Genomic DNA, 281,882 nt, shown 5'->3' on the forward strand with positions numbered 1-281,882 from the left:
TATGAATATAATAAGATAGCTAAGCTTCATGTGCAACCAAATCTAAGATGTTACTATATGTAAGGAAAATTAAATTAAAGACATATTAATATTGTCTAAGGGTGGCAATGCAAAACCGTTTAACCTATTTAACTTGTTTCAATCTATTATAAATCATATTAAATGATCTATTTAATAAAATAGTCAAGTCTGAGTTTGGATTTTTGAACCATTTAATAAATAGCCCTAATTTGTCAACAAATTTTAATAAACAAATTTTGGATCTATCTTATATCCGACCTGACCCATATTTGATCTGGCTCAACTCAATTGCCACCCATAATATTATTACTTATTTTTCTTTGAAGTCTATAAAGTTACATAAAACTAAATTGAAATATGAAATGAATCGGTATTTGGATATAAATCATATAGTTGTGTATTGATATTCATAATCACTTTTTTATGGATATAAATACAAATATGGATATTAGTCAGATAACAAAATTTTCATATTTACATAGACTTAAATATGAAAATAGATCCAAATGGATAGTGTTCAATCCATTTTCACCCTAGTCTTCATGTAAAGTTGGCTCATAAATCCTATCATATTGTAATTGCAACAAAAAAAAAAAGTGCTATCATATTATCATCCTTAAGAATATTTGAATTTTAGAAAGTATTAGACACACCATCCCCTCTTTCCTCTTGATTCTTCTCTTGGAGCCATATTAGGGTGCTCTTTATCCTATTTTTCCTCTATTCCTAATCAACACATCAACTTGTAGCAAACATTTTTGCTTCTCTCCAATCTAACTTACAACTATTGGTGACAAAATTGTAGCTAATAAGAACGTTACTACTACTAGCTCTTTTTTCTTGTATTCAAAGGAGAAATTAAGAAATATCCTTTTCTTTTCTCTCCTATGCAACTCAAGGATGCACTACTAGCAAAAAACATTACTACTACTATTACTTTATGTGCAAGTTATTAACGTCTGCTATATTCTTATTCTCTTCTCTTTCTTCTCTTTGGTCTAGCTTGACACCTCGATTTCCTCTTCCTATCTTTTCTCATGTTTAATTTTCTGTAGTTTGGATATCATTATTACAACTTGAGCTTTTACCAATATGCAATATGGCTTCTCTCTCCTCTCCTCTCTCAAGTCTCCTCTCAAAAAAAGTCTCAGATTTAAATTGTCACTAGGTAATGAAGAGCTAAGAAAGGAAAGAGGGAAAAAAAGGACTTCAGAGAGAAAAAAAGAGGAGGCCTAATTTTTCTCTCATGAATCTTGATATTGCATAGCCAGTTCATGTGCAAAGCAATTCGTACCTTATCTATTAATTCATGGATACATATTAGCAAAGAAAGAACAATGAGAGCCATATCAAGCTTGGAGCTGATATTGGAGTGGATCTTGAGGTTGGGAGATGCTTCTCCAAAATTCAGATTATATAGAAAGATTAACTTATAACATGTGAAATAGGAATCATATATTAATATATCAATTTTTATTGTTTTTGGTGCACAGCTAGTAAGTACTAGAGAAAATGAACACATGTTGCATTTCAATCCTCTTACATTATACTTAGAAATAGATGCTCTTTTTAATTTATGGAAACACACTAGGAAGAAGTATGGCCTTTTTTGAGAAAAGATATGTATCAAAAGAAAAATATATAAAAGTATTATAAGAAATCACAATTTCGTTTACAAAAATTAATTTTTAGTTTTTACAAAGTTAGGTCATATTACATTTTGCTAGATCACTATGTATTTACAATCATATTTTAGTATTGTACCTTATTCATTGTTGATAGCAAAATTATAATCATGATAGCATGGACATACTACTCCAAAAAATATCCTAATAAACATTGGATATGCATATTACTAAACCCAAATTAGCGAGAGCTTTGGTTAGGATTTGTCCAACATGTCATTCATCTGCATACCACAAGCATTTCATGCATCAAACTCCAGCGGAAACAAAGAATTATTCTACAAAATTAGAGCTAGCACTTGTTTAGGAAGTGGTCTAATTTTGCTCCTATATTTTAGACTTAGTGACTTGGCTTAATGATACTTCAAACAAACAGAAAAATAAAAAAGGAAGGATAAAAAAGACCATTTGATGCTAGCATCATGACCTTTCATGTATATATATAAATGACTTCAAGATATCTAGCTATTAACAAAAAGAAAGCATAAATATTTCAGCTTCTAGCTCAAATGCCATGACCCAAGACAAGTACTATTATAAATGAAACTAGTTTAGGTTGAATTAGATAGACAAAATAGTCCCATATGTGGAATTGACCTCAAAAAATTTGAAGTACTTCAAATTGGGTTACAAGATTGTAGCATGGGTTGGTACCTAAAGAAGTTTCTCTAATGCAAGTGAGGTAATGCTTCAATAATGAATATTCCAATCATTTTATTTGAAATAAACTACAATGTTATGAGCAAATATGTCAATTTTTTGCTAGTCAATAGTTATTAGTGTTAGCACAACATTATATTGGAGAGATCTTTAAAAATAATTGTGAGCTCGTACTACATTTAAAAAGTAAAGTATTCATGTCATGTTAGATGGGACATATAAAGGTAAAATTACTCCACTTGATAAGATCTACCATGGGTGCCAAATTGCATGCTGGCCACTTCAACCTTCTCACAATGCTCAAATGAAAATGCTATAGAATGGATTTATCTTGTAAATGCTATAGAATGAGTTTATCTTACCACCTTTGCCTTTGGTGAGCATGAGCCATGCATCATGCATGTAAGTGATCATGAATCTGGTATGTGTGATCCATGTCCTCCTCATCCATTCACATATGAGTGCGATACATAAGAGACATACATCATGTGTACAGATATGTTCATAGGCAGTTATATTTAATTATATAGATTGTAGTATTTTTTTTTAAAAAAAAAGAGAAAAAAGAAGAGAGGAGGAGCCAACCGTTGTTTCCATTTACTCTTCCAAAGAGACTGCTTTTTACGGTGTTATCACCAAATAGACTTCAATTTAAAATTGAAGGCTCTTTGACTTTGGAAAGGTGCAAAAGGTTCTTCGTTGAACCATTTGTTATAAAAATTCAGATTTGAACTAAAAAATCTTGTATCTTTTGCAACAATTTGGATTCTATAAATATATAGCCTTAGGATAAAAAAAGAGCAGTTCTTCCTTCTCAAAATTTTTGTTCTTTCTTTAGCTTCTAAACAGTATTTTTGGAGAGCTCTTGAGATTTTTTTCCAAATTGCTATCTATAGAATTCTACAGTATTTTGTGGTATCTTAAAGGTGATTTATCAAGAACATGTTAGCAAACTTATTATTTGAGAGGGGGCAAATATTACCTTAACAGATAATGATTTCTGTGCCTCAAAGTCTTGATTTATTTTATTATTTTGTCCATTCAAATCATTTTTTTTTTGATACAATAGTGGTTCACGCAATATGTGCGTGGGTGCACCCATAGCGGTCACGACAAAAAAAAAAATATAAGAAAAAAGGTGTAGCCTCAAAACTCTGCTGAGTGGTGTGCCGCGAATGACGCAATCCAGTCCGCTGCACTATTTACCTTCCGAAACACATGAATGGCCTGAAAGGCCATAAGCTTCCGCACCGGCTCATGCACACCTCTTTTCACGACATATATACCATCAATGACAGATCAAACCACTTCCTAGATGGTGGGACTCAAATTTCGTAATCTAATTCACTATTTTGTAAGGCTGCTAAAAAGAAATAATTGTACCAGTATGAGGATCTACCGCCAGGCACACACTGGCTCGTCTATAATATGAATTTTTCCATCACACTGTGGTTTTGACACCGGACGTACCTGTCAAATTACACATTAAACTATTCAGACCTAATAGTATCTATGAATTACAAAACTCATTTTCAGCTCATGGTGGTATATACATAGAAGACATTGTACCCATAGCACAAGCATGCTCCCCAACTAATGGAAGGAATAGCCATGCTGTGCCACGGAAAAACAAAGATGAAACAAAAAATATCATAGTTTCTTGTTGAAATACTCTTATGTTATAATGACATCTTTTTATCAACTATAACAACTAACTCATACATAGTTGTTATGCACAGACCCACTTACACATATAATAAGTTCTTGTAATGTCAAAAATATCGCTTAAATTACGTGCGTATTGTAGCCATTATTTCAGTGCATGAGATTTAGATATGGATGACGTGCGTTAAGAGCTTCCCTAACCAACCTATTGCTAGATTAATTTGCTTTGCTTGTAATATTACTACTATATTAATCAAATAATGGCGATGGACCAAAACCCACCTTACCTGCACTCTGAAGATGCTAAGCATGGCAAGCAGAAACATTTATTAGAGTCTTTTCCCTAAATTAAAAAAAAAATATTGATAAAAATATTACTTTTTTTTTTATTTTCAAGATGTGCATCAGTACACCCAGAAAGATCAGAAAGAAGAAGTTGACGGAGAGGAAAAGGAACAGACTCGAGACTTTTCCAAAGAAACTCTTCTGAATAGTGCGCAACATAGGAAGCAACCCAATCAGCAGTACTGTTCGCCTTTCAATAGACATGAGTGACCCAGAAGAAAACAAACCCTTCCACAAGCCTACAAATGAGTATATTTGCATAACCATGCCCCTACAAGACAACTCTATTATTAAAAAGATAAATATATGATAATATTAAGCAACAATAGGACATTAGAATAGATGGATTATGTCAAATGATTGTAAAATAAGAAATTTGATCTGTTATCCCCCATTTCGCTATACAATGCTAACATACTTTTGTTCTCATGCAACAAAGTATGCAAAATGTTATTTATGAATGGAGCAAATGGACATCAATTAATGACTGGTTTTTTTCTCGAGAAAAATGTTCTGAACCTCTAGAATTAAATGGTGGTGATTGTAGTATTAATCTTGACTTAATAAAGGAGTTTGGTATCATTAAAAAATCAAAATTATATGTCGTTTAATGTTACAATGTTAAGAAAGTTGGTCATTAATTAGAAAACAAGGATTACTTTGCATTATAAATGAAAACTTATATTCTATCTGTTTTTCATACACTTCTTTCAAGTCCATGCGATTACCTTATCTCAATTGCTAATTTTTCATCTGACCTTGTTATTTACTTGCTCCCCACTGAATATCTAGCATGGCCCACTAATACATGCACGAAATAAATATTGCAAGCAAAGTGGATGGCCGAAAAAAGGTGCACCTAGGATGAAAATACTTGATACATTCACTTCTAGGAGAACCTAAACTTCTCTCCTAATAACCGAAGTGCAATTTATTGTTGCCCCCATATGAAAGCAAAGGTTTTTAAAAACCTAGATATTGGTCACCCTTTTGGATGGCCAAACTCAAGATAGACCGTCCAGTGTTTAACCCAATATTAGTTGCATTAGAAAAATATTAGATACTTATAAAAGATCAAGGACTTAAATAATAACTTCTAACTAGTCTTTGTAGATAATATTCTGAATTGTTACAGACGGTCTCAAAGTTAATTAGGTATACGACTCGTATGGACTAGAAGGCACTATATCTTAGAACCTTCTAAAAGCTAACCATGGGCCAATCATTCTGTTTGTGGTTGGGTTTGATTTGATTTAATCGATAGAGATATATATATATATATATATATATATATATATAGGAGCTTGCAAGGAAATAAGAACTCAAGCCGAAGGTTCTCCATGAATTGGCGGTCTATGGAAAATTTTGGTAGAACACTGGAGGCTAACACTTTCCCAACTCCATTTACCTCCAACCTTATGAATGGAGAATTTAATCAACTGTCTCTAGCAAAATGATCAAGCTACTTAACTCACAATTGTTTTCTATTGTCTTAATGAAGAATTAGTCCCCTCAAATAAAAGGATTACTTGAAATTGTTAAAACATTTCCCAGCCCCTGTGTTGCCATTGGCCTGGCTCTGTCTCTACTCCCTCTCCTATTCTAGATTGATTCAAGAAGAGATGGGTAATATTAAAAATAAAAGCTTGGGCCAAAGTTAAGAGATGATGGAGATAAAAGCACATCGGTCCATTCTCTTGAGGAGACTAAAAAAAATAAACAAAAGATTCAGAAAGAATCTGAATAATTCAAACTTGAGGGATGAAATAAAACAAAAACTGCAAAATTTAAGATAGTCGATGTAATCATACATTTACTGAACAAGTATGGAGTCAAGAATAATAAACAAGAATATAGCACCACCATCACCAACAACAAATAGTATCATTAGTCTGCAACTCAGAAGTGATTAGTCATGAATAAACCACAATTTTTGTGAATAAATAATTTTTGATTTATTCGATTTTCCAGTAACGTATCAAAGATCATTGATATGAAAAGGCTAACGGTGCCATGGACTGGGTTGTCTCATTCGCAACTTATCACTCTAGTAATTTTGTTTGGACCAATCATGGATCTGCACTGGAGCCACTACGTGATCTTTTTTTTATTTTATTTTGTTGGCTGGGCTTATTTTCGTTATCTGTGAGCCGCTGTTGTAAAAAAAATAAAAATAAAGAGCATTCGGCTGCAGGAAAAAAATTAAGAATAATTCAAAATTTTCAGTAATTTGGAACCACCGTTACTTAGGCTTCTGTAACTAGCATTCCATCACATCATTGTGGTTAATTTGTTCGAGGTGCCAAAGCCATCTCCACTCTCGAGAAAGCCTGCCGAAACTAATCGGAAGTCCAGATTCGGAGGGCCTCACTGTGGTTCTTTCAGATTTGACGGTTCATGACATAGCTCTTTATGCCCTGAGTGTTTACCGCTCCTCCGCTGGATCACAAGTCTATGTTGGAGTTTTAATTTTAAAAAAAATTAATTTTAAAAAATAAATATACTAGCATTATCTTCTAAATTTTAGATTTTTAGAAATTTTAAAATTTTTATTTTTTTTTTGAACGCTTCTTTCAGAAAAGTTACGACTCTTTTGAAAATAATATTGGCTTCTGTAAGAATACGTGTATCTTCGAAAATGCTGCATCTCTATAAATAGGCTCTGGAAATAGTATTTTGGACAACTCAATCTAAATTATTACTTCTCTATTTTCTGAAACGAAACTGAGAATTCTTCTCTTCTTTCTTTTTTTTTCTCTTTTTTCAAACCTCTTTCGAGTTTTTCTTTTTCATCTAGGTATTTAAAGAAATCGGTCGGGATCGTGCTCGTTAGAAGATGATTGAGTTGAGTTGGATTGTTATTGTTGCTGGGGGTCCAAACCGAGAACGATTGGCACAGCGGTGCGAACGGGGTTCCCTTGGAATTGCCTTGGTTGCGCTCCGCCCTCCGCCGTGAAACCTGCAAGCAAGCCTCGCACCACCACCAGGGTAGTGGGGGCCCTCCGACGATCAAGTCAGAGGAGATCGAAGGAGAAGGTAGCAGGTGAGATGATACTCTGGAAGATATCTCTTACCCTCCCCCTTCCCCCCCCAGCCTCATATATATCAGGCTGGGGGGTTTTTCCGGGGATTCGTCATCGTGTGGCACGATGGGGCTGCCACTGACATGGCCGTTACAGGGCGTCGTGGGGCAGCGCTGGGTACAGCCATGGCAGGGCATAGTGGAGCTCCGCTTTGTACGGCTGTTACAGGGGATCGTGGGGCAGCGCCGGATACGGCCGTTGCAGGGAGTAGTGGAGCAGGGGGCCGCGGCGTGCCTCAGAGGAACAGTCTGTTGTTGTCGAGAGATTGCCGACTCGAGGTCGGATTGCTGGATCAAGGGGCAGCCGACTCGGGGTCGGGCTGCGGAGCCGAAGATATCCGACCCGAGGTCGGATTGCTGGATCAAGGGGCAGCCGACTCGGGGTCGGGCTGCGGAGCCGAAGATATCCGACCCGAGGTCGGATTGCTGGATCAAGGGGCAGCCGTAGTCTTCCTGGACGCGCGTGCCGGTCACGTGGGGCATGGTGGCTAAGTTCCCCCGTAACAGTAGCCCCCCACTCCCGAGCCTGGAACGGGGAACGGGTGAAGGGAGTGATGCTTCGAGATTGCCGCCATCCCTCGGAAAGGCGCGCGCGCTCCGAGCTTCCCGCCTTCTTTGTGGCGTATGGCAGTTGTCGCTGATCTGGCGGTCTGCGGATTTCGGCGGACATCCTTCCTTAATGGCGTCGATTCGCCTTTGGGGCGCGAACAAACTTTCGGCAGCCAGGCGTCCTCTGGCGTCACCGAGGCGTCACCCGCCTTTCCGCCTATTTAACCGGGGGCCCACCCCCGTCCGCCTTTCTCTTCACAGGCATCTTCAAGTTTCTCCCTTGTGCCGCTGCCGTTGCCGCCGAACTATTCGTTCGCTCCTTCTTTGACGCTCTCGGAGCCGTTCTTCCTTCCTTTCCGGTGAGTTGCCCCACTCTTCAATTTAGGGCTCTCCGTACTTTCTCCTTTCGTGTTAGTGTACTCCAGTCGTTCCGGTGCCTTCCCCCCTCTTGACCCCGTCCTGACCGTAGGTTCACTGGCCATTAGGAATGGATGAAGTAAGGGCGGACCGCATTCAGTCGGAGCTGGTCCCTGAAGACCTAGATAGGTTCGTGGCCCGGTACCACCTTCCCGAAGCCTGCAACATTACGCTCCCGGGGCCTGAGGAGAGGATGTCCCATCCTCCTCCAGGGAAGGTCGCCATCAATGAGGACATCCTTCGGGCTGGGTTCTGCTTTCCCCCCTCGGACTTAGTCGTGCAGGTGCTTCGGGGTTTGAGAGTGGCGCCGACGCAACTGGTGCCGAACTCATGGCGCACCCTGACGGCCTTCTAGGTTCTCTGCCGCATGCATGAGGTTCCCGCCACCCTGAATGTCTTTTGGGAATGCTACGGCCTGAATGGCCACCCCCGGGACAGAGGGTGGTGGTGCTTCGCGGCGCGGCGAGGGTGCAACCTCGTCAAGGATGCTCCTTCCTCCATTCACGGCTGGAAGGAGCGTTTCTTTTTCATTGACGTAGATCCCTCTTGGGGAATCGGGACAACCTGGGAGACGCCGATGAAGTCCCCGATTGGCTTATCGAGGTTGTCGAGGGAGGAGTCCGATGGCGTTGCCGTCTTGAGGGGGCTGGTTGCCGAGGGCCGGCTTCCCCCGGTGGCCCGCCTTATTTCCGAGGATGCCTTGGTGAACGTCGGTCTGAGCTCGGTCCCCGCCGACCGTGAGCCCGCCACCACTTCTTTTTTAGCTCTTTTCTCCTCTTTCGTTTCTTCTTTCTATCAGTTTCTCAGTCTCCGACCATCTCGTCCTTTTTGCAGAAATCGACGACGTCATGCGGTCGGACAAGGCGATGGCTGTCAGTAGGGCGTCCCTACTGGAAGCGGTCCGGAGGAAGAAACGGACTCCTCCGAGCGGGGTCCCACCGGCGAAGAAGTCCCGCCAGCAGGCGACTCCGACGCCGGCAGACGGGTCCGGACCCACCGATCAGGGAGACTCCGCGGGCTCGGACCGCCAGTTGACGCCGTATCAGCCCTCCGGTGATGAGACTACCGCTTTTCCGGAGGCGTCACCCGGGCGCGCCCGAGACGGCCGGGTCGGACGCGATCGGTCCCCAGCCCGGCCTTCCACTCGGTCGGCTTCGGATGATACGAGAAGGAGCGCGCCGAGGCCCCGGCCGAGCGGGACCCTGTCGATTTCTGGAGCGGCCACCGCCCCGAGCACGGTCAGCATGACTCTCCCCCAAGTAGTGGGTAAGGGTAAGGCCGCAGAGCCACCGTCCGGCTCCGGGGCGAAGTCGGGGTCAGCCTTCACTTTCGCCGGCGCCCGAAACCTCATCGAGACGGTGCTGCTGGAGAGTGACCGTAGGCGGGTCCGGCAGATGGGGATCCCTGACGTCGGAGCTGCCAGCTGCGTCTGTCTCATGTCGGTGAGTGTTCTTCTGGCCGCTTTCGTCATTTATAGGCTCTATTGATCCCCTCCTGACGCCCTCATTTTTTCTACCTCTTAGCTCGCCCAGTACATGATCCGTCTGGAGGAGAGCCACGAGGAACAGGCGAGGCTTCTGGCGAGGGCCGAGAGCCGACTGAAAGCTGTAGAGGAGGGAGGCCAGGTTGCGGCGGGGAGGACGACCAGGGACCTCGAGACAAGGCTCCAGGTGGCCGAAGAGCGGGTACTCGGCTTCGCCGCCCTCGAGAGGCAACTGTTGGAGACTCAGGAGCAACTCAAGGTTGCCTCGGGTCTCGAAGGCGAGATCAGGAAGGCGAAGGAGCGGGCCGAAGAGCAGTCCCGGAAGGCTGCCGACTTCCGGGAGAGGTGGGAGAAAGCCCAGCAGTCAGCCGACAACGCCCGCAACCGAGCCCGATCTCTTGAAGCCAAGCTGGCCGAATTGGAATCGGCCTTGGAGGAGTCCCGCGCGAGCAATCAGGAGCTTCATTCGCGCCTGGAGGAGGCTGAGGCTGCTCGCGTTGCTGCCGAGGCGAAGCACATGGAGGCTCGGGCCGATCTGCTGAGGGTCTCCTCCGAGGCGGACGACCGGATTGTGGCGAAGGTCATGGAGGCGAAAGCTCAGATTACGGAGCGAGCGGAGGCGGCGCTGGCCGAGAAGAGCGCGGAAATCGGGCGTCAGGCGGTACAGGCCTATCGTCAGTCCGTCGAGTTCATCCGTGATATGTCGGACGCGGGGTCCGACTCCTTTGTCTTAGGCTTCGATGAAGGCCTGGCGAGGGTGTCCGCTAGATACCCCGAAATTGACCTGAGTGGGGTCTCCCTCCTCGACTCCCCTTCGATGCCATTGCCTGCTGATTCTCCAACTGTCTCCCTACCCCTTGCGGGTGTGCTCGCCGTTCCCGACCCAGGGGTTCCTCCAAGCTGACCCTCTGTATTTTTCTTTGTTCTTTTCTTTGTATGTTGGCGTTTTGCCATGTTGTATGGGTCTCGGCCCTGATGCAACGAAAGTTAATGCAAACAAAGTGTTTCCTCATTTCACTTTCGTTCTTCCTCTTTTTAACTCTTGATAGCGTCTCGCCGACTCCTGACTCTTGAAGTTCCTCCGGCACTAGGCCAAGCATCCAAGGGTTAGGCCTCAGGGAATCCTTCCGGCGCTAGGCCAGGCATCCGAGGGTTAGGCCTCAGGAAATTCTTCCGGCGCTAGGCCAGGCATCCGAGGATTAGGCCTCAGGAAATTCTTCCGGCGCTAGGCCAGGCATCCGAGGGTTAGGCCTCAGGAAATTCTTCCGGCGCTAGGCCAGGCATCCGAGGGTTAGGCCTCAGGAAATTCTTCTGGCGCTAGGCCAGGCATCCGAGGGTTAGGCCTCAGGAAATTCTTCCGGCGCTAGGCCAGGCATCCGAGGGTTAGGCCTCAGGAAATTCCGCTCATCGGTCGGCCAAGGTTGGCGCAAGCCGAGGCGACCGGTCGGGGCTTCAGGCTAGTCTGCTCCCGGGATGATCATCGGGTTAGCCTGGCATCCGAGGGCCGAGCCTCGGAAAATTCCGCTCGTTGGTCGGCCAAGGCTGGCGCAAGCCGAGGCGACCGGTCGGGGCTTCAGGCTAGTCTGCTCCCGGGATGATCATCGGGTTAGCCTGGCATCCGAGGGCCGAGCCTCGGGGAATTCCGCTCGTTGGTCTGCCAAGGCTGGCGCAAGCCGAGGCGACCGGTCGGGGCTTCAGGCTAGTCTGCTCCCGGGATGATCATCGGGTTAGCCTGGCATCCGAGGGCCGAGCCTCGGGGAATTCCGCTCATTGGTCGGCCAAGGCTGGCGCAAGCCGAGGCGACCGGTCGGGGCTTCAGGCTAGTCTGCTCCCGGGATGATCATCGGGTTAGCCTGGCATCCGAGGGCCGAGCCTCGGGGAATTCCGCTCGTTGGTCGGCCAAGGCTGGCGCAAGCCGAGGGGACCGGTCGGGGCTTCAGGCTAGTCTGCTCCCGGGATGATCATCGGGTTAGCCTGGCATCCGAGGGCCGAGCCTCGGGGAATTCCGCTCATTGGTCGGCCAAGGCTGGCGCAAGCCGAGGCGACCGGTCGGAGCTTCAGGCTAGTCTGCTCCCGGGATGATCATCGGGTTAGCCTGGCATCCGAGGGCCGAGCCTCGGGGAATTCCGCTCGTTGGTCGGCCAAGGCTGGCGCAAGCCGAGGTGACCGGTCGGGGCTTCAGGCTAGTTTGCTCCCGGGATGATCATCGGGTTAGCCTGGCATCCGAGGGCCGAGCCTCGGGGAATTCCGCTCGTTGGTCGGCCAAGGCTGGCGCAAGCCGAGGGGACCGGTCGGGGCTTCAGGCTAGTCTGCTCCCGGGATGATCATCGGGTTAGCCTGGCATCCGAGGGCCGAGCCTCGGGGAATTCCGCTCATTGGTCGGCCAAGGCTGGCGCAAGCCGAGGCGACCGGTCGGGGCTTCAGGCTAGTCTGCTCCCGGGATGATCATCGGGTTAGCCTGGCATCCGAGGGCCGAGCCTCGGGGAATTCCGCTCGTTGGTCGGCCAAGGCTGGCGCAAGCCGAGGTGACCGGTCGGGGCTTCAGGCTAGTTTGCTCCCGGGATGATCATCGGGTTAGCCTGGCATCCGAGGGCCGAGCCTCGGGGAATTCCGCTCGTTGGTCGCGCGCCTCTCACTTGCCGCTCGATGGGGTTTCTCCGTGACCAGCTGCGATCGTATTTCTCCTCCTCTCGATGCGTCGCCTGGGGAACACCAGAAGGCTATTAAATGCTAATTGAGGCGTTACCTGGGAAATCGGATCGGCCAGTTGCTGCTTGCGAGGAGTGCCAGTTAAGCGGCCGCGATGCGCGCGTTCTTCGAGGCGGATGCGGCCTGGGCGCGTGCGGAGATACGTGTGCCGTGGGATACACGCCGCCCGGAGTGTCCTGCATGAAGAATGCAATTAAGGAGAACGACGCTTAGGAGGTCGTGGGAGGATACGCCTCGAGAGTCGGAACGGCTCCGGATTCGATGCGCCCGCATTTATTGGAGCCACCCACACCGGGACGACCGGGGGGCCACAGTTTGGCTATAAATATAAGTGCAGGTGCGGTGGGGCCTGCCAAGCCGGAGCTGTTCAGGTTGCCATGGATCGTGGACCTCCTCTCCGGTGCGTGGCTGGGAAGCCCCTGCCGGAAGAACGGGAGGTGCGCCCCTCGCGACTTCCGCCAACTAGCCGTTTCATCTGGGATCAATGGGGAGATTCTCCCCGGTGGAACTCCGCTCTAGGCGTTTCATCCGGGATCACATCCCCCCTCTTTTCCGTCCCACCTCCCGATTGAGCTATGCGCCAGACACTTCATCCGGGATCGCGCCTCCTCGCGCTCTTCTCCCTTGTATTCCTTCCCTCCCCTTCTCTTGGGGAGGGCCGGAATATCCTTTGGAGGTGGCGTTCCTCTAGGAGCAGTGTGAACTCCTTCTTCGTCCACTTCTTCTTCGTCCGCGCCGGCTCTTCATCCTTTGCGTGAGGCGTCGATGGCGCCTCCGGGGAGAAGCACCCACGCCCGGTGGGATTGCAGCTGCTTCGGGTGGAGGGTTCGGGATCCCGGATCTTCAACTCTACGGAGTCCCCACCTCTTCCTTACTTTCTTTACTCCCCAATCCCCCTCTGGGAATTCTTTGTAATCACACGAACACGCCATTGTGACCAGGAATTATTGAAATGAAAAGGACTATACATTTTTTGAACTGTCTTTCTGGCTTTGTCTTTCTACTGGTAATACACCCGTAGGTTAGCGGAATTCCAGCTCCTTGGAATTTCTCGACCATCTAGGGCCTCCAACTGGTAGGAGCCAGGTCGGTTTACCCAGCGAACCCTATACGGGCCTTCCCAATTTGGCGCTAGCTTCCCACCTTCCGCGGGTTGAGATGCTTTGGCTCGCCTTAGCACCAGATCTTCGATTCTGAAAAATTTTGGTCGGACCTTGGAGTTATAATATCGGGCCACCCTCCGCTGATACATCGCCATCCGAACCTGCGCCATTTCCCTCGCTTCTTCCAAGAGGTCCAAGTTTCCTCGGAGTTGCTCCGAATTGGCCTCGGGTCGGTGCGTAGCCACCCGGGGCGAGGGGAGTCCGAGCTCCACGGGGACAACCGCCTCCGTGCCATAGGTTAGGCTGAAAGGCGTCTCCCCGGTAGGGGTCCGATGCGTGGTCCGATACGCCCAAAGGACGTTCTCGAGTTCTTCGACCCAGGCTTGCCCCGTCCGACCGATTCGCGCCTTAATTCCTTGGAGGATTGTCCGGTTTGTCACCTCGGCCTCACCGTTGGTTTGGGGATGCGACACAGATGTGAACCGATGCTCGATCCCGAATTCCTCGCAGAAGTCACGAAAATGCTTGTTGTCGAACTGTCGACCATTATCCGAGATGAGGACCCGGGGTACCCCAAATCGGACAATGATGTTTTTCTTCACGAACTTCCGGACTTGCGCCTCCGTGATAGTGGCCAGCGGCTCTGCCTCCACCCACTTGGTGAAGTAGTCGATTGCAACAATCAAGAATTTCCGCTGGGCGGAAGCGACGGGGAATGGTCCGAGGATATCCATTCCCCACTGTGCGAAGGGCCAGGGCGCGGTGATTGGTGCCAAGGGGACAGAAGGGGCTCTCTGGACGTTGGCGTGGCGCTGGCAGGCATCGCATTTCCGTACGTGATCCTTTGAGTCCTCCAACAAGGTAGGCCAATAATAGCCTTGCCTCATGATCTTGTGCGCCAAGGACCTAGCCCCCGAGTGCGATCCGCAGACGCCCTCATGGACTTCGCCGAGGACGTAGGCCGCCTCCGAGGGGCGGAGGCACCTTAAGAGGGGGCGGTAAACGAGGTCCGATACAGCCTCCCTTCATAGAGTACGTAGTGGGCGGACTTTCTGACAAGTCGCCGAGCTTGATCTTCGTCTTCAGGGAGGATCCCTTCGGCGAGGTAGGCGACGAGCGGGTCCATCCAAGACGGCTCCGGATCAATCGCCATCACCGCTCCAGTCTCGCCGACGCTCGGGGCATCCAGGGTCTCCAGGTAGATTGCCCTCGACAAGTTGTGCGCTTCTGCGCCCCCCAAGCGGGACAACCTGTCGGCCCTGGCATTTTCGCTTCTGGGGACTTGCTGGATGTCGACACTGCCGAGGTCGGGAATGAGTGCTTGCACCTTCCGGACGAAGTTCTGCATGGTCGGGCTCCGGGCCTCGAACTCCCCACGGACCTGCCCGACCACCAGCTGGGAGTCGGTGAAGACCTTCAAACGCCGGATGCCGAGCTCCCCGGTGAGTTTGAGTCCTGCGACTAGGGCCTCGTATTCCGCCTCGTTGTTGGTAACTGGAAATCCAAACCTCAAGGCATACTCGGCTATCACTCCATCAGGACTGGTAAGGACCAGCCCGGCCCCTCCACCCTCGGGGTTCGACGACCCATCGATGTGAAGCGTCCAGGTCGGGAGGTCGAGGCTGGGCGTTTCCGGCGGTCTAGGTTCCGCCTCCTGCACCGTGCACTCAGCGAGGAAGTCCGCAAGCACCTGGGCCTTGATGGCGGATCGGGGCTGGTAGCGGATGTCGAACTCACCGAGCTCTACTGCCCACTTCACCAGCCGTCCCGCATTCTCGGGGTTGCCGAGGATCTGTCGTAACGGTTGATCAGTTAAAAGGGTGACAGAATGGGCCTGGAAATAGGGGCGGAGCCTCCTGGTCGCGGTCAGCAGCGCGAAGGCGATCTTTTCAGCCTTCGTATACCGCGTCTCGGCGTCCCGTAGGACCCGGCTGATGTAGTACACAGGCTTCTGGAGCTTTGCCTCTTCCCGAACCAGCACCGCACTGACCGCGGTTGGGGAGACCGCCAGATAGAGGTAGAGCATCTCCCCTTCTTGCGGCTTGGACAGTAGGGGAGGAGACGCCAGGTATTCCTTGAGCTGGTCGAATGCTGCTTGACATTCGGCAGTCCAGAGGAAGTCTTTTGGGCGTTTTAACACCCTGAAGAATGGTTGGCAGCGTTCGGCCGATTTTGCCACAAATCGTCCGAGCGCGGCGACCCTTCCAGCGAGCTCCTGAACTTCCTTTACTTTGGTCGGAGGGGACATACCTTGGATGGCCTTGATTTTGTCCGGGTTGGCTTCGATACCCCGCTGGTTGACAATGAAACCAAGGAACCTCCCGGCCGAAGCGCCAAAGGCGCACTTCGCTGGGTTCAACTTCATGCGAAACTTCCGTAAGGTGGTGAAAGTCTCCTCCAGATCCACGATGTGCTGGTCTGCCTGGCGGCTCTTCACCAGCATATCGTCCACGTACACCTCCATGTTCCGGCCGATTTGCTCTTTGAAGATTTTGTTGACGAGGCGCTGGTAAGTGGCGCCAGCGTTCTTCAGACCGAAAGGCATTACCTTGTAGCAGTACAGCCCCCGGTCCGTTATAAAGGCAGTTTTCTCCTCGTCCTGTGGGGCCATCATTATCTGGTTGTAACCGGAGAAGGCGTCCATGAAAGACAGCAGCTGATATCTGGAAGTCGCGTCGACCAGTTGGTCTATCCGCGGAAGCGGGAAGCTATCCTTAGGGCACGCCTTGTTCAGGTCGGTATAGTCGACGCACATCCTCCACTTCCCGCTCGCCTTCCGGACAAGTACAACATTTGCCAGCCACTCGGGGTAACTCACCTCCCTTATGAATCCAGCCTCCAAGAGTTTGTCTACCTCTTGGTCGACCACCCGGATCCGATCCGGGGCACAGTGTCTCTTCTTCTGCTTCACTGGCCGGTGGGTCGGGTCGACGTTGAGGGCGTGAGAAATGACCTCCGGGTCGATCCCAGGTACATCGGCCGCCGACCAGGCAAATACATCGGCATTGGCTCGGAGGAATTCCACCAACCGGGCCCGAGCTCCCGGGTCGAGATTGGCGCCGACCCGGACCACCCGGTTCCGGCGGCCTTCCTCGAGGGGAACTTCGACCACACCCTCGGCCGGCTCCCCCTGCCGCAAGGCCACCTCGTCTCTGGCATCAAGGGACTCGACGCTTAGGGCTTCGGCGGACTTCTTCCCTTTGAGGGTCGCTAGGAAACATTGCCGTGCGGTCGGTTGGTCGCCTCGGACCTCCCCGATCCCGACCGCCGTGGGGAACCGCATGAGCAAGTGGTACGTAGAGACCACCGCGCGAAGGGCGTTCAGTCCGGGTCGTCCGAGGATAGCGTTGTAGGCCGAGGGAACACGGACGACCAAGAACCCGAGTCGCACCGTGGCTTCTGCGGGTGCGACGCCCGCAGTCACAGGCAGCTCAACGACACCTTCCGCCGGGACAGCGTCACCGGTGAATCCTATGAGGGGGGTGGATATTTTGTGCAACAATTGTCTGGACAAGCCCATCTTTTGGAAGGCCTCGTAAAACAAGATATCAGCTGAGCTTCCACTATCCACAAGAACACGCCTTACATCATAGTTTGCCATAGTGAGGGAGATCACCATGGCGTCATCGTGGGGGGTCTGAACCCCCTTTACATCCTCATCACAAAAGGTGATTACATTGCCGACCCTCTGCCTCTTTGCGACGGCCGCCCCTAACGCTTCCGTCGAGCCCCCTGCTTTCCTCACGGGCCGGGGGCAGCCCCCAGTGATAGTGTGGATCACGCCCGCAACGGGTCGATTCTGCTCCCGAGGCTCCGGAGGGGCCGGGTCGGCCGGACGCGGGTCTGCGGGGGGACGTCGGTCGCTCACATATCGACCAAGACGCCCTCGGCGGATGAGAGCCTCGATCTCGTCCCGAAGCTGGAAGCAGTCCTCCGTGTCGTGGCCGGATGAGGCTCCGGCGTACTCACAGTACGCCCGGGAGGGCCTCTTCCCAGGGATCCTCCGCATCTGTCTCGGGGCCGGGAGGTCCTCCCGCCCCTTGATCTCCATAAGGATCTGGGCCCGGGGAGTCAGGAGAGGGGTGTACCGGTGAAAACGTCGGGGCGGAGAACGAGGGCGTGGGGCGCCGTGGTTCTTCGCCGGCGACGGGCTTCTGCACCGACGCTGAGGCGTCGGGCTCCCCCTCTGGCGTGCCTCTTTCCGCCTTTTCTTCCCAAGCTTTTGAGGGATCTCGGCGGCCTCCTTGCTCCGGTGGGCGGCCGCCTCCTCGGCGTCCGCATACTGGTTCGCCCGGGACAACGGCTCTGGGAAGCTCCGCGGCAGGCGTTTGTCCAGGGAGAAGGTGAGTCTGCCCTTCCGAAAGCCACGCTTCAAGGCTGAAAGAGCTACCTCCTGACTCAGGTTCCGGACCTCCAGCGTAGCCCTGTTGAAGCGGGTAAGATAATCCCGCAGGCTTTCTCCCTCGTTTTGCCGGACATCAAAGAGGGAGTCGGAGACCAGTCGCCGCCGGCTACTGACGGCGAAATGAGTGATGAAGAGGCGAGTGAACTGGTCGAAGGACCGGATTGAGTCAGCCTCCAGCCCGGCGAACCATGCCCTCGCCGGGCCACGGAGGGTTGCCGGGAAAGCCTTGCAGAGAAGGAGATCTGATGCCCCGTGGAGGAGCATAAGGGTCCTGAAACTCTCGACGTGATCCCGCGGATCCGCCGCCCCGTCATAGGGCTCGATCGCTGGCATTTTGAACCCCGGCGGATTCGGGGTCCGCAGGATCCTCGAGGCGAGCGCCGGCTGGGAGGAGATCTCTAAGTCAGCGAAGGGATCTTTGGAATGGCCCTTCAGGACCTGGAGTTGTCGGTGGAGATCGTCCACCCGCCGGTCCAGGGAGCGCGACCGGTGGGTGGGAGACAAGGAGCGGCGAGAGGGGGACCGACTGGAGTGCGGGTTCCTCGAGGACTGGGGGGTCTGGGAACGCGCCCGGGCCCGCCTCTCGTACCCCGCGCAGCTCCGGTGGGAAGGTCCCGGCAGAATGGAGCGTGCTCGAGAATCCTCCTCGCGCCGGCGCTCTTCCCCATGGGAGAGGAAGGAGCGCGGGTTGAGGAGGACAGGCGAACGCTCAGGTAGCGGCTGCTCCTGGGCCTGCTGCGGCGCCCGGGACATCGCACCCTGCAGATTCTGCACCGCATCCGCGAGGGTGCGAACCTGCTGGGTTAGCTGGTCGAACTGGGCGGCTTCGACCATCTGAATGGGCGGTGGGGCGGTGGAGTATTGCTGAGAGCGTATTGGAGATGCAGCGGCCTCCCGGCCAGTGGCGCGAGAGGCCCCGCGACCGGAAGCATTGGAAGCTCCACGACCACCTCGCCGTGCCATTACGATCGCTCTGAGATCCGGCCCTTCCTCTAGCGCCAACTGTTGCTGGGGGTCCAAACCGAGAACGATTGGCACAGCGGTGCGAACGGGGTTCCCTTGGAATTGCCTTGGTTGCGCTCCGCCCTCCGCCGTGAAACCTGCAAGCAAGCCTCGCACCACCACCGGGGTAGTGGGGGCCCTCCGACGATCAAGTCAGAGGAGATCGAAGGAGAAGGAGAAGGAGAAGGTAGCAGGTGAGATGATACTCTGGAAGATATCTCTTACCCTCCCCCTTCCCCCCTAGCCTCATATATATCAGGTACATCGGCCGGGTCGATCCCAGGTACATCGGCCGCCGACCAGGCAAATACATCGGCATTGACTCGGAGGAATTCCATCAACCGGGCCCGAGCTCCCGGGTCGAGATTGGCGCCCACCCGGACCACCCGGTTCCGGCGGCCTTCCTCGAGGGGAACTTCGACCACACCCTCGGCCGGCTCCCCCTGCCGCAAGGCCACCTCGTCTCTGGCATCAAGGGACTCGACGCTTAGGGCTTCGGCGGACTTCTTCCCTTTGAGGGTCGCTAGGAAACATTGCCGTGCGGTCGGTTGGTCGCCTCGGACCTCCCCGATCCCGACCGCCGTGGGGAACCGCATGAGCAAGTGGTACGTAGAGACCACCGCGCGAAGGGCGTTCAGTCCGGGTCGTCCGAGGATAGCGTTGTAGGCCGAGGGAACACGGACGACCAAGAACCCGAGTCGCACCGTGGCTTCTGCGGGTGCGACGCCCGCAGTCACAGGCAGCTCAACGACACCTTCCGCCGGGACAGCGTCACCGGTGAATCCTATGAGGGGGGTGGATATTTTGTGCAACAATTGTCTGGACAAGCCCATCTTTTGGAAGGCCTCGTAAAACAAGATATCAGCTGAGCTTCCACTATCCACAAGAACACGCCTTACATCATAGTTTGCCATAGTGAGGGAGATCACCATGGCGTCATCGTGGGGGGTCTGAACCCCCTTTACATCCTCATCACAAAAGGTGATTACATTGCCGACCCTCTGCCTCTTTGCGACGGCCGCCCCTAACGCTTCCGTCGAGCCCCCTGCTTTCCTCACGGGCCGGGGGCAGCCCCCAGTGATAGTGTGGATCACGCCCGCAACGGGTCGATTCTGCTCCCGAGGCTCCAGAGGGGCCGGGTCGGCCGGACGCGGGTCTGCGGGGGGACGTCGGTCGCTCACATATCGACCGAGACGCCCCCGGCGGATGAGAGCCTCGATCTCGTCCCGAAGCTGGAAGCAGTCCTCCGTGTCGTGGCCGGATGAGGCTCCGGCGTACTCACAGTACGCCCGGGAGGGCCTCTTCCCAGGGATCCTCCGCATCTGTCTCGGGGCCGGGAGGTCCTCCCGCCCCTTGATCTCCATAAGGATCTGGGCCCGGGGAGTCAGGAGAGGGGTGTACCGGTGAAAACGTCGGGGCGGAGAACGAGGGCGTGGGGCGCCGTGGTTCTTCGCCGGCGACGGGCTTCTGCACCGACGCTGAGGCGTCGGGCTCCCCCTCTGGCGTGCCTCTTTCCGCCTTTTCTTCCCAAGCTTTTGAGGGATCTCGGCGGCCTCCTTGCTCCGGTGGGCGGCCGCCTCCTCGGCGTCCGCATACTGGTTCGCCCGGGACAACAGCTCTGGGAAGCTCCGCGGCAGGCGTTTGTCCAGGGAGAAGGTGAGTCTGCCCTTCCGAAAGCCACGCTTCAAGGCTGAAAGAGCTACCTCCTGACTCAGGTTCCGGACCTCCAGCGTAGCCCTGTTGAAGCGGGTAAGATAATCCCGCAGGCTTTCTCCCTCGTTTTGCCGGACATCAAAGAGGGAGTCGGAGACCAGTCGCCGCCGGCTACTGACGGCGAAATGAGTGATGAAGAGGCGAGTGAACTGGTCGAAGGACCGGATTGAGTCAGCCTCCAGCCCGGCGAACCATGCCCTCGCCGGGCCACGGAGGGTTGCCGGGAAAGCCTTGCAGAGAAGGAGATCTGATGCCCCGTGGAGGAGCATAAGGGTCCTGAAACTCTCGACGTGATCCCGCGGATCCGCCGCCCCGTCATAGGGCTCGATCGCCGGCATTTTGAACCCCGGCGGATTCGGGGTCCGCAGGATCCTCGAGGCGAGCGCCGGCTGGGAGGAGATCTCTAAGTCAGCGAAGGGATCTTTGGAATGGCCCTTCAGGACCTAGAGTTGTCGGTGGAGATCGTCCACCCGCCGGTCCAGGGAGCGCGACCGGTGGGTGGGAGACAAGGAGCGGCGAGAGGGGGACCGACTGGAGTGCGGGTTCCTCGAGGACTGGGGGGTCTGGGAACGCGCCCGGGCCCGCCTCTCGTACCCCGCGCAGCTCCGGTGGGAAGGTCCCGGCAGAATGGAGCGTGCTCGAGAATCCTCCTCGCGCCGGCGCTCTTCCCCATGGGAGAGGAAGGAGCGCGGGTTGAGGAGGACAGGCGAACGCTCAGGTAGCGGCTGCTCCTGGGCCTGCTGCGGCGCCCGGGACATCGCACCCTGCAGATTCTGCACCGCATCCGCGAGGGTGCGAACCTGCTGGGTTAGCTGGTCGAACTGGGCGGCTTCGACCATCTGAATGGGCGGTGGGGCGGTGGAGTGTTGCTGAGAGCGTGTTGGAGATGCAGCGGCCTCCCGGCCAGTGGCGCGAGAGGCCCCGCGACCGGAAGCATTGGAAGCTCCACGACCACCTCGCCATGCCATTACGATCGCTCTGAGATCCGGCCCTTCCTCTAGCGCCAACTGTTGCTGGGGGTCCAAACCGAGAACGATTGGCACAGCGGTGCGAACGGGGTTCCCTTGGAATTGCCTTGGTTGCGCTCCGCCCTCCGCCGTGAAACCTGCAAGCAAGCCTCGCACCACCACCGGGGTAGTGGGGGCCCTCCGACGATCAAGTCAGAGGAGATCGAAGGAGAAGGAGAAGGAGAAGGTAGCAGGTGAGATGATACTCTGGAAGATATCTCTTACCCTCCCCCTTCCCCCCCCAGCCTCATATATATCAGGTACATCGGCCGGGTCGATCCCAGGTACATCGGCCGCCGACCAGGCAAATACATCGGCATTGGCTCGGAGAAATTCCATCAACCGGGCCCGAGCTCCCGGGTCGAGATTGGCGCCGACCCGGACCACCCGGTTCCGGCGGCCTTCCTCGAGGGGAACTTCGACCACACCCTCGGCCGGCTCCCCCTGCCGCAAGGCCACCTCGTCTCTGGCATCAAGGGACTCGACGCTTAGGGCTTCGGCGGACTTCTTCCCTTTGAGGGTCGCTAGGAAACATTGCCGTGCGGTCGGTTGGTCGCCTCGGACCTCCCCGATCCCGACCGCCGTGGGGAACCGCATGAGCAAGTGGTACGTAGAGACCACCGCGCGAAGGGCGTTCAGTCCGGGTCGTCCGAGGATAGCGTTGTAGGCCGAGGGAACACGGACGACCAAGAACCCGAGTCGCACCGTGGCTTCTGCGGGTGCGACGCCCGCAGTCACAGGCAGCTCAACGACACCTTCCGCCGGGACAGCGTCACCGGTGAATCCTATGAGGGGGGTGGATATTTTGTGCAACAATTGTCTGGACAAGCCCATCTTTTGGAAGGCCTCGTAAAACAAGATATCAGCTGAGCTTCCACTATCCACAAGAACACGCCTTACATCATAGTTTGCCATAGTGAGGGAGATCACCATGGCGTCATCGTGGGGGGTCTGAACCCCCTTTATATCCTCATCACAAAAGGTGATTACATTGCCGACCCTCTGCCTCTTTGCGACGGCCGCCCCTAACGCTTCCGTCGAGCCCCCTGCTTTCCTCACGGGCCGGGGGCAGCCCCCAGTGATAGTGTGGATCACGCCCGCAACGGGTCGATTCTGCTCCCGAGGCTCCAGAGGGGCCGGGTCGGCCGGACGCGGGTCTGCGGGGGGACGTCGGTCGCTCACATATCGACCGAGACGCCCCCGGCGGATGAGAGCCTCGATCTCGTCCCGAAGCTGAAAGCAGTCCTCCGTGTCGTGGCCGGATGAGGCTCCGGCGTACTCACAGTACGCCCGGGAGGGCCTCTTCCCAGGGATCCTCCGCATCTATCTCGGGGCCGGGAGGTCCTCCCGCCCCTTGATCTCCATAAGGATCTGGGCCCGGGGAGTCAGGAGAGGGGTGTACCGGTGAAAACGTCGGGGCGGAGAACGAGGGCGTGGGGCGCCGTGGTTCTTCGCCGGCGACGGGCTTCTGCACCGACGCTGAGGCGTCGGGCTCCCCCTCTGGCGTGCCTCTTTCCGCCTTTTCTTCCCAAGCTTTTGAGGGATCTCGGCGGCCTCCTTGCTCCGGTGGGCGGCCGCCTCCTCGGCGTCCGCATACTGGTTCGCCCGGGACAACGGCTCTGGGAAGCTCCGCGGCAGGCGTTTGTCCAGGGAGAAGGTGAGTCTGCCCTTCCGAAAGCCACGCTTCAAGGCTGAAAGAGCTACCTCCTGACTCAGGTTCCGGACCTCCAGCGTAGCCCTGTTGAAGCGGGTAAGATAATCCCGCAGGCTTTCTCCCTCGTTTTGCCGGACATCAAAGAGGGAGTCGGAGACCAGTCGCCGCCGGCTACTGACGGCGAAATGAGTGATGAAGAGGCGAGTGAACTGGTTGAAGGACTGGATTGAGTCAGCCTCCAGCCCGGCGAACCATGCCCTCGCCGGGCCACGGAGGGTTGCCGGGAAAGCCTTGCAGAGAAGGGGATCTGATGCCCCGTGGAGAAGCATAAGGGTCCTGAAACTCTCGACGTGATCCCGCGGATCCGCCGCCCCGTCATAGGGCTCGATCGCCGGCATTTTGAACCCCGGCGGATTCGGGGTCCGCAGGATCCTCGAGGCGAGCGCCGGCTGGGAGGAGATCTCTAAGTCAGCGAAGGGATCTTTGGAATGGCCCTTCAGGACCTGGAGTTGTCGGTGGAGATCGTCCACCCGCCGGTCCAGGGAGCGCGACCGGTGGGTGGGAGACAAGGAGCGGCGAGAGGGGGACCGACTGGAGTGCGGGTTCCTCGAGGACTGGGGGGTCTGGGAACGCGCCCGGGCCCGCCTCTCGTACCCCGCGCAGCTCCGGTGGGAAGGTCCCGGCAGAATGGAGCGTGCTCGAGAATCCTCCTCGCGCCGGCGCTCTTCCCCATGGGAGAGGAAGGAGCGCGGGTTGAGGAGGACAGGCGAACGCTCAGGTAGCGGCTGCTTCTGGGCCTGCTGCGGCGCCCGGGACATCGCACCCTGCAGATTCTGCACCGCATCCGCGAGGGTGCGAACCTGCTGGGTTAGCTGGTCGAACTGGGCGGCTTCGACCATCTGAATGGGCGGTGGGGCGGTGGAGTGTTGCTGAGAGCGTGTTGGAGATGCAGCGGCCTCCCGGCCAGTGGCGCGAGAGGCCCCGCGACCGGAAGCATTGGAAGCTCCACGACCACCTCGCCGTGCCATTACGATCGCTCTGAGATCCGGCCCTTCCTCTAGCGCCAACTGTTGCTGGGGGTCCAAACCGAGAACGATTGGCACAGCGGTGCGAACGGGGTTCCCTTGGAATTGCGTTGGTTGCGCTCCGCCCTCCGCCGTGAAACCTGCAAGCAAGCCTCGCACCACCACCGGGGTAGTGGGGGCCCTCCGACGATCAAGTCAGAGGAGATCGAAGGAGAAGGAGAAGGAGAAGGAGAAGGTAGCAGGTGAGATGATACTCTGGAAGATATCTCTTACCCTCCCCCTTCCCCCCCCCAGCCTCATATATATCAGGCTGGGGGGGGAAGGGGGAGGGTAAGAGTTATATGAGGCGGGGGGGGGAAGGGGGAGGGTAAGAGATATCTTCCAGAGTATCATCTCACCTGCTACCTTCTCCTTCTCCTTCTCCTTCGATCTCCTCTGACTTGATCGTCGGAGGGCCCCCACTACCCCGGTGGTGGTGCGAGGCTTGCTTGCAGGTTTCACGGCGGAGGGCGGAGCGCAACCAAGGCAATTCCAAGGGAACCCCGTTCGCCCCGCTGTGCCAATCGTTCTCGGTTTGGACCCCCAGCAACAGTTATATATTGGGGACGAGATCGCCGCAAACCTACACATAGAGGACGAAACACATTCTTAGAGCAGTGTATATTACACGCCTCGATTCAGACAAACTTTTATCATTTTTTTAATTTTTTTAATAAATTATTTTTTTATAATATCTTTATAAATAAAGATACGGTAGTTTTTAGGCAAAATATTTTCAATGCTGCATCAAACCCTTCTGAGCATGAGGCAATCAGAGTTCTGCTTTAAAGATTAATGGGACAAGTCAGAGTGACTAACAGATCAAACTTTACAAAGTTTCCGGTTGATAAAGTTCGTCGAAGAGCAACAGAAATATTCAGATCATGTACAATGAAAAGCGCACAAGAATCCTAAAGAAACACAAAATGGAAAAGAGTGCCAAGCCATCAAGAACTGTGAACAAACATCAAGTAGGTCAAAAAGTCCCAGTGCTACAGTTGGAAATCTAAAATGACAATTGACATGTTTCTAAGTAATAAAAATTAAGAATGGACCTATGAAAGAAAGAATTGGATAAGAATAAGCAAAAGATACCTGAAAGAGGGTGAGTATTGAAAAATTTGCAGCTAGGAAAGAGGAAAATGTGCATTAGGTTTTCTGAACAAATAAATTTCACAGCTGTGAGAGACAAGATGAGACCTAAATATGTTTTTAAACACTAATCAAAATTCAAATATATAAAAAAAAACAATAATAAGAAAATTGGGGTGAGCAAAGTGCCAAAGAACAAACTCTAAGGATTCATATGGAAGAATTGAGAAGCTTAAAATCCCAAATCAACTACTGAGTGTAAGACACAGAAGCAAGTATGACCGGGTCCAAGAAGCTTTAAGATCAAAAAAGAAAAGGATCAAAGAGGCTGCAAAGGCTTAGCAGAAGCCAAAGATACTATACACTATCATGTGCAAATAAAAGTTTTAAAGTGGCTAGGTATTACTCAACAATGGCAAAGGAGATAACTGAAACAGCAGAGCATAAAAAAAATGAAAGCAGTTTGTCAGAATGACAGTGATCAGAAATCTCTCATTGCATGGACATTAGCCAATTGATCATGGACTCCTACAAAAGAGATACATCTTATCATTTTCTAGAATCCTTGGACCACCAAAATCTCATGAAGCCAGTAAAAACTTTTCAGTGGCTTTAAGTGATTACTGAAGTTCTAAAGTGCACAATTGAGCAATACATGAACTGCACTATTTCAAAAGGCATGCAATATGTATAGGTTGGCACTCAGGGAAAAAAATAATCAAATCTATAAATATGTGTAGGTAAGAAGACAATGTAGCCTTTTCTGCAACATCCTTATTCTACTTTAATAGGAACAGGTTTCAATCATTCTACTGGGGTTACCCAATAAAGTTCTGGATGGCTTGAAGCAATAACTGTTTATGCTCCTGGCCATAAGTAGGTCATTCTTGTCATCTATTCAGAGCTCCAAAACATGCCTTGTTGGCAACAGATAAAATCAGGAATGGTTTAGCTCCTCTCACTTAGCAAAGGAATGGCCCACACAACTTTCTAACTCAAATCATTTCTTCAACTTAAATGAAAATCATATTTCTACATGCATACCTAAAAGAAGTTCTACATGAAGTCATCTGGATTCTATTAAGTGATGTTTACAAAATAAACGTACACTTTATGGATTGGAAGAAGCTCTATGTGCATTTTTCCTAGACATTCACATGGCTCACTAGTCCTTTGGTGGATAATCCCCTTCTTGTCCCTTGCTTAGAAGTCTCTGTATTTTGTTTCCAGACATCTTGAAAGATATGATGAAATACTTTGGTTTGGTGGAAAGGTAGCTTGTATAAAGGCTTCTCCCACTCCATTAATCCAAGTGTGACCATGAAACTCTTAGCAACTTCATTATGGAAACACCAATCCATTAATGAGCTAGTCATATATAGAGATACAAAATCTATATGGCAAGCTCTCTGATTGCTCAAACATTCTTCCCTTACCCTTACCTTGTAAACCCTGATCATGTTGGCACCACATTGCAAACAATAGATTTCTACTCGATCAAGTGCGAATGTTGGATATCACACTCTAGCTACTACTAGAAAAAGACATGCAAATGTAGGATACATACATTTATTTGCCAAGCTTCACATCTTCACCTTCAGTAGCACTCCAATATGGCACAATCAAAATACACCCAAATGCTCAAATAAACTACTCATGCCTATACAAAACAGCCTGAGTAACACTTTTTCATTATGAAGTAAAAAGAATTTATCATTTTTGATATGCATTATTTTGAATAAGTTGGTTGACATCTTCATCAAAATTCTCCCATGAACGGCCTATTTTGCTCCAAGTTTTTTTGTGGTTCTAAAGAACTCCTTAGGCTGAGCAAATGAAAAGTCACGTAGTCTTCTACATTGATTTAACTTAATGAATAGCCTAGGTAAGTTATTTCAGTAATATGAATCAAATATGTAAAGAGCAAAACTTAAATCTCTCTCTCTCTCTCTCTCTCTCCATATTTTCTTTTTCAATTATTTTTAGGCACAAAAGGCTTTGTTCCTGAAGGAATGTAAATGAAACCTACTTTTCAGAAGTTATCCTTAGTAGAATCGGATGCATGTATTCCCTCTAGGAGAATCATGTTCCAAAGCAGTTTCTTATGTTAAAATAACAGTTAGATATTATATAGAAACATTACCAAAGGAGTTATTCATGGAAGAACTATTTGAACTTATAACCACAGACCATCTGCAAGCCCTTAATTAACATGGAAGAACCACTTGAGGGTTATGGAGATACATTATAGTCCAGCTCAGAAAACATCAGAAAGGAGTTCAGAATGTCTTGATGCACGAGATACTCTTGACATGGTCACACTTTCAACCAGATTAATTAGTTTGGTAAATTTATGGTCCAGCTATCAAGCTAATGTAGATAGAGAGTAAACATGATCAATGATATATACCCCAACGAAAAAATACTGGAACATTTTTACAAAACTACTACTCAGAAAAAAGAAGAATTAAAATGAAATTTAATTTAATTGTTCTGAAAATGGATTGGCCTAAAAATTTCAAATTAGCCTGCGGGCGCGCTCGAGAGAGAGATTTCCCTGATCATGTTTGAGATAAAATTTTAGCATCACAAACAATGTTATGAAAGGCTCACAAAATAGAATTTCTGACTGCGCATCTTCTCTTCACCACAAAACTATAGTACTCATTGTATCCATAACATGTTCCACTCTTTTTTACCTTTTCCTGATAGGGAGGTAGGCCCAGGTGGGATTTGGCGCATAGCAGTTTCTTAGCATCTTGTCCTCCACTTATTTCCAGAATAATCAAAGTTCTTTCTTAGAGCTCTCGATATCATTTTCCTAAACTTTTATTCTTCTACCAAATTTTAAGCAGATATCCCAAAAACAATTGGTGAAATTCATGTTCCCATGAGAAGCAATTAGATAAGCTGCTGAAGCTTTTAGATGCTTGGATGCCAAGGTTAAAAAAAAAAAGTAAATTGGTTTCTCCTGCATAGAAGATACATGCAGTGGCCCAAAGTCCGTGCCCTTGTGCTCTTAAAAGCAAGATAAATCCAATTACATACACACCTCCTAACCAGGAATAGGCTGGCCATCGACCCAAAAAATGCTAAACAATTACAATAGAAAAATCCAAAGCTGAAAAACTTATATTATCCATTGGTAGGTAGCAATTCAATAAGAACTCATTGATATAAAGTACTAGATGAAAACCCAAGACCTCTCACAAAAAGGCTTGATAGAAGGTTTACTATTTAAGGTCTTTAGACCTGCCTATGGGGGTGAAAAAAAGAGACCAGATAATATATAGCTGGATCCTTTTCTGTATCCAAACAAGTATGGATACTATTTTCTATATTCAACTAATATTCATATCCATATCCATTAAAGAAAAGTGGACATAGATATGGATAGCTAGCTATCTGATTTCCATTAGAATATCTAGTTTTGTTTGCAATCCTATTTAGTCTTGTATAGCTCTCATTAACTTTAAAGGACAATAAGTGACAGTAAGAACAAGTGTTTAGCTCAATTTACCTCCTACACAGTGATATCTTTGATCCGATCATCAAAAAAGTTAACACGCACACACACACACACATATGCATACTGTCAATATCTAATTTATATCCATATCCTTTTAAAATAAATAGAACATAAATTTTAGCATCCAAATAACATCTATATGTATATATGTACCTCTATCCATCAACAAAAAATGGATACAGTTATACTGATATCTGATATTGCAATTTTCCAAACAAAACAAGGACCGGACTTAAATCAAAATAAAGCTCGGAGGCCCTAATTCATCTAAAATTCAAATCAGTAGGTCATAGGCAGAAGATAATCACACTTCATCTAGCACAAGTGTATTATCTGATTGAAATGTGACGGCACAGGTAAAAGTGCTGTTCATTACATCTAAGTTTCATTCATGTACATAACTCAAAATCATGGGGATTAGCAAGATGGACAGCCAGTCAAAATCTCTGAAGGCATATCTTTTATTCAAATAATAACAATTATAATGTTCAGGAAACTTATCTACAGAAGATGCTAAGATTTAATGGAACATCAATTTTGTATAAAAAATGGACATTATCAAAGACCTCCCACGTAATACATGGAAAAATCAGTAAAAAATTTATCACTTCAATTAATGCATTATAAATGATTGTCCTTCGATGACAGATTGGAAACTGGTGATGATGCAAAGCTCCCAGCTCTCTCCTTAGACTCAATCAGCATCAGTACAACTTGCCGCATCGGTGGTCTATCAAATGGTGACATACTTGTACACATCAAAGCAATTTTCAGAACTGTGATCATGTGATCAACAGCGTTCTTGCCTTCTAGATCCAATTTATCATCAAGTATTCCAGGAGTCAATGAATTGTTCTTAATGTAATTCCTTGCCCATGTAACAAGGTCACCACCTTGATCTAATGGCTGAACAGGTGTCCTTCCAGTCAGCAATTCCAAAAGGACAACTCCATAACTATAAATATCACATTTTTCTGTGACCTTCATTGTATAAGCATACTCTGAAAGAAAAAATTGACTAAATTAGGGATAGATAAACATGCTAATCATAACGTGCAAATCTAATTTATCAATGAAGATATCACACCCAACATGTCTACTGCTGATATTAGCTAATATAGAAGTAATACAATACTCATTATCATCGTCATCATTATCATTACTGCTGCTGCTGCTGCTACTAAGACGGATGCTGTTTATGGAACCACAAGCAAAAATTTCAGTAGCTTCAACTTCTTCAGGTGCTGATAATGCATCTGCTGCCAACCCAGGGGGCGAAAGAGGCTGACATGCCTTATTCGAAAAATGGGAAACATGTCTTTCTGGTGATGGCATTTAATCCTTAACTTCCTTATACTGCACAGGGTACCATCTCTTTGATCTTACTTTTCATTCCCTTTGACTTTCTTTTTTGTTTTATTCATAACTGGGAATCCTCTTATTCATTTCTTTCTCTTGTGACAGTCAAGAAAAGCAGTCTTAAGTTTGGACTGAGAAAAAGAAAAGGTAAGGAAAGGGCTGATGTCCTTAAAGAAGAATTCCTTCTTGTTGTACCACTTAAGTTAGAGCATATGGGACGACGGAAGAACGTTGCAAGCACAAGAGAGTATAATAGTATCAGCATATGCTATCATATAGAAAGAAATACAACAGTCAGTCCTGGTTATTAATGTTGAGCAAGATTTGTTGAATTCCATTTTGAAGAACAGAAAGCACAAATAAAATCCACATATGTAGCAGGATGTTGATTTTTTAAAAAGAAAAATTAAAAAAATATAACTGAACATTCACTTGGAAGTTGAACTAATCAACAATATCAGAAATAATTATGTTGCTCTCTTTTCATAATTGTTTCTTGTCCAAATCCCTAAGTCCAACTCTTTGAAGAATTAGTTTATCATGAGACCAATATTTGCATTTTCCTAGAGTAAATTTAAAAAGGAATATCTTTACAGTTTTTTCTAAAGGATAACAAGGCAAATTTGAATAAATCCCTACCAAAGTAAGAAATTCCAATTCTGCTAATTTGAGGACTTCCAGATATCATGCTAAAGTACTGTCGCATAAGAATTTTGAAACTGGATTAGAAAAAATATTGCTTTGAAACACAAAGTCAGTTGGGATGCAAAGGCATAAGGATATTGGATAAACAACTTGATGGTGACTGATGCACTTTCAGAAAATATAGCTCTATAATCTTAAATGAAGTAAAAATCATGCAAGTTAATGAACTAGGATTTCTGCATGGCACGAACTCACATCTAGCATTAAGAAGACTTGCTTTCAGTTTAGACAATCTAGCATTAGCAGTTCTGCCAACAGATATGCTGTCTTCGTTACAGTAGCATATCCAGGAGAAATTCGAGAAAGACCAATGGATCCTTCATTATAGGCAGTATGGCAGCCATTTCCTCGAAAAACAACAAGGGATCATGAAAAAAAAAACAAAACAGGAGAGAGAATGACTCCTATATCATGAGAAGTACCAAAAGGAGGACTCACCAGGTGCTATGTACCCATAAGATCCAGCAACTGCAGACATTGATTTTGAGTATGGCATATCAATTACCTTTGCTAATCCAAAATCGCCAACATGTGCTTGAAAATTTTCATCAAGTAGAATATTGTTAGACTTGATATCTCGGTGAATGATGTGGGGCTTACAATCATGGTGCAAGTATGAAAGCCCCTCAGCAGCTCCAAGGGCAATCATATAACGTGTCTCCCAGTCAAGGCTGGAAGAAGATCCCCCATGAAGCAGCTCACCTAGGCTGCCTCTTGACATGTACTCATACACAAGAAAATTGGAGCCCTGGTGATAGCAGAAACCATATAGCTTCACAATGTTTCGATGCCTTATCTTTCCGAGAGTCACAATCTCTGCATGAAAGCTGTTGTCCGTATTGTTCCCCTCTCTATTTGATGCTAACTTCTTTACTGCAACTGTCTGCCCAGACTGCATAACTGCTCTGTATACTGTCCCACACGCACCTCTTCCAATTACAAAACACTCATCAAAATTATTTGTGGCAGCAGCCAGATCTTGGAATGTGACTCCTCCCTTTGGGGAAAGATACATGCTTGATGTTGTAGAACATAGCTGCTTGTCTTGCAAAGGAGTGACAGTCTCAAGTGGTCTTCTCATAAAATATAAAATCACAGCAATAAGAACAAGTGAAATACCTCCAATGGCAGCAGCAATTATAGCAATTATCTTTCCCCATGTGTTACTTATTGTTCTAATTGATGATGAAGTAGATAAAGATGGAGATCCAACACATTCACCAAGAGGTCCACCACAAAGCCCTTTATTTCCTACAAAGCTGCTCAAGGCCATGTTTCGAAACAAAGAAATAGGGGGAAGAGGACCAGTGAGATCATTGTACGAGACATTAAGCCCAAGTAAACTGGATAAGTTTGCAAATGTGGATGGGATTTCACCAGTTAAGTGATTATTATTGAGTAGAAGAAATTCCAATAAAGCAAGATTTCCAAGCTCTTGTGGTATGTATCCAGAAAGATTGTTATAGCTGAGATTCATTGCAATTTGTAAGCTTGACAGACCACCTAATTCCTCTGGTATTACACCACTAAACTGATTACCACCCATCTGCAACTCTGTCAAATGAGAAAGCTGTCCTAAAATCGGGGGTATTTTTCCAGATAGCCTATTATCAGAAAGAATCAGCAATTCCAACTGCAGGAGATTTCCAACTTCACCTGGTAATGTGCCCACAAAGAGGTTCTGGCTGATATCAAGTCTTTGGAGCTTTGTACAGCTGAAAATCTCCAAAGGTATTCTTCCCCCAAGTCTGTTAAACGAAATGTTAAAGAAAACTAGCCGTGATAGATTACCAATCTCTCCTGGCAACTCAGATGTAAAAAAGTTGTTGGGAAAGCTAAGCCTTTGCAAAGCTTTACAGTTCCCTATATCTGGAGGAATAAGACCACTGAACTTGTTCTGACCTAACTCAATGGTACTGAGGTTTACCAGTTTGCAGAGGTCAGAGGGGAAGCTGCCTGTGAGGCTGTTCCCACCCAAACGAAGCTGCACTAGAGATTTGCAATTTGTGATCCCAGTGGGGATGTTTCCTGTCAGCTTGTTTGAGCCCAGATTCAACAAAATAAGATTAGAATGTCTGCAAAGATGGCTTGGAATTTGCCCAGCGAGGTTGTTGTCTGAAAAATCAACCACCCAAAGTGGACTATACACCCCAAGCCTCTGAGGAATGCTACCAGACAGCATATTATCAAAGAGTTGTAACTGGATCAGCTCAGTCAGATACTGCAATCCATTAGGGATGGGTCCAGTGAGGTAGTTGATTGAGAGATCAAGCTTAGTCAAATTCTTTAGTCCACACAGCTCAGTTGGGATAAAACCTGTAAGCTGGTTCTGGAAGAGGTAGAGCAGGCGCAAGCCCTTTATGTTACCCAACTCTGTAGGTATTTGTCCAGTCAACAAGTTCTCTGAGAAGTCTACTTCCGTTGCGAGAGTAAGATTCCCAATCTCCTTCGGGATCGTCCCATTCAATTCATTCCTATACAGATATAACTTCTCTAAAGTCTTCAGGTTTCCAATATCTGCAGGAATATGGCCCACTAGATTATTCTGGTACAACGCAAGGGTCTGAAGGCTCGAACAGTTTCCAAGCTCCTTGGGGATAACTCCAGACAGTTGATTGGCCCAAAGAACCAGTTCAGTCAAGTACCTCAGCTTCCCGAGCTCCTCAGGGATCTCACCTCCTAGCTGGTTTTGGGCAAGACCAAGCAGTTTCAAGTTCTGGCATTCACCTATCTCGACAGGAAGGCTTCCAGAGATCATATTCTGCCCTGCTCGAAAGGTGGTCAAGTTCTTGAGTTTGCCGATGGAAGGAGGCAACGGACCTGTGAGGTTGTTGGTATACAATACTAATGCCAAAAGTGAGGACAGGTTTCCAATCTCCTCAGGAAGAGAACCAGAAAGCTTGTTATTACACAAATTGCAGTTTTTCAAGGACGAGAGCTTGCCCAATTCTGGAGGGATTTCGCCTTCTAAGGTATTATTGTTCAGGTTTAGAGTCTCCAGTTTTGAGCAATTTCCGATCTCTGCAGGGATTCTCCCTGAGAAGCAATTGAAGGAAAGGTCAAGATATGTTAGGTGTACTAAGCCACCAATGCTTGGAGAGATGGTTCCAGAAAGATTCATGGACTTCAGATCGAGAGAGAAAACCAGTGGATCATAGTCGAATGTGCAATTGACACCCTTCCATCCACAAGGTGTCTGATCTTCGGGGTTCCAACTATCAAGGTGGTGGAGGTCATCCCTCAGTTGACTCTTGAGTTCCAAGAGGTACTGTCCTTCCATGCTAAGACCTTGGGAACCACATAGTAATAGAAAGAATAGCAGCAGTACAAATTCGAGAACCGCAGGAGATAAAACCCTTACAGATTTTGAAAACTCTGGCATTCTAATCATCAGATATACCAACACCAAGAACTAATTTAACTCATCTTCTACTTAAATTTCCATTTAAGAGAAGCCTCAGATGCCTAACTGCAATCATCAAAGAAAGAACCCATCATTGCCCTTGTCACCGTCTGCACTACAGTGATTCTTGCGCATACTCAAATCCTAAATTGAGTTCAACAAAATATACAAGAAAGGAAAGAGAAAACAAAGTTTGCTTGACATACGAAGTGAAGAAGAAGAAGAAGAACATGAACAATGACTCAAGAATTAAAAGAAATGGAAATTTCAGAAACTTCAAGGAATTCAGAGCATTCACATACCTCCACGGCTATGAAACCTCGAGAAGTCCAATGCTGAAGGATCCAATACCTTAGCAACAAAAGAGTCAAGTCCACTCTTGTTTCTTCTGTAAAAAGGCAACTTTTGGATTCCAAGAAAACTCACGAGCACAATCTTTTTCCTTAGACAAGTAGGAAAACTAGAATTCGACCACTGCCACTTGCTCCAGCTGTTGAATCCAAAATTCTCATACCTAACACTGAAAGCGCCTTCCACTCTGCATCCAGCCCACCCAAGTTGTTGATATTTTTCTAGCAGGCAAACCAAAACCTAGAGAAATCCAGAGTTGGTCCAAGGAATTAAGAAAACCAACTTCAAGCCCACCCCCTATATTCCAAAAATCAATCAAAAATACACCGACTTCTTCATTTCTCATCCCAAACTTATCACCTCCCAACATCCACTCCGCCAGGTATGAATCGAAATGGACACAAAGGAAGACATTATTCGACTTTTCACCACACTCTGAGCATCAAAATCTGTCCTTTTTCACCCTGGAATCCACCATTCCCACAGAACCCATCACCCCCTGGACCTACACGGATAGACCCCAAAATTCCCCACGAAAGATACCCCGCCGGAGCTCAAAAACCCTTGAGACCACCACTCCAGCCCGCCTTTTCCGATAGAGGTCCCCAAAAAAGCGAGCTTTCCGGATTTTTCCCCGCTCAAAAAGCCACCTTTTTTCCTCTCCACCCCTTCTCCGTCTCGCTCATGCACCGAATCCACCTCGGCTTTCCTCCTTTTGTTTTATTTTTTCCTAGATTTTCCGCCGACTCCTCCACCGGATCTGCCCTCCTTTTGGCCTCATCCAACACTCTCCATCGATCCCAAAAATAAAAAATAAAAAATTGTCCCAAAATAGGAGAAAAAAAGAACTCAGCGAGAGAGAGAGAGAGAGAGAGAGAGAGAGAGCGGGCACAATGGCCGGCAAGCACGCTTTCAAGTCTCAACTTTCCATCTCTTTCCCTCTCTGTCCTAATCGAAAGGCCCCCCACTCCCACCTTTTCCTCCTCCCCTGTCTCCATTTTATTTTGTTTTGCCAAGGTTTTCAGTATATGATACTATCTCCAGTTGAATAGCTAATAAGATTAAGCCTTTGGTGTGGCTTTTTGGGCTTTGAACACGAATCGAGGTGATTTGGGTCAGGATGAAAAAGAGTGTATTGATGTGTGTGCAAGTCTGAGGATGAATTGTCTCAAAGTCTTACTTTGGGCACTTAAATCATTGCTTAGGTTGATACTTTATCTTTTGTTATTTTAGTGTTGTTCATTCCTAGGTGGATTCTTTTGTATTCCAAAGTTTTGGTGAGTATATATGGACAGAGTCAACAAGCTTCTTTTTCAAATCTCACCCAGGAATAGAAGTTGTTTCATATTTCTCTTGATAAAGATTCCTCCATAATTTTCCAAAAAGAGTGGGTATAAAATAATTATTGTTTCGTAGGTATTGATTTATACTTATAATGCCACCACGAGAGCTTGTGTTCATAGGCATCTAGATGACTTTAGTGCCAAATCTATTTGCTAACTTTCACGATGCACTCTAATTGTTTCGGTTTCTCTATAAAAGAGAAAATACGCAACTATGACACAAATATGATCAAAAGAAAGAGTAGCTACCTACTTCCAAGTAATATTGTTATCAAAAAATATTTCTACAGGCCGTGTATCTGATCTTGCTTATTCATATACTAAGTCCAGTACCATTTGCGTCCAAGTTTCTTCCTTGCAAGTCATAGTGGCTTGTTTTTAGCAAGAATTACTTGAATTTGTTGGTTATATTGATACAATAAATCTAACAACACCTTCCACACCATGTACAAATAGAATATTAAAGAGTGCTAGCCCATGAATATGTGTGTGTGTGTGTGTGTGTGTGTGTGTGTGTGTGTGTGTTTGTAGGAGTATATTAAGATAGGTCTAAAGGGAAGTAAAAAAAAAAAAAAAACTTTTGATCTAAGAATATGTTGGAGATTTCTCCAAAAAGAAAAATACATATTGAAGGCAAATATAATCAAGGGAGATCTTATTGAGTAAATCTTCAATCTCTTGGATTTTCAATGAATCCTCTTGCTTGGTGCATCTAGATAATTAATCTATCATGAGAGCTTGTTGAATTCATTAAATCCTCAGACAAGAACAGAGAATTCATCTCTTATATAAACAAAGAGCTCCTTGAACCTCTTCTTCTTACTTGTTTCTAGGCTACGAAAACTCAAGCTACTTCATCAATGCTTCAAGTGGTAATCTTAATCGTCTCACAACTAGACGCACATGTTGTTTGTGATTATTGTTTTTATACCATCTAGGTCCAAATCCGAGCGACATCACTATGGTATATTCAATGGTCAATTTTCCAAATGCTATGTCTCAAAATTCCATATATTATCCCCTTTCCACAAGGATAAGATCCATGGCTAATCTGCCATAGAAAAATAGATGGGGTCCCTGTTCCCATAATCCTTTAGTCAAAAAGGAAATCAAATCCCACATCCATAGCATCAAGTTCAATCTTTCTTTTTGGCAGGCCTACTAGACATGAGAGTGACTTGTAAGTATCTTCTCCTTTTCAACTAGAGCCTAGGCATCCTCTATTCTACCTTCTGCCAAACCTCCATCAATCCCACTTTCTTCATAAGTTCTTCGCATATAGGTATCCCAAAAGAAAATTAAAAACACCTTGTGTCACTCATGGAGAGAAGTGATCAAACTCTTATTTGTATGTCACTTTGTGTGCTGTGAGCTCATTGGCTGAGTCATAGGCTTTTTCCAACCCGGTTGGTAAAGCTCAGCTACTCTGTCTTGAACCACATTCAAAGTTCCTCATCCACAGAAGGACAATGTTCAAAGTTGTCCAATTACACCTCCAATGTCTGTACTCGCACAACTTTCAACTTTGTAAGCTAGTGAGGGAGGAACTTCTCTCGGTAGAAACTGTGGTGCCTATAATCTACATCAAGCCATGCTGAATGAGTTATGTTGTGATAAGAAATGAAAGCACATCCCCACACGCAAACATGCTCATTTCTTAGTTATGTAAACCGGACTGTGGTTTTGCAAATTAAGAGAGTAGCCACGCCTATAAGCTCATCGTATTTAGCCGTTCAACAAAATTAAGATGAAATCAAGGTTTCAATAGCATAGGCTATGATATCCAATGGATTTTGCTAAAAAATCTTTATTTACCATATACTAGAATTAAACCTTCTATTTTATTAGTTCAGAAGAAGACAAAATAACTCTATGTCTTCATCCAGGGCCTATAATCTTCCATCAATCCATGCTGAATAAGTTATATTAGCAAAAAAAAATATATATTAATGATAATTATGATGAGAAATAATAAATTTATTTGTTATAAAAAAATGATAGTAAGGATAACAATTTTTTTTTTGGTACAACGATTGCTCATGTCAATCTAGCATGAGTGTAACCAACAAAGTCAAGAAAAACAAAGTAGCATAAAGGTGGGCGATATCAGACTATGTCCACAAGACCTTTCTTGAATGATAAGCAACAAAGGAGGCGACCCAATATGCCACCCTATTCGCCTCTCTGTACATATGAGCTGGCTGAAAAGAGTAGTAGTCTCTCACCAACCTCTGGATATCCTAAGCAGTAGGTAGTCGTTGCCTTATCTCTCTACATCCCGAATCCACTCGATCATCATAGCAGAGTCTCCTTCCAGGAATATGTTATCAACCCCTAGAATACTCCTCGCATAGGTGATACCTTCTCATGCTGCCCTAAGCTCTGCTCCTATAGAAGTCATGTCACAAGTGCGCCGCCCACCTACAGCAATCAACATGGAGTTGTGATCCTGGACCACAAAATCCATCCCTTCTCTGTCGCCTCCTGCCGAGATACTACCATCGAAGTTCACATTGAGGTGACCAAGGGTAGGAGCTCCCAAATGACAAGAGCAACTCTGGGCGCTGTGATAGTAGTGTGGAAACCCCAGATGTCTCTAACCCTCCCAGGTGAGTCGACCTAATAGTGGTGATGATCTCGACCACTTGATGATGGCTCTGTCCACCACAGCCCTCAAGGATGCCCTCCTACCTTTAAAGGTACGAGCATTCCTGTACAACAATATGTGATACACCAAGTAGGCACAGGTGATGCCCCAATCTACAATCCCCGACCTCCCCACAAAATCCCTCAGATGGTGTAGCATATCCTCCATCGACCCCACACCTCGTAGCAAGGGAAATGGCGCTCTCCTCCAAACCTGCACTGCTCGAGGGCAACCAAGAAGAATATGGCTAATAGACTCCTTTGTGTTGGGGCACTCTTCACACATCAGAGTGGTCCTAACGCCCCTTCTTGCCAGCTTACTGTCGGTCGGTAAACAGCCCTAAGCTACCTTCCAAATGAATTAATAAAACTACTTGGGGGTGAATGCACAACCTCCAAATCCACCCACCCTCGATCTGTCGGGTAGTCTCTCTCCCCATCAATGCTTGCAGATCCCTAACACACACCCTCGCCCGGAGTCCACAACAATCTGTCCATCACCTCCTCAATAGAAATCGGAAGAGCTAGGACCCTCTCAGCCAACTGCTCTCCAAAAGCATCCTGGATCAGCGCCTCGTTCCATTTGCCTGCACCTCCAGAACATCAATGGACCACCCATCGCCGATAGCCCACCTGATCGCAAGGAGCACCATCGGAGCATGGGCACAGATCTCTTTCTAGATGAAGAAGTTATGGTGCCCAACCTGAAAGTTAGCCACCGCCGAGCATACTCCGTATTTGCCCCAAAGAAGGGCACACAACAGGCTGTCTAACTCTAGGATATACCTAGCTACATGTCTCGCTGCCAAAACCTCTCACCTCATTGCCAATGAGTGCACCCCCAAGCCACCTAACCTAACCAACTAGCATATCACCTCCCACGCCACCAAGTGATGTCACCTCTGTCCTCCCTCTTGCCTCAGATGAAGTTCCTGAACAGCTACTCCAGGAACCTCATCAGTGCCATCGGTACAATAGTGTTCGATAGCGAATATATCAGCATTGAGCTGAGAACCGACCGCGCCAATGTCACTCTACCCATTACGAAGAGAGTATCCATCTGCCAACCTTCAAGCTTATGTCTGATACTATGCTCGATGTCATAACAGTCCCTACGGCGAAGATGACGACCAGTGATAGGGACCCCAAGTACTTTAATGTTCCCTCCTGCTCCCCCACTCCCAGGATCTACTTGATGGATGTCTTCGCTGTGGCTTGATTTTTGGGCTGAAACAAATTGTTGACATAGCCAAGTTGACCCATTGGCTTGAAGTGGCACAGTACTCCTCCAAAATCCTTCGGATAACTAGTGTCACTTACCATGTTGCCCGAGCTAGGATCACACAATCCTCTACAAATAAAAGGTGCAATACCTAAATGGACTCCAACCCCGGTCTGTAGGCCTCCAGCACCTGGGTCTCAGCAGCACGACGAAATGTTTTGGGCAGAGCATGTGCACACATAATGAATAGTAGTGGAGACAGTGGGCATCCCTGCTAAAGTCCTATCAATGAGGTGAAGAATTGCATGGGCGTTAGAATGGAGGAGGGGGACCTGATACACTCCATAACCCAGTTGATCCACCTTATGAAATCCAAAGCTCACCAAAGAACTCCTCAGAAAGGTCCAGCTCATCCTATCATTTGCCCTCTCCATGTCTAGCTTGATACCCATCAAGCTCCTCCAAGTTGGGGCTCTCCGGAGGTCACACATAAACTCCTGTGTAATGAGCACATTGTTGAGATGCTCCGACCTCCCACAAAGGCTTCCTACTTCGGACTGATGATCCTCGACAGTATGCTCCTTAATCTAGCTACTAGAACCTTCTTTGTGGCCTTGTACAGACTGGTACATAGACTAATCGGATGGTAGTGGCTCTCCTCTGTAGCATCCGCTTTTTTTGGGATCAAGGCAACAAAGGTCTTCTTCCAATCCTCTGATATCACTATTGTGCTAAAGAAGTGTTGAATGGCTTCTACAACATCCTGTCTGACCATGGCCCAATAACTCTTGAAGAATACAAGGGAAAAGTTATCCGGTCTTGGGGCCTTGTTCTCAGCTATGGACTGAAAAGCCTCATAGATCTCTTCAATAGAAACCAGCTTGATTAGGGATGCATTGTCCTCCTTCGACACAATGGCCGATGGCGTCAGCATGGCGGGAGGCCTCTCATTGTTAGTCTGCTTCATCCACTTGAATCCGAAGAACTGCTCCAACACCTATCTGATGGTATTTAAGTCCTCCATCAACTGTCCATCGGTCCCCCTGATAGTTCTGATCTTGTTTCTCTACTTCCTGATGATCGCCGTCTGGTGGAAAAGTCTGGTATTTCAATTCTCCTCCATAATCTACTGAACTCGCGAATTCTGCCTCTATAGGATTTCCTACTGTCGAAGAAGTGAGTCATGATGACTAGCTGAGATCTGAGCTCCCCAACTTCTCTACCGTCAGGCCTTCATTTTGTTCCTCCTGAGGTTATAGATCCACAATAGCTGCTTCGACCTCCTCTAGCTTCCTAGTTATTTTCTCCACCTCTTCTAGATTCATTTGCTTGTATCTTTGGTCATAGAACATTTCTTTTATTATTATTATTATTATTATTTTCCATATTTAATTAACATGAAAATTTGAATAATAATTATCACTTAAATCCACATTGCATAAAGGATCCTCCAAAATCATTATAAAAGCCGTTATAATATTATAATAACCATCACTTTGGACCTAGGATTAAACACCAATGGAACATTCCCATATTAGAGGAACAGTGGGCCTATGGCTAAATGCTGCCACACCTAAGCCTATAAAGATATCAGCACCCATTTCTAAAATGTCGGCAGAAGGGGACCAAAAAAAAAAAAAAATTATGGGGACCACCGAAACCGAACACAGATATAGTGGGCCGGGCCCCACCATTCCCCGACGAAGTACAAACGCCAGATCGGACGGACGTGATGGCTCCATCACCAACAATGACCGTTGTGATAGGATGGATTAGATTTCAGGTATCCCCCGCGACGTCGCCCTTCCGGGTAGCGACAGAGAGCCCCGCTCTCCCCGTGATATTCCCACCCACCGTGGGCGATCTTTCCACGTCGGCAGAGAATCCCGGCCGTCCAACCCCCGAGCCTTGCGGCGGACCGAAGCGATTCGAATCGTAAGGATTCGCCCCCCGGGGCCCACCCAGCTGTTGATAGCTACCTCACGAGCACGCGCCAAGCCATTAAGGGGAGTAAAGGTATCAGCAGCCAAGACGTAACTTGCCCACTATGTAACCCTTAATGCCCCCCTTTTCTTTTTCTCTTTATTTTATTGATATATCCATATATCTTACAAATTTTAAAGAAGAGTGACAGAATGGCTCTCCAATTTGGCACGTGATAATTGATGGGGATTTGGTGGTGTCACACGTCAGCTAGGGTGTGGCGACAGCCTAGGGTTGATGGTGTTTTTATTTATTTATTTTTTTGGTACATGACATATTAGCATCCATATATAAATTAAGGTTCTAAAGTTTGATATGTGAAATTATTAGTTGGACCGGATCTAATATTCTGATCAACCCAACCACAAAAAGACATGAAAAAAAAAAAGAAGAGGAAGAGGACAATACAGACGTGTCCCTTTGGGATTGAATCGGTCCATCACTGTATCTGATCTGATTAATAATTTTATGGCAACAATACTTCTATATAGCTTGATTATTTTTAAGATAAATATATTTAGTATTTATCATGACTCTCTGCCCACAATGCTCTCTGTGGTCCTCCGACGTGGAATGCTTTTATTGTGTTAATCAAGTTAGTAGCTTTAGCTACTGCTTGTCGCTTTCATGACCCATCGATAGTTGTTGAAAAAACTATAGGTAGGTGTAACGTACACTCCTTTAGAAAATGGATAAAGTGATTTAAGTTGAAGACGCATGCCATCATAATTCTGCGTTGAAGACACATTGCAGATCTTATGGTATTGCATGTTATCTTCCTGTGGTGCATGGGCATCATGGGCCAAATGGTCAAGCACATAATTATCTATACCTGTCTGGCGTAAAGATAGATGGTAAGGAGAACAAAAGGAAAAAGAAGAAGAAAAAAACATGATATTAGGATGCGTATTCTGTTCGACAACTTCAACTACGTTGTGGATTCTAAATCTTTGATACAATTAGAGTATATTAAATTAGCAGTGAAGGGGTTTTTGGATGTATCAACTTTCGTGTCTGAAATCTGAATAGAGTTTTGATCAGTTCTCGTAAAACAATTTTATCATAACTGCAAACATAGGTAGTTCCGGAGATAAAACTATGCTGAATATAATTACATACCTATCTCTCAATCTATCTCAAACTGATCTTATCTCTTTTCAAATTCTCTCCAAATTCATTCTAAATTTTGATTCGACAAGTTTACATTTTATTAACTAGGCATTTGCACGTCCATGTATACTAGTATCTCAAAATAAGTAATCAATTTTACTAATTCTTTTATTATCCAAACTAGTTATATGTTCTTTTGGATTCTTCTTGCGACAATGATGACTTCCTTTGATTTGAAACGGGTGTCATTTCCCCAGAGCCTTTGTCCGTTGCAATGAATTCCCCGATTTAAAAGGCTTGAGTATCGGAGTGAGAATTTGCAACTTCAAAAGGAAAACTCAGGAATCATTTAGAGATTCTGGCGTGCCAAGCCACTACAATGGCGAGTCATTTTGTGCTTTTTAAAGGATGGTCACCATGAGGTGCAGGTAATCACATATTAGCTGGTTTTTTTTTTTTTTTTGCAAGTCTTGAGCGACTCATGTCTTTTGCGCTACATATCACCAGATCGGAAGGAATCTCGGTCTGGTTGAATGAAATCTCTTACATCAACCTTGCAAACAAGTCAAAAGTTAAATCTTTTGATCTTTATAATAGTTCTTGCTAACTAAACCTTCTCTCAAGCTATCTTTGCTTACAGTTATTATAACCTTAAAATTGGTTATTTTCAATATTAGCTTGGCAGGATCCATATTTCAAATATAATCATTTTGTTCCAATATTGTGCCACCAACCTCTCTATGCTAAGATTTCATATTTGCATAGCTTGTTTGATTCAATCACGTTGCTTTCCCTTTCATCGATTTTTGTGCCCTTTTGAGTCCACCTGCAGGCGCTACCACCACTCGGAATCAACTCGGAGAATATGTGCTAGTTTTGACTTCTTGGGCGTGCAAAGAAAGGAGCTCAAAGCAGTCAATTCGTCGAGCACATTTTTGTCCAGCGTCCACTATCAGCTTCAGAGACTTGATCCTATAAAAGAATCACTTATCCCATTCTCCAGCGAATGATCCTATACAGTTCGTATATCTATTTCGTCATTCGATCACAAAAACAGTGATTCTTGAACGAGAAAGAAACCTTGCGATGAAGGAGAAGAAAGAACTCATTCCCTTGTGGAAAAAAAAAGAATTTGCTGAGATGGAAATATAGATATAAGATTCCTACCCCTAGCATTCTCGCATCCACTATCAGCTTCAGAGACTTGACAACTAGCATTCTCTAGAGGTGACAGACTAAGTTTGACCTGGCCCAATCTGCCCTAGGTCTAGAAATTTTTGCTTAGATGCTTCTTGATTTGGGTCAGCTATGTGGCAAAATTTTAAGCAGACTGTTAATCGTTTTCTCCTTTTTGTTGGTGGTGGTGGGGAAGCTATTTGGGTCAATTGAGAAACCTACATAAACTCCGTCATTAGTTGTGCAGTTCTTCCTCAAAACACTGCAGATTAAGTATTGGTTGAAACAAGGTAGAATGACTCCGATTTAGTCAGGTAGAGTAGGGTAAGCTCAGTGAGTTGCTATAACATGTGATGAAGAAATAATTGAAAAAAAAGCAGCACTCACTAGTATGTACCACACCATAGAAATTTGTTGGAAACTCTGGGTAGCCAGGGTTTAGGAGGTGCAGTTAATAAGACATACCTGATTTGGATATATGGTTACAATACGAGAACAAATTGAGATAAAATTGAACCACAGGCCCAAAAGGTGCAGCCAATCCTCCAAACAATCAAAGAAATTATTGACATAATAAAGAAATCATCAAATATAAAGCACAGATAAAACTTGAGTAGACAACTAGAGTTTGAGTCACAAAAACATAATTTGTCCGCACAACTAACATTGTCTAAAGATGCTCACACAGAAGAGAAAAAGAAGAAGAACCTTTCAGGCAGCTTTCTGTGGCAATGTTTCAAAGGCAGATACAGTATTGGCGAATTTCACCCGATGCAGTGGAGCACCACTCTGCTTGATAGCACAAGCTACCTTCTCCTCGAGGGGGCAACGAGCCCTCAGCATGGAGAACACATGGTTGTTTAGCCTTCTTGCTTTCTTCATAGCTTCTAATAGGTTCTCATACCCCTTCTCGTAAAGTAGAAAGTACAGTTAGAGATCTAGCTAAGTTGTGATTGACACAAATTTTGTTAAATAGAACAAAAGCAATGGTGCAAATCATTCAACATCTACATCTTTATCAGGTTCCACAGCCATTTATAAATGTTAATTTGCAACTCGCTATTTCTCATAGGAAAAAAAAAGATACCATTTCTTCAGCAAAAGTTGTTTTTCATGCTGTTTATTATCAACAGTCATGTAACTACGAGGTTCCAAAAGATAAAAAATTGAAAAAAATTGCAACCATTGAATTAAGAGAACCGAAGAAGCTAACTTTCAAAATTGAATTACTCTATCATGGCATCATAACATGAAAAGTTTATATGAAGCCGAAGTCACATTAGGATGCAATGTTCCTACCTGCAAGTAATTAGCACTCCTAGCTCGCTCAGAAGATAGGGACTGAGAGACTGTCCCACTTTCTACTTCTGCAACATTAAGGAATTGGTAAGAGAAGTCAAAAAGCTCAAAATGCTGTTGTTGACCTAGTAAGTAGATAATGGTACAGCCAGCCCAAGCTACTGAGTCACCCAAAAGCTCATGTTTCTTTGATGGATCAAGAATGGTCTCCTCCAAGTATCCCTGAAAGTACAAATATTTCTCTCGATTAATCAAGGAAAAAAAATCAAGAGAGAGAACACCAAGAAAAGTGTTCATGCTCAACCAGTACAAGAAACCTTAATCATCCTTTTGCTAGAAGAAGTTTGAAAATAATGCATCCTGTCCTTATACCGCCAATATAACAAGAATGCCAATGGGTAAAAGAATGATCATTCTAAGATGTCACAGAGGCGCTCCTGATTTGCTTAACATTCTCACCATGTCCTGGTTTGAGGCATCATGAAATGCAACTTTTGCAATAACGATGTCTCTTGAACTTAAATTTTCAAACGATTTGGAAATTCCTTTTAACATAGCAAAAGAAGAACTTATATTCATATTTTCTTATAATAGTATGTTAAATGCCCGTGCCTGTTTCCAAAAAGATTTCCTACATAAGCTAGTTTGAAACCTACCATATAAGACAAAGTAGAGTTCCCTTTCCCCAATATGTGCCCCTTCATTACCTTTATTGTGCAGCATGTCTAACCAACTATTTAATAACCAGAACTCAACTGCCTTTTCCAAGAATGAATTGACAAAAGATTTTATTCTTCTTCTTCAATTGTAGACAACATAGGCAAAAGCGCTACTATTTTATAACAGGTGGCGACGATATTGGTGCACAATATTGCAAATGAATCAGAAACCAAGCTTCTTTTTTTTTCTTGGTAACGTATCCTTCATCATTTTGTGAGGAGCTGAAGGTGCCACCATATCAGATTGCAAAATTGTATTTTCCTAGTAACAGTCTAATAACTTGATGAAGAATCCTCAAGAAACTATACTCTTTCTAATATCAAAATTTTGAAGTAGGGCACTCATTCTCTTGAAATTGGTTAAGAATGACTATAGGAGGATCACCTAAAGGGTTACCCAAATAACTTCAACAGGCATGGCAACAGGATTCATCTCTTTTCAACAATGGTGACGGATTGTACTCTTTATTTACGAGCATAAGGTGCCACTAAATTTGATCACTGAATGATATTTGGCTAGACGATATTATTGATTAATTCAATCTCTGATTGATCATAGTTAAGTATCAAAACTTTGAGGGAAATCAAGCCTTCTCTTGAGATTGGTTAAGTCTGCTAACCAGCACAGGTGGGTTTACACCCACAGTGCAAATCAAACAATTTGAAGAGGTGCAAGAAACAAAATGGACCACCTTCATTTGTCATAGCTGACAAATTGCATCCTTTGAAGTTTATCTCCGCCAGGGGTTTAAATCTCAGTACTAAGCCCCATTTTGATTTGCCCCTAGGATGTTATGGAATTGGAACCGGACAGTATGGTTTGGATGGAGTGAAAGAGTCATTAACAACAAGAATATAAGGGGAAAAAAATCCCTGATCTGTCCTGACCATCCCAGTGCATCCCCAGTGTGTACGCAACTGGGATGGTTGAGATGAACTGGGATGTCAAGATGTCCTGATTCAAGAGAGAACCGGTGTCCTGCACCAGTCACAGGTATTTTCTTCCTAGAACAGTATGGTACGGGCATCTCACCAGTTCCAATGGGACACAAATCCTTGATCTCAGCTTTGTTGCATTGACATTGATATCAAATTATAGTGACAAAATTTGATAATGGATGTTGAGTTCTCACAATTCCAAAAACCATGCAGCCATAAAACTAAATTTGTAGTTGAACGTTACATACTTACATCATACCCGTAACTTCATAGTTCAACTATAAATTAATAACCAACAAAATATAATGCTAATATGCTTCTTACAAAATATTATAGAACGTGATGCAAGTAGCTTATGATTTATGAAATTATACTCTTTAATTATGCCAACCACATCTGCAAAGAATCATGCTTTACGGACACCCCTACAGAAATGTAAATCCACAAAGGCAATAGATGTTAAAGTTGTCTATGCATCTACCATTTCATAAAATGTTTTAATAGCTGGTGGAATAAAGGAAATTTTCTGAGATTTGTTTCAAGGTTTTTGGTTCTTTCCTGTAATATCATGACACAGCTACATGGAAGAGTCATGGTGGAAAGTTATCACTGAGGTAATTTAAATGGTGTCAAGTGTCAAAATACGCATGCATTGGTATTGATAATTGCATCCATCAAGGGATAGCTCACACAACCAAGATACAATTTAACATGTCTAACAGGGTGATACTTACAAATTGAAGGCCACTAAAAATGCGATAGAAATCCTTTGAAGTTGTAATATCAATGAACCCTGTCTTTGGTGCTGCACTCCATTTATTATAATGTCTATCCAACGCAGCACTTGTAAAAGCAAGAGTATATTCTAGCACACTTCCAACATTTGTGACTGTTTTATACAAGATATCTGCAGGCAAGAAAGGCAGTTAGCTTCTTATCTAGAAACTAAGACACACAAAATCATCAATGAAAGAATTGAGCAGCCCAGAACCCATCAAGCTGGGTCTAAAACAGGCCAGGACTGCCAAGTAAAGTAGTTCAGGACTAGACTCATATTTTCAGGCATGAAGCCTGAAAGTGTTAATATTTCATGAAATATAATATGACTATGGGGATGGCTTTTTAATTCCCAGGGAAAAAGCCAGGCTACTTGTTCCCACTGACATGCAACAATTTTATCCCCATGTATTGCAATAGATAGTTGTGCATGCATGGGGAGATTTCTGTCATTTGATGCAATTAATGCACCAATAAGTAAAATAATCAATGCCAAAAAGTGCATTCATTGCATCTTCCAAAATACCCAAAGACCCCTATGCATGTAAAACAATCTAGTAAAATAGATGGGAGTAGGATGCAAATGAGCGGAACAACTCGCAAGCTGCTCGAGCTCAACTCGACTCAACTATTACCAAGCTCGAGTAGCTCGAATAGTTTTTCAAGTAAAGTTCGAGTAACAGAATACTCGATTGGAAGGTACACGAGCCTAGTCGAGTATATATATATGTGTATAAAATAATAATATATTATATTTATAATATATTATTAATTTAATATTTTAAAAATATAATATTATGTCATATTTTATCTTAACCATATCTTTAATTATGATTAAGGCTCAAATTCGAGCTCAAGCTCCAGTATGGCTTGGTTGATATTCGAGTCGAGTCAAGTCGAGTCAATCTAAAGTACTGTTTTTCTTTTTTGTGATCAGGTCAAATTTGAGCTTAGATATTAAGACTCGATTGATCTTGAGTTGAGTTTCGAGTCCGAGTATTTTGAATCGAGTCGAGCTCGAGCTCTAGCTACTCGACTTGGTTCAATTGCACCCCTAGATGGGAGTAAAACTATCATCTGCCAATGGGAACAACTAAGATAGTTATTCCCCAGGGTTGTCCTCTATTGTTGTATCATGTAAATCTTAACCTTACCTCGCTCCTCTTTAGTCATTGAACCTCGTCCCTCCTCCCTTCTCCACTATCAGCATAGCAAGTGCAATTGCCCCAACCCAAACCACAATGCCAAAGGCCCACAGCAACACCATTACCCCCAATCATTATGGACATGTAGGTCCTGTACTCCTGTATAGTATTGTCTTACCACACTCTGCAGCAACCACAAGACACCTCTTCTACTTGTAGTAGCCTAATCCCCCAATTAAACCCAATCTTTGGAGTTCGTCCTTGAGAGGTTTATTTCAAGCTGGGCACAAGACCAACCTATGATTTTCAATTGAGGCTTGGGCTGGGCTTTTGGGATATCTTGAGCAATTGACATCATGATACATTCAAAATCTCGTCAGATAATCAAATTTATTGAAGATCAAGGAGTGTTTTAAATCTTTGAACTGAAACTATTGCATATCCCTCATATTAAAACTTGGCATTTAGGTATAACATCTAATAAAATATACAAAAAAGTTCAGGCCTGTGAATGACAAGAATTACCAGCAGCTTCTGCTTGTTTTGACATGATTAGGAAAGATGATGGATTTGGACATGTTGGATTTGATAGGACTGCATTTGTGGCAGATTTGAATAACTTGATGATGGGACTATTGCCATTATCCGCCTGCTTTAATTCTCCATCAGTTCCAGGAACCAGTCCTAACCATGGGGCTACTTGCATGAATTGTGTCATGTCAACTTGTCTCTGTTGTAGGTGTCAGATTACAGATATGATGGTCAGTAACAATATGAACTAAACAATCAAAAACAGCATTATGGGAAATGAGAAAGATTATCATGATTAAATTTAAGCTAAAACTAAAAATTAGCTGGTGAAAAATTAGAAAGACATCTGAATTCTGAACTGTATGCAAAAGCTAAATTTTGTCACTTCAAGTCATGTTAATTAGAATTATAATAAGAAACAAAAAGGATCAGTATCAGTATGTTGCAGAACACCTTAGTTTCCATAAAGCCAGAGGGTATATTTTCTAATTGAGCATGCTAATGTTCTCACCAGTACAATGTCTAGAAGGCTCATCCAATACAATGCACTACCAATTTCCTTCAAACCATGAAGAACTTCTGCTTTGAGATCTGATTTTGCTCCCCAGGTTAGCTGTTCATGAATAATCTTTTGGCAGCCTGTAGTTAGTCAAAAATCGTAACATAAATTTTGTCAAAAATCAATGGATAAAATTGATGTGGAGAGGAAAAAAGACAACTTCAAATTCAAATGCAGTGAGATTTGAAGTAATAAACATGTAATAAGTGCTATCCTATTATACTTCTCAAGCTTTAGTTCAGATCAGTTGCAAGTTTTGTATACTTCCAAAGAGGTGATATAATAGTGTAATCAAAATTGAAACCCACATTTGAACTAGCGAAGTGGCTGTTTCTTAATTTTAAGTACCAAATCCTAGTAACTGCAAAACATACATGATAACAACAATAGTAGCAATGAAACAAATTAACATAAGAGAATTTTTGAAGATTAAGATCCACATAGTTGAATATTCTTAGACCTTCATCATTGTGAATAATGTTGTTTGGCATATTTGAAGAGATTATAATATATTCTTGGAGACAGATGCAAGAATTGGTAGACTAACATCACTGGAATGTGACGATGAAAAAAGCAATATGTGCGCATGCTCGGATCACTGATGAGACCATCATATGTAGTTGGAACAATATAAAATCTGAATGCATGTGATGCTTAGATTAACAGATGGTCATGCTAATCTGAATTCCGTATGCTTGTATACATGTAAAAAGATACAGGCAATTAATTTGGAACTTAGGTACAAGAAGTTTGCATACTTAGCCAAGCCAATCTTAGTGATTTCATTATATGATAAAGCCACTCAATCTGGCATTTAATACAAAATTATTATTATCATTTTTAACATACGAATGAAATTTTGTGAATTTTAATAACCAGAACGCCTGCGCAACTCCCATGATTAAAATACTATTATGGATGCCTCTTATTTGTAATTCTATTTAAAAAGTTCGCTACCTTTATGATCCAACAAGATCATTATACCTAATATGGACTACTTTGGTCACCATGGGTTGGTCTGGATACGATTCGGGAGAAAGATTCGTCACATTACAAGACAAATTACACATCAAAACATTTGAAGGACATAACTTGCCCATACAAAGTTCGATTGAGGTGCTCTTTTTTTGATTTTGGGTAATTTTTGAGATCTATGATGCTGCGTCCACCCTTAAAGGTTTGGCATACGTAGTGATTGGGGGATAGTTCCTTTATTTGGGCCTCAAAGCGGGCCGATTAAGGTAACATTTCCTTGGTGGAAAACCTTTGATAGAAAATCTCTCAATCTGTAAAGAAGTAGGCGAATTAGCTATGACAAAGTTGATGTAGCAATCAAGATCTAGCTCCAGGAGGAATTTAGTGTTTTCATGATTATCTCCACTAGCCTTGTCCATTTTGAAAAACTTGTAACCTCTTTTATCTAGAAGAGGAATCCGACATGGATTAGGCAAGGGTACAGTTTGCTAGTATAAATAGAGGCTTTTTAACTTAATTTTATTAATCCTTAATGAAAGAAAAGGAAGCCAAGACCCTACCTTTCACCATTCATCATATTCTCTGTTATTCTATTCTATACAGATTTGAGTTGTCCAAGTTGAAGGAACTTCTTCCTTCTCCCCAATCGGATCACTTCAATATGCTGCCACAAGATACTTAAGGACAAATATTTGTTGAAATTACCATGTTGACACTAAAATGCCACACTTGCATTGCATAAGTTCGATTCTTGCTGGCTCAGAATGACTAATAGTAGCACCTTGTTGAGAGAAGATATGGTGTCATGGATAAGAAAAGTCTATATTGCCCATTTAAAATGTAGGCAATCAAGTACCTTCTTGCATTGAGTAAGATAGATTTAAGAAAGAGAAAGACTGCAAGGTTTATCTTTTATGGGGTGCTAAACATGGGGTAAAAAGTAGGCCATAAATAGAGATTGAACCATCAGCTGGCGTGTTGGTTTTACCCCCAACAATTGCTTATACTTTGAATAGTCAGGTTAGATATATTTTGGGGAGGGATGGAGAATAAGTAGCGAAAGGGGTTGAAGCTTGGTGATTACCATTCCAGTTTGGCACTTACAGGATGAAACAAATGGGCTGTTATTCAAAAATATCTCTATTATACATGCACCACATTTGGTGGAAAGGAAGTTAAAGTGGTGCTAAGCATAGTGTTAGTTACATAGTTTCCAATGAAAAATATGGTGGGTAGGAGGAAGGAATTGGAGTTCATTTAAGATTTTCATTTTTTTAAGCTGATGAATTTGTGTCCCCTGAGCAGTCTCAAAGTGTGGAGGGAATACGAGTTGTGCTTTGGTTTTCCTTTAAGCACACATTCTTTGGATTTGTAAAGAGAAAAATTAGTGATACAAGGAACACATAAGATTCAGTGATATAATGAACACATTTTCCAACTACTCAATATTTTTTTCTCAAACTTGGTTCCACTAGAAGTTAGTTTCGTTGGTAATCTTATAACTCAATTCTATGAATAATATCACAAGAAAAAACTTTATGAAAATATATCAGTGACAAAAACATGGTTAGCCTTCAGAAGATGGAACAATCTATGATATATAACAAACATGAGGCAAAGAACTATATAAATTTCAAGTGCATTATCATAGTTATGAGTTATGCACTAAGTTCACCTGCTACACCAGCATCAAAAGGCAGTAGTCCAATAGATTTAGGCAATGCTTCTTGTAATCCAGTAATTTGAGGCACAATTGCTGTTATCTAAGATGGTAAGTTTAAGCAGCTGTAAGTATTTATGCCGAAAACTTTTTGATAATTAAACTTTAAAACAGATTTTTGCAGATCTGAAGCATTTAGACTAAGTAAAAGAAGTATATTATGAACTTGGTAAGAGTAACAGATGAAGAGTAATATAAGTCTCTTAAATAGTATTTCTAGGGTCCCATAGGAAAATCCAAGAAAACACAGAATTCTTGTACATGGGAATCAAGACACTCACCAAATGGAATAAACAACAAAAGTTCAATTGTTCAAGCACCCATAGCAGATGGCAAACTAAAAGACTTTGGTCAGAAGCAGGGTACTCCGCACCGGTACTAGCGGACGTACCAGTCGCCTACCAGATTGGTACGGTTCCGGTTATCGGTACCGCGTATCGGTCACCTATCGGATCGATATGGTTCCGGTTCGGACCGGTTTAAACCGGTACCGAACCGGAAGAGGTAAAAGCGTGCGCGGATTTTTTTCGTACGCACACGGGGGCGCACACGAATGCCACTCTGTGGCATTAAATATCCTCCCGCGCGGGGCAGCACGTGGGCGCGCTAACCCGCGCGCACCCGGAACTGCCCGTGGGAGCTGGGAAATGCGCGGGGGGAACCTCGCGGGTGCCTTGCCCCATGCCCGTGCGGGTGCTCTTCCCCGTGCGCGGCGGTGCGGGCATGCAGCCCCGCATGTAGGCCGGTGCGAACCGGTCCGGTTTGCAGAGGAAACCGCTTAGTTCCTGCCCCATAGGGGCCGGAACCATTTTCCACAGCCGAACCGGACTGGTCAGGAACCGGACCAGTCCAGTACGAGCTGAACCGAACGATACGGGCCGGTTCAGCATACCATGGTCAGAAGCATAACATAGTTAACCTCATATAAATATCCACGAAAGCATCATAATTTTTAATGCAAATAAAGCATGCTTACAGCAAGGTTTTAAAAATTGGTGCTAGTGGGAATGCTCTGACATACAGTGCCTAATCAGCACCATGCAGAGCCATGCTGAAACCAAAAAAAGAGATTTTAAAAGTATTTTTCATTGAAAATAATTGAAAAAATGTTAAATAAGTGCCATGTTGGATACTAGTACTAGCCTGGCATGGTGTGAGCAGAACAGCATGGCCAGCACCTAAATCCTTGGTTATGGTTTGCATATATTATGAAGATAATAAAATGGCAGGCGAGGTAGCTGATATGTTGCCGTCCTAAAGAAATTTATTGCTAGTCTAGTCTAACCAAGATAAAGATTAATTGCAATTGCACTGTAATTTATTTTTTAAATATCTTATGTTGCAAAATTATTTGTGTAGTAATCTATATGCCAGTTTCTTGAAGTGAATAAATTATATTAGAAGAGACAAAGAAGTTGCCTGATGATTATAATTGGAACACAAAACAGTTGATGACACAAAAATGGTGCAGAACATCAGGATAAAAGAAAAAAAAATTAAACTACATTATTGCAAAAAGAAAAGATGATTACAAATATCTGCCCTACAATAAATGACCAACAATGTCCATAATTTTTTGTCTCTACATAGCTCACCTTACTTGATATATAATCTAGTAAAGCTCGAATAATCCAAGGTAAAGATCTGGATCCTAAAAGTCGGACAATTGCAAACATGTGAGGAATCCCAAAGAACTCAGAGTACAGTTCGGCAAGACTTTGATATGCCAAGTTCAAATCCTGCAATAAATGGCATCACATCAAATATCTAGCAAAGGGCTCAACATTTATTTGAATAGTATTAGGAACAAGTCTAGATTTCAAAAAGCAACTTACTTGAGAACCACAATAGAAGTAAGGCTTTCTGCTCAAAATAATTGTCTTTTGTGGAGCATGGCGAGCTCCCTTTGAAGAGCGGATGAAACGTTGAGTAGTATTGCAGAGGATAAAGTTGGGCAAGAAGTCATTTTGCATTGCATTCCAAATCTGGAAGTACAACAAAAAACTAACTGGAAGGAGCCATAAAAGGAAAACAGGAACCACAAATTTGTAGCTATATCAACAGGATCATCTAGTTGTGTTATCTTAGTTTCAAACAAAAGGAAAACAGAAACCACAAATTTGTAGCCATATCAACAGGAACATCTAGTTGTGTTATCTTAGTTTCAAACAGCAAATCAGTAATTGGCTGCATGAAAATACATAATGCCTGAGCAACATCACTAAGCTACATGCTTTAGATCCTTTAAAGAAAAACTAAAATAGCCACTGCTGCATATGTGATCTTACAATCACTCTATTTTGTCTACAGTACATTATATATCTCGTATATGGTTATATTTTTGTATGTATTTATGCATGTAATTAATCATGGACTTTTTTACATATATAACTAGACACAAACATACACAAACACATACACTCACTTATGAATGTTTATGTATGTATATGAATGCTTAAATGTCTATATGCACAAATCAATAACAGAAAGAAACAATTTATTGCCATCTGGTTTGGGGTCCTACCTCATTATGGGTTCATATCCAAGGCCAAATCCACCAATACGAATTGTCAAAAATCCCTTTCCAGTACGCCTATTCAAGATACCCATTGCAAATTCCCCACTTTCCAAATTTTCAATCTATTCTGACATTCCTGCATTATTTTACCTAGTTAGTCAGGGGACCAAATTGTTCTCCCTAATTTTATCCTTTATTGGTGCAAAACTAGTAATTTCTATACTGTAATCTCTCATAAGATAACCAATATAAACCTCAACAGCCATCATAACCTATGATCATCTCATGTGCATGTGCACTCTTCACTGCCTAACATTCTCATTAAGAAAGCTGTTCCCCGCTATTTTTGTATTTAAATAAAACCAATTAACTTAATCCTTTTTACCTAAGGTCCTATGTACAATGCTTCTTGACTCAAGTTCTCAAAGGTCATGAGAATACCAGACACAAACTCACAAAAATTATTTAACATTTCAGGTAAGCAGACATTAGTGAACAAATGCCATTAAGCAACTAATAACAATATAGAAGGGCAGTTATTATATAAAATATGCTAAGGAATGAAAGAAATAAGTGATCAGCTGCAAAAATAAATAAAGTGAAAGCTACCACTGTTGTTTAGAATTTCGCATAGATACATTTTACATTTTTAAAAATAACTAATATGACAAAGTGCATTTGGATAAGTAACATTTGCCAAATCAGACACTACAACAGGTGCCAGAATCCAAATCCTGCTAAATGTCCAAGTAGTGAAGCTTCAAAATTGGTACATATTAAAGGCTTATCTATGCCTTCTTCCTGAACCAAAGTCTATGAAGCATGAATATGGAATAGAGGATATGAGTACAGCACCTCTTGGTTTATGGACACACACCAAAATGACAACTTCTGCAATAACCAGGTTTAGATATGCAACAAATAAATATATTGCTTGTGGTTTACATATATTGAAAGTTTCTAGTTCTCTCTCTCTCCCCCCCCCCCCTCTCTCTCTCTCTCTCAGAAAGACACACAGATGACATCTAAAGCAAGGTTCGTCGAACCGGTACCGAGACCCGTACCGGTCGATGATCGATACAGTTCGGTACCGGTTCAAACCGAACCGAACCAATACCGAACCGGGAGTGCTGATTCATGGATCGACACGCCCTAATTTATATTTTTTTTGGTAGTTCTATCTCTTTTCGAACTTTTTCTATAAATTTAAGCCTAATTTGATTTTTTTTATTGTTTTCTTGATGCCTTTTTGATGTTTTTTGATATATCTATAATTCCGGTATAAACTAGATGATGCATCTTATGATTTCAAAATAATACAAGTCATAAAATGAACAACATAAAATATCCTCAAATCAAGGTACAATCAATTACATATTTTTAAAGTCCACAACGGGGCCCCGGATCCAGTGTGAACCGATCGGTTCCGGCCACATCCAATCAAGTTCTGGCCTCTACGGACCGGAACGCATCTTCCATTGGAGACCGGGTCTGCTCGGTCCAGGCTGAACGGTCAGTTCAGCTTGGTTCAGCAATCCTTGATCTAAAGACCTTAATAGATTGTGGAATCGAGTGTTCTAAAACCAGAACCATTTCACCTGCGACCCCCAAGAAAATATAGGATGTGCCCAAAAGTATTCAATTGGCGTATCTCCATATATATTTTTTTTAAAAAATACTTACAAGTGTTTGACACATATTCAATTATCTCAAAGGCGTATCGGTATTTGAGACAATTGGACACAACCACAGCTAGAACAAATAAAAAGCTCCATGCTTCACCTCATCAAGCCATGAATGGCTAATGTTGCAACCAAAGTTCTATGCACAAATATCAAACTCCATGCTAGCCACGTTCCGAGTCAGCACAGTACCAATACCATACCGAGTCACCAACAATGTATGTTGTAATGTTGCACCATGTTGGTCAGCACAACGTACATCAAAATAAATTTATTTTTTGACTTTTTTGTTTCTTTTTTTGTTTATAGGTTTCTATTGTTGTTTTCACTTGCTTTAATAGAATTTTAGGGTTCCAAGCCCTTGAACAAATCAAAAACCTTGAATTACAACATATATTTTTTCTCTCGAGTCTAATGAAAGCATGGTATGCCATACCATATTGTATATGTTTGGTACCAATATATGGTACGGGAGGTGTATTAACACTCAATATGCCCAATCGGCCCCATACTATACTGACACAGTGATAAGGTGGCACTAGTTCGGGGGCCGTTACAGGGAAGCGTACCTTGATTGAAAGTATGAACTTGCATAAAATAACAAGCCCTATTGCATAATCCTAACGCACTTAGACATTTAAACCACCCCTATGATATACCCGAACCAGTCGTGGTCAGCTAAATGGTGGCCTAGTGCATGAGGCTTCCATCATAGTGAGGTCTGAGGAGGGTCAGTTGTATGTAGCCTTACCCTCACGTACAAAGAGTCTGTTTCCATGTTTCAAATCTATGACACCCATGTCAAAAATGGAGCAACCTTATCTTTATGCTAAGGCTCACCCTCAGTCATGGAAATCTTTCTGATGGATAAATGAAAGATTGGTTTGCTTCATCTAGAGACTTAGACAAAGCTAATCATCTAATAGATAGATGAACTAGATTAGTTCATCTATTTAATCAACAAAACAGATAATCCAATGGCTGAAAAAGTTACACTGACTAATAGATGGGTCAGATTGTATCACCTTATCTACTTACAAAGACAACTATCAAATGGCTATATAAAAAGTAGAAAAAAAAAATCAAATAATCTAATGGACCTCATTGTCCAACTAGTCTATTTTAGAATTAATGAAAGAAACTTATCATTATATGGCCAAAGACGTCACACTTATAATGCAGCAAATCCTATTATATCCATTTTTAATAGAATTATGGAAAATTGATGAATATATCATATTAAATCTACAAAAAGCTCTACTTATAACCTATTGGTTGCATTGGACTATAAGTAGGTTAAGTTGCTAAAGTTTCTTGGAGTTATTACCAATGACCAAGTTAAGAGTCCTGCCTGGACTATCAGTAAATTTATTACCTCAATAAATTAGATGGGGCTAAAAATCCCCCCCTATAATCTCAAAAGAAAAAAAATGGATTGCATCTGGGTTCGACATCCTCAATGAAAAGAATATGTTCAATAAATGGAAATTTTAATCCTACGACCATAGAGGACCATATTTATCCGAACTTCTTATTCAATCAAACATCATTTTTTAAAAGGAGACCATTTTAAATGGATGAAAACTACCATCTTGTGGTTTTAGAAGGCCGCACTTATTATCGTCAATCTTGGTTTAATCTAGTCCAAAGGTAACCATCAGAACGGGCTTTCTAGAACCAGTTACGATCAAGAAAACCCCTAACTGCTCCTCAATTACAAGAGAAACCAACCATCTGAATTTGGAACTAAGTGCTATAAAAGGAATAGGAAGATCATTTCTTTCAATCAAACAGATAAAAAGGATTCCTCTAAAAATTAGGTCGTGGCCAAGTAGTCATACTTTGGATGCCTATAAATATCTTTCAATAAAACACTCAATTGGTGAACTCTTGATTACCTGTTCCTTTCAATGAAAGATATAGGTTCTCTGGCAATGCTTAACCTGTGTAACTCATTTAACTTGATTCAACTTGGTGTAGCTTGGGTTGGGCTAAAATAGTTAGGTTTGGATCTATATTTTTGACTCATTTAATAAATAGGTTGGTTTGAAGTTGATAGATTTTTGACCTAACATGCATTTGACCCGTATCTAGCTCCACCTGACCCGATTGGCACCCCTACTACCATGTGCTCCATCATCTCCGTTTTACTTTTTCTTCTCATTCACAAAAGATGTCTCTATCAAAAAGTAGGGCCTTGACCCTTCTACTAATGGACTCTTAGGTGTCCATCTAAAAGAGGTCATGGAGCCATTAACACAAAGTAAGCCTTCAACTATACTTCAATTAGAAGTCAATATAATTCACTGAAATGAAATTTTTTGTCTCATATTAAAATAGGGTATCGACCTTGTTGTACGAGGAGTTTTAGACTTTGCTAGTATAGGTTAACTACCTCTTAAAAACAAGAGGCTTCTCGATATACTTAAACTAAAAGTCCATCATTCAATGTCATGGAGTACTTGACTTCAAATGGGTAGAATGATCTTCCATTAAAAAGGAATAGTGCCTGACTACAAATACATATGAATTATGAGAACATATGAACTTGGAAGAACGAAAGCAAATTATGCTTGATTAAACCAAGTGGATATAAACCTTAGGGAGATAACTCTCATGTTAACAAATTTCTTACTATGCAAAACCTTAAATTTGTGAGAATTAACAAAAAACATTTTTGCACGATAGACCTAACCAAAAAGTATCAAGACACAAAGCTCTTAAAATTGAAAGAATCCATTAAAACTAAAAGAGCAGTTATTCTAAGAATTTTATGCTAAAAGATAGCATTTAATAAAACCAGTTAATAAGAAGTTCACTTGTCTAAAAAGCAAAAATCAGAAATAGTCTCTAAAGCAAAGCATGCCGAACCAGGCCAAACCACCTGGTTCACCCCGTACCGAACCAAGCCGGTGGGGAACCGGGTTGGTTAGGCCCTAAGTTTCGAAATCCCCCCCTCCCCCCGCACCGCTCGGAACCGCCCTAAACCGGGCGGTTCGGAGCGGAACCGGTGCGAACCGCTCAGTTCGCACCGATTTGAACCGGTTCGACCCCCCACCTCTTTACAAAGCTTGATTCGTGGTCTATTGAATCGGAATGAACCACTCAATTTACCCTGAACTGAACCAGCAGCCGACCGACACAGGTACCGGTTCAATGAACCTTGCTCTAAAGTCTTTTGGAAGTCATAAACCCTACTAAAATAATAAAGCACCATTCTATGTTGTTAATTTGAAGGGATTATACTCTAATTTATCTCTGCATCAAATGTCTCTCCTAAGGTTAAATTCCCAGGGGCAAATTTGTGGTCCCTCAGATGGGTCAAATGGCAGTGAGCAATTTTTAGGGGCCATTTTAGTAACAGTGCATTTGTACAGTTTATTGTGAACTAAAGAGCCCAGGTACCAAGCACACCAACCGCTACTAGTGCAACAAAATCCTTCAAATTTTACCAATGCAATCCACAAATTAAAATATAAGCAACATTGGAAAAAATAAGATAGAAAGCCAAACCTGATAAGAAACACGACTAGAAAATGAAACAAGAGAAAGGTTCTCTTGCATCTCATTCAACATCAAAGTAAATGAGTCAAGTTCAAGATCTTTGGAAAGTAACCGATGTGTGAGCTTCAAGACATCCAAGAGTTTTTCTAGTTCCTTCAGAAGTTAAGTGACCAAGTTAGTTTAAGTGTCCGGATAACACAATTTCATATTGATAAAGTAACTTACCACAATGGCACATAGATCCTGATTCTCAAAATGGTCCAATAGAAAATCAATGTTCTCTCGGAATAACTTGTTCATTCTTTGAGTAATTAAGTTTCTCAGATCAATACTCCTACCCAACACCTAAATATCAGAAAGATGCTCCACCATTAATTAGAGAAATTCCGAAAGAAATAATCAGCTACATGAGAATAGAACTAAATATGGAACAGGGAGAGAAATATACAGCAAGTAGAAACTGTAGACAACAAGGGTCATAAAATCATAAACCGAATCAGAAAATAATATCTGCTCTGGTAGCTGATATTTCAGAAACAGACTCATTACATGCATGTAGACATGATTATGATCATACCTTGATCAATCTAATTACCAATGCAGTTAAATATTCTCAAATACTTCTAGTGTTTAAATAATAAAAATATATAGAGATTGCTGGATAAAACTTATATAACATGGTAGCTGCAGTAAAAAGGAGCACCTCAACATGAGTAATAACACACTTCTCAATTAACAAAACCAAAACCTATGTTGCATGGTTTCTGGTATGGGTGTCAGGTTCGGGTGCCAGCTTTGTCTCATCTCCAAGGATAATGGGCTTAGCTACAAAGGATCCAAAAATTGGCTGCAGGTACAGGAACACACCTAACTATTATCTGACAGGTAGGACCTAGCCATGTTTTGTCCAACTTCTTACTCCTAAGAGGTATCTTATATTTGTATTAGATATAATTATATTTTTTATATGGGAATTTATGCATGTTTTACACACTTGTATCTTATTTTATACACAAGTCAGGGACTAAATATTAAATTGTATCTAAATAAAGGACGGGACATAAAAAAAAACTTTTGGACCAACAGACGCTAGTAATTAAATCGAAAACAGTTTAGGAACAGCTATTTAATTTTCCAATATAGCAGTTTACCGAGGGTTCACAGCCACTCATCAAACGTTTTCGTGTAGCTGTTTATTGATGATATCACAGCCACCCATCAAATGGTACCGCAGTTAAGAAGGCACATGCTACAAAAAAATGCAAAAGAAAAGGAAGAAAAAGGAAGATGTGCCTCGTGCATTTCAGCAGCCCGAAACTGAACCCTCATCTTTCTCCACATAAGCTGAAGCAAATGTAACCATTGCAAGCTCTATTAACCTCTGCCAGATTACCCCGAGTTTCGACGACCACTGCGGACTTTGTTAGCTAGATCCACGTGATCCACTCCATTGGTGGCTCGCCTATATCCAGGTAGGTGCTCTGGTTCCTTCCATTGTTACCCCCTTTATCTCTCCCTCTCCTCTCTCCCTCTAATTTCTATGAGATTTAGTCTCTTTCCTTTTCTGCCTCTACCTTCTAATCAGATCTCATGCCCCTCTAGGTTCTCAAAATTGACATGAACTGCCGGTTTGAGGCGTAATGTACTGACGACATTGGGTCAATATGAGGGGTCAGTGCAGGATTCAGCAAGAATTAGTCCTATCTGGTTCGAACCAAGTGGAACCACCTCAACTCGGCTCAGTTCAAACTAGCACCAGCTGGTTCGATCCAAGCCAATCCCCTTAAAACCCACAACCTTGCTTTGTCATACTGCTCTATACTGTCTGGTAACGATGTACCATATTGTACCGGGTGGGAACCGGTGTGAAACTTATGTTCGGATCGATACAAGCCCCGTACCAAGGTGTGTAATGACTCATACCAAGGTGTACCGAGATAGAGAGAAAAATGGTTAGAGGGATATTTTGATGATAGAGTCCGTACCGCACCATATCGACTATACCATACCGATAATACTGTACTGATAACGTACTGGTACGATACTCGGTACTGAGATTGCAAACCTTATCCACAACCCTCAATTACTCCCTATCTTTTGATCTCTTGCTCTCTCTCAATCGCTTGCTCACACCACCCATGCTCTTCACCCTCCACCATGGAGTTCCTCCAGCCGACCAACGCCCTTGTCAGCCTGGGCCACCAATAGGATGCTGACCTTCTCCACCACCACCTTTCTTATCACTCCGCTAGATGGCCTAGTCCTTATTAGGCCTATCTAAGACGATACCCTTCTCAATACAGGCGCTGCACTCATTTGTTTTCTCCACTACCTCATCCCACCTCGAACTCATGCACCTCCTCCTCCCAGCTGAGCTCCCACTATGCCATCGCCATCAATGACCCCTCGCAAGCCTCTTCCCTGCTTTCCTCTCTCACTTCCCTTCTTTTCTTATTCTCCCCTCCTCTTCCTAGCCGAGCCCCACCACTGGTACTTCTCATCATGCCACCACCATTTGGTGAACCTTTGTTGGCCTCTCCCTCCTCTTAATCTCTCTCCCTCTTTTTCTTTGTGGAGGAAGTGGGACGGCTCCAGGCCCTCTTTTCCACCACATCATCCTACCTCCCTCTCCCTCTCACTCAATTCTCTCATATTCTCTCTCCTTCCCTTTTCCCTTCTCTCTTCCCCCCTCTCCCCCTCTCTCCCTCTCTATGGAAGGGAACAATGAGGGATTGAGCTTCCCCACCATCTCTCTCACACTCTGCCTCTTTCCTACCTCTTTCTCACTCTCACTCCCTCTCACTCTCTCTCTCTCCCCATTTTATTCTCTCTCTTTCTCTAGGCTAATCTAGAGGGGACCCTTACCATACCTCCTATCTCTCGCTGTGGTGGGAAATAGGGCAAGGTTATTAGGGTTCGAGGGATCCCTGTGAAGTAGTTAATCTACTTATTTGTTGATGGTTGCAAGGTAAGTAATCTCAATCTAATCTGAGTATTTATATCTTAAGATATATATTTATGATATTATTGCAAGATGTTTGAAAATGGTATAGTTTACTTTATATACTTGTAAATTGGATCAAGCAAGAGATTATTATGTCACCGAAACTCTTAAATATCTTGAAATTCATGTGCCTTCATAATTATGAATTATTTCATGTTTACAAGAAATATTTGAATCATTAGAAACCCTTGCATGAAACTTTGAATTGTGTCTTTTTGAAAGTGTTAGATGCACTTCTTTGAAAACCATAAATATATGTCAAATATTTGAAATTCTTTTGATGCTCATGAATAAAATAAGCATTTTATGAACTGTATGAGCTATCTTTGTAAATTTGAAACTAGAATGAATGCTATTGGTAAAAACAATTGAATTTTGTGTACTTGCTTTGGACTCTCAGTATATTAACATAGTGGACCCTGCCAATGGGGGGGTTCTATATTGGTACTTCAATCGTTCTAGAAATGGTTTACTATGGACCTACCTAAGAGGGGTTAAACACAATACAATGGACCTACTCCACATGATTTAAATGCAGAACAGTGAACCTACTATGCAGGGGTTAAATGCAGCATGCTAAGCCCTGCCACAGGGATAATGAGGCTGGAGTCTTATAGATTGATGAGTTGTCAAATACTGGCTTTGGGAAATAGTTAATAAATTCTTATTGGAATTACATGTGAAATATTGATGTGGAAAATTGTTTTTGTTTTTTATAAATATTTGTATGTGATATGTTGGTTTTAAAATCCAGCTTATAAATTGCCTTTGGAATTGTATATGGGATATTAGTTTTGGAAAATATTTTTTATATTTGTATTTGGAAATATTTGTATATGAAATATCAATTATGCAAATCCTAACATTTTCAATCGCATTATTTTGTCTTATTTGATAAATAATTTTAGAAAATGGTCATAAATTGCTTATTGGAAACCTCTGCATAAGTAATTTTGGTTTTGGTAATCGATTATAAAAAACTCTCTGGAATTGCATTTGGATGCTGATTTGAAAAAAATAAATAAATACAGCTCTTTGGAATTCAATTTATAATTTTGATTATAGAAACCCTATATTTGTTTTGTTAAATAAGCTATTGTATATTGTGGAACCATAAATTGTTAAAAGTTCATTTTGTCATACTTGCTTGATCCATTTGGTCATAGTGTTGGTTGCTTACCAGGCTTTTCAGTTCACTCTTCTTTCTCTTTTCTCAGAGCCCGAGGGTTAGGAGGTGATGGGTTGTGAGTGGAATGTGAGCATAGAGTGAGAACCTAAATCTAGTTGGACAGACCTTGCCACTATAGTTTTGTCTAAAACCACTTAATATTGTGGTTTTGTAGAACTTGTTGAAACTTCAAAGATTTGAATTGTTCTGTAGATTTATTTGTAAATTCCTTAATGCGTTAGATTGATTTGTATTTGGTGCTTGACACGTTCATTGCCTTGCAGGATCGTGGAGCTAGGGTCGGCAGCACCGTCCCAAATCGGACGGTTCCAGCCATCCCGAATCATACCGGTGGCTCACCAGTACGGTTCCAGCAATGAAAACGGAACCCGTTGCCAGAGCTGGAGAAGGAGAAGAAAAGAGAGCTAGCGAGGGAGGGAGAGACGGTGGGACGCAGGCGGAGAGCCACCAGAGGCCATCGGAGGCCGGCCTTGGCCGTGGAAAGCAAGACCACGACCAACGAAACAGAGTCCGACCGCGGCCTTAAAAAAATTCGCAATTTTTAAGTGCCGCCTTCCTCTGACCCTCCCTCCTCCACTTGATCTCTCTTTCTATTTTTCTCTCTCCCACGGTCCCTCTCTTGGTACGGGCCCGACACGGCCCGTACCGAGTTGTCCCGCAGGAGAACCGATACGATGCCTGATACCAGTTCCTCTGACCTTGCATTGGCTTGCATGGAGCACAGCCTTGGTGTGTGGAGCAAGTTGCCACATCCCTCAACACATGCTTTTGAGTCAGGGGCATGACAATTATAGGCGTATTAGAGCAAACCTATGTTGGTAGTGCTTCTCATACTGGTGGGCTCACTAGCACAAGAGCTTGGATATATGATCTCTAGGTTTTGTATTAGGATGAGTATAGAATGCTTAAGCAATTAGAAATTTGGTTAGGATCACTAAGGCTAAATATAGGATTAGTGTAAGCAAGGTTATATAATTAGTATATGGGAATGCAATTTTCATGTTGTATAAGTATATTACATTATATATATATATAAAAGAGTCGGAGAATGTAAAAATTAAAGCATTTTTGATTCATTTATGATAGAATAATAAATATATATATATATACAAGGTACGCAGTACCAACTGTACCGACGTACCGGTGGACATCGGTACCGGTACGGTGCCGAACCAAACCGAGCCGAACCGGTACTGTACTGATGGGGCTAAAAACCAAAAAAAAATTTTGGAGCCGGTATGGACTGGCCGGTACCGAGTCGGTACGGGCCGGTACCGAGTCGGTACGGGCCGGTAGCCGTCGGTACCGGTCGATACGGGCCGGTACGGTTCGGTACCGAAATATGTAGCTATACCGTACCGGTAGGGTCCGGTACCGGTATGTACCGGCCCGTACCGACCGGTACGGCAGACCATGTGTATATATATATATATATATATATATATATATATATATATATATATATATATATATGTTGTATTTAGTTATTCTTTTGTCATTCTAGTAAATTCTTAAGGATTAAAGAAAATTATGATTCAATAGTAAGACCATTAGTTGTTGTATGAAACAAAGTATTGGGGTTCAAAATGCGGAGAAAGACAAATTACAATAATTGATACTAAGGATTGGGGAAAATTGGGGAAATGGAGGGCATAAATATGTAAGATTAAGATTTGGAGTTTTAAGGTGAGAGAAAATGAGGTGAATTTAGATCTTTGAAATGCAGCGTATATGGGACAAGGATGACTTTATGAAGGAAGTATCTAGTATTTGGTAGAATGAATGAATCAAAGTGGCACATTGAAAATGTAAAGGAACTAAAATAGTTTGACTTAAGCAAGACTTATTTAAGGATATTTAGATGAATGAATCCAGTACCATGTCTTGTACCATGTGTCGGTACAGTATGGTATTGTACCGTACCAATCTGGTACCTAATTGGTATGATTATCGGCATCGGTTTCGTAAACCGTCATACCTCTGTTCTCTAATTTCTTTGCAACATCCTAGGGTTTTGGTGATGGGTCCTACACTGATCCCATAGCAGTACCTAGGCCATGTCATGTTGACATGGGTACGTTGGGTTAGATGAAGAGTTGGGGTCCCAAACCAGCATCTATTTCAGGTAACTAAGGTATAAATGTTTAATCATCCTTGAGAATGACGTAACCAAGGAGGTCTACATACAACTGCCATCTGGAGATATACCCCATCCCAGCAATGTGGCTTGTGTGTCTTATAAACAGAGTCATAGATATAGTTGACATGAATTTAAATAATTAATCAAAATATCGGCATGTCGATTTAGAAATCATCATTCATACAAAGCAGGGTCAACAAATTGCATGTGCAAGGACAAAAAAGCTTCTGCACCCATGAAATTGTCGACTTCAAGTAATAATATGAGAGAGTAATCCAGATGATACTCATATGAACAATCACTCTTTCTAAGATCTGAAAATTGATAAAACCAAGATGTAAACAATTTTTTCTAGCCAAATTATAGAAAGCATCTGCAAAAATATTGAAATACTTAAGGGGGCAGTCAGCTGCTTATCTAACACTATTTTATAATCAATAACAAACTTCTTCTGGAAAGTGGTTAAAAATATATATCCATACTTTTACTCTCCTCAACTTGAAAATCTCATCGAATCGGATAGGTTTAACAGAATATTTGTCCCCATCATCACATGCTGCGAGGAATGACTGATCAAGTAATGCACTGCAGACAGTTTTGAAGAGTTCAAAAATAAGATAATGCTAAAATGACAAAGTTCAGATAATATTAGAATAAAACAAGGAGGAAAAGTATATACCTTGCTGCACAGCTTTTATAGTATGAAAAAATAATCTCATTGAGCTTATAAACAAGCTGATCAAAACAAAGATCAACCTGCAAAACAAAATGGAAATTTTGTAAGGAAGAAGATGTTTCATGTGCACAAATCTCAAACAAAGGTGATGGAAGTCCAGGTGGTACATCCAAACAGTGCACCAGAATTTACATTTATTAGAAGATGGACAACTTTTAACATAATTACAATTTAAAATATGGAGCTTACTACTACAAGAAATATTTAAAACATCATGACTCACAATTTTGAATGAATCAAATTACTTGAAATTCTCTTTTGTTCAAGTGGGCATAATAAGGAATAAAATATGTCATAAGCATGGGTTGAAATCTTACGCATACCGGCCTCGTACCGGCCATAAGCCAGTATGATAGAGGCCAGTGTGCATTGGTATTGGGTGAACGAGATCTTTGTCATGCTGTACTGAGTCATCCTCATGGTGCTTGATACATCTTTTAAGCCATATCAAGGCAACAATTCAAATCCTATGGGACAGGGCCATCCCTGTTTAGTCATGGAACAGGATGTAGTGATGCACCATGCCCCACCTCAACTTGACACCTGGGAGAGGGATGTCCCGGGATGCACCATAAGATGCAGGGACCATAGTGGGATGGTCCCATCCTGACACTTGGCACAGTGCCCCATCCCAACATCTCGCCGGATGTCCTTGTAGCAAGGCATACTTCCCCATGACCAAAATCATATCATACTAGCCAGCAATCATTATTATATTGATCCTTGAGATGTGAATCTTTAGTCGCACATGAATAACAAATAACACTGGTAGTGTACTTCAATTAAGGAAGCCACATAATGGACATAATCATTATATATAACAGAAGCAATTTTTTTTCTTTGTTGTTGCAATGATCTCAGTGTATGCGATGTGGACATCTGTCTTTTTCCTCTATAACCAAATCAAATTAATTACTAGAAACTCTGTATATAAGACTCCTAATAAGGCTCAAGCTGTCCTTGAACCTTAATTATAGCAGATCAAGAGAAGAAGTTTCACTAATTGGTCACTTTACTAATTCCTTTGTCATGAATATTATTGAAGTCCATCTAGATTCTAGAATTTAAATTTATAACTACCCATGGTATTCTCACAAAAGAATAAACATATTTACTATGAGATACCTCTGATCATAGTCATCCATCAAAGCCCCTTTTCTCAAGTAGAATCACTACCTCTGGATCCATGAAAAAGCAGTGCATTCTCCTTTCTGAGCAAGGTCAATCCTCAACAAAACACACATCCAAACTCAAGTCTCATATTGAAAATTATAGTTTGCAACACTAAGGCGCGCATACTGCACTTCTGACTATTCTTCTGAAAAAATTGAGCCACCACAATACATAAATTCTTCTACACATGTTGAACACCTTGGGTCAAGACCCGCCCAAGTTTATAGCAGGCCAAAGCTGAGAAAAATGCATATTTCCTCCACAGCCGGTCAGACTGGAAAACCAGCAAACCAGCCTATTCATCCTGGTTTCATAATCAGACTGGAAATGCATATGACCCATTGTAAACTAGGTTAAAGCACAATTTTCATAAAAAACTCGAGACCAGGGGGTGGAAAACCAAGTGAAGAGGGCTTTAAGAAATTGAAAATTAATGCTCGAACAGAGATTCAAACACACGATCACTTGCATACTTACAAATCTCTTGGCCACTAAGACACCATTTAATGTTGTAACATTATGATAATTTATTGTACTTACAGGATATTCTGTGTCATTAGACAAAGCTAGGTATTTTGATGATTAATTCTTTCCAAGGTTCACTATACTAGTACCAAGTACTGTATTGGTACGTATTGTAGGCTAGGTATGGTATAGTACAGCCCTTGTACTGATGCTAGGCTACTAGGGGTGCAAATGGGTCGGGTCGGGTCGGGTCCTGAGTGACCCCGATCCGACTCGGTTTTTTGTTCGGGTCCTAATTTTGGACCCAGACCCGACCCGGTTGAGGGTCGGGTCGAGTCGGGTTCGGGTCCGAATCGGGTCCAATATTTTTGTATTTTTGGGAAAGAATTTGGGCAAATCTAATTTGGTCATATCATAATTATGAGGTGCTGGGTGACCTGTGACTTGAAAGACTTGCAGTTGATCTCCAGTCAGAACAGATGACCCCGACTTACTAAGTCGGTCTACAAGCCAAATTTCATATCACACTATTTTTTGTCCATGTGACTGATTGGACGGAACTTGGTGTCTCCAAGCTCCCCTCTCACGAGGACAAAAAAATCCCAGACCTTCTTCCAAAATCTAATTCCATTGCAGAAAACTGGCACATGACCCATATTCAGTTCGGTGTTCCCTCACTTCCTCCCTGTAAAAGTTAAAAAAAACAGAAACCAAAAAACCGAAGGAAAAAAAAAAAAAGAAAAGCCAGCTACCGAGACACGACCCAGAGGTATCAACAGTGTAATAGACCGAGAGAGGATCCTGACGGACCAATAGTGCCACGACCCACACAAAAAAAAGAAAAAAAAACTCTCTTTTGCTTTTTCCCCCTCTCTCTTTCTCTCTTCGGGTCCATTCGGTAAACCCAGACCCGACCCAGAAAATGATTTGGGTCCAATTTTAGGACCCGACCCGGACCCGCGGGTCCTAAAATTCGGGGTCGGGTCGGGTCTACGCGGGTCGGGCCGAGTCGGGTCTCGGGTCAACCCGACCCATTTGCAGCCTTATAGGCTATGAGACCCTTCGCACACCAAGCCAAGGTATTACAGGAAACTTGGCAATGTGGGTTCATTCCAACGATCGCCGAACCAGTACCGGATGCCGTATCGGTCAGCGTCCGGTACGGTTCAGTACCGGTTCGGACCGATCCAGTACCGAACAGGTTGGGTGTGTGGCATTATTGTCATAGCGGGCCACTGGCCCCCGACTCGCGAGTCCGAGTCGAACCGGACAGAACCACTCGGTTTCATCCGATTCCATTCAGTACCGGCTGGTTTCGGCCGGTAACGGTAACAATTGCCAATTCCAGCTAGTATTATTGAGGTTCCGGCCCTTACAGGGTCAAAACCATTTTTCTATAGCGAACCGACCCGGTCTGAGACCGGGTCGGCTCGATTCGGGCTGAACTTGGTTCGGCAATCCTTGGTTCGTGCAACTTGCAATCAGACGGAATTGGTTAGTTCCACCTGGTGCAAGCTGGTTTGGCGTTTGTACTATACCAAACCTTAGTACCATACCAATATGTTACTGGTGTGATACACCTGATATGGGCGGGTACAGCAAACCATGATTTTTTCCAAAAAAAATAATTAATTCTTTTTTTCCTTCGGTAGAAGTAAGAAAATGAATAAAATTCATTTTACTTTCAAATATTTTCAAATTTTTATTATTTATAATAAATAAAAATAATAATAAGTTCTACATAATTTCCTGCATAATATATTTTTTACAAATTTTTTAAATATTTAGAATATTCATAACAATTTTCTAATTATGCTATCATAAAAGAGTACTTTAGGATGTAGATCCATGTGATTTAAGTAGTATCTAGAAAACTTATCAATAGTAATGCATATTTTTCTTACATTACAACTAATTTTTCTGTAACTTTTGAATTTTTAATACATTTTAATGTAAACCTGGTCTAACCAATTAACCTTGTGAATGGATCAATGACCCAAACCCTTGGCTGGGTTGATCTCCGGTTTAATAACTACATAAACTATTGTGTACATCTAATCAACTCTAATTTTTCTATAGTGGTTTAAGAGCAACTTATACCATTTTGTTTTATTTGTCAGCGCCAAAGCCCTATATTTCGAAGCTCTCTCCAATGGTAGATAATAAATACCTAACCCATGAAGGGCATGGATTGCAACCCAAAAAGTAAAACATTGAAATAACATATGTTTTTTAAAACTACCAATTTCATGGCATAACAAAGTAAAATCAGTATTACTATAAGTTGAATAATCACCAATTTAAATAGGCTAAAAGAAGTGCATTTTTAACTTCACATACCTCAGCTTCAATTTCATCATAAAGGAAACGCTGTTTCAGCACACTCAATGCATGCTGAGCAGAATCATTGTAGATATCAAATGGCATCAAAATACTTTCAAGAAGTCCAGCATCTTGGGACTCAATCACATGATCCACCAGCATCCAAGGAAGAGAGCATTCAATTGGAAACTATACACAAATTTCACACGATAGTCACTTCGAACTATCTATCAATTTGTGAAGAGCTTAAAATCAAGTAAGCACCAGGAAATATACAAGTATAAACTAGAATAGGAGATAGAAATTATAACCCAAAAGACTATAAAATTACAAAGAAAAGAACATACAACATTAAATTCCACGATCAATAAAACATGATTAAAGACCTGACTAGATGACATGGACTTAGATATCGAGGTACAGACCCATAACAATTGCTGGCCTAGCCTGTTAAGGCACAATAAAAGTTATGGTATGCCCTGCACTAGTCGGTTAGGCACGATTCAGCAATCCTTGAGTATAGGCATAATTTACAAGGCTATTGAGTTGAATTATGATATGTTGGACTTGTTCTTATGAATATGAATATGATTAATTGAACAGACATGAAAATCCTTGACTATAAAATTTATTTTATTTAAATAAATGATTTCGCTTATATGCTTAGTATTAGCAAGAATACTTATTTAATTTATTACTTGAATTGTTTAGTTAAGATATTCAAGCTCATTAATTCGTCTCTTCTTTCTCTACATATCCAGAGAACTAGTTGCTGACAAGATGCTATTATTGACTAGATGTGACAGTGGAATGTTTGGCATTGCCTAGAATCAGTATCGTTTCCTTAACATAAATATTGGAAGCAATTTTGTAGGTTTCCTTCTTTGATTTAATATTTGGAGAACATTTGATGTCAGATTCTTGTGAACAAAATTCTTGGAGTTTCTTATTAGCTTTCATTATAAATTGTGAAATTTTAGTTGCTCTAATTTTATTCCATTGCCTTATTTATTCTGTAATGATATCATGGTGGATGACTTGCATGCTTGTGAGGTAACATCCTATAAGTATGTGGAGGTTGCCATGCCTCTGACTTGTGATTTTGGGTTGGGCGTGTGACAATATGCCTAAAGATTGAAAATGAGCAAAGTTGTCCAAATGGACCTTTTGGCCGTGGTCGGACAGAGAGGTGAAAAGGGAGAACAAAAGGAAAGGTGGATAGAGGAATTGCACACCAATCTGATGAGGCATTCTTCAATTCTACTTGCTTTAGCAAAACATTGACAATCAATGGGTATGGATTAACCACTGCTTAAGAGGAACTATAGCTTCTAGTTTGGAGGTTTAGATCCCTTAGCAGTTGGCTAGTGGCGAAACTCTAGAAACTGGTAATGATCCAGTTTGACATAGCAAAGGCAATGGCATTCAGATAAAATTATGAGATAATCATCAAAAGGTGGTATTAAAGCAACATATGGTTGGAGCCTGCATATTGTCTTTGTAGCCTTATCAGCTGGTAGTACAATCCACAAATATGCCACTATAAAAAAATAAAAAATACATCTATAACATAATGTATGCAGCATACAACAAATAATCATATCAACTATCTCTGAGTGTAGAAACAGGGGTCCACTCATATCAACAGTACACAGAATACATGTTCAGTATTGTGAATACGTATGTAAAACAACATTATACACTGGATATAAATTGCAAACAAGCTATGTTACTATTATTCACCAAGCATTTATCGGTCCGGGGGCCCTCGGCCCCCGCGTCCCTATCCCAAGTGTGGCCGTCCATAGTTGCCGCCCCCGATGCAACGATGTCCGGCCTGCCCCTGTGTCCTCCCTCCGCAGGACGGGGGGATGGCAGGGGCAGGGTTCCGGCGTCACTGGAGGATGTGTGCTACCTGGTTGATCCTGCCAGTAGTCATATGCTTGTCTCATAGAACTATATGTTCATAACTAGAATCAGCCAGCATACTATAGCCACAATGCTTTAATGACCTTCAAGCAATGCCAGATGTACACATGCCACATTGATTTGTGCATTACAATATCATCAAAGAAAACTACCATATAAGACCTCATTCTTATCTATTATGTTGGGAATATAGCAACAAATAAATCAGTCCCAAGGATATGCATTAGCTCCACTCCTATAATTATTTACTACATAGTATAAGTTAAACAACATCCAGCCTAGCAAGAGACAGAACCATTCTGTGGCTTGCGCCAATAAAATGATTGTGAGTCGCAACACACCCACAAATAATCTAGGTCTTCAAGTCCCCAGGTCCTCTTAACTTATGACAAATTTGGCACCTGCGTATCACTCTATGCATGTATTTATGCTCCAACTTATCACATGTGAAAAGGAGCAGATTTATCAACATAAACAATTTTCATAACACATTATATAAATGAAGATTCTTTAAAAATGGCTCTCATTAATGCAGATAATACTTCAAAATATTCACAAAAAAGGTAATACACCAAATAGTTAATAACTACTGTTGTATGAAGCAGCTTCAACCCATCAAATTGTTAATACTGTTGTGCAAATGTTATGCATGGAGAAATATAGACCAAATAGCCAACAAATACTGAACAGACAGCAGTATAGGTATACCAGCTTAAAAAACTATTATAGGTACCTCTGTGTTTTTTCAGTCTCACCTGAATGACACGAGAAGATTCCAAATAGAATTCTCTAAACCAAAGGAATCCAACATCTGTTAATGTACCGATGGTCGCTGCAAGCACAAAAAAACATATTAGGTGAATAATTTCCAAAAGTTAAATGCAGTTTGTTATGCTTTCAATGTTTACCAGATATTGGAACGGACTGCTGATACATACTAAGGGTAAATTTTCTAATGGTAGTTATCAGTATCAGGCTTATAAGGCAAAATTTAGAGTGAAAGTTGCTAGGGAATAAAAAAAAAGTACATTAGCTCAACAACTTTATGAATTATGCATATTTCTTCAATGCTGAAAGGCGGAAAGTTTAAAAACCAACTAATGCATCTACCTAGGAAAAAAGTATGTATATACCAGTCTATCTTCCATGTGAACATCCTAAGATGTGTACCTTCCTTTCACTCAACTGCATGAAATTTAACTAAGTTCTCACATCATAAGATGTCTACAACAGAACAGCAATACCAGTCTCACCTGCATCCAGTGGTACCTGTGCAAAATGCAAGCAAGTTTGAAGCAAGTAATGCATTGTCAACATTGGACACAATGTCACTACTTTATTTTCTAAGCTTGTGGATCATTTATCTGATGTTATATTGCAGATGCCAACATTTTTATTGCTGACAGTGAGAATATGCAGGCATCAACATTTATATTGCCGGACAGTTGTATTTCTCAAATAGTTTGTGACAAGGCTTGAAAGATAGAGGATCAATACCATATCCACAATGGGTGGATATGCACACGCCTTGTCAAGGATAACACCAACAAAGGGTATTGATAGGTAGATATAGATCTACTCCAAGCACCATGTTATTGCCTTTTTGGCATCCAAACATTGGTTTTGGGTTTTCTGATCATGTTTTCTCAGGAAAATGGCATGCTTTTGTGAGAAATAACTAAAAACATCGAGTTAAATGACCTAGTCAAAGTTCTACATTTGCACTAAAGTCATTTACAAGCATAAATATCATATAACATCAAAAAACATGCAATCTAAAATACATTTAGAAGATACATGTGTTGTAATTAGCAATTGGAATGAAAGAAGATAAAGAAAGAACGTACTCATGACATCATTGAACAATAATGGCACCTGTAGCCAAGGTTTGCAAAACCAACCCAAACGGCCTAGTTCAGCGCTTGCCAAACTGAACTAAAGCAGAACTAGGTTGGTCTGATGTTCAATTCGGGGCTTGGTGGCAGTCCCGCTCAGTACAACTTGGTTCGAGTTGGTTCCTAGCCCTCCCCATGAGTAAAAAAGGAAGAGAAAGCATCACAATGCCTTTATCCACTTTTTTAAAGTGAAGGGAAGGGTGGGAAGATGAGAAAAATCAGGGGAGAAGGGATTTTCTTTTTTTGCAGTTTTGAAACCAAATCCAAGCCAAGATCAGGTATAATCCCCTCCCTCTTCATTCTTTTTTTTTTTTTGTTAAAGAAAAGGGAAGGGGGGGAGGAAGAGACAAGCCCACCCCCGCATAGCAGCCCCCATTGGGGCCTCGCCCCGCCAGGAGAATGTTCGATGCGGGTAGAAATGGACGTATGTTGGGCATCCCGACCGGTTTTACTCATACCCTCCCCACCCATGGGCCCGGCTCAGCTACTCCGGCTCGAGTCCCACATGTGAGTACATCACACCTAGCTCCACCCCGGCTACTAGAGGTCCAAGAAACGTTCCTATGCAAGCAGTGGCCGAAGCCACATTTTAATCAACGCCGCAGCGACTCGAACTTGGGACCATGAGGATAGAAATTACGCCCAGTACCACTAGGCTACCACCTCGGTGGCCCCTCTTCATTCTTCTCTAGGCTAAAATGCTACAAGAAGGGAAAATGATGCCAAAATTTTGTATTTTGAAATGATTTCATGATATACTATAGATCTAAGTATGATACATGCATCGCAAAAGAAAACAAGACTACATATTAATAGTGTAATTTTTTGATTAAAATTATATTTTTAATTTAAAATAATTTAAGAAAGCTTGAAAATTGAAAAATAGCAGCCTGTTTAGGGGTGGTGGCAAGTTACTTGCTGTCCTCTTTTGGTAGCAATTTGTTTAGATTTGGGTATGATTATGGCTACTTGAAACTAAATCCAAAATCAAATTTTAAAAATAAGTGGCAATCAAGGTGTACCTATGGGCTAAAAATATATACATGGTTCCCCTAGTAGCAAGGTCAGCGGAACTGGGCACCGTACCGATTTTCGGTGGCATGAGTTGGTACGGACCGTGTCGGGCCTATACCAACAAAGGAGAGCACATGGTACCATGGGATAGAAGAAAAGAGAGAGAGAGAGAGAGGGAGGAGAGAGGGAGGAAGGCCGGCGGAGGGCCAACGGAGGCCGCGGGAGGTGAGGTCGCGGCCGGTTCTCCTGTTTTGAACGAAATAGGAGTCCCGCCATGACTTAAAAAATTTCGCAATTTACCGACTTCACTTAAAAATTGTAAAAATTTTTAAATCGCAGCCAGATCCCTATTTCGATCAAAACAGAAAAACCGGCCGTGGCCCCCGTCCCGCGGCCTCCACCGGCCCTCTGCCGGCGTCCCACCCTCTCCCTCCCTCCCCCGCTCGCTCTTTCTTTTCTTCTCCTTCTCCCACTCCGACAACATGTTTTATTTTCGTTGCCAGAACCATACCGGTGAGCCACCGGTATAGCTCAGAACCACCAAAACCATCCGATTCGGAACGGTTCTGCTAGCCCTGCCTAGTAGGGTTTTGCATTAATCCAAATTAAAATTAATCTTTTCAGTATTTTATAAATATTATTTTTAACTAAAATATATAAATCAAAGATATTAGAAATCAGTATTATGTATAGATGATTTAGAAGTATTTTCTAAAGCAATTCACCCATTTTTCATTATCTAATTATAAATTTTTAGGTATTAAATAACTTAAAAATTATTAATTTAATTAAAAGTCATGAAAATTATGGCAATATGTATTGGTATTTGGGAAATTTTTTAGGACAACATGCATAATATTTACATTATTTTATGAACTAATACATCTATTAACTGAAACTACATTATAAAAATCATAAATATGTCTACAAGCATCTAATATTTTTAAATTTTTAAAAAAGTATAGAATCTATAGATCCACTTTATGTAATTTATGGGAATGAATGAGATGGTTTATAACGTGTGGTTGTCATGTAATAATATGGTCTCTGAGACCAATACAAAATAAAATAACATTAAAATCACATTTTCAAGATCTTTAAACTTAAAAATTAAAAAATGAAAGAAGAACTAGTACCATTCTTGTCTACTTGTATATACCAAGTGTCAGTACAGTACAGTACTATGTACCAAGATTGAGAACTTTACCTGTAACCCAATTCAAATGACCACTAATCAATGATCATGTATTAGGCATTAGCTTACTTATCCACATTTCTATACTATTCTTTTAATTTTTCCAAATTTTTATAGCATGTCTTGAAGTGCAAGTTCATTGCATGCACTTTTTAGGGCATTCACCGAATTTTTGTTGGTGAATAAATTTACATTCTTTTTCTAGTGATTTAGCACAACCTTTTTTAAGCATATGTATATTTCTTAATTATTTAAAAAAATATTTGAAATTTATGATAGTTTCAGGTTTTGGCTTGGGTGGAACCTGAGCATGCCCAAATAACACCAATTGTAAATCAAATTTTGGTAGCATGTGCATATAACGAGTGCAAAATGGATGCAGATTGATCAATCTAGTGCAAGACCCATATAGCAGCTCATTATCTTCATCTCATTCCAACCAAATATCGGAAAGCAAGCAAAAGTTACCCTTTAACCCACTTCTTGAGTGGTATCCTAGCATACCTCTTGTTTCAAGACCAATCCAGGGTCAATCCCACTAAACCTACCTCAAACTGCCCGCAAACTACTAGATCAATCCTCAGTTCAGGCAATTCAGAATATTTTGGTCCAAATATACCGAACCAAGCATCCCTATATTGAGAAGGCCTCAGTAGAGTATGTCCTGAGTGGGATACACTGAATCACTTATTATTTCAAATCTTGATTTGCATTAATCTGGACTAATCATCTTTAATAGGTCCATTATTTATGTCTGGTGCGAGAGTATATCTAAAGTTTTGAATATTTTACAACTAAAATCCCAAATATACCTTGTAATTATGGATGCAAAACATGATCTCTTTAGGTGTATGGTCCTATTTGTTCTCTTTGAAGATATATGTGGTAGAAATGTTATGCTCGCAGTTTATATTTGGGCAACCAAGACAAACACCCTAGACTTACAAACATGCAGGCAAAGATAGAACATGTAGAAACTGAAGCATCTAAACAAAGGATGCTGTGGTTTTCTGTTTATCAGATAGATGATCCTTATAGCAATGCTGACAATAGGTAAGGGTTTAAGATGTACTGCTATTTTTTATCAAGAATCAATCATTGCCATTATAAATCTGAATCTTAATTCTTCAATGATGCTGACCAAACAATACCTTTTTGATGAATTTGACATATATACTAGTATCTACCATATGCTATGCATACGCATTTCCAAGGAAGGAAAGAGAGTGAGGCGGATGCCCAAGAAAAGGGAAAGTCATAGAAAAAAAGGTGGGGTTCTCCCTTTCTCCCATAGCACGTGAGTTTTTATCTGCATGGAGAACATGAAAAATGCAACACATATTTATTAAGTTGACAGCTTCACTTTATAGATTCCATCTTCACGTGCCCCAACTCTAGAGTTCCTACCAAGGTTTTAAAGATTAGTGGGATTGTAGGGCAGCCCACCATCTTGAGTGTCAGGATGGGATGAGTTGGGAAATGGATCGAGACACAAAGTTTCAGGACATGAGATGCCCTATTCCATGGAAGAAAAAAAAAGAGGCCCCATCCCATGATATTTAAAACCTTGGTTCTCAATATATAAGAAGATATATAACAGCCAGCTTATATTTTGTGGTCATGGCTAGATGAACCTCCAAGAATTTGAGTATTCATTTAGAGAAGATAGTTGATTCTTGAGTCACAAGTTACAATTTTTTCAGTACAAAGGCAAAAGGCCATCATTCTGCCTAATTACATAAAGTAGCTTCTCACTCCATGGTCCTCCATAAATGGAGTCTATTTGTTATGGCACCAGTTCCTAGCATGGATTTTTCAAAGTCCACTCGCAGAACACTTCAATGCAGGTAACAACACTTCGACTCCTAATCTTTTCCAAGTGCTAAATATTTTTAATCTGTAGTATCTGGAAACATCTAGTCAATTGTCACACATTTTCTTTAGCAACATATGGCGCTGGATAACAGAATTGTTCACTTCACCACCAAATGATATACCTATAAAGATATTTATGCATTTATAAACCACTGGAGAAACTCTGTGGAGAAACAACCTTTACAACAGCTAGTTAGGAATACGAATACTCAGAAAAATAATAGATTGTGTAATCTACTATGCCACTAAATTTAGTCAATTTCACCTGAAAATGTGTTGATGTAGCACTCAAATGTGTCATAAGAACACCAGATTAATTTAACCAGTCCATCAGTTCTTATTTCAAGAAGTTACAAATTATAACAATGCTAAACTTGCGAGCTGTATTTTGTGAGAGTGTCGGCAATAGACAGGTGACCTCAGGCTTGCCTAGCAGCTATACAGGTTGCCAATCAATGCAGCTGAGAAATAACATATTAAAAGGCTAATATATATATACACACACACACACATATTAAAGGAGAAACCTAAAACCAATATTTATAATCCAAAAAATGAAATGTAAGATAACAAATAAACGTCCAAAACTAACTGAAATCAGTCTCACCCTCTGCGCTCAAACATTATGCAAAACACTTAGGCAGTGCCTAGGCAGCTCTCTTTTATATTGCTGGCCAATGCCATCGAGTACTAATGGCTCGTATTATTTTCCATATCTTAAAATTTGACTTTCTAACCAATTTCGTCATAACAAATGTTAAAGAAACCATCATCTTCTTTATTCCCATGATCATGCTCCACATGAATGACAAGGTCATCAAACTGCCACAACACAATAATTGTAACTACAATCATTCTATGGTGATAGACTATCATCCAGAGCATAGGCAACCTGGTTTATTGAAGTAGACAAAGCATTTTAAATTATTAACAGTCTAGGCTCTAGCCATACCAACCTATTTTGCAACATCAAACTTCTCCCACAATGTTTTCCCAGATTATACACTTAATCCTGAATGCACAGCAAATCCTTAGCATAAATTTTCTTATTTGTACAATTCACAATGAACATCAAAAGAAATGTGGAAGCCCTGACGCCCTTGTCATCCAGAAGGGTGAAGATCCAATGACAGGAACAAGAAGTTCCCTACTGTATGTCTGATCCTATTTACCTGTCACCAATTAGTTCCTATTCAATAATCTAGATCTTAGGGTACTCAGGCAGCAAGTTTTCAATTTCTCCTCAACCACATCCAACTTCCATGAGTCCCCTAATCCAAAAATATTCCATAAAATTGGTTTCATGATGAGAGCGCCATCCTTATCCATTCAATTTTAGTGACAAAACTTATCCATCCTTTTGTTACATCTTGTTTTCCTGTGTAACTAAATCTATGATCCCTTTATGCTTGGTCTCTTGTACAACATCCCTATGGTGAACCTTGACTTTTTCTGTGCACTGCTCATAGAAAAGTGGCACTCTACTACTCTAATCATCCTCATATTTTTCTGACCTTTCTGGGCTGACAAAAAGAAGCTATGATGTTTACTCCTTGGGATTCTAAAGTTGGATTCTCATTTCACTAAGTTTTATTGTAGCATGTTTTATGCAGATGGTACATGGGTTAAAGATCCTACATGTTATATGGATAACCCACAAAAGAAACAAATGTCATTACCTAAGGGATTATTCATAAGAATCAGTATCATTCACAATTCTGACAATAAAGACATTAAAACAAATGCTTGAAGTTCCTAGATAAGCCATGAAAGCTGTTGCACATAAACTATTTTAGGAACACTTCAGTAACAAGCTTCTATCAGCCCATTAAACAATGTCATTTCCTAAAAGCCATGCAAGCAGAGTACTTCACAATAAAAGTAAAAAAAATTGGATCATCATTTTCAAATCAAAGTAAATAAATAAATAAAATCAATATATGATACTTCAATAAAATTTACTAACTCAGATTTACAACTATAGCATTTGGTTTACAGAACAAATTGGTACCTGTGAAATCCAAAATATGCAGAAAAAAGCTAAGCTTGTAAAAGAAGGTCTCCAATTGCTTGAGATCTTCAACCAAAATTCCTGAGCCACTATTTCCAAAAAGCCCTCCAGGTTTTCTTAGATTTCCACCAGATACAAGCTCACAGATGAGAAATTGCAAGCAATGAACCTAAAGATTATTCACAGTCTTATATGTCAATTAGAACTGAAAAAATGAAATACATAGAATACTGACACAATTGGACCATCAAAATGTCTATGAAACACAGAATGAATACTTTTAACATTCAAGTCACCTACAGAGTGCAAGAAACTCACTCCTTCATAACATTTAGTTCGTCAAGAAAGGATTGTGATGTGTCCCACCAAAAATGCTCATAGACAATCATTTAGATATTTGTTTTGTTACAAAAAAAGAGAATATTTTAAAGTTCAAATCATGGTATGCTGTACCGGTCGGTACCGGCTGGTACCGGAGCGTACCGTATCCATACCGATAGGTACCGGTATCGGTACGCCAATATCGGTACGCCTGGCATACCGCATACCATACCGTACCGACATTTGGTACGCCTATACTAGTGCGACACCGGTACGGGATTCGGTATTAGTACGGCGAACCTTAGTTCAAATATGCTAAAAATATAAATTTTGTAAGATCCAGTTTAAGAAAATGATTGCTCAAACAGAAATTGTCACTAAACAAATATAATAAGGGAAAAAAGGTTAATAAAACCTGAGCAGCGGTTGGGGCAACTGGCCTAGGATAAAATGTATTCTGTTTGGTTTCCTCACTTCCTTGATTCAACGAATGTAATTCCAGTTCAGTTTTGCTCGTGTTTGCCATCCAATCTGCTGAGAGGGTTCGCATATCGGACAAAATCCTGAAATTAAGGATACAAAATATGAAATGACACATTAAGGCAATGCAACTTCTGAAATCTGAATGTACAAAAATCTAATTAAAACGGAAGATATTACTAAGAAAATGCATAATGTTCACATAAGGCATATGAACCTTTTGATTGAAGATACATAATAAATCAAGGTAAGCAAATATCACAGGATGTAGCAGAACTAATGTAGATATTACCAACACAAATAAAAGATATGATAGTGTGCTATAGTGACAAAAATGTACTGACAAACATAGTATCTGGAAATTAGGTAAGTTTGAATTTTAAGCCAGATCAGTAAGAAGACAAAGACTCATCAGAGATAGTAAATAACTTTCGATATTTGACACAATATATTAACAAAAAAAGGAAACAAGTTCGAGATAACTGGCTTAACAATATATATATATATATATATATATATATATATATATATATATATATATATATATATATATATATATATATATATATATATATATATATTGTTTATTCAACAAGAAAAGGTATGCTTATAAAAATCTGCTCCCTTATATGCATGAGTGGTGCGAATCTTCTGCAGTACATGCTATCAAGGATTAAAACCACAATCACCACACGGTCAAAATCCTGTCTCAGAACTACAATCAAGGCTCCCATATATAATAACACGCACGTCCTTATATTTAATGTCAACTTTTAATTGTTCAATATGTACAAATGCTGTCTATGTGTTTATGTTGTACTTTATTAGGCTATGAGTAGTGGCATTAAATTAGAGTTTAAGGCATAGTGAAACATTAAGCAAAAATGACCCATTGGTCTTAATTTGGCAATATCTGGAGAACCACTACAAATGTCCAAGTCAAACCAATTCCATGAGACCCTATAATTCCAGGCTATGAAACAAGCACAAAATAGACCTATTTTGCATTTAAAATGAGAGAGAGATATGGCCATCTCAAGTCAGGTCTGCTGCACGGTCCTGATTTGACAGGATTAGCAGTTAATATTAAGCCTGGCCCAATTTTTGATCCCACTGATGCACTTCTTCTTGGTGAGGTATTGACTTGGTACATATCATGCCAACAGGCATGTTAATACTATGTGCAGTATCGTATTGTAATAACGTTAATTGAATATTTCGCACAGCTTTTTTTGTGAACATACTAAAATGCCTGAAACAACTAGGGAAAAGGAATCCTGAAAAACAAAAGCAGTATGTCATAAAACTCGGATAACAAAATCATAAGTGTGCTTGCAAATTTAACCAGCAGTCATGGAAGGGTTTCATAATCCTTGAACACTAAAATTGAGATAGCATATAAAAGAACTAACATGGTGACTGTCCACGTTTTAAGCAACAGTAGCAGTATCCATATCAGTACCTTATTGGTACAGTAGCACACTGATATGATATGCCTCCGAGTGCTAGCACAATAAATAGGAGGTGATGTACCATATATCAGTGCCAAAGGAAGTACTGGTACTGGTACCTTACAGGCATGGTACAGCATATCTGCTGCAGACTGGTGTGCACTAGCATGCACCCATACTTAATTATTGCCTAGATTGCATATGCTGCTGCTAAATATATACAAGTCAAAGGCAAAATTATGAAATTGCTACAGTAGAACTAATTAGGAGTCCCAACTGAAACATTCCTTCACAAGTTATTTCCGAGTAACAGGAAAAATCCATTCATTGCAGACCATAAAAGTATAAATGAAGTAGTTTCTAAGAAATTTCATGTATGATGATATCACATATGTAAAATTCACCTGGATAGGTCTTTCTTTTTACGGAACGTAGTCCGTAACATTGTATCTAACTTATCCTGCACAAAATCCTGAACCTCTGCATGGATTGTTTCCCACAAAGCATCTGCTACCAGTGTGTCACAACGTTGCATCATCAAACCAACACTCTTTATGTAACTAACAAGCTCTAACAGAGCTTTTCTTTCTTCTGTTGTATAATTCCATCGAACCACCTGTATACAAGTTGTATTTTGCAAAATCCATTAGCATAACATTGAAGATAGAAATAGGCGATGACAATCAACAACCTTTACCATAATGATGATGATAATGACGACAACGATGATCGGTTAGAGGTAATAATAGATTAATAATAACAAACTAATAATAATAACTTAATAACAATATGATAACAACCACATATATTCCATATCTTAGAGCATTAGATGAATCATGAATGTACATGAATAAAGAGAACTAAGGATCCCATTTGTTGCTTGAAAGGAGTTTATGCTGCACTTGTAGAAATGCAATCTACAATGCACTGCAGCCGGGATTTCGTAAATGCTTGCAAGGCACTTCAGAGAAATCCTTGAATTATATATAATTTTTAAAAATTAAAAATATATTTTAGGATTAAAAAATTTAAAAAAAATGAAAAAAAAGTAAAATCAGAAACGTATTTAAGGGCATGCAAGCTACTCCCCATAAAAATTTAGTGTCCATTCATTCAAGTTTTGATACAATCATATGCATAGTGGCCTAGGCCTAAATTTAAAAAAAAAAAATTGAAAAATAAATAGCCTTTTATGCATACCTGAGGGCCTAGAAAAATATACGTAGCATCCATTGTTAGGTTTTATATTGATTTAAGCTGAAATTATTTTTTTTAAATATTAACATTTAAAAATTATTTTTAAATTCAAAAAATAATTTCAAATATATAAATAAGATCAAAAATTATGAAAAATTACTAGTGCATATTACATAATTTAGAAATAATTTCTGAGGTAGAAATCATACTTTTTCGAATTTATGATATTAAAGCATATTTTTAAATTTAAAAATTATCAAAAAATATAAATAAATAAAAAAAGAAAATTAAGATTATGTATTAGATAAATCCGACGTATTTTCTAAGATAAAAAAATTATCTTTGTCGTAAATTAATTTAACTATTTTTAAATAATTGATAAACTAACGTACTTGATAAATCTGCAAGAATGGAGCCATAAAGAAAAAAGGACCTAGAGTGACATTGGCTGGGATCATGGACAAATGCCCTCGGGCTGGCACCATTGGAAGTGCAACCGGCGCAACACAGATTTTAAAGGAGGACGGATAACCCGTTTGAAGCAACTCTTAGCTGGTGGTTACTCCGACATTCTATGTGCCGAAAATGCCCACAGGAGGTTCCGTAGCTGATAAAGACGCACTCTGCTGATTTCGGAGCAGTGAAAGAGAGAGTTGCCAAAAAGGTGGAGATGGACCGTCGAGCGGCAGAGCCACCTTCCTATCACTCCAGAGAGTCAGAGGGGGTGTCCGCTCTAGATGACAAGGCACGGATCTAGGCTGTCATGCAGGTGAGCCCGGATGATCAGTGGTAGCAAGATGAGGTAGCTATGCATAAGGCTCGATTTGGGCCCTCATACTACGAGTCGAGTTTCGGTTCTGCGAGCAACAGGCCAGATCTAGAGTTCAGGAGGACCACCTCAGTCAGAAAGGCCGTCAGCAGAGACGATGGCCGGATTGCATCTATGATGGAGGCTTTTGGTAGCAGAAAGTAGTCATCTAGAGAGATTCCACCAGCAGCAGCAATCCATGATTTAATTCTACATGCCTTCCCCACCAGAGGATTGATTTAATGCTGAAGAAGGATAAGAAGAAGAATATGTGGCGAGCTATTAGAATCTAATTCCACTTCAGCTACATCCAAACGAATGTAGCAGACAATACGTACTATAGATTTGTCATTTCCGCCATACAGGCTATCGGTCTTGGTGTAGATCCTCCAGGCCTGAAGAATATCTACAGTAAACTTCTTGACAGTAATAAAGAGCTAGAGAAATTGATTGCCTCCTACAAGAACAAGTGGCCCCCATATGGATTGACTGATGTGTGATGGTTGGACCGGGCCTACTAGACGAAGCATCATCAACTTTCTAACATATTGTGATATGAAGACTTTCTTCCACAAGTCGGTTAATGCTTCTAATCAAGTGCTCGACGCCGCGTACATCCTCAAACTGATGGAGGAGGTGATTGATCAAGTAGGAGAGGAGAATATCGTGCAGGTCATCACTGATAATGGGGCGCAATATAAAACTGTCAAAAAGATCTTGATGGAGCAGCGGTCATATATTTTCTGGACCCCATGTGCTGCACATTGTATCGGTCTCACGTTGATAGACATTGTGACGATTCGTGGATGCAGCGGATAATGGAGACAGCCCAAACCATCACCAGGTTTGCTACGTGATCCTTTCACTGATGAGAAGATATGCAGGGGGAGAGATCTTGAGACCATGAGTCGCACGATTTGTTACCAACTATATTGCACTTGATAGCCTTTTTAAGAAAAAAAGCAGCCCTATGTCAGATGTTTGTCAGTCCCAAGTGGCAGAAAAATAGATATGCAAGGGTCGGCACTGAAGGAAGTAATGTCGAGGACTTGGTGACGAGGCGGACATTCTGGCAATGGGCTACTGCGATAGTGAAGGCTATCATACCATTGTATAAAGTGCTTTGGACCATAGACAGTGAGAGGTACACCTAGAGGGAATTTCTATACCACATGATGGAGGGAAAAAAGACTCAGACCATTGAGGCAAATCTAAATATCTACAAGAGACATCGCCACTCGATCCGATTTTAGATATCGGTATGTATGAACTTTAAATGTATGTAATTGATTGTATTATTTTTTAATTTTTATGTCACTACTTGATTTGAGGATTTTTATGTCGTTCATTTTATATTTTGTATCATTTTAAAGCAATAAAATGCATCATCTAGGTTAAATCAAGATCATAGCAATATCAAAAAACATCAAATTAGACTTAAATTCAGTGAAAAAGTTCAAAAAGATTGATTACCAATTAATTTTTTTTGAAAACTCCAAAAAAAATTGAGCGTGCCGGTCCGTGCCGTACTGGTTCGGTACGGTACCGAACCGTACCAGGCGCCAACCGGTATGGGAAGCGATACCGGTTCGGCGGGCCTTGGAACTAATGCATAGATTTGACAAAACGTATGGCAGTCTCACCCAAATGGAAAAGAAAAACAACTCATGTAAATCTAGAAGACCGATGCAACAACTAATTCAGTGACAAAATGCAAATTGCTTGTCCCCAGTTCAACAAGCAAAAATTATCATAAGCAAGAATATAATGCCAATCATGCCAACAACTTAAGTATAACTTAACAATTAGTAAGGTATACCATTAGAAATTTCAGTCATTCAACAATGCAATGGATGGAAAACATGGGAAAAGGAATTAGACATGGAGAATTCATGCATAAATATGCATAGATGGTGTTTAAAAGACCCTCTTTTATGAAAACTAAACACCACCCACCAACTAAAAATTTATAAAAAAAAAGTTTTATCACCGTATCAAGAATCTGGACAGTAAACAGCTATTACCATAGAAAACACAGTGATGGCATAACAAGATAATATGAAGAATCTATGTAATAAAGAAATCAGTATAGGACCAAAGGGCCATCAGGTAACCAATGGCATATTATATTTGGTAAACAAATTGACAGGGTGAAGTAAAGGAAACCTTTTCGTAATCAAAAAATGTTGTAGAATTGCCGTGGGAATCCAAAGAAGCTGGTTCTTTACATGGACGAGAAAATTTCCAAGCACATTGTTCCCAAACCCGGCCTGTCCATCTACTAAGAAGCTGAAAACCTTCAACAACCATGTCATACATGTTTCCTTTGGCTTCCCTAGACCACTCACTATCTGCACCATCTGTTGACTTCAGTATTACAATCTGGCAGGAAGAAATCAATGAAAAGGCGTGACAGCAATTAGATATAGCTAAAGCAGTTTATTAGAGCACTGCATATAAAACTTTGTAAATTAGTAATATTGGATATTGTCACCAGAGTTACACAAATAATCCATGTTTACCATCATCAAACAAGATATTAACAGCAAAGGCTTTTATGCAGATCTATCATAAGTTAATGGAATTAGTAGCACACGCCTAAGCTCGATTTTGCAAAATATGTACCAATGTAGATAACCAAGTAATGCCAAGTAAGCATCTGACTACACATTTTATGTTTAGAAGAATGAAACAACAGAAGCATAAAAAATTAATAGGCATTCAAGCTTGTGTGGGAAAGCAGCACTTCTTAGTGGGTTGAAAAGATAAAAACGAGCACCTGATTCATGGCCGAAGCAAAGCGAATAGAGAAGTCATCATGCTCCACACGAATACTTCCAATATGATTCACAATCAAATAATGCCTCTGATAAGTGGATTAGTTAAGGCATTTAGTGCAAGGAAAGCCATTGGAGGTAAACATTCTCATACCACAAAAGTGATGATTTCAAATATTGCATTAAAGTAACTAGTGACAAATTAAATTAAGGATATCAAATGAGGATTGTTAATAAGCCACTGAGCAGATAAGCCACAATTGATCATTTAGACACGAAGATATATAAAGGCGGTTCTTCAAATTCAAAGAGTGACTTCAAGCGAAAAACTAAGAAATACAAATGTAGAAACCTGACCTGAAATCAAACCTAATATATCTTGAGTGACATATGCACACTTAGATACAAACATAGACAAATACATATACTCTTATAAAATTACACATGCATTCACAAACATAGAGAATACACTCCCTCATCTTTCTGGTAACATTAAAGCCTTCTTCCTATCAATGCAAGATCAAAAATGAGCTTTCAAATTCAAAGTTGATGATCCATACAATTGATGATGATCTACAATACCTAAAATGTCCAAGGTCTATAGAACTATACCAAGGCATAGGATACTATACCAGTCTGGAACCAGGATAATTCCTAGATTCAATTTAGTATATGAGTTGAACCGATCTGAATCGGGTGGAACTAGCCCATACCGCCCAATTTTAGGTGGTACTATGCTGGAAGTGAGAAAAAAGTGTCGTGAACCAAAGTCAATACAGGGGTCACACCGTACTATACTAACTGAACGGTAAGGTACCGGTATGGTACCCAATATAGGTTTTGTGAACCTTGAAAATACCCATAAACCAAAAATCATATGTTTTGGAGACCATTTACCTATGCATCAAGTGGAAACAAAATGAAAAGTATCAATAGGCTATTATATTAAATTGGATGACGTTGCATATGAATTTTAGATTCACAGCATAGAGTATGATTAAGGATTAACGAAGTGATACCAATGCCTTGACCCATCACCTACCAACATGGTATATACCAAGGTTCACCGAACTAAAACTGGAGGATATATCGGCTGGTGGCCAATTCAGCATGGTACAAGTTTGTACCGTGCCATTCCAAGACATACCAACATAGGGAGAGCCAAAGAGACGGGGAGATGGAGCAAAGGAGACCGAACGAAAAAGAGGGAGGGAGAGGGAGGAGTGAGGAAAGGGGAGGACCAAGGGAAGCTCTAACCCTAACACGAGAGAGAGAGAGGGGGAAGGGGAGGGAGAGGGAGAGGGAAAGGGAGAGGGAGAGAGGGCAAGGTAAACCCTAACCCTATCCCAAGCGAGAGAGAGAGAGAGAGAGAGAGAGAGGGAGGGAGGGAGGAGAGGGTGGGAGGAGGGACTTAGCGGAATGCAGACATCGAGTATCCCAAGCCAACAAGTGGAGGAAACCAATCGCAAGTGGGCGACAAACAATTTAATAGCCGAGGAAGGGGAAAGGTTTAAGCGAACTGGTCATGTCCCATTTTATTAGCCTGAGCTGTGTTGGTCCCCGACCGGTCTAGTTTGATACGCTCCGAACTGGTTGGTTCGGCAAACCATGACTATATGCCATTGCATTGTGCACGGCTGACATATGAAATAGGATGGCATGGCACTAGCACAATATAGCATAGCCATCATGAACCAGCAAAGCTAGCACCTCTATCCAAATTAGGACCACTTGATGCATAGGTAAATGATCGGTAAAATATATATATCTAGTTTCTAGGTAACTTATATGTTGCAGATCATAATCAATGGTGTAGATCCTTAAAATAAAAGTTCTAACATTGATTTTTGTACTATTAGAGACTAAAACCTCAATCCCACCAAAAGGAGAGTAAATGCTCCCTCTTTCACTCTCTCTGCATAAATTCATGTGCATGGACGCATGCATACACATGTATACAGTATGTGTATATGATTTATACTGTAATACAAAATGCATTGTCTCTCAAATGTAGTATTAAATTAAATTCCAAAAATTTCATCATGAGTTAAATAGTATCATAGCATCACTGTAAAAATAGTATAATAGAACCATTATAAATGCACTTTTTTTGGCGCAAACTTAATATCTTTCCAGCAATATAGCAAGGCTATCTTATATATGAGGATATATTGTCAAATATTATAGCTTAGAATGGAGATTTGCCATCTAAATCTTGTGATCCAAGGATATAAGTCCCGCCGGAGAGCTATCGATACCATATCATTTCAACAAGAGCCTAGGCATGGAGCACCACCAAGACACTTGTTGTCTCTTCAATTGGGCTCACTAGAATGGGATGGTACTATCGATACCAAATAATTTTGATAGAAAACAAGGACTAAGACACTTGCGGGATGTTGATTCCCACTTAAACTGGGATGTCCCAAGTCCCAACCATGCCAGTCCGTCCTAAACCATTCTTAGGCATCCAAACTCTCCAGATAAATTGGGATGGAATCTTCTTTTTTCATGTTGCCTATTGGATGTTTTAGTATGACCCTACTGAACTATCCTATCCCAGTATGGTACCATCCTAGAAGCAAACTAGGAAAGGGCCTAGCATTTAAACCCTTCTTTCAAACTATGATCTTGTTTGGATGCTAGAAGATCTTACCACTCCAATAAGATCTTTTAGCATAGCTCTCCTGCTTAAAGTATGGCAGAAGCTAGGTGGTGGAAAGAGATTATGGTTGTTGGAGGAGCAAGTTATCCCTGGTTTCAGGGATATAGTAAATCACCTTGGAAAATGTGTTTATCATCCCTAAAAACTAGTATTAGTTGCTCCTCTAGCCGCTCAATCTCTCTTAATCATTCCTAGCTTTCACCATACCTTCTGAAGAGGGTCCCGCCAAAAGATCTTATCGGTCCGATAAGATCCTCTGACATCCAAATAAACAATGCACAAGCAACTTGGCCTTTACCATATCAAAGTTATACTATCAGCCATGGTCTGCCAAATTGCCCAGTTCACCCCATACCAGGGTACGCCGTACCGGTACCGGTAGGCATACCAGTCGCCTACCGGACCAGTATGGTTCTGGTTCGAACTGATTTAAACCGGTACTAAACCGAAAGACAGGTAAAAGTGCACGCGGATATTTTCTACGAGTGCACGCAAAGGCGCGCGCGTCTTAAACCGGTACCAAACTGGAAGAGAGTTAAAAGCACGCATGGATATTTTCCGTGAGCGCGCGCGGACGCGCACGCTCTGCGTGAAATGTCACTCTATGGCATTAAATATCCTCTCGCGCGGGGCAGCGCACGGGCGCGGTTCCCAGCGCAGGAAACAGCATGGGCGCTCTTCCCCGCTTGCAAGCGTGCTACCCCACACGTAGGCCAGTGCGAACCGATCTGGTACGGGCTGAATCGGCCGGTATGAGCCGGTTCAGCATACCATGCCTATACCGAACCGAGCCGATGTGAAACCGACATGGTTCGACTTTTTTTTTGGGAAAATAGCTTGAACCGCTCTGAACCAGGCAGTTTGGAGCAGAACTAGCGCAAACTGCTTGGCTCGGTTCGCACTAATTAGAACTGGTTCGAACCGTTTGATATCGCAAAAGGCTTGAAAATGGCATGTTGAACCAACGTGAACCGGGCTCTGTTGAACTAGGGTGAATCGCCTAGTTCACCCTCAGGTACCATGCCAAATTGATAGCCGACCAGCATAAGCCACAATACTGGTTTAACTAACCTTATTATCAATATTCTATGCCAATATCTAAATATCAACAATACCTACTAAATTCAAAACAATATAGTCAAGGAATGCATAGAAGAATGAGAAATGTCAAATGAGATCAAAGGTAGGATTAAACCTATTAGGCTTGGGTGCCATGTAAATCCTTGTGAATACTATAGAAAATAAGAAATATCAAATATTGCAGAGGAGCCTTGCATAAGTTAGTATAGCAAATATTATATTTATTAACCTTGATCCTTCACTTAGAGCATGCTTTCATAGTTTGATTTAATTATGGTTCTGATCCAACAGATATTTTGGTGGTTTTGAACGATCCAAGATTTAATCCAACTCATATGAATAATTTTATTTTGAAAATAAATTAGAGAATAATAAATGATGGAAAAAGAGAATGGTTGATAAAAGGTAATAAATAGTAAAAGATAGAATAAATAATAGATATCATTTTTAGTACAACATATTTTTGAAGTATAATATAATCCATATGCTAACAGAGGTATCTAAGTGTAGACTCCATTAATTATAACATCAATTCAAGAAACGACTAGGAAAGTAGAAAAATATTGACTACAAGTTGTAACAGGTGAGAATGACCATAAGATAGGACCATTGATCTAACAAGTATCATATCTAGCATCAGCTCTAACCTTATAATGTCATGATCATGGTATGCTAAACCAGCCCGTACTGGCCGGTTCAGCACATACCGTACCGGTCCGACCCCTGACTGGTATGGTATGGCGGTGGAAAACGGTTTCGTCCCTAGGGTTGGACCGGTACGGTATGGTGGTGAAAAATGGTTCCGGCTTATACCGGTGCGAACCGGACCGGTACGCGCTGGGCAGCGCCGCCGCACGCGCTAGGCACCGTGCCCGCGCGCGTTGCGGGCAGTGCAAACCGATTCGGACCGGTTCATGTGCTGAACCTGTCCGGTAGGCCACCGGTACGCCTACCAGTACCAGTTCGGCAAACCATGGTCATGATCCCAGAAGAGTCAACTGCTAACAGGAATAAAAATAAAAATTATTCAATCGAATAATAGTTCCAACTTGCTTCTAAACAAAATAAATGTTTGTAATCAAGTTAAAATTTAAGAAACTTCCATTTTTCCCCTAAAAAGAAATTAAATTTAAAAGTGAAATTTCTTAATTGCATAGAAACTTGTTTACCAAAGTTGGAGATTTCATGTTGTGTGCATGTGGGAACATAAAAATTCATATTATTCGCAACATTTTAAAGGGAATTAAAATACCAAAGTTTTATTCTATTATTTCAACAATAAAGTAATTCACTAAGTTGTAGATTCATAAATTGCTTATACAAGTTAAAAAATAATGCTTCCAACTACTTCCAAAATCCTGCAATATCTGAGTTTCATATTATGAAAATTCATTCTAATAGCCTGATCTAGAAATTTCTTTCTAAAATCTTGATCTATCATGCATGGCCCCCACCTCAATTTCAAAGAAGAAAAAACACATAGCAAGGCAATGAACCTTTAATACAGCTATTTTGACAAAAAATGAATTATTCCACCCAAAACACAACCAAATTCCTGTAATTCATACTGTTTCAGTCTTTCAGATCAGCTAACTACTCCATTTGGGATGGAACATTTTGATTTGCACCAAAAGTTAAAATCTCAATATAAAAGTGCACTTAACATACAAACACAAAAAAATAATAGTATAACTATATTAAGAGTTTGTATAGCAAGTATATCTATTTTTCTAAAAGTTTACTTTTCAGCCCATTACCTAATTCCTATTTTCCCGCTTGAAGGATCTCCGGACCAACCCAATTTTAAAACGTCCCACTCCATCTCACTTCACCGCAGTACAACTGATTTAACGGCATACAATTTTTATTTAGCAGGTTTTTATCTCCAAAAAGGAGAAAATCTAGACATATACAAAATTTATATCTGCCACATGAAATTAGACCTAAGAGTATGTGCAACGCTTGAATTTGTTACAATTTTTGATTGATCTCAGTGTCATCAGAATACATTGTTTCCCAACTTAAAGATAACAGTTGTTCTTTCAGCATTTCATCCTCTGCATTATTCTTAGTTCAGTTCTTAAAAAATCTCTCAATAGCTTTTTTTGTCTCCAATCTGATGAAGAAAGTTTCATACCTTTACCATTTTATGCAAGAAAAGCCCCTAGACCAACCAAACTTTATTTCTTGCATCAGCCTCCAATGTTATATACTGTTGACTGTATTAGTTGTGTGCCCAATTGCACCAATGCTTTCAGAACATGCTTCATCAAACCAGCTTCAAAGCTGGAAATTCATATACCATACAAGCTTTCAAGGAGACCAACGAAGCAGTTCTTCGATCTTAGTTATTGTTATGTTATACAATAAAATAAAATTCACATGCCACATATTCCTACTGTATAACTCATTATGTGTTTGTTAACTCAACGATGAAAAGAATCAATGAAAAATCTTTACAAATCAGAATGTATAAAGCGAATCTGATTGCAAGCCTTCCTAGATATCATAAAGATTAGATGTGCATCATCCGATGAAATAAGAAAAGTAATTGGCTCTGCTTCACCGTCTCACAACCTTGGGAGGACCCATATGGGTGTGTCCACATTGGATGTGCACTAGATAGATTTTGGAAACCTATTAAGATCGAGGAACCCAAATAACAACTCCCTGCTAGCCTTTATAGGTGAGGTCCTAGGTCGTTACAAATGGTATTAGAGCAAACTCAACCCATGGCCTATGCAGACTAGGAGACACTGCAACACGGGCCTTTTTCAAATTGACCATGTGCCAATCCTGGAATTTGTGATTAGACTTGTTTGTAATTAAATTTGATTGGATTTAGACCCTTGGCCTAGCGAGGATACTAAATCTTAAATGGGAGGAGCATGTGAGGACCCATGCGGACATGTGTTTAGACCCACATCTACTGCACACTGGGTCAATCTTAGATACTTACACAAGACCAAGGAACTGAAATAACCCTCACTAGTCACTAGCCTTCTGGGTCAAGTCCTAGGTAATTACATTCCTCCAATTCAAAAAACTGTCTAGTTTGATTAGCAAAGAAGACAGCAACACCACAATTTAATAGAAAATTTGACACCAAATACATTATTCATCTATCTGACCATAGTCATATGTAATCACTTTCCTAACAAGGATCAGTACTTAGTCAAACAAGACCTTCCAAATACTCTCAAAACATTCATGAAATTTCCCATCTTCAGAAATCAGAACCTTATCTACAAACTGAAGGCCCCTCATATAGATTGGCCCTAGTTTTCATTACACATGACCACATCTGACTTTACAAATTGAACTTTTCAGCTGGTATTAGCCAGATGAAGACAAAATTGTCTGCATCAATAAATGGACTACATTTTGAGATCACCAACAAAATTTAGATAAAAAGCATAATTTAAATAATATAATTCAGAACAAGTAGGATATTCTTGTAGCTCACGAGAGGGAATTTCATGTGGTGCAGGAAGAGTAAGAAGACGAGTTTGACTAGAAAAACTTGGAAAGTACATTGACAGTTCCTTTAACATTGCAGCAGGTGAAAGATGAAGATCTGGAAATGCAGGAATAACAATATCATTCTGCAAAAACAGATCAACGAGCAGTGCATAGATTAGAATACAATAAATATGTACTATGCATGCCGCAAGTTAATTAAGCACTCATCTACCATGAATCATATAATGTGTATTGTAGAAGATAAATATATTAATCAGCAGAAAGAAATACATAATATCAAACCTTAAATATATTAAGAAGGCGGTTGATTTTCACCCTCTTATACAGTGATTCGCTATCTTTCTCTGACGAAGTCGCCAAAACAACAAGAACAGGCAAGACGCGAAGTAGAGTGTGGCGCTCTGGAAATAGGAGTGCAAAGTCTAGTTCCAAAGACTCAACACAAAAGACAATGAGGACTTGCAGAATGTCTTCTACACTATACTTGAATCAAGGACCTCAAATTTGACATGAAGAACGTCAGAAATGTTACATTCATCGACACGAAAATGCTGACCAAAATATATCTAAGCAGTTCTGTTAGTAAAGCTAACAAACTATGCACATGCCCATATACTAACTTAATATGATTAAAGAAAGACTCCCAGTATGTGTTCCAGACTCAGTTTAAATAGGATAAAGCAACATAATACCATGGTATAGTCTCCATAAAAAGATACAGACATTTTGGTATAATCTCTATTTTTGGCCATTCTTTTGCACTTGAAAATGCAATTTAGTGCACTTTCTAGAAATAGAATCATAAACTAAAAGCATATATAAGGGTAGATGTGTGTCCTGGAGATTGATAATAGGAGCTGCAAATGAGTCAGGCTGCATCTGGGTCAAACTTGACCCATCTATAAAACTCAAACTGGGTTTGAGACCATGATTCAGGCCCAGATCAAACCCATAACTTGCTGGATCTGGATCTCGGTTGCTTCATTTTTTTCAGTCCATCTCAGGTGAAGTCTTACTTTTGAGGGCTTAATATTTGGAAAAAAAATCAGATCCACTCAGATTAGACCAAGTAGAGTGACTCTTATCTCATGATTGGGTCAGACGAAGATCATGTATGGATGCTATACAAATCTATTTGACCCAATTTCACCCTTATTGATAGTAAATTGAATATTTGTAAGAACACGTGTACTTATCACATATGATGAAAAAGTAAAACTCCAACTTGCAGAAAACACATTATGTTAAGCAGCTTTTACAAGTGATGCTTATCAACTACTTGCCCTGAAATAGCATACCCTTCTCAAATGCCAAAAGATAACATGACGGATTTCTCAAGACATGTCACAAGAATTCTAGGTTGTTCTGCATGCTATTCTTTATCAGCTCGAATGATTTCAACTTGAAGTTTAAATTTGAAAACCATTATATTCCTTTCAGCTTCCTATGTTACATATTTTACATCGTTAGTGTAGCAATATTATTTTGAAGCAGAATAGAATAAAGCTAAAAACCATTGCAAGCCACTTGAGCTTCCATTAACAGTTGTCAGCGCTGCAACTGAAGATTTTTAAGAGGTAGGATACGTGTTCGTGCGGAACATCTCTGCATGTAAGTTCAGTAAAATAGCCCACCTTGTGCTTAAGAAAATCTGCAAATCACAAGAGCATGAACAATGAGTTCCATAGTTGTAATAACAATGGTGATGCTGTAGTCTAAAGGAACAATGAAAATCATCCAATTAAAATGAGTGGTGCAACTGTAAAAGTTATGAGCTCTACTGACAAAAAAGTTGCTACAACATTAAGATCATAAGAAACATTGGGAAAAAAGGAAATGTCAAATGTAGAACTGAGTAACCTGCAGATCATCCAACTCCTCTCTCATTGAATCAGTGTCCTGCCACTGAGCACTTACTTGTGTGAATGTTCTGCAAATTAGTATACCAGATTTATTATTTTTTTGTAAAAAATCATGTTTAGATTCTGCAGAATAGGCTGAAACTATAAAATAGGTAGTGAATTAAGCTATTACATATGAACAGATAATTCGGAAAATATGCAATAGTGGATTAGACAGTAGGTATGCTAAACCAAAATTCATGAAGCATGAAACCCAAACGTAACTACCAACTGAATATAATCTACAGAAGGAAACTAATCAAATATTGGCCCTCCAGGTGAAAGCAATAACTGTAGACAGCAGAATCATTATCGTTGCTGCAGATTGTTTTTTGTATTATACTATTGCATTATGAAATACGAGGATGCAGATATTATTTTAGTCATCTAATACTCACATGTTACACAAGTACACCATAAAATATTGCATGTAGAAGTTTTACCGCTCATCCCATCATGAAAATGACTGCAATTTGGTGCTCACATGTACCAACCTTGACAAAATTGGAGCTTCTCAACCAAGGATTCAAATACAGAGGTAGGGGATTAAACCTATCCTTGGTTATTGTATACAGCATACCAACACATGTACCAGCGGACACAGCTGTAATCCTATGTAGGCTCATGTTTGGCCAACTTTTTTTATTTATTTTAGGATTATAATCATCATACATGATGAAACTATGAAAGTTCAAGACACATCGAGATAGAATACATTAAGTTTTAGGAGCATTGACATATAGATTCTAATATTAAAGAAGATTTTCCAAGGTATATGATATTTGCACTGGTGTTGATTGATAAGAAAACAACATTAAATGATAAATTGCATTTTTGAAAGCAAGCTTTCAAGAATAAGAGTTTAAATCAATGAAGTAAAGACAAATATGTGGAATGCAGATTTAAAATGAAAATCAAGACAAGGTCCCAATTAAGATGAAGAACAAGAGATGCCAAAAAGTGAGTGATTTCGATATTGGGATCTGTTAGACCCAAAAGAGAAAATGGTTGGTTAGTTGAACACTTATGTAATAAAATTATGTCAGATGAAATTTGGATGACTAAGAATGTTAGGCAATAAAGAGAGTTTAGAAAAAGAAGTTGACTGTAATGGAAATAAGAATATTAAAATGAATATGTAGTAAAACTATAAAGGAAAGGTTTAGAAATTACACTAGAAAGGCAGTAGAAGTTGTCGACATTTAGAGCAAAGACTTGGAGGATCAATTGAAATAGTATGAGCATCTATAACGAAGCCTTGAAGAGACTATAGTATCGAGAGATACTTTAATTTGTATTGAACGATCCAAGAAAAGGAGGGGAAGATCTAAGATAACAAGGATGGATGTTGTGAGAAAAGATATAAAAAAACTGAAAATAACATTAGAGGTAGCCCTATATAAGAAAACATGACAAACAAGGATCCATGGTTATGTTAACTAAACTGATTTGGTTCTTACCTTTGTTATTTGTTCCTTTATCATAATAAAGGATTTATCCAGGCAAACAACTTTCTTTCGAGTCATAACGCATAAGTCATTACTTAAGTTATTCAAATAGCTCCCCAGTCTCTCCCCCTCCCCCTCCCACCATCACCTGATGAAAAACCAAAAATAAATGGGAGGTTATAAAAATCCCACACAATATCAAGCAATATCGAGCGGTTCATAATGTGCCCTAGTCTGGTAGAGATAGGAGATTTTGTCATAGTTCGCAAATACCAAAGTGTACCAACTACCAAGGCCCGTATACCACTTTAAGGCTGGTAAGGGACTAGTATGCTCAGTACTTCAACATTGTTTTCAACAATTGACAAAGGTTCGCCGTCTCAATATTGGATACCATACCAGTACCATCCTATTACAGTACCGGTACGCGATACAATACAGTAAAGTTCAGAGCTAGCATTGCCATATCAGTTGGTATTGTACCATACCAGTACCAAACCAATATGCAACTCGTACTATACCAACACTCGGTATGCCTCGCTGCCTCGTACCGTACCATATACTGATACTATAAGAGGATGGTATATGTATAGGATCCGGTACTGAAATGGCAAACCATAGTTCAACATACCAAGTGTCGATACGGTATGGTACTATATACCGGTTCGGTACCGGTACAACACGATACATCCGATATGGCGAACGTTAATTGACATCAAAAGTCATTGTTCTTATCATCTGCTTAACCAATTTTTGTTATGTCCACGATCTGAACCACATATAAGTTTCCTTTAGTAATCTTATGGTTAAGTCAATTAGTTGTCTTCATATTCCAGATCAACTAGACTCCAATATATTTTGAACATTCCCGTAACTTTACATGAACTTGGTTTTATCTCTATTAGGTTATCATTTTTTATTCCACTATCCCATCTTCTTTGCTTTATTGCCTAATTGGAGATCCTTGCATAACATGCTTCGAAAACTTCTCCAATAGAAGATGATTAAGAATTTTTTTTCAAAAGAATGCTCTAGTTCAATGAGGCTCTCACCTCAATGCATCTTTTTCTGGCCTAGCAAGATGATGCCTTACAAAAGACACTTCACTAGGATAGCTTTCTAAAAATGCTTTGGCGCCACTTAGCCTAACTCAACTGTCGCGCTCGTAGTGCCTTTGACAGCAAGAGCAAATATAGTATTTAGAATCATCAACCATGGTTCCTTGTACCATTTTTAATCGCCCGATTTGGAGTGTACCAAGCCAAACCAATGGTAAACTGGGATGGCTCGCCCTGTCGGATTGGAACAAAGGTCAAACCGCTTCAAACTGGGCAATTCAGAGCGATACTGGGGTGAACCATGCAATTCACACAGCCTTGACTTGCCAATCACCCTCCCCCCTCCCCCACGCTTCAATAATAGAGGAGGGAAGCTGCCCCATGCCCTCTCAGCCCTCTCATTTTTCGAAAAAATCTTGAAAACAAGGAGAAAGCTCCAAATTTCACAAGTTCAAGCCAAATCCAAGTAAAAATAGGTGATGACCCTTTTCCCTTGCTCATCTTTTTTTATTTAGAGGCTGAAAATCGGCAATAAAATGGAAAATAGGGGGGCATGCCAAAACTTTTCATTTTGGCACGATTTCATAATATGTTGTAGATCTATGGATGACCTACACAATGCCAACAAAATGCTTATTTTTCATTAAATCTATTTTTAAATTAAAAATATATTTACAAAAAATTATAAAATTAGTAGCATGATTAGGGGCATGCATGCTGCTCTCTATCCAAATTTGGTGCAATTTATTTAAGTTTGGGCAATGATCATGTGCATCATGGCATAGGCCAAAGTTTGACTAAATGTTAAAAATAAGTAGCGTTTTGTGCATGCCAACAAGCTGAGAAAAATATATACAGCATCTTTGGTAGAGTGCTACACCGATCCAAAATCAAATTAATTTTTTGAATATTTTATATTTAAATACTACTTCTAAATAAAATTAATAAAAAATATTTGATTAATAAAAATTAAAAAATAAAAAATAGTATTATGCATGGATAATTCAGAAGTATTTTCTAAGTAGAAAACTAATTTTTGCATTATGGTCTTAAAAAATTAATTAAATAATGATATTTTGAGATAAAAATATATGTAGCATCCCCATTAGGGTTCTACATTATTCTAAATTAAAATATATATTATAATTAAATATTAATTTATTACATAAAAATAATTAAAATTATTTAAGTGTAAAAACGATAAAAAATCGTATTACATGTGGATAATGTATAATTCTTTTTTTGGACTAATTTGGTAAGTTTTTAATCATAATGTAATTTCACTAATTTTTATATAATTATCTAAATATCTGTTGATGTAAAAATGTTTGATATGTGCTAGAAAAACTTACAAGAATGGATCCGTCCAGAAAGAAGAATCCAAAGTGTGACATTGGCTGGGAGCACAAATAAATGCTCTCAGGCCGACACCACTAGAGATGCGGGTGGTGCGGCACAAAGTCTAAGAAAAAAGGGATAACTAGGTTGAAGCAGCATATAGCCAATGGTTACCCTGACATGTCCTAATGCTAGAAATGTCCACAGGAGGTCTGGTAGCTTAGGAAGCAGCATCTAACCAGCATGTATTTTATGATTTAAATACATTAAAATCAATTCAATTTGTTGTATTGTATGTGTTTTAACTTATATGTACATTGGTTAGTCTATTCCAATTCTATTTCATGATAAAAAGGCATCAAAACAAGGTTAAAATTGCAAATTACAAAACAACCCGAATCAAATTTCTAAGTAGAAATCAAAAAAAATGAGAAAAAAAAATAATGAAAAAAAAACAAAATAGTGCACCAATCAAATGCCCGGTACAGCAATCCAAATAGTGCCTGCACGATACCGAACTAGGTATCGTATCATACTGGTGGCCGACCAGCACAGGTTCCAGTACCGATTCACTGAACTGGTGAACCTTGTCATCAACCATAAAAGGTGGATTTCTCTATTGGAAATAGCTCGAGGATTACAAGCAACTCCTTGTTCTAAAAGCATACAACTAAGGGGGCAGTAGGCAACTCACCTGTACGACTACTATTTTTTTTATTGACCACACAAACACTAATTTCATGAGAATAACTTAGAGAAAATTACATAAGTAGCAAACAAATTTCCAATTATACACATTTTTCTTGGAAATATGATATTGTTGGTCACTAAAAGTGAGGTTCTTTTGCTATCCATACAAGTTTCTAGCTAGATGATTCTTGGACAGTTGGACCTAACAAGGATGTGCCTTAAGACAACCTAATAGCTACAAAGATTTGCCATAAGATGACATTTTGACACGATAAGGGACTCAAATGAGGCAAATTTGTAGCTGCCAGCATTGTAACAACCGTCTAACTCAAGCAGAAAGGATAGCATTATCCCTATCATTCTAACATCATAGTTACAACCACTGGATTTAGCAATATGCTTAATTCAACTAGAATTTTCTCGTCGGAGCTCCAATTGAGATGATTCAAGATGTCTTGGAAACTAACTCAATACCTAAAACAATGGAAGAGCCTTGACAATATAACTCTATATGTGCTCATCAGAATGGGGCAATCTTTAGGACTGATGTGCCCATGGTACACCTTACTGGTCCATACCAGCATGTAAAGGGCAACCATATCATACCTGTATCAAACCGGAATATGATACAGAGGATGTACCAGGTATTGATACATTGAATCGGCCGCATACTAGGCATATCAAGATAGTACAGGTACAACATCCAGTACCGAGATTGCGAACCTTGCACTAGACTATCTTCTAGAAGACGACCAGCTAAAAACTTCTGCCATCTACTAGAAAAGTTGAGCTCCTAGACACTTGTGAATCAGAAGTCTAGCATGTGACTCAATGAATTAGGTGTCAAGTGTGCCAGGACCCTTGATGGCATGTGGGGTGAAGGAATGTCGTACCAATTGGTATCGCCGACCGTACCGCTACCAAACCAATACATGGTACAGGAGGTGTACCGAATGTCAGTACACCCAACTAACCTCTGTATCAGGCAAGGTTCGCCGTACCGGTACCGAACCCCGTACCGGTGCCGCACTAGTATAGGCGTACCGAGTGTCGGTACGGTACCGTACACTCGGTACCGACCGTACCGACATTGGTGTACCGATACCGGTACCCATCGGTACGGGTACGGTACGCTCGGTACCGACCGGTACAGCGAACCTTGGTATCAGGCATACCAATATAGTAAGATAGGGTCTGGTACCAATACGGCATACCTTGGGTGAATCTATTCCATTCACCACTATTTCACCTCTAAGCCTTAATCCAAGTTTGTCATGCAATGATCAGTTAGTCACTACTTTTTTCCAACTCTAACCGATTTTCCATAAGAATCCAACCACTGCAGGAGAGATACATTTGGAGAGGAGTCATGGAGAGGTAAATGATGGATCTTGCTAGATGCATGTATGCAAGTTCAAGGACAATTTAACTATTATTCTCATTTGCAAAAAGCAATATGAAAATCTTCTACTATAAAATATACTTATTCCAATCCAGGATTAAATAGAGAAAAGATAATATAAGAGCATAATCGTGCACAGGTATTTCCGAAAAATGATAATCAATAGAATCTTCTCTAAAATACGATGTTTTCATCTTACAAATCATGTCACACTTAAGCTTTTAGGTTGTTCCAAATATATAATTTGCATGTTCTTCATAATAAAATACACAACCCATGAGAAGCACCACCTAATAAGGCTTTCAATAAAGTACAACAGCTAATTTGACATAATCATGATCGTGTTCAACTCTGTGATGCAGGTTACCACATTAAAAAAAAACTACGTTCTATAAAAGTATTATATAGATAGTCAATTGCATACCTCTTATACCATGAAAAATCATTAGGTATGCTTGCCTTAGCATTTTTAAGATGATCGAGTTGCAATAAAACATCAAGCAACTTTAACATAGACCTGAGATACAAAAGCAAAATGGTCCAACAGTTGCTCAAAGAGAAGTATCTGCAATATGTAACATTATTTGCAACACAAATACAAAAATAGAAATAAGAATAAAGTTTATTCAATAAACAATAAACCAAACAAAAACAGAATAGTTATGTCATCAACTTTTCCACACGGATATGTAACCCTTTACCCCTTTGTAACCCAACGAAAGAAAATAGCAATGTAAACTTAAAAAGGATGATTTGTGAAATTGGGCTTACTCCTCGCAAATTACAAGATTCGCATCATGAAATGCTATAACCTTCAGAGTTCAGAGCATAATAGAAGGCCAAAAAATCTCATATGGAAACCATGCATCGCTACAAAATAAGTATGTGATTACCATAAAAAGGGTTTAGGACCTTTAAGTCACAATTATTTACACGTGCAAGTAGTTGGATAACGGCATATTATGTTGCAGGATGAGATATGATGTTCCCTGTGAATCTAACTTTTTCTGCATGTGAATCACAAAATTGGCATGATTGGTGGGTGCACATTTGTCTCGTTCATCTCCTACATCCAGCATCTTGCAATAAGTAGTTGCAACCTAAACCCAGGTGTCCATAGGATCTCAATCAGTGCCCACTTCAATCTAAACATTTGGATCTTGTCTGTATATTGTCTAGGTCTTCTGATGTAAGCAGACACCATAACAACAAAGTGTATCAATGTGCAAAGAACAGCAACTGAGCATTATTTACATCTTCGGCTCAAAGATGTTTGCCAAAGAAAGGAAAATAAGTTTTGAGAGAAGGACATAATGAAACTTCTAAGGTATGTCACAATAGTGCAAAATATATAAATATATATGTATATATTTGAACAATATTACTTCCAAATATTTAGTATATTAATGAATAAGAAGCAAAATTCCAAAAATTTTAGGTGAATAGCAGCAGCATTAGATATTACCCTGCGTTCCAAGGATGAAGGTTTTAAAGTATATAGAGAGAATTAAAAATTTTCCTGGTCTATAAGCATTGGCTGCTAGTTGTATGAATTTTCATTACAAAATTTTCCTCCTGGCTAAGAAAATTTCAGAAAAAAATGATTAACTCAGGAACACAATCTAAACCTCTAACAGAGGTTTAAAAGCAAGTGATTATTATATAGAGAGAAGACAAACCAAAAATGAGTTGTTGTGGGTCCATTTATCAGCCGTTCAGGCCTAGAAAATCTCTGCATGTCAGCTGCCAGCTGTATCAGATAGCCCAATAGAGAGTCAAATGTTATGATAAGCTCAAGTGGCATTACAGAAAACTATGCAATAATGTAACTAATGTATCATGTAGTAAAGAAAATATTTAAATTTCTAGGTTATGTCTGCTGAAAACTAAGCAAAGCTAACATGTGGCATTTGACTACGAGGAATTGCACCTTTGGGCTTTTGTCTGGGCAAGGCTGGGCCCAAACCCCAGCTGGAATTTGACGGGGGCTCAAATCAAGTCCGGTTTATTGTAATAGGGTTCAGGCCAGCTTCAGACTTCAGATCTAAACAATGCTATCCAAATATTTGCATCTCAACCTAACACATATCAACCCCACTGGTTGCCAACCTAGTACCATTTCAGGAGCAAAATTCTCATTTTTCTTAACTTTTATTCTTCTTCTTATGTTAAGCAATGGACAAAATGCGTGCCCTGTTGTGTACCCACAGGTAATACAACCCACACCACGCAAGCATTGCCACGCGATATGCTTTTTGGAGGGAAAATGGGCTCTCCAAACACAAGCACCAAAGCCACTGGTGGTGGATGAAAAGCAAACCTCCACCTCTCCCTCCAAGGGCATTCACCTTCTATAGATATCATGATATATAGCACTTTGGTCAAGTCTAATATATAGAAGAGATATAGTTCTTTCAACATAAAACTAAATAAGAAAAGACAGGATAATGCTTACTTTAGAAGCAGCAGATGCTTGCCATCTCTGAATTTCACGTAAGCGACTCATCTCCAAGTCAAGAACTTGATAAGTCTCAAGGTACAGGTCAGCTTGGCTGTGCCTCATAGAATCAGGCAACTGCATCGACACTAGTTAGTTCTTTGTCACACATATTTTAAAATATATGCATAAAGATATGCATTTTTCAGATCTTGTGGAGTAGAGCTAGGACATAGTGCTTCACATAAACTTTATTAAGTCTAAAGAAGGTAAAACCAAGGTTTATCGTACCAGTCGGTATTATAACATACTAATTGTACCATATTGTACCGGGTGTACCGTACCAGTACCAAATCAATATGCAGTCTCGTACCATATCGACACTCAGTATGCATCACCGTCTCATACCGTGTTGCATAGCAACACTGTAATAGGATGGTACCAGCATAGGATCCAGTACCGAGATGGCGAACCTTGGGTGAAATATTTGCTTTCAACCAATATTTGTTGCCAAAATCATGCTAAAACTATCAGGCAAGCAAACTCAACATTCAGCTATGTGTAACTTGAAAACTCTTCAACGTTATGACATTGCATCATTTGGAACCTTGAGCACTACCCTTGAGAGTTGAGGCCATGTGGGATGAAATATTGCAAGCAGTTTGGATAGGTAGAGATGTTTGATTAGCATCCAGGCATATATAGAACACCAACCAATCATAGATGAAACCCAAGGATGTTCCATCTTTATAGAGACTATTGTATTGCATCAAAATTTGGCCAAAGGCCCTTGAGATAAAATAAAGCAAAATCCATCCAATATAACAACTTCCTTGTTTCATTTTTTTTCTTTTTTTTTGTAGACCAACAAAACAAATCTTTTCCTCTAACTTATATATGATAACATGAAAATTGAAGCTCGATAGAAAGGAATTGACCATTTTATGTAATAAGTCTAATGAATAAAAGCTATTCTGAAGCAGAGTGCATCCAATAATCAATAAGAAGAATGCACATAAATATTAGTAAACAAAGAAAAAAAGAATCTAATGTTATGTTGCACAACTTACACTTGTAATCGAATTTGTTGCAGGTGTTTCTGATTGTATGACACAATGGTTCCAATGTCCGAATTCAGAGCTGCATGGGAGAGTCTGATTTATGCCATTTTTGTTCTACGGGTGAAAAACATAATCTGGGGACTCCAAAACAGTTATCTCATGGATCAGCACCGGGACAAAATATCAGGACGAGTCATCCCTGTTGGTGGATGGTTAGAGATTCACATCGAATATCACCTCTAGAGGGAGGCAAATAGCACCACTGACTGGGTGGCTATGTGTGTGGCTTACCATAGTGGCACTGTTTTATGGGAGGCTAGTTCAGTTCTACCTGGATGCCTCAGGGACATTGTAGGGGCTAATGCAAGAGGACTGTGTATATACAAGGGCTTTGTAAAGTAGCCATTACACCAAAAAAAAAGATAATTCTATCCTATAGAGTTTTCTACTTTAAGCCCCATTTGAATAAATAGATAAATAATAAAAGAAACTGATGATGACACCAGTGCTTTTATTAATCTCACATGCATCCAAGGATCACACAATGTGCCAAAGATGAGATATTACACAGATGATGGATGTGAAATCATCTTCCAACATGGATGCTACAATGAAATTCAAACTCTTAATGCCTTGGAATTTGCAGCCAATAAGATTATTATGATTTATATAACTTCATCATCGTTATAGCATGTATCAGTATTTCATTTATGCATTAATTACCAATTCTGCTTATATAGATAGCATCATTTGCTCAAATTTATTTGTGTATAACCTTATTTTATGTCATATGTTTATCAACCAAACAATAGAACCCAAAAGTGTAGCTGTTAGGGAACGAGCCAACAGCATATCAGGCATAACATCACCCTTGGTGCAGACCACATCTGTGGGAGACTGAAACAGGGGAAGGATACCAACCAGGTTAATTACATAGATAATTGGCTCAGAGGGGATTTGAACTCAATCACTAGCAAACTTGGCTTTGGTACCACGTTAACTAGCCAATACAGCCCGAAAAACTTACGACTGTTATAGGATGAGCCAAAAATGTACATCAGGCTTAACATATTTCAGATTAACAAGCATCAAGCAACTTCACTCGATCCAAGTCATGCTCCTGCTCCTAAACCCACTTCCTGGTGCTTTTCCAAGCAACAATTTACTCGAGTACCTTCAACTGCTTTTACAGTTTATCCCATCAATCCAAGGCCCATTGTAGTATTTGTTTTATTGGTCTTGAATCTCTGCATGATGCATTATTATGCAACAACCAAATGAATAGTATCTTTTTTATTGTCTGAGAATTTCTATATTCTTGATGATCCATATCTTAATTTTTCAGAGAACGTCACCTCCCCACTCCCATACTCTTTACAAAGTCAGGCAAATAACAATTTCAGACTGTGAGATCTTTGCTACATGGTTCCTGTGAACCTTGCTTTTGTATCAGAATTGCAATCCCTTTGTCAATGTGTCTACGTAAATTATTGTTGACAATTTGACATTTTCTATGACCATACTTTGGATATGTGATTCTATGTACTGACTGTGTGTTTCTTGTATTTGTCTGGTGCTTGAATGAATTAGTAATGCTTAAATCTCTTAGCCACATAAGATTTTAGGTTGTATCTGGAATGCATTGGGCAACTTTGCTGGGTATAGCAAAATAGCCCTGCCCAACTGGGAGAAATAGAGAGAAATTATTGTCAAGACACCTATGGGATGGCTAACATTATTTCCAATTTTCCACCATTTTCCACTGAATGACACTTCCAAAGAAGCGACATAACTAGCTTCATTTCACCTTAGCTTCATTTCACCTTACCCACATTTACAAAAGAACGAGAAAAGGGAGTTCACAGGTAAACCAAGGTCTAAAAATCTTGCATATCAATGCTGTACTATTCACATAGTACAACAAGACACCGTATGTCTGCTTGTATCCGCTCACAGTTTGCCAAACTGGATGATAAACCTGTGTCAATATAGGTTGATATGCCAAGCAGTATAGGGTTGATGCAGGATCAAGACGATATGGTATAGTCATAGGCAGACCCCTGGGGCAAGAGAGGGCAATTCAAAATGATGGAACTTCTTTAGGGGTTAGTTTTTGCATCTGTGTTTCCCCTCCTGAAATTTATCAATTTTCTCCAAGTCTATATACTGTCATTGGACAACTAAGTTAGAAACTTTAAATAAGATTCCAAGTAAACGATTTCCTCAGAAAACAATTCCAAATAAAGGATATGTGAGCTAATTTCCGCTGGACTTCTATTAAGAATAGTAAATTGGCACCTACCACGCACATAACTTGCCAGGATTTTAGCTTCTTGGTCGCTGAAATTTTAGTATTTAAATCTGGTTGGTATTATCTAGAAATATAGGTTAACTAACAAATAATTATGGCGCATTTCCAACCCCCAAAGTGAGAAATAACTGAAAAGGAAAAGAAAATGAAGGAAAGGGTTTGTCTTGTTCAACTTTGCTATATCATTGCTTATTTCTGTTAAAAGAGATGAAGATTGATCGGATATATTTTTCATACTTATTTTCTAATTTTACTTAGAATCTCCATTTTTTCATTTCTATTAAACACTTCCTTCTATTTAGAACAATTAGTTTTATTCCTATAATCCTGTTTGCCTTTTCAATCTGATCAAATTCCTCTATTCCTGTTAATTGATGCATTCCTAATCCCTTCATTTTGGAACTTTTGCATATATACCCCTCAAAATTTCAATCTGAAATTTTGAGGGGTATACATGCAAAATTACTCCCTTTTTTTCAGAATGTCTAAAATTATCGTATTTTCCGCACATGTTCATCTCATCTTGGAATTATTTTACTTTCTTCCTAGAAGTTGTGCCTTGGTAATAAAAAATTGAATAACATTACTGATATTGATCTATTGATTAGTTAATTAGAAAATAACAATGATAAAATGTATCATGTTTAAAATCTACTAAAGGATCACTTGTCCAACAGTCCACCGTACCGACGTACCAGTAGGTGCCGGTACCACAGGTTCGGCTTGGTTCATTCATCCAAAAGCTCCAAAAAAAATTTGGAACCGGTACGGGCTAACACCAAACCGGGCCGGTCAGAGCCAGTACCGGTTCAACATTCATTGGTCCAACCGCAACCCCCTACCCCCCGAGGAAGATCCAGGCTCTGTCGCAGGGTACAGTTAAGATTTCAAACTATTTTTTCTGCCAATGTTCTTCTTATTGGATTCTATTAGAAAAAGTCATGCCTTGGCAATAAAAGATTGATTCAGCATTACTGATAATGAACTACTTATTAATTAATTAACTATGGATCTAACATATTTCAAGTTTAGAATATATTTAACCCCTAGAAAAAGATCCTGGTTCCACCACTAGGCACAGTCACGATTCCAATCCTTGATCTAAACACTGGCATTTATGCCAAAAGAATATTTTTTTCTCACTAACAGGAATGAGACGTCTATAGAATCAACATAAGTATTGGGCCTTCTTACCACAGTTTTATGAAATGAATAGGAAAAGGGACTTCATGGGAGTATCTAAAGTCCAAGCACCAACATATATGCCAAAAGAAATTTTATTCTTGTAGACAGGATATACCAAGGCCAAGAAGGAGGCAGCCATCAAGGGATCCAAGTAGAATCGCTAGCTTTTTTATATATAGACAATATTTGTTTATCATGATAGACTTCTGAAAAATCCATTGCTACCAAGACATAAACCTATTTCCGAATAAGAGTTTTGTTCCATTTTCCCTATTGTTTCTAGTCTTGAACCTCCATGCTTTTAAATCAAGATTTTAACCTTAGCCACTAACCTATGATGGCCAGAAATATTTTTCAACAGCCTTAAACTTCTCCTCGTGCCAGAAGGAACATGGATGATTACAGTAATCAAGAGAAATATTCAACAGCATGCATGTTGAGAATGATAAGACCTCCCAAATAGTGAGTTTCCTATGCTAAACCCATAATTTTTTCTTGAAATTTTCTAAAACAAGAGTTAGGAGACTAAAAATATTGTTTTTATCGTAAACAATTATAATAATGAATGGAAAATTTAAGACGCCATTAGATCGGCATGCTCAAAGGTACGTACTAGTACACCACTGCTTTTAAGAGATAATAAGTTCTGTCAGCACCAAGATAAAAAGAGAATTCTTATGGCCCAGATCATTAGCTAAGTAAACATTCTACTCACCATTTCATCATAAAGCAAGAAGAGGAGAGATAATATTGGTTACCATGGCATGGATGCCAACTGGCATACAGGCTACTTTGAACAGGCCCAATTATCAGTAGAAACACTTCATTAAGCAAAAAATCCCATGCTCTGGAAAGCTAAAGTTCATAGACACTTAAAAATAAAAGGCTAAAGGAGTCAATCTGAAGCTTCTTAACATCCAATTGCAAACATTTCCACGCATTTTTTCTGTCTAAAAGTTCATGGGCAACTAAAACTCCACCAAAATGTCAAATATCAATATCAGTATCAATAGTATAATTCACTCTTTCTGACCAATACTATTAATAATTTAAACATCCAAAAGCCAGCTAATTCAAATCAGGCCTCTAATTTTTTGATGAAAGGTTACTTTTTTAATACCAAATCCATTGTAAGATTAAGTTATAATATCATTCTGCAGTTTGCAAGCAATTTGATGCCTACCACTCCTCCAAAATCCTCACCCCTTCTATCTACCAATGTGTTTTTTTTTATTGCTTAACATGCATTTGAGAGTATTTAGGATCTTCAACACGAACACTAGATAAAAAGAATTTATTCCATTGCTTCATCTTTAGATTAAAAAAACTGAGTTCAAAACACTGCCAAATTTTCAATACATAATGTGGTTAATATACTTAAAACAGAAATGCCCATCCAAGTTTACATGGTTTTACCCCAATTAACCTGATCAAACACAGTGCTGGAATCAATTCTGAGAAAAAAATCCCCAAGTTGAGAAATAAAATGATCATGTCTACAGGAATGAGATGGAGAAGGCTTGTCACACGACCTAGTAAATGACAAGTTCCAGACCCCCCCCCCCAAAATAATAATAATAATAATAATAATAATAATAATAATAATAAATAAATAAATAAGAAAAAATCAATCTTTCTTGCAAAGAGAATAAACAATGATACCATCATGTACCAAAGCCTATGAAAACTTATATCAATTATCAAGAAACCATTATCTGATCCCAACAAGGTTTAAAGACCTGGTCCTAATGATGTTATCAGTTGGGGACTGAGTCAAACATTGTAAGCAGACATCCGCATATTGACACATGGTAAATTGTGGCATCCCATTACCATCCCAAGACCCTTTTCTTCTTCTTTCTTTTTTTATTTTTCCTTATTTTGTGATTGTTTAGGTTTCTTAAGCCTCGTTTTAGGTTTTCTCTAGGTCATATATTAAAATTCATGACAAAAAACTTGGACATGGTTTTGCCTTAATTTGTGAATGTTAACCATTTTTAGTGGAGCAAAACAAAGGTGGGAAAAAAGATACCTAGATATATACATGATTTGGGCTTCCAAGGAGCAGGATCTAAGCTTTCCTATCAAAATCTGAGCTCTCTCCTCTTCTTCGACCCTTTCACACTTCCTCTTTCCTCCTCACCATGTTCAACATCAGCAGCAAAAACATAGAAATGTCATGAGGCTAATTGACCAATTCCCAGCTGGCATTGGGCAAGATGGAGCGGTTCCGGTCCTTGTCCTGCTTAGTGCCAGTTAGTACCAAGCCAAACCAGCCAAGATGCCACTGTTCTACATGGATCGGGGTCTTGGACCTGGTCATCCAATCTGGGATGCCCAGTACAAACAAAGACCAGCTAGGTCCTTAATCCATGAATTCCAATGTAACAGAGATATCAATACTTCTTGTTAGTTTTTCAAAATATCCAACTTTTCTTTTACAAAATATATAGCATGCTGTAGTACTTAATGAATATCAAGCAAATTAATGAAACATCTGCTAGACTACATGAAGCGTTTATAAATTGCAGATGATGTGCAAAGAAATACTTAGATAGCCTACTTTGACAAGATTTACAGGTGTGGGTATATAATTTGCAATTGTTCTTGACATTCAGGTAAATACGTACCCAAAAATGTTTAAGAAGATCATCTATGGCAATACTTAAAACTAACTAATTAACAACAAATTTACAATATCATTTACAACAAATATAGTCATGCTAAGAAGTACTGCAACTATATGCCAAGTATCAAATTTATAATAAGCTGCGAAAGGAAATATTAACAGAGAAAGCAGATGTGAAGTACAACCTGAGGAAGAGCTTTGACGCAGCTGCGATATGTATACAACAAAGATGCCATCTCTTTGCCTTCTTGAATCAGGGTATTCTGGATAATTTTCCAGCATGAATCATTACATATAAGTAGCAAAGACACCTTTGAAGCTAAACTACATGTAACAGTAGAATAGAAAGTATAATTTAAGTTATTCCAGTGCAGTGAGAGCAAAAGCATCAAAGGAGAAATATAGCGAACGATATATACTTAATTCTTTCAGATTGGTTTAGGAAGCAAATAAAATATCATCTGAAACCAAATCCAGCACTTCATGTTGACTTGGGTGCCAAATGAACAATATAGAGCCTGCTGCAGTTATGCTGTAAGAAACAATACTGCCTCAGTGTGTGATGCTAGAAATATTCAAATTACTTTTGACCTAGAAGGGCATCACATCAAACATCAAAAGAGACCTCCATTGAATCTATCATGATGTCACATATTAACTATTTGTGGACTATGTATGTGACCCAAATCAAGGTCCGCCGTACCAGTACCGGTCGGCGTACCGGTGGCCGGCCGGACCGGTACGGTACCAGTCCGGTCCGGTAAGTACCGTTCGGTACCGGTACCGTACCGGCCGGTACGCGGTGGTTTCAAAAATCACAGCACGCGGCGCTATGGTTCTAAAAAAAAAAAAATCATACCGGTGCGAACCGGCTGGTTCGCACCGGTACGAGCCCGTACCGGCCGGTTCGGATAAAAAACCGGAAAATACCGATTTTTTTGTCGTTCCGGTACCGGTCTAGGACCGGACCGGTACGTATCGGCCCGTACCGGCCGGTACGGCATTCCATGACCCAAATAATTCTCCACTGCAATATCCTTGGTTAGTTATATCAACCCTATGCTGGAAGTGAAAAGCCTGATCAGGAACAAAATCAAACATCAAAAGTGATCTCAATTGAATCTATCATGATGTCATACATTAACTATTTGTGACCTATGTATTTGACCCGAATAATTCTCCACTGAAATTTCCTTAGTAGTTATATCAACCCTATGCTGGAAGTGAAAAGCCTGATCAGGAACAAAGTTCAAGACCCGGACATTATTTTAATTTGATGTGCTGAGCTTCCACTTCAAACATATGCTACATTGAAAGAAAGTACAGTAACCTAAGACTCCAAATGAGGTTAGCAGATAGGATTTGTTGCAGCTTCATTTCCTTTTCGGGCAACTTCATATAGCCAAACAAGGTGAGGGAGGAAAACTTGGTTATTGTGATTTGAATGCATTGAAGCATTTCCATCAGGCTAATTTCATACACTCAGGGAATCAGAAGACTTAGCTTCTCATATAAACTTGCTTTCAATTGTTTGTTTTGCAGAGAAACTTCAAAATTAAACAAATTGTTTAGCACAGAGTTTGAAAGTTTGCATTTCCTGTTCTGCTAAAAAAAGAAACTTCAATTATTCTAGATTGTGGAGGTACAGTCTTTCCTTTATTTTTCTTCATGTCACCTGTCACCAGTTAGCAAACTAACCAGCATTATCCAATCCATTCACCCCTTTCCATAGTTACAATGTTCTGATATCAGTTAAAAAAGTCTTCTCTGCAAGCTATGAGTGATATTTATCCAAAGCATTCACCCTTTCCATAGTTAAAATGTTCTGATATCAGTTAAAAAAAGTCTTCTCTGCAAGCTCTGAATGATATTCATTTTACTTCAGGACTCAAAAGCAACATCAATTCCATGCAGATTCTTCTTCTAGTTTTTTTTTTTGGTAATAGATCACTACACACAAGGTCATCGCTGAAAAGCTGATGTGGAACAAAAGCCCTCTATCAAGAGAAAGCTACGATATGATAGATTTATATCCATCATTTTTGTTCTTGCAAGGCTGCTGCAGTCAGGAGTCCTAAAAAACTAGCAAGCTAACCATAAAGAGAAACACGAGACAGAAATATGCCATAAAATGGTCATGAAATGGCAACTTTGCTGTCAAATGGCAAAGACACAAAAGGAATAGAAATGAGCTGATTAGATCATTTAGAATGTTGGTGATGGTTATGGAATGACTAATGGACAATCTCTAGAATTTCAGTTTAGGTGTTCAAATTTGTCGGACATACCATGCCAGTGCCTTACTGGCACACGGACGGCACTGTTAGAGGTATTGGCTTCATGCCAGCTTTTGACATGCTATGCACCAGCACCAGAACGACATGCCATGGCATATATCAGGCCAATGCCAGGCCAACACACAAGCAGCATATGATCTTCAAACCTTGGTTCATCTTCTGTTTGGACTGTTGAAATTTAAAACGCTGTGTGTACGAGTGTTTGTCTAAGTGTATGTGTCAAAGTAGACAGAAACATGCACACTTGAATGCACAAAAACATGAACCACATGGACTAGTGCATATGAATTCATTCATATATCAAAGTAGGCAAATTGATAACCTGGAGGAACCTAAGTCAGTTAATACTGAAAACTCCAGTTAATCATAAGGATGAAACCAATGTCAATGCCAAGTTGCCAACCATGCTATACAAACTGAAATGATAACTTAGAGTGGGAAACAAGGTACAACTGAGAAAGCCAAAGCAAACTTAGCAAGGGGAAGGGAAATAAAGTAATTAACTTTTTAAGGTAACAGGATAGCAAGATAAAAGCAAAAATGAGCGAAAATTGATAGGGAGTATCATTATGAAAGATGGGGAAGAAAATAAAAGATCATAGAGATGCATTGTACCAATTGGTTGATGGCTTTCGTATCTTCTGCTAAAGATAGACGGTAAGCAGCAACATCACCATACTCTACATGGTGTGGACAAAAAATTCTCAGAAACAAGCAATCAATAAAGCATAACATTATTATTCTTAAAACAAAGCATAGAATAAAACCATATTAGTTTTAAAAAAATCTTAATAAAGCATAATGAATCTACAGCCCATAAATATTATGACATAAGGGCACTATAATCAAACATTTATTAATGAATCAGAGAGCATCTACATAAAATACTAGAGCATGTTTATCAGCATAAGCAACATGAACCAAATAGCATAATATACTTAATAAATTATTAAGAAAAACATATATGCAACAAATAATACTACTTAGATGAAGCATATGGCGAGCACATTAATCATCTTCAGTTTTCAGATTTTGCATAAGGACATGAATGAGACTCAATTCACTGAGAGAGACAGAAGTACAGGACGTCTGCAGTAAGATTCCTCATCCCAAAAGTAGGCTGAAAACTTGTTTACATATTTATTACCATTGCTATTTCTGAGAATCTAAGCAATAAAGTGGAACCCCTTCACAGTTTCTTGATGAAAAATCTTAAATATTATAGAAGTTTCATCTCCACTTTTCATAAGATAAAGCCATGTCCTCTAGGAAAAGTCAACAATAAGTGTTTAAAAAAATATTTACAAATTACAACCAGCAAGAAATGGAATACAAGTGCAATTGGATCCTCTCTATGTGAGGAGGAAGCACTACTCTATGTTGTTTAGCAAAGAAAAAACACATAAAGTCCCAGACATATCAGGACTATTGAAAGAGAAAATACGGAGCAAGGTTTTAAATACCATGGGACAGGGCCATCCCAATTTTCCATGGAACATGACACCACGCATACTGACACTCAGAACAATGGATGTCCTATCCCATCCTAGTCCATTGCCAGACTGATCCTGGCCCGAAACTCAAGGATAGTATCATGTGCCAACAGTCGTAGTGGTAGGACACCTTGCAACCCCATTCATATTTAAAACCTTGATACAAAGTGCAAAAAAGATAATGTCTAGGCTATAATGTCATCTATTTATGCATTCTTTATGACCAAACTAAAGAAAAATTCCAGCAACATAAAGAAGATACAGGCCTTGCTCCTCATGTCTTTCACCAATCATGTTCTTCGTATGAAAATCCTAAGTTCAAAACGAGTTGGATAATGCCATATTGCAATTTAGTGAATTAGTTGACTGACTCACAAACAGCAGGTTATATGGGAATTTAAGAACATATAGAACAAAGGTAAAGAAGAGGAGGATGAAACATGGACTTCTCCCCAACCTGGGATGCATGATAAATTATCATCTACTATGTGACATGTCAGAAAAAAGGCACCAAGAGGCAGAGAGAGAGAGAGAAAAAAGTTCGGAATACATGATGATGCACATGGATCAATGTTTCAAGAAGAAGAATGACATGCATGATATACAAATAGAGTATCTAAAGTGGCTACAACAGCCTTGAGAGCAGATTTCTGAATAAGAAGCAATGAGATCTTTCTTGAAAATTGAAATGGAAACCATATGACCTAAGGTACAGAACGCCCCAGCAATGATCCATCATGTGATCACTCTGTCTGCACTTTATACACTTATGCCATAGTTTGATTAACTATTATATATGATATTATTATGATGATGGCTGAATTATCTAATAAATTTTAATATGTTATATGTTACATATTATAGGTTATATATTATATGTTATGCGTTATATGTTATATGTTATATGTTATATATTATAGGTTATAGGTTACATGTTATATGTTATATATTATATGTTATAGGTTATATGTCATATGTTATATGTTATATGTTATTATTATATGTTATACATTATATAATATATGTTATATATTATATATTATATTATCATATACTTATCTAATTAAATGTAATGTATATTTGTAAGACCATCAAAGCCAGTCCCAAGCCAAACAAGAAAGGTGGAGGTGAATGTTAGGTTGACTATCAGTCATAAAAATTATGTCAAACTATGAAAAGGATCCAAAGTCAATATGTGTGGATGCTAGGGTGAAGTTGACCCCATATAGTTGGAAAAGAATTTATGTTTACAGTTATTGTTAATTTTTCATTTGTTCGAGCAAACCGTGCTTGGTCTAAATGAAGAGCAGTCCATAACCCATGCTGAAACTATCTGGGCCTTCAAAAAATTGGGTTCGAGACAGCCACATTAGTTCAAAAGCAAACTCAAGTATGGCATGCTTTAAATATGCTCCCCCCCCCCAAAGAAAAACAGGCTCCATTAATAAAAAAGCAAGATACAGACATGTGAAAGCACCCACATGCCACAAATGTTAATCTACCTCACCTCTTGGCTATTTATTCCCTTGTCCGTGCAGATACAAAGCCCACATAGAAAGGTTCTTTGCTTCTTAGTAAAATCACAAACAAAGCTTATGACAACCAGTCCATCTAGTTCCCAGGGTCCTATCAAGTCATCTCCAGACTCTCAAGCTCTGCCTCTTTGCATCCAACATATTTTCAAAAAGGCTTCTAGCCAATCTCTTCTAATCTACACCTTCCAAACTTTTATTACTCAATATCATAGACATAATTCCATAGACATGTCTCCTAAGGAAACATAGTAACATACAAAAAGTACCACTACATCCTGAATATTTGTAAGTCTTGTACAAGCCTAATGTTTCCTTGGTATCTTCCATGTCGCCAAATGTCGCGTTTCTCATGTAGCGCAATGTTCATAAATAAACATGTCTGACCCCCCATTTCTTATAATTGATTGCCTTCTTATCTCTTTCCAGCTTTTGCTTCCTGTTATTTCATTTTGTCTTCATTCACCCAACGTTCAGGGGAAACCATCATGCAATATTTTTAATGTCTAGCCATGCTGAGGTTTGCAATTTACAGTTTTTAACATGTTCAAAAATGTTGGAATTTTAAAATTGCTAAAGGAATGTAGTATTGGAAAAAGATTATCTTAGTGAGGGTTACTTTGAAATCCATTTTCTACTTGATGTGAAGATTCATTAGTTGTTAATTTGTCAACCACTAGATTCATTTATGGATTTTAATTTACCGTTGACTTAGATACAAGTAACCCAGTACTTGATATACCATTGAGTCTAAACTCTAGATAGTTTAAATGTCTTTGCACAGAAAGGTAAATACTAAAAAATGCAGGATAAGTTAATCATATAAGCTACCAGCATGTAGATCCTTTACTAACAGTTTAACAGAACAGCCATGCACATTCAACAAAACAACCACGCATGTTCAACAGAACAGCCATTGCATGACCACACTCAATAAATTTATATTACTGTAGAAAATAGAAATTTAGTTTGTTTGTGTGTGATATATTCCAGCATTCATCCAAAAAATCTCACTCCCAAAACCATCACCTTGGAAATCCACATTCAAAACAAAGGTATCACATGCCTAGGTGGAGGGTATCATGTGCTATGCCAAGGAGATTTTTCAATTTCTATGTTCTAAAAGCATTGCTCGCATATTTTTCATTCAATATAAAAATATTTGCAAGCTCATGTTTTTCGGTGACTATAATTACAATCACCATCCCTTATTCAATTACTCTAGTATTTGGAACCAGCACTGCGAAATGAATTCTTGTTGCCACCAACTATGGGCAAGTATTTTAATCTTTTAACAAAAATATCATTGGCTTGAAACATACTAGACTTGGCAAGACTTTTATGAATGACAAAATAGATAGTGCACTGCCTGCATATGTCTTGGAACCTTGCCTCTCACATAGTATTTGAGTCCGGAGTTCTATCATACTATTGCAAAATAGCATAAAGTACCAAGAAAGAGGGGGAGGACAATTCTAAAGACAAACTTGACAGTAATCTATTATATATCATTCAGATAATACATACCTATAGGGCTATTAGTTGCGTATCTCTCACTAGACAGCAAAACAGATAGTCCCTGCACATCCGGCTGCTCATCCTGAAAGCTCAGCAGATTCATATATTATTCATAAGGTGAAACATAATATAAATTTATATAGTCAGGGCAAGTGTTCAAGATAACAAACCCTACTTTATTTTCTAAAGGCAAAATAACATTGAAGCAGGTTTCTAAGTCAACAATGATGAGTCAGAGAACCAGCTAGGAAGCTCAGATGCATTTTAAAGACAGTTTTCAAACCAAATGAAATATATGATGACACAACTGGTCCTCAGCTTGAAATATCAGGAATACGGCAAAACTAACATACACATTCCTCCTATGTATAATGCAAAGTCCCTCCTATATATAATGCTCTCCCCTTTAATAATTACACCCTTCTTGAGCACATCACAAGAGTATGAGGGAGAGAGAGAGAGAGAAGTATCTGAAAAAAAAGTTGATTTTTAAAAGTAAATGTAAACTAAATTTGTATATTTATCTGAAAGAATTTGTATTGGCCATGTTTCTAGGAGTCAGATAAAAATTGGAAGCTTAAAATACTTATCAAATTCTTTGATTGCCAGTTTTACAGAAACGTGGAAGGTGGATTTTCCAACAATGTGCCCAACACACCAAGCCGTCAAAATTTGACTATGTTGGTCTATTTTTCTCACTGCTCTCTATTAGGAAAAGCTTTTAGTGAAGCCAAAGGTCCTATCAGGCTTAAAAAGATATTTTACTATTTTATTTAGTTTTTTTAGCACTTCTAAGTCTTACATGAATTGTGTAAGAGTCATAAGTCTGTAAGAAGCCCTTTATCTATAAATATCTGTTAACTCTTCTCTTTTACCCACAGAATTGAGTTTAATAAAATTTGGGAGTTTTCTCTACTGCATCCATCCTAGAGACCCATGGTGAAACACTACAATCTGCAGGAAGAACATTGCGAGAGGCACGGCAACTTCAATGAGTTCCAGGGAAGATTGTGGTGCAAGGCTTGGGCTCTAGTACTAAAGCCTTGGGAAGCCGAAGGAGCAAGACCAAAGGTCTGGCAGGAGGAGAAAGTGTGAGGCCTTCTCGTTATCCACAAAACCTACTATCCCTTTGCTTATTTTATCATATTCACTTCTGCAATCCATATTTATATGCTCTTCTATATATTTTATATTGCTTCCACTTAGTTTCATATTTTCCTATGTGGCTACTCTTAATAAACATAGCAAGGAAGAGGTGGATCTACAACCCTACCCGCATCAACCAAGCAACTTTAGCAATCAACCAAATAGCATAGTAGTCAATGACACTCACAATACGACAAGTAAAAACCAATGATAAACACAACCAGGAGGCTAACTTTGCTGTCAACATTCAACTTCTCGACATTTAACAATCCAATGGGCCTTGCATATATTTTGGAACTCATCATAATTTGTCAAAATACCTCTTTCTTCATCACCATTAGTACACCCAGCATACTGCAAGTTGCAACTGCCATCTCCTTTATTCTTCCATTTTAGACCCACCTATTTCTTGAGACCCAAAGAGACACACCAGCATAGTGTCAAATCGCTAGTAGACCAAGAAAATCATATTTGATAAAAAAGAAACGGCAAGTGAGCACTATTTTTTTTTCAATTAATTGCGTCTTACATCCATTTTCCATCCCCTTGTTTTCTAAATAGTGCTTGCTTTGTTTGACCTGAAATCAGCAATTTTGCATCAATATCCATGACAATTTAGATAAGTTGGTGTGCTCATGACTTTGATGCTTCAATAAACTTAACATATCTCATCTCAAAACTCTAAGTTCTCATTTATTTTGTTAAAAATATATACCTTTCCATCATCTCAAAATTTAGTAGTCCTCTTCTAGTGTGCTTAATTGATAATGTTGTTTATCTAGCATTTTTTGCCTCAAGATAATTAATAAAATACTCACTTCATCCTCTAGTTCTTAAAGTCGGCATACCATTTGTCCTATGTTTAAGCTCCAAAAGTTCTGGTTAATTCTTTTATAGGTACCTTGGTTAAAAGCTTGCCTTCAAGAATGACCTTGTGGTTATTCAAGATGTTGCTCCCCTTGGTTACCACTTCCCATGTTTGGCACAGGACAAGAATGAGAATGTCCAACCCCCTATTTTGGCATAGCCCATCTTGGCATGGTCCTCCTTAAACTCTAGAAATGTAGTCAATTCCAACTCTCAAGTCTTAATTACTAGTAAGTTAAGATAAAAATAACAGATAGACCTCAGGAAAAAAAGAAAGTGTCATAACATAAACAAAAGTGTAACTCGCTAGGCAAATCTTTAATCTAATTAAGTAGCTCGCATTGACAAACAAAGAATGATTCGATTCATGAACTCCAATAAACCAACCACATTTTATTATGTGCAAGGAAAAGGAAGCATACATGGCCGCTCTGGATGTGCTGCAACGCAATCCCCTCCTTCTATCCTTCTCAAAATTTCCACACTCATCACTCGACAACACCAACACATGATCAAAGATATTCAAGGTTACAGGCACATCCAAGAGAAGTCAAGCCCTACATACTCATTACTATGAAACTACCCAAGAAAGACATCCACCGCATCACCAGCCCTTCCAGCAACCAACCCAAAAAGCTCCTTCCAGCATATGAGACTAATCCAGCCAATTCCCATTCCAAGCCACTGATTTCCTGGTCACCCAAGCACTTTTAGACCAAGCAAGCCAACCCTATCTCCGAAATAAAAGGACTCAAGAAACTTCATCATCCTTCCAAGACCCCAGCAACCAAAATTCTAAAGATTTTTTTTTTTGAAAAAAAAAAGGCAACTATCTTTTTTGTGATTTAAAAGCGAAAAAAACCCTAATTTCAGCCAAAAAGAATTCCATCATCATTTCCAAAACCCGCCAACTTCTTGGCCCCTTGAGAAATATTGGACCAAGCAAAAACAACCCTTCCTCCGAAAAAAAGGATTCACGGAACTCCATCATCCTTCCAGAACCACCAATTTATAATCCTTTTCAAGATTTAAAGGCAGATAAAACCCTACTTTCGAGCTAGAAAACTTCCAGCATTCCTTCTAAAAGACCCTGGACTAACTCAGAAAATTAAACAGCAATTCGTGCGATCAATTCCAGTCCTCGATCTCCTTCAAACCGAACAAGAAAAGATCGAGAAAAACAAGAACGGCATTGGAGATAGAGATACTGTAGAGAGAGAAAACAAAAAATTTCAGAGAAAAGGAGATCGAAGAAGCGGCATCGGATCTTGACATACCTCCAGTGAGAAGGTCGAGAGAGCGGCAATGGCTTCTTCGACAGGAATCGCCATGGACTTGGCCTCTTCCTGAGAGAGAAACGCCTGCCGACGCTCTCCTAAGCGAACGGAGGATCCCGCGATCGGGCCGTAGTGGGAGCGGAAAGAAACCGGGCGCGCTTCCGTTTTTATTCGAGAGGAGAGGTTTAGTAGCCTTGAAGGAAAAGGGTCATCATATAAGCAGTAAGCTTCTCCGGACGGATTTTTATCCGTTGGTATTTTACCGTTTCACCAAGAACTCGTGTCCGGCGGCTGTCTCCAGTTGTAATGTATGTAAGCCAGGGCTCTTTTTTTATCTTAATTCGGAGGCTTTCGGGTGTAATCGTTTCCGGTTTCCTTAGTTACTGTTGGATTGTACCTTTTTTTTTGTTCCGGTTTGGCTGTATCTTTAGCCAGTTTACAAAAAAATTAAAAAGATTAGGCTAATGTTGAAGATATCCTTAAAATTAGATCTATCAAATTTTTGAACTGTTCTGTTCATTTGGTGTCACGTGACCATCAAATAGTACTATAGAATTATATCACAATCAAACTGCCTAATCATCACCCGCTTTGAGATCTACGCAAACATAATGACATTTGAATCAACCCAACAATGGTTTCAGAACTTGTTTGTACCCCGCGGGCCCAAATAATTTTACAGATTTGGGTCGGGTCGGATCAGGACGGGGCAGGTCGTAGGATTGAAAATCCAAAATTATCCAAATTTCAAATGGGTCGAATCAATTTAGATCTGAATTCAGTAAACCCACATCCCATAGCCTCAAATAATTTTACAGATTCGAGTCGGGTCGGAGCGAGGCAAGTCGTAGGATTAAAAATCCAAAATTACCCAAATTTCAAATGAGTCGGTTCAAGTCGGATCTGAATTCAATAAATCTAGATTCAATCAAAAAATGGAATGGATCTAATTTAAGAATCCGACTCGACTCCACGAATCCTCTAAAATAGGTTGGGTTGGGTCATGGGTCAAACCCGACCCATCCGCAGCCTTAAGACTAACACCATTTGATGGTCGAAGAGTTAAGGGACCGCTTTAGAATAAGTTGTAAACTAGAGGGACCATATGAAATTTTTTAAAATCGATAAGATATTTTTAAGATCGGCCCAAAGCTGTAGAGGTGTTTCTGTATTTTTTCTAAAATACCCAAGAGAGAAGGTATAACCTGTCTCGAGCCCAATTTCAAAATACATATAACTAACTCTCCACGAACCTTCTCTCGTGACACCAAAAAATATGATTTATATATTAAGAAATAATTTTTATAGTTTTATCCAAACGGACCAAACCAATTCATCTAATATGTCATGTCTGATTTTATCACTCTGTTCTGACTCTACCCGCCCAACGACATCCCAAGACATTGTACGTGGCAGACGAGGGTATTTTTTTTTTTTTTTTTTTCCTTGCTGTGAAGATGGGTACTATCCGAATCCGAATATACCCAACAAAATTAAAAATAGGATATCACAGAATCTCCTAAGTAAATTCTCTCTTCGGATCTACAGGTTGCCACCAGAGTGATTGGCCGTATAAGCAGCCACCCAGTCTGCAGCACTATTGGCCTCTCAGAATACGTGCTTAGCCTGAAAGGTCATTCCATCCCTGCTCATTGATCAAATATTCCGAAGTAGGGGTGGTCCCCACTCCGACCACTCGAACCTTTCTGGATCCAATCTATCACTTTGACTGAGTCACCTTCCACAATGATGGATCTGGCCTGCAAAATCCGGCGAGCATAGCGAATGCCCGCTCAAGCCGCATGTAGCTCAACTCCAGAAATCATGGTATCCGACAGCTGACAACTGCCATGCGCCACCACCCTCGAGCGCGAGTCCCTAATCACAAAGTCTACGACCCTTTTGTACCCTTCATTTAGTACTGACCTATTAAAGTTGACCTTAAAAAAGCCCACGGATGGGAGCTTTCATATGAAGAACACCATCCGTGGCCCTGGAGGATAATGACTTAGCACGCACGCACATACGCATACTTATTTGCCAATTAGTTGCTGAGCGGCAAATCAGGACAGCCGCCGTTTACTCAGTTCACATAGCCGTCAGCAAGTAGCTTGCAGCCTAATAGCTTTAAAATTTTATTTTTAAAAAGCATATTTAGTTTACTTTCTTCCTTTCTTTTCCTTTTTCCTTTTTTTTTATTTTTTTTAATTGCAATATGGGGTTAGCCCAAGCCAGCTTCTGACTACCGAAAGATGTTGGGCGGTCTCCACAGCTAGTGGTAGCTGTGCGGACTAAAGGCTATGCATTGCCACACACCAACAAATAAAAATTAAAAGAAAGGGGAAGATAGGTAGCAATTTCTGCTGGCTTCTAAAAGAAGTTGGGGACTGTGTGATGGTTTGTAAGTATTCTTCTGCATAGTTGTGGGGTGTGGAGACTACCTTGTGCGAATTTGCTGCTGCTGCTTCTGCTTCTGATATCCTTATTCAGAACAGATAGTTGGACTCATTTGAACTTCCTAAGAATGATTCAATAATTAAAAACTATGCCATTAATATTGCTGATTTCTCTGCCTTGGTTGTGGTAGCACTAAAGGTCAGTTTTAATCAAGAATCACTGAATTGGTACCAGTAGGCATACCAATTGGCTACTGGACCAGTTCAAACCGGATCGAGGCGTCCAAAAGTCTAAAAAAAATGGGCCTAGGTACGGAGGCCGGCACGACATTCTTTGGTTCTAACTGGGCAGCATCTAAATGCTTGGGACCATTAAAATTTCAGTAATTGGCAACTAGTAAAGATTCCTTGCCTCTACCATTCATCCAAAGAATCATCAGTGTTGGGAATGATCCGCAGTTGCTAAAACTTCGAGTGAAGCAGATGTAAAAGCTTCCCAATGGTGTTTGGGCCACTCCTTAAATGATCCAGGGCTGCCATTTGGAGTCTGAGTGGCTCTATCATGCTCCAAGGCTGGTCTTGGATGTTCTAGTCTCACCTAGACCAGAAAAAGCGACATTGATTTATTCTTCTTCAAGATCATGTTGCACTTGGCCTATTACTTTTCTGAGGACTCCAAGAGCCATCAATACCCCATGCTTTGGGCATGATAAGTAGATGTAGTTCAGGCCATGGACTATTCTATTACCCTGAGGGACACAGTAAGCAGAGCTCTCGAAGAAGTTTCAAAGAAATGCCTATGAAACAAAATTGAATACAGAGCAAAGTTAAGCTACTCATTGCATTATATTAGCAAAAAAAGCCAGAAAATACATGATAATGACTGAACTCAAATAAATGACGCTTCACTAGAAAGAAAAAAGAAATATAATATCACTTTTAATATTGGATTAACTTTGAATTCACATTAACTTGTGGTAGCAACAACAATCACCAAGACTCGTTGCAATGTGAAATCATCGAGAGCGAGAGAGATTACATAGACGATCCCTTTCGGTTGTTTTTCGGCTTGCTAACCTTATCTGTGTCAAGGTTATCGATGCGAGCTCGTCTTGTAAGATTCGATTCCAAGGCTCAGGTATGGATATCAGTCTCACAAGATTGTGTATATAATTAATAAACCTCTAGTGCATCTCCTTGGCTAGTGCAAAAACTAATGAGCAAACTTGGTACCAACTAAAAGACAGAAGAAACAAAATCCAATTGGTTGCCTTTTGCTTATTGTTTTACGTAGTTGGCGCACTTCCAAGAATAAAACTCATTGGCTAAATGAAAGTTTGGTACCCCCACCGACAGGCCAGATCACATACAGCTCATGTGATGGCTATTTGAGATGCCAGGCGAATGCTGTAAAACAGAAGCAACCAACCACACACCTTGACCGGACACCAAACAAAACAAATAAACTAGGACCACAATGATGCCAACCCCACAAAATTTATTTATCTCAGAGACCGACCAACTCCCAGAGTCAATTCAATAATTCTGTAAACCAACTTCTCCTCAAAAGGAAATAAAATTCACAAATTCTTCTACCAACTAAAGCTGTATTTCCGAGAATGTCGGAAAGTGTTTCAAGGTCCTCTTATCCTTTCTTTCTGCAGCCTGTCAGTTTAACAAACAGATCCTCCTAATCTCATTAACAAATGTTATAAGAGTCTGACAGGATTATAAAATGGTAGGGAGATGACTATAATTTAATGTTTTGCACCTTGACAGGTATTCTAGACTGTTGTATTTCTCCAAGAAGGAAAAACCACAGGGGCCTTTCTTTTACCTTGCCCAGAAAGAGACACTTCTCAGAGCCTGTCACTACGACCACCCACAGCTCCAGGCCTCCTCGGCATTTAATCTATTTAACACACTGATAAGGTCACAGCTGATATAAGATATTTAACATATCCTCCAACAACAAGGCATTATTGGCCCACCATTATCCGGAGACACCTTTATATTGCATGGTTGGTGATAATGATGTCTTCTACTGTAATTGTCAAGGCATAAACATCGCAAGTAAATAATATAAGAAACATAAGATTAGATTTGTAGACGCAAGAAATGAACATGGTGAAAGAATTAGCATTTGCCAACGGTTCTATGAGCAATCATCAAATATCAGAGGATAGAGAATACACAAAGATTATCACTTGTCGGAATGTAGATATTAAACAATGCAATGGCCATCATTACCACAGTGAAAACAACGGCATTAATTAGCAGAGGCCAAAAGAAAAGGGGAAAAAAAGAGTAAAACATAAGAAATGAACGAGACCTCATTACAAACATGTACCAGCAAAGTCTACCAAAGCGTCTCTGACCAAATCCTCCAAAACCTCTCCACCAATCTCGATACTAATCTCATCTATTTCTGACCTCAATGACTCAGCCCATCCTATTCCTTCTACCTCCCTCCTCAAAACTCTGTCCATCAAAAGATTGCTGTTGTCAGCCTCGCATGTCACATGCTTCCCCTCACCTGAAAACCAATTCCTAAGAAGACCCCATACCTCCACCGCAAATGGAGTACCAGGTGAAGTATTCTTCTGGGCATGATGGTAAGCACCCTTCCATGGGTAGGCACTTAGTAAGGTAGTCCGACCAATTTCTAACAGTGCTGCATTGACACAGTCAAACAAAAGCCTCTGATTTGATCTCCTCTCCCTCGACTTAGCCTCTTCCTCCTTCCGATCCAAGAACTTGTCGAGCAATATTGGATCCAAGGGGCTGTCCACCGAATGCCAACTGGCAAATACCATGTCAGACTTCTCACTATTCAAGCCAGCAGATGACAACAACTTCTGGACAAGCATAAATCGTTCTTGTTCTTCATTGTCTGCCTTGGACAAAGCCCTATTCAGTTTTGAGGGATCTGTTGTCAATGTTTCCTGGCGGGTGTCATCCCATGCTAATGAACGGGCAACTGACTCAAATGGTGAAGACCTAGACAGTGCTTCTGAAGGAAGATGATGCAGGATCCCATTAGCATATGAAAAGAAAAGATTTGCAGATAAGTTTAAGCCTGAAACTTACGCTGTTGTCCAGCATTGGCACTTTCAGATGACTGGACCACATTATCGTTGGCATCATCTTCAAAAGGAGCATCTAGAACTGAAGTGGGACTGGGCTGATCACAGTTAGTACCTGAATTTTTGGAGGACCTAAACTTTTCCTGGTTCTGACTCAAATTACCAGATGTCCTGGGTTCCTCAAGAGAAAGAGTAGCCTGTCAGGAACGAAAATGTTCTTTGTAAGAAACAAATTGGAGGAAAAGAATCAGTGTAATTTGCAGAAAGCACATACACGACTAAGTCTAACATGCATTGATTATTTATTGAGCAGCATAAACAGAAGAGAGGCATAGATAAAGAAGATATTCCTTTCATATTTTTGTGATTTTATTAACAAAAATTAACAAAAAGAAATCAAATCACAACAGTTCAAAGAACCCTACAAGAAGGAAGAGCAAAGATTCGGAATAGCAAGAAAACAAGGAATAGAGCAACAACAAACAATTTAAAATTACTATTTTGCATAGCAATATACAACTCATTGGAGGTAAGAAAGCGTGTTATTCACGTAAACCAAGATAAAGTGGACAAGATATAACGCACAGATGGCAAACCTGACAAGAGAAATAGCCTTGTCTAGATCCATCACTAGGCAAAGTTGGCGGGGCAGTGCAGGCAGATTCTTCCTCTAAATTTACTGGTGGACTTTCCATGAGTAAACTATTGTGAACTGATTTTGATAAATCATCATTTTTATCAACAATTGTCTCAACACTGCCAGAATGACATCTATCATCAGAGCCCACCAAGGGAGAAGGAATAGGTTTCTCTCTGCGCTTAGGGAAGAAAAAACTTGAAACTTTTCCTCTGAAAGATGATTTCCCATTCTTAGACTTTGCAACCTCCTTTGTAGCAATAGGTTTGTTAATTTCGGAGTTGGAAGCTTCAAAGCTCAACCCAATATTTTCCAAAACTGAAGACAAGACTGGGACAGATTTCGACCTTGATAAAGTCAGGGGGGGACACTGACCATCTCCAATATTTGTCCTACCAATGGATGAGCAGGCTGCTGGTGCCCTCAATTCATCGTCTCCTCCAAACAACTTGCTGCTTGAAGAAGTAAGCCCTCCAACACCACCCTCTTCTTTCTTCACCCCAGGAATGGCAAGCATCTCGCCCAAAGTGCTCGAGCTCCTAGGCATTTGCATTTGTTCTTGACCTGTCCCATTAGATGCCACCAAAGCCAACCTCTCTGAAAGCCGTTTCTTGGCTTCCCTAATCACTGAAGACTCAGGTGAACATGATGCCCGGCCAAAAGATGAGACTGAGAAAGGACTGCCAAATCTGTTAACATAATCCCATGAATGTTGTGAAGTTGGAGTCACAATCTCCAAGTCACTATTGCTACCATCCTCATCTCCCATGTAGTCATTTTCTGACTTACAGAATGAGCTCTCATCTCCACCATATCCATTTGAATACAGTGAAGATAACAAAGAATCATCCCTCCGGTGGCAACTCAGACTCTCCCGCATCTGCTGAGTGGTTCCCTTGGCTACTTCTCTCGGATCTATGGCTTCATTATCTTCCAAACTTTCATAAACATCACTTTGTTGCGGTGGTTCAGGTGACATGATACGGGAGTTCACCTTCGTCTTCATGTCATGGGGCTTCCCAGGGCTAGGCTTTAAGACTACTATTCTTGTTGGCTGAGACATGCTTTCAGCCTCTGAATTGGTGAACCTTTTGCTCCAATAAGGCTTGTTTGTCTCCCATCCACCCTCATCAACTCTTGGATATTGCTGTTTTTTCACCAGTTTTTCACCTTGTGTCTCAACTGTTTTTGATGGCTTTAATACAGTAATGCATTGTGTCTGAGGTGCTGGAGGAACCATATAGAGCTCTCTTATTTGCTTTGAGAAGAGGGAATTTGGTTCTTCAAGAAATTTGATGAATAAATCTTTGTTTGAACTCAGAACCTCAAGAGCATCTTGAAACTCCTTGGACTGAAGGAGCCTTTCATCTGTAGCTAGACGTTTGGCTTCCATAAATTTCTGACGAACGAGAGCCATTTGTTTCTCATTCTGGTCTTTGTTGTATCTTCCCTTCTGTAGAGGTTGATCCTTGATGCGGTTGGTTCTTGATGGTTGTTGCCAGACTTCAAATACGTCCCTATATTCCATCTTCTCATGGGCATTCTCACATGGCATTGGCTTGTTAAAATAGACATCTTCCTGCTGCTTGTGACCCTGAAATGGTCCTGTTAAAGTAGTCCTTGAATAGCCCTCTTGTGTGTTCCTTTTGTTTGCAACTAACACAGGTTTCGTGGCTGGCAGATCATCATCAAGACCCATTAATCTAGCAACGACACTAGGTGGCTTCCGATTCAACTCTGTTTGTTTTGACATCTCCTGAGCTATCAGCATTTTCACCAGTGTTCCGCCTGACTTCTTGATTGAAGAACTCTTCCTCAAATCACTAGCAATCTGCACTGAAGTCTAAATCAGAACACAGAAAAAAACTCCATTAGATATGGATTATGTTTCACCTCAAGCAACACTGTCAAGGTTGCTTACTTGTTTGCCATCAACATAAAGTCCAGCTGGATGCAAGGCTTTCTTAACATCAGGCTGGTTTCTGTGAACTGGAGAGCCTGTTCAATGGTTTATCCACATTAACAACACCACGAATATGCTCAAGAATCAATTAGCAACTTGGATTGGTATTCTGAACCCCTCCCACCCCCCACAAAACAACAAAAAAGGTAAACTTCATGTATAATGATGGAAAAAGCAATAAATTAAAATAAAAGGCAAAAATCATCTTTTCTACAAAAACATATTTTTGCAAAGAAACTGAGTTTAGTCCAGAAAAAATATACTGATTTATCAGCTTAAGTACGAAGATACAATTAAATTGTCCAAATTAACAAAAAAAGGGCAAACTGTAAAATCGAAACAGCTTCTGAAAAGCCCATAAATCTGAAAGCAAAAGAAAAAAAAAGGACCAGACTGACCATCTACAAGCAGCAATTTTGAGCGCAGAGTTGCATAAGCGAACTGAGAATATCAAGAAAAAAACAGCAATCTACGAGGATAACAAGGAAGAAAGGGCTTCAATAAAAATATTTCAATAACTTCAACTACCACAGATTCAAACACAACACTTTACAGGAAAATTATGTGAAATTAACAACATCATGAAGAGGAGTCTTAAATACCATCTCTATGAGCTTTATCAGTTAGAAGCTTGGTCCCAGCCATGCCCGTACTTGACAAGTCAAATATGTTAATCATCCTTCCCATACAACTCGGGAAGGGTTTCTGCAGGTCCTGCACCTTCCTCTGCTGAAATCCACTCATCACAGCACCTGTAGATTGAAATGGAGACAGAAGAGAAGCCCATTAGAGAAAGTTCTTCACCATCAATCCAATCTCAGAACTAAGTAATCTAAAATCACCTACCAAAGCTATCAAGCAGAACATTTCAGATGAATGAGATAGATAGCTCCCCCTCAAGCCTCAAGTTACAAGAATAATAAGCTAAAATTAGGAATTACAGAATTATGCAAGATAATAAATGCAAAGTTCGAACATTTATAGCCAAAGATTCTGTCTTTAAACCGTGAGAGAGAAAAGATTACTATAGAAAAGTAGGAGTTTTTTTGGATTACAGTCACGAAACAGAGCATTACAAGACCCACATTGACGCTCTAATCTCATCCCTGTGCAATTTAGACTTCTATAAAGATGCTGCTTCCAGCTTTTCTTTTTACCAAAATTGGGCATAAATACTACTAATTATTGATAAATTTTCGTAATAAGAACCCCTAAAAAAAGATCCTATGAGACAGTCTCATGCTCAAAAAATGGCAAGAAATAGCACGTGAACCCTAGATTCGATGAGTACTGGGAAGACGCGAGAAAGTGAATGAGAAAGAGGAAAAAAGAATGACCGAGAATTCAAAAAGACGGAGATACGAAAAGGAAGAAAAGCGACATATCGAATTTGCAAAAGCCCTTTTTTTATAAAAAAAAATAAACCACGATCCAAGAAAATGACGTACTCTCTCTGAAGGAATCTAACTGTAAAAAGGCTGCATTTTTCTCGGAAAGATAAGGAAATCAGAGAAATTAAAAAGCGCAAACTATTTACGAAATCGCTACCAGCCCACCTCTCCAACCCCAAATCGAATGCGAAATTTCAAAGATCCACACAAAAGACACAAGATTCCAACCCAAAGCCTACAATTTACCACACCCCCCTCTGAAGCAGAAAAAGACTACAGCGAGGCAGAAACTGTAGCGGACTTCACCGGAACCCTAGATTCGGGCACAAAAAAAAAAACCTAACTCCAAACCCCAACTCCACAATGCCGCATTCCATCAGAGAACGCGATCGGGCGAGCTTCGGGAGCCGAGATCGGAAGCCAGACCGGAAGAAGAAGGACGAAAAAAACGACTGATACGCGACATTACAAATCTAAGCCATTTTTAAGGAGATAACCCAATAAGCTTTCATCGATCCCCCAACCTCACCTTCTTTAATCCCCCAAAATAGCTCCTCCGCCGCTTCCTCCATCACCACCGGACCAAGTCATCTCCGGTCAATTCTCCGGCGCCCGGAAACCTCACAGCCAGTGGCTCAGCCGCCGCGCTCTCCGTCAATTTTTATCTGTTTCGGTCCATATACCGGCTTTAATGGTGGAACGGATAAACTCACGGCAATTATTGCGCAAGTGCACGCTTTTCTCCAGCGGGACTGGACCTATCCCAGCGCCCACCGAAAAGAAGGACGGTATTTATTTATTAGTATACGCGGTATAAAATAATATTATTTATAAATGGAACTGAATTAATTAATACGGAGATGCTGAACCAGAGGGTGTCGGTGATGGGGTGCAGATTTCGGTGCATTTTATAAATTGTATTGGTCTAATAAATGAATGCAGATCGTTTTTTTTGTTGAGAGAAGCACCAGTCTGTGGGTCCCTGACTGTGGCTGTCTCTTTCTTAAAAAAAAAAACTATGCTGGGGCCCGCTTGTCCAACTCACACTCTGGATATACTTCACGAAAAAAAAAAAAAATCTTCGCATCAATGGGCTGAGAGAAAGACAAAAGTACGCCTGGAGCAATATCCTGTCAGCTAGGTGAAAAGCTGCCCGTGACACTCCAAATTATTTTATTTTTTAATTTTATTAAATATATTCGTACTTTTTAAATATGATTCACTTATTTTAGTAAAAAAAATACATGAATTACAGAATTGGAAAGCGAGTTTTACCTAAATATTTTTAGAAAAGAAATTATTGGCACCCCCGAATTTTTCTGAAAAGTGTTAGGAAACTCTTCCTCCTCCATTCAAAGAGTATTTTTAAAATAATTAGTCATGTACGATGCCATTTAATATACAACTTCGTCGGCCTTTCTGTACATATGCTTCGCCTAAAAGACCAATCTGTTACCGGCCACTTATGAGTTGCTATTGGATCACCAAAAAAAAAAAATGCTAAGCATTAGTGGGTGGTGACATTGGAATGCCATCTTTTTAGGTACGTGAATAATAACTTTTACCTAAATACAATTAGCATTCCTGTTTGCTTCCCAAATATGTTTAATTTAATTTTGGTTGTAAATGCCTGCCAGCTAGTGCAACGCATTTCCTTGAGGATGAAGCAAGGAAAGGCTGAAGAAATACCCTTTTTGAGGACTCAATAGCCACATCTGTTTAGAGGTATTTATAGTTTTATACCTGGTTGCCCCAGAAAAATAGCTGTTCCCTGTGCTATATTTCCTGTTTGTATATATATCATATTATACATCTTATGCACTGAATGGAGAGTCAGAGAATATTTGTATTTATATTCTTAAATAAGTTTCAAGGGGTTTGGGAGTTTTCTCTTTTCTTTCTCTTTTTTTGTATTTTCAATCTTTATGTCAAACTACCAGGAGATGTGGATAGTAATTTTTCCTGGCATCATGAGTTTTTGAAAGCTTTTGCTCTATGAATTTTCTATATATAAAACATTTTGTCCTAATTGAATTCAGTCACATGTAGAATTTTTATAAAACTATAGTATAATTTCTCTTATATTGCATGAGCTTTTTAATTGGTAATTATTTAATTTACACATGCAGGGAATAAAAGGAAAAAAATAGAAGACTAACATATGGACAGGTGGAGTTGTTTTTTTTCTGATACGAATGGCGGTATTCATGCACTTATGGTATGAGGAGCCAGTGTTAAAAAAAAAAAAAAAAAAGAGGGTGCGTCCTTAGCGGTCAAGCTCAAATTTCATAATTTAGTTCTTGAAACGATTTTGTCAAATTAAAAATTTTCTTTTCAAAAAATATTTTGATCGGACATATTTCATAATTCGAAAAGAATTAAGCAGAACAACAGAAGATAAAATTAATGCAAAAGTTGAAATCTATCTCATGTAGAACTTTAGTTTTTTCGTGTTTATTTCTAGCAGTCATTTCTATTTTAGAAAAGTAAATTATATTAGAACAGAAGAAGAATTCGATCCGAACTATGCAAAGGTAGATCTTACCATTGTAAATAGAGGCTATCTATCTTAGTTTTATGATCATTAATAAAAAAAGGACGTAAATCCTATTTTTATATTTTTTTATTTTTTTATTTTTTTGAAAGTTTTGAGTTGAGTAGGTTGAAATTGTTTTTTCTTTTCTATCATATCAATAATTACTGCTTTTTTTAAAAAGAAATAAATTTACTATAGTATCAAAAGCATTTTCTTATTTAAATTTTTGAAGTCCGCATCTTACAATAAATATGCTCTTGCAGAAATGGGTTCAGGAACACATAGGAAGATATTGAACTTCTACACTTCATTATTATATCTTATTATAAGAAATATAATATTATTTTTATGTCTCACATCAAAATAAATAATAAATACTATGAATTATGTTAGTTTATTATCATATTAACTAATAATAACCTAGGCGGCCTCCTAATCTACGTTAACAAAATTTAAAAGAGGTCATAACCACAAAATAGATATGAGCAGAAATGACTTACAACAGATCTTTTTCCCTTGCATCTCTTATATATCAACATTTAATTATTTTTATTTTACTTTCACATATAAATTAAAATTCTGCTCTTTCCGCATGGGAAGCAAAAGTTGACGCCTCGTTTCCCTTGGCAAGTACGCACGTAGCTTCTTACGGCCGCCTGCACTATTAATTACAGACAATTTAGTAAAAAAACTGTGTTTTGTTCCATGCAAGAAGGTAAGGCTCATTTCATGCAGCAGATGGGCAGGAATTGAAATCTAAACTAGCGGTTATTACAAATCGATCATTTTAACTTTTTATTATGAAAATATTTATTAAGATCGTAACTATTATATCAGATGATATCTTGAGATATTCTAAGTTTCACCAATTGAGATTGTAAGAGTATAGTTTTGTTTACGCCGTCCAAATCCCGGCAAATGGAATATAATCAAATGTGAGATATGGGTTCACATCCGTCGCGTGTGAGCTACTGTTGTAAAGTTAATAATAATAATAATAATAATAATAATAATAATAAAAATAAAGCGAGATATGGCGTGGTAGGTTTTGCTTGAGATTTGGTTATAATAGCCTAACCCATAGTTGGTCCGATCTGAGCTGGGCCATTGCCATCTTCTCCATTGTAAAGTGGAACAACCAGGGTCCATTGCAGGAACCTACTTTGATATCAGCGCATGTTAGATCCTGTCGGCAAGGGATGCAAGATGACAGAAAGGGAAACCGGCAAGTATTAGGTTGCACCACAAGTGCAATGCCAGTTTCAAAATTTTAAAATAGATGGGCCGTCTTATGAGCAAGGCCACATGAACCCCTCAGTAATTTGGATTGGAAGTTTCCTCGGGCCAGATATGGACTTGGTTGGTACTCTAAAATATTATAAATCTCTTTTATGTAATTTTAGTACTTTATATTTAATGTTTAATTAATGGTTTACTGTACCCACTGAATAAATAGATGAGTTTTTTTTTGGCATGAATGCTCTTCTAAAAACTCAAATTTGTATGAATAACCTCTTCATATTTATATTTATTTCTGTACCTTAATAAAATAAGATTTTTGTACAAATGCTCCTAATATAACAATTATATTTTTTAGTTAAAAATAAAATAAAATTTTAAAATTACTTTTTTGTCCTCTATCGCAATTGCCTTATCAATATTTCTTATTGTACATCTACCCATTAAGAATATTTTAATCATTTTAATTTGAAACCGTTAATTTTTTTAATGGCGTTAGATGACATGGTACGTATGCAAAAATAAGGATAAAAAAGGGCAGAATAGTAAAACAAGTGTTTTATGAGGATATACATGTAAATATCAATTTTGGAAGAGTATTCGTAAAAAAATTGATATTCAGGAGGGTACTCATATAAAAAGCCCTAAATAAATTAAGTTTGATGTTACTCGGTTCAAGGTATGCTATGAAAGGCATTTTCTTTGGAGTAGAATTTGCCCTAGCCAGGTGCCAATAGTTTAAAACCCTAAACCCGAAACCCTAAATCCTAAAAACCCTAAGACCTCTTTAGAGTGGGTCGGCTTGAATCTTTAGCCTAGTCCGTAGTTCTATGATTTTGCTAGTTGCAATGGCTCAAATCACGAATGTCTTGGGACTGCTGAGTATTTATAAATATAATTCTAGCCCAGTCTATAATCCTATAATTTTGCTGGTTGTACTTGCTCAACCCCCGGATCTCATAAGATTTTCAACCCAACCATCCGAACAGGCCTAAGTGTAAATGTAAAACCGAAGGAAGTTGTTGGAAAATATGTTACTCTTTCTTCAAGACTTTTTCTCATTCACACCTGCTTTCTAGTGAACTCATGTCTCCTGTCACCGGAAAGTTCAGAAGCATCGCGAACAATAGTTGTTAGTGAAAGTGCGCTTTTATACCAAAAAGAAAAACAGAGATACTCTTTGATACACCAGACGTTTAAGAGCTGCAATCTTGCCATCGCGTGCCATTGAAGCGATTGGATAATTAGAAGGATCCCACCAACCGTCCAAGCCATACTGCGTCAGCTTATCCCCATGTGCACAAGCTCTCGACTAACCTAATCCTCTCTCTCTCTCTGTCCGCCCCAAATTTGGAAAACCAGGCTGAGATCTGGTTTGGAAGGGGAAGGGGAATTCGTCTGCCAAATTCCAATCTTTCCCTCGCAGGTTCTTGGACGTCTCTGGTTTTGCGCTTTTGGTGGAATGTTTTAAGGGCCAGAAATCTTGCGAATGGGTCAGAACACAACGCTGCAATTAGTTGACAATGCTATCGGCTGGCTTTGCCTCCTTTGCTACATGGGACAAGAAAGTTCTAAACAGGGCCTCAGCTTGACACTGAAAAGCAGATTAATCCTGATGTCCAAGTAGTCCGTTGCTATATGGATCCTACTCAGTTTCTTCTGTTAGGGCATATAATTCTCTTCACACCTTTATGCATCCTTGATTTCTTTGTCGATCATCATAACATATCAGAAGCATTCTTCATTGAAATGAAATCAGCTACAGGTTCTCTGTAAATCATCTTCAAAAAAAATCATTGTAAAAGACTTGTTTTAGCAGTTATTAAAGCCTTCTTTCATTTAAAAGGAAACCATTGGCTCATCAATCCAAAAGCCTCAGATAAATCATTGGCTCGTTAACCATGCAGAGTTTGTGAAAGGTGCTGTGTGCACACAATTTGCTGGCCTGGATGACAGACCATGGACTCTAAACCCAGCCGCCCACTGGGCATGTATAAGAGCTAATTTCGGTAGAGATTCTGAATATAGCATCAGTTAGAATCACTCCCTACGGTTGCCAAGAGGCACGATCTCTGCAAAGGCAAAATGCCCCCATAACATTTTTGCCAAGAGGAACTGTTTCTGGGCCATGTTCAATGGAAAAAGGAAAAAAAAAAAATTGTGGTCATCCCAATTTTGATATTCAACTTGCACCATCTGCTCCTATGAGTATCAAATCATGAGCTATCATAACATTTTGGTTTGCTTCCCAGTTTCTTCATATTTTTTTTTGGATTTAAACCATGGTCTTTTTACTGATTGACATAAGCTAATACTAGAATTATACTGAAAATTACACTGATAAAACATCTGTATCCTCCATATATTACAAAGAGACAATGTATGGCATTGTTATCTACAAAACTTTGAGCCAACACCCCGAGCTACAAAATTGGTGGAAACATCTTAATTAATGAAGCAGACAATTTGCTTCTTCGAAATCAAAAAAGAAAAAAAAAAGATAATGGAAGAAAAAATTCTGGATACCTTGTTAGCTGCCAAGATGGCGACCGCAGCATAGGGTGCATCCCCTGGCCACACATTGTTTCATTGGTGCAACTTAACAGGTTCCTTGGGGAGTCTAGATGTGCCGAAATTACGATGCTTACCGTCAGCTTTGTTGACGAGCCTGAAGCCTCGAAGGGGAAGTTCGTTGATGAGAAGAGTCTCAAGCTGACTTGCAATGCTCTTTCCTGGTACTACAACATATAGGAACTCCGCATTTTGCATGCCTTCCTTGGAACGATGAGCACGAACGCGGCCCACTAGGTCATCCGTCTGCATCAAAGTTCAAGCCCTTTAGACAATGAGAAAAACAAAATGTAAATTAAGCACGAGACGGGAACGTAACCTGTCCAACATATAATTTCTTGTCAGGTCTGAAGAGTACATAGATGCTGGAAGTGCCCACAGTTGAGGGAGGAGGCTGCTCCCTAGCACCTACTACAACACACATCACCTCTGCAAGCTCAGATATGCTCTTCTTCTTGTAAAGCTCTAACAACTTCTTCTGGCAGATTATGGTAACAGCACTCTCGACTTCCTTCTGTAATAGTTCCAAGCTGCCAAAAGGAAGAAAATCTAAACTAGTCCTCGAAGAATCACTGATTTCACCAAGACCACTTGCATAGAACTTTGCATTGAAATGCTCAGCTTTTGTAGAATTTGGAGAAATGTGTACATCAGTTACATTCATTGAAAGGTATAGCTCTTCAGCTCTTTGGATGATTTTTTCAGGAATGCCTTCCTTCTGGGCAGTTTCAAAGGCAAGACTCTCTCTACAGACTCCATCTATCAACTTCCATGTTGGTCTTATGCGGCCATCTGCAACCTCTGTTCCCATTGCTTTGTGGACAGTATTTTTTGTGGCTAAAGGCAAGTCGAAAATGCCATGCAAATGGGTTGATACAATGCCCAGGCAGCCAGTGCAATCAAGCATCTCAACAAAGCTACCAGCAATACAGGTTCCTTTTGCAGTTTCTGTGCCTCTACAGATTTCATCCACAAGAACTAAGCTCCTTCGGGTAGCTCTAGTGATTACGGAGCGCATTTCCGACATCTCAATCTGGCATATTGTAATATGATTAAAAGGATGTCAGAAGATCTTTGGATACCCTATTAATTTCAGGATAGCTCAAAAACTGCACCATGACGACAATGGCCATGCAAGACAAATATATGAAGAGGCAAAGAAGTAGAACAAATGGAATGTCTATTTATTTTTAGGCATCTTTCCAGATCATGTCTTAATACATGACAACCGGGTTTGACACTATATAGTATTCTACATGATCAATTTTCCCCAATGGATGTCCTGATTATGATAACCATGGTTTGAAAACTAGAAACCTACTCAGTATGTCAGACGTGTGAGAATGTAACAATGCCCACATAAGACCTGAACTTTTAAGATGAAACAAATTTTAATGGTTATCTTTCTGTATATTCAATCTGTAGGCACTCTGCATTGAGGTGTGTAAAAGAAACCAAACCCTATAACAACTGTTAAAAAGATAAACAACATGACAAGCAGAATAAGAATATAACACTGAACAAGATAGAGAAGCAAAACTAGAATTTTAGAGCTTTCTCAGTACCTGAAATGAACTTTTCCCATCAGCAGGACTATCATAAGCTTTCATGTGCAGCATAACAGAATCAAAATGAGGAATGACAGCTGACTCAGCAGGCACCATAAGCCCACAAATTCCAAGCAATGCAGCAGCACAAATTGACCGAAGCAAACTAGATTTACCACCACCATTTGGCCCAGTCAGAAGGAATAGTGAGTGCATTTTAACAGTGTTCTGTATGGCATTGCCTTGCGCAACATCAAACCAATAAGGAGATAATCCTGATAACTCCATTATGTTAATATTTCCTGCTGACTTATCCTGCACAGAATTCAAAAATGAGGACGAGCGGAATTGGTAGCTGTTATGGACTGAAATTTGAAAAATAACACCAGGTATAAGAATGAAACTCCTCATGGATATTAGTCAAATGCCAAACAAACAATCAGATAGTTTTGAAAATACAAACAAAATAGGCAACTCTAAATCATTGTACAATCCTTTAGCATATTCAAGCATGCTCAGCTTGTATTTTGTGTGTCTGACGTGGTCTTTGTTGTTTGATTTCGTGCAGTGTTGTCAATGATAGCTGTTTGGCTGCTCGATGCAACCCCCTAGGTGCCTGGGAAAAGTAAGCTACCCTGGTAACGAATGTCTAAAGAGCAGTAGGGTAAAGCAGCCACCGAGAATCTATAGCAGCAACCTGGCAGCTTTGGTGTTAGAAAAGCAATGGACCCTGATGTAGATCCCTCACAAGACGCTTAAACATGCAACACAATACATGATTCTGGTCAAATGAATCCGATAGCATGAATTGCTTATGTCAAATCTAAAATTGGATGACATCTAGGCTTAGTAAGGCACCATAGACTCATCACATACATGCAACTTTACTGGACAAAGATCCTACATAAATGTGATCTCCAACAAATAGTTTCTTCTTTTTTTTTTTGCATATATACTCATACAAATATACCTTATTGCATATTTACCCTTCAAAAATCACTTTGAATAAATACCCCTCAAATCTTTCTGTTTTTGCAATGATAACCATCCTGTTACTCAATAACTGTTCTATATGTACAATGACCTGATTACCCTTTTATACTAATATTCATCAAAACTGATACTTTGTAGTAAAGGCTAAACTGCTAAACACTAAATTTTTGTTAGGGGTCTCAGCGCAAAGGGGTAATATTGTCCTCTTATAATTAAAACAGTTAACTATTGACACCGTAAGTCAAAAATCTAATGGGAGGGACATGGTTGCAAAAGTAAGATGATTAGAGGAGTACATATGCAAATAGTGCTTTGTGAAGGCTGAATATGCAATATGCCATATTTGCAGGGGTATGTATGCAAAAACTCCAAATAACATTAATAAAAAACAGTGCATGCACAGAAGGAATACCTAGCAGCAGCATCTTTACAGGAAACATCATTTTTAATATGCCCCAGATTCAGTGTCATAAGCACAGGAATGGATACTACATAATGGTATAACTTTCAAAGTATGTCAATTATTTAATGCAACAAGGTCTGGTGACTTCATAATGTCAGAAGCAAAAACCATTAATAGGTCACTCTTGAACTGGAAACTTGCTGCTTTGATTCGGAAGCAGAATTTTTCAGAACTCAAATTTCTTGACGAGGTTCTTGCATGACTGCTTCCACAAGCATTCAGGGATTACTCTTTTACCCTTTTCACATGATGGTATTCCACAGAGTGCAGTGTCTAAGAAACTTGACTCTATTATATTTAAACAAAACTCAGGTGACATCCTTATGGTATGAGAATTGGATAAGAAATTGAGATACTTGGATGAACAAGGTTTCTAGCATGTAAAGATTGATTACAAGGCAAAACTAGCACATAGCAAGTTAATCCGAATCGTCCACAGCTACAAGCAACCTACATAGAGCATCTAATCAACAGATTAAGATGCTTAATAGCTGATAACTTGGAATAATTCTTTTATTTCATAAATTCTCTAGGCTCTAACACTTCTCTCTTACTATGCGCATTAGTGCAAGTAAATGTATACATCCACTTACAAAATTCTTAGAATAACCTCATCATTGCCCAAACCATGACCCAAACACACACACACACACACACACACACACACACACACACATATATATTCATTCCCCTATTTGAAGCTTGTCATGTCCAACAATACCCAATAACCCAATTTAGCTCAAGTTGCTAAAAGGGCTAGGGCAAACCCAAGGTCTGCTGAACCAGTCGGAACCGACCGATTCAGCCTGTATCGTACCGGTCCCGGCCAGCACCGGTACAGTACAACCATAAAATTCGGTCGGAACCGAACGGTTCCTTGCCCATACTAGTGCGACGCATCGGAACTCGCGGGGAAGAAGAAGAGGAAGAAGAGAAGAAAAGGAAGAGGAAGAAAAAAGAGGAAGAAGAAGAGCGAGAAGAGGAAGGAGAGAAAGAGGAGAAGACTACCTATCAAAGGGGGGAAAGAAGACCTCTCTTGCGGAGATTTTTGTCTACCGAGCCTCTTTCTTCCTCCCGAGCACTTCACGGGGAAAAAGACCTCCTTTGCTCGCGGGAGAAGGGGGAAAAAAGAGAAGAGAGGAGAGAGGGGAAGAAAAGAGCGGCTTGGGAAGAAAAGGAGAGAAAAAAAAGGAACGAAAAAAAAGAGAGAGGCCAGGGCAGCGCACCCGCGCGCGTTCCATGCGCAGCGCGCGGGGCAGCGAGCCCACATAGGCAGCCCACGTGGGCTTTTAATGCCACTCTGTGGCATATCGCATTTTTTTTCCTGAACCGGTTCGGTACCGGTTGGAACCGATACCAAATCGGTACCCGTCTCTACCGGTAAGTCGGTTCGGTCAGTACCGCGTCCCTTAGGCAAACCTGAGATATTTGTCTACATGCTGGTAAGGTCACGATGTATTCACATCAGCTTCCGCATCTCTTTGAATCATTAGCTCCTTAACCTTAAAGATCATGATTAGAAATTGTGATAATTGTTCGAACTACATGTCTCAGAGATTGCATGTGGTTCTCCGTAGAAACTGCATGCATGCTGAGAATTACTCATGATTCATGTCTCAGAGATTGCATGTGGTTCTCCGTAGAAACTGCATGCATGCTGAGAATTACTCCTGATTTCTTATTCATGTATGACACCATATTCTCGTGGTAATTAATCAAAAAGAAAAAAAAAATGTCCAAGAATTCGCTATAACCGTTAGTCTGTGCTTCATGCCATCAAGTTTGTTTTAAGCATCTCCAAGGCCAATTGCTAAAGATATTCAAACTTGTCTGCTCAATGATTTTTTTTAAAATTATAACTTAAATTTTTTCAGTAATCCTAATATAGGTTGAAAACCTAGGTACTGGTTGGAAGAAAATTAATAAGGCATTAAAACATGTTACTATCAGAACATACTGAATATTAAAACTTATAGAAGAAACTTGTCCTCTAATATCCAATGTAGTTAAAAAAGTCATACCTCAGGACTCTGAAATTCCTTGAGCTTAGTAAACACCCATTCCCTTCTTCGGCCTTCACTGCATTCAAAAGAATAATGAACACAAAAATGCGTACATTGTCATCATCATTTTGGAGAAAACATCTACCGAGGTATTAGCAGGCCACAGGCACAAAAAGACTTTCATCTTTCATGAAAATAATAACAATAGCACCAGGATATGGTAAGCATGAGCCCATATCATGAGGTGATACCAGTTAAGGCAAAGACTGAGGTGGTGGTTGGCATGAACTGCCATATACTGTGCCAGTGTCATATTGAAACATGGCACCGCTGTGTGCCAGGTTGTCTGCCTGTACATGCTCGCAAGTGCTGCCTCACAACACAGTTGGCACAGCACTGACCATGCCAGTGTCAGGCTTCCATGCACCAACAAGCGATACCTTAATTGTCCTGTGAAGAACTCAACATGATATATTCCACAAACACAGCATGGATGGCAAATGGGAGTAGTTAACCATGCAACCACATTAAATGGATACTCAAGTATTTATATGGTGAGTAGCACCAACCTGGGAAGATTCATATAATTTTAAAACCAATTCGTCAATTATATTGGACGACAATTTAATGCAAATGTTGTAGTTTCCTACTGACCATGAAAAGTAATCAAGATTTTAAAGACCATGGGATGGTGCCATCTTGGTTTTTCCATGAAACGAGACACCCCATGTCCCGAAACTTGGGACAGTCGATGCCCTATCCCGTACTAGTCCATTTTCCAACTCGTCCTATCCGACATTCACGATGGTGGGATGCCCCGAACCACCAATATTTAAAACCTTTGAAGTAATTGCACCATGACATGTATTCACAACCACATATGCTTTGGTGGTCGCATGGGGGCGAGGTCAGGAGGTTCACCTTAGTGTCTTAGGGCCTATTACTGCCCAAAGAGCCTGCCCAACCAACAAGTACAATAGCATGCATGTAGACATATTTTGGATTTGGTACAAAAAAATTCACTGTATTTCTATTGGTAAAATTGTTTAATGAAATTCACATGAAACATTGTGAGACATTTATTTGGATAGTTGAGGTGTATTATATAGTTACAATGATTTTTAAATTTGAAGTTCAACATTCGATATCTAGACCGTTTAGCTAGTTTGCCCTAAATATGAAGAAAACATTCGGTAAAGACGAAGATACACGAAATCAAGGTTTAAATATTCAACCATGCCATTAGTGCCAACTGGCATGTATCGTATCGGGCCAATGTTAACACTCACAATAGGTCGGCAGGGCACTGATTAAATCCTTTTTTAATTCTTTAAAATAAAATGATTTTTTATTTTAAGTTCTTTTTAGCACCTTTATATTCAGCATGAGAGAATTGTGCCGGGTCAAACACAAGCCAACACTGCTAGAGCACAACAGTATTTAAATTCTTATGGAAACCTTAAGCGAAATATAACTTTGTATTTGAGACTCAAGGTTCAATACACCTTAAAGAAATTACTTGGTTTACATGCCTTTTACGTATAAGGATACCAAAATGTCTTGTAGACCTCACAATTTGGAAAATACATGGACCCTTCCAATAATTGATTACTTGAATGCAAAACTTGTTGAGAAAAATTTCATAAAATACAAAAATCTAGTCTAGTTTACAATAACTTACCAGTTTCTACTACACTAACCAAAGGGTACATATTTCTCTAGATGAACATAAATTGAAAATGCTGAGCAGAAGCAAAAAAAATAAAAATTCAAAAAGGTACTAATGGCTCACCTAACATGACCAAAAAGTGCCTTCGCTATTACAAGCAACATGGAAGAGTAAACAAGAATGTTAATTTTTGTCTGCAATTCACCAGAAAGTCCTCTTAATAACTCCAAAACTTTGTTCTTGGCTTTATCACTGGCTTCATGATACCTGAAAGTAGTGCCCATCACTGCTAACAATCAGTTATCACAATGGACATAAATATGAAATCCTACGCACTTAGTAAACCACATACAATTACCGTCAAGAAATTGAACTTGAATGATATTAGACATTAACTTCACCTGTTTAGAGCATCCTCCACTTTTATTGTGGTAAACCATTCCTCTCCAACCTTTCTCCCTTTTGAATCCGTAGCATGTCTGAGTTTCTTGATTTGTTCTTCCCCAGGGGTGTTAGCCCACACAGCTGGCATGAAACGCTTTCCTTTAAACCAAACAGCTTCATGCTCTCTTGCATAACATATTTCACCCTTTGGACCTCCAAGAGGAGAGACGACAGACTTCACTCTTGAAACAATTGGAAAAAAATCTTCCATGACCTATAAGAACAAAGTAAGTCGAAATATGACAGGAGCAATAACAGAAAGGTGTTGTTTCTGCAAAAGGAAAACAATTTTAGATGACCATACCTATTCATGATAGGGATGTTAAAGTTGGCTAATTTACAATACCTCACTAGTAATGTACAAATAAATAACCAAGACATTAACCATTCATGATTAATCAAAAACCAATATTATAAAACAGGAGAAAGATACGAAAACTATCAGACATTGCCCTGACTGACCTTATCTGTAAGTTTTCTTATTCCCACCTACATCTTGCAGAACACAGCAAGCGCTAGTTGATTTGATATCTACAACATTTACATAAATGCTTTATTATTTAAATAGGAAGGACCATATTGTATGAACATATTAAATCTGCTCCTTTTAATATTTACCCCACCACCTCCTTTCGATCTGCGCCTTTATTCTCCTCTGATAAGCTTCTTATTACTTTATCATTATCACGGTACCAGACAGTAACCATGTAGTTTCCAAATACACCAGAATTAGAAGAAAGGAGAAAGAATGCTAATCAAGGTCTGCGGTTTCTGAGTCGGATACCATACTGGTCCTTTCCAAATGCACCAGAATTAGAAGAAAGACTGCTAATCAAGATCCACAGTTTCTGAGCCAGACACTGTACCGGTCAGGGACCAGTACGGCATAATACTGAACCATATCTACCAACACTTGGTATGCAAACGCAAACTAGTTCAGAACCAGTACAGCATTTTTTTTCTTTTTTCTGTTTTTTTTTTTAATTTTGAAGATTATGTTGAGATTTATAGATGTTCAAATTATGATTTTGAGGATATTTTAACATTATTTTATGTCATATTGGTCCTGGGAAGCCATATGATTGCTTAATGGATACAACTGTAATAATTAGACAAACAATGCATAGTTTTGATCTTGAAAATACATATAGCAAATTGTAAAACACCATGGCTGGTTGGACCATGCCAAGCTTCGAAGAAGGAAGAAGCTAGCAGATTCATGAAGTTGAATAACTGGAGATAGTACCGAATTTTAGTTAGATTTCTATATCTATAGTTGAATAATTCTAACATGTTTACTTATTATGGTGACCTATTTCTAGTATGATTTTATATCGAGTGTCCGAGTTTAATGCTTGAATTAGGGGTCAATCGTACATATGTTTCTAATGTATTGTATGACGGATGGCTTTTGACACGAAGCGTTGATCATCCTTAGATCTACAGCATATCATAAAATCATGCTAAAATACAAAATTTTGGCATGATTTCTACCGATTTTACCAATTCTTGACCTATTTTGGGCATCAAAATGAAAAAAAAAAGTAATGCGGAGAAAGGAAGGGATCATACCTGATTTTGCTTGGATTTGGGCTCAAAATGGCATAAAAAATCCCTCTTCCCCAAATTTTTCACCCTGAAATCACTCTTTTTGAGGAAGAAAAGGGAGAAGGCCATAGGGTGGCCGACTCCGTATCCCCCTTGAGGTGATAAGGGGCTCGAATTGTCTCGAACTACTCCAAACCGGGTGGCTCTACTCAGTTTGGGCCGCTTCAGCCCCTTATCGACCCAAACAACCGAACCAGGTGACTCGGGTCAGTAAGACCTTCCTTGCTACTAATGCTGTGAGTTAAAAAAAATGCAAAGCGATCATCTAATAAGTTCAACTTCAACACAATATTACTTTCTAGATCCAATGTTTTACCGTTACCATCCAACTTGGCAGATTTTTCTTCCCTATTTCTTCTACAACATGTTGTTCCCAGCATTTACCTATGAACTTTAATTAATAATAAAAAGCAAACGACACCTTTTTTTAAGAAATAACTTAAAAATACATAGAACCTAGCAGGTCGATTAAGATATCGTGCTGTTCAATGGTATTTAATAGGACCATTCAGCCTTTTACTTCTATAATTTATTTGAAAGAGACCAATGTCCTAATATTTTCTAAAAACTTTTCACCAAGTCTTCTCAGATCTCCTTCCAACATCCATTATACCTTCTTTTAAGTTTTAACCCTTAGTATCACAATTCCCTCGTCTCGGCAAAACCAGACTTATCACTATGTTCACGACCAACATCCATCAATTCTAGCTATGATTTTTCATCTCTATACAACTAGATGGCCAATTTCATATCTCACAGTTAAACATGCACATCTTTCATATTCCACAACCAACTGTTGAACTATATAATATCAGAGTGACTGCACCCTTTCCTGTGTCATCGATATCCTCTCATATTTTTTCACAAATAACATACCTACTTTGATATTACAGGGCAACAGGCACCTCATAATTCAAGAAACTTCTCTAATCTCTCTCAAATCTACCAGTATCATTACCAGCAAACCCTGTAGCTTTGCATATTTAAACTTAGATGAATGAATAAGACAAATTTGAACCTCTAGAACATCCAAAAATGAGAGCAAGAATGAAGGGAAGAGAAAATATCAGGACTTAATCAAAAGAAGACAATGGAAGGCTGCTCCTGAACTTAATCAACTCTAGAGGGTGCCAACTGGTTGAATTGGCAAAGTCACTAGTAATTTGATAGCAGGGACCTGGGTTCGATCCCACCCTCATCCTGATATCATCCAGCTTCCTCCCATCATAGTTCTCAAAAAGGGGAAAAAATCTTAGACTTAATAATATCTATTTTTTTCCTCACCCCACGATGAAAATTTGAGTAAGTTGGTGTCACAATTTTGCACTGTTCTCTCCGCATCCTCATTTACAGCTTACAACTAGTAGTCAGAAAGAAAGAAGCTACTTCCCTGGTTTCAATTTAGCTGACACTTGGTTGAAAGAAACTTCAGCTTAGAGTGGTGCATTCAGAATCTCTTTGAAAACTCATCCCTGCATCTGCTTCCTCAGAGTTTGTTTACTGAAATTTTTTTGGAGACCACTACCTGGTACCCACACCCAAATCCACTCCCACACCTGTGACAGCTTATGGTACCTGAGGTGTCATATAGTTCACCCCCTCCTGCTATTTGTGGTTCATTGTAAAGCATCTTCTTTGTAAAAAAAAGAAGCAAGAATACACTGAAACACATCAAGAGCCATTTGATTTTCAATATATGCCATATCATCAATCAACGGCTGCTCTTTCAATGTAAAAACACATTTGTGATTCCTTTGCAGCCACCAATTCCATCATTTGGTAAATTATGCACAATACATTTTATTAGGGCTGCAAATGTGCCTGGTCAACTCATGAGCCAACCTGGTCTCCACCCAATTAGGCCTAGCCCTACTGAATATTTTAGACCTGCGGAGGGTATGTGTGCCAAAAAAATAACCTGTTTGAGATATCAGGTTGGGTTTGGGTCATATGTATTCATATCTGACTTAGAGTCAACCAGAACTGTGTACTAACGAGATCTAAAATAGGTCAACCATTATATGACTTAAGCATATTCAAGAACCTACTCAATGCCGTGAAAGTTTGAAAGCATATGCTCAATATTTTTCCTTTTTAAAAGTGAGGGAGTTAGGTGTAAGAGAAGACTAAACTAGGAAACAGATCCTAAGGCCTAGTTCAGAATTGGGAATCCTTGTTTTTGGCATAAGGATGTGCTAAACCAGGTGGGTCAACTCATATCGGGGCCTAATTTCTGTTCAGGAGAAATGCTGTCATGCCCAGAAATTATTGCAGTTTTGTTGTTGTCTGTATTGATGCTAAGAACAATAGAAGAAAAATAATAAACCAGATGGGTAAGCTGATATCAGGGGCTTGCGATTTTCTTTGCCCTTGGATCGTTTCCAAATGATTTTACAATCAACAATACTATGACATAATATTCCATAATATATACCCTAACATAACATTACATCAGAATATGGTATAATATGAAATTGTATAGTAATATTATAAAATGATAATACTATTATTAAATATGCCATACTATTTAAATTATGAGGGGCATTTCTGGGTTAAAGAAAATCAAATGGGTTTAAACCACCTGGGCATAGCCAATGCCAGCCCTCTCCTGATATGGACCACACCCCTAAGCCCAATAACCGGATCGCATGTTTGGCAGTCATTCCCAGATTGCATGTTTGGCGGTCATTCCCAGTTCAAAGATGGATTAAATAGGTTTATTCCCAATCCAAACTGCATTTGAATGCACTAGGCATTTGACCTTAAATACATATGAAGAGATTAATCAAAATTTTACTTGCAACCTACCCCTCAAAACTAGCAATCCATTTTGAAGTATTAATACCTGTGAGCAAGGTACGCCATCTCGGTATCGAGCCACGTACCAGTGCCACCCTGTCACTATATTGGTACGCCCGGCACGGGGCTGGTTCGGTGTACCAAGTGCCGGTACGCCCCCGACACTGTGCAGTGACACCGAACCTGTACAATGCAATATCCCCATACCGTCCAGTTCGGTACGGTATGGCGTATTGTGCCTGTGAGAATGATTGCATGAAAGCTTTGAGGACTTGCGCGAGCGTATGTTTAGTCCCACATTGGTTATTCGCTAGGTAGATTTTGAGTACTTATACAGGATCAAGGAACCCAAATAATAACTTCCGGCTAGCTATTTTGGGTGAGGTCCTGGGTTATTACAAATGGTATCAGAGCGAACCTGACCCATAACCTATGTGGACTAGGAGATACTGCAGCACGGATCCATTGAGGCTGACCACAGGCTGATCGTGGTGTTTGTGATTAGATTTGAATGAATTTGAACCCTTAGCCTGACGAGGACGTTAGGGCTTAAACGGGGAAAGTATGTGAGGTCCCGTGCGGGCGTGTTTAGTCCCACATCGGTTATTCGTTGGGTAGATCTTGGATACTTATACAGGATCAAAAAATCCAAATAATACTTTCTGGCTAGGCATTTTGGATGAGGTCCTGGGTTGTCACAAAAGCATTACAAAAAAAGAATTGATTCAACTGACTGTCATGCTGCGCTTGAAGAGCCCCAATCATTTTTAAGAACTTTTTTCTTGCAAGGTTCGCCATACCGACCGTACCAACGTACCGGTGCGGTCCGGTACCGATACGGTACCGATATCGAACCGAGCCGAACCGATACCGTACTGAAAGTGCCACAATGCATAGCACTTAGCATGTGGCTTTAGCCACGCGCTGTCTTCCATGAAGAACACCTCGTACTAGTGCGAACCGGCTCGGTTCGCACCAATATAGGTATGTATCGAATGAACCGAGCCGGTACAGGCCATGAACCGATCGGTTCCGACCCAAATTGGGTCAAAACCGATTTCAATAGCCGTACCGTACTAGTGTCGACCGGTCGGTTCAACAGACCATATTCTCTTGTCTAGTTACATATCCACAAAATTTTTAGAGAACTAGGACAATGCTCCATTTAATATTTCCATATTTGACCTTGGCGTGACAATCTGCTTTCTATTCTTGTAATATCATTATGTTAATCTTGAATCACAATACCTTCATCGAGTCGAACATGCGTGCTGCAACCATTTGACTTCAAGGTGCTCGTAAGGAGGATATAAAGAACCTTTGCAACAGATGATGTTTTATAAACATCTGTTTAAGTGTCATCAGATGATATTTCCTTTGGGAGACAGGCTAATGAAATGGGAATTCTAATTTTAGTTAATTAACCCAACAGAACTTGAAAAATCTAGGAGTTTTACAAGGCTGCGCTCTCAATATTCCAGAACAATGAAGGTACTGTGATTTGATAAATGAAAATATTTCTAATCTAGCAATTTTAATACCAAACAAGTATTTAAACAAATGCTAAATTTACTGTTGTGGATTGATTTGATAAATTTCATTCCACCCTAGAGTTGCCCAACATCATTTTTAGTAATTACAGTGGCAAGTGGAAGGATTAGAAGTTTAGAACAGAAGTAATCTATGATCAGTTCTGCTTCTGCTCTAAGATCGTATTCCCCTGCTCCATACCTTTGGTATCAAAAACATAAATTCTTGGGACTATATAATGCAATGCAACCATGAAGATGTACTATTTACAATAACTGTAAATAGTTGTATAAGTTATTTGTATGCTTGTATATTAAGTTTGTCCGCTAAGCTAAGGGGTCAGGATAATAAGATATTTTGTGCTTATATCCACTTAATAGCTGATTGGCATTTTCATTCAATTTAAACCTTGTTCCTCAGGCTGCAGCATTCATCATTCTTCTTATCTGAGCACAAAACAGCTTATACATAACTCCTTTTGCATTCTATAAGCAGACTGCAGATATGCTCTTTTATGTTTGGAAGTTAAAATAGAACATACTTTAGTATTCAAACTCAATAAGAAAGGAGCTCCAATTCATAAATTATATATCAACACGTACTTTTCAGCATTGTGTCACTTTGAGGAATATTTTGCTAACAATAGTAACTTCTGGATATTTTGGTCCAACCTTATGGTTTATATCATATAGAGAAAACTGACCACCCCCAGAATTAGAGTCCCCTTCCCTTTTATCTGAAATGTCTTTTGTCCCTCCACTTTATTTAGATTAAAAGTCATTTTGTTACCACATCTCAGTGATACCACCTTCATCTTACTTCTCAATGGAGTTACAGACGGAGTGCTGCTCACAAATGCAACAAAAAAGAAAAGAAAATTCTCAACATGGAAGAACTTCTATCGGTATTAGTAACTACCAATGGCCCATTTATTCTCAAATATATGTAGTTGAAGATCTCACTTAAACTTTTATATATAGCATAAGACAGTGGAAGATACTACTCTTAATTCAGAAACCTGCTACTGCTATTATAACTAATTTATATGCAGGGTGATGATGCAGAATGATATACAAGGCACAGTTTAATAGTTGACTTTCATTTGTGTATGTATATATATATATATATATATATATATATATATATATAAAGCTTGATATAGAAAAGCATGCTGAAATAGAAAGACATTGATGGATCCAAAACCTACTGCAACAGATAAGGCCTTGGCAGCCCTCTCCACTTCTGCAAATGCCTCCTCTGCATGGATCCTCTTCACACGGCCTCTCCATGATGATTCCATATCCTCAAAGAACTCTCTAGGAATGAATTCGAATGAATTTATTTCTTGATCACTTTCACCACTCAAGGAGATTATTTCACCTATCCTTTGTGAAACCAAACTGCATTCATTCACCTAACGAGGCAACAAAACAAAAGTAAGAATTCCAAAAAAAGAAAATCCATATCAGCACCTCTTGTGTCTTAAGATGGCATACAGTTTGAACAAATAAAAGCAAAATAAGTATAGAATTAACCTTTTAAGTAGGGACTACATTATAAATAACAGAATAAAGATAAATAATCTGCATAATTTGAATAATAAGAAATGGTTCCCAGCTTTTCATCTTATGACAAAATATTCAAGCAGGGTAGTTTATCTAATGTTGTGTTGGTTGTGCACATCAAGGCATATCCAAGATGGCTTGAAATACAGTGCTTTTGCAGGTGGTTCTCGGCTTCTGCTCCCTGGTCCACACATATAGTTAAACAGTTTCTTGTAACCATGAATTGATGGATCAAACTGGGAAGGGCTACTCATTGTTACAACCTACAATAGCCTACAGCTAGACTACCTTAAAAAAGAATGTCGTGCTGGTAAGTTGTTGATTGAGGACTAAATTATATTTCAAATGCAAAGAACAACATAACCATAGCCAACATATGCTAACCATCATCTGTAGGGGTGAAAGTGGATCGAATAATATCCGTTCCGATCCATTTTCGTATCCAAAATTATCCGGATATAGATAAAAATTTGAGCATCCAACTAATATCCATATCCATATCCATATTCGTCAAAGAAAAATGGATATAAATATGATAGACAACTATCCATATCTGACTATCTGATTCCATTTGTAACCCTATTTAATTTTATGTAACATTCATAAACAAAGATATACAAATAATATTCAGATCTTAAAATTAATTCCTTAAAGGAATAGATTAGTGCATTACCTCTTTAGATCACCCTTCCTTGGACCTAGTCGAGTGCCTGACGATCTCAATGAAATCTCGAAGTAGAGTCTTCGACGGAGCTTCTCTTGGAACTTCTCCCAACAAAGATCTCAATGAAAGCACCAGTGTTGGCCCGCGGTTGTTGCGGTCCCAAACCCCGCGCCAAGGATCCGCCGAGGGAGATGGGATGGTTGTCGTGGGACCGTCTTTGGGCGGGTAATGCGACTATCTCTTGCTGCCTCGAAATCCTTGTCTATGCTCGAAGATCCTATCTAAGGGCTCGGCAAGAAGCATCACACGATATGGAGAAGAAAACAATGAATTCAATTCCAAAAGACAACGCAAACAAGAACTCTAGTAAGGACGGGAAGGGTCTATACTAGCCTAATACAATCTAGAGAGGATTGATTTATCCTACTCTAGCCCAAGTCTAACGCCTAACCCCTAAACCGAAAATAGGCACAAGTGCCTCCCAAGCCTTGCGGCCGACTCCTTAAGGGACTTACAACTCAAATAAGCAAATACAATGATCAAAGATATGTCTCACAAAAGGCCTAGGACTCCCTTATATAAACCTAAGACTCATGTGCCATACATGGCTTATTGACGGGGTAATTGAAACTACCTCCTAATCATATGGGGAGAAAATTCAAATTCAAATTCAAACTTCTCCCATGTGGGTCACATGCTGACAATCAAATTAAGAAGGTGAGCATGAAATAAAGTTCCTAATCAACCGCATGAGGAGAAATTCAAATTCAAATTCAAACTTCTTCCTTGCGAGTCACATGCTGAATGCGCGTGTGATCTTCTTAGGCCGTGACATGTGTCCTCCTTCAGCGGATTGCTGATGTGTCGCGCCAAGGAGAAATTCTTCGGTTGCACTTGGGCGCATAAAAAATTTCTTCCTTGTTTGGCGCATGCTCTTGGTTGGCATCCCGCGGATCCTTGTTTGAAATCTCCCATGTGCTGCACATGGGCGCTGATCTTTGGCCCGCTGAATCTGGGCCTTGCTCTCCTGGATCGAATGGCCATAGAAGAGCCCTGGGACTCCTTCACGGATTGCTAATGTGGGCATTCCCGGAATGGGGGGCTTTTCCATTATGCCCCCACACATGGGGCCTTCCGATGGTTGCCACTTGACTAAGCTTGCTGCTGCCCGCGGCTAGCCTTGATGCACGTTGCGACAAGTGTTCTCCTTCCTTGTTTGGCCATGCACACGGATTGCTGAAGTGGTGCATGCATGGCTTGATGATCATTGGCCTGCTGAATCCAGGCCCTTGCAATTCCGAGGTCGGATAGATATAGAAGAGCCCTTGCTTGGCAGGGACTCCTCCATGGTTTGGCTGCTTGACCCATGTCCCATCCTTCTTTGGAAGGGATTTTGCTGCTGCATTTGCGCCTCCTTGTTGGACGCCCTTGATGCTCGCCATGTGCAACACAGATAGCCTGATGTCTCCTAGTCCTGTGGGGGCTCTAGGGTCGTTGGATGGCCGCCACCTGTCTTGGCCTTTAGGCATGCTTGCTAGCCGTGTGGTGGACGTGGGCGCATGCATTTTGGTGTGCACGGGCTAATGGACTCGGCCCTGTTGGTCGGGTCCCTCCACTCGCACCCACGTGTGAATAGGCTTTATTGGATGCAGTCGAGTGTGAATAGGCTTGGCCGGATGTGCTCGGTTAGATGTGCACAAGTGTGAATAGGCTTGGTCCTGTTGTCGCCCGTTGCTGCAATGCTCGCCCGAGGTGCGCGCTCTTGGCACGCCTCCAAGCAATGGATTTGGCTCATCCTTGGGCCGCGGCCGATGTTGGGTTCCACCGACGTGCCTAAGATTTCGGCTCAGCGGAGCGGGGGTCTCAACATGCGCTGCCCACACAGCGCGCATGCGGCGCACTGTGGGGAACCGACCGGTTCGCACCTATACGCATCTAGTACCGGCCGGTTTCGGCCCAGTACCGCTGGGTTTTGGCCCCTAACCAGCCGAACCGGTTCCGGCAGCGGTTCCGGCTCCATAGGGGCCGAAACAGTTTTCCACCGCCAAACCAGACCAGTCAGAGACCGAACCGATTCAGTACAGGTTGGACTGGCCGGTACTGACCGGTTCAGCATTTCTTGGGTTGCATAAGTGTTTAAGCAGAAAAAAATGACGGCTTACATTTGCATGAGTTGTGCCTAAGTGATAAAGCACCGGACAGCCATTTAAGAGGCCACTTGCGCATTTAGTTACCAACTTACCATTTTTTGTAACAATACCCTCGACCTAGTTTTCCACTGAGAATACCAATAATATGAGCAAACATCAAACTTTAACAGGTATTGTCTCCTCCTTGGATATTCCCTTGTCATGTATTAGGCCAAAAACCAATACTGCCTCTCTTTTATCATGCTATAGCATCAAATTTGGATGCTTTTTGGTGTCTTATTGACATCAGGGTTACAAACCATGAAACCTACACATAAATATTCTGACGACGTAAGTTATATTTTTCAGAACATCTACCTTTCCCTTGTTCCTCATGGCTATAAGTTTACTTTTCCCTCCATTGAGCTTCATTCCTCCTCTGGTTCCTCTCTTGACTCATGCTTTTGAGGCCCGTGACACTTGTCCACTTCTAGCTAGCTGACAAAAGGCAAATAAAATCAAGCAAATAGCCAACATATTGATGCCATAGTTGCTAAATGTACTGCTGGCTATGAGCAAAGAACTCTATTTCCCTCATTAAAATAAAATGGCAAATAGCTCTCCTCAAGTCATCTAACTAATGCATAAAGTAGGACTTTATACCTAATTAATTTTGTCAATTGAAGCCTATGGATTTTGTTCGAAATGAGAAGCACAAAGAACCTTCGACCATCTATGCTATTAGCTAGATGTTTTAGCATGAGCATTAATGTGTGCTGGCAAGCATGTGTGTTGCCAGGCCAACCAATACGCATCATCACTTTGCTAAGAGCCTACTAAGTCCTTTTCAAATTTTTCATTTTGTTTTCTTTTAGGAAATCCTTTGTTATTTTTTTGTTCCATGCAAGAAGTTAAAAAAGGCTTAAAAGCCTTTTCACGTCTTTTTTTAATTTAAAAAGGGTTTTAAATCCATTTCTTATGGTTTTGGCATGGAACAACATGTATGGCAACAGCATATGCCATTCTGGCCACAGGTTAGCAGTACAACAAATTCGTTTCTTTTGCTTCAGTACGTACAGTTGCTTAAAGTTAATGTTAACGATGCTATAACATCAAGGCACAAGATTTTAAAATTAATATAACAAAAATATGGAGCTAGATACAACCATATACAAGTATATCATACTTGTTTAAGAAAACTTACCAGTCTATCATGTTCAACTTTCAGTCCAGTTGCTACCCAAGTAGGTTCCAACAGTATGCGTAGGATTGTAGAAAGCTCAGTGATTTTATCCATCTGCAGAATTTCATCAACTACATTCTTTATTCTACAGAACTCTACATGATTAGCCTCCTTCGACTCGAGCAATTTCACAAGCTGCAAGATCACACCAAAATTTATTGGCATAATTAAAAGATAACATAAATAACAGAGCTTATTAAACAGAAGGCATGCATTCAAAAATCCATGTAAAATAAACAGCATTAGTGATCTATAAAAGAGCCAATTCCAATGGACTTATCGAATGTTCCCATTGGCGTGCGTCCAATAGGAATCAAACCTACTTGCCCTGGTTGGGCATTTCACCCTAAGAATGACAAATGTAATGCATTTACAAGTAACTAGAGCCTCTATGGTAGATTTTTCATAATATCGTATCAACAAAATAACAAAATATAGGTTTGAGGTTTCTATGTTAGAAGAAAAAAAAATCCAAATGTCAACTTTCACATTCGCACATGGAATCATACAAAGAAGCACATTCCCATGAGCGAAGGCATGCCTGCACAGCAAATTTACATGCACAAGCACATGCTACACACAGAGATGGCTTATCAAGGAATCACAAATTATAAATTGATGTATGCTAATCCCACATTAAGTCAAACAGCTTCACTAATGTTGAGCTATTATAACAGTAAAATAGGCATCAAATTCAGAAAGATATAGAAGCATATAATCCAGACAAGTCGATAACAGATGTGTGCTCACATTTCTAGGAAAGCGACAAAAGATACGAACACAATTACATAGCAAAGGAAAGGAATCATGATGGCTGACTGACCAAATCATGGTTTGCCAAACCATCCTGAACTGCCTAGTTGAGGGGATAACAAACCAAACCAACCCAAAACCAGGACAGTTCAGGCTTTCAAAACCAGGCAGGGAGTGAGCTGGGCCAGACCAACCAATTCTACCCAGTGTTGGGTGATACTGACCAGGTTCGGCTAGGCCAAACAAGCCCTCTCTTCTTATTAAAAATTGCATCCCCCCTCTCTCATCTTAATTTCAAACCCAATCCCAAGTCCCAACCCTTATCTTCTCGCCATTCTCTCTCTAATTGCTAGCAATCCTTGTGTTGATGTCATACGGTGGCTCAAATCTGAAGCTTGAGATTGCCTTTGCCTCAGTGCCAACCTTGCCAAAGTCACCTCCATTGTTGCTGATCACCCTCCACACCCTCAATCTCCATAGGCCCCACCACCTCTACCACCACAATCTTCTCCATCAACCACCAATAGGATGCTAGAACCCCTGCAGCCCCCCCTCCTCTCATCTTTATCTTTAGATTTTAGGGTAAAACACTAGATTAGGTGAACTCACATAATGATGCATATCGCACAAGGAATGCTGAATCTGCCCGTCTTGGCCGGTTTACTTCATACCGGCGGAGCCGAAACCAGCCGGTACAAGGCCGAACCAAACGGAACCAGACCGGTTCCTTCTAATTCGGCCAGGACTTGGTGCGAACCGACACCGAGTCTGGTTCGATCTGTGGCATTTAAGGCCACGACGAGCTGTGGTCATTTTGGCCACAGTGCACCGCGCGCACGCTGTGGCCTTTTGGTCGGTTCGGTACCAGTCCGAACCGATACCGGCGCCAACCGATATGCCGACCAGTATTGGTTTGGCGATCCTTGATATCGCATGTCCATATGATATAGTGTTGGGTCATACCATCCCGATACCCGATCAAGATGGGTCACAATAGCGGTCTGGATAATCATAGACAAAATATACAGTAGTCAACAGATAACAAGTATATATTGCAATGCATCAAAATTACAATGATTATGGTATGAGAAATCATCAAAAAATCAAGGTAGAGTGGTGCAAAAATCAAACTTAAAAGCATTTATCGCAAAAATAGCCTTGCAAAACAACCTTTTTTGCGCATTTACGCCTTAAAAATTGACATATGCATACATACTCCTGGATTTCAATTTATTTGTATATGCACCCGTGCCAAAATCTAGCTAGCCAAATGTCAAAATATACTAGTTGTTTACCATATAAAAGGACCTTAAATATCCTTTCGCAACAATATCCTCCAAACTTTTCCATCAGCCATTTAGTTTTTGAGGATTTATTCCATATTACATAATGTAATGCTATTAAAATTAATATATAACTACAATAATTTCACAGTATATAACAAGCAGAATAACTAAATATCTCAATTGTTTTGTATCAATTTACATAATTATGGGGCACAATTTTATAGTATTATAATAGCTACAAATTTATATCTGCTTACATAAACATTTTAGTGATTTTTGTTATGTATTATTATACTATATTTATAAGATTAATATATAACAATCAAACATTAAATAACCTAATAACAATTTTTTGTCAATATAAATAGTATCATATAGTACTCTTACACTAACATAATAATTTTTCTTACTAATTTACTATTAAAATAAATTTTCAAGACAATATCTAACAATTTAATTTTTATATATAAAAAATTGTTAAAAAAATTGTCATAGTAAAATTGTAATATATTGACATTATAAAATAGTATTACAAATTTATAATTAGTATTAATGAATAATTTTATGAATATTGGTATACTACAAATAAATTAGAAACATATATGTTAATTGTGTTTAAAATTGAAACCCACATATTCTATTTATATTGATGAAAAAGTATATACATATACTACCATTAGAATGACAAGAATATCTATTACTTACAGTAATATACCCATATAGATTATATTACACAAATAATGATATGAATATGATATTCACGATAATATCAAAATTATATATTATATCGCAAGGGTTCAAGAAACAATTCTGCTCCCATAACAAAATAAACTGTACTAAGCACAATATAGTAGTTCGGCACCAAAAGGGACACTATCAACCAAGGTTCACTATCTCGTTACCGGACCCGTACCGATGACACTAATACGATGTTGGTACGGTATGATATGGATCTTTTCGGCATACCGAGTGTTGGTATGCCACCCATACTTGCTATCAATATCGAACCGATATGGTACGGCATGCTTCGTACTTTCAGTTCGGACCGGTATAATGAACCATGATAACTACCATGGTCTACCGAACTAGGCCGAAACGCACGTTTCGGGCAGTACCGAGCCGATCAGGTGCAAAACCGAATCGGTTTGGCTTTAATATTTGGTTTTGGCCCCGAACCGACTAGAAACATCTGGCATCGGTGCGAACCGGCCTAGAACCGTCCGGAACCGTTCAAACTCGGTGCAAACCAGCTGGTTCACACCAAGCTGACCTGATTCTAAACCGGGCCCCCTCTTTTGAGTGGTATAAACTTTATATCCATTGTTGCGAAGGCCTTTCCAACAACAGGTGAAAGCGGCAAAGAGGTTTCCGCTGCTCTCCCTTCCTAAAAACTAAAAAAATCCACTAAATTAGCAGTTGAGAAGGAAGATTCAAGCCTAAATAAGATGCGTTTCCTCCTCCCTATCTTATTCTCTTGCCTTAAGGGGCTTCAAAAAATAGCTCGAAAATTGCAAAATAAGAAAAGATGCCAAAATTTTCAATCTGGGCTTGATTTTATTGTATGTTGTAGATCAACAGACGATCTAAATGATGACATAAAAAATTTTACTTTTCGAATTGTATATAATTTTTAAAAAATAAAAATATATTTTTGAATTCAAAAATAAAAAAATAAAATAAATTAAAATTAAAAAAATATGTAAAATCAAAAATGTATATAGAGGCATGCAAGCTACTCTTCATAAAATATAGTATCAATTCATTCAAGTTTTGATGCAATCATGCACAAAGTAGTCGAAGCCTAAATTTGAAAAAAATCGAAAAATAAGTAGCCTTTTGATGCATGCCCAAGGGCCTAGAAAAATATGTGTAGCATCCATTGTTAAGATCTGTATGGATCCAAGCTGAAATTAATTTTTTAAAATATTCATATTGAAAAATTATTTTTAAATTTAAAAAATAAAAAATATATATAAATAATTTCAAAAATTACGAAAAATTAGTAGTACATATTACATAATTCAGAAGTAATTTCTGAGCTAGAAGTCATATTTTTCTAAATTTATGAAATTAAACATATTTTTAAATTTAAAAATTAATATATATATATATATATATGAAAAATTAGAATTATGTATTAGATATATCATATGTATTTTCTGAGATGAAAAATTATCTTTATCGTAATAAAATTTTTCTATTTTTAAATAATTGATAAACTGGCGTACTTGATAAACTTGCAGAAATTGAGCTATTTAAAAAAAAATGAGCCAGAGCATGACATTGGCTAGGATCATAGACCAATGCTCTTGGGTAAGAAGGATGTGGTGAGCTAATGGATCCTAATTCCACTTCAGCCACATTTCAGCGAATGTGGCAGACAATACGTACTATATGTCTGCCATTTTTACAATACAAGTTGTCGGTCTCGGTGTAGATCCTCCAAGTCCGAAGAACATCTACGATGAGCTTCTTGATAGTAATAAGGAGCTAGAAAAATGGATTACCTTCTATAAGAGTAGGTGGCCCACATATGGACTGACGGTGATGTGTAATGGTTGGACCGATCCTACCAGACGGAGCATCAACTTCCTGACATATTGTAATATGAAGGCGTTCTTCCACAAGTCGGTTGATGCTTCTGATCAGGTGCACGACCCCACGTACATCCTTAAACTGGAGGTGATTGATTAAGTAGGAGAGAAAAATGTCGTGCATGTCATCACTGATAATGGGCCACAATATATGGCCATCGGAAAGATCTTGATGGAACGGCAGCCATATTTTCTGGATCCCATGTGCTACACATTGTATCAACCTCATGTTAATAGACATTGCGAAGATTCGTAGGGTGCAACAGATAGTGAAGACAACTCAAACCATCATCAGGTATATTTATAACCATACGAGGGTCCTTTTACTGATGAAGAGGTATGCAGAGAGAGAGATCTTGAAACCTGGAGTCATACAGTTTGCTACCAACTATATTGCACTTGATAGCCTTCTTGAGAAGGAAGCAGCTCTACATCAGATGTTTGTTAGTCTCGAGTGGCAGGCAGTAGATATGCAAGGGTCGACACTGAAGGGAGCAGCATCGAGAATTTGATGACCGGGTAGACATTCTGATAGTGAGCCACTACGATAGTGAAGGCTACAGACCATTGTATGAAGTACTTTAGACTGTGGACAGCGAGAGGTACCCCAAATGGGCTTCCTGTATCACATGATGGAAAAGGAGAAGACTCAGATCATAGAGGCAGATCCAATGCATGCCCATGATTACATCAACATCATTGAGCGGTGGTGGAACTACTAGATGGCTAAAAACTTACATCTAGCAGGTAAGCAAAAATATTGAAAATTAGACTGCTCCAATATTTATACAATTTTACAATGACAATAACGAACTTTACCTGCAGCATACTACGTGAACCCTCGGTTCCAGTACAGCATAGCTGGAATCAATATGGATGACGAACTTCTGGCCGCTCTGCGTAATATGATTTACAAGATGGAGCCATATCCAGAAGTTGTGGCTTTATGTCTAGAAGATATAAGTTAACTTAAGTGACATATGTAAGTTAACTAGTATCTTCAATTACTGACATATTACAACACGGTTCTTTTTCACAGACCAAAATATTTACAGAGAGCACGAACAACTTTGAAATCTCTGCAGCTATCATAAGAAAAGTATGAATCTAAGTATGTTGCACATCAGAAGAACATTTACCTGGCGTTAGATGGTTACTAATAAGGTATTATCTTATATGTAATTTTTTTCAATATTTTTGCAGCTATACGGTAGATTCATTTTGGGTTGTCCACGAAAAATCTTAAGCGGCTAACTATCCAGATCCTTTTCCAGATGGTCTCCTCAAGTGGCTATGAGCGCAACTGATCTACCTTCACCCTCATCCATAGCAAGCAGAGGAACCGTTTGACACAAAAGTGCCTCAACGACCTGGTATATGTTCACTACAATCTAAGATTGAGGCTGAAGTGCATTCAGGAAGAAGTAGCTTTCAAGTATACAGATCCAATCCATAGTGCTTTCGTTAATGATGAGGATGATCCTATGATCGGATGCTTGTGGGCCAGCAGCATGAACCAGAGTTTGATGAGCAAAGATCGCCTCCGCGATCACCAAGTTTCGTACGCAGTGAGGCTAGGGTCGATGCAGGACAATGAGCTGAGAGCAATATTCCATGCATCCTTCTAACTGATTGGTTACTGTCACAGCGGAGTCGGTCACCATATGACTCCTTCGAGACATTCTCTCAGAGGTATGATTAAGAGATGCTTAGACGAGGCCGCTACATAACTCGATCGACTTGGTCAGAAGGGCAACGTACATCCTCCTAGCATAGCCAGGCAGAGAGGGGCACGAATGGTAAGAAGACATCTGCCCAGCACACCAAAAAAGAAAAACAAAAGGCATCTATAGCCCCAATGGAGAGTCACGAGAAGTCAGTTCACTCGGATTCAGAGATCAGTAGGAGCAATTCTGGTGGTCATAGAGCTACTTGCCAGAGAGAGTGGAGGACAGAAAACCATCGTTTATGAGACAGTCGTAGGGTGGTCTTTGATTCATCGGTGAGTCAGTTTACGCATGCTACACAGGATAGAGACCATGGTGCATGATCTGATAGAGCCCACAAGAATATCATTGCGTATCGAAGACGGGCTCCTCGAGGTCATTCAGGAGGATACAATGCAACTGTAGATGACCTCGCACATGGAGTAGGATCCATAGGTGTATCAAATTCCGAGTCGTATACTGAATTTTATTATCCACAGCCACAACCAGCCTATGACCCATACGGATACGAATATGGTACGTTTGAAGCATCTTCCGGTAGCTACTACCCTACGTAGTATAGAGCATCTTACGAGTCGAATTCTGCTGCTTGCATATATGGATGGATCCCTCCACAGCCGTATTATCAGCCAAAGAACACCTTTTAGAGCCAGAGCTTCAATGAGAGATCCTGATGCTTATAACCAGCCACACTTTCCTTATAGGATGAAAGTACAAGACTACGCCGCTTGGATAAAGAGGGGGATGATGTGCCGCCTGATCATGTTGATAATCTGGATACCTATGAGGCATCGCCACTCAATCCGATTTTAGATATCGGTATGTATACATTTAAATGTATGTAATTGATTATATTATTTTTTAATTTTAACGTCACTACTTGATTTAAGATTATTTTATATTGTTCATTGTAGCATGCAGAATCTCACAAATCATTTTATGATTTGTATCATTTTAAAACAATAAGATGCATCATTTAGGTTAAACCGGAATCATAGAAACATCAAAAAGCATCAAGAAAATATCAAAAAAAAATTAGACTTAAAATCATTAAAAAGTTCGAAAAGAGCGATTATTAATTAAAAAATTTTGAAAACTCTCCAAAAAAAGGGCATGCAGATACGAAGACCGGCACACCCTACCCGTACTGACATGGTACGGGTCCAAACTGATACCGAACCATACCGAGCGCTGACCGGTACAAGTCTTAGTAATGGTTCGGCGGATGTTGCTTAACTACCATGTGTTGGTATAGTACACCGAGCAATGATTGGTGGGCAAAATATAATATATTAAATTATTACAGCGATATTGGTGGGCAAAAACTCAAAAGTCATTTGACAGTTGAAGAGATAGGAGGGTTATTCCTACAAATGAAAACTCTTATCCATACCCCTATTTGAAAACTATTGATGGTATCCATCCTAGTACTCGGAATCTTTTTATCTAGGGTAAAACACCTACTTTGGAATCTTCCCGGACTTCCAAAATTGCACCCGCTTCCTAAACGCTTCCTTGCTAAAAGTGTTTCTAAAATATCCTCCTCGCACTAGCACCATCATCCGCTCTGGATTCTAGAACCTAAGGTGTTAACACAAAAGGGTGTTCATGTCTTTTCAAGCTTAAATACTTAGCTTTCGCCATCAATAAATCATATTTTAAGAATACATGTATATAACTGCAAATAAATAAAAATTAGAGGTATGTATGCAACAGTCAATTTCATAGGGCTAAATATGCAAAAAGACAATTCCTAGGGGTATATATGTGAAAACATGTTTTTCAAAAGTAGAAAATGAAAGTAAATTTAGAAGATGAGTTACAAGATTTCTTATTTTTTCTTTTAAAAAAAGAAAGATTAAATGACAACAAAACCAAAAAGGTGGTAAGAATGTAGTTACTAGCATTGTTGGCACTTGGCACACTTGAGGTGCTTAAGGGTTTATGTCTTGAGCTGTTATTTTTTGGGTTAAACCATGTCACATTTGGGCCTAATACATGCAAAATTTGAGGTTTCAAAAAAGACCAGCTTAAATTAGACAGTTTTTCCTTTTTTTCAGTCTATTCCCAGAAAATAACCAAACAGCATCTTAAACTATTCCATCCACGCATAAGATTTGACAACTTCTCTTATTCCAATATTTCTTACTCCTACCGAATGCCACATAAAGAATTTCAACCAAAACAAGCTAATATTGGTTCAGTTTCAATGGTTTGGTTTTGGACGAAACAGTGAACAATGAGCCTTGAATGCTTTTCTAAGCACCATTTAACCATTTAGTATTAGCTTGGGGAGATCTCATCTTTTCTTTAGGTACATAGGCCCTGAAGTGTCAACTATGGATCATTTTCTTCTTTTACTTGAGTTAAAGGAGAAATATTTGCTCATGGATGATAGTTATAACCCTAACAAGTTGAGACCTTCAGAAAGGTCCTATCAAGGTCCAATCTTGGTACCAAGTACTGTATCAGTTTGTCACCAGTTTAGTATGGTTAGATCAGTCCGGTACTCAAAAGTATCAGTATGCTTTATGAATTTTTCTTAAATAAAATATTATTACAGAAGAAAACAGATGAAACCATGCAAAGTTGCAAACAAAGAGCTTACATAACACAATACTCTAAAATCTTGTGTAGTAACTTTTTAGTATTCTTTTATTTTTCTTCTATTCATTTTTTTCACTTTATCTAGCACCTTTTTTTGGCTTTTACATCCAATTTGATACATTGTGATCCAGGTAACCAAGCATAATGGCGTAAAACTTTGACACACTATTCTCTGCATTAGAGGAAACCTAAACTCAAAACATTCTAACCTTAATGTACAGCTGGTTGAAAATAATAAGTAGCAATAAAACAAGCACTGGAGCAAAACCTGCAGCTTAAAAATGAATTTTCAAATTTTATAATTGAGTGTCCAAAATACAACCTTTGGTGCTGATATGCAAGTAAACTCAGGGATTGAACAAGTCACATTGCTCATAAGCCTGCATGCCTCTGCCAGAAAGAGCACTGACTTAGAATAGCATCAAATAAATATAAACAAATTCAGTCGAATTGGTATATAATGCACAGAGAAATAAAACCAGAAATAATTTATGAGCAAATAACACCATGAGAGAATCGATAAAAATGGATGCTTTTATATGGAAATGAAACTTGAGGAAAAAAAAATCAAGGTTGGAAGAATGCAATAAAATAAAAACACAGAATAAAAGTAATATGTAAACAATTATAATGGCCTACCCCGTCTATGCATTCTATATGTTGACTTATGTACAGTTACATACAAATTGACAATATAACTGAATGTTGAATAAGTTCCATAATAAATCGCCTGTCATATGCCAAGAGCTTCCCCAAAAACAATAAAATCTGCAGTAAAATTACCACTGGAAGTTTAAGTTGACTGGATGCTAGGTCAAAATGATGCTGATGAATAAAACAGTCAGAAGTCTGGTCTGCACCTCAAAGATTAGACAAACAGAAATTTGAATAGCTTTTTGTCAAGGGGATAGCATCAGCACCAATGCCATTTGAGCTTTCAATAATTTGAGCCTTTATATCAATACTTGGCTAAGCATCAAAGTATTTACATGAAGCTCTTGGTGCATCACCAGTAGTGTTTTCCAGCTAAAACAAGCTTAATAGATCAGATGTCTGGATTACCACCGTGTTGCCCATAAACCTCATGAGAGACGGCAACTTCAAGACCCAAGACCCAGCATATATACATAGTGTAATAAAGAAGCAAAAGTAGAAGCCCTAGGAGATTTTTGTACTTATCATGGAGAATAAAAGTGAAGCAAGTATATCTAAAGGAGCAAATATATCCACATAAAGGAACATTAATATATAGAAGCTTGAAGGACACAGCAACCTACAATCTCACCCAAAAAAGCTAGCCAAAAGGTGTTTATTTTGATCCTTGGCCCTATTTAAGTCCTTGATCTCCCCAATGCATAACTGGTGTGGGACTAAATACACACTCTCGTGGGTCCGCAAAGAAACAAGGGGAGATGAGAATGGTTCCTGAACCAAAAAATTGACAATATATGGAAATAAAGATGTGTAGACTATAATAATGCTTCCCCATAATGACATCAACTGCGCAAGCATGTGAGATTGTTTACTATGAATCAAGGATCGCTGAACTGGTACTGATAGGCGTAACAGTCGGCCACCGGACCGATTCGGTACTGGTTCGGACCGAACCGAATCGATACCAAACCGGTAGCACTAGTTCGATCAGGTTCACTCATCCAAAAGCCCAAAAAAAATTGGAACCGGTGCAAACCAACCGAACCGATCGGTACAAGCAGGTACCATTTTTTAATGCCGACCGGACCGGTTCGGTACGGGCTGAACTGGCCCTATGAATGAAGGATTCCATGAGAAAAGATGATGCTACAAATGATAAATGAGAGCAAGAGCTCATGTGCTTAGAAAGGAAAAACGCTAATGGGTCAACAATATTAGCATCAACATTTGAAAAAGTTAGAGCAATCAGGTTCTTTGTGTTGCCATAGTCAAATAGTAGTTAAATCACCCTTTTTTAAAATAATTCAGTTGTCAAATAAAGTCAATGTTAAGTCATGAGTCAACTTCACATTTGTCTTCCCCATGAAGTTTGCAAATACCAACCCATTGCTGCATCTGACCAACTTCAGTGTATGTGGAACAATCGACCAATTTTATCCTTCTGCTCCAAAATGGATGTACTAATCTAAATTGGCTACCACCAAGAATTCTAATATTTGGTCCATGTACATAGTTGAGAAAACATATTACTTCCAAATTGTCTCCTGATACAAGCTAGGCTGGGAAAGTTCCTTGGCTTCATTCAAAATAACATAAACTCAGAGGAAGAATAAAAAAGGGATTGCAGAACCGGAAGTAAAGAAAGTGGGGAAAACATTTAGAAGATGTCACCTACAAGTTAGGAATGAACAAATAAAAGGTCTCACACGTCGCAAGTTTTTGCTTGACTGTTGACCTCAAACTTCTGCGGTTCTGCCTTCATGGGGCTCCAAAAGAAGAGCACTTGGCCTCCTGGCCTAGCACCAGAATCTTCATCCAAACTCGATTTTAAGTCGCCTGGCCTCTACCAAGCTCCTCCTCTAGAAAACCACAGCCTCACATCATGGCTCACACAGCATCTCGCCACACAAGAAATTTAAGAAAAAACTCATTGACAAAAATATTATTCATTACTTGATGAAGTCTGGTAGAATACAGTGGTATCTGTAGTGTTTAAGGGCCGTACATCAGAACGAATTCGTGGAATCCAAAATACTCAACTGAAACTAAGAAAATATCAAGAAGGAAAGACAAATTGGAAAAAACTTGAAACAGGGCCTATTGACAGTTTTGGGAATTGGATGGCAGTTATTATGCTGCTGGGTTTTTACTCTAACCACTAAGAATCTGCTGAAAATCACTTCCAGTCAGATTCAGCTTCAAAACAGTGAGATCATACTAACTTTTCCTGAAAATCAGTGACAACATACTGAGTTTGGTGTAAGAATGCCTGTTAAAAATGCGACAAATGTATTGGACAGCATTTCAGTTGCTGTCAAGTGCTTCTGATGGCACAAGACTATGTACATGGTACAAATTATGCAATTAGACTATGCAAACAGCTGTTCCAGGCTTCCAGCATTCACAGAACAGCCCCAATACCCTTTCATTTCTTTTCGACCATAACTTGCTCCTTCAAAAGCTGATTGCATTATTCAAGATGCGTCTAAAAGCTGACACAATCCTGGACATCATGGAAGTGGTTTGAAGCTCAAATTCTTCATGCTGGTCATGATGAAGCAATCTTTGTGCAGCTGTGCACACTCTGATAATTAGAAGTCTCCATTGCTTCCTGGTGCACCTCTGGCCTGCATCAGCTCTCTAACAGCTGGGAACATTAAAACAAATCTAGGATCACAAAAGCCACGCATATAACATGTACCCATTTTTATGCAATCTAATTACCTAACCATAACTATCCAGCCTTTTCCCAACTATCTGGGGTTAGTTTCATGAATCATCATTCGCCAAATATTCCTATTTATGCTAATAAAAGTTATTATGTATCCTTCGTCGCAACCTTCATCTATAGATACATTAGGTCTTATCTCCTTTTCTTACCACCTTCAGCACAAACTAAGTATCTCTCCCTACTAGAGCTTCCTCAGGTCTTCGTTTACATGTGCATATCATCTCAATCAATTTTCTAATCACTTTTCTTACTTTTTTCCCTTATCTCACTTTTATACAATCTAATTATGGCATCTTCACCCGTTTAATCAGAATGCAGCCATCCAAATATTCCACACGATAAACTAATAAATACATCTTAAATCCCACCCTTAATGTCTCTCATCGAGTGTAGGTTAGTAAAGTAAGCCAACACCAAACCTGTTAAAACCCTAAAAAGCTAATCATTTTGCAGATTTCACTTATTTTATTTCTTCAACTGTCTTATATCCACCATTGGACTGAGTCCTTCTAAACATACAATAAGAAAATTCAGATCCTTTGCACAGATCTTTGAAGATCAAAAAAAATTATAAGCTCATGACTTTCCCTTTATCTAGAAAACCGTACATTACTTATGCTACTATACTTTTAACTCCTTAGGTAGTTCTATGTCCACCAGCAAGTCAAAGACTGCACCACTTCCACCTTTAGCGGTGCAAACTCCTTTGGCACCTTAATGTTCTTAATCCTACTATGGTCAATAGGGCCAACCGTTCGCTACTCTGTGCTCACCAAAAGTTAGCCTCAGAACAAGTTATACAATATGTGCAGAGATTAAGTTGTTCTTTGAGGTTTCTATATCACTCATTAGATTTCAAACAAGCATCTCCTAATAGAGTAACAAAAATATGACATAAAACTCTAAGAAATTCATATGCTGGTTGAATAAGGAATATGTTGCAAACATAAAAGAAATTTTCTTTAAATTAAACATTCAGCTTATCCCAAATCTTTACGTAAGTTTTAAGGAACATTACACTAAAACTTAAAACCAAAATAAAACTCCCTATTGTTCCTCGAGTAGGTCATAATCAGAACATATTCTTGGCCCTTATTTCAACTTCAGTGTCATGCTCATATTAGCAAGTCGTAAGATGCTTCTTGCCTCCTGGCTTTCAAAGTAAAATCTTTTTAAAATAGTAGTTCATTAATTAATGCAAATAGTTTTTCACCCAAATTTTCCATGATATGGACTATTGGTTTTATTTCTTAATTTTTAATTTAAAAATTAACCATCCAACTTTTAAATAATAGAAATTCATGTTTTGGACATGTTAACTGGAAAAATATTAACAAATGCACACTCACCTTTTTGACAAGCAGAATAATAATAGAACTCAGTATCTTTCTGGCCACCCTGGCAGGATTCTTAAACAACATATACACTCTTGCAGCTCTAACATGAAGAGATCTTTGATAAGAAAAATTATGAAATTCATGTTGATCCCACATACAGAATGTGGGAGAGGATATTTCAAATCAAATCACCACTACCTTTGCCCAGAGTAGTAGGTGCATGAATGAAGAAATGGAAGAATTAAATAGATGATTAATGTCATGGTACTCAAGGTTTGATGTGCTAATCTGTGAAAGACTCATGATTCTATTACTGCAAGGATGCCCAAGTAAGATTAACCACGCAAGTTTGATTTGTCAAAAAGTTCTACTACCCAAATGATGACACCGAGATGTAGTTCTAAAATTGCAGACATACAAATTTGTTATTCTTCTTTCTTTCAATCTGGGTCAGATGATAAGCTCAACTTACCTTGAATTGCCGAAGCAATCTCATAAGTGGGAGGATTAAGAAGAAGATCTCGAATATACCTGTAAGATAAATAATTGCCATGAATTTGACATTGAAGCATGCTTATTGCTCATTTACATCCTAAGCATGACGATAATTCGAGGCAGTAGAGCACCAAGTATACTAAATAACTACAGTGAGACTGAAATGAAGTATGAGAAAGAGATCAAAAATGTTATAGACTGTACTACTAAAATTTTTCAATTACAAGATGATATCCAACTCTTACACAAAAGCTACAGCATCTCTAGGATAAAATCATGCAGAATAAGATCTTAAATTATTTATTTAGTAAAGTAACTATAAGTCCATAACATAGTGAAAACAACTACTTTTCCCACTGCACTAACATTTTTCTTGAAAAGGCTAGAATCTCTACCACAACCTCATGATTCCTATCCAGGTCTTTTGAAGCCTTCCTCTACTCTTGGTCACAAAAGTTGGAGCTTCTCTTCTCAACAAGGCCACCTCTAGTCAACTCATTAGTTGATCTGCCACCATTTTTTACCATGGAGACAGCCCAAACCATCATCAAGTATATTTATAATCATATGTGGGTCCTTTCACTGATAAGGAGGTATGCAGGAGAAGAGATTTTGAGACCAAAAATCACACGGTTTGCTACCAACTACGTTGCACTTGATAGCCTTCTTGAGAAGAAAATAGCTCTCGTCAAATGTTTGTCAGTTCCGCGTGGCAGAAAAGTAGATTTGCAAGGGTCGGCACTGAAGGTAGCATTGTCGAGGACTTAGTGATAAGACAGACATTCTGGCAACGGGCCACTACGATAGTGAATGCTATCAGACTATTATATGAAGTGCTTCGAACCATGGACAATGAGAAATACCCCCAGATGGGCTTCTTGAATCATATGATGGAGAGGGCAAAGATTCAATCAAGGAGGTAGATCCGACATATATGCCTAAGAGTACATCGACATCATTGAGCGACGGTAGGACTACCAAATGAGTAGGGACTTGCGTCTGGCAGGTAAACAAGAATATTGAAAATTAGATTGCTCCAATATTTGTACAATTTTACAATGACAATATGAATCCAGATATATTACACATCAGGAGGACATTTATCTAGCATTAGATAGTTACTAGTATGATACTATCTTATATGTAATTTTCTTAAATATTTTTGCAGCTGAATGGTAGATTCATTTTGGTTTATCCGAAAAAAATTTAAGCGGCTAGCTATCCAGATTCTCTTCCAAACAATCTCCTCAAGTGGCTATAAGCATAACTGGTCCACCTTCGCGCTCATGCACAGCAAGGAACCGTTTGACACATAAGCATTTCAACGACCTTATATATGTTCACTACAATCTGAGGTTGAGGCTGAAGTGCATTCTACAGAAAGTAGAGCTAAAGTACACAGATCCAATCCATAGTACTTTCATTGATGATGAGGATGATCCTATAATCAGATGTCTTATAGGCCACCAGCGGAAGCCAAAGATTGATAAAAGGATCACCGCCACGACCGGCCAGTTTCATAGCCAGCAGGACTAGCATCGATACAGGGCAATTGGCAGAGAGCAATATTCCACACATCCTTCCAGCTAATCAGTTACAGCAACAGGATTCACCATATGACTTCTTATCCGAGACATCCTCAAAGAAATATGATCGAGATATACTTAGACAAGGCCACTATGCTATCCGGTCGACTCGGTCAGAAGGGCGACATACATCCTTCCAACATAACCAGACAAAGAGGCACGAAAGATAAGCAGACAGCGAGTGGCATGAAGGATAAACAAGCAGCTGCCCAGCACACCAAAAAGAAAACAAAATACCTGCAACCCCAATGAAGAGTGTGGAAGAGCAAGTTTACTCAGATTCAGACTAGAAGCAGCAGTTCTGATGGTCATAGAACTGCTGGCCATGGTGGAAGTGGACATGAGACCACTGTTTATGAGAGCCACAGGATGGTTTTTGATTCACTGATGAGTCCCAATTTATGCATGTTACACAAAAAAAGGAACCATGGTGCACGATCTGATGGAGTCCGAAAGGATACGATTGCATATAAAAGACATGCTTCTTGAGATCATTCAAGAAAACACGATGCAGCTGCATATGACCTCGCATGTGGAGTAGGATCTATAGATATATTAGGTTCGGTGTCGTATACTGAATTATATTATCCGCAGCCATATATAGCTTATGACTCATACGGATACAGATATGGATATGGTGTGTCTGAGGCATCTTCCGATAGCTACTATTCTACGCAGCCCGAAGTATCTTACGGGCCAAATTTTACTGCTGGCTTATTTGAATGAGCCCCTTCGCAGCCATTTTATCATCCAGAGACACCTCTCAAAGCTAGAACTTCAGCGAGAAATCCGAAAGTGCTTATAACCTAAAGTGCGTTCCTTATAGAACGAACATACAAGACTACAATGCCGCTTGATTAGAAGGGTGGGCTGATGTGCCTCCTGACTATGCTAATGATTCAGATATCTACAGGAGACGTTGCCGCTCGACGTAATTTTAGATATCGATATGAATGTTGGACTTTAAAAATATATAATCGATTATATTATTTTATATTTTTTACCTCACTACTTGATTTGAGAATATTTTATGTTGTGCTTGAAGTATGCAACATCTCACTAATCATTTGATGTTTTGTATCATTTTAAAACAACAAGATGCATCATTTAGGTTAAACAGGAATCATGGAAACATCAAAAAACATCAAAAACATCAAAAAAATATATCAAATTAGACTTAAAATCATGAAAAAAGTTGAAAAAATTGATTACCAATTAATTAAACTTTAAAAAATTTAAAAAAATTGGGTGCCGGTTATTAAGCATGCCGATTCGAAAACAACATGCCCAAGCGTATCGTGTTTCAGTATGGTAATGAACTGATACCATACCGACCCGAACCAGCACGCCCAAGCATATTGTGTTTCAATATGGTAACAAACCGATATCATACCGACCCGAACCAGCACGCCCAAGCATCCTGTGTGTCGGCATAGTACCGAACCAATACTGTACCGACCCATCTGCCAATCGGTATAGATCATGATACCGGTTCGACGGACTTAATTCAAGAGTATCCACTTGAACTCAAATCATTTTGAAGTTATCCAATTAGAAATGACGATTAATTTCAAATAACCTAAGATTCACATTTCCAAAGAAGAATGCATCAAGATCTTGAGGGCATGTTATAAACTTGATGCAAGAGCTGTTTATAGATTTCAAATTTTCAAAAAGAAACTTTAGGCTTTAAGCATTGACAAGTACTTTTAAAGTTTCAAAAACAATAGCTAGTCTAGAAAGGGTTCAAACACCGGATACTTCTTAAAATTTCAAACATAGGAAATAGTTCAACTCTAGGATTTCATAGAACTTCTCAAGAGCAACTAGGCTTTAGGGTTTCAAAAGAAAGCATAAGCTTTATATTGACTATCAAATTTATAGGATATAATTTGAAAGCCTAAGTTCCCTTATCCACAATCCTCTTCTCCTTCCTCTTCTTCTTCCTACTCTTCTTTTCCTTCCTTGGTTGGTCCACCCTTGCCTCCAATTATACGTAAGGTAAATCGGCTAAGTTAGTGGGGCCTGCTAGGCGGCTTGCCTAATTAGGTCAGTTCCCTAAGCAAGCTATTTCCAAAGGTCACAAGAAAGTTCGGTTCGCATAAGGATATGAAACAGGTGATGAGTCAACAAGTAAAATTTCCAACAAGGCCCTTAAGAACAACCCTCATTTTCATGAATAATATTTAAGTAAATATGAAAGTACCCCTCCCCCCAAACCTTTGAGTTCAATAAAGATACTAAAAAATTCAAATTTCTTAAGAATTAAAAGCTGTTTTCTTAGTGTTTGCTCAAACAATAAATTTCTAATGCCGAGTCAAAATTTCAACTTTTAAAAGCTAAGCTATTTCTAAATCTTAAAATTTCATAAAACTTACTATGCCAAAACATTGTTAAAATTCTGAAGTCTAGTAGGAATTAGACTTCAAGGAATATCACCTATTTCAATATTATTCAACAATTAGCATACTAACAGAATGTTCACATGTCAGTATATCATATCCATACAAGTGTCTAAGTACAAGAGGGTTATTACACATATGAGAAGTAGGAAACTTTAATCTAGTAACATGCACGCTATGCACTGAACTCAGAATATTGCTTATAAGGGATAAAGACTACGATGAGAATGGCCAGCTTAAAAATATGTTTGCATGATGAAAGAACTGGTTGAATCTTTAGGAACCAAAACATACAAAACTTCAAAGACTTGGAACAGTTGAAGATCAGAGGTGGTGATTTAGACCCATACTGGGAATTTCATGATGGCATTAGGCCAAATATCACAGACGCACAAGAAGTGCAGTTTCATGGTTGGAGAAAGGCCAACAAACTACGCTTTTTTGTCAATTTTAATGAGATCATAGAATCAATCAGGTTGAGAAGTTTGCACTGTATACGAATTAAAAACTCCAAGGATTTATTTTGAATAGTTGGCAAAAATGTAAGTTACTAAAAATTACCTGCTTTTGATTCAACCAATGAGCATTTATGTTTCAAAAATTCAAATTCATAAGATATAAAGCTTTAGTCAATAGTCCAAAGATCAATATTAATTACATTTGGGTAGAAAAATAAAATTCACAAGCAAATTATACAAACAATTTTCAAAGCTTAAGTTGTCTATGATATGCGCAAAAGATTTTCCAAGATTTCCTTTGTATGCCAATTTCTCGTTTGAAAAGGAAATTAAACAATAACGAAGACTCACAATATTGGAAGGCCAACACAGTTTACAGGAAGCAAAACCTTCAACAAGCTAGGTATTCCCTCAGTTGGTATGACTCCTGCAAAATGTGTACATGCATCAATAATCAAATGTTCATTAACATTAGCATAATTGGTATTACTTATAAAAAGAAATAATTAGTATCAAATATATTTTCTCTAACCTATTTGAGTTGCAGTTCCAAGATACAAAGGTTGAGGCCTTCTCTCTGAATATACAGTAACATTTCGAAATGTGGTTTCTTGGTCAACACCATATATCTCTCTTACCTTCAACAAATGCAAAAATGTTAACCATAAGATTAAGATACTTTCAGAAAATATAAAAGAAAAATTGAACTATGTGCATTGTATTTTGGAGGAGCAAATTTGAAAATTAGCCAAAGTTATCATTAGATTAGAGGAATATGGAATAGTTTGTAATCTCGGTTACAATAAAGGGAAGGACAAAATAACTTCATTTCCATCAAGTTCAATTACTTTGCAGCTAAATCTTAGTTGCAAGAAGAAACTTATCTTTGTTTAGTCTTCAATGCTCATAAATCTACCTTTAATTTTAATTCCATTTTATAATCTGGACTAATAATTCATTTTGTTAATGATCAAATGAGTAATAGAAAAAAAGTACTATTCACATGACTTCAATTTTCTAAGATAATTTATTGGAACACTTGAGGATGGCAATATTCTCATATGATGGAAACCATAAGATTGTCTGAAATCTACGATGGCTTGTAACAATCCTTGAGATTGTCCTGCAATTGTAAATCATGACGCTTTAGATAATCTAATTTCTTTATGATGGTTTAGCTTTGTTTTACTTTTCTGCATTTCTTGGCTAATTTTTTTACTATGGCTACCTGTTCTTCTAATACAAAAAGGGGACAAGAAAGGCATTTGCAATACTTGACAGTTGGCCAACTACAAAGAAATCAAGATATTCTTAAAATCATTATTTAGTCAAAATATAATTGACACGAAGCACTGATATCATAGGGCAATGATAATGAAACATGAGCGTGATCCTTATTTTCAAATGGAGCAAAAGTCAACCTCCATTCACTTTAGAGAAAAATATGGACGTATTTATATTCTATGGTTTCCTAGATCTCTTGAAGAATGAGTCGGCTTGCATAAGGTCATTCTAGAAAATCTGCCAGATGTCAATAGAAATCTCTACATTAAAAAAAATACACAATATCCACCATATCCTCAAGTTTTCCAAATAAAAAAAAAACATCACAGAAGCAAAGACATGCACAAATTAGGATAGACTATGAACTTATAGTAACAAGACTTGTCATCTAGTAAGAGTAAGAAAAAAGTTGTTGCAATTGTTTGTTACTCTTAGGAAAATGTGGTAACAAATGAGATACACGTAAACAGAACCCAATAATAATGATTTTGCAAACTATGTAAGCTAGAACAACTCAAGCTACAAACCTTGCACAGAAGCTCTTCAACAGGATCACCATGAAACCATTCAAAGGGCTTTCCATTACATTCTCCCCACAAAAGCCCCCCCTCACCAAATTCTCCCCAACGAGAAGTACCTACACAGGATGTTTTGGTCACAGTTATCACCAAACAGCTACCATAAAATCATTAGATATTTCTATTCTTTTAATTCCTTTTCGAGCAACTAAAAGAGAAGTTCTGCCTGTTATAGTTATAAAACAAGCACCATAGAACTTAACCCTATAATCTTCAGTTCTTCACCATAATTTGTTGTACAGGACCATACGACCTAGTACCCTACCATACCATATCGGCAGGGAACCGGACGATATTGGTATTGTACTGAGGCAATACATCCCTGTACCCAATGTCTGTATTAAGGTATATACCATACTAACACTCAGTACAACGTGTACCGCTGCTAGGTCCTGTATCAAGATTCCGAACCTTGATCTTCATAAATTACAAACAAATTCAAATCACCCTTCCATCATGGCGAAACTAGACAATAATGATTTTAGTTATGTGGTTTCTAATTTCAAAGGAAAATTAGAAACTAAAAGTGATCATCATCATCCAAGCCTTTCCCCAGCAAGTTAGCCGTGGCCCATGAACATAAAAGTTGAGAAAGTTACATGTGAGAATTGAACAATTTTTATAACCGGTCATCAATCTGACATCATCCCAATAGAAATTGATTCAAATTCCTCACCAAGGCAAAATTTGGCAAGGGTTGCTTGCCATGAAAACTGTAAGGACAATTTCCAAGTAATAACAGCTGCTTCACAGGTTGTAATTTAAGCTCATATAACCAAGGAGTGACCATCCAAAATTCCCCTGAACTTAGAAATGGCCTACACACAAAGGAGGAAAATGAATGCAAGGAGTTGTCCTCATCTCAAGGGGAGAAATGAGATAGAGATCAGTAAAAATAGGTCTCAAAAAATTAAAAATTAAAAATTAAAAAAAAATAAAAAATTGACCAGGAAATCTTTGGTTAGCTTCTACTGGATGTGTTTTAGTTTTAATGGCTCTAAAATTCAAGCCAAGAGTAAAAAATTAACTTAATCCAGGTAAATAATATACATAATATAGAAGTTGCAAAAAAAGTCTTGCCACACAATATTTGAAGAATTAAAGAATCAAAAAGACAAGATCACTTGAAAAGTGGCGTATAAATGCAATGTAAACCTTAATAACTAAGTAACATGGGCAGGAAATATGTCATATTTATGTAAGTAGTAAAACCGTGTGCACGAAAGAATAAGAGAGTAAGACTGATGGAGTTTGCTCCGATCCAGCAAGTTCAATGAAGGTGGTCAGATTGAAGCCAAGAAATAAAACAACCCAAGGTAAGCAACTCCTTCCACTCTTTTTTTTTTCCCCGAATTTTTCCATGAAATGAGGCCAAAAATCACCAAATTTCAAAAAACCAACCAAATTTTATGCCTTCAGGTTGATTCTCGGATATTTTGAAGGTTGGGCACCAACCAAAATGCCATGTATTCTTTTATCTCGACTTTGTTTTCTGTTACTTTGTACTGTTCAATCTAATTACAACAAATATATTGCATTTTTTGCCTCAACTTGATCTAACCCTGATAACAATTGTAAAACAACGCAAAAATTTTAAAAAAATGATGCCAACTTCTAGTTGGCACCACCGTATCATGTGCCAATATAGTACAATCAGCATTGTACTGAATCAACCCAACCAATACCAGCACCAGTAACAAGATTTCAGAACTTCCATAAGACACTCATACTTCACCCATAAGATCAACAAGGTACAATTAAACAAGGTACATATACCAAATGTCTCTTTTTCTCCCTCACCCCCTTTCCCACCATAAAAGAAGAGATACCATACAAGATATGGATGATTACAGAGTGTTTAAGGATAGCAGAAGGTTGTAAAATAGCAAAGTCATGAGGAAAAGATGGAGAAGAACAAGGGCAGAGTTCAAATGATGTGTAGAGATAATGTTATAGGACAAACAGCCACACATGATATTATGCCAAACAATGAGGTTTGCTAAAACAAGAGTTTGTAATAATTGGCTTCAACTTTCACAAGTTTGTATACCTGGCTACAAAAAATAGCTGCCTTCGTTCTTACACAAGAAAAACATATTAGAAATGGCTGATAACTTCATTGGCCCATCTATTATTCTTGACAAAGCAACTCCAGAACCCAAATAAATTTCTAGGTGCAGCAAAAAATGAATTTTTATTATTAAAATATCATACAGTACAGACTTCTTTTAATTACATCAACATCAGCACTACTTGTTTTATAAACATTTCGGCTCTAGCTGTAAATGCCACAGGTTGCCTAAGGGAGCAACAGCAGCAAAAGCAAGGGAAGTTTGTTAAACAGCTGAATTAAACTTCATAGTTAAAGGACCACACTCATTATAACATTTCCTAAAAATGAGATCTAAACAGAATTAGGGAAAAATATTGGAGTAAAGCTATCAAAGTTCTTGCACACTCAATTTTCAAATGAAAAAGAGGATACATCTAAAGCAAGCATTGACAAGTTTATGCGGTGAATTTGAATATCAAAATCAATAGAGGAAATAAGTTATTAAAATTAGAAGTACATGACCTGGTGAAGCAAAGCATAAATGCATTGAAAATTTATAGCATAAATGTCCACACCTGAAGAATTTTGTCTCAAAGAAGTGTGCAGATATAAATGGTGATACCGGCACGTGCGGAGCTTGGTAACTATTGCTTCTTCTGTAAGGCCATCTTCTGATGAAAATGTTTTCATGGTTTCTAGGACCGAGACCATGCAATATCCTTTTGCAGAACGTGAGATCCCTACAGAAAATGATAAATTTTAATCTCAGAAATAATACTTGAATTACATTCCCATAAGTTAATCATTCTACTTGAGATCAAAGTAAACTACTTTTAAATGAAACATCGACATGTAAGTATACATGTAAGTATGGCTAACGAAACAATTTATTAATAAATTTTTTAGACATCTCGCATATAAGCTGCAAATAAAACTGTGTGCAATGACATAATAATCAAGCTCAGCCAACATGAAAGAAGAATTTAAAAATATGTACGAAGATTAAATCATTGCAACAAGATTGACCCAGGTCCACCCCAACTTGGGCCAGACCCAACCGAACCCATGCCTCTCCCCTTCCACTTATTTCTCCCTCATGAAACCCCTTCACTGCTCCCACCTCACATGTGACACCATCCACCTCTTGCACTATCCCCGCTCTCTACCTACAAAGCACCATTGGATGCCATCTCATCAACCCTCCTACTGGTTGGCCATCCCCTTCTCTCCATTTCCTCTCTCACCCACTCCATCTCCTCCCTCATCCTCTTTCCTCTCTCTATTACATGTCACCCACCCTTTTTTCCCCTCGTCTCTTCCCTTGTTTTCTGTTTCTCCCTCTATTGGGTGATCCCTCTCCATCTCTCCCTCCCCCTTATAAAAGCTTCCTCTCTGGAGAAGTGAGCAATGCATTGGAAGGGAAGTTGGATCGGGGCCTCATCTAAACAACTACATTAAGATGAGTCCAGTGGTAGTCGTAGTATGCCACATGTCCGCTCCCCATGTTGCACCGTGTGTATGCCTTCCTTGCCATTAAATGCGGTAAGTGGTAGTGGGTGTTGACAAGCATGTGGATATGTCCGGTAATGCCAAGTTGCAGGACGCATGCATGTACTGCCAAGGTACGCGGTACCGACTGTACCGACGTACCGGTGGGCATCGGTACCGGTACGGTACCGAACCAAACCGAGCCGAACCGGTACTATACCGATGGGGCTAAAAGCCAAAAAAAATTGGAGCCGGTATGGACTGGTCGGTTTGGGCTGGTACCGGTTCGGTACGGTCCGGTACCGAGTCGGTATGGGTCGGTACCGGTCGGTACGGGCCGGTACGGTTCGGTACCGAAATATGTAGTTGTACCGTACCGGTAAGATCCGGTACCGGTATGTACCGGCCGGTACCGGTCCGTACCGGCCGGTACCGGTCCGTACCGGCCGGTACCGGTCCGTACCGGCCGGTACCGGTCCGTACCGGCCGGTACCGGTCCGTACCGGCCGGTACGGCAGACCATGTGTACTGCATTGGGTCTGGGTACTGGAAAAAAAAAAAAGAAAGTCAGTCCGAAAACCGGAGAAATAGGAAGAAAAACTCGTTGGCTTTACCTTACGTAAAGGGAGGATAGGGTGCTTCTAGACACCAATAGTGGACATTGAGAAGCACGTGGGTATGTTCGGTAACTTAAGGTTGCGGCATTTGTGCCCGTGCTCTATTGGGTGCAGTAGGAGAAAAACAAAAAGAAAAAGTCAGTCTGCTAGAAAATCGGTGAAATACAGAAATAGAGACAAAAAACTCGAAAAAGAAAAAAAAGGAGAGAGATTGACATTAAAGATGAGTCCAGTAGCGGTCGGAGTGCATGTCTGCTCCCCCCGTTGCGCCGCGTGTATGCCTTCCTTTCTGTTAAATGCAGTAAGTGGTAGTGAATGTTGGCAAGCACGTGGATGTCCAGTAAAACCAGGTTCTTGACGCATGGAGAAAAAAAGAAAAGAAAATCTGGAAACTGGATAAATAGGGGGGTAAATCTCGACAGCTTTTCTTACTTGGAGAGGGGAGGGGGTGCTTCTTGACGCAGTTGCAAGCGTTGGGAAGCATGTGGATTTGCACAGTAATGTCAAGTTGCAGGATGTGTGCCATGCTCCAGTGGGGGCGGTAGGAAAAGAAAACAAAAAAGAAAAGTTAATTTGCCATGAAACCGAAGAAATAGAGAGAAAAAACTCAGAAAAAGAAAAGAAAGAGAGACATCGGCCAGACAGCGGTAAATCCATGAGTTAATGATGAGATGTGCATATTAATGTCTGTACCTTGCTAAGGTGGGATGGATTTAACCAAACATTCATGGCAAGTTGTTATTGACCCCGACGGGGGGCGCAAAGGTCAACACCTCTACGCTAGCCCCCCGGTCCTCTTCTTGATAAGGAACACTGATCAAACATGACCCAACTACCTTGTAGTGATCCATAGGCTAGCCGTGGGTCTATATATTCTTCTTAGGACATGGGTTTTACCCCACAGCGTTTGTTGCCTCTTGCACAACCATCCAGAACCAGTAGGCCCACTTTACTCTTTGCTTTTCTCTACCTTCCCTTTTCCTTCCACCATGTGCACGGGGGCTGCAATTGGCAGCCTTCCTCTTCCCGCTTTTTTTCCATGGTAAATGGGGGTAGGTGAACAGAAAATAAGACAAGGACTAGGTTGTTAGGGGATGGCCAGTGGAGCATGCAGACCTCAGAACCAACATTGTTTTTGCTTTTTCCCCCCTCTGTCCCTAGGTGGTCGCATGATTAAACATCGACCCGCCCCGTGCGGGTATCCACATATTTTTTTGAAGAAAAAACTAGAAAAAAATATGATATTCCTCAACACGAAAACATAGGTAAAACCATAAAAGCGTGTCAAGCAGTGGAAAAAACCAAGAACCCTCCTCGCCCCCCTTTTTCGGCCATGTAATAATTTTTTGTTTTTGGGAACAAAAATTTTAAAAAAGGAGAGGGGAAGGTGAGCAAAAAAAGAGTTTTGCAATTTTAAAAAAAAAGCGAAAAAAACTGAGATCTTCTTTCCTTTTTTTTTTGAGGTTTTGTGGCCGGAAGAAAATGTGTTGAAGTGGCCGTGCAATATATTTTTTCTTTTCCGGCATGGAAACCTTTTTACAAAAAAGGACGGGGGAGCTGGTGCCACAGCTTTGGTCTCGGAAAGAGCGAAACAAAGAGATAGAAGAGGAGCGAGCCACCAAAGAATCTTAGTGCTTCGATGCAGATCCGAGAGGAAGGGTGAGGGAAAAGAAAAAAAGTATTGTTGTATAAAAAAAAGGAATAATGGGGCATGGAGGAATGATCCTACCCAAAATCGTGATTCTCCGCCGCAGATTTGCCAGGGAAAATAAGGTCAAAAGAAAAAAAAAGTGGAAAGAGGGCAAACTTATTGGAAGGATCTTACCTTTCATGAATGAGATCGAGGAGAAAAATGGAGCGTCATCATGACAGAGAGTGACGGTGGATCCGAAGAGGGACGCCACCAAAATGAAGCACGACCGAGCTGGAGATGGCACCGCCTGCTCCGACCTACCACCAGCATCACGAGCAAAGAATGTAGAACACTTGTTTGGAGGGGAGAGGATGAAAGAAAACCACCACCATTGGCAGTCCTCCATTTGGGAGGAAGGTGGGAGGATGCTGAAAACCCTAGGTTTTCAGCGGAGGGATCTAGATTTCAAGCATTTAGAGGGAGGGGAGGCAAACGCTGTTGCGTCCATAAAAGAGACATGCGGCGTTCAGCGCATGAAGCGCATGAGACCCCTTTTTTTTCTTTTTAAAATGAAGGTGCTGCATACCTTGTTTATTTACTTTGTTTCATGTGACTAGTATGCAGGCTTCCATTTATTTTTTCCCATACATATGAGCCCAAAAAAAGGAAGAAAAACTCTCCCATTTAGCTATTCTTTTTTATAAAAAAAACTCCCTTACCCATGGGATTCTATGTGCAAAAAAAAAAGTTTTTCGATGCAAAATTTTGTAAGAAAAAGGGGTTTCGAAAAAGCATATGCATTACAATAATTTTCTATTTTTTTCCAAAATTTAAGGTGGTACAAAATTTTGATAAAAAATTTGATGTATATGAAGTGGGATTCAAGTTGCATATGGGTCAAATTATTTTGATACAAATGCTATCCACTTCAAGGTGACAATTTTTTTGGGGGAAGGTGAATCGCATAAAGTCAGTTTACATCAAAGTCTAGGCGTCATGCCACTCTTATCTCAAGTTGCTGAAGAAGTTATCAGCTCAACCACTGAAAAGCAGGGTCGCACTGAACTTTTTAGAGAAGAAACCCCTACAAAAATATCGATGCCTCCAGACGAGTAATATACTTGAAGTGTTGACTTTTTTATATTTTACAATTTTTTCTTCCGCTTATCATAGATAAGAAATACTAACAAAGAATTCTCCGGTTGAAACCTAATTTTGATAATATTATCAGCTATAATTTATCAACCTGCCCAGAGACACAAGGTAAAACAAGGTAAAACAACTTCAAATATCTTCGAAAAAACAAGGTAAACCTAATTTTTGATAATATTATCAACCAGCCACAATACCTTCGAAAAAAATTGCGTACAAGGTAAAACAACTTCAAATAACACCGAAACAACGACAAATATTTTTTCTCTCTAAATGTTTTTTTTCAATTCTGAGCCTTATGATGATCGGCTCCCCGCTGACCTCTCTGGCTAATCGGCTAGATACAAGCTTGAAATGTTACATTTTGCCCATTACTCCACATCCACCTTAGACTCCCTAGCTCTGAAACTAGCAAGTCATAAAGGCAATCTTGGCTCATCGAGCTCTGACTATTGCTGACCCTCAAGCCAACCAACATAAGATCCTCATTCTGCACAAAATCATTATGGAGCGAATCATTATACTTCAACTCCACTTCCTCCTGGATACACTTCAATCTCAACCTCAAATTGTCATGAACAAAATCAAAAATTTTTGCATAACCTCTCCACTTTTTTCCATTTTATTGCCATTTTCCGGCCTCAAAAAGAAGAAAAAAGGAAGAAATGAAGAGGGAGATTATCATGGTTTTGGGAGATTATTGGAGGTTTAGAAAAAAGGAAGAGGCATTGAGAAGGCATGGACCTCTTCTCAGGCCTCTCTCCTATTATTAAAGCGCGAGAGGGCGATTCGCCCCATACCGGGCAACTCGCACCAGTACGCTCCAAACCGCGCAATTCGAAGCATGTTTTCCAAATCATAGGGTGGAACAATCTGAGTGTCGCCCCAGTTCAGCTCGATACGTCCCAAATCAAGCGGTTTAAGACAGTACAACTGCAACATTTCATGTACTATACACACCCCATACTAAGACAACTTTTCGCCCTTTTCTTTTCACTCCTTATCATGGTACCGCCCGAAACTAGGCAATATGGCTTGGTACCAAGCGAAACAAGGTGATTCCACATGATTCAAAATTCAAACCAATTTGGACCAGTACATCCCAAGTTTCCGAGCCAAACTAGCAAATCGTTTCGGCTTCGCACCAGTTCGGTATGGTACGCCCCGAGTTGAGCAATTCAAGCCGGTTCTGCAATTCTTGTCCTAGCCCCTTTTTCTCAGTGTTTATCATGGTACCGCTCGAATCCAGGTGATATAGGATGGTACCGAGCGGAATCTGGCAATTCCACTTGGTTCGAACTAGTTTGGATCAATTTGAATTGCTATGGACTGGTTCCCATACCAAACCAACCAATCATCTATAGGATTGGGTTCTGGTCCAATATCAAGACCCATGCATGAAATTGAGTTGGGTCAGGGTTAAGCATTCCCCAATCCAACCCGACCAGTTTGCCGCCTAGTACCAAGTATTGTACCGATGTCTAATAGATACGATAGTATGGTACGACACTCAGTACATAAATATGTATCGGTTTAGTACAGACTACAGATACAACATTTTTTTAGTTTTCTTTCTCTGTTTTTCATTTTTTGATTTTTGAGGGACAATTCAATTTTATAGATGTTCGAAAGGAAGGAAAGAAAAAGAAAATGAAAGAAAGAAGGGAAAGGAAGAAGAGAAAGAAGAAAAAGGAAGCAAGCAGAAAAAAAAAAGGAACAAAGGAAACAAGAAAGAAGAAGAAGGAAATAAAAAAATGGAATGATATATGCACATTAAGACACCATCACACAAACATGGATCTTTAAAAATAGACAACAAACTTTCCAATAATAACTTTTCTAGTTCTCTTTTTTGATTGAATCAATTAACTGTCATTATGGGGTTGAGGTAGCTTATAAATCAATTAATGTTATTCGGTCAGTGGACTTCATCCAAGAAGTAGCTTGACAAATTATTGATCAAGAAGTATGATTGAAAGACAATGATTTAGGGAAATAATGTAGGTACTAGTTAATTCTATCTTTACAAATCTGTCATCTTGTTTCTTACTATATAATAAAATCATGTACAAAATTATCTAAGTCATATGAAGCAGCATTATCACTATCAATTATTTATAGTATGTGAAGTTGTGAACTAATAATTGTATTGAGCTTCTCAAGGGAGTTGGAAGAAATGTAGAATTCTATCATAGGTTTGATCATCAGGGTACAAATTTAGGCTGTTTGCCTCTAATGCTTTAATGGTTTCAGATTTATTATGCATCAATGCAAGATTTATTTGATGTCAGGATATAAATGGAATAATTTGATGTTGAGCTGTGCATGAACTAGGCCAATCTAGTTAATTTTCAAAAGTACAATTAAGGATCGTGGTCCAATTTATATGCTTATTAGCTTGTTGGTTCAAGACTTCAAATTCTAGATTAAATTAATATGGCAAATAAGGTATTGTCAGTTTTTCAGACCCCAAAATATATTAAAGCATCTCGAGTTATCTCCAAGATGAATTTTTTTTTTTTTGCTACTGAATTCACTTGGTAAGGCATTAGGATCCAACACATTCAACCTGATCCACAAATGCAAAATTTAGCTCAGCTCCTATTAAGAAAGGAAGGCAGAAAAAAGAAAGAAAGGGAGAACAAAAGGAAAGGAAAGAAGAAAAAAAAGGAAACAAAGAAAGGGAAAAGAAAAAGAATAGAAGGAAATAAAGAAGGAAAAAGGAGAAAAAAGAAGTAAAAATAGAAGGAAAAAAGGGTAAGAGGTCCGAACTGAGCAAAACTGCCCACTTCCACTCAGTTTGGGGCAGCTCGGGCCCTTACCAAGCTGAATCACCAAACTATCCCGATAACCAACCAATTTGGCTCGGTATTCCCTAAACCAAGCAGTTCAGGACGATTTGGCTTACCTTGGAATCAGCAAGCCAACCTAGTTCCACACCTGTTCGATAAAGTATTGCCCCAAAGCAAGCAATTCGGATATGTTTTGCAATTCTTCATTCGCACCTTTGAGCATTATATGGATCTGAGGAATATTGAACCAACCAGAACCAAATGGTTCCGCCTGCACCGAATTGAATCGGCACTGACCCGAGGTGGTTCAGCCGTGCATTTCAGTTCTAGTATAAAAGGATGCGTGATCGCTCCGCTCGCTTGAGAGAAGGTTCGAGACTCCTTTCCACTCTCTTCGCCCTCTCGCCCACTTTCCCTGCCTTGTCGCCCACTTTCTCCGCTCTCTCCGCCTCAAGAGCCTCTCCATCATGTTACGATACGGCCTTCGTCCCGCTATCCTCATCAATCGTCACCCTCGGCATCTCCATCGGGTCACAATATGGCTTCCCTCCCCCTCTACTTGCCAATTGTCACCTTTGGCAACTCTGTCGAGTCACCATAAGGCTTCCCTACCCCTCTCCTCGTCGATTGTTTCCCTCGGCACCATGCTCCTTCACATTCGCCGGTGGTAAGACTTCACAAGAGCCTCCCTCTCTTTCTCCATCAGGTCATGGAAAGATCTCTCCCCCCTCTCCTCTCTCTCCTCCCTCTCCCCCTCCCTCTCCTTCTTACTCTCCCCCCTCTCCTCTCTCTCCCCCCTCCCCCTCCCTCTCCTTCTTACTCTCCTCCCTCTCCCTCTCCCTCCTTTTTCTCTCTTCCTCCCTCCCCCCCCTATTTTAATGCAGTCCGGCACAGCACGGTATGGACTTGTACTGTACCATACCGCCTACCGACCGATATAGGTCCCAATATCGAATCAGCAGACTTTGTGTAGATGTGCTTTCGTTGATTCAACAATTATATTGATATTGTATGACACATAAAATGCATAGTTAGTTTATTTGCAGCCCATTTAGTTGCAAATTTTGTTTTCCCTTATATGTTAGTACATATCATTGCAGTAAGTGACAATAATGCTCATACACATCCAGAATGTGATGTAGAACAACCTAGTTAAGAGAAAAAATTAAAGTTGATTGTGATTTAGGATGTTAAGACTGAAACTATAGATGACCAATAATTCAAAAAGGTAAAGTGCCGTTTATGTGTAAGCAAAGATTTCTATAAAGAGAGATTATAAATTTATTAAGCCATATATGATATGATTCAATCACCTTGGCAAACATATTGATAACAAAACAGTCCAATGAAATTTAAGTGCTTGGAGAAAAATAATAAGCATCAGAATACTAAAGGAAATATAAAAATACCAACTACAGGCATTGGATCAGGAAACTCAACATCATGGTCAACCCCAGCAAGCCCAAATACATAAGGGCTTCCTGGATGTGCATGGCTGCAATTTAGAAATTTAAGAAAAAAAGATATGAGAACAGCATACGTTGAAAAAAAAACAAAACAAAGATACTAAATTATAAATCCTAAAAAGAGGAATTTCCAACAAAAAGGTATTTAATATTGGGATTTCCAGTTTATCAAAAACAAATTGTTACGAAGCAGGACAATTTAGCAATATGCAAACAAGGAGTATAATGCGAAAACATTAGCAAAATCAAAATTAGTGCAAACATTTATAGACATGTCTTATTATCTATCCATAACTTGAGAAGAAATAGTGCTACAGACATTAAAAGGAAATCACTATCATAACTTGGGGAAAAAAACAAGAAAAAGAGAAAAATGCACAAGCAATGAGAATCAAAACTTTCTTGGAAAAAAAATACTCAAGTATTATTTTTTACAAAATTGATGGTGGTTCTTATCTCTATACGTACACCAACTTTATCATGTTGTCATGGTCTCGTATTATGCATATCAATATGTCGATCATATATCATGCATCACCATTCACAGTTAGTCTAAAAGAAAAATTAAATCAAAATTTGGCAAAGTGACACCATTTCACCAATTTGATCTAGCCAATCAATCATTACAAAGATAGGTGCAGATTATTTCCATTTCTAATGATCCACCAAAGACTAAAATTATGGTTCCCACAATGTTTCTGCATCATATTACAAAAAAAAAAATCAATTCATCCAGACAACTAATATGAGGTGTCAAAATCTCACTACGAAGTAATATAAGTTCTTTTCAGCATTTGTAAGTTCATCTTGGTTTTGATCCTAAAAGAAGATTTCAATAATTGAGGATAGGTTTCACTTTAACATATGTAGCAGTAGCCTATTTGCCACCAGCTATAGTCATGCAATAGATTTTGAATTTTCAATAGGGAATGGATGAAATACACAGGTCAAACATCATTGTAACTCTGCCACACGCCCACACCCATTTTAAAGTTAGTTAATTTTGTCTCGGAGGATGGACACAGAGTATATGATACAAAAATTGACTTTCAGAAAGTTCTTTCATTCTTCAAATCTTCTAGAAAACCAGAGTTTTGAATATTAAAAAAAAGATAGGATCACACCCTCCAAAAACACTAAGCAAATATGGAAGTACTTTCCAAAAGCAATATTACAATTACAATTTTTTATCAACTAATTACCCAGATATAAATCGATCTTTACGAGAACGAGCCTGGGTTGGGCCCTGGACCTCCTCAACTATGCACTGCCAAAACAAATATTAGCATTACAGTTTATAAACTTATGGCAGCACACAAGGTGTATATTCGATGAATCTCAGAAAAGAAAACTAAATTAAATAGCGACAAAATGTTCAAACACGCGCATGCATATATGTGAAAACATGAAATTCCGATATGTACACATAAACAAATGCTTATATTCATATGTGGATGCGTGCATGCATGTATTTAAATGCCGCCTGTGTTTGAATGCAAATATAGGTATGGATGTATGTAGAAATGTAAATTTATATGTATATACATCACGCAATTCCAAAACATAAATGCTCGTGGGATATAAATTATTCACATACAGGACAATCAATCAAGATACGAGATCTGTGTCTGATACCTGAGTGGCACAGCTGACAGAAGAAGTCAAGCACTATTGGCTTCAATTGTAAACAACAGAGTGCAACATGAAGTTTGAAAAAAGGATGACACTTGTGTATATTACACAACCAATAAACAGGAGAAGCAAGGTGTAAGAAATAACAAATGCAAACAGAAGCTGAAACTAAGTATGACATGAGCACATGTCCAAAAGCTACAAGACCTGTTCCATCTAATCTTAAACAAGGTTAGTTGTACAGGTCCATACCAGTAAGGACCAGTATGACACTTTCGGTTTGTTATGAGTAGAGCCGGTCCAAACTGGTCCGAACTGAGTCAAACTGCTCCATATCTCCGCATTCTGTGTTGTATTGACTCATACCGCCCAATTTTGGCTGCTACCATGGCTGGGCATGAGAGAATGCAGTATTGGTACAATGTGTGTGCCACTTTACTAACCGTATCATATCGTAATCGCAAGGTACCAATATGCTACCAGTAAAATAGCCAATACCGGCATAGCAAACCTTGACCTTAAATCCTCCTGGATCATCTAACAAGGTCATAGAAATCACAACCAATTGCTTCCATCCACATCCTCATAGGTCCTGACCTCCTATAGTACCCATTAACTATAATCTAGCTGCATCAATATACAACGCCGGGTTCGTTGTACCGGTGTGTACCGCCCCATATCGGGCATATCATGAAATGCCGGTACCAACACAAGACTCATATGGGGGGCGTACCAAGTCTCAGTATGCCAAACTAACCCTCATACCAGTGTAATGACATTGTACAGCATGATAACCCTCAGTATGCCCACTTTCTTTGTAACGTGTAACGACTGTGAATCTGATTCCTATGATCAGCATCTTGCCTAACTTGTGTGTTAGACTTTACACATTTAATTTCTGATCTTGGTTGGGACATAACAAAACCTAGAGCCCAATTCTCAACTTGATTGGATGTGGATATCCTATTTCTTCTAGTACTTGTGGGTTGGTTAATTGCACACAAGATATGTTGCCTCGGTACCAGGCCGCATACTGGTGCCACCTAATTATTGTGTCAGCACGCCCGGTATAGGAGCCGGTTCGGGGTATCGAGTAGCGATACGCCCCCGTATCGGCGTATCGCGTACCGGTACCGAACCGATATGGTATGGTATGCCCCATACCACCTGATTTGGTACGGTATGGCTTACCTTGATTGCACAAGTTAATGTGAAGTATTTTATCGTTTAATGTTGGATGGTGAGGTACATTTACACAATAGAGGGGTGAAGCTACATATCAGTACAAACATAAAATAGTACATGAAAGCATTTATTTGCACCAGTGGATGCAAAGTGATAGAGGGACCAAGTTGTATGGTTTTGTCAGGTTATAGGATGTGTTTACTAATTGTATCAAGCTGCAAGTCCTGTCAACAATGAATCCTCTTTTTAAGAACTCGTTTGGTTCACGAGAAGAATTTCTCCTCACTGGACCATTTTTTTCTAGAAAGTTGATGCATGGGTATATGATGCATGAGAAAGTGATTTTTGCATATTTGGTTGACCATGGAAAAGTGACACATTCTAAAATAGCTTATATTTGGTAAAGCATCTCTTTCCTGGAAAAGTTGTGTAAAATACATGTTATGCCCTTAATAAAAGGAAAAACCTTACCCCATTCTATCTAAAAACTTAACGGCACTTTTGGGGAAAAAAAATCCCAATTCCCAGCTGGGAATTAGACTTTCGGCTTTCCCATATCCCATCTTGGTTTTTCTTTCCCATGAAATGTGGGAACCTTACTCCTATAGGAAAGCTAATTTTCCATCTCACTTTTTTGAAAACTCCAACCAAACATAAGGCATATTTCCATTTTCCCAATGACCACATTTCCCCCCTCCTGTTCCCGCAAACCAAACGAATCCTAGGTATCAAAGTTTTTGATCAACTAACATGGCATCCATTATTGCAAGTTATATATTCATATCATTTATTTCATTTGATAATCATGATTATATATTGTTACATAATGCATCTCCTGCACAAGTTTAACTGTCTTATAGCGTCATTTAATTATAGAAATAACTTATCTAGTGGTATTAATTATTATGAGGCATTAAATATGTATCTCTAAGTTGTTGATCAAATGGCAATAAATATATCTCAAAATAACAACGAGAGCTGTCTCAGTATATGAAACCATATGTTAAAATGCATTTGCAATGGATATGCATCTCATTAGAAGACAAACTTGCTAGAAGTTGGTAACATTCATCTCTGGAAGTATATTCCATGTTGTGCTAGAATACAATGTTTAAATGAAGTCGTGCGGTACAAGTAACAAAGATAGCCAAATTCTCACAGTAACTCACAACAGAAAACCCGTTTCGAGTCAAGTCATCCAATGTTTGGCGCAAGTTCTGTGGAAGTCATATCATATCAATATGTTAGAATGCAGTTGCCAAAAAACATAGTAATTAAAGAATAGTCAGTAGAATGCGGCATATGTTATCATGTGATGGTATGTTAAAGATTTTGAAGAGATCATGACCAAGCAACCTAAGCCTAAATTATCAGATACCATGTCACAGAAGAAACTAGATAAGTAGTGAAACAATTTGCAACCTAGAGTTTCTCTTAGAAATAAGTTGTACTGGTTATATAACTTCCCTATGCCACTTCAATAAATCAAATGCACAGCAGAAAATAAATTATCTAAATTCACATGGCAACTGAAAGTGCCATCAGACAAATATGCCTGACTTTAACGGGGAAGGCTGTAACAGAAATACTAATTTCATCAGTTAAAAACTTTAACAAAATCAATGTCTGCTTTTTTTTCTCATTTTGGTGATCTCTCTCATTTTGTTTTGGCAATTTAAAAAAGAAAAAGGAAAAAAGGAAAAGCATCATCAGAGAAATATTGAATAGAATACTAAGAAACAACTTACAAAAGGCAATTGATGATTACTGATTCAGTTTTCGGAGTATGCCAAAAACTTAAAACCCAGGAGAAATGATTTCAGCAGGTGAAATACATACCACAACAGGGCAGCCAGCCCTTGGAATACTATCAGACCGCAACCCCCCAAAAGGATTTAAACCAGCATGCTCAACAAGAACACAAGCATCAAATCCAATTGCTTCATAGAAATCTCCAACCTGAATGAAAGATAGCAGACCATGATAATGTCTACTCATGTCGCTTTTGAACTTAAAAAATATATATTAGCAAGATTAAAGACAGACAGAACTTACCACCTCTACATTGAATGTTATACTAAAATAAAGGGATGACAGATAAAGGTGTCTAAGTTACCTAAATTCCCTGAAAAGCCAATTTTATGCATTTCTGTGAGGTCTGGGCTTGATGCCCTTTTTGTCAATGATGGAATGTCAAGCATAGCATGCTTGCCAGGAGCATATATCCTATGACAGAAGCCAGTTCTCTCCTCAACAAGAACTACAAAATTGCTCATATTCTTCAGTGCAAGAGAAATGAAAGCTAATCAACTGCAAATAGCAGGTATTAGCTACTACTCCACCACAGTATTATACATGTCAAAATTGTAGTTGAATTAGAACATTGAGAAGCAACACACAACAGATGTCAGGGACCGAGAAAAAGAAAGGCAAGTAAAATTGATATTTATGCATCATAAAACATAAACCAATGCAGATTAAATGTACCTAAAATACAACAGAATTCTGAGAACCAAGCTTAGTGAGAGGAAAAGCAGTTACAGAAATTAGGTCCCTCATCATCAAGAATCGACATCTAGAAATGAATGCCTCTTATAACTGATGTTATATATCAATATACCATAACACAAGGAATGTACGGCCAGGGTTTTATTAGTGGTTTAAGCATCAAAAAAAGTAAAACTGAATTTCCTAGATGCTGAAGAGAAGGAATAAGCACACATCTGATAGTAAAATATCAAAATGAATAAGTTGCTGAAAAAATTCATGGATAATAAAAAAGAAAGCTTTGCATAAATATATCTTGTTCAACAGTTTGGATCTTCAATTTGGGGACCAATAATTGATTTTAAAATCATTAACTCCTTTTCCAATGAGTTAACGTAAAGTTTGAATCCAAATACATATATATGCACTTATAAATAAATATATATATATATATTATGATTTTGTATGCATGTGCATAAGTATATATAGATATAGATAGAGATAAAGAAAATGTCTGCAAGAGAGAGAGAGAGAGAGAGAGGTAAGTTGGAATCCTATTGGTAGGATGAAGCCTCAACCAAATTATAATAAAACAAAATGATGCAACATCTAAACCGAAAACCGAGCACTGCTGAAATTGATCCAAAACATCTAAAATGCCCAAATATCAAACATCAAAAGTTTAAGATCTTCCACTTATTATCAAGTGTTTCCAAAACGATCAATGTCAGTCGCATGATAAAACGTGATGATTTGATTTGTAGTTCAAAAGCACCCCAATCAGTTGAATCTTCATTAATGTGAATTTTAAGATGTCTAGATTAAGATCAACTGTTTGGGTGCTCAATTTATATGACCTATATAACGAGATATCCAACAACAAGGAGAAGGAAAAGGATTGAATAGAGGAACTCCCGAGCATTTGTTGATCTCAGATGTGTCCATATCAATGGAACGGGTGACTCATTATTTCGATGAATCATTTTTTCGGACAGAAGAAGATTCTGTAAACACTTACTCGAAATCTCACTTATCAGAGTCCATTGTGGAAGAATCTTCTGAGGAATTGGCCATAATTACATATCTTCGCTCTTGAATTCTATTACTGCCTTTTTTTCTCGTATCCACTTGATGGAGAGGTTAGAAAGTCCGAATGCATGACTTCTTGTTTTTAGATATTCTAGATATTGCAGATCATGATCAACAACATGAACTCAATTTAAAAGGCCTTTCATTGCATGTATAATCATAATTTTGTAAAGGGAATACGGCAATCAGTAAAGTCCTATCAAATTCATAATTCCATACATCCAGATCATGCATGGATGAGATTCACGTTTGATTCATATCCATACTTGTCTTGATCAAATATGAATATTCAATTCAAAATTATGTCGGTCTGACCTAATCTATTTTGTGGCTCCACTACCTTCACATATTACTAGTTCTTTCTTTTCTTTTTGTCATTTAAGTGACAGTATTTGTTATATTTTTTGCCTACATTCGCTTTATAGGCTCACTTTGTCTAATCAATTTTTTGAAACTTTGTTTTGTAAAATCAGATTGATAAAAAATAACTGATATAATCAATCCTAGAGAAAGTAGATATAATGAAAAAGAATAGCTTTGGAAATTAAGGAATTTGTGATGCATCAATATGGTTAATCAATGTAGGATAAAAAAAAATGTTCACTTTTGAGACACAACAAATAAACTAAAAAGCACACAATTTACTAGTAATAATCAATAGAGCCTGGAAACATACTCTACATAGTAAAACTTCACGGGGAAACCTCGATTTAAATTGCAATAACTCCATGTTGAGAGTTCCTTCTTTTAAGCTGCACAGAACATAATCATTTCTTCAAATTTCAAAAGACAGAAAGAAATATTAACTTATAAAAAATAAAATGATCTTGATGTTATCGCTGAAAAAGACACAAGTATGCTTTATGGAGCATCATATCTAAAATAAACAGCTAGAATTAGCATAGCAAAACCTGATGAGATTAAACCAAGAAATTGATCTCAATCATTACTTAATGCAACTTCTGCCTATAACCCAGCCTCATGGTCTAGGCACAGTGCATGGTTCCTATTAAGTTACAAAGGCCATCCAATGACCACAGTCAAAAGTTTTTTAATTGTTAAATGCAATATCAGGCCACAAATTAGGCAAAAAAAAATCATTTTTTTTAAATTTTATAATGGATATCAGATAAGTAATTACTAGCTATTACTACATTTTGCATAATCTAAACTAATGATATTCCTTCAATATCTAATTGACTAATTTATACTAAAATTTTAATAATAAGAAATGAATAGTTTAATTTTTAGACAGTGTCAAAAGCACAACCATTATAACCATTTTACAGTCATTGTATTGTTTATGAATTATAGCGCATATATAATGGTCGTATTTATAGGGCATTATTTCAGTTCATAATGTAATGGAGGAATATGGGAAAAACTATAATGGTTGCTATAACATCATAAGTCTTCATGACAAACATGATTACATCCAGGAGTGGCTGGCCAAGATGAAGTACCTTATTATAAGATGTGCTGGATAAATGACTAAAACTTTATAGGTGAGATAGAAATGTAAAAAGGAATGGGAAATGCCAGTTTCCCTTCCAAATGAATATCAGATCTATAATCCACAATCCATACATATCACGTATCGATCATTATAATGCAAAGAGATTTTTTTTTTTGCATTCACAAAAATTTATGTTTTAGAAACATTATAATGCAAAGAGAATTTTCTAAAAGCATATAAAATATTAAAATACTCAAGGAAAGTTTGGTCTTGACTCTTGACAACTAACTTATGCAAACAATAGGCTGAAAGATAACCGAGAAGAATGAAATATCGAGCAACATGAAGCAAAATCCCCAAAACATGTGCAAGAGAAAAATAGGAAAAATCAAATGCAGCAAGAAAGTAGCAGGAAACAGTGATTAGCAGAAAATAGAAACCAGATGAAAGCCAGACAATATATTGTGTCCTAGAAAGACAAAGAATAGGAGGAGGTAGAAAGCAAGCATCTCTTGTTGAAAAAAGCATGAACATGTCATGAGATATATAGTCATTTAGACAAGGAAATAGCAAGTCTTTGGGCCAAGCATCTATTAAACAAGAAAGATGAGGGAGAAAGAGAAGATGGAACAGATAAGTTACCCGTTTGAAGACAAAAATGTAGATACAGAGGTGCAAAGGAGTTTACGTGAATAGGCACAAGAGAGTAACTATTCAGCAGGCAAAATTTCAAGACAAACAAAAGAAAGAAATTTCGTTATTAATTATATGATAGCCAAGGTGACAATATGCTCAACTCAAATCACTGAGACCGGGAAACAAAGAAGAGTTCCACGTGCATCATTGTATACCTTCATATCGAGTGCTGATTCCGAGCCAAATAAAGCAAGTCAAGAGGTACACAGTTTACGCGGGTATGAAGATAAATTACCAGACTCAGTTGGCAAAAAAAGTGAAAATCAAATAAAACAAGTGACTTTTGGGAGTTATAACATGTGCAGTTGTGTTGCAAAGACAAGAAAATAGTAGATATAAAATATGTCATGAATTTAGACAATATTATCTTCACCTTCCATTTCTCAGGCTAACATCCAATCCTAATAAATTTGTATATGTAAGCCTCTTAATCAGCTGAACCGAAGAAGGCTTTTTGCACATCTGCATTTTCTGAAATTAGAAATATAACATTAGAGAGCAGAGAACATTCCATGCATTATGAGCCATATAAAAAGAAATCCAAAATTCAATCCATGTACATACCTCTTTCCACCACAAAATGTGTGACTGATTGTCTACCTCATAAAGAATTTTTGATTGTTTTAATCTTCTAGAAGCTTTAGGCACTCCAACCAGAATTTCATGTGAGTTAGAACAATATTTTCTCTCTACAAGCTTGCAACACCATCTAAGAATGCACAAGCAAGACAATGAATAAGGTAACGTGTACTCTGAACAAACCCCACAAGAAATAGATAATCATATGTTAGTTAATCATCAACTAAATCCTAAACAAACAAACAAAAATGTCAAGATATATGATATCCAATCTTTCGGAGGAATAGCAGGAGAACAACAAAGGCTACTTACATATAGAAGAAATCTTCATATACAGATCTAGACTGTATTATGCTTTTGTCACATGCATATCTCAACCAACTCTCATAAGATATCTCACCATTCCCACGAAAGGACTATTAATGTGAAATATCAGTCCCAGTACAAGTGTGTATCAGTATGTATCTGAGAACGGGAAGAATATAAACGATGCTGATATTATATGGAGATCATGTAACAGAGAAGAAGTATATCATGTCCTTGGATATCCAAAAAAAGGCTCTGTCAAAACAGGCAGCCATAAAATGTCTCTCAGTCAATCTACACTGCTCCTTTTATGTTTCGTCTTCTTCTTACAACCCTTTGACTGCTCTTCATCCATATTTGTTTCTGGAAGGCATCAAACCTTGACCCACGTTTGGCTCATCTCTCTAATATTTTTGCTTTCTCCATTTCCCTTGACACTTCCAGACATGGTTTAAAGTTTGGACCAAAATTCCAAAACTCAAATCCAAAAGTTCAGGTCTGAAACTAGAGTAATTTTTGGAGTTGTCAAGAGTAATTTATGGAGCCAAACATTATCTAGACAAGCACAATTTAATAAAAATATAGGCAATAATCATACTCTTTTCTTATATCCTTTTTGATCAAGCTTGCTCTTGTGTGATAAATTTGGCTTTGAAAATGTTTTTTCAGTACTTAAAATACAAGCAAGTAGATCTTGATTTGCAGGTATTCAGGGGAAATTTTTTCTTGAAATATGTTGGTATATTATTATTTTACATTGGTTCAAATTTTAAAATCTCTTACACAATGTAAAGTATCACAAAATAACCAAATTTCATAAGAATATACTTTTGAAAGGGCTAAAGATGCTCGTGTTTCAAAATGCATGGATGGATTATATAAGTACCTAATTGGAAAAATTGTAATTTTTTCAACTCAGCTCATATCTCTAAGCAAAGTTGTCTCTCTTATGGTAAGGTAGTGTTCCTCAATCAAGTTGTGTAGGAATATGACTTGAGAAAAACCCGATTCTCCCAGGAAACCATTGAAATCGATCTGCAACCCCCCCCCCCCCACACACACACACAAAAAAAGACCAGTTATCAACAATTGGATTGTCCTCATTGCCTACAACATTACATATGCTGGGGCCTACTACATTACATATTTGAGGCCTACTGCACTACATATGTTGGCAAAGGGCTCACAAAGCAGTAGGTTGCCGACCCACTTGGCCTTACCAAATCTGATAGTTCCAATCCCACAACTTACAAGCAAGACTAAGGGATGTTACATTCTTACGCTAATCAAGTGCTTCAAAACAAGACATGTGGTTGAAATTCCTACAACAAGATCTCTAATGAGGATCTTTATCTAGCAAGAGTAAATAATCTCTTTTCAAAAGCTACATTTATTTGTAAAAAGCCTTCTCTGCAAGCCTAATTATAGCAAGAATGAGTATTCAGTAGAATATCAAGCAAATGTCTAAAGGATCCAGTTACTTCACTTAATGGTAAAAACAATGATGATGCAAATCCACACAATTCATCACAGCCTTGTGATGGATGATAATGATGATGATGACGACATGATCTATAAATATTCAAAAAATTTGTTGAAAAGTTTCAAAAGGTCATTCTAGAACGCCATAAACCATCATGATACGATCGCTAAAACCATTTACCAGATCTTGAGATGTAAATACCACTTTGCAACCAATTTGCACCTCCAAAGTACCAAGGTCTGCAAAACAGACCCGAAAAGATATACCACACCGAACAGATGCAAAATGTGGAACTGGGTCAGTTATGTGTGTTGATTCAGGGCAATACAAGAAATGGTCCAAACCGGTCCGAGCGGAACTTTTCGGTTCCACTCAATTTTGGTCGATATTGACCTGATTCAGCAAAGCCAACCAACCGATCCTTTAAAAGTAACCTGATCTCTTCTCTCCTCTCTCTCTCTCTCTTATTCTCCGATGCCTTGATCTCCCGATGATGGCTCCAGCTAATATTCCTACTAATCACACTCACCAACTGCCCCCATCAGTCGCCCCTCCAATCTCCACCGCCAATCCCCTTGCATAGTTTCCCCAAAGGATCACCCTAGGTATGCCCTAAACCCTAAACTCCCCATGCTTCATCCTCCCTGGCATCCTGCACCTCCATGGTTCCACCATGTCCGGCACCACCTCAGGTACACCCCCCCTCCCTCCCCCTCCGCTCGCTCTCTCTCTCTCTCTCTTGTAGTTTAGGAATACTAGCACAGCATGCGATCATATGTACTATGTGTCAGTCAGTACCATACCGTATCGCACCAACCTAGCACCTGATGAGTATGGTCACCGATACCGATTTTGCAAACCTTGTTCCAAACCATTAATGCAGTTTCTAGATGCTTGTAAGCAGTAGTCAATGGATGGTTATTCACTTTACCAGCCAAATATTGCACAAAAATGGGAGGTTAATTCTAGCTGATCAACATACCAAAAAAGTGTTTAACCTGGGCAAACTTATGTCAGCCCCACTCTTAGGTGAAATAAGTTTAAGCCCTAGAACTCCCTCTTCTTCCTCTTAGTTTTGCACTTTTCCCACAACTTAACCATTAACCCTCAAACTTCAACCAAACAAGGGATATTACAAACCCAAGGATAAGTGATCAAGGGAAAGTTACCCAGAGTTAAAAATGTCCACCACCCAGTTAGCTATCCAACATCCAAACATTGCCTAAAGCTTCTCAGCAATTACTAGCTTGAAAAATTTACTTAAGATATTTCTTAACTAGTATATTATGCACTCAAATCTTAAAACCACACATCGAATCACTTTTTCATCAGTAGGTTAGGACTTCTTTGGCTGCATTAAGCTACACCCCGATATAAGCACACTAAGGAACCTCAAGTAACATGGCACATCTAACTATTATTCCAAGGCAACCATATTCTCTTGCACTTCTTCAGTGTTGTACTTACTCTGGCTGGAAATGGTGCATATATGACCTAAACCCCAAAAGTTTTGGCAGAAGCACCTAGCCAGAACACTTGTAATTTTCCAAGTAGCAAGACCTTGCCCTAACACCTTATCTCCAATGCATTTTCCCACAGTTCGAACATATGTTTTGAAACATTAACTATAATTATGATTTTCAGAATGCATTTGTTATTCTTTAGCAGTTAATGTAAATTAGAGTAATTCTTTTTTCAGGCCATAAACTTACTTGTCTGGATTTCGGATTTTAAGACAAGTGATAGACATGAACACATCCACCAGCCCATCAAGAACAAGCACGATGCCATCAACCAAGAAAAAACACAACCGTCAGCAGAAATTTGGTAGAAATACATGGTGTTTAAAGAAGAATTGATCAAAACCACCCAAATTCAAAAAAATCTCATATGCTAGGGTTCTTGAAGATTGACTAAAATCACCAGATTCAAACGATTTCAAGCAGAGGCATACGATCAGTACATTAATGACAAATTCCTTCCAGCACCCAAGAAATATTAATAATGCCCTCCGATTTTAGGCATCGGAGATTGAAAAGAACTTCTCTAAACACTATCAACGACAGCGTAAGGGGAAAGAAAGGCAAGAAAAAGGATTAGAGGGGAAGATTAGAGAGCGATTGTGGACCCAAACTCACGTTGGAAACGGCGTTTTGTAGAACCTCCGGATGGTGGAAGATCGGAGAAAACCCACGAGTGAGAGCCAGCGAGGTGAGGACGCCACGAGGGAGCTGGTTACCACACGGTGCATGCTGGGGATTGGGGTTTTTCTAGGGATTTTGGTGGGGAGACGGAAGAGGAGGGAGGGACCGGGCAAGGGTTTAGGGCTTTTCTTGGTCCCAGCCGCCTTTTATGGGGTTTCGTTCTTCCCGCCAGAATCAAGAATGACGAGGGGAAACCAGAAGAGGTCATGGGGGCAATAAAACGCCACGCTGTGGATATGCGAGCTGGCTTTGATATTTTACTCCAGAGTAATGCTATGCTGCACCCCAATCCAAGGGGGGGGAGACAAAAATAAAAATAAAAAAACAAGGTATAATTTTTAGAGAAATTTTCTCCTAATTTTCAATTTTTACTGGATATAAAAATTTAGCAATTTCATGTATTTTTCTTGTTCTCTTTTTGTGCTGCCGCTATCCTCATCCTCTTACTAATAAAACAAATTATTTATATAGCTTATATTCCAAAATTATGCAAGCAATATCAATAAATTTTATTCCAAATCTTCTTTTTGACCTTGCTCCCTCATGCATCAACAACATTGTCATAGTAGAGCTCGAATACACCATCAATTGCTGGATTGTAGCTGGGACTCTTATTAGGTCATTTATTTTTGTTAGATGGTATCTTGTCTAATTGAAAATTTAATTAGATTTAGATTTAGTGATAATTTCAATGATTCTGCTTCCAAGCGCAGGGTTCTAAATTTATATTTCAAAAGTAGCAAAATCATTATTGTTATATTAATTTTTTTATAAAAAAATTATTCTTAACCTTGCATGCATCAATACTTCTGATGGAATCATGCCCTCCTTTGTGATCTTGTTGGGTGGTCCAGGCCGATATTTTAGGTTTGGTTGTCCTTAGGTAGCATTGCCAGCATTTACATAAAAAAAAAGGGAATTGTATCTGAGGCAACATATGTCAATACCTCGAGTTATAGGTCAACATATCCCTCGAACCAATTTTGTTTCAAATTGTTATCGGCCTCTTATAGATTTAATATAAAATCAAAAAATTTTATTCTCACAAATTTTGAAATGCATAATCAATTTTTACATTATGATCTCTGATACTCAATGATTGCTTTTATCTTTCCAAAGACCATATTGAATTTTAAAAATTATACATCCAGTTTTACATAGCTTTTTTTTTTTGCACGTTTGTACGTAGACATAAAAAAATATAAATAATTTCAAAAAAAATATATTAATTTTATATCTATAAAAAATATTTTTTCTAATAAAGAATGAGCTTTTGAACTTTACTAGATCTTTATATCTTCACTCTAAAGCTACTAATTAGAAAATCTTTATGTGTGCCATGTGTATGCATTTTAGAGTCGGACGTAACGATCCTATAACTACAGAGCAGATTGGAAAAAAAAATTTATTTTATCCAAAAAAAAAAGAATAAGAATTTGTGCTTCAATATACATAAACAAAAAGATATTTTTACAAAATCTCAATAATCAAAATATATTAATTTTCTTATATAACCTTACTATTTCTTTAACATTGAAGCCAACACCATGTGCCATGTGTATGATGTGCGTTTGCAAAGTAAGTTATTATTGGGGGGAAAAGTGGATCACCCGGAGCACATGGTCAAAGCACCGAAACATGGTGGCGAGCGTGACAACAGCAAACATGCTCTCGGCAGTCACAACCTCAGTGCGCTCGACCTCAACATACCCAACCTCATCGCGCCAGACCTCAGCGCGCTCGACCTCGACATGAATGACCCCAGCGCTCACAACCTCGACAAGCATGACCTCAGCAGTCAAGACCTCGGTAGGCATGGTCTCAACTGAGTTAAGCTCGCTTGATCTCAAAGCCAAGAAAGACCCAGTCAAAGGGGAAAACTAACCCCCACTCCACCGAAAATCAAGTCCCACGTATCCGGGATCAAATCCCACAATCTCCACCTCAACGGCTGTCAACGCTTGAATTCACACGATCTCAACCGATCGCCAGCTAGCCCGAAATCTCGGACCATTTACGGTAATTTATTGATTCACACAATCACATCCGATGGCAGGTAACAGCTGCACCCCCTCCTATAAGAAGAGGGAGGAAGCTCTAGAGGGGATCTTCCTCTCCTCCAGCTCAAAAACAAATCTCCATTATTTCTCTCCATAAAAAGCCCCTCTCTGACTTAAGCATCGGAGGGCCTTCGTCGGAACCTTCGGCCAAAAGCTTCTTGCAGGTCCATCGGAGACAGCTGTCTGCCACCACACCGCAGCTGAAGCTCCTCCTCCTCAGTCCACGATCACCCCCAGGTCCAATTTTCAGCAATGGTTGGCGCTAGAGGAAGGGACCGAGTCGTGATTATGAGACTAAGGAGCAGAGGAGCCTCCAATGCCTCCCGGCATCATGCACCAAGCCCTGGTCACTCGTGAGGGCTCCGACAGATCAAGTTCCGCAGATCCAACCTGAGCAATTTAACATGCTAGTGCAGCACGTCCAAGGCCTGCAACAAGTGGAGGCTCCTCCTGTGACGCCTCCATGGGATCACGTTCAATCGGCACTTCTTCCAGATGGGTATGTGTCCTAAGGCCGGGATCCCCATGACTCTTCAAGGATCAACAATGGATAACGACGCCGTCCCCAGGGTTCTACCCGAGCGTCTCCCCAGAGAGAGCTGCTAAGGAGCCACCAGGATAGAAGGCCGCAGCCTTTAGAAGCCGGATCGACCTCGGGTCAGTTGGTACCGGAACGGACCACCATGGCGACTTTCCAAGGTGAAGAACTCGACAAGAAGGTCGAAAAACTCGAGCAGTAAATCGAGGTGCTTCGGGATCAAAGAATTAGGCATGAGGGCAACCCCGATTTCACTACCAAGTCGCCTTTCTCCCGCCTAATCGAGAACGAGCCGATCCCACCAAGATTCAAGATGACCCAGATAGAACCCTACAACGGGACCACCGATCCCCTGGATCATCTGAAGAGTTACAGAGCTCTCATGGCACTGCAAGGATCCTCAAGATCACGCTGTGATCATCTCTATGGTTGTAAACAAATTTAATGTAAAACGCATTTTGGTTGATAATGGAAGCTCAGCAAACGTATTATTTTATGATGTTTTCCAGAAAATGAGAATGACGGAGGGTCAGCTCCGAAGAATGAATGCTCCGTTGGTCGGATTCACCAGGGATTCGGTCCCAGTCGAAGGCATAGTTAACTTACCTGTCACGGCCGGGCTCGCCTCCAGAGAAAGTACTGTGAGGACGGACTTTCTAGTAGTCTACGTGGCTTCGGTCTACAACGCTATCCTCGGCCGACCAGGACTTAATGCCCTCCGGGCCATGGTCTCGACTTATCATCTGCTCGGGCGATTCCTCACCAAATAGGAAGTCAGCGAAGTTCGAGGAGATCAAGCAACAGCCAAACAATGCTACATGGCGACACTTAAAGCAAAGCAACCGATTGAAACGCTAAGTCAAGCGGAATGATCAGCTGAAGCGTCAGCCCCAATCTCGGCCTAGGCACTGCCCATCGAGACCCTGGAGGTACGAGACGAGCCTAAGAAGCAACGGACGGAGCCTGGTGAGCTTCTTCTTCAAATCTCCTTGAGAAAAGATCATCTGGAGCAGACCGTACAGATCGGCTCCGGCCTAAGCCCTCATGAGCAGGATCGTTTGATCAACTTTCTCCAATCCAACACGGATATATTCGCCTGGTCGTCCACCGATATGCCTGGAATAGATCCTAAGGTTATGGTTCACCGACTCCAGTGAAACCAACCTACAAGCCCGTGAGGCAAAAAAATGGAACTTCGCGCCAGAACGACAGGAAGCAGCAGCCAAGAAGGTCAACAAACTTCTCGAGGCCGGCTTCATTCAAGAAATCTCTTATCCGGACTGGCTCGCCAATGTAGTCCTCGTAAAGAAAGCTAATGAAACATGCCGCATGTGCATGGACTACACCGATTTAAACAAAGCTTGCCCAAAGACAGCTTCCCCCTTCCTAGGATTGACCAGCTCGTCGATTCTATCTCGGAACACCAGCTGCTGACCTTCATGGTGCCTTCTCGGGATATAATCAGATCCGGATGACATCCGAGGATGAAAAGAAGACGGCCTTCATCACTGACAGAGGCCTCTACTGTTACAAGGTAATGTCATTCGGATTGAAAAATGCCGGGGCTATCTATCAAAGGCTGGTCAGCAAAATGTTCAAGAACCGGATAGGTCGGAACGTGGAGGTCTACGTAGATGACATGCTGGTAAAAAGCCAGACCGCCGAGCACCACATAACCAACGTCAACGAGGCATTCTCCATCCTCAAAAGGTACCAATAAAGCTCAACCCCATGAAGTATGCCTTCGGAGTTACCTCGGATAAGTTCCTCGGTTTCGTGGTGACCCAACGCGGAATCGAAGTGAATCCTGAAAAGATCTGAGCATTACAAAAGATGACGCCACCGAGGATGGTTAAAGAAGTATAACAACTCGCCGGACGAGTTGCGGCCTTAGGAAGGTTTGTCTCAAGGTCAGCAAAATGATGCCTCCCGTTCTTCAAGATTCTCAAACGACCAAACAACTTCGTATGGACCGAAGAGTGCCAACAAGCTTTTGAAGAGCTGAGACGCCATCTCGCCTCCCCTCCATTGCTTACAAAACCTCAGCAGGGCGAGCTCTTTTTTCTGTACCTGGCTATTTTCCTGGTAGCAATGAGCTCGATCCTAGTTCGAGAGGAAGACAAATCTCAAAAACCCATATACTACACCAGCCGGATTCTGCGGAATGCGGAGATCCGACACTCCAAATTAGAAAAGACGGTCTATGCGTTGCTCATCTCAGCTCGAAGGCTCCGACCGTACTTTCAGGCTCATACTGTGGCCATATTAACCGACTAACCCATAAAGCAAGTTCTGCAACGGTTGGATTGCGCTGGAAGAATCGCAAGATGGGCGGTCAAGCTTGGAGAATTCGACCTCGAGTACCGCCCAAGGCCCGCAATCAAAGCACAAGTGCTTGCGGACTTCATAGTGGAATGCACCCTGCCAGATGACCCCAAGACCGAGCTCCCACCAAAAGAGGATACCCCGAAGCAACCATGGATTCTACACGTGGATGGCTCCTCAACCTCGAGGGGTAGTGGCGCAGGCCTCATTCTTACCAGCCCAGATGGGGTGGTCATGGAACAAGCCCTACGCTTCGAGTTTTCTGCCTCTAACAACGAAACAGAATACGAGGCGCTCATTGCCGGGATCAAATTGATAAAAGAGTTCGAGGTCAGAAGCCTAAAGGTCTTCAGTGACTCCCAACTGATCGCAAGCCAGGTCTTGAGAGATTTTGAAACAAGGAAGTTGTCAATGCAAAAATATCTCTAAAAGGTGCGAGATATCACCTCCATATTAACCACCTTCGACATCCAGCATATTTCCAAAGCAGAGAACGCGAGAGCTGACCAGCTATCAAAGCTGGCAACTTCCCGCATGAGCGAACTTCCGAAGACCATAAGGTTCGAATACCTCAAAACACCAAGCACCGAGGAGCCTGAACCAGTCCTCTGCGTTGAAACCGAGCCGAGCTGGATAGATGCATTTGTCGACTTCCTACAGAATGAGATTTTTCCTGATGATGAGCTCGAGGCCTGCCGGATCAAACGCCTGGCTTCCCGATACTTCCTGTACGAAGGCAAGTTCTATCGCAGATCCTTCACGTCTTTTCTCCTCAAATGCCTCCGTCCTTCGGAGGCAGATTATATCATGCGAGAGGTTCATGAGGAGATCTGCGGAAACCACTTAGGAGGTCGGGCCTTAGCCTATAAGATTCTATGCCAAGGATATTATTGGCCTATACTTCAGAAAGACGCCACAAACTCGTTCAAAAGTACGACCGATACCAGCGGAACGCCAATATTCAGCGCCAACCTTCAATTCCACAAACTTCAATCAGTGCCCCTTGGCCGTTTGCCCAATGGAGGATCGATATATTGAGACCATTTCCCCAGGCCACCGAACAAAGAAAATTTCTTATTGTCTCCATCGATTATTTCACCAAGTGGGTCAAAACTGAAGCAGTGGCCCAAATCATTGAGTTAAAGATTCAAGACTTCGTCTGAAATTGATAATCTGCAGGTTTGGGCTCCCCCGCATCCTCATATCCGATAACGGTCGATAGTTCGATAATGCCCGCCTCAGAAAATTCTGCTCCGAGCTCGGCATCGACCATCGCTTCACCTCGGTCGCTCACCCCCAGACTAATGGAGAGACGAAGGTGACAAATCGAACAATTCTTCAAGGGCTAAAAGCCAGACTCGACAGGTCCAAAGGGCAATGGGTCGATGGGCAGTGCCTGGGCCGAGACTGGGGTTGACGCTTCAGCCGGTCATTTTGTTTGACTTGGCATTTCAACCGGTTGCTTTGCTTTAAGTGTCGCCATGTAACACTGTTTGGCTGTTGCTTGATCTCCTTGAACTTCGTCGACTCCCTATTTGGTGAGGAATCGCACTAGCGGATGATAAGTAGAGACCACGGCCCGGAGGGCATTGAGTCTTGGTCGGCCGAGGATAGCATTGTAGACCGAAGCCACGTGGACCACTAAGAAGTCCGACCTCACAGTACTTTTTATGGGGGCAAGCCCGGCCGTGATAGGTAAGTTAACTATGCCTTCGACCGGGACCGAATCCCCGGTGAATCCGACCAGCGGAGCATTCTTTCTTCGGAGCTGATCCTCCGCCATTCCCATTCTATGGAAAACATCATAAGATAATACATTTGCTGAGCTTCCATTATCAACCAAAGTACATTTTATATCAAATTTGTTTACAACCATAGAGATGACCACGACATGATCTTGAGGAGTCTCAACTTCTTTCAGGTCTTCATCCGAGAACGAGATGGCCTCTGTCGTGCGTTGATGCTTCATAGGGTCTTCTTTCCAGGCTGGTTCTTCAACCGAGCTCCCTTTGGCAGGGCCTCCTCCTATGGTGTTGGTGCCAACAATGGGCCTATTATCATTTTGACCTTCAGGTGGCACGGCGTTCTCCGCTGGTGCTCCTTCGTCACGCCGGTTATGTACGAACCGGTTGAGTATTTCACGGCGGATGAGCACTTTAATCTCGTCTCGAAGATGAAAGCACTCCTCGGTGTCATGACCGTGATCTTCGTAGAAGCGACAATACTTTCTAGAGTGTTGCCGAGCTTTCGACTCTCGCATCGGTGTTGGAGCTCGAAGATAGCCTTGGCCTTTTATTTCCATGAGAATCTTGGACCGAGTAGCAGTGAGGGGAGTATAGTTTCCGTACCTCCCTGGTGGTGTTCTCTGCCGAGGTAGTGATCTCAGTCGGGGTCGCGGTCTCGGGCGAGGCTAACTCCTCATTCGAGGAAAATTCTTCTCGCGGCGAGGTGACCAGCTCCTCGGGCGACCACGTTCCTCGTGATGCCTCTTCTGCCCCTTCGAGGGTTGTTCGGCGGCGTCTCGCCGAGAAGCCATGGCCTCTTCAACCTTTGCATACTTTCGAGCTCGAGCCATCATCTCCTTGAAGTCGGCCGGAAAATTCTTCTCAATGAAGAAGAGAAACTTGTAAGAGCGAGCTTTCGTCTTCAATGCCAACATGGCGATAGATTGATCGAGCTCGCGGAGCTCCCATGCAGCGGTAGTGAAGCAATCGATATAGTCTTTCAGGGATTCTCCGTCCTTCTGCTTGATGTCGAGAAGAGAATCTGACGTTCACTGCTGGCACCTGCTGATGGCAAAGTTGGCCGTAAACTGCCTGCCGAGCTGTTCGAAGAAGAGCACGGTGCTCGGCTTTATCCCGGAAAATCAGAGCCGGGCCGTTCTTCGGAGGGTTGCAGGAAAAGCCTTGCACACCAGAGCCTAAAGAGGATTCTTGCAGTGCCATGAGGGCTCTGTAACTCTCCAGATAATCCAGAGGATCAGTGGTCCTATTGTAGGGTTCTATCTGGGGAATCTTGAATCTTATTGGGATCGGCTCATCCTCGATTAGGCGGGAGAAAGGTGACTTGGTAGTGAAATTGGGGTCGCCCTCGCGCCTGATTCTTTGATCCCGAAGCGCCTCGATTCACCCCTCGAGTTCTTCGACCTTCTTGTTGAGTTCTCCGTCTTGCAAAGTCGTCATGGTAGTCCGTTCCGGTACCGACTGATCCGAGGTCGATCCAACTTCCGAAGGCTGCGGCCTTCTATCCTGGTGGCTCCTTAGAGGCTCTCTCGGGAAGATGCTCGGGTAGAACCCTGGTAACGGCGCTGCTGACCATTGTTGATCCTTGAAGAGTCATGGGATTCCGGCCTTGGGATACAGGCCCATCTGGAAGAAGTGTCGATCGAACGTGATCTCATAGAGGCGACACAGGAGGAGTCTCCACTTGCTGCAGGCCTTGGACTGTTGTTGCTGCTGCCTGGAATTGCTGCACCAGCATGTTAAATTGCTCAGGTTGGATCTGCGGAATCTGAGCGGCCAGGGCTTGGTGAATGATGCCGGAAGGCATTAGAGGTTCCTCTACTCCTTAGTCTCATGATCACAACTCAATCCCTTCCTATAGCGCCAACTGTTGCTGAAAATTGGGCCCGGGGATGACCGCAGACCGAGGAGGAGGAGCTCCGGCTGCGGTGCGGTGGCGAATAGCTATTTCCGACGGATGTGCAAGAAGCCTTTGGCCGGTGGTTCCGGCGAAGGCCCTTCGATGCTTAAGTCAGAGAGGAGCTTTTTATGGTGAGAAAAAATGGAAATATGTTTTTGAGCCAGAGGAGAAGAAGATCCCCCTAGAGCTTCCCCTCTCTTCTTATAGGAGGGGGTGCAGCTGTTACCTGCCATCGAGTATGATTGTGCGAATCAATGAATTACTGTAAACGATCGAGATTTCGGGCTAGCTGGCGATCGGTTGAGGTTGTGTGAATTCAAGCATTGACAACCGTTGAGGCGAAGATTGCGGGATTTTATCTTGGATACGTGGGACTTGATTTTCGGTGGAGTGGGGGTTGGTTTCCTCCTTTGACTTGGTCTTTCTTGGCCTTGAGATCAATCGAGCTTAACTCAGCCGAGACCATGCCTGCCAAGGTCTTGCCTTTCGAGGACAGGCCTGCCGAGGTCACGACTGTCGAGGTCATGCCTGCCGAGGTCGTGAGCGCTGGGGTCGTTCATGTCGAGGTCGAGCGTGCTGGGGTTGGGCGTGCTAAGGTCGGGCGCGATGAGTTTGGGCATGTTGAGGTTGTGACTGCCGAAAGCATGCTTTCCATTGTCACGCTCGCCACCGGGTTTCGGTGCTTTGACCATGTGCTCCGGGTGATCCACTTTTCCCTCCAACCCTAGGCCTACAGAACTACATTCCGAATCTCTACCGGCGAAACCCCCTTCAACCTGCTTATAGGACGGAAGTAGTCATCCCTTTGGAGATCGAGCTCCCGTCGCCAAGAGTGGAGAACTACGATGCGACCTCTAATTCGTCATGACTTAGAAGCAATTTAGATCTCCTTGAAGAGACAAGGGAAACCGTTCGAATCCGCATGGCTAGGTACCAACGGAAAGCGGCGCAATATTACAATTCTAGGGTGAAAGTAAAGCTCTTCAAAGCAGGATACCTCATCCTGAGAAAAGCTGAAGCTTCTCGACCTACGGAGCAAGAGAAGTTTGCCCCGAATTGGGAAGGACCGTATCGAGTTGCTCGGGTCCAACAGTCTGGAGCATACAAGTTGGAGTCCTTTGATGAGACCCTCATTTCCCGAAGTTGGCACTCCGAGAACCTCCGAATATATTATCAATGAAGCCCTTCTAAGGGTCTCCAATGTTTGAAAATCCAGCCAATAAGGCATTTTTCAGAAATTTCTCCTAACTATTCAAAGCTTCCTTTAATGATGATCTGCTTGTGAACCCCAGGATGTCTCTGAAGTATCTCGAGCCCTTAGGGGAAACCTAATGATGCCCCGACCAAGCCCGGGATGCCCCGACCAAGTTCGAGATGACCCATTATGACGATCTCGGGTCCTATCTAATGACGTCCCGACCAAGCTCGGGACGCCCCGCTGTGTCGACCGCGAGCTCAGTCTCCTTCGACCTCGGATCTTATCTAATGACGCCCCGACCAAGCTCGGGATGCCTTGCTACATCGATCGTGAGCTCAATCTCCCTCGACCTTGGGTCCTATCTAATGATGTTCCGACCAAACTCGGGATATCCCGCTGTGTCAACTGTAAGCCGAAGCTCCCTCGACCTTGGGTACTACTGAACAAAAATTAGAGCTATAATCCGAAACACCTAAGGCAGAAACTGCGGGTCGAAGAGCACTCAAGTTTCAATGGCTGAATAACAGCCGAGCCTCGACTCGCACTACAACTAAATTCGAACTCAAAGACTTAGCAAATTTTTTCAAAAATCCGAGCTCGAAGACTTAGTGGAATTCTTCAAAAAATGTCAGAATCACATGCGAAAGCGAATGATGCACGAAGACAGTCAAAGGCAAAGGTTCGCTGAAAGCACAAGCGAAAACAAGTCCAAAGACACAACGAGATTGAAGAAAGCATATATTTCATTAATGAGGAGCCCTAAGGCTAAGTACAAAATTTTGGCTCTGAGGCTGACCCACTTGGTCGCGTAATGGCTTCAGTGGCCGACCCCGTTTACAAAAAGAAAAGAAGAAGGAAAGCTAAGTCCTAAGAAATATAGAGGCAAATCCAATGTGATAGTCATGACAAGTGAAGAAAGCTGAAGTTTCATTGATAAAAAGTTGTAAGGCTAAGTACAAAATTTTGGCTTCGAGGCCGACCCACTTGGCCGCACAATGGCTTTAGTGGCTGACCTAATTTACAAAAAAAAGAAAAAAGAAACTAAGTCCTAAGATATCTTCGGGGTGGCGATGGTCTCGACATCGACCTCGGGATCTTCCACAAGAACCACCTCAAGATCTCCTGCAGGAGCAGCCCTGGGATCCTCTGTTGAAACAGCCTCGCGAGCGTTTGTAGCAACCTCGGGAGTAGCCTCAGAAGCCATTTCGGGAGCACCCCCAGCAGTTTCTCCAAATGGGACCTCGCAAGCGACTTGCTCAGCCACCCCAATCTCGGCCTCGACGACCGCCTGATTGGTCTCGACTTCGGGGCTCTCGAGTGCACTATCAGGCCCGCTGTCATCCTCAGTGGCCCCGAACAGATGACGATGAAGGCCGCTGAAGTCGAGCTTGGGGTAAAGCCTCCGAGCCTGGGCCTAAAAATCTTTGAAGCCACGGATAAGCCCATCGACCGCCTCCTCCTCCAGCTCTTCTCGATACTCGGCCGACTCGCAGAAGATCTGCACCACGTTCCAGGCGTGCTCCATCGCCTTCCTCTCTCAAGCTTCGAGTTGCTCGATCTTCAGCCGAAGAACTCCCGCCTCATATTTCTAGCTCGCGAGCTTAGATTGGGCGTCAGCTAGGCGTGCCTCGGAGGCACGAAGTGTCGACCTGGCCAGGGCATGCACAGCCTCCTCCTCCTCAAGACGCTCGACTGTAGACTTGAGCTTAGATTCGGCGGCCTCCGCCCTCGCAATAGCGTCCCTGCATCTAGCCTCGGCCTCGTCTCGCTTTTTCTCGGGATCCTCCTACCCCCTCTAGCTCCTCTAGGCTTGGTTCTGACACTCGGCAGCCACGAAGACCAGTATATCAATTTCGTGGAGGTGCTGCAAGGAAGAAAAATGAAAGTGAGCCGAGATTGAAAACTTAGAAGAACATAAAAATGAAATAACTTACTCGAACGGTGGAGCAGTAAGCCTGGTCGACAAAACTACCAACATCGCCAGCTTCGAGCTCAGCTCGGTCAGAAGGAAGCAACGTGCAGCGAACGACTTTGCAAGCGACGTCACTGTTGTGGAGGGCCGAGTCATCCTCGAAGACCGACCACCTAGGGCAAAAGGGCCTCCTCTCGGGGCGATCCTCAGCCCCTGAAGAGCTCGGGAGGCTGAGTCTTGAGGAGCTCGACAAAGAGATGTGGAAAGAGCTCGGGACCCCGAGACCGCTGCTCGGCTCGGAACCCGAGCGCCGCAAGCGGACGACCTTGCAGGGTCGTTGGGAAACCGGGGTCGAGCATGCTTGGGTCGCTGGTTCTCTTGCGGCCTCGGAAGAAGTCGCGCGCTCGACAGAAGGAGCTTCTTTCGGTATACACTCCCCGGTCCTCTTTTTGCTGTTCTTTCGAACAAGCTCGAAAGTCTCAGCTTCAAGGTCCTCAACCTCTATAGGAGTAGAGGTCGAGGCTGGCCTAGCTACGCACCCCCTCCTATAAGAAGAGGAGGGAAGCTCTAGGGGGGATCTTCCTCTCCTCCAGCTCAAAAACATATCTCCATTTTTTCTCTCCATAAAAAGCCCTTCTCTGATTTAAATATCGGAAGGTTTTCGTCAGAACCTGGTTAAAGGTTCTTGCAGGTCTGCTGGTGACAGCCGTCCGCCACCGCACCGCAGCCGGAGCTCCTCCTCCTCGGCCTGCGGTCACCTCCGGATCCAATTTTCAGCAATAATTATATTCTACACTAGATGCATGACATCAACAATATACCATGTTAATCAAATTTTTCATTCATACGAACCCATCTATTATGCGATTTGTCTGGAGTTACAGAAACAATATCATACATGTCATACATTATGTAATAATGTACGTCACTAATTACGACTGTTTATGAGTATTCGATGAATCGGGCCTTGGGACGCGTACATCTATTTGATGCATACTGTATAAATATAATTTTTTTTTCATATTTTTTTATCTTGCTTTGGATTGCTTCTGCGCTGTGCTGCCGATGTTGATACACACGGACGGTGCAAGGTAATGATTACTCTGGCAGAAATGGGCCGTTCCGGCTGAAACTCCGAAAAAAAACAAAACAAGAAGAAAATCCTGCCCGGATGACGCCAGAGACCGCCCATCGTTCCCACGCAACCACAGATAAAGATCCCAGCGCGATCCCTCCCCTCGCTTAATTCTTAGAATGACTATTCTACCCCTACCTAAGTCCAACCGCCTTTCTATCATTTTTGACACTTATACCCCCTCCATTTTCAAGACATGTCTCATCAGTCATACACCGAAAATCCCCAGCCGTCCATCACGTTGCCACGGTCTTAGCGGGTATGGTTAGCCGCGGGTGACTGTAACCACCACCGTCATTGGTCGTGCCGCTAATCTGAACCGTTAATCAAGACTACGTCGCACAAATAAACAATATCAGCTGTCAAAAATGTCAGATAAGGATATTAAAATATCGCATTTAGGATATAATTAAACAGCCGTGGGTTAGTTTAAAGTTTAAACAGTGCCGCCATCTGCGGTGCCACAAATCTGCGTCGTTAATCAGAAGAGGACACTTAGCAAGGCAGGTCAAACGGCCGGTGATGTAGAAGAGTTTTGTTAGTTATTAGAGTTCGCCGCGAGTAACTGTAACGATCAGTTGGATCGCAGTTAGAGAATCTACAGGATTTGGACATCAAAACCATCGCAATCACCTGGAAGACTGGATGGCGAATCTGTGAATAACTCATAAAGCGGAGGGTAAAAGAAAACAGCTCACTTTTCTTAAGGCCTGATTTTTGAGCAACTCCGAGAGCAAGAACTCATTCCCCAGTCGCCAGCAGGGTTTTCGTTCGGTGCTTCTCTTCAATGCCGGAGACCGATAGCGGGGGAGAACGGAACGAGGAGGCGGAGAGGAGGAGGACGAGGAGGAGGAGGAGGCGGGAGGAGGGAGGGAGAGAGGCGGCGGTGGCGTCGACGGATCCGCTGGTGGTGCTGGGGCCGGACATAATGGGGAAGATATTGGGATTATTGGACGCACGCAGCGTGGCACGGTCAATCGTTGTTTCTTCCAGATGGTACGAGATTGCCACCAGCAACCGCCTCTGGGCCCCAAAGGTCAGTCTTTTTTTTTGATTGAAACTGGATCAGATGTGCTGTTTTTGGTTGGAATCCTTGCAGGGATGTAGAAGATTAAAGTTTGGTCTGGTTCTGCTTTAGTTCTGTTAGTTATTTGGTTGGATTTGTTTGATTTTGAATCGATGGAGTTTTGCCACGGAAGCATTTATATGATTTATGGGCAATATTTTGGTCAATGGCGGAAAAGATCTTTGTGCTTTTATATAGATGGAAAAGATCTTATATTTTTGTAAAATGAGGTAACTTTGCATGCAAAAGTTTTGACTGTGATCGTTGATTGGTGAATTTTTCTTGGCTGCATGATACGTAGCTTTGGTTTGTTGATTTCATTTGATTTAACTCGCGGGGTTTCCCCTTTAATGGCTTGAAATCATGGATTCTATGAGGAGTTAGAAATGTTTGTGTTAACATGGAAGCTGTCCAGTGTCACGCCCCCGCCTGGGCGGGGGCACGTGAGGCACCCAGTGCCCACATGGGGGCCACATGAGGGGGGAAAACACAAGGCTCTCCTACCAGATATTGTTCCTCTTCGGTTTTGTTTTCAACCCAAAACGCGTCTGCAGCAGACACCCGCCTCATATGCTCAGGGCTCTGGAACGAATCTTTCCGATGTGGAACTATTGGGCCTCACACCCTTCCCACCATTGGATCCTCCGCTCTGATATCAAATGTCACGCCCCCGCGGGGCACGTGAGGTACCCAATACCCACGTGGGGGCCACATGAGGGGGGAAATACGGGGCTCCCCTGCTAGATATTGTCCTGTTCCGAGGTTTCATGCAAGCATCCTTCAGCCCTCTCCGGTTTTGTTTTCAATCCAAAACATGTCTGCAGGATTTGGAGACACCCGCTTTATTTGCCCAGACTCTGGAACGAGTTTTTCCGATTGAGCCTCACATCCATTATTGTCCACACTAATCAGTAAGTAAAAGACCTGTTGGTTATGTTTTTTTTTTTTTCAACTGTTGCTGAAATTTGTTTTTCTTTTTTTTATAAAAAAATCTATTTATCTGTCTATCTATGTATTTATTTCATGCATTGGAATTTTATCAATGTTGCATTTTTAGAGAACAAACATATGTAATAAAAGATTCCAGTTTTTGAGTTTTGTAGGCTACCCAAGTATTTGTTGTTTACCTTTTCTGTGATGCAATAAATTTCTAATGCATAGTTATTAATTGGTAGGCATTCTCTGTATCATAACTTTGATTTATGTGGTGTCGACATTTAGTAAGTACTCATGGGCGTGCTTTTCTCTGATTTTGGTTTGCTATATGTCAGTTTCCAGTGCTTCCATATTCTGTTATATGATTATTTTTCTTTGCAATTTTTTTAGTACCTTTTACCTTGAAATGGTTAGCTTGGTCTGGAATTTTCGATCTTGGATGTTTGTTATTGATTCGTAATCATTTGTCCCATGCATACTGCTTGCTCCACAATTTCTCCTGAATACAAGCTTTTTAAGGATTGAATTTGCAAGCCTTATGGGTCCAGCTTGACTCATGATGTCAATGCTTGCTTTCAATTTGATAGCCACCTTTTTTTGATAACTAAATAGCTGAACTTTTGGTTGCAATCTTGTATATCTTCAGCCTCGGTCAATAATGTCTGTTCAGAATGAAGGTACATTTCTAATACTGCATCTTCCGAATAACAACCTACAGTGGAATGTATAAGAGGATTATAGATGAAGCAGGTAAATGAAGGTTTGTTTTATTGAAGAATGAAAAAAAAAAACTCAACATGGAACTGAAAGCAACTCAATATTATTTAATTTGGTTATATGACTATGGACCACTTTTGCAAGGTTTCAGTGGCTCAACTTCTTTCCTTTGCGAGTGATGCTGGCCTGGTCCTTTATTGCCCCTCCGACAGATAACTGTGTCGGTTCTTTTCCCAAAACCATGGTTATTCTTTATGAAGGGGGGAAAAACATAGAGGTCAATACTAAACTAATACTTTTTGTTTCCAACATTCAGGCAAGATTTGCTCTCTGCAGACAAAGTGAATTGATCAGGTGCATGATTTTGAATTTAAATAGAAAGATTCTCATTTAGAGATTTTGTTGGGGCTTCTATTTCCTTAAAGCATCGTGATTAGGCTATAAAAACCATTCTAAATGTCTATGCATCTTCTCTTTCTTTTTGGGAAATAGGATCCTAGAGGGATTAAAATCTTGAATTAGATAGACCAGCCTGTTTGTCATTGATAAAAGGTGAACTGGATATAATAGTCTATGTTTCAGAGTTGAAATGTGAAAACTTCCGAGTGCATATCTTTATTTCCACCTCCTCAACTTTGTCATTTCTCCCACCCACTAAAAAGTTTAGATTTATGTAGTCAAAACTTGAAATACACTGGCATCTTCCGTGGTGTCCTCTATACAAAGGAATCTTTTTATAAGAAGATATTTGTGCAACACAGTGGCAGGTTAAATACTTTCTGATAGACAGATCATCATTTTTTCCCCTAGTCTGGAAGTTTTCTAAAGTTAAATTATTAAGATTACAATTTTCTTTACTATATGTTTGTTCAGTATGTTTGTTTCGAGAAATTTTACCTGTTTCTGTTTCAGTGTGAGGAATTGTGGAAGGGAAAGGCACACATACCTCGCATATCAAAGTTGCGAGGATTATCAAAGCTTGCGGCTTATTCTCTATCCATCATGGATGGCAAACGAGTGAGATACAGCCTTATGTTAAATAATATTGCCAATGTTCCCTTATTTCTTGTTGCAATTCTGTATTTGGTTTCACAATGTATTTGTTCTGGGGATAATTTGGATTATCCATCTTTTAGATCATACCTTCATGTTTCCCGTTATTGTGATATATGATGATGGCACCTGCCTTATATATTTTTAAAATTTTTTGGGTGCATTTGCATGTACTACAGTATCATGTATATTTTTTTCTTTAGGAATACAGAACATTGCCTGCAACCAACAGTGCTAGTATTTGGGTGCATTTGCATGTACTACAGTATCATGTATATTTTTTTCTTTAGGAATACAGAACATTGCCTGCAACCAGTGCTAGTATTCTTTTCTTTCCTCACCATTCTTGTGCTAATACCCTTTTTATTACAACTAAACATAGGAAAGGCCCTTTTTCCTCACCATGATTTGGAAAGGCAGTATTTGAAATACTGACTGTATCTAAATGGACTTGATGTGGTCATGCATGGTACGTTCTTGTAATATATGTGAATCTTTAAGTTCATATGTGGGGCTCCTGGCCTGTCTAAGTGCAATGTGTTGCAGTATCTCCACCAGTTGGTGGCTTGTTGCATTATCTCCATCGGTTGGTGGCTTTACCTTTATGGCCCATACCTGACCATTTAGCCATGGAAACCAAAGATTGATATCCACTTACAATTTATATTAAACAAACAAGACCACAAAGGTTGCTATCCACTTACAATTTTTATTAAAAACATCGGACCATAAAGACTTCTCACAACCTTGTCAGCAGTTGTTTGTGTGGGAAAACATGATTTCTTCTTAATAAGGAAACTGTGTGTGTGCAATAATAGGAAATCAGGGAATCATTGTATTTATGGTGTAAATTGTTATGCTTTATTTAGGGGATTTTTGTAGTTATGACAATCCCTTAATTGTGGGGATTTAAGTTGGGATAGTTTCCTATTTTAGTTAGTCTCCCTAAGTGTATAAATTCAAAAAACTGTATAGCAGATTTCAATAAGAAGGAGAATATTTTCTCTCCAATTCTTCACATGGTATCAGAGCCTTGAGCTCTTTGGGAATTACCCTTTTTTTTTTGCTTGCTTGGCCTTCATTGCTGAGTATTCTTGATTCCATTTACAGCCTTAATTGCTGATTTTCTTTCTATTTTCCTCTTTTCCTCTCTTCGGCCACTGTTATTCTTGATCTAAACAGATCTCTTTCTTGATCTTCTCATCATCTCTCTAACAGTCATGGCAGAAATCACAAACAGCACCAACACCTCTGAGATGCAGAATGTTGAAGCAAATTCTGCTCCATCTTTAGGAGATTTACAGAACCTGCAGGTGGCATATAGATTGAATGGAAAGAATTACCTGGAATGGTCGCAGGTAGTCCGAACGTTCTTGAAAGGGAAAGGCAAATTGAGTCACTTGCTTGGTACGGGACCTAAAGCAAGTGATCCCAGATTTGATGCTTGGGACGTGGCAGACTTTATGGTGATGTTCTGGCTATGGAACTTAATGCTCCCGGAGATTAGTGACACATGTATGTTCCTAACCACGGCGAAGGAGATATGGGATACTGTTGGACAGACTTATTCCAAGGTTCGTGATGCTGCGAGATCAAGATCAAGATTTCAGCCACCAAGCAAGGAGAATGTACTGTCACAGAATATACCAACCTCTTGACGAATCTGTGGCAAGAAATGGATCATTATCAATGCATTAAACTGAAATGCAGTGATGATGCAGCCATGGTGAAAAGATTCGTAGAGAAAGACAGGATTTATGATTTTCTTGTAGGTCTAAATCTGGAGTTTGATCCAGTCAGAGTACAAGTTCTTGGAAAGGACGATTTACCCTCATTAAATGAGACTATTGCAATAATCCAAGCAGAAGAAGGACGGAGAGGAGTAATGGTGGAACCTCAGGCTGTTGAGGCATCGGCTATGGTCTCAAAAGGGGCAGGTTTTAAAAATCCCACCCCTAACCAACCGACTATGAGCATGAATGCGGGACCGACCCTGTCTAAAACCACAAGCAGGGATGCCTTATGGTGTACATACTGTAAAAAGCTGGAAGCTTCATGGAAAGCCGCAATTGCCCAACAAAAATTGGACCATGAAGAATGGACAGCAAAGGGGACATGCTCATATGACTTGCACAACCCGGAAAGGAGGACATGCCACAAGAGCAAGGAGAATTCAATAAAAGTGAGATAGAGAAGCTGAGGAATTTGTTGGGGTCCTTGGAAAAGCCTAGTACTATAGGTGCTTGTTCCGTAGCACTCTTGGGTAAGGATCCTTCCCCTTATGTCCTTAACGTCTCAAGCATAACCTCTTTTTCGGATTTCTGGGTCATTGATTCAGGGGCCACATACCATATGACTCATTCATCACACAAATTCATCTCTTACAGTCCATGTCCTAGCAATAAGAAAATAGCCACAAGCGATGGTACATTAATAACAGTTGCTGGCCGAGGAAGTGTTTTAATAAACCAGACTTTGAAACTTGACGGTATTCTTCATGTTCCCAAACTGTCCACTAACCTCTTGTCCATACATAGGCTCACAAAAGATTTGAATTGTAGCATTACTTTCTTTCCCTCACATTGTGTATTTCAGGACCAGGGAACTGGGAATATGATTGGACGTGCTAGGGAGGAAGATGGACTTTACTATCTTGAAGAATCAAGTGGGCAAAATAGATCTAAGAATAATTTATCTTTGTCATTGCTTTCTGAGTTTTCTTTTTCAAATAAAGACAAGATTTGGGTTTATCATCTTCATCTAGGACATTCTTCATTTGGCATTCTTAAAGGTATGTTTCCATTGTTATTTAAAGGGATTGATGAAAAATTTCTTCATTGTGATATTTGTGAACTTGCAAAGCACAAACGTGCTTCTTTTCCTTTAAGCAATAAAATAACATCTGTTCCTTTTTCACTCATCCATTGTGATATCTGGGGGCCTTCTACTGTTCCTAATATATCTGGTGCTCGTTGGTTTGTTTCATTCATTGATGATTGTACCCGTGTGTCATGGATTTTTCTTCTAAAGAATAAGTCTGATGTGAGTTTAGTGTTTCCTACTTTCCAGAGTATGGTAAAAAATCAATTTGGGGTTGGGATCAAAAAATTTAGATCTGACAATGCTAAGGATTTCCTCAAGCAAGTTCTATCACTATTTTTCTAGAAAGAAGGAGCAATCCATGAGTCATCCTGTGTTAACACCCCCCAACAAAATGGGGTGGCGAAAAGGAAAAATGGCCACTTGTTAGTCACTACCCGAGCCTTCCTATTTCAAAAACACATTCCAAAAAATTATTGGGGGGAAGGTGTTCTAACTGCTGTTCATCTCATAAATAGGTTGCTCTCTCGAGTCTTTGGTTTCAAAAGTCCCATGCAAGTTCTGTCCAAACATTTTCCCAACTTCAACACTACAAATAATCTTGTTCCAAAAATCTTTGGTTGTGTGTCCTTTGTCCATATCCACTCTCATAACAGGGGAAAGTTAGATCCACGGGCACTTAAGTGTGTTTTTGTAGGATACTCATCTACTCAAAATGGATACAAGTGTTATCATCCTCCAACTCGCAAATTCTGTGTGTCAGCAGATGTAACATTTATTGAAAGGGAAAGCTATTTTACACAGCCTTATCTTCAGGGGAGACAACATTTATAGAAGATAAGGACAAGGACCTATTTTTACTGGAACTTAATTCTCACTTTTCTTCTTCTCCTATTCCTTCTCTTCCTTCTTCTATGGTCCCTCAAAATTCTGCAAACTCTGTCTCCGTCTCTGTTCCTATTGAACTCGAGCCACCTGTACTCCTAAATCACAAACTTTGGCAAAAGATAATCAGGTTCAAAGTTCTACTCGCCCACTGCTGATTTATTCAAAGAAGAAGGTACCCATTATTCAACCTATGCAAATCCAAGATTCTGAACCAGCCCTTGGTAATAAGGTAACTACTCTTTTTACACTTTCTCAAGAAACTATTTCTAACTCTCATGATGTTAGTGACAATAGTCTTCCCATTGCTATTCAGAAAGGCATAAGAAAATGCACCCAATATCCACTATATCCATTGTCCAATTTTGTGTCATATGAGAAACTATCACATAGTCACAAAACCTTTCTGACACATTTGAACACCATAACCATTCCCAAAACAGTGCTTGAGGCATTAGGTCATAAGGAATGGAGAGATGCTATGAGGGTTGAAATGGAAGCTCTTGAGAAAAATAAAACTTGGGAATTAGTGGAACCACCCAAGGGAAAAAGTCCAGTAGGGTGCAAATGGGTGTTCACTATTAAATATAAGGCAGATGGATCTATTGAAAGATATAAGGCTAGGTTGATAACCAAGGGATATACTCAAACTTATGGAGTTGATTATCTAGAAACCTTTGTCCCAGTTGCAAAAATGAACACTGTGAGAATACTGATATCTTTGGCTGCTAATCTTGGGTGGAGTTTGTAGCAATTTGATGTCAAGAATGCCTTCCTACATGGCGATCTTGATGAAGAAATCTAAAGAAGGAAAGGTGTGCAGACTAAAGAAGGCTCTATATGGTCTAAAACAGTCACCTCGGGCTTGGTTTGGGCGATTCGCTAAAGTTATGATAGCAATGGGATATAAACAAAGCCAAGGAGACCATACTTTGTTTGTTAAGCACTCGGTGACGCGGGGGGGGGGGGGGGGGGGGTAACTGCCTTGTTGGTATATGTGGATGATATTGTAGTCACTAAAAATGATATGGAAGGAAGAGAAGCCTTAAGGAGGTGTTTGATCAAAGAGTTTGAAATAAAAGAACTTGGTAGGCTGAAATACTTTCTTGGTATTGAAGTTGCTTACTCACGGCATAGAATCTTTATTTCACAGCAAAAATATGTGATGGATTTGCTGAAGGAAATGGAAAAGTTGGGGTGCAAACCTGCTGAGACTTCTATAGAATTCAATCATAGACTCGGAGAAGCTCCTGAGGATGCCACAGTTGAGAAAAGTGCTTATCAAAGACTCGTAGGAAGACTAATCTACTTATCACATACCAGACCTGACATTGTCTATGCAGTTAGTGTTGTAAGTCAATTTATGCACAACCCCAAGGAGGTGCATCTTCAAGCCGTAAATAGGATCTTGCAGCACCTCAAGGGAGTTCCAGGAAAAAGAATTCTATTCAACAAAGGAGAAAAATTGACTCTTGAAGCCTACACAGATGCTGACCATGCAGGGTCCCCAGTTGACCGAAGATCAACATCAGGTTATTGCACCTTTCTTGGTGGCAACCTTGTAACCTGGAGAAGTAAGAAACAGAGTGTTGTAGCAAGGTCTAGTGCAGAGACAGAATTTAGAGCAATGGCTCTAGGGATTTGCGAACTATTGTGGCTCAAGATCATTCTAGAAGATTTAAAGATAGAATGGGAGACACCAATGAGACTCTACTACGACAACAAGCAGCCATCAACATAACACACAATCCTGTACAACATGACCGCACCAAACATGTGGAAGTTGACAAACACTTCATAAAGGAAAAGCTAGACAGTGGTCTGATTTGTACTCCTTTCGTTTCTACTGAAGGACAACTTGCGGATGTGCTGACCAAGGGACTAACTGGTGTGATATTTCAAAAGATGATTAGCAAGCTTGGAATGGATAACATCCATTCACCAGCTTGAGGGGGAGTGTGGGAAAACACGATTTCTTCTTAATAAGGAAACTGTGTGTGTGTAATAATAGGAAATCAGGGAATCATTGTATTTATGGTGTAAATTGTTATGCTTTATTTAGGGGATTTTTGTAGTTATGACAATCCCTTAATTGTGGGGATTTAAGTTGGGATAGTTTCCTATTTTAGTTAGTCTCCCTAAGTGTATAAATTCAAAAAACTGTGCAGCAGATTTGAATAAGAAGGAGAATAATTTTCTCTCCAATTTTTCACAGTTTGCATTCAAATAGGTTGGAAACATTTAGTAAGATGCTAATAACCACTTTAGATCAGCTTTTTGAGATTTGTGGAATAATGATGTTGTCATCGTTCGATGCTAGAGAGATTCAAAACATCCATAGTTATGGTTACAATATGGTCCACAAGGTTGCATTCTTTCTACCCATGATTGTAAAAATAATAATTTCATTAGTATTTGGATCCAAACTCTACTCATTAGTGATAATTTATTTGTTCAGTTTGTTCCACTAGTTTCTACTTTATAACTTAGATTTCACGGTTGTAGTAATACGGAATAAGTAGGATATTGCTATTTACTATTACTATTAGTAATAGGTCTATTAGTGTGGAGCCTAGATCTAACATGGTGTTATTGCTGGTTACCAGACTCGCATCATGAAGGAAGATCTCTGTTCTCATGTTTGGGAATTTCGTTTTAAGAAGGTTTGTTCCACTCTTTTACATATTCCTTTATTTGTCTATCTGTGACATTATAAAATTTGATTAGATCACAAATAAGTTTGGCTAATAAGTAATGCTAGCCATCTCAATCCATGTATTTGAAACTTCCCCATAAAACCCTATCGGTTGATTGGGGAAAAACCAAAGATTGCACCCTTTGAAATCTCTCTTACTTGTATTGGATGAAATTGTAGACTGTTGTCCATGAAAATGCTTGTTTAAGCGGTCCGTTGCTGACCAAAGTGTTAATCTGTCATGGCAAGTCTTCCCAAGAAAGAATTTATATATATGTGAATGATGCAATATAATCTGGGCAAGGGCTTGCAAGAAATTGATAAAAACATTTTAGGTTCTTTTTTGTGAAATGAACCACGAAAAAAACTGCTTCTATGATCTATGAATGTTCGTTGAACATCTTTAGTTTGCAGACAGCTCCAGAATATTGGCGGAACCTGGACCCTTCATGGAAGGGAACTGGTCCACCAATGCGCCGCTACTTCCACCCTGATGGCTCCCAGACAGCAGATCCCAATGACGCAGTGTGGGGTGGTCATGAATGTACATTCTCGATCATTACTAGCTACATTGGTGAGGGGAAAATCAGGAACCACTATGTGAGGATCAACAGGTGGCCTCCGATGACTGTGTCGAGGAGGGAAGACTGGAGCTGGGAGATGGGTAACCACCTGTATTGCTACAACAGTGTTCCTGATGCTGAGAAAGAAGGAGGCACTGGTCCACTCTTTCCAGTCTGGTAAGTTGACAACTACTAGTTGTACAACCACTATGTATACTGCTGCTGCTATGACTATAATTGGTGCTGCTTCCCTGAAGTCTGGACAAAAAGGTTTCATGACACCTATCTGACTTCTTGTTCGTTGAAGTAGGCCTGCTGGTGTTTTGTGTATATACTATGCTGAATAATCATTTTGGCTTGTCAAACTTTCCTATGTATAATATATAATAGTACAAAATAAATGACCCTGTTATACTTACATTGCTGTTTCAAGCCTAGTATGCTGTAATGCTGGTTTCCAAAATCTTTGGGCAATTGGTGTTTCTTAGTTGTTCTTGCTGGTAGAGCTCTTGGTGAAAAGAGCTCTTGAACTTCATTGTATTCTGGCCTAACCAAGCCTACACTTGATTGTCTATTGGTGACCTTATTGAGGCCAAAGAGAGATCCCTGATGAGTGGAAATCTAATGAGAGAACTTCACAAATGGTGCCAATTTGGAATACATCACGCTCTGAGTTGGAAGAGTTTCAAACCTATCGACTTGTTTGGCCTTTGCTGAAGTTATAGTTTGTATGTTGTATGCTATAGTTATCAGACTTGTGGACACCATAGAAAGGAGCAGTTTTCTGTTTCTGTACAAGATTAAAGCAGATCATTAGCTTGGTTGGAACTAAGGGCCATCATTGTTAGGTGAAGTAATAAAGTGGACGACAAAATGAGGAAGAAACTTGACGTATTAATGGCTACAAACAGAATGTTGATGGTATACCTGATAAATAGATCCTAGTTTTGAAAGGCGATGTGGAAAGTGAGAGATCTGTGAGAAGCAGGGCTGTTTTCTCTTACTTTGGTTGGAGTGGAGACTTTGGTATTACTTATTTCTCGGTTACATTCGGGACAAAGTCTGGTATAATATAGTTAATTAACATTGTAGCATTGCCTATACTATTGACTCATTATCTAACAGCTTAAATTTTTGAGGATCAATGTTAGCATGGCACTCAACCTTAGGTTATTGGAGATCATGAGTTTAAATTGTGTATTTAATTGTCTCAGCTGTTATCTTGTCTCCATTTCCGTCTCTATGCATGTAAGCTGGATCGAATGTGATTAGGATGGTGCCTTTGGAATCAAAGAGGCAGAATTCATTTTCTCAAGCTATAAACCTTTCCGGGGCTGCCTTATCTTTGTGCCTCTATTGTTCTGGATTGACAGGATAAGAAAATATGAAGAAATTATGTGGTATGGATGTTGTCCTTGTGCCTTAAGTTGATTTACGATGATCTACAGGCTTTCCGACCTTCAAGAAGACTCTTCAAGAGCTCAGCACCTGCATGCATGATGCTGTACAAATATATGCTATTTTCCCTAAATAATCAAGTTTCAACCTACTCATAGTAGTGGTTCAGAAAGTTGTCAACATGCTTTGAATTTCTTTTCTCCAAAAACAAAAAAGTAAAATGTAATATCACCTTTTTAAAGTGTATTCCCTTGATGAATTTTGTTCTTTGAAACCATATAAAAGTGTCTGTCTTTTTTTTTTTTGAAAACCTCTGTTGAAGGATTGTTGCTGTCGGTACTCCAGCAGATGCAGACTAGATCACAATTTAGTTACCATAACATGTTTCTCTCAGTTTTTTTTGCCTCTTTCGTGCTAGTTAGTTATATTCATGGTAGGTTGTTCCATACGGTATCAAACGTCATCGGTGCAAGTTCCGGTACCGGTAAGATGAACCTTGGTTATATCCATACCTCTTTTATGTTATATTTGTTGAATGAGCCTCGAATTGGAACTAATATTGTAATTTTATGCTTGCATGCATTTCTATTCAATGTTCTTCTCTTATTTGTTAAATAGTTTGTACTATTTGATTCCAATTCAACTTTAGCATTACATGGAGGGGTGGAGATCTCAAGTTCTCACTCTTGTTGTTATAAAAAGATTTAGAGAAATTTGTGATTGCATTTCTTTTCCTTTTGTTTAAGAGGATGTACCACCTCAAGTAGCATAATTTTCTTTTTAACCAATCTCTAAACCATAAACAAGGTAGTTTGTCCATGCCACGAAAGTTACTGTTACTAATGAAATAACAAAATATAGAAGGACAAGCAGTGATATAATGGAAAATGTGGTGAAGATGGATCATGTATACACCAGGACGCTTAATTCATTTGGAATTTGAAATTAAAAGATGTTGGTAGTTAAAAGTGCACAATGACTGGTATTATACAAGTTTCAGACTTGGGTACTTGACTGGTTGCAGAACTGAAGCAGGCGACCTCATTTCACTTCCTGGATCTCATCCAATGCATAGTTGTTTGTCGAGACACCTGCATAGTTTACTTTGTTGAATCGAACCACAACAGGATAGCGAGTCCTTGGGTCCTGAGTTAATAGGATTTGTCATTAGAGATCGAGTGAAGGCAAGTAAAAATTGATTTAAGGAGGGAGAGACAGAGAACCTGATCTACAGTCACCACCGATCCGATGCCGTTGTACCAATAAGATTCCCTCCTGAGGATCTTCACCTGAGCAGAGAAACAGATGAAGAATGAATAAACTAAATCTAACGTAAATTTTCATTTACAGCAAACTTTGCAAAGGTAATACCTCTCATGCTGCTTAGATTGAGGATTAATAGAGTTGCGCATCAGCTGTCTTTAGTATTTTTATTTTTTATTTTTTATTTATATTAATAATATTTCTATTAATATTTAATATTTAAAATTATTATTAAAATTTAAATAATTTAACGACAAAATTTATTGTTTTCCATTGAATTTCTTTCCAAATAGCTTCAATAGGGTGCATGTTTTCTCATTTAGTATCATTTGAGCTAGTTTGAATGGTTTCATTTGTTTATGGTGGACAAAAACTAAATTGGTTTCAGTATTCAACCATTGAAAAACCTTACAAGCCAACAAATTGCTGTTTATTTGACTGTTATAATTAACTGCTTACTGTCAAGAAGGCGGACAGTGGCCACCTTGTGCCTAATAAAAAAAATTGGATTTCTTTTCGGTGGGAAGTGCAACCTCTCTAAATATTATTCGGCATACTTTATTTTCCAGACTCTTACATCTCAACTGGAAAAAGATTACACGAGTATGTTGGTAGTTTGGATAAAACTAAAGCCGGGATAGAAAACCAAGGCACAACCATATCCTTAGTTGATGGGATGGGATTAATATTGGTCATCAAAAAAAGATGTCATGCTACCGATGTTTATAGTTATATATTCAAATCTAGTATGAATACATTCAAAACAGAAATCAGATCAATATTTATAGTTTAACGGATTACTAACAGTGCATCTTGGATGCCTTCTAACACATTATTATGGCCACCCAGGAAATAATACTACGACCGTGCATACCTTTGCGCCCCTCTTCGGTCCAATTGGTGGTGGCGGAGGGGGCTTCGCAGCCTCCTTGGGTCCATTCTCTTTTGTGGGAGCCGGCGGCGGCGGCGGCGCCGATGCCTCTTCAGCTCGGATCGCAAATCTTCTGCTGGGCTTGTAGAAGGTGATGGAGTTGGAACGTGAGGAAGTGTTTGTGGTGGTGGAAAGGTTGGACGTGAACACAAAGCTTGAGGCCGCTGAGGCCATGCTCGAGGTTGCCATAAAATAAGAGAGCTCTCTTCTTTTCTGGGCTCCTCTTTCTCCTCCTCTCTCAACTTTGGAAGCTCGACGGTTCCTCCGCTGTGTAACGTTAGGATAGTCGCAAGGGGGTGGAGTGAGGCGAGCTAATGGCCTCAAAATGTAGGTGTACTTATCTCCACCCACCGTCAGGGGAATGCGATCATTTCCTCCATTGAGGTGGTGTCACGTGGCATCCTATCCACTTGATGTGGATAACGTCATCTCCAGAGATAAATATATTTTTGGTAGAATAAGGAGCTTTTTAGCTGAATTAATAGTAAATAAGTAATAGTCACAAAACCAAGATATACAATAGCCTATCCCTAAAAACAAAAGTCAGCATTAGCTGTACAATACAAGCTAGTAGAGTGAAGAATATATATATATATATATATATATATATATATATATATATATATATATATATATATATATATATCATGGGGCCACCTCAGTACCGGAGGACTACAAGTGCTCCCACAGGGTATCCAGTCCCCGCATTTAATCGATGCCCGCGCGTTTCAAACTTATACCACTCCTGTAGAAACCAAGTTTCGTTCCAGTTGTGCTACCATCTCAGTGGTAGAGTGAAGGATATCGGTGTAACAACTAAATGCAAGATAATATGAGGAACAAAGAACGAGGAGAGAAGCAAAATATAAGAACGAAAATGTGATTCACTCATAAGACACCAAACACGACCACAAATATCATAATCAGGGCACCTACAGAAGTACAAATCTTGTGCAACCGGATACAATGGAGTGCACAAATTTGGTGCCTTATGTAGGAAATAAATGCAAAGAGAACTAGAATAGCATAGTCATTGACCGGCAGATATTTGAAATCCTGGTAGCCACTTGGAACTGATAGTCATCTCTAGAGATTAATGTAAGGTTTATGTGGCTCCAACACACAAGATCAGATTTAAATAATTTAAAATTGTCCTGAAATCCTAGTCATAAATTAGGAATTGAGAGTGAATGGTAGTTCTTCATAACTAGAAAGAATTTCATTAAAAACTAAAGTATCATAACAAAGAAGATAATATAGAAGATGAATTTCATTGTTGTGGATAAGGTCCTTTCTTTCCGGCGACAACCTGGTATTTATAAGTATTCTTAACTAGTAGAATGGGTGCTAATACTTAACTTTAGACACTTGTCCTCGTTGTTTTATGCCACACGAACTACATGCTAAAGTATACAATGCTTCCTTTCTTCTCACGCCATGGTAGTGGAAAGATGGGCACCGTTATTTATTTTAGATGCTTGTCTTTGCTATGGTGTGCCACATGAGCTACTATTACCATAGTTGATGGATAGTGTTAGTCTCTTCTTATGTCATGGTTAGCGGAGAGATGAGTGTCACTATTCATTTTTGGATACTTATCCTTTCTATTGTGAACCACATGGATCACTATTCCCACCCATGGTAGAGACTATAACTATTTCTTCCACATCATGAGTGGTAGTAATAGTTGGCTAGCTACTATTCTAAGACTCTACTTCATTAAGGCCTCATCCTAGAATGATAACTCTTGCCTTCTGGGTATAAATCTAAGTTTTCGGCTTGCCTCCTTGGATTTAGGTTGATAGGCATATTGCCTTGAATCCTTGGTGTATCGGTCTACATCTTTGGTGTACCGGCTTGCACCCTTGGTGCATTGGCGCATATTCTTGGTATTTCATATTGCTTTTATAATACTTGGTCTAAGGTTAGTATCTTTTTGGTAGTAATTGGCTTAGTAACTATGTATTTTATCAGGTTGTCTCGGACAGAGTATAACTTGGTTGACTAATCGAATGATTTAGCACATTGATTATGTTGTCAATCTATACCTTGGTATTTGATTGAAAGTTGACATCCTTTCAGAACCTCTTATTCGATCTATAAAAAATATCCCATCTAAAGATGTATTTTTATGTAATATATACTAGATGGCCTTTTCAAGGACTGTTATTGGTCTATCTTTATATCATAACCATTGGTATAGATGTGATGTAAATAGTTGGCTTACCTAACAAGAATTAGCTTGAGTTTGAAATGTCAACCAAATTTCAAGCAGATTGAGCATGGAAACTAACATAAATCTCATACAAAAACTCCTACAAGCTATCATGTATGCCCACGATATCCCAAACAGATCCGGTCTAAATGTGCTCGACTTAATGTGCAATCTAATCAAGACGTCATCAACGGCTTTCCAACACCCCAAGTTAGACCAAGTCACAATCCTTGCCTTTCAGCACCCCATCAACATACGCGAGAGCCCATGCGAGCATATGTTATGATCCCATATCGGTTCTATGCTGCATAGGGCCGAGATATCCAAATGATGAGCTTACGCTACTTTGTCTGGTTTCTGCCAATTGGCACTCAATTGGCTGAGTTCGAGTCGAGATTGGGACTAGTGGGAGGCGACAAGGTCTATGCATGTTCCATGGTTTGCAAAGGGAAATTAGCGTACAAATAACTGCAGCCTGGTGGATCGACCCGCTTGTTGCACCTCAGATAAAAGATACTGGAAGTGGGGTGTGATTAAATCCTTGGTTATTATAATGTCTGATCTGTCATAAAGATTTTACAGTTTCTTCTTAGAGCCTCTAGGTTTATATGCTTGAAAATGGTATCTGACATAGCCAAATTAATAATTGAGCCATGTTAATCAACGACATTAGTGTTATCAAGTTATTAATAATTTTCCTTAATGAATAAAATGAATGATGTTTCATATTGCAGAATTTTTTATTTTATAATTGTACAAGATATAACACCATTATATATTTTGCTTTAGTAGGATATGTGCAAAAGTTGCAGGTAACCATATTAATTTCCTTGATAAAAGTTGCACAATTTTATATTTTGTTTTAACCAAACGACGCTTGAGTGGCCATATGGCTCAAACCCAAAGTAAATGTTAGTGAATGCGGAATAAGCTCCAATTTGGACCAAAATGCCTGCTTCCACCCTGAATTCTTGAGCAACAATCCAGCCTGCAATTTCCCAACAATCAAGCAGCCATTGAGTACTGAAAAAGGTTGTCCTCCACAAATTACCACAGTTGGGAGTATGGATGCAGAGACCGACCCAACCACCAGCACGGAAAGTCCTCTACTCATTTACATCCCTGGCAGCAAACCCAGCTCCAAACTGTCAGCAGAAGTAACCATTTCATTTACCTTTTCGACGTTTCTGAATTCCAACGCAATTGGAGCAGTACCACGTTCCTTTTGGTTGTTCTTTCAAACCAACGCATCCAAAATGAAACCACTCAATCTTGCACTGCCACAAGAAAGTAAAACAATAATTAAAACCAACTTTTGGACGATAAAATTCATGAAAGGAGGGAAAAGAATGGAAGACAAGCAAATCATACATCAGGGTTGTCACAAGCAACCATCTCCCCGTAGCTAACTTGGTTGCAGAAACAGTACGTGGGTTCATTTGGGTCCACTGGCAATTCCAGGCCTATGCTTGCTGGCTCCACTGCTAATTGTGATCTGCAGCCAAGAAATGGAGTGTCAATCTTGCCTCAATGTCATTGCTTGATAAAAATCATTCTGAAAGAAGCATACTTCTTCCGCCCCCCTCGGTTGCTTTCAGCAATCCTTCGAGATCTTGTACTAGCATCAGCATTTGATGCACCAGCACCTGCTCCAGTTGCAAGTTCCCTTTCTGTTTGCCAAACATAAAAACACACAAGCAGAATATCAGTTAGAAAGCTGGAACCATTTGAAGGATTGCAACAGCATATCAGATAAATGCCACTGAAGAGAGGAAATTCTGTAAGTACCTTGCCGGAGCTCTTCAAGCTTTCTCATGTATTGATCAAGTTGTTGGATGTGTGCATCTACCTACAGCACAAATTTATGATCAATAATGGCAACTGATAGTTCCCTCGTTCAGGGATTATTATAAGAAACAGTTGGATTGAGGCCACCAGAGATGTGAAACCTGACAATCCAACAGGTTTCAGGTGATTAGCAAGAATCACTTGAAAGAAAAGCAACAGTTGGGCCAAGCACATAGATAATAAATCAATGTGTGCACTCCCCTAGAATTTCAGAAGTCCCTCATCAGGAGTCGAAGGAATTTGCTCAAGGGAAGAGGGAATGCTCATGATTATGAAATGCAAGGATAAACAATCAATGGAACACAGAAAATAAATGTTGATTTTAAGTAAAGTACAGTGATAAAGGAGTTGTAGACGCAAGTAAACCAGAGTTGGCTAGTGTTAAAAGGAAGAGAATGGATCCTGTTCACCATATTTCGAAGTATTAGATGTCTAGACTATGTAAGGTGATCAGACAGCAAAACAAAAAGGAGAATATAAGAAAAATACAGGGCTTCATTATTTTTATTGCTAAAGTATGCTTTTGAGGTGGATAGGAGGCCTTCACTGATTAGCTCAGACTTAACTGCTGACAAGTATTGGTCTTTTCAAGTTTTGTTGACATTATATATATAAATTTAGAAGCAATATTATTACATGGACATGTTCAAGGCGACATCTCCAGGTATCTAGAAGAATCTGAAATGGGAATCTTCTAAAAATTGGACACACAGACATGTCTGCATCTTATATACGTGCACACAAAAGTGTATTGGTGGATGCATATATGAATAATGAGCTATATATACATTCTTTTGAGTCCATAAATTTGACAAAATGCTTTCTAATTATTATGTTAGACTTAATAATTATAATATAAAAGTGGCAAAAATAGACACATAACGATGATGACATTATGATATGATGCTGTTAAGTGTCATGAGTATCCCTACTCCCTAGCATCCAAGGGACCAACACACCAAAATCTCAAAATTTGTTAGCAGGTATTAGCTGTTTAGCGAGATGCCACAGCTATAAAAGTTTAATATCTATACTAATTAGGAGTTCATTATCGTGACGGCACATGTAACTATATAAGGATAACTAATAGTATAAAAAGCAAAAACAACACGTAAAAAACAAAACTCTCAAGGCAGCTGGATGGCTCCTAATATCCCAGTAGATCTGCTAAAAGAGAGACCTCGTGTAGATTAATACTTGACAACCTACTTAAAACCCCTCAGAAAACTTCCTAACTATATAATGATCCCAGCAATTTTTGTTTGCTTATTTAGACCCGCAGAAAGCATTGGGAAGAAGTACAACAAAATTTTTCTCTGCAAACTGTGGTTTCATATCTTGGCAAGACCATTATTTTTTCACTGTTTATCAAATCATTTTTTTAATTCAAATTTCCATACCAGTTAAAATCTTTTTTACAGTGAGACCAGAGCAAATACAACTTATTCTACCATTATTTCCTTTTATAATGTCTAATAACAGCTGTAAAATAAAATAAAATAACAAACCATATATGAATTGGAAATCAGTAGATGAGGTCTGCAAATTAATATCCTGTTTAACCATGTAGATTTCAAGAAAAGTAGAAAATCTGGTGAATATGCAATTATCAAATGAGTATCGGATGAATATAAAAATTGTCACAAGAGGAAGTTTCTGTTGGATCAGAAATTCGTGTTTGCCTAATTGCAGGCTGCCACTTTGAGAATGAAAACAAGATGATTACAAGTGTGATCCAACAAAATTTGATATTTATAGATGGTGAAAAAGTAAATTGGGTACTTATATACCATATCATAGGCCTGAGTGGCCAAGGCCACTTTTTCATCAGCAATCCTGATGCAATGCTTTTGTTCATCAAGAGCCTCATCCGAAAATCTGATAAGTGATGATCTACTACGAGTAATGTTACCAGACTCAATGCCCTGCTTAATATCCTCTATTTCTTGCTCACAACGTTGTTCATTCTGCTGCTGGACTCCTGCATGTATTTCCAAGAAACATTGATGAACTGAAGAGCTACCCTACCTCAATGCGTTAAACGGCTAAAAAAATGCTAAAAGTTGCAGCCATCAAAGTACACATACTCAAACATGTGATGTTAACAGAAGCACATCCATATCAGACTGAAATGTAAGCACCCACATATATGTAAACCACAAAATACCATAAAACACCTTTCCATGTGTGCAGATATGCCTTGGCAAGTCATATAAAACTTCGAAGTTCAAATTACTCTGAGGAATTTATTTTTCTGTTTATCATCAAAATTCAAATCACTAGATATGGACGAAGTAGTAAGGAAGGATTAGATATCTCATCATTTTTTAGAAAGTATGACCCTAAACCGAGCGGAGTGGAGGGAAAAGATTCATGTAGCCAACCCCAACAAGTTTGAAATTAAGGCTTAGTTGAGTTGAGTTTATCATCACCAAATAGGAAATGTCTAGAGATGATTTTTTGATATGCGAATAATCTATAAACTGTTGCAAATTATTAACAATTTAGAATCTCATTAACATCTGCCCTTCAATCGAATCTATTGTATTCCATGTCATTGTTGATTTCATAAATGTCCATGAATTTCTAATTTCTCCAGTTATTTTGCATTCATTGATTAATTAAAATTATAGAAGTGACTGCATGCTTCTTGAGATTTATAAGTTGATTTTATATGTTATTTTATTGAGACTTTAAATCTAATTGGCTTTAAGATGTGAGTATTGGCCCCACATATTGTTACGTGAATACATGCTATAACAGCTGGCTCCAATGAGGATATTTTATCTTTTGAGCATTGAGTGTCTTCTACCCAATTGTTACATAAACAAACAAACAGAGCCTCTAAAGACTGTTGCCTTCTTCAAGGTCTCTTTATCCTTCATTCTCACCTCTTTCTTTCCCTTCTCCTCTCAACCTCATTTTATTCCAGTATATCTTCTTTTATTTATTTATTTTTTCATTTCTGGTTCATTTGTTTGCCATTTTTCCACAGGGCTGCAAGATATGTGAAGATCATAGTACCTTTAAAATTTGTCTTGATCCAATATTGAATTAAATGTACGAGGCCTGAGTCTAACATTGCACCAGAACCAGGTTGCAGGTCTTAATGCCGTCTCTAATCAGACGTTCAACTTGCTTCGCTCATTCATCTCCTAATTAATCCATTGGTGTGAAGACTGCCTTGAGGTTGTTCAACCCTTTTGCCCCCTTTCTTATTGGCTATGTAAAGGATCTGCATGGTATGTCAGCTTTGGGTGAAGCCCCTCTCCACTCTAAAGGCACAAAGCCAATCAATAAAGAAATCATGATCCTCTCAGAGTTTGGCATATCAATAACAAGGGTCCTAGCATGCTTACTGAAATCTAATATCAGGGAATTCTCTGATGTACTCAATTTTAGAAGATTTCATTACAATGGCATGTTAATTAACAATCCCTCATGAATGTAGTAGTTGTGTTTTATGAAAAGCTCTTTGAAACTACTTGGTCATTTTATCCTCAAAAAATACTCAACTCAATGCTACTCTATAAATTTCATAATGCTTTTGTATTTTTATCCTTTAAACTCTAGTTAATACAAGTCAAAAGGAATTATATAACTATCCTATTCTTATATCCTAAGAATGAAGAGCCAGAAATAATGCATTATCACCTTGTCGAAGTGGAAAAGTCATTATACTCGGCCAGAATCTTCCTAATTCATATTGATGTAAGGCAATCCTAATTGCATCCAAATAGCATGGCATTCAATGTCCATAAGGGGTATTACCATCAAACATCAAATTGTCCACATCATCCCTTTCCTATCTACTCTAGACGTGTCTGGTGGTCTACTTTGCCTGTGAAAATGGGCCATGGGCAACAAGTTAGATGTTTCTCTTTTAGCTCAATCCTACAAAGCATGGATACTTCGAATCGCCTACTGTGTTTGTATCATATCCATATCAAATACCAATACTTGGATATTTCTCGGATACGTATCTGATACTTATGTTAGATATTCCATTTTTTAAAATTAAAAAATATTCTGGATACTTTTTGGATATACTTTAGATCAAGGTTCGCAATCTCAGTACGATTCCCCATACCAATACCATCTTAATATAGTGTCAGTATTGCCCGGTATGGGGTTGGTTCAGGTTCCGATACTTGGTACGCCCCCCATACGGTGTACTAGTTCGATACCAATAAGGTATGGTACACCCAATAAGCACTGATATGGACCAGTACAGCATACCATGCTTTAGATACTTCCCCGATTCCTCCAAAATGAGGGAAAAGGTTAATTTTGTAGTCTATGATATTAAATTTAAAATATGAAGTATGGATTACAGTCCCTAGAATAATGACTAAATGATGAGCATGTAAAAGTTAATGCTGCCATATAAAATATGGACAATGTTATTTTGTTAGGCATAGCATATGATTGATGGATTTTTTTTTATACACACACATATGTATTTGTTTGTATGAATCCATGTATGTATGTATAAAATATCACACACACACACACACACATATACATACATATAGTATCTTACTTTATCAAATTTTGCCTTATCAGTGTATCCGTATCCCATAAGCATGGCCATGCTTCAGAGGATCAATCCTTCTTGGATACTCACAAAACATAAGGGACACACGCATTACAAGTTACAACACTAAATAAAGGATTTTTAGGACTCAAGATAGAAAGTTTAAGAGAATCCATCAGTATTTTGAAGGACTGAAGCAGGGATATAGCTATTTCTGCACTCATATTGCCAGCAAATAGTCAACCCAATAGTTCCCTGCTTATAGCAGTCAGCCACAATAGAATAGTTATAATACATGCAATATGCAGATTCAGCTCATCAGTGTCATATAACCATATCTTTAGTCAGAAAAATGAATGACATTCCCCTCAAAATAGAGAATAAATACAAAAGCATCCAAGTTTGGAACAATCATTTCTTATATTTTTGGTGAATTCACCAGCCAATGGATATTTCAACTAAAAAATAAGTAATAGTTAGCTTTGTTCCCCCTTTTCATGCATTTAATAACAGCCAGAAACATCTAGTGGACCTGTAATTAACACCTATCAAGAAATACATCCCCATACTCAAAAAAACATGCATGTCTTCTTTTTTGGCAAGCCCGTCATTTAGATGAGCATAAGAACATGCAGACAAACATATATCCATATTTGTAAGTGAACTTGAGTGCAGCATATTTTAATTTGCCACCATAATACAGACCTTTAAATGATCCTTGAAACACATACAGGCACTGCTACCTCCTTACCTATCCATACTACCAATGTACCTGAAAACCAAGCATAATCTATAGTTCTACACAAACTTCAACACACTAGCTGCTTTAAATAAAGTCCTGCCTGAATTTCTAAATACTTTTCTTCATGTGTCCAATCAGTATGATTGATTGACTCAATCTACTCTTAATCATCTTTTAGATACACATAAGAATCGACCACATATTGCAAGTAAATGGCCAGATGATTGTACGAAATCATACATAAATGTTGAATTAATCAGAGATATGAATAGATCTAGGCTATATCCTATGATAGGTGTTGCATACCTCTATTGCCTGCGTGGGATCATATTGTGGTAGAGCGGCTTGTGTTACTGCATAACAATGTTTGCAGTACTGACGCATACTGGCTAGTAATACCATATATTGTACTAACCCAATACCAAAACCTGGTACAGCTGATATCTCAACTCCAATAATGTACCATGGGTCGGCATGGACGTGTATTGTAATGATCTAACCCAATCTGGTAAATTACAGGTATCATGTCCGGTATCAAGATTGAAAACCTTGGTGCATATCACTTTTATATGCAAGATTTAGGCCAAGATATAACAGGATGAGGTTGTATTCTCCTTTCAGACCCACACACAACCATCTGGAATAGCTTTATGTTTTTATTGAGGAGCTTCCCTTTATTTTACTTCTTTGTACGATATGAAGGCATAATTCTTGAATTGAACAAAGGAATGACATACATCATGATTCTACATCAAATAAAAGTCTAATGTCAATATTACACAATCGTTTTGCAATATTATCAAATAATATATTCCTTTCATCATCGACTTTGAGCTCTTATATTTTACTGATATATAAACATTAATATATATATATATATAGTTTTTTTTGTATGATATATTAATTATAAATTATAACTATGCACTGCACATGATAAGCAATACTCACCATGAATATCTAAGAAAATTATGATGTTAGCTTTCTATAAATTAGTCCAAAATATCTTGTTTGAAACATATCTATACAATATCATAAAATAGTTAAAAGCGATCTAGGTTAAGAAAAAATTGAATAATGGAGCACATCTAAGCATGCAAATTATGAATCTTTCAACAAACCTGTGTATCTTTCTCTATTCATGACTGCCAAGTTTCTCCTCAGTACAGCATAGCATACATACCATTTCAACCCTAAAGCAGCTTAAGCACAACGAGCAATATGGAACAGCTTTAATTATGAGAATATTTTCCACACTTTGAACTGGTTCTCTTGTTGTTCCTGAATTGTAATTGTCGTGTTTCACCAATTATAATGTGTACTTCTAACTTATATGTGTATTAAGTAAGAAATGGAACATGGCCACCAATTCTTGAAATGGCAATATATATCTCCGAACTTAGATGACTCGGCTATGTTGAATGTTATCCCAAATGCTTTTAGAGAGTTATGATGTCTTTCTTAACCTTCTAAGCAAGTGATAACTCTTTGATTATGTTGATTAATTTAATTAGAATAGCATGCCCATCATGACATACAATTATTCTTGCTCGACAATGGCATGACTAAACAGAGGTGTAACGGGACCATGAACAAACCACAACAGTTGAATCTTATGCCTTATCTGACTGAACTAATCATCCTATCCTTTCGACAAGGCCAAGATGTTGAAGAGGCTATCTAAAATAACAACTTGTTTATACAGATGTTTTAATTTTATGGATCATATACTCATGCTTCATGAACTACTTGCTAGGATTTGACTTTCATGACTGCTTGCATGATTCCGAACTCATGTTAAAATAACATGAAATCTACACACAATCATAGAAACAAATGAAATACACATTTATCCTGCTAGCTGCAAGTAATGATAGTAAACCTTTCTGGATTCACTAGATTGATAGACCAATTCTAACATGTTAAAGGCAGATTTTTCACGGGAGCCAATCAGAAAATGTCAAATCTCCTCTTAAAAATAACAAATCACCCAAAAGTCTATAATCTATATCAATCAGAATCAAGCTATGGGAGAAGGGCATGCGTGAAAACCGACAATTAAAGTACTATAATACTATCAAAATTCAACAAGAAAAAAAAAGCAAACATTATATTATCATACTAAAACTAAAGTGATTTAAATATACTCTCAGCCATCTAACACATTTGATGCAGTAGGCCCAGTTTACAAAAAATCAACAATCCACTAATATAGAGATAATAATCATGTAAATGACGTGCATAAGAATTGTTGCAAAGAACCTTAAAATACCGATACAATATTCAGCCATAACACGTACCCTGTAAGCTTTTATCTAGCTCTCGCATCAGTCCATAATTACGTTCCAGCAGTGTTGGCAAGGATTCAAAACCTGGAGGAAGGACAAATTACAGTAAACAAAAAGTACGTTTTTTTTCTGATAACCAAGTATAATATTCAATATATAGTAGAATTATCTAAGAACATACCAAGAAAACTAAGTTCTGTGCCTTGAAATAACTTTCACTTTCTAATATAATCTAAAATTCCAAACCACAAGGGTATTTGATCTCATGAACCAAAAGGTTGCATAATATTACAATTTGGTTTTCTAATTTGCTCTACTGCTTCAATTCACAAACTAATATATAAAATTGTTCGCCCATTTAAACCCTTAACCGACCTCTACCACAGATCATGAAGGATATAATGTTGCAAGAAGTGGATGGTCTCTAAAAGAATTGTGTGAAAAGAAAGACGAAAAAACACAAAATGGAATGGGAAAGTAGGAAGAACGAATTTAAATTATGGAAACAATGTTTTGAAAGATTATGGGATGCTGCCTGACGACTAGGTGGGCATCTAAGCTAGTGCCAAGAGGTAAAAGCACCCAGAAACAATAAATTGAAATGATAGAAATAAGTAGAAATATAAAATAAATTATAATCCAAAAAGTGAAATACAAGACATCATATAGAATGTACCAAGTCAATGAGAAGGAAGGAAAATTCAGTGCTAATTCATAAAGATGGTTCACTCCTTCATGCTCAAGCATGATGCAGAGCATTAAGAGGGCAACTAGGCAGCCCAACTAGGTGGTCATCTTTTACAACATTGTACGTGTCTATGTGATAAACCACAGATATACTAATAGACAATAAATTAGAGAATAATACATTTCGTTTACAGAAAGTTAGAACAAGGGTATCGCCAAATACTCTTTCAACCGTTCATTTAGCTAAAAAGTAAAAACAAACCATATGCTTTTCTAACCATAGTTCTAGAAGGCAGTCTTTGGAGGTACCCATGAGGAACTCCTTGAGGCACGCATTAAACAAACACTGGGTATAGCCAAATCTCATTCAAGTTGTTACACTAGGCAGGTGGCTCGTTTAGAAGTCAACAAGGGCAATGATCTAATCTTCATCAATTTTAGATTGTATCAGAAAATGCAAGACTTTGAATCTTATTTGATAGACAGTTTGATTCCTCAACTAAGGCCTTTGTTATGAACATCAATCTTTACCATAAGGCATCCATACCTACTAAAGCTAATACTGTGATCCATACCTGAAACAAATTTGAAAACCTTAAGCAACAGAAAATTTTTAAATTATACATTAAAAAAAATAACAGATGCAGCTTAAATTTTGCCGTGTTTTATTCACTTTAAAGAAAGATATAATATGTTCACCCTAATTTCTTAATTTGAACTTTGATAGATGCCAATATACAAAGGGAGATGGGATGGAACATGAATTGGATTTCTATAATAAATTATGCCTCGCTAAACATCAGCTCATTTTGACAAGATCTACACAGATTGCTCATCCAAAAACATGCGCATGATCAATCAGACAACAAGAACATTAGAATGTGAAAGTGAAAGGAAACCAGAAAATTAGTCTTTTTTTCCCGTTTGAGAATTGCCATTAGACTCCGGAGGGAGCAAGAAGCACGTGGACTAAATTTCCATAGACTTAATAATTGGAATAATCTAGCCTACTTAAATACCCAATTCCTTCACTTCATCACTTCAGAAGCTCAATAACACAACAATTCGAAGAATCCTACCTTCTCTATCTCTCATGGATAAGACTTTCCAGGGGAACAAAAAGAGCTAACAAATCAGTTTTTGCTGCTTTTATGAAGCTATGTGAAAATTATAGGCCTTCTCTAAAATTTATTAGGACATAATTCTGAATTGGAAACCAAGATCTTGTTCAAAACTTAAGGATATGAGTGGATAGCTGATCCTCCCGCAAGATGGGTAAGTCCTATCGATAGAGAATTTTTTCTCCTTTAAAAGTGATATGCAATGTCTTCAGGATCTTGTGTTCAATTAATGTTGTTTGGATACCAGCTTCCGTAAGCAACTGAAATTATACCCATACAAACACACTTTCGTATGAAGGATCTCCATGGACCATCGTGGGGGTGGGGTAGGTTTGGATAAGGAAGTTTTCCTTTTTCTTTTTTGCTGATGGTTATTCATGAGTACATGAAGCAATTGGTAATGCCTTGATATCATGGCCTAGTCTGTGTAATCTTGCTAACCTAATTATCAATATCCTTTTCTTGCTGATGATGAAAATAACTAATAGTATCAAATGTTGCTGAAACAGCTTCAATGATCCAAAATGCTTCCTTATCAATAACAATAATAATAATAATAATAGTACCAAATGTCTTTGAAATAGGTTCCACGATCCAAATGTTTCCTTATCAAAAAAAAAAAAATGCTACGATGTTATGTTGGTAATTCTCCATAATATCTTTTCTGCCCTGATAAAGAAACTATGGGAAAAATTAATGGCACGCGGTTTATTGGAACACGTGCGCATTTGAAATTGGAAACGCCTGTTGGGCGTTTTTTTTCTTTAGAAGAAACTGGCGCACGTTGCCAGAGCCTGCTGTAAACTTGGAATTAAAGGTGGGCTGGCCGCGTCCGCGGAAACAGCTCCCTTTTAATTCCGCATTTGAATTCGGGCCGCGTGCGTTTGAATTCAGCGAAACGCCATGTTTCGCTGGCAGAGGAATAACTGCGGACGCATCCGCAACATGACCAAAATGCCTAGATCAAATACCTCTATAAAAACCCCCTATTTCATCCTATTTTGGATACGAAAAATTAGAGAAAAATATTGGAGAAATTCTGGAGAAAAGTTCTTCCTCCTCCTAGCCACTTGTGATTTTTATTATTGCTCTTTTATATTTTATTTTATTCTTTTACTTTCGTTCTTCGCTGGATTTGCAAGTCCGATCGAGTTCATTTTGACTTCTTCCAAGACAAACCGAAGAAGAAGTTGTAGGGTCGTCGTATCTCAGAGGAGGATTGTCGGAAGACCCGTACGTGGGGGCAAATAGTTCTTTGGGACAACGTCTACACGTTTCGACCTACCTTCAATCAGGCTACTTTCTTCTACCTTTATTTTTAATTTAATATTAGTAGATCTGTAGGATTTGAAATTCTATAATATAAATTTATTAAATGAATAGATTTATTTAGTGCTAGAATAGATTTATTTTGCATTAAAATAGAATTATTTGGATGCCGAATGATATATATATATATTAATCCTTTTAAAAGTTTCTATTAATTGCATTTATAGATTTATTTGTTTATTTAGATAGTATATTGCTAACAATCCAAAAAAGTATTTGTTTATTTTTTGTTAGTAATATATAATTCATTAAATTCTTTATTACAATTGTGACATATTAGATTTTAATTAAAATAATTGTTTTGCCATCATAAAAATTAATAATCAATTATTTTAAAAAGATAATAATTTGCTTAACCTCCAAGAGGTTTATTATACCTCCATTTGGACTCCTCAAGAAGTAATTTTTATATCCCATTCAAACGAAAAATTCGAAAATTGTTTAATACATAATAATTTAATTCATTGAATTGACTTATTAGATCTCAATCAATTATTCTAATAAGGTAATAATTTTTATAATTCATTGAATTGACATTTTAGATCTCAATTACGATAATTGATTTGCTGGCACTAAATTAGTAATCAATTATTCTAATAAGAAAATAAATCAATTCTAATATATATAATTCATTGAATTGACAAATTAGATTTCAATTACAATAATTATTTTGCTAGAATTAAATTTAGTAATCAATTGTTACTAATTCGGAAAATTCAAACGGAAAATTCAAAAATTAGTTAATCCATAATAACAAATTTAAGTTTGAATTTAGGTTTTTCTAAAAATTAAATTTGTGTGATTTCTAGTGACTATATCCACTAACTAATAGTGTCAAAGAAAATCTTGTCAAAAAAGCATACGTGCTTAAGAAAGGCTAGTACGTAAGTGAGCCTAGTGCTCCACGACCGATCTGGAGTTGATCTGGCCATTAGTTTTTAGGATATATCAATTAGACATCCAAAGTTCAATATAAATATTAGTGCAATCTTTTGACATAGATTTTTTGCCTTCATTCAGGTTTCTGTCTCTATTCTGTAAGCCTGATCCTATGGCCTCAAACACTAGTGACCACCTTAGTGCCAAACCTAAAAAATTTGATGGCCATAACTTTAGAAGGTGGCAGAACCAAATGCGGTTCTGGCTCACCACATTAGGGTTGATCTCAGCCATAGGTGAAAGCATTACTGAAGTTGATAACGGATCCAACCTAACTACTTCATGATATGCTACTCACCAAAACTCAACCTCCTCCAACACTGAACCTTCTGCCTCCATCAGCACACCTTTTAGGACACCTGATGAGATAAACTATCACTGCATCCATAGAATCCTAGGTGCCCTTTCTGAGAGGCTGTATGATATCTATTACACAGTCAAGAGTGCCAAAGAACTCTGGGACACTCTAGATAGCAAATATGGTCTTGATGATGCTGGGGTAAAGATGTTCAAGGCCTCTGACTTCAATAATTTTAGGATGGTGGACTTAAAGCCTATGAATGACCAAATCCATGATTTTGAAACCCTGATCTACCAGCTTAGGGCTAATAGAACCAATTTGGATGAATCATTCCAGATAGCCTGTCTGATAGATAAACTACCTGCTTCCTGGTCTGATTTTGCTAAGATCTTGAGCCATACCCAAGGAGGTCTCACCCTAACCTAAGTCTTAAACTTTATTAGGATTGAATAGTAACACAGGTTTAGGAGTAATACCTCTACTGGACACAAAAATAATGCTTATAATGTAGAGGCTCCACCTAGAAAAAATCAAAACCGACCCTTCAAAAATAAGCATTACAAAAAGAAACCTTACAACCCTAGAAACCCTAACCACCATAATGAGAAACCTATCCAATCCCAAGAGCAGAAGAAGAAAAAAGAGGATGGTGGTGTCTGTTTTTGTTGTGTATGGTCGGACCAACCATTTGTCTCCCCAATGCTTTTATAAGAAGACTGCACCTCTTCAATCTAAGAAGAAGGGTCCACACACAACCAGTGCTCAAGTCAACATGGTGACTTCCGGCGCTGGCTTCTCTAAGACAGCTTTCAGGTCTGTTTTCTTCACTCCTAAAGTTAACATGACTTTACAAGCATTTGATTGGTGGATTGATATCGGAGCTAATATTCATATTTGTTTGGATCGCTCCTAGTTTTCTTCTTAACAAGTCTCAAGTGGAGGAGCTGTGATCATGGCAAACAGCTCGGAGGCGCGTTGTCACGACCTCCGCCCTGATCTGGCGGGCCGCTGCGACGGTCCTAGGGTGCGGGTAGGCATAAGGCCACCAGCAACCGCGTAGAACCCTACTACCTATCAATCATCATAAATTTCTGAAAATTTTGGCATGATATATGCACAAAATGATCACTTTGTTCTATTTTTAATCCGTAAGGAAATATCCATACATACCACAATCTACCTGTCAGAGTTGCAATCACATACCTGGACAATATAAATCAATACATTATCACAGGCACACCCCATCTGCATAAAAAATCCGGTTCCCATTTCATTCATGGTCAAACCCATATCCACAACAGGATCTATGCCTATAACTGTACACCATACACACTGAGGGTTTATAATACATCAAAATATATAAACCTTTACTCTACACTATACTATGCTATGGAGTGGCACAGCTAGCAGGCAACCACTAATCCTACTCCTCTCTATATATCAGCTGGTTTGCAACAAAAATATCAACTGGGGAGTGAGTATATAAATACTCAGTGAGTGGAGTGGAGAGTACAATGCATATGAGATAGAATATAATCATGGCTCGAGATGAAAACTCAAGAGCATATGAATGGTGATCAATAACAAGATGAACATGAACTCAACATAAAGAATATGGAGTAAATCATCAATATCACCATAATCAATATCAACTCATCTGAAGCACATATGGAATAATCAAGTAAACATATATGCTACTCATGAATATGCTCAACAGATCATAATGCTGGAACATACAAATCGGGTGTCAATATGCTGAGACATCGATAAACAACTATCGGGAGGTGGGTCTTACACCCTAGGCGAACCACAACTCTCTACTATCATATGCATGTATAGAATATGACACCACATCAATAATGTAAATGTTGGTCAGTATTCAGAACAGAAATCCATAGAAATCTGTGAGAATCACCTCATATCTGAATACTATTGGCACCTCGCGGGAATGCTACATCTGCGAAAAGCCATACTGCACCTCGCGGGGTCTTACTATGCCCGGCGGCAAGCAGATATATAAGTCGAAGGACCGGCCGATCCTACGCCTAGGGCTGTGTCCCCCCTAGAAAGAGACTGGGCTCCGCCCACCCAGAAGGCTACTATGTGCACACATGCCGATGTCTAACCCTATCGACTATAGGTGCTCTGTAGATACTGCCAAGCCATGCATAAATGCCATAATGCATCCTCCCAATACTCTACTAAAAAAGAGTATAATCAAGAGTACCACTCACTCGACCACGACCCAATCATAAACTAACATCAGGATTGGAAGTGAAGGGTCAAGGGAGTGTAATGTAACTCAATATATCACTAAAAAGGCTCTACAAGTCTTTGAAATAGAAAAAATAAAATCAATTTACAAAAGAAGTCATTTCACAATTCGGAACCAATTTAACTACTCTTCTACCCCTTGCAATCCTCTCAATGTTTCCTCAAATGCATGTACAAAATAATCAAGCACGGAGAAACAAAATTATAGAGGAATCTACTACAATATCAATCAATATGCACAAGTGGAATCAATTCACACTTGGCGACATTCATAAAAATGAATTAAGAATGCTCAATGGTGCAAAGTACATGACTCCCACTCACCTGTCAATCCGACACGGTCATGATACACCTCCAAGATCTACAGTAGGCGGTAGGAAACTTCTTCCTCTTGTTCCCTAGCTTCTTGCCCAACTGTGACATGCATTAATTATACATTCAGTCTTGTATCAAGGACTCATAATCTATGTATCAATCATAAACATAGAAAACTTTAATTGACTCAACTCCCCCCCTCACTAAATCTTTCTTTTTCTATTAATTAACTTGCTATTTATGTATATTTTGATGCAGGAGCATCTCACTCACACCTTGGGCCATTGCTGTTGGGGCAAGGTGCGATAAAAAAAATTGAATTCTTTCTCTTTCTAAAGTTTTCCTGCATCCCGAGCCATCTTCGACTTCCCGAGTCGACTCCGCTGAGGCTCGAGTCGACCCCAATCTGCTCCGAGTCGACTCCGCTGAGGCTCGAGTCGACTCCGGTGCGTTTTGAGGCGACTCGCATTATTTTTTGAGGCGACTCCCATCATTTTTCTCACCTTCTTCATCTCGAATGAACAGTAATCCAGACTGACAACGGGTTACTTCATCCCGGTTTTGATCCACTTTCCAAACTCCAAATTTTATGAAATTTTTACCTAACATTCTACACTCATAGGGGTTTCCAAAATAGTAAGATACATCATCATCAAAGGCCGATTGAGCTCCGAAATAATTCACCGAAGTCGGGACTTCGACACAGTTTTTCCACAGTCTTGAAAAAACCTTGTCGAAATCCGATTCTTTCTCTTTTAACCACCTCTAAAACCCCTATCTAACCTCTTTATAGTCTCAAATCCATTAGAAGACTAGGTAAGGATGGAGTACTCACCACTTTTTCTCTGAAAATGAGATCTTTGCACCGAGGAAAAGGAGACCGACACTTCCCTTTTCGTTTCAGCCGGGGCACAACCGGGATTCCCCCTTCCCTTCTCTTCTTTCTCCTTCTTCTTCTTCTTTCTTTTCTTTCCTTCGCCTGAGACCTCCTCTCTTCTTTTCTTTCTAACTCTCTCCCTCTAATTCCACCGCCTCAGCCAACCAAACCCTCTATTTAAGTCACATCAAACACTAAAATCCCTATTTTGCCCTTGCCACTTCATTGCATATACAATTATGTTATTATCTTTTGATTCCTTCCAATTTTACCCCTTATATCAATTTTAAGGACTATTCTATCCTTCTTTATATATTAAAAAAAAATTTGGGGTTATTACACGCGTGCTAGGAGTGAGACGTGTGGACTTAAAGCTTACCTCTGAAAAAATTCTGTCCCTGCACGGTGTCCAACATGTTCCAGTTGTTAGGAGAAACCTCATTAGTGGTTCCTTGCTTGTCCAGCAAGGCTATCGTCTTATTTTTGAGTCCAATAAAGTTGTAATTCTCATGGTGTAATGTTTATTAGAAAAGGATTCCTAAGTGAAGGATTGTTTAAGTTGAATGTAATAGCTCCTTCAATGAATAAAAATCCTTTGATTATGAATATAGAACCTCCTTCTATTTGGCATCGTAGATTAGGTCATGTAAATTATAATTCGATTAAGCAACTTATGAACCTAAATCTAATACCAAAAGTGATCTTAAGAACCATGAGAAATGTCAAATTTGTGTAGAAGCCAAACTTCCTAGGAAACCTTTTAAATCTGTTAATAGGAATTTAGATCTATTAGAGTTGATATATAGTATTGTTTGTGACTTGGGTAGAACTTTTAGAAAAGGTAACCGATACTTTGTGACCTTCATAGATGATCTATCCAAATTTTGTTACATCTATCTAATTAAAACTAAGGATGAGGTGCTCATCAAATTTAAGATTTTTGATCGAAGCTGAGAACCAACAGAAAAAGAAAATTAAAATCCTTAGATCAGATCGGGGAGGTGAATATACATCTAATGATACAACTCAATTTTGTGAAGATGATGGAATCATTCATGAAGTGACTGCACCCTATTCTTCCCAATCAAATGGAGTAGCAGAAAAGAAGAATAGGACTTTAATGGATATAGTTAACTCCATGCTTATAAGCTCAGAAGTACCAGAGAATTTATGGAAGGAAGCTCTAGTTTCAGCCTGTTATATCCTCAATAGGATTCCCTCTAAAAATAATGATCTAACCCCATATGAAGTCTGGAAACATAGAAAGCCTAATCTTAGCTATTTGAAAGTGTGGGGGTGCCTAGCAAAAGTGAAAATACTTGATCTTAAAAAAAAAAAATAGGACCTAAACAGTGGATGCGATATTCATAGGATATGCAGCCAATATTAATGCCAATAGATTTTTGGTGATTAATTCAGAAGAAAATGATATTAGTAACAACACCATCATAAAAGCCAGAGATGCAACATATTTTGAAGACACCTTTCCACTTAGGATTAGAGTAGATAGTCATATAGCTAGTAGCTCTAGTAGAATAAGGACAGGTGAAATAGAAGTGGAAGCAGAATCTAGGAGTAAGAGATCCAGGATAGAGAAAATATTTGGAGATGATTTCTATACCTTTCTTATAGAAGACTCTCCAACTACTTTTGAGGACGCAATGAAATCCTTAGATTCACCTTTTTGGAGAAAAATTGTAGACAACGAGATGCAGTCAATTATCCAAAATCATACTTGGAAATTGACTGATCTTCCTCCTGGCTGTAAAACTATAGGGTGCAAATGGATTTTTAAGAAGAAACTTAGGCCTGATGGCTCTGTAGATAAATTTAAAGCTAGATTAGTTGCCAAGAGTTTTACTCAGAGACCTGGGATAGATTTCTTTGATGTCTATGCACCTGTAGCTAGGATTACAACTATTAGGATCCTTATAGCATTAGCATTCATCCATAGATTACTAATTCATCAGATGGATGTCAAGATAGCTTTTCTAAATGGAGATTTAAATGAAGAAATCTATATGGACCAGCCAGAGAAATTTGTAATCCCAGGGCAAGAAAATAAAGTTTACAGACTAGTTAGATTTCTCTATGGTTTTAAACAAGCACCTAAGCAATGACACTTAAAATTTGATGAAACAATAATAACATTTGGATTTGAAACCAATAGCACAGACGAATGTGTATATCATAAGAGAGTTGGATATAAATTTGTGATCTTGTGCCTCTATGTTAATGATATACTGATCTTTGGGGAGGTGCTGCTGTGTCTTGGAAATCCACCAAACAAACCTTCATATCTAGAAATACCATGGAGTCTGAACTGATAGCTTTAGACACCACTAGCACTGAGGCTGAATGGCTCAAAGATCTACTAATAGACCTTTCTGTAGATTAGTCACCTTTACCACCTGTCTCCTTACATTGTGACTGTAAATCTGCAATAAATAAGTGCAACCAAGAAAATGCCAATGTAAAAATGAACAGGCACTTAAAAGTGCGCCATAAATCATTAAGATACAAATTGAAAAATAACGTTATTACTTTAAATTTTGTAAAATTAGAAAACAATTTGGCTGATCAGCTTACAAAAGGTTTGCCTAGAACAGTAGTTCTAGAGTCGTCGAGGGGAATGGGGCTTAGCCCATAAAGATAGATCACCACGGTGAGAACCCAACCTTAAAAGGTTCAATGGGTAGAAACAAACTGGAGTGTGACTAAGAGGAGCACTATTTTATATTTTCCTCATCCCTATAGCGCTAGTGCTCACAGAAACAAGCAGTAGGATAAGTTTGTTTGTATAACTCTTAATGAGTCCGAGATCCAAGAGGCAGGAGCTTCCTTGCTAGCTTACTTATTATGACTTACCTATATGAGCAGTCGTGAAGCCGCGATTATAGAAAAATGGCAATTTTCTAAAAAGTACATGATAGAAACCTGCGCATGGCCATATTAGCGCAACCTGCTTAGAACACAGATCGAGCTATATTATGTGTGCTGTTGATTTAATCTGAGCCATAGACCAAGGTTCAAGGTTAAGACCACCTTGACTCCACAGATGTAATCAATTGTCACTAAGTGAAGGTTCAAACCGAAAGGTACCTACACTTATTACATAATATAAGATATTCGACATTTTGTTTTGATTTTAAAATTATTTAAAAATTAATTTTTGTGGGGGATTGTGGGAAAAATTAATGGCACGCAGTTTATTGGAACGCGTGTGCATTTAAAATTGGAAATGCCCGTTGGGTGTTTTCTTTCTTTGGAAGAAACTGGCGCACGTTGCCAGAGCCTGCTGTAAACTCGAAATTAAAGGTGGGCTGGTCGCATCTGCGGAAACAACTCCCTTTTAATTCCGCATTTGAATTTGGGCCGCGTGAGTTTGAATTCAGCGAAACGCCATGTTTCGCTGGCAGAGGAATTACCACGGACGCGTCCGCAACATGACCAAAATGCCCAGATCAAATACCCCTATAAAACCCCCTATTTCATCCTATTTTGGATACGAAAAATTTGAGAAAAATATTGGAGAATTTTGGAAAAAAGTTCTTCCTCCTCCTAGCCACTTGTGATTTTTATTCTTGCTCTTTTATATTTTATTTTATTCTTTTACTTTCGTTCTTCGCTGGTTCATTTTGACTTCTTCCAAGATGTACCAAACAAGAAGTTGTAGGGTCGTCGTATCTCAGAGGAGGATTGTCGGGAGATCCATACGTGGGGACAAATAGTTCTTTGGGATAGCGCCTACACGCTTCGATCTGCCTTCAATCAGGCTACTTACCATTATTTTTAATTTAATATTAGTAGATATGTAGGATTTGAAATTCTATGATATAAATTTATTAAATGAATAGATTTATTTAGTGCTAGAATAGAATTATTTGGATGCCGAATGATATATATACACATATATTATTCCTTTTAAAAGTTTCTATTAATTGCATTTATAGATTTATTTGTTTATTTAGATGATATATTGCTAACAGAAACATTGTAGACTCTCAAGCTCTGAACAAGGAGTAACAAATGGTGACATCACTTTCTATCCCAGAATTTTTAAAACATCAGGACATGCATTCTTTTTCCAATTTGAACAAAATATTACCTAAATCAGACAACCAAAAGGATATTCATATACATCTTTGTTACCTATAAACGACTTGAGGGAAGAGATTCTTGGCATTTCCCATGACACTTGTACGGGATTCCAGTAGCAGAACCGCCAGAAAAAGAAACAGGATGAAAAATTAAAGCAGAGCAATCTCTACGAGCCTTCTTGACGTTACGGTTTGTCACAGACCACAATCGACAGGATACATTCCCCATGAAACAAAGCATTTCTTTCGAGGTCATCAAAGGCATGACATCAGTCCCATTCCCCAGGAAAGAGAAGTATGGACAAATCACCAACAAACATGATTTATTATGTAAAAGAACCAGCAAAAGCATCAAGAAATTCTTGCTGCGACGGCGTCTTCCTCGCTATCCCTGTTTTTTCACGCATAGCCATAGAACGAAGGGCCTGGGACAGTCCTAATACCATCAATCCCGCAGCTTGTTGAGCCCTAACAGCAATTCTTCGCTCATAGATTTCGACTAACAAACGATTGTTTTCTTGACGACCATTACAGCCACGCATTCTTTGAATGAAAGGAAAAAACCACATTTCGCCTATGATCTCAGTGGGAAAGTTTCAGGGAAAAACTACCTAGTCTGATCGAATTCTCAGTCCTAGATGAGATTTCAACGGCAACAAGAGGGGGGGAAAGGGAAAGAAGTGAGATGATCATAAGGAACAAGAGTAGGAAGATGGAGATCTTACTGGCTTGGAAGTCTTCGAGGAAACCCATTCTGGTTTCTCGATTCGATTTCCGACTCTTCTTCCCGCCCTAGCGATGCTTCCTTCTAATAACCCTTTTCTGGTTCTCGTTGTTGCCGAGGTTGTTACTGACGCTCTCTTCTCGGCCCTCGAGCGCAACCGCTCTGCGCTTTATATAGACAAGCAGAACTCGGCACGTGTCGGTGCACGTGTCCACCTGAGGAGGGGTTGGCCCTTTGGGCCTTGTAAACGAAGCCTGAACAAACCTTAAACACAAGTGGGTAGGGTTTGCTTAAAAGGCCACCGAGGTGGGCTTAAATGAGATCCCCGAGGTGATCATAGACCACTGATTCTTTTTTCAAGACAATCTGATTCTTAATAATCTAAAATTATTATATTTGATATATTTTTTTGGTAATGTATTTGGTATTTCATAGAAATATAAAAATACTGACAATATAATACCAAAACTACACCTAATATATTCCATAAATATTTTTATTGATCATATAAAATAAATTATAATATATTTATAATATATTAATTATTAATATATTAATAAAAATATATTTATTAATTATATAAAATTAGTAAACTTATATTAATTATTGTTGTAGATTAATATTTTTAATTATACTTATATTATAATATGTTTTTAATACTAATATTTATTTTGATTAGAAAAATAAGGCTAATAGAAGTAATATATTAATAATTTCACAATATAAATATAAAGTAAAATATATATTTCTATTATAATTTAGAATTATAATTGAATAATAATATATTATAATAGAACATATATAATTAATATAAATATACAAGATGAATATAATATAATATGTAATATTGATACAATATATTAGATAAATTGATATACCATTTATTTTGTTGGACAAAGGGGTATTTTTGTCTCCAAATTTCAATACAAGATCACTGCTTTAGAGTGATCTTGGATACTCAAAGAATGGGTTTTGCATAACTAGCTGGATGGTAATTTGAGAAGTGAAAGTGATTTAAAATTATTACCATATAAGATTACTATGGTGCAATCAAATGTAGTAATTTAATCGTCTCGACTAACATCATCCTTGGCCTTGGGATGATGACCCACTATAGAGGTTTTGGAATCTGGTATGAGAGGTGCTCTAAATTAACCCAATCCGACAGCACTCCTCTAAATCATCATAGGTATTAATCATGAATGCTCTATTTATCATTAAAAAGTTATAAATATGAAGAAGATTTTAATAAAATTCTCTCAAAAAAAGTTTTTTTAAATTTTTTTCATGGATTATACCTGGAGTATATTCGAACCAAAAAGCAAAAAAAAAAAAAAAACAAACAAACAAAATGAGAGAACTTTTAGCATTAGCCTCTATCCTCTTGACGAGGTGAGGACTAATTGTGTTCTTGAGTAGTTCACACTGATGCATGTTAGAAAGTATTTAAAAGCATTCGCAAATAGTATAAATTTTTGTCAAAATGGAGCCTATCCTTGAAAAGCCAGAGGGTTTTTGAGATCAAACTCAATTACAAAGAGATGCTTTAGATTTTATCATATTCTATAGGCGAAGCTGACACTAATGTTCTAGAGATACGATGCAATGTATTTTTTACTGCTCAAATGGCCTGCAAGTGAAATATTTGTTATAATCTTTCCGTCTGTGCCACCTTTTCACATGAACGAAGTCCAAGCTTGATGATTATTCATTGTTTTGCATTAAGATAGTAGCTTTATGTTGAAGATCACAGGATTTCTTTTGAAGAGGACAAAGAGATTATATGCTCCTTTTGCAACAAACCAAATAGAGTTAACAGTTATTTTTAGTCTGATCGAATGTTCGCAAAAGTAGATTATTGAGATACTCCATTAATGCAGAGCCAGTCTACATGCTAAATAGAGTGGTTTTTTACTTTAATTTTTTTAAAAAAAATACAAAAAGAGAGAGACCCGTCCATACTATAATTACTCAAATTTTAATTTTCGAGAAGCACCATCCAAGAGTCGAACCTGAATCTTTATTGCTAAACAAAGAGGTGAAACTATTGAGACAAGTTTCAATTTATTAGCGAAGCTAATTATCAGCTTTGGTGATAAACTATATAACCAAGTTTACATCAGGCATAACATGTTATTGTCTATGTAGCTTACTAATAACATGTAGGAGTGATCATAAAAACACGATTTTGTAGTAGGTATTTTATGGTGTACTAGTATTCGGCACCACATTATAGTCCCACTTCTTACTAGGGCATGTGCGCTGATTATCGCAAAGAAATTGCATTTTTAATGAAATAATTAAATGATTGAAAATATCTACTCGGAGCTATAGGGCAATAGCATCACATACATGAAGTCTAGTCATCACCTTTCTCGACACTTACCTTGTTGTCATATGGAAAAAGGAATTGGATATATTTCTTGCCACCCACAGAGGAGCATCTTGGTTTCTTAACTCCAATTCTGAATAATCTCGGTGGGAGAACCTCATAGGCTCTCTTAGACGAGTTAGAGATTACTAGGTCCATAAGATATTCCTTTATAACACGCATCATCCATTAGAGGCAAGTTGAGGAGATTAGGATGGTTATTATCTCCTATTTGAATTATGATAAAACAAGACAGGGAGCTCATCCTATATTGTGACCACAATCTACATCTTATCATCGTATTAAAGGCCTTTATATTAAATGCAAAATCTAGATTAAAATCCTCTAAAAAAAAATAAAAAAATATGCAGTGTTAGTGTGGGCCACATCTAAATACAATATAATCAGATCAAACCAAACACTTTTTTCCTATATAGAATTATTACAATTCAAATAATGATTTCATATACTGGTAGATCAACTAGAATAGCATTAAAATACATGGAGAGGAGTTATATGAGGTTATTAGAGTATCTTAGGACATTCTAACCTTTTAGATTTTAGAGGCTACAGCTGGGGTTTCCATGGAACCAAATAAGATGATGGTCCAATTTCAAAAATTACAAATTCCAATCACTTGATGTGGAAAAAAAAAGCCCCCAATAGATAGCTTCTACACCATGATAGGAGGCTGCAGTTCCCCAAGTAGATTTCGAATTTGAATATCAAATAAAGGAGCTATTTTTTGAGACATATGCAGGATTTAAATCCATCAAATATATGAAAAAACAAGTCGAGCAACTCTATCAACTAAACTAGCTAGCGTCGATCAAATGAATAAAAAAAAAAGGGTCAAGAGCAAAACTTTTAACGCAGCCTAGTTCTATAATATCTTCGGGTGCCCCATAAAAAAATTACGAGGAATAAACTAAAAATAGAAAAGTTACGAGCACACCACGCAAGGACTACTTTTGACTCTTACGAGAAACTTTGCATTAAATGTGTAGCGATAGCGATCGGGATCAGCCCGGTCACGTTTTTTTAAAAGAAGTACAGAAAGACGATGGGGAACATCCGGCCCCACCTGTCGGCTTGCCGGACACGCTGCACAAAGCACCTAGCAATCACATCCCTGACCGTTAATTTGGTGTACCCCCTAGCTTGGGCGGATTTGCCGCCGTCCGTCTGATTATCATCTCGACGAACTCATCCAACGCCCTGAGCGACGATCCCTTCGCCTCTCTGGACTCCGACACCGCCGTCTCCATCTCCGCCGCGACCGCCCTCGCCTTCCGAAGTACCTCCCTTCCCCTATCTCCCTCCCCCATCACTTCCGCTACCGCCGCCGCCGCCTCCGCTGCGCTCCCCACCACCACGCACACCCCGAGCTCCTCCGCCATCAGCTTCGCGTTGCACGGCTGCTCCCCGACAAGTGGCCACCCCACCACCGGCACCCCGTGCCGCAGGCTCTCCAGCGACGAGTTCCAGCCGCAGTGGCTCACGAACGCCCCCGTCGCCGTGTGCCCCAGGATCTCAACTTGCGGGACCCACCCCCTCACCACCAGCCCCACCCCCTCCCCGGTGAAAGTCTCCGGCGCCTGGTCCGCTGCCGGCGCCGCCCAGAGGAACGGCCGTCGCTGCCCCTCCAGCGCCGCCACCAGAGCCGCCGCCTCCGCGGCCGGCAGCCGGTTCTGCGACCCGAACGACACGTACACCACCGATCCCGGCTGGTGTCGGTCCAGCCACGCCAGGCAACCGGCCGCCGCACCGGCGGCACCTTCGTCCTTGATGCCGCGGCCGGAGGGAGGCTTGGGGATGGCGGCGAAGAGGGGGCCCACAGCGAAGACGGGGAGGCCTGTGCATTTGGCCCACGCTTGGAGGAAGGGCTTCTCGAGAGCGTCAGCGGTGTTCCAGAGGGTGGCGTCGGAGCGGCGGCAGTGGTCGGCCTGCTCGCGAACGAAGACGGAGTTGGGGTCGTCGGGGGAGGTGGCGGAGAGCATGTTGCGGGAGAGCTGGGAGCGGCGGATGGTGACGCCGGGGAGGCCCGGGACGGCGAACTCGTCGGCGTCGGAGAGAGCGTGGGGAACGTGGCTCCAAAAATGGTTATAGATGGACATGGCGAAGGGGCCGGAGGTGTGGAGGACGGCGTGGAAGACGCCGAGGGAGCGGGCGATGGGGACGGTCCAGCCTAAGAACATGTCGGCGATGAGGCAGAGAAGAGGTGGTTCGTCGGATGCGGTGGAGATGTCGGAGAGGAGGCGGCGGAAGGAGGGCTCGAGGGATAGGGTGGCGCGGTGGAATGGGACGATAAGGTGGGCGGGGAGGGCGAAGGAGGTGTCGGCGTCGGAGGGGAGGCCGTGGTCCGCAGGGTCGAAGGGCAGGTCGGCGAGGCGATTGGAGGGGAAGAGGCGGCGGAGGTGGGGGAGGTTGCCGGTGGTGGTGACGATGGTGAGGGTGAGTTCGGGGTAGCGGGCGGCGAGGAGGCGGGTGAGGTCGAGGCAGGGGTTCATGTGGCCCTGGGCCAAGAACGGGAACACAACGATGTTTCCTTGCATCCTTTCGTTTGAGCCGGAAAGGGGCCAAGTTCGCCGGAGAAATAGTAGCCGAACCCTGCTCGAAATAAAAGCTTCAGCATAACGTTCCAACTATTTATGTATATGATCCCGGATCCCCACGGCACGGAACCAGGGATGTATCACCGTGCAAGAAGGATTCATCCACGTGTCATTTTGAGATCTATGTACATTGTCGAACCTTGGAGCGCTTTGAGATCTGTGCGGTAGATCATCAATGGGCACATACCTATCACTTATCAACTACCTGCAGTTAGATGGGCACATACCTAAAAATCTCTCGCCAAAGATACTAACACCAGCGGCTACTTTGAGGTGCAATATCAATTTGTGCCGGACCATGTCGGGCCACGATCACCTGACTCTAGATACATTGTGGCTCAAGATGAGCCTTTCTTTAGTGCGAAAGATGCAACCCTATCTCTGTCTGGACTGCCCATGTGTTTGGCATGTCAGTGTGATGATGCCCTTCATTTTCCAGATGAGCAAAAATAATTCATTTTATATACGAAGCTAAAGGAGGTTATAGGAATTGAAATATTTGCTTTTGATGGTCTTGCCGTGTTTCTCAAACATTTAATTTTGATGGCAAAAAGAAACAAAAAGAAAGAATTACTCTGGTGAAGACATTCCTCAGACTAATGAACAAGAACTCAGTTCTTCACTCTGATTGCTTTCGCCGGGTGGAAGTTCAATAATACAACCAGTGAGGCTTATCAGAATTATTCCCAAGTCCTACGGAGGGCAGTATAAGTATATGAGTATACATAAGCATAAATAATGTAGAGTTGAATATCAATTTAATCTTTTCGTGGAACTGAAAAAGTTGTACTCTTTGCGGAAAGTCCAAGGGAAATATAGCAGCAAATTAATAACCCAGTCCAAAATTATTGTGTTGTGTCAGCGTGATTTCACTGGAAGTCAGTTTAGGTCATAGCAGGATTTTGGCAGCGAACCGATAAATTTAAGGCTTCAGATTATATTAACGAGATGCTTAGGGCATAAGCCATTATGAGAGCAACAGCTCCAAGAATTTTTATATCAGGCTTTCGTTGGATAGGCATATAAATATAAGTCCATCCCCTTCATAGAGTCAAAGAAGCCTCAGTGTATTTTAAGACTGAAAAGTGAAATCAAATTAGGTACGGATCAAATACTAATATATTTATATTTATAATTAATTTTCCACCCTCCAAAAGACCGCGTTATAACAAAAGGTCCCGTTGACCAGTCTTAAAATGTTCCGTCCAATATCTCCACCAAGTTTAATTCCCGGTCCCCGAGGCCCTTTTATTTTTTCAATAAAATGCCGAAAATACCCCTGCCCCTCTTGATCTCCTATTCCAAGAAGAAGGAGGAGGAGGAGGTACGGACCGGTTGACCATGGCCCAGCCCTGCCCAAGCTCCCTCTCGCAGCCACAACCGGCCCCGGCTCGCCCCCTCCCGCAGGCCCGCCCCCTCCCGTGCCCCTGCCCCTCCTGATCTTCCGTTCCCAGAAGAAAAAGAAGAAGAAAAAGGCCCGGCCGCCGCTGACTGCGGCCCGCCCCCGCCCGAGCTCCCTCCCGCAGCCGCCGGCGGCCCCTCCCGAGCCCCCTCCCGCGGCCTCGCCCCCTCCCGAACCCCCTCCCGCGGCCTCGCCCCCTCTCGAGCTCCCCCCACAGCCGCTGCTAGCCCCGGCTCGCCCCCTCCCACGGCCGCGCCGCCAGGAATGCCCCCGCCCCTTCACGAGCCCCCTCCTGCGGCCGTCGCCGGCCACGGCTCGTCCTCCTCCCGCGTTCGCCGCGGCTTGGCCCATTTCTGGAGCCGCCGACCTTTCGGGAGGAGAGGCGTTCTCCACTGGCCAGCAGCGGCCGCCGCCGGCGGCGGCCCCGTCCCCTCCCGCGGCTCCCTCCAACGGCCGCCATGGCCCGGCCCCCTTCCAGCGCCAACGGCTCACGGGAGGAGAAGAAAGAAGAAAGAAGAAGAAGAGAAGAAAAAGAAAAAAAAGAAAAGAAAAGAAAAAGAAGAAAAGAAAAGAAAAAAAAAGAAAGAAATATATATATATAAATGAACAAATAAATAAATAATATATTTTAATAAAATAAAATAATTATAAATAAATAAATAAATAAAGCCACCACGGTCAGGCCCTCTCCTGCGGCCCCCTTTCGGCGCCGCCAGCTCGCGGGAGGAGAAGAAAGAAGAAAGAAGAAGAAAGGAAGAAGAGAAGAAAAAAAAAGAAAAAAAGAAGAAAAGGAAAGAAAAAAAAAGAAGAAAAGAAAAGAAAAAAAAGATTTAAGTGTGTGCAAAGAAGACTTGATTGTGTATAGAGAACACTTAACTGTGTGATGCATATAGTTAAGTGTTCTCTGTACATAATTAAGTTTTCTCTATATACTTAAATATTTGATGCATAGAATACTTAACTGTGTGCAGAGAAGATTTACGTGTGTGCAGAGAAGACTTAATTGTGTACATAAAATATTTAACTTAACTATGTGATGTATAGAATACTTAACTATGTTGAGAAAAGATTTAAGTGCGTGTAGAGAAGACTTAACTGTGTGCAGAGAAGGAAAAGAAAAAGAAAAAGAAAAGAAAAAGAAGAGAAGGAAAGAAAAAGAAAAAGAAAGAAAGAGAAAGAAAAAAAAGGAAAGAAAAAGAAAAAAAGGAAAGAAAAAGAAGGAAAGAAAAGAAAAAGAAAGAAAAGGAAAGAAAAAGAAGAAAAGGAAAAGAAAAGAAAAGAAAAAAAGAAGAAGAAAAAGGAAAGAAAAAGAAAACAAGGAAAGAAAAAGAAAAAAAAGGAAAGAAAAAGAAGAAAAAGAAAAGAAAAAGGAAGAAAAGAAAGAAAAAGAAGAAAAAGAAAAAAAAAGAAGAAGAAAAAGAAAAGAAAAAGAAAAAAAGAAAGAAAAAGAAAAAAAGAAAGAAAAAGAAAAGAAAGAAAGAAAAAGAGCACTTAACTGTGTAATGCATAGAACACTTAACTGTGTGCAGAGAAGATTTAAATGTGTGTAGAAAAAAATTAATTGTGTACAGAGAATACTTAACTTAACTGTGTGATGCATAAAATACTTAACTATGTGCAGAGAAGATTTAAGTGTATGCAGAGAAGATTTAATTGTGTACAGAAAAACTTATGCACACAGTTAAGTATTATCTGTACACAATTAAGTCTTCTCTGTACACACTTAACTATATGATGCAGATAACACTTAATTGTGTGCAAAGAAGAAAAAAAAGAAGAGAAGGAAAGAAATAGAAGAAGAAAAAGGAAAGAAAAAGGAAAAACAGGAAAGAAAAAGAAAAAAGGGAAAGAAAAAGAAGAAAAGAAAAGAAAAAGAAGAAAAAGGAAAGAAAAAGAAGAAAAGAAAAGAAAAAGAAGAAAAGGAAAAAAAGAAAAAAAGAAAAGAAAAAAAGAGAAAGAAAAAGGAAAGAAAAAGAAGAAAAAGGAAAGAAAAAGAAGAGAAGGAAAGAAAAAGAACACTTAACTGTGTGATGCACGCAGTTAAGTATTTTCTGTACATAATTAAGTATGTGCAAAGAAGATTTAAATGTGTGCAAAGAAGACTTAATTGTATGCAGAGAATATTTAACTTAACTGTGTGATGTATAGAATACTTAACTGTGTGCAGAGAAGATTTAAGTGTATGCAGAGAAAACTTAATTGTGTACAGATAACACATAACTAGAGTTGGGCATCGGGCCGTGCCAGGCCGGCCCGGCCCAGGCCCACCGGGCCCAAGGTCAAAACGGGCCGTGCCGGCACGGTCCGTCTCGGGCGCAAAAGGAAGCCCGGCCCGGCCCCAGGCCCGTTTATTGGCGGGCCGGGCGGGCACGGCACGCCACGGGCCGTGCCTGGCACGGCCCGTAACGGGCGCAAACGGGCCGTGCCAGGCACGGCCCGTCTGGAGAGGGGGGGGAGGAAAATAGCCGTTTCCAACGGCTATTTTGGGAAAATGACATTTTTACCCCTCCCAACAGTCCAATAACGACTGAATTGAGGGGTATTTTGGGAAAAAAAAATTTTGGGCTTCTATAAATAGCCCTTTCCTCCCTCATTCTCACCACACCAAATCAACTATTCTCTCCTTCTCTACTACTATTATTTCTCTCTTCTAAAGTGCTCTTCTAGCAATTTAATTTTTAGTTTGCATTTAGCAAGTGTTCAAGTGCTACACAAGAGGAGGTTCCTGTTGAGAAGAGAAGGTCACTCCTGTTGAGAGCACAAGAGGAAGCTCAGAATCTCGGCTCTGCGGCTCTGCCTCTGCCAAACTTTATAGTTGTAGTAGTAGTGGGGGAACAGGGCATTTAAAAAGACATCAAGAGAGTCATAGGATGCATGATTCTCATGCTCAAACTCAAAGTACCCTTAATATACAAGGGGGATTACTTGTAGGTAATTTTGCATATAATCATGAAAATCAAAGAAAAGCACTTGTAAAATGGATAGTTAAGGATGAATTACCTTTTAGTTTATGTGAATCTTTTAATTTTGAAGAATATGTTCAATTAAACCTACAACCTGCTTACAAAAGAACTAGTAGGCGTACATTTAGAAGAGTAGCTATGACTAACTTTTTAGCAATGAAACAAAGTTTAATTGAAACACTTTCTACTTTAAATGTAAAAATTTCATTAACTTCTGATATTTGGTCAGCATCTGTAGGTAGTAATTGTTTTATTGCCATTACTGCTCATTATATTGATAATGATTGGCAATTAAATAAACGTATTCTTGCTTTTCGTGCTTTTGATTTTCCACATTCTGGGCAACAAATTTCAAATATCATTTATCAAACTGCATGTTCATATAATATTAATGATAAAATTATGCCTATTACTTTTAATAATGCATCTAATAATAATTCTGCTGTTGCATTATTAAAAGACTCATTGCATCTCATGTTAGATGAAAATTTATTGCATATTAGATGTGCATATCATATCTTAAATCTTTCTGTTCAAGCTGGCATGGGTATGATTCAAGATGTGATTGGTAAAATTAGAAATGCAGTTTCTTTTATTCATGCTTCAAGATCCAGACTTCAAGAATTTAAGGAACTATGTATAAATCATGGTAAACGTTTTAAAAAATTTAAACTTGATGTAATTACTCGTTGGAACTCAACATATAGCATGATACATGATGCATACCCATATAAAAACTTATTAAGTGCATATATTAATGATCGTGGATTAGGCTTTACATTGACTGAAACTGATTGGAATAAAGAAAAAATTTTGGAAGATTTTTTGCTTAGTTTTTATAATGCTACAAATGTTCTTTCTGGTATTTATTATCCAACTTCATGTTCATTTTTACAACAAGCATATATAATTAGTCAAAAATTTTCAGAACATAGATATGATGATGTTTTAATGCCTATTATTGACCTAATGGAATCTAAATGGAATGAGTATTGGGACAAGATATGTCCTATGCATAACTTAGCTGCTGTATTTGATCCTAGAGTTAAATTAAATGGCGTGCTAATTTTACTTGATGCATACTGTGAAAATATGATTAAAGATCTTGAACCTGCTAAAAATGAGGTAAAACAACTTCTTTATGATATTTATGCTATATATGATGAAAAAATTCGTGGATCTAGAACACAAATACAAACCTCTATTTCTTCTTCTAGTAGTTCTCGTTCGTCATCTATTTTTTCATTCATTGCACAGAGAAGACACACACATGCTTCAAGTTTATCTTCATCTTCTTTATCTTTAAGTAGTGAACTAGAATTTTATTTACGAAATGATCTTCAGTCTGCATATGATGAAAATCAAATAGAGAATCTAGATGTATTATCTTGGTGGAAGAGTGTTAGAAATCAATATCCTGTTATGTCTGCAATTGCACGCGATATTTTAGTTGTGCCGATGTCCACGGTAGCATCGGAATCCGCTTTTAGTGCAGGTCGGCGTGTTCTTGACGAAAAGAGAAGTAGGATGACGGGCGAAACGGTGGAGATGCTTCTCTGCTTCAAAGATTGGTTGGATGCTGAGGCAAGACTTCAAGATAAAGATGGACATAATACAACATCCTCTGATGATGATGATACAAACACTACTGAAGACTGAAGAGTGAATACTGATTCACTGAATCACTGATGATTAGTAAGATTTTTTAATTTTTTATAATTGTACATTTTTATTGTATTCTGGAGGTCAGACCAAGGTCCAAACCTCGGCCCTTTCTTATTGTATTCTGGAGGTCAGACCAAGGTCCAAACCTCCCTTCATGTACCATTTTGATTTAAATTAATAAACTGGTAGGGGTCTATGCCAAACCCCCCACCATTCCGGTGGCTTTATATTCATAAATCCTTAGTTTTCAATATTTATTAATTTATTAAAAAAATTTATGAAGCATTAATTTTTATCGGGCCGGGCCGGGCCCAGGCCCGGACCGTGCCAGGCCCGCGGGCCAGCCCGGCCCAGGCCCTTATGGGCCGTGCCGGGCTGGCCCGCGGGCCGTGCCGTGCTTGGCCCGCGGGCCTAGAGCGGGCCGTGCCGGCCCAGGCCCGAAGCGGGCCGTGCCGGGCTCGGCCCGCGGGCCAGTAACCTGTGACCCAGCACGGCCCCCTTAAATGGGTCGTGCCAGGCACGGCCCGTCACTGTAGCTATCGGGCCGTGCCAGGCACGGCCCGCTTTGTGCCGGGCCGTGGGCGGCCCGGCCCAGTGCCCAACTCTACACATAACTTTGTACAGAGAAAATTTAAGTGTGTGCGGAGAAGACTTAATTATATACAGAAAATACTTAACTTAATTGTGTAATGCATAAAACACTTAACTGTGCGCAGAGAAAACTTAATTGTCTACAAAAAGTACTTAACTGTGTGATGCACGCAGTTAAGTATTCTCTGTACACAATTAAGTTTTTTTTACACATACTTAATTGTGTAATGCAAAGAATACTTAATTGTGTGCAGAGAAGGAAAGAAAAAGAAGAAAAAAAGAAAAAAGGAAAGTAAAAGCAAATAAGGAAAGAAAAAGAAGAATAAGGAAAAGGAAAGAAAAAGAAAAAATGAAGGAAAAAGGAAAAAAAGGAAAGAAGAAGAAGAAGAAGATAAAAGAAAAAAAAGGAAGAAAAGGAAAGAAAAAGAAGAAAAAGGAAAGAAAAGGTGTGGAGTGATTGATTAAAACCCCATTTGATTTTGATGAGCTCAAAGCATTTGAGTATATCTTTTGATTACTAATGAATTCAATTGAGTGTTTCAGTGAAAATCCTGTCTAAGTGTCCCAAGACTTGGTTCATAATTTTTGGATAAGTTAAGGAGTCTGTTTGAACCAATGTTTGAGACTCGAGTCGACTCCCGAGTATCACGAGTCGACTCCAAGCGTATCAAGTTCACTGGCACGAGCTCGAGTCGACTCCAGATAAGTACGAGTCGACTCCGACTGAGAACAGACAGAAGGACAGAAAGCTTCAACTCAGAACCTGTCAGCGAGTCGACTCCCGAAGTGCGCGAGTCGACTCCGATGTTCACCGAGTCGACTCCAAGGAAGTAAGAGTCGACTCCAAGCAGTCACAGGCAGAAAAGTCAGAGAACAGTTTTCGGGTCTGAGATTCGAGTCGACTCCAGTGGAACGCGAGTCGACTCCGATAGGTGGCAAGTCGACTCCAAAGAAAGCATGAGTCGACTCTCAGCAGAACACAAAGAAAAAGTCAGAGAGCATTTTTGGGACTCTGAGATTCGAGTCGACTCCCGCAGTACGCGAGTCGACTCCGAGACTCCGCGATCATCAACAGACAGAAGATCAAGTTACTGCCTCTGAGATTCGAATCGACTCCCAGACATCTCGAGTCGACTCCAAGACAGCTTCACATCAAAAGGTAGAAGACCAAGTTTCGGAAACTGAGAGCCGAGTCGACTCCGAGGAAATTCGAGTCGACTCCAAGACTGGACGAGCCAAAAGACAGAGGATCGGGAGTTCGGGCTCTGAGATTCGAGTCGACTCCCAGGACAGTCGAGTCGACTCGAGTGGACAAAATTCAAAATTGGATCCACGGACTTCAGTGGATGAGCCGACTCCAAAATTGCCAAGTCAGCTCCAGAAGTTGGCGAGTCGACTCCAGGTCAAGACGAGTCGACTCCCAGTCGTGAAGGCAACTTTAATTCAAATTTGGAACAGTTGCCGAGTCGACTCCGGAAAAGCTTGAGTCGACTCCCGCTACAGCCGAGTCGACTCCTGATCGCGCGAGTCGACTCCAATCCACCAACGGTCATATTGTCAGGCTGCGCAGAGTGTTCAGAACGGGCAGAAAAAGCACTCTAACGGCTAGTTTCCGTGGGGGTTGGCTTAAATAGCCACAGAGGACTGTAGCAAGGTAGAGAACAACCATTCCACTCCAACTAATCAAGCATTCAAGCTCTGCAACGTGCTCTTCAACGAAAAAGAGGAAGATCTGCATTTACTGCTTCCAACTACATCTCCCAGCAATTAAAGCCTCCTTCTCCTGCATTCAAGTCAACTACTCTTTCAAGAGGAGACCAGAAGTTTAAGAAGCCATTCCTCATCTCCAATCTAAAAGCGTTTGAGGCTTCTTAACTTCATTTATTGTTCATATTGTTTTCATCTGCTTTTTGAGAAGCTCATTTTCTGTTTCTTTCTACAACTTGTATTTACTTGGTTCAATCGGGGATTAAATCAAGGGGATTGAGGTTGGTTGGTGAGCCGAGTTAAAACCAACGTGTGTAAGGGTTTGATTGTGATCCCGGGAAAACAATCGGGGCGGTTCTAGTCGGTGAGCCTGGGAAAACCGACCGAGTTCGTTGTGAGCTCGTAAAACAACAAGTTTGGTTGTGAGCTTGGAAAACAACCGGCTGTAATCCAAGGGGGTTATAGTGAATTCCCAAGTGAGACTTGGGGAGTGGACGTAGGAGCAAGGGTTAGCTCCGAACCACTATAAAACCTTGTGTTTGTGTTGGATTGTCTCTCTTCTTCTTCCCCTCACATCACTCACAGCACTTAGCATTAATTAAATAACTTGCAATAGTTTTTAATTAGTCAACCACATCGTTTTAATTATTCAAATTATTTTAAAACCCAATTCACCCCCCCCTCTTGGGTTGTCTATCTGGGCAACAAGTGGTATCAGAGCCTAAACTCTTCCACCCAAGAGTTAAAAGATCAAAATGACAACCCCATTTGGATCTTCCCACATTGAGGGTCAGTCCACCCAAAGACCCCCTTTCTTTAATGGATCCGACTACTCATACTGGAAGGCTAGGATGAGAATATTCATCCAAGCCCAAGACTATGAGATGTGGACCATTGTAGTAAATGGCCCATACATCCCATCCATATATGTAGAGGGTGTCAAGGTACCCAAACTAGAAAAGGATTGGGATGAACATGACATGAGGAAGGCACAACTAAACTCTAAAGCTATGAATGTGTTTTATTGTGCCTTGGATAGAAATGAATTCAATAGGGTCTCTACTTGCAACTCTGCAAAAGAGATTTGGGATAGACTTGAAGTGACCCATGAGGGCACGAATCAAGTTAAAGAATCCAAAATTAATATATTGGTTCATAAGTATGAACTATTTAAAATGGATTCTAATGAGACAATCACTAGCATGTTCACTAGGTTTACTGACATTGTCAATGGCCTAAAAAGCCTTGGCAAGAGCTATACTAACAGTGATCTTGTCAGGAAAATACTTCGCTGCCTACCAAGGTCATGGGAAGCCAAGGTGACGGCAATCCAAGAAGTTAAAGACTTGAACAAGCTTCCACTTGAAGAGCTCCTTAGATCCCTAATGACTCACGAGCTAACCATGAAGCAACACAGCGAAGAGGAGTCCTCCCACAAGAAAAAGGTAATAGCTCTTAAGTCTACTTCATCTAACAAGGACTTGTCTTGCAGTAGCAGCAGTGACAAAGAAGAGAATGAGGAAGATGATGGTGAGGCACTTCTTGTGCGCAAGTTCAAGAAATTTATCAACCACAAGAAGGCGTATCATCAAAGGAGAGGCCCCTCAAATTCCTACCGCAAGGACAAAGGTAAGGAAAGGGAAAATGAGGAGATTGGGTGTTACGAGTGCAAGAAGCCGGGTCACATAAGAGCAGAGTGCCCCCTACTGAAGAAGGGGAGTAAGTACAAGAAGAAAAAGGCTCTTGTCACTACACTATCCGACTCCGACTCATCATCCTCCTCATCAGATGATGAACAAGAAGAGAAGGCCAATTTTTGCTTCATGGCCAACGAAAACGAGGTAACTTCCGATACGTATCTTGATTTTTCTTTTGATGAACTTTATGATGCATTTAATGAATTAATGGTAGAATATAAGGCCATAAATCTTAAGAATAAAGAACTAAAAATAGCTAATCAATCATACCTACATAAATACGATAAATTAGTTAAGGATAAGGATTTAATCATCAAAGAAAATATAGAACTTAAGACAAGCAACCAACTTTTAACTCAAAAGAATAGTACCTTAACTAAAGATAATGAAAAACTAACTAAGGAACTTTCAGAACTTAAAAATCATAAACAAATCTTAAATAAGGATCTCACAAAAGAACTTAATGACCTAAAAGCAGAAAATCAAACTCTAACTAAAGAACTTAACAAATACAAACCCTTAGTTGAAAAATTTACATATAGTTCTGAAAAATTAAACATGATACTTAATAGTCAACGAGCCGTATTTAATAAAGCGGGTTTAGGGTATAAACCAAGAAATAAACAAAAACTTCTTAGTAACTTCTTTGTTAAAGCCGGAGAAAATAAAACTAAGAAAATAACTTGCTTTTGCTGTGGTACTATAGGTCATAAAGCAAATGTGTGTAATTTTAGGAAAAATAAAATAAAAAAAAAAATTAAAAGGGTATGGGTTCCAAAAGGAACCAACTTGACTAACCATGAAGGACCCAAGAAAACTTGGGTACCTAAGATGACATGATTTGCTTGTGTAGGAGTGTCTTGCAGCCAAGGTCAACAAAAACTGCTGGTACTTGGATAGTGGCTGCTCAAGGCACATGACGGGTGACAAAGATCAATTTTTCACCCTTGAAGCTAAGAAGGGAGGTGCTGTGACTTTTGGAGACAACAACCAAGGTCACATCATTGGTATTGGTAAAGTTCAAATCACCCCTTCTACTTTTATTGATAATGTTAGATATGTTGATGGTCTTAAGCATAACTTATTAAGCATTAGTCAATTATGTGATAAAGGGTATGATGTTATGTTTAAGCCATCACTATGCATTATAACAAATCCTAATGATAATAGTTTAGTTTTTAAAGGGATTAGACGTGGAAATGTATATGTTGTAGACCTAGAAGATCTTGCAAAACATAACCAATGTTTAGTTGTAAATGAAACTAAAGATAATGATGCTAGTTGGTTATGGCACCGTAAGTTAGGTCATGCAAGCATGGACACAATAACTAAACTAGTTAAAAGAGACTCCGTGATAGGTTTGCCAAAATTAAAATTTGAAAAGAACAAAATATGTGAAGCATGTCAATTTGGCAAACAATCTAGGAACTCTTTTAAATCCATAAAATGTGTCTCTACCTCTAGGCCTCTAGAATTATTACACATGGACCTATTTGGTCCAACTAGAACAACAAGCCTAGGTGGAAATAAATATGGTCTAGTTATAGTAGATGATTACTCTAGGTACACATGGGTCATGTTCCTAGTGCATAAGGATCAAGCATTTTCTATGTTTAAGAAGTTCCATAAGGAAGTAACAAATGCTAGAGAGTCTTCAGTCATAGCCATTAGAAGTGACCATGGTACCGAATTCGAAAATCAGTCATTTAATGAATTTTGTAGTAAGAAAGGGATAACCCATAATTTCTCAGCACCTAGGACACCACAACAAAATGGAGTGGTGGAAAGGAAGAATAGAACACTAGAGGAAATGGCTAGAACTATGTTATGTGAAAGTAACCTCCCTAAGTACTTTTGGGGAGAAGCCATTAATACCTCTTGTCACATACTAAATAGAGTTCTATTGAGACCCATTATAAAGAAAACACCTTATGAACTGTGGAAAAACAGAAAACCAAAGGTTAATTATTTTCATGTTTTTGGATGTAGGTGTTTTGTGCATAATAATGGAAAAGATAATCTAGGGAAATTTGACCCTAAATCTGATGAAGGAATATTCTTAGGTTATTCTACAACTAGTAAAGCCTATAGAGTCTTTAATAAAAGAACCTTAGTTATAGAAGAATCTATACATGTTGTTTTTGATGACTCTAGTGACATCTCGTCTAGTAAGAAGGTTAATTTTGATGATGATGTTGAAATACTTGAAGAAAAGATAGATAAGATGGGATTACAAGATGATAATCAAAAGTTGATTGAAGGAGAACCATCAAGCCAAGAGGCTATTATGGATCATGGGCTAACTAAAGCTTGGAGGTATGCTCATGGGCATCCTAAGGAACTAATTCTAGATGATCCATCTCAACCCGTTAGGACTAGAGCATCCCTTAGGAATTTGAATAACCATCTAGCTTTTGTTTCACACTTTGAGCCCAAACATATAGAAGAAGCCGAAAATGATGTAAATTGGATAAATGCAATGCAAGAAGAACTAAACCAATTTACTAGAAACAAAGTGTGGAATCTAGTAGAGAGACCTTCTGAATATCCAATTATTGGTACTAAATGGATTTATAAAAATAAACTTGATGAAAATGGAATTGTTATAAGGAATAAGGCTAGACTAGTAGCAAAGGGGTATAATCAAGAAGAAGGTATAGATTTTGATGAAACCTTTGCTCCCGTAGCTAGACTTGAGGCGATTAGACTACTATTAGCATATGCATGCTCTAAGGACTTCAAACTATTTCAAATGGATGTAAAAAGTGCATTTTTAAATGGGTATATTAATGAGGAGGTATATGTAGAACAACCTCCTGGTTTTGAAAATCATCAATACCCTAATCATGTATATAAACTGAACAAAGCACTTTATGGCTTAAAACAAGCACCTAGAGCATGGTATGAGAGGCTTAGCAAATTTCTATTAGAACATGAATTCTCTAGGGGAAATGTAGACACAACATTATTTCTGAAAAAGCAAAATAAAGATATGTTATTAGTACAGATTTATGTTGATGATATCATTTTCGGTGCTACTAACAATCGCCTCTGCGAAGAGTTTGCTGATTTGATGCAGAGTGAGTTTGAGATGAGCATGATGGGAGAGCTGAACTACTTCCTCGGGCTACAAATCAAACAGTCAGAAGGAGGCATCTTCATCAATCAAGCCAAATATATTAAGGAGATGCTCAAGAAGTTTGATATGGAGGGAAACAAATCAATCAGCACCCCCATGAGCTCATCATGCAAGTTAGACCAAGATGAATCAGGTAAATCTGTAGATCAAAAACTTTATAGAGGTATGATAGGATCTTTACTGTATCTTACTGCAAGTAGACCTGATATTATGTTTAGTGTGTGCATGTGTGCTAGATATCAGGCTAATCCTAAAGAATCACACCTAGCTGCAGTTAAGAGAATTTTTAAATACCTAATAGGAACTAAGAACATAGGGCTATGGTACTCTAAAGAATCTAGCCTAAACTTAATAGGATACACAGATTCAGACTTCGCTGGATGTAAGCTTGATAGAAAAAATACCAGCGGGTCGTGTCAATTTCTAGGAGAAAATCTTATCTCATGGTTTAGCAAGAAACAAAACTCGGTTGCATTGTCTACTGCTGAAGCTGAATATATTGCAGCCGGGAGTTGCTGTGCTCAAATCTTATGGATTAAACAACAATTAGAAGATTATGGCATTAAACAAGATAAAATTCCCATTAATTGTGATAATACAAGTGCCATAAATCTAACTAAAAATCCAATTCAACATTCAAGAACTAAACACATTGAGATAAGACATCACTTCATAAGAGATCATGTATTGAATGGTGATGTGACACTCCAATTTGTTTGTACTGATAATCAATTGGCAGATATTTTTACAAAACCCCTAAGTGAAGAGAGGTTTAGTGTGCTTAGGAGGGGATTAGGAGTGATTGATCCATCCTAGTGGTTCCACTAGATACATTGATTTTGATGATTACAATGTGGTTAAAAATAGGTTTTCTTTCCAATGATCATCAAATCAGATCTTAATTAAGTGATTTTCGGTCATTCGGCACGATTATAGCATGAGTTTTAGGTGCGTGCCAAAGTTAGAGACGACTCGAGTAAGTTTCAGAGCCGGCTCCTAAGGGGGAGTCGACTCGCATATTCTGGAGTCGACTCGAGGTCGAGTCGACTCGCGACTCAGTGGAGTCGACTCGCAGTCGGGATTCGACTTTTTAACCCTAGATTTGTCGTTTCGAAAACACTTTTCTTTCAAGCCGCCACTGTTCAAAAAGCCCTAGAGCCGACTCCTAGGTCGTCCCCGATCGTCTCCAAGCCATTTTTCCGTCGATTCTTCGCCGGACATTGAGTTCTCCTCCCTTCCTAGGTCATTCCCGGTCGGTTCCGAGTCTTTTCTGTCGGTCCTTCACCGTCCTCTAGGTTTTTCCTCTCAGTTTAGGTCAAAATGCCGCGTAAGACCGTAGTTAGGAAGAGGTCCCGACCCGAGGCCGGTCCCGAGCGGCGCTCCAAGGCGCGGCACGATCCCGCGAGACAACCACCTCCGGCTCGTTCCCCGCCTAGGGCGGTTCCCGCGAGGCCATTGGCCGGGAAGGTCGTCTCCACCAGGAGGTATGTCGATTTCGACTTCCTCTCCCGGGAAGGGTTCACCATAGGTGATAGACTTAGGGCCCAGGGCCTAGAGTACTTCCTTACACTGGACCTCCCCACATACCCGGGCCTTATTAGAGAGTTCTATGGTACCGTCCATCGGGGAGATGGAGGTATCGAGGGCACAGTAGCCGGTGTCCCTTTGCGTGTCACGGAGGATCTTATTGCCCACATCCTCCACCTTCCATTAGCAGGGGTGGCTCCCGCACACCCTGAGGATAGGGTTGACGCCCTTACGGCCGTTCTAGGACATCCACCCCAGTCACCTCTAGACGAGGTATCCGCGAGCTCACTACCGATTGAGGTGCGGATCCTCTTGAGTATTTTGTCTAGGTCCATCTTCCCTAAGACAGGGAGATTTGATTTTGTAAATGAGAGAGACCTAGCTCTTATGTTCTATATCCTTCAGGACACCCCAATCAACTTCCCTAAGCTCATCTATAGGTATATGTGTGAGCCCCTAGATAGACCTAGGCTCACCCTCCCATACGGCATGATTTTCACCCTTCTTTTTAGGGAGTACGAGGTTCCCATTCCTGAGGGGGAGCCCTTTCGCGCTTTGCGATGGACTGATCGCACGCGTGCGGGGACCCTACACAGGATGGGGTTTCGGAAGAGAGAGGGGGTATGGGTTAGGAAGTCTACCCTCACCGCTCAGACCACCAGACCTTCACCCAGTCCTGAGCCCGATTCAGACTACCCAGACCTTCCAGACCATCCAGACCTTCCATCCACTCCTCCTGCTCCTACCACCTCCGCCGGACCTTCCTCCTCGGCTCCACCATCCATGGAGGTCCGGATTGATCCTGAGCAGCTCCGGGAGCTGCGACAGGAGATAGTCAGAGATGTGAGGGATGAGCTGCTTCGGGAGCTCCGAGGTGCGGTGCCTGCTCCCACTCCTGCACCCGTATCTTCTCAGTTGGTCCCTTCCTTGACAGCCGTGACTGACATGACGGCTCATGTACGGGAAGAGATCTACAATGTCCGGAGTTTGGTCCAGGCCCAGTTCCACAGCATGAGTGAGGTCACGAGCACCACTCGACAGATGCGAGAGGACATAGGTCGTGACATGCACACCACCACCGAGGGGGCCGAGCGCTTGTCGAATGTACTCATCGACAAGCTGGACGCACTTCAGATGTCGGTGACTGGGCTTCAGACGTCGGTGACTGAGCTCTCCACTACACATAGCAGAGCCACTACGTCTATTATCACGCAGCTTGGCCATGTTACAGATGCAGTCACCCTCCTCATGGAGCAGAGCCGATTGAGAGGAGGAGCCACGTCCACGAGAGGAGGACCCACATCCTCGAGAGGAGGTGCCTCATCCTCGAGGAGGCCATAGATGTTTTTGTGTTTTGTCTTGTTTTACTTTACTTATTGTATTCTCACATGTATTCACATTCATATCAATACAATGAGTAGACATTTTATCTTCAATTATGTGCCATTTGATGATTGGTTGTCTTTTTGATATGATGACAAAAAGGGGGAGAAATAAAATATGTAAAAAAAAAAGGGGAGAAATATGTATAAAGTATGTAAAAGGGGAGAAATATGTATAAAGTATGTAAAAGGGGCGAAATATGTAAAAGAAATCAATGGAAATCAATAAAAACATAAAACTCTTAAAAACACACAAATTTGTTCTAAGTGGATTCGGTACCTCGAGGCTCATTATCTCTCTTTTGGAGCTCCTAATGGAGTAATCTCCAGAATCTATTCAAGGGATATTCGGAGATTAGCTGAATCCTACACAAGAACAAATTGACAGATTTTCCCTCTAAATACAAAAAATTCAGTTCAAAAACTTCAAAGCATTAAAAGGAAATTCAGAGAATCAAAACATAGTTGAATGCATATGTTGAGGGGGAGAATCTGAATTTTAATCAAACTAAATCATTAATGACATATAAGCCAAACAATTGATTGCATAATATGAAGGCTTATATAATTCCAAATGAAAGGGGGAGCTTTAACTCCGAAATTTATTGTTTCACTCCTTTCAAGCTTGGATAAATTGAATTACCAGACATTTGAATTCATTTATGAATTTTATTTCATTATTTATTGAGCAATTCATTTTACATATACTCAAAGTTTTGTCATCATCAAAAAGGGGGAGATTGTGGAGTGATTGATTAAAACCCCATTTGATTTTGATGAGCTCAAAGCATTTGAGTATATCTTTTGATTACTAATGAATTCAATTGAGTGTTTCAGTGAAAATCCTGTCTAACTGTCCCAAGACTTGGTTCATAATTTTTGGATAAGTTAAGGAGTCTGTTTGAACCAATGTTTGAGACTCGAGTCGACTCCCGAGTATCACGAGTCGACTCCAAGCGTATCAAGTTCACTGGCACGAGCTCGAGTCGACTCCAGATAAGTACGAGTCGACTCCGACTGAGAACAGACAGAAGGACAGAAAGCTTCAACTCAGAACCTGTCAGCGAGTCGACTCCCGAAGTACGCGAGTCGACTCCGATGTTCACCGAGTCGACTCCAAGGAAGTAAGAGTCGACTCCAAGCAGTCACAGGCAGAAAAGTCAGAGAACAGTTTTCGGGTCTGAGATTCGAGTCGACTCCAGTGGAACGCGAGTCGACTCCGATAGGTGGCAAGTCGACTCCAAAGAAAGCATGAGTCGACTCTCAGCGGAACACAAAGAAAAAGTCAGAGAGCATTTTTGGGACTCTGAGATTCGAGTCGACTCCCGCAGTACGCGAGTCGACTCCGAGACTCCGCGATCATCAACAGACAGAAGATCAAGTTACTGCCTCTGAGATTCGAGTCGACTCCCAGACATCTCAAGTCGACTCCAAGACAGCTTCACATCAAAAGGCAGAAGACCAAGTTTCGGAAACTGAGAGCCGAGTCGACTCCGAGAAAATTCGAGTCGACTCCAAGACTGGACGAGCCAAAAGACAGAGGATCGGGAGTTCGGGCTCTGAGATTCGAGTCGACTCCCAGGACAGTCGAGTCGACTCGAGTGGACAAAATTCAAAATTGGATCCACGGACTTCAGTGGATGAGCCGACTCCAAAATTGCCAAGTCAGCTCCAGAAGTTGGCGAGTCGACTCCAGGTCAAGACGAGTCGACTCCCAGTCGTGAAGGCAACTTTAATTCAAATTTGGAACAGTTGCCGAGTCGACTCCGGAAAAGCTTGAGTCGACTCCCGCTACAGCCGAGTCGACTCCTGATCGCGCGAGTCGACTCCAATCCACCAACGGTCATATTGTCAGGCTGCGCAGAGTGTTCAGAACGGGCAGAAAAAGCACTCTAACGGCTAGTTTCCGTGGGGGTTGGCTTAAATAGCCACAGAGGACTGTAGCAAGGTAGAGAACAACCATTCCACTTCAACTAATCAAGCATTCAAGCTCTGCAACGTGCTCTTCAACGAAAAAGAGGAAGATCTGCATTTACTGCTTCCAACTACATCTTCCCAGCAATTAAAGCCTCCTTCTCCTGCATTCAAGTCGACTACTCTTTCAAGAGGAGACCAGAAGTTTAAGAAGCCATTCCTGATCTCCAATCTAAAAGCGTTTGAGGCTTCTTAACTTCATTTATTGTTCATATTGTTTTCATCTGCTTTTTGAGAAGCTCATTTTCTGTTTCTTTCTACAACTTGTATTTACTTGGTTCAATCGGGGATTGAATCAAGGGGATTGAGGTTGGTTGGTGAGCCGAGTTAAAACCAACGTGTGTAAGGGTTTGATTGTGATCCCGGGAAAACAATCGGGGCGGTTCTAGTCGGTGAGCCTGGAAAAACCGACCGAGTTCGTTGTGAGCTCGTAAAACAACAAGTTTGGTTGTGAGCTTGGAAAACAACCGGCTGTAATCCAAGGGGGTTATAGTGAATTCCCAAGTGAGACTTGGGGAGTGGACGTAGGAGCAAGGGTTAGCTCCGAACCACTATAAAACCTTGTGTTTGTGTTGGATTGTCTCTCTTCTTCTTCCCCTCACATCACTCACAGCACTTAGCATTAATTAAATAACTTGCAATAGTTTTTAATTAGTCAACCACATCGTTTTAATTATTCAAATTATTTTAAAACCCAATTCACCCCCCCCCCCCCTCTTGGGTTGTCTATCTGGGCAACAAAAGGAAAAAAAAAAAAAGAAAAAAAAGAAAAGAAAAGAAGAAGAAAAATGAAAGAAAACGAAGAGGAGAAAAGAAAAAAAACACTTAACTGTGTGATGCATATAACACTTAACTGTGTGCAGAGAAGATTTAAGTGCGTGTAAAAAAGACTTAATTATGTACAGATAATACTTAACTTAACTATGTGATGTATAGAATACTTAACTATATGCAGAAAAGATTTAAGTGTGTGCAGAGAAGCTTGGCACATAGGTAATATACCATAGTACACATTTAAGTAAGCTTGGTACACAGTTAATCAATATTTGAACACTTAATCTAGCCTGATACATAGTTAAATCTTCTCGGCACACAGTTAAGTAAGATTTAACTGTGTGCTAGGCTGGATTAAGTGTTCAAAAATTGATTAACTGTGTGCCAAGCTTATTTAAATATTTGCCATACTATATTATATGTGTACCAAACTTACTAAGCTAACTGCGACTCACTAATCATTTTTCTTTTTCTTCATTTTTCTTTTCTTTTTTTTCTTTCCTTCTCTTCTTTTTCTTTCCTTTTTTTTTCTTTTCTTCTTTTTCTTTCCTTTTCTTCCTTTTCTTTCCTTTTCTTTCTTTCTTTTCTTTTCTTTTTTCTTCTATTCTTTTCCTCCCTTCTTATTTATTTATTTTTTATTTCATTGAAATATATTTATTTATTATCTTAATTATTTATTTATTTCTTTATTAATTCATTCATAGATATAATTATTTATACATTTATTTATTTATTTTCTTCTTTGCTTCCTTTTTCTTTCCTTTTTCTTCTTTTTTTCCTTTTCTTTTTTCTTCTCTTCCTCTCCTCCCTTCTTATTTATTTATTTATTATTTTATTTCATTGAGATATATTTAGTTATTATCTTAATTATTTATTTTTTTATTTGTTCATCGTAAATATATATATATATATATTTATTTATTTCTTCTTTTTTCTCTTTTTTTCCTTCTTTTTCTTTCCTTTTTCTTTTTTTTTCTTTTCTTTTTTCTTCTCTTCTTTTCGAAGCTTCTTCTTCTTTCTTCCTTCTTCTCCTCCCTCCTTTCTTCTCCTCCCGCAAGGACGATGACGCCGGAAAAGTGCCGATCGTTATTTATTTATTTATTATTTTATTTTATTGAAATATATTTATTTATTATATTATTTATTTATTTATTCATTCATTCATATATATATATATTTATTTATTTTTCTTTTCTTTTTTTCTTTTTTCTTTCTTTTTCTTTTCTTTTCTTTTCTTTTCTTTTTTTTCTTTTCTTTTTTCTTCTCTTCTTCTCGATGCCTCTTCTTCTTTCTTCTTTCTTCTCCTCCCTCCTCCCACGAGGTTGGCGGCACCGGAAGAGTGCCGAGGCCGGCGGTGGCTCGGCGACGCGGCCGGTGGAGCGCGGCCGAGATCCTTTCTTCTCCGGATTCTCTCTCAAGCGGCGACGGTGGGGAAGAAGCACGGGTGGAGGTCGAGGGCAAGGGAGGCGGCGGCGGAGACGGCGGCGGAGAGGGAGTCGCACTTAGCCTGGAGATCGGAGCCGATGATGCGGAAACGGAACGGGCACACGCGGACCTTACGGGATGGCTTGGAAGGAATATGATTCAAAACAGGGGAAGAAAAAAAAGGGGAAATGAAGATGAAGGAGGTGAAGGGCATTATGGTCTTTTTATGAAAATTTATTAAGCATTGGAAATGGGTATGGACCGGTTGTTAAAGTTATGTTCAACAGGGATTAAACATTACAGTCCGGTCAAATAATGGACCGGACATTAGTTTCCCCTATTTTTTTCTTTCTCTCCTTCCCGTTTATATGTAAATGTCCAGGAACAGGGAACGTTGGTAGGCAACATGGATTTATTGGACCCATTTATCGGGCATATTCCAAAATATGACACATAAATTATTATATTCTTATCATATTTAAATTAATATCTTACTTTCTACAAGCATAGCTGATAAGAAGGTATAATTCAAGATAGATGAAAGGGTATTCCTGGTTATAAAAAAAAAAGAAGAGATGGAATCAAAAGAGTCTTTCCTTTTTTTTTTTTTTTTTTTGGCTAAAAAGAGTCTTTCCTTATTCCAAAACTATCATTTCCACTGGCAACTGGAATATTTAAAAAAAAAAAAAAAGTAAAGAAAACTAACGGCATTGAGAGACAAAACACGTCCGTTGAGAAGAAGTATTGATATTTTATTTATTTTTTAAATTTTGTCCAATGAGTCGGTATGTGGATAAGAGATGGAACAAGATTTTGTTTTAAATAGCATCTAACTGGTTTTGGGATATCTAAGAGAAACTGTAGACGAGAAAAGAACTTCTTAGCCATATTATTTTCTCAGCCATTTGTGAAGAGAGGAACCAAATATACTTTGAACACATAAATTAATAGACAGAATTTAAAGTAGCACATACCTCTCTTATTCAATTGTGCATGTTATAAGGAATGGAATGAACTATCTCTTCTCGAGAAGAAAAGGTATCCAAGGTCCAAAATCAATAAAGGGACATTAATCGAAGACCTATATTTCAAAAATGCTTTAAAACTAAATATCACGTAGTTTGGTGGTTTTTAATCTATACATTATATGGGCATAAAAATGATAGTTTTCATTATACTGGTGCGCTAAGATAAATAAAGCATTTAAATTGAACTATATTGATCATGATTTACATATATTAAAAATATATAGATTGAATATCAGTTGATTTTATTGCTTAGATCATAGATATAATGGTGTCATATTTTTTTAATCATTCAATTTTACACCTATTTGATACACAAATTAAGAACTATCAAAATGTTTGATTTTTTATTTTTTTAAAAAAAATTAATAATATAGATCATGATTAACTGTGCGAATATTTATTTGGATGTCTTATTATTAATTTAGAACTTGAGTAGAATAGATTCTCTCCTCGGAAGTGTAGTAAAGCTCAACTTATACATGCCCACACATGCATGTATGTACATATCCATATGTATAAATAAAATAGTAGTAAAGCACAACTTATACATGCCCACACATGCATGTATGTACATATCCATATGTATATATAAAATACAAATAAACGAAGATGCACGTGATCACCAAAGATTTTATATTTTCGATTAATTTAACTAATTAATTAATAATAATAATTTTTAATGTACTAATATGCCTTCATATTTTCTCACATATTGGTTTATAAATTGGTATAAGTAGGTATTTTCCTACATACCATCTCTCTATACTCGTCTTATTCTTAAAAGTAGAGCAATTTTAGAATCCTTTTCTTCTTTTTTTTTTTGGTAAAAGAATCCTTTCCTTTAGAAGTCTAGAATGCTTTGGACCTTGCAAGAAAGGAATCTAATTATTCTATTAAAATTTTTAAATATTTCTATAGTAACTTCAATTGAATTTTTAAAAGGTCTAATATATGCTATGCTTCTCTACAAGAAGGGATTCTAATATCCATGGAGTTTGAGAGGAAAAGAAAAGTCTAATTCAGCAAGAAAGAAAAATCAAAAAATACAAAATCCATTTTTATACATACTCGCTCTAAAATTTCTGAAGGAGGAACTAAAAAATTTTAAAGCAAAAGACAAAAGTGAAACATGATCTATTAAAAATTATTATTGCTTAATTATTATCATGCGACTTAAATCAAAAAAATAATTATCATGTGACTTTAATTAAATTATTTTAAATCAAAAATCTTTATCGTCGCTCAGACCATAAC

General features: G+C 39.9%; 8 protein-coding genes across 19 annotated transcripts; 1 reads left to right on the forward strand and 7 right to left on the reverse strand.

Annotated features, from left to right (window-relative positions):
• Positions 1–29,602: 29,602 nt before the first annotated feature.
• On the reverse strand, positions 29,603–35,970 carry LOC103721290 (uncharacterized). 6 transcript variants are annotated; one of them, XR_015976314.2, is made up of 3 exons: positions 34,955–35,956; positions 31,445–34,718; positions 29,603–30,186 (listed from the first exon to the last, which is right to left on the reverse strand). XR_015976314.2 is itself a non-coding variant. In XM_008811435.6 (3 exons), exons 2-3 carry the CDS (start codon positions 34,638–34,640, stop codon positions 29,807–29,809), a joined length of 3,333 nt encoding a protein of 1,110 aa, XP_008809657.2. In that variant the 5' UTR covers positions 34,641–34,718; positions 34,955–35,970; the 3' UTR covers positions 29,603–29,806. The 6 variants fall into 6 exon arrangements, 3 of the variants coding, with proteins under 3 accessions (XP_008809657.2, XP_038978867.2, XP_089785771.1); XR_015976315.2 differs by having other exon boundaries at positions 31,445–34,796; XM_008811435.6 differs by having other exon boundaries at positions 31,688–34,718; positions 34,955–35,970.
• A 9,054-nt stretch (positions 35,971–45,024) lies between these two features.
• On the reverse strand, positions 45,025–123,931 carry PIR121 (transcription activator). The gene is made up of 30 exons (XM_008811437.5): positions 123,652–123,931; positions 120,371–120,443; positions 116,434–116,498; positions 113,707–113,784; positions 106,354–106,473; positions 105,578–105,648; positions 104,323–104,415; positions 97,922–97,991; positions 97,648–97,712; positions 96,344–96,539; positions 96,032–96,183; positions 88,836–88,929; positions 88,223–88,438; positions 84,456–84,667; positions 82,536–82,683; positions 81,800–81,968; positions 74,565–74,641; positions 71,899–72,069; positions 67,864–67,940; positions 67,667–67,769; positions 61,077–61,196; positions 60,861–61,004; positions 54,983–55,132; positions 54,743–54,886; positions 53,103–53,190; positions 50,405–50,532; positions 49,888–50,092; positions 48,175–48,347; positions 45,783–46,004; positions 45,025–45,389 (listed from the first exon to the last, which is right to left on the reverse strand). Exons 1-30 carry the CDS (start codon positions 123,703–123,705, stop codon positions 45,195–45,197), a joined length of 3,873 nt encoding a protein of 1,290 aa, XP_008809659.2. The 5' UTR covers positions 123,706–123,931; the 3' UTR covers positions 45,025–45,194.
• Positions 123,932–128,166: 4,235 nt separating this feature from the next.
• LOC103721293 (uncharacterized) lies at positions 128,167–133,922 on the reverse strand. 5 transcript variants are annotated; one of them, XM_008811439.5, is made up of 6 exons: positions 133,654–133,922; positions 132,336–132,485; positions 131,692–131,768; positions 129,730–131,613; positions 129,138–129,330; positions 128,167–129,060 (listed from the first exon to the last, which is right to left on the reverse strand). In XM_008811439.5, the coding sequence occupies exons 1-6, from the start codon at positions 133,694–133,696 to the stop codon at positions 128,384–128,386; spliced, it is 3,024 nt and encodes a 1,007-aa protein (XP_008809661.3). In that variant the 5' UTR covers positions 133,697–133,922; the 3' UTR covers positions 128,167–128,383. The 5 variants fall into 5 exon arrangements, with proteins under 5 accessions (XP_008809661.3, XP_008809662.3, XP_008809665.3 ...); XM_008811440.6 differs by having other exon boundaries at positions 129,730–131,601; positions 133,654–133,914; XM_008811443.5 differs by having other exon boundaries at positions 129,730–131,606; positions 133,654–133,897.
• Positions 133,923–139,237: 5,315 nt separating this feature from the next.
• MSH1 (MUTL protein homolog 1) lies at positions 139,238–203,224 on the reverse strand. Of its 2 annotated transcripts, XR_606288.6 has the most exons (23): positions 202,872–203,224; positions 198,930–199,074; positions 198,739–198,836; positions 196,890–196,965; positions 194,477–194,596; positions 193,807–193,854; positions 191,023–191,087; positions 189,764–189,849; positions 181,248–181,412; positions 178,569–178,678; positions 177,290–177,395; positions 177,109–177,184; positions 172,289–172,347; positions 167,417–167,484; positions 158,089–158,262; positions 153,734–153,940; positions 146,547–146,803; positions 146,269–146,412; positions 144,495–144,552; positions 141,036–141,332; positions 139,790–140,503; positions 139,426–139,716; positions 139,238–139,322 (listed from the first exon to the last, which is right to left on the reverse strand). XR_606288.6 is itself a non-coding variant. In XM_008811444.6 (22 exons), the coding sequence occupies exons 1-22, from the start codon at positions 202,982–202,984 to the stop codon at positions 139,486–139,488; spliced, it is 3,417 nt and encodes a 1,138-aa protein (XP_008809666.2). In that variant the 5' UTR covers positions 202,985–203,224; the 3' UTR covers positions 139,238–139,485. The 2 variants fall into 2 exon arrangements, 1 of the variants encoding a protein (XP_008809666.2); XM_008811444.6 differs by having other exon boundaries at positions 139,238–139,716.
• A 13,256-nt stretch (positions 203,225–216,480) lies between these two features.
• LOC148714382 (uncharacterized) lies at positions 216,481–226,902 on the forward strand. The gene is made up of 4 exons (XM_088718336.2): positions 216,481–216,783; positions 219,379–219,483; positions 225,831–225,887; positions 226,334–226,902. The coding sequence occupies exons 1-4, from the start codon at positions 216,535–216,537 to the stop codon at positions 226,661–226,663; spliced, it is 741 nt and encodes a 246-aa protein (XP_088574462.2). The 5' UTR covers positions 216,481–216,534; the 3' UTR covers positions 226,664–226,902.
• Positions 226,903–228,738: 1,836 nt separating this feature from the next.
• On the reverse strand, positions 228,739–230,401 carry LOC103697036 (photosystem I reaction center subunit IV A, chloroplastic-like). Its single transcript, XM_008778800.6, has 3 exons — positions 230,018–230,401; positions 229,104–229,169; positions 228,739–229,026 (listed from the first exon to the last, which is right to left on the reverse strand). Exons 1-3 carry the CDS (start codon positions 230,261–230,263, stop codon positions 228,922–228,924), a joined length of 417 nt encoding a protein of 138 aa, XP_008777022.1. The 5' UTR covers positions 230,264–230,401; the 3' UTR covers positions 228,739–228,921.
• Positions 230,402–233,083: 2,682 nt separating this feature from the next.
• Positions 233,084–254,509, reverse strand: LOC103697035 (PHD finger protein ING1-like). 2 transcript variants are annotated; one of them, XM_089929647.1, is made up of 8 exons: positions 254,370–254,509; positions 251,837–251,982; positions 241,714–241,785; positions 235,928–236,118; positions 234,078–234,138; positions 233,860–233,959; positions 233,661–233,784; positions 233,084–233,566 (listed from the first exon to the last, which is right to left on the reverse strand). In XM_089929647.1, the coding sequence occupies exons 3-8, from the start codon at positions 241,739–241,741 to the stop codon at positions 233,456–233,458; spliced, it is 615 nt and encodes a 204-aa protein (XP_089785773.1). In that variant the 5' UTR covers positions 241,742–241,785; positions 251,837–251,982; positions 254,370–254,509; the 3' UTR covers positions 233,084–233,455. The 2 variants fall into 2 exon arrangements, with proteins under 2 accessions (XP_089785773.1, XP_008777019.1); XM_008778797.5 differs by lacking the exon at positions 251,837–251,982.
• A 3,202-nt stretch (positions 254,510–257,711) lies between these two features.
• LOC103697038 (crocetin glucosyltransferase 3-like) lies at positions 257,712–259,339 on the reverse strand. The gene has a single exon (XM_039123072.3). It carries the CDS (start codon positions 259,292–259,294, stop codon positions 257,879–257,881), a length of 1,416 nt encoding a protein of 471 aa, XP_038979000.2. The 5' UTR covers positions 259,295–259,339; the 3' UTR covers positions 257,712–257,878.
• Positions 259,340–281,882: the final 22,543 nt, after the last annotated feature.

The sequence above is a fragment of the Phoenix dactylifera genome, chromosome 3 (assembly GCF_051530095.1).
Source record: "Phoenix dactylifera cultivar Ajwa chromosome 3, Ajwa_hap1_PhDact_Kaust_v1.1, whole genome shotgun sequence".
NCBI classification, from domain to species: domain Eukaryota; kingdom Viridiplantae; phylum Streptophyta; class Magnoliopsida; order Arecales; family Arecaceae; genus Phoenix; species Phoenix dactylifera.

What these genes read in the sequence shown, in the direction of transcription:
- LOC103721293 (XM_008811439.5), bottom strand. Translation starts at nt 133,696, where the DNA reads ATGGAGGAAGCGGCGGAGGAGCTATTTTGGGGGATTAAAGAAG. An exon ending in ATTTTGGGGGATTAAAGAAG is followed by an intron (nt 132,486 to 133,653) that starts GTGAGGTTGGGG and finishes TTCAATCTACAG; the next exon opens with GTGCTGTGATGAGTGGATTT. An exon ending in TTTATGTTGATGGCAAACAA is followed by an intron (nt 131,614 to 131,691) that starts GTAAGCAACCTT and finishes GTTCTGATTTAG; the next exon opens with ACTTCAGTGCAGATTGCTAG.
- LOC103721290 (XM_008811435.6), bottom strand. Translation starts at nt 34,640, where the DNA reads ATGATTAGAATGCCAGAGTTTTCAAAATCTGTAAGGGTTTTATCTCCT. An exon ending in TTATGGGTACATAGCACCTG is followed by an intron (nt 30,187 to 31,687) that starts GTGAGTCCTCCT and finishes TTTTTCTTTCAG; the next exon opens with AGTATGCTTATACAATGAAG.
- LOC103697035 (XM_008778797.5), bottom strand. Translation starts at nt 254,397, where the DNA reads ATGGGTTTCCTCGAAGACTTCCAAGCCA. An exon ending in GCTAGATAAAAGCTTACAGG is followed by an intron (nt 236,119 to 241,713) that starts GTACGTGTTATG and finishes AAATACATGCAG; the next exon opens with GAGTCCAGCAGCAGAATGAA. An exon ending in CCACTCAGGCCTATGATATG is followed by an intron (nt 234,139 to 235,927) that starts GTATATAAGTAC and finishes TTTGTGCTGTAG; the next exon opens with GTAGATGCACACATCCAACA.
- LOC103697036 (XM_008778800.6), bottom strand. Translation starts at nt 230,263, where the DNA reads ATGGCAACCTCGAGCATGGCCTCAGCGGCCTCAAGCTTTGTGTTCACG. An exon ending in GACCGAAGAGGGGCGCAAAG is followed by an intron (nt 229,170 to 230,017) that starts GTATGCACGGTC and finishes TTCTCTGCTCAG; the next exon opens with GTGAAGATCCTCAGGAGGGA. An exon ending in CGGTGGTGACTGTAGATCAG is followed by an intron (nt 229,027 to 229,103) that starts GTTCTCTGTCTC and finishes CTATTAACTCAG; the next exon opens with GACCCAAGGACTCGCTATCC.
- MSH1 (XM_008811444.6), bottom strand. Translation starts at nt 202,984, where the DNA reads ATGCACCGTGTGGTAACCAGCTCCCTCGTGGCGTCCTCACCTCGCTGG. An exon ending in TGATCCAATGCCTGTAGTTG is followed by an intron (nt 181,413 to 189,763) that starts GTATTTTTATAT and finishes CATTTTCTGTAG; the next exon opens with GGATCTCACGTTCTGCAAAA. An exon ending in TGGAACTGCAACTCAAATAG is followed by an intron (nt 177,185 to 177,289) that starts GTTAGAGAAAAT and finishes CACATTTTGCAG; the next exon opens with GAGTCATACCAACTGAGGGA.
- LOC103697038 (XM_039123072.3), bottom strand. Translation starts at nt 259,294, where the DNA reads ATGCAAGGAAACATCGTTGTGTTCCCGTTCTTGGCCCAGGGCCACATG.
- LOC148714382 (XM_088718336.2), top strand. Translation starts at nt 216,535, where the DNA reads ATGCCGGAGACCGATAGCGGGGGAGAACGGAACGAGGAGGCGGAGAGG. An exon ending in ACCGCCTCTGGGCCCCAAAG is followed by an intron (nt 216,784 to 219,378) that starts GTCAGTCTTTTT and finishes TTTCTGTTTCAG; the next exon opens with TGTGAGGAATTGTGGAAGGG. An exon ending in CCATCATGGATGGCAAACGA is followed by an intron (nt 219,484 to 225,830) that starts GTGAGATACAGC and finishes GCTGGTTACCAG; the next exon opens with ACTCGCATCATGAAGGAAGA.
- PIR121 (XM_008811437.5), bottom strand. Translation starts at nt 123,705, where the DNA reads ATGGCGATTCCTGTCGAAGAAGCCATTGCCGCTCTCTCGACCTTCTCA. An exon ending in GCATATTTTGGATTTCACAG is followed by an intron (nt 74,642 to 81,799) that starts GTACCAATTTGT and finishes TTGTGCTTGCAG; the next exon opens with CGACCATCGGTACATTAACA. An exon ending in TTTTTAGTGGCCTTCAATTT is followed by an intron (nt 46,005 to 48,174) that starts GTAAGTATCACC and finishes TTGTACTTTCAG; the next exon opens with GGATACTTGGAGGAGACCAT.